This window comes from Chlamydotis macqueenii, chromosome 6, assembly GCF_036417535.1.
Source record: "Chlamydotis macqueenii isolate bChlMac1 chromosome 6, bChlMac1.mat, whole genome shotgun sequence".
NCBI classification, from domain to species: domain Eukaryota; kingdom Metazoa; phylum Chordata; class Aves; order Otidiformes; family Otididae; genus Chlamydotis; species Chlamydotis macqueenii.
Window position 1 is genome coordinate 41,332,569 of NC_141561.1, and position 277,946 is coordinate 41,610,514.

At 54.6% G+C, this 277,946-nt stretch overlaps 8 protein-coding genes and 2 long non-coding RNA genes across 32 annotated transcripts in view; 3 read left to right on the forward strand and 7 right to left on the reverse strand.

Annotated features, from left to right (window-relative positions):
* Window positions 1-22,398: 22,398 nt before the first annotated feature.
* Window positions 22,399-47,819, reverse strand: COL6A1 (collagen type VI alpha 1 chain). Its single transcript, XM_086751392.1, has 35 exons — window positions 47,580-47,819; window positions 46,749-46,878; window positions 44,722-44,922; window positions 44,240-44,399; window positions 43,923-44,045; window positions 43,811-43,831; window positions 43,588-43,608; window positions 43,451-43,495; window positions 43,122-43,175; window positions 42,269-42,313; window positions 42,142-42,168; window positions 41,768-41,794; window positions 41,624-41,668; window positions 41,340-41,393; window positions 40,454-40,516; window positions 39,965-40,027; window positions 39,739-39,792; window positions 39,597-39,632; window positions 39,363-39,425; window positions 37,427-37,489; window positions 33,317-33,379; window positions 32,813-32,875; window positions 32,098-32,148; window positions 31,978-32,013; window positions 31,434-31,496; window positions 30,875-30,940; window positions 30,116-30,151; window positions 29,742-29,778; window positions 28,861-28,869; window positions 27,881-28,014; window positions 26,859-26,968; window positions 26,364-26,547; window positions 25,749-25,923; window positions 25,283-25,312; window positions 22,399-24,491 (listed from the first exon to the last, which is right to left on the reverse strand). Exons 1-35 carry the CDS (start codon window positions 47,701-47,703, stop codon window positions 23,881-23,883), a joined length of 3,087 nt encoding a protein of 1,028 aa, XP_086607518.1. The 5' UTR covers window positions 47,704-47,819; the 3' UTR covers window positions 22,399-23,880.
* Window positions 47,820-56,139: 8,320 nt separating this feature from the next.
* PCBP3 (poly(rC) binding protein 3) lies at window positions 56,140-116,972 on the reverse strand. Of its 19 annotated transcripts, none has more exons than XM_086750366.1 (17): window positions 116,905-116,972; window positions 111,248-111,339; window positions 104,007-104,088; window positions 102,763-102,868; window positions 84,946-85,017; window positions 84,614-84,637; window positions 83,649-83,681; window positions 82,818-82,934; window positions 82,270-82,401; window positions 81,817-81,945; window positions 79,133-79,276; window positions 76,136-76,177; window positions 72,290-72,368; window positions 71,475-71,534; window positions 68,561-68,613; window positions 65,507-65,676; window positions 56,140-56,541 (listed from the first exon to the last, which is right to left on the reverse strand). In XM_086750366.1, the coding sequence occupies exons 4-17, from the start codon at window positions 102,826-102,828 to the stop codon at window positions 56,496-56,498; spliced, it is 1,167 nt and encodes a 388-aa protein (XP_086606492.1). In that variant the 5' UTR covers window positions 102,829-102,868; window positions 104,007-104,088; window positions 111,248-111,339; window positions 116,905-116,972; the 3' UTR covers window positions 56,140-56,495. The 19 variants fall into 19 exon arrangements, with proteins under 19 accessions (XP_086606492.1, XP_086606493.1, XP_086606475.1 ...); XM_086750367.1 differs by lacking the exon at window positions 116,905-116,972 and adding an exon at window positions 114,943-115,015 and having other exon boundaries at window positions 72,290-72,365; window positions 79,202-79,276; XM_086750349.1 differs by lacking the exons at window positions 104,007-104,088; window positions 111,248-111,339; window positions 116,905-116,972 and having other exon boundaries at window positions 84,946-85,095; window positions 102,758-102,865.
* Window positions 116,907-122,553, forward strand: SLC19A1 (solute carrier family 19 member 1). Of its 2 annotated transcripts, none has more exons than XM_086750346.1 (6): window positions 116,907-117,034; window positions 119,414-119,723; window positions 120,407-121,154; window positions 121,358-121,550; window positions 121,634-121,775; window positions 121,874-122,553. In XM_086750346.1, the coding sequence occupies exons 2-6, from the start codon at window positions 119,499-119,501 to the stop codon at window positions 122,060-122,062; spliced, it is 1,497 nt and encodes a 498-aa protein (XP_086606472.1). In that variant the 5' UTR covers window positions 116,907-117,034; window positions 119,414-119,498; the 3' UTR covers window positions 122,063-122,553. The 2 variants fall into 2 exon arrangements, with proteins under 2 accessions (XP_086606472.1, XP_086606473.1); XM_086750347.1 differs by lacking the exon at window positions 116,907-117,034 and adding an exon at window positions 118,220-118,238.
* COL18A1 (collagen type XVIII alpha 1 chain) lies at window positions 122,344-161,949 on the reverse strand. 3 transcript variants are annotated; one of them, XM_086750344.1, is made up of 43 exons: window positions 161,894-161,949; window positions 161,675-161,742; window positions 135,212-135,756; window positions 132,721-132,804; window positions 132,578-132,637; window positions 132,255-132,393; window positions 132,026-132,129; window positions 131,910-131,936; window positions 131,643-131,813; window positions 131,530-131,556; window positions 131,372-131,434; window positions 131,193-131,279; window positions 130,988-131,041; window positions 130,765-130,914; window positions 130,553-130,615; window positions 130,394-130,438; window positions 129,308-129,448; window positions 129,148-129,219; window positions 129,006-129,032; window positions 128,826-128,870; window positions 128,618-128,680; window positions 128,190-128,225; window positions 128,029-128,118; window positions 127,829-127,858; window positions 127,692-127,718; window positions 127,461-127,523; window positions 127,231-127,305; window positions 127,101-127,136; window positions 126,932-126,985; window positions 126,639-126,713; window positions 126,360-126,431; window positions 126,113-126,155; window positions 125,921-125,983; window positions 125,788-125,831; window positions 125,558-125,680; window positions 125,328-125,472; window positions 125,178-125,251; window positions 124,965-125,093; window positions 124,736-124,771; window positions 124,361-124,633; window positions 124,070-124,267; window positions 123,765-123,880; window positions 122,344-123,671 (listed from the first exon to the last, which is right to left on the reverse strand). In XM_086750344.1, the coding sequence occupies exons 1-43, from the start codon at window positions 161,902-161,904 to the stop codon at window positions 123,458-123,460; spliced, it is 4,062 nt and encodes a 1,353-aa protein (XP_086606470.1). In that variant the 5' UTR covers window positions 161,905-161,949; the 3' UTR covers window positions 122,344-123,457. The 3 variants fall into 3 exon arrangements, with proteins under 3 accessions (XP_086606470.1, XP_086606469.1, XP_086606468.1); XM_086750343.1 differs by lacking the exons at window positions 161,675-161,742; window positions 161,894-161,949 and adding an exon at window positions 140,199-141,046; XM_086750342.1 differs by lacking the exons at window positions 161,675-161,742; window positions 161,894-161,949 and adding an exon at window positions 139,500-141,046.
* Window positions 161,950-177,803: 15,854 nt separating this feature from the next.
* On the reverse strand, window positions 177,804-187,023 carry LOC147600315 (maestro heat-like repeat-containing protein family member 7). Its single transcript, XM_086751218.1, has 12 exons — window positions 186,564-187,023; window positions 182,587-182,654; window positions 182,332-182,463; window positions 181,936-182,163; window positions 181,512-181,699; window positions 181,285-181,422; window positions 180,709-180,823; window positions 180,249-180,386; window positions 179,514-179,669; window positions 179,068-179,172; window positions 178,640-178,742; window positions 177,804-177,988 (listed from the first exon to the last, which is right to left on the reverse strand). Exons 1-12 carry the CDS (start codon window positions 187,021-187,023, stop codon window positions 177,804-177,806), a joined length of 2,016 nt encoding a protein of 671 aa, XP_086607344.1.
* Window positions 187,024-209,881: 22,858 nt separating this feature from the next.
* LOC104482162 (aryl hydrocarbon receptor-like) lies at window positions 209,882-232,074 on the reverse strand. Its single transcript, XM_086751219.1, is given in 16 exon segments — window positions 209,882-210,009; window positions 211,056-211,106; window positions 211,241-211,376; window positions 211,500-211,694; window positions 212,570-213,401; window positions 213,403-214,116; window positions 214,717-214,858; window positions 215,191-215,300; window positions 215,421-215,485; window positions 215,488-215,619; window positions 216,414-216,544; window positions 216,815-216,938; window positions 217,777-217,870; window positions 222,510-222,612; window positions 231,098-231,222; window positions 231,968-232,074. Coding segments are annotated over 16 exon segments (3,189 nt in total).
* A 527-nt stretch (window positions 232,075-232,601) lies between these two features.
* Window positions 232,602-255,574, reverse strand: LOC104483189 (uncharacterized). Its single transcript, XM_086751220.1, has 11 exons — window positions 255,549-255,574; window positions 254,831-255,018; window positions 246,319-246,437; window positions 241,408-241,497; window positions 238,401-238,515; window positions 237,788-237,930; window positions 237,478-237,668; window positions 236,973-237,082; window positions 236,695-236,836; window positions 234,504-236,298; window positions 232,602-232,683 (listed from the first exon to the last, which is right to left on the reverse strand). The coding sequence occupies exons 1-11, from the start codon at window positions 255,572-255,574 to the stop codon at window positions 232,651-232,653; spliced, it is 2,952 nt and encodes a 983-aa protein (XP_086607346.1). The 3' UTR covers window positions 232,602-232,650.
* Window positions 255,575-256,120: 546 nt separating this feature from the next.
* On the forward strand, window positions 256,121-257,096 carry LOC147600316 (uncharacterized). Of its 2 annotated transcripts, XR_015258881.1 has the most exons (4): window positions 256,121-256,211; window positions 256,307-256,376; window positions 256,486-256,710; window positions 256,941-257,096. It is a non-coding gene; the product is annotated as an uncharacterized LOC147600316 (long non-coding RNA). The 2 variants fall into 2 exon arrangements; XR_015258880.1 differs by lacking the exon at window positions 256,121-256,211 and having other exon boundaries at window positions 256,284-256,376.
* A 3,199-nt stretch (window positions 257,097-260,295) lies between these two features.
* On the reverse strand, window positions 260,296-262,348 carry LOC147600317 (uncharacterized). The gene is made up of 2 exons (XR_015258990.1): window positions 262,164-262,348; window positions 260,296-260,828 (listed from the first exon to the last, which is right to left on the reverse strand). It is a non-coding gene; the product is annotated as an uncharacterized LOC147600317 (long non-coding RNA).
* Window positions 262,349-263,922: 1,574 nt separating this feature from the next.
* NDUFA10 (NADH:ubiquinone oxidoreductase subunit A10) overlaps window positions 263,923-277,946 on the forward strand; it is a 42,811-nt gene continuing 28,787 nt past the window's right edge. The window contains exons 1-7 of the mRNA XM_086751417.1: window positions 263,923-264,068; window positions 265,042-265,210; window positions 265,809-266,024; window positions 266,827-266,913; window positions 270,499-270,620; window positions 273,974-274,053; window positions 277,913-277,946. The exon at window positions 277,913-277,946 is cut by the window's right edge and continues 21 nt beyond it. Of these exons, the coding sequence (XP_086607543.1) occupies window positions 263,988-264,068; window positions 265,042-265,210; window positions 265,809-266,024; window positions 266,827-266,913; window positions 270,499-270,620; window positions 273,974-274,053; window positions 277,913-277,946 (789 nt within the window). The 5' untranslated portion in view covers window positions 263,923-263,987. The remainder of the gene's footprint in view (window positions 264,069-265,041; window positions 265,211-265,808; window positions 266,025-266,826; window positions 266,914-270,498; window positions 270,621-273,973; window positions 274,054-277,912) is intronic.

Consider the following 277,946-nt stretch of genomic DNA (forward strand, 5'->3'; position numbering starts at 1 on the left):
ATAAACAATTCTATGATTCTGTGAAACACAGCAGAACTAGGAGACACGAACCCCATTAGGCTAATCCCTATTTTCCGAATTTCCAAAAATCAAAGAGGAGTCAGCAGCAGCGGAAAACCGTGCTGCGACCGCTGCCGTCCCTGCTCTCTGCCTTTGGCTGTAGCTGGTGAACCCAATCCCCTTGCTTCAGGGAGGAATTTGGTTCAACAGGTCCCCCCCAAGGGATTTTCTAAACCTCCGGCCCTGGCAGACGATCGCATGTGGCTTACACTACCCGCACCTGGAAAAAACTCTTGGAAAAACGCCTCAAAAGCTGAAAGCAACGGAAAAATCCCTATTCTCGTCTAGCAGGTAGCGTCTAAACACGACGTGCCCGAAACGAGCGGCTGGCTGGGGAGGCTGTGAGGAGCTGGGATTTTGGGGGGACTGGAGAAGCCCCGGCAAACAGCCGCACCGACGGCTGTACAGGGAGAGGAAAACTCTGCCTACCTGGAAAACGAGGTCATCAAAATTTCCTCCAGAAAAGCCTCCGAAAGGCTGGGAAAAAGCCTGTGCGCAGTCGCTGGTGTCAGGAGGGCTCCGGCATTCCCGGTGGAAGACTGGGAGATCGCGGACACCGGCTGTGGGGAGGAGCGGCTGGGGCGTCTCCAGCCCCGTCCCGCTCCCCGCTCCAGCCGGGAACTGCCCTCTGGATCCCGCCTTCCCTCAAAACCAGGCAGGGGCTGCTCTGTAGTAGCCGCAGACATCCACGGAGAGTCACTGTGGGTCTACCCACACCTCGGGACCGTCCCCTCCCACCGCTCCCCTCCCAGGGCAGATGCTGGGGCGAGGATGGCCGGTTTCGAGCTGAAGGCATTTTCCTCTCATTTTTCCATGATGAGAGGCCCCTTTTCGTGGTTGGCATTGCTGCGCCACATTTTTGTACCATCAAATAGTGTTCCTCTTTCTTCCCCCTCACCCCGTCCTCCTCCTCTTCCCATCCCAGTAACGTGTGTCCTGACTGGAACAAATAAGAACATTTCAAAAAAGAGCAACTTGCCTCTTAGCTTTGCAAATCTCCACGTCTTGCTCAGAGTCATCCAAGTCTGAGTATTGCCTCTTTCTACTGATTCACTTCTGGGTTTTGGGGTTTTAAATTTTTTTTTTTATTTTTATTTTTAGTTTTTAGTTCTGGTAAATAAAAATAGGGGCAAATGTCCCAACAAGGTATGGACAACAGCAATGACTTTCAGAAACACTGTGAGGGTGGTGAGGCACTTACAGAGGTTGCCCAGAGAGGTGGTGGATGCCCCATCCCTGGAAACGTTCCAGGCCAGGTTGGCCGGGGCTCTGAGCAACCTGATCTGGTTGGAGATGTCCCTGCTCCTGGCAGGGGGGTTGGACTGGATGGCCTGGAAAGGTCCCTTCCCACCCAAACCATCCTGTGATTCTATGAACTTGGCCTGTTATCTCCTCAGCTATGGCTTTCTGTTTCCAAATTTTTGTGTGCATGGACAGCATGAAGGGACCAGAATCAGGCCGCAGCTGCCAGACAAGGTAATTGCAATGGGGAAACCCAAGTTATTTCTTATTTTACTCTACTGACTCCCATGTAGTGAGAAAAGCAAATTACTTGTTTCACGAGATCTCAGAGTAAGCTGCTAACCCACTAGTCCTGATGTACAGGAAAATTTTTCTCAGCTTGTTTGTGAAAAATACTTGAACTACCAGGTGAAAATAAAAACCCGTTCTATGTAGCTGCTAGTGCTTAAAAAGGTACATTTCTGGAATACCTTCTTTGCCAGCATCTTCACCAGGTGTAGTCAAGCAGCACCTGTAGAACAACAGCCATAAGCTAGAATTTTACGTTACCCATTTCCCCGTTCATCCCAAAGCCCCACAGCAGAAACAGGACTTGCTCTGGAGCAAGGAAATGGCCACAAGTTGTACCAGAGGAGGTTTAGATTGGACGTGAGGAAAAACTTTTTCTCCCAAAGAGTGGTCAGGCACTGGAATGGCCTGCCCAGAGAGGTGGTGGAGTCGCCGTCCCTGGCAGTGTTCAAGAGGCGGCTTGATGAGGAGCTACAAGATATGGTTTAGTAGCTGTGGCAGCAATGGTAGTGGGAAGACGGTTGGACTAGATGATCTTATAGGTCCCATCCAACCATGTGATTCTATGATTCTATGATTCAAGGAAATAAGGATACCTGAGAAAGAAGAAATTCCTCAACAATTCCACACAAGAGTAAGGAAGGATTTTGTGGGGCCATCCCTTTCCAGGGGCATGCCTGCAGCTCCAAATGGAGTATTTGCTTTTCCTCTCAGACTTTTGAACCTTGTCTTTTGTCTCCAGTTTCTTGACCAAAGGGCCTACAGAGTTTTAACTTCCTGTGCGTGCTTCTTGAACTTTTTCTCACCAAACTGAAATCTTTTCCCACAGCTTGGCATGACATAATGCCTTGTCTCCATGAGGATTCTTGTATTCTTTTACAAAACAGCCTCCTGTTGCAACTGTCTGCTCGATAAAAAAGGCTAACTTGGTCTTTCTTACCTTACCTAGGCATCCATTGTCATGAAATTTGTAGGAATATTACCTTCACACCTCTATCACCGATGGCCACATCTGGTGAGTTCATTTCTTATGCTGAGGTGGTCTGACACACAGGCACACTGAAGTGGTAGTATGTCTTGTTTACATAGAAATTGGGACAAAATAATTTCAAATCAAGATGCTGTTTTTCTTTCCTATTTTTTGGACTTTCTTACAATCTTTTTTTTTTTTTTTTTATAACTGGTGACATTAAAGGCCCAAGCTAGTTCACTGTAGTTAAGTTTTTGTTCTTGCGAACGGGATGAGAACATAGGAAAATCTAGAGGAAAACAGACGCAGGTCAGGAAATTTTTGAGAGTGCGTAAAAATTTTATCTAGCATCTTCTTCCTTCTTTGTAAGAGGAATTAAGATGGGAAAAGACATTTCTTCCTGTGTGCAGTGATCCTCTTCTATGCATAGCGCTTGCTAGATATATAATGGAGGTCTGTCTAGGTGAGAAATCACTCCCTTTCACTCATGGAAGCCTCATCCACTGTCTCTGTCCTCTCTTTGGATCCTCTTCCTGATCCTCAAATCAATTGCCCTTTTTTTTTTTTTTTTCTCTCTGTCTCATTTCCGTGGAACTGCAAATCTCATGGAAAGATTTTTTTGCACGGACATGGATTAGTTGCTCATTCCCTACGTATCTGACTGGCACGCTATTATTGCTGCTGACGGAACACGCTATATACGGAACAGATATTTACTGTTCAATTACATTTAAAATGGAGAGAGTGGAAATGGAGGAAGAAACTGCTTGATTTTCTGCTCTCCTCTGTGACTCTGTATAGGATGTGAAGTAAGGGAGTCAGTCACAGGCACAGATGGCTACAATTTCATTTACATTCCCCTGCAGACTTCAAAGTGATTTATGGTATGTTTAGTTGCTTTGTAAACTGTGTAGCTGCTCTGTTGGTTTTTTTTTTTTTTTACATTTGAGTTGTAGCCCCCAATAGAACGCAATCTCCGAGTTTTAAATCACATACATACATCTGAAAGAGCTTTGTGGGACTGCTGTGGTTCTCTGGAAAAGAGCTACTGTCATTTCTTTGCGTCCGCCTGCAATTGCATCCACACTTCATGCAATTCTGAGATTATACAGTGGCCTCTGAAGGTCTTGTTTTCTAAATATGTGAAGTGAACCAAAACCAAGGCCAAGGTTGTTAAGTGCTTAGTGAAAACAATGAATGCTGATTTTCAAATATTTGTAAGTATGCGGTTGATAATCTCAGCATGTTCACTGACAACAAACGAAAGGATGGATTTTATGCCCTTTTGTAGGTGCCATTTTCTGAAATTCTTGCTTCCTAACTCAATTCATATGATGCATTTGTATTCCTCCCCCCGCAACAGGCAAACCCCTGCTCTTCTGAGGTTCAGGGTTGTAATTCTGCTGTTCTCCTTGCTGAATTCTCTCAGCATCTTATGTGCCACAGTCTTGTAGTCCCTGCAGACAAGGCTTCTCATTTTCAGCCAGTTCGTTTGAATTGTGGGTCCAAAAGAGCGTCTCCCCTGGTAGGTTCATTCAACCCCTCCATCACGATATTGCCTTCAAAACATTCCAGAAGCCTCTTGTGCTGGTCATACTCAGCCACGCTGCCCTCCCAGCAGATAGCAAGGTGGTTAAATCCACTCGTGAGTACCCAGGACTGTGGCTATGAGGATTCCTTCCAGTGCCTAAATCAAAATTCACCCATCTCCTCTTCTTCATCAGGTGGTCTCCAGCAAACCCTTGCTACAACATCACCTGTGCTGGCCCACCCTCTGATCCTAAGGCATCACTGGCAGGTCTTGCTCATACTCACTGGTGCCAGGAGAAGACTAGAATAAAGAAACAAAAGAAGAAAACCCATTTATTTTTCTAGATTAACCCAGGTCATGTACGTGAGCAACAGCCTCCACAGCATTTGACGTTCTTGAATTGTGTGAAGTTCCCCACAAAGGGGAATCTTTCTGAAGAAAAAAAAGAGAATGTTCATTCAAAACCATATTTTAGCAGCATTTCCTGGGATTTAGGACCTTAAAGCCAATTGCTCCAGGATGTTTAGAGAGTCATCATGAGCACACAAGTGCAATCTGAGGCTTTTCATAATTCTTCCTATTTTAATATTCTGGTGTTAACTTTTAAGTCCCCTACACTAATGCAGTTCTTATTTACTTAGCACCGCATTTTTATATACAGCATTTGCTGTTTGCTAACACACCAAGAAGTACTGTTTGGAGTGTCTAGAATTTTATTTTAAACAGCCACAAGGATCTCCCAACCTACAGCATTATTGAAGCCTTGCCAGGCGCAGGCCCGTATGTGTGACCTTGTGATTTTCTGACTAGAGCTCAAGATCCTTAGAAGATTACGATATCCCAGCAACTCTACGTTGTTTAGATACAGCAGTGGGAAAAGGAGTGGTTCCCCATCTTCCAGCTGGTCCCAGGCTACCCTACCATTTCTAGTAATTCTCCTGAAGCGTTCATTTAAACCTCACTGGTGTGGAGACCCTTGCTCCAAGTTTCATCGCCCTCTGCTCAAGATCTCCCTTCCCAAAACCAGTTTGAGTACGCTGGCTTAAAGAAACGGCAGGGATGCTCCTGGGCCAAGCTGCTATTGCTGCACGGTTTCTTTGGGTTATTCAAGTTTGTGCTTTTGAAATTAAGGCTGTACTTACGAACTTCTTATTAGTTTACCTTCAAGTGCTCAGTCCAAGCTTATCGTCTAGACTCAGCTTTTCTGCAGTGCCCTGATGGCTTACCACTTCTGGAGCTGCTCCCTCTCGACAGGGCGAAAGCCCAGGGCTGCCAGGTGAGCGTTTCCAAATCACTGGGTCTCCTCGCAGCCCAGCAGCAGGAAGAGCCAGCTCAGGTGCAATGCAGTGGGGGGAAGAGCCAGCTCAGGCATTTCGGCACCAGGGGAGGTGAGGGTGCCCGGGATTCTCCCAGATGCCAGGTAGCAACACAAAATCATATGAGAATCCAGCAAGCAAACAGTGGGTGGACAGAGAGCAGAGAGGGTGGGGAAAGGATGGACTGAAACCCTTTCTCCCAGAATACTTCCTCTTTTACCAGTTTCACAATCCTGGCTTTTTTGTGCAAGGAAGCTTTCATCTCTTGCAGCACATTTTTTTTTCCACACAGCTGGTCGAGACCGTTGAGTCCCAAAAGTTGTTGACTCGTTGGGTAGAGCCTTTGCATAGTGAAGCAATTGCATTCCAGCTCCCTGGCAAGGCAGGACCTCAGGGAGACGGCTGATGCCTCCGTGCTCCGTGCTGGATAATCCCGAGCTATCTTCGTGGACACAGCGAACGATTTTTAGATTTGTAGCCCAGGGTAGGGAAAGAGTTAAAACACACAGTTTGTGTCTTTGGGGCTTCGTGCTGAAATACAGTGAGACCAGATTGATCCAGCTGCATTTGTTTTATTTTCTTGTCACCAGAGAAACGAGAAGGAAAAATTTGCAGTTGTGTTTCCATGAAATGAAGAGAAAAAAACCCACATAGTTTATAGAGGAAACCTCATTCCCCTCCCTAGCCTTTTACCAGTGATGGTTCAAAAAATTTTTTTTAAAAGTGCATTTTTTAACTTAGTCACATCCCGCCCCACCCACGGTCCTTAACGCCATGTACAGACCTAAGAAAGTGATTTCAGTTTCCTTCTGCCGACAAGCTTCTATCTAAACATTTGCTTTTTTCACTGCTGGAGCCTGGAGGTATTGCCTCCCCTTGAAATGACTGCTCTGGCTAAGGTTACAAATAAAATATAGACTTTTTCTCTCAGATTTCAGCTAACTGTATGAATAATATTCCCTCAAGACGTACTCATTATAGTGAACCATAAATCTACTGGGGGAGACTTTTGCAATGACTAATGGGTATAAATAGAAAGGAAAGGAATTAATTAGTGCCTTATCCTGGGAAAAGAGGGGGCTGAAAGGGATCAGACAGGGAAAAAAAAGCGCCTTCCCTCTGCGTGTGGGGATGCAGCAGCGTGGGCCGCTGGGCTGGGAGGAGGCTGGCCCCGCTTCGAGTGACTTTCCTCAGGAGTTTGGTGGCCTGGCGAGGACACGTTAGGGCTCAGCAACTGAGCCCACGTATTTGAAATGCTAATCTTGCCTTTAATCCCAGTTTTGTCTCTCTGTAACTGAACTGTTCTGCTGCCCTCCGGTCTTTAACAAATGTTTCCAACATCAGCCCTTGTATGGAGCTGAGTGTTTGGGATAGATTATGTGTAATTCCCATTTCCACGGATCCGGTAAAAAGGAATTAGAAAGGAAATATGAAAGAAACCCTTGAAGATAATGAGAGGCTTTTTTACTGGCTTTAGGGACTTGTGATTCAGGTCCTAACTGAAAATCTGTGACTTCAAGGTTGCAACTTGTAATGAAAGACGCTCACCAAAAGAAAGCATTAAGTTTAGCTTCTTGAAAAGCCCTAATCCTGACAAACCCCCAGGAGGTGGCTGGCTCTGATAAATGAGCTCGACAGCCCTCCCTTGGGATGCTTAAGTGCAGGGGTGCAGTAGCCTCGCAGTCGAATATGAGCTCCAGTCAATACTGGGGGCAGCAGGTGAGGTCTGCCAGCACGGCACCGTGCCGGAGCACCGGTACCGGTAGCCTCAACGCTGCCTGGAAGAGGCTTGCCTTGCCTTTCGGGAGCACAAAAGCCGCTGAAAAGCTTAAGGCCTTTCTTTAAGACTCTCTCTAACTGCATGGTAAGCTTTTAATTTTTATCTCACAGAGGTTAAAGGAAATATAAATCTTTTCTCCCCAAACCACAGGATCTTTTGGATGCAGGCAGCAAGGGGGCCAACAAGGGTCTAGAAGATGATCTGATCAATGCTTGCATGAATCAATGGGTTGACGGGCAAAAGACACTGCACAGGTAAACGACAGCAGTGAGTAAGACCTAACAGTAGCATTTTCTGGAGTTTCTGCAGTGGTAAGGACCTGTATCTAGCTTGCATTGCCCCCCTTGGAAGATGAGTGCGGTCTTGGAGCAAGGGTTTCCATTGTGACCCCTTTCACCACCTCAATATGAGGCCAAATTTCTCACGAGTTACTAACAATAGTTTGCAAAATTGTCACACAAATTACAAAATAATTTACAAAGACAAAATTTTACAGCTAATTCAAGTCTTGCTAACAGTGTACGCTGCAGGCATACAGATGTGCCTCTGAGCTGGAGCAATAGAGACCTCCAAAATCTGCACCTACCTCAGCAACCAAGTCAGAAAAGCAAAAGCCCAGCATGCCTCAAACCCTCCTCGGACTGACTTTACGTGCTTTCCCCACCGGGGCAGAGGCTGCGGGGAGCCGCTCTGCTCTCCGGACATCCCTGTCCCGGGGAGCGTGGTGGGCAGCCACCCAACAGCTGTTCTTCGGGCGACAGAGCTTTTCCACCACTTGACAACTGCTGCTTTTCACGTATTTGATGTGAATCCAGGAAACCCTGCGCAACACCAGCCCGGCTCCCTGGGTCACGTAGAGCAGAGCATTGCTTGACTGCTTTTGGCACAACGCTTAACACCTCCCCTTCTCTTACGCACATGCTCAAATTTTTGCTCTAAAACAAAACGTTAGAGGCCCTTGTTTCATTCGTAGCTATAGACTGACACTCCAGAAATGTCTAATTCTGAAATGAAGTGTCCTCCTGGCCAAATACAACATTGCAATAAAATTTCCCTTTACCATCAAGTGAACTGCTACTGAAAAGGAAAATGGTATTTGCACCGAATGTCATAAAAATTCAAATGAGAGTTTTATGCATATAGGAAATGTAATATAATTAGACACATAATTTATTTTACTGGGTTTCAAAGGTCCTCTTACAAAGTAAGATAAAAAAAAAAACAAATCTCAAACCAAAAAATATGCTGCCATTATTAACTTGTATTCCTCTGAGACAAAACAAGCAGAGACTCTGTAGAGCAAGTTATCAATACAGAGATACAGAAGGAGAGAAATATTCCATCTGTCCTTGGATTCTTTTTTGATGGCACCTTAAATCAGCCCAAGAGATCAGGGTCACGTGGAAGTTCAAATATTTTTGCCAGGGATGCAGCATACCCTTTTACCAGTGTAACTGAATGTCTGTGCTCTTCACTTGAGCATTAATGTGAGCCCAACCTCCAACATCAAATGAAATCATTTTGAACATGTGCACACAATAAATAACATCCTATGTTTATATTACTTCTTAAGACTGCCAGTGGAACTTGAATACTTATCTCTGGTCCAAAGATGTTTGAGATTTTCCAGCTTCAGTGTGTGATAAACAAAACTAAGAGTGGGGAGGTGAAAGTGCAGGCTTGCACTCGCTGTCTTTTACATCCTGTTCTTCGCCCCCACTTCTGTTCCTCATCCATCCAGAGTCCAACAGCTCTACCTACAAAGATAAAAATATGGAGAGCAGAGAAATGAGCCAGACGTCATGCATTGTTTGTTTCTTTTCTAATTATGGTCTTGTGCACAGAAACCACGCATGGTTGACGTTACATCCCTGGGCACCTCTTTGCGCGGTGGCATAACTAGTATAACCGCATTAAAAACATGCCCTGCCATCCCTGCCACCTTGGTGCAAGTCCTGGCAAAGACGCAAAGTAAATTGTTCGTGCCCGTCCTACAATCACTGTAGCGACTGTGGCAGGCTCACCAGCCTGCTCCGGGGAGAAGCCTCAGGGTGTAACGGCTGGACTGTGTGCGAGAGCCGGCAAACCTGAGCATCCTTCCCAGCAGCCCACTCAGGCTTGCACACCTCGCTGCCTCGCGAAGGCAGAACTGACGTCCTGTCTGCTTAGCACATCTCTGTCAGGCGTGAAAAAACGAAAGATGAATCTGTGATCAAGATACAGTCTAGCATAGCCCACTCGGGGGGAGGCACAAGGACAAGCACAGTGAGAAAGGATGAAAGGTGCTAGAAAAGGGAAATGGGGAACGGGACTCGTCGGAGCCGCTGGAAACCCTGCGGGGAAATCAGCCTCCCACATCCCTTCTGGACAATCCTGATAATTGAAGGCTGTGGAAGCGCTTGATAGAAAACCACAGACCAGGGATGATTAAGTTCTCCAGGCCTCTCATCAGGAACACATGGATCCCATTGAGAGGCCGCAGCTTGGCCGGCGGTAAGCGGACATCTCCTTGGGGGAGGACAGGGGGGCTGGCAGCATCTGGCAGCAGGAGGCGGCAGGCAGCGGTTGGTTTTGGCAAAGCCTCTGTCATGTTTCATCTCTGCAAGCAAACAGCAAGCTTCGCTCCCGAAACCTTTGGGAAGAGGCAGGGGAGATGCCAGGTCGGCCTTGGCTCCTCTGCAGCCATGGTTGTGGATGCTGCAGCTGCCAGAGAAAACCCGTGCGGGCTCCCTGCGCGCGCCGGAGAGGACCTGAACCAGAAATGCCAGTACAGATTACAGCCTGGGTTTGCTAGCTCCGAGCTGCCGGCGTCCACAAGCAGCACCAGCCCCAGTTTCAGTAGCATTATGCTGACCTAAGAATCCTGCTTTTGGGAAAAACACATTTCCGGAACGGGGATCTGCTTTCACACAGCCCAAAGTCCACATTTCAGGGGAACATGTATTTAAGAGCTGTCGTTTGAATATACTCTCATTACAAAGTCTTTTAACACCGTCACAGTCTCAACGTGATCACACACGTCACAGTCGCAGCCGCATCCCAGCAGATCTGGTATCCCAGCACCACTGCAGCTGCTGCAGGAGCATCTCCCCATTTCCCTGTCTCAAGTGTTGGGGTCCCCCTCTGAGGGGGTCACTCCACCCTTACCATCTGCTCCTCCAGCAATTTGGGGGCAGCTTCAGCACTGGCTCCCAACTGGGAGCCCCCACTAGTGCCCCTCTTAGCAGCCCATTGCAATCAGGTGAAGAAAAGACTGGGTAGGACTTGAGCTCTTGAGAACAGGATAACACACATACATGCTGGACGGGTGGGCCCATGCAAACCTCATGAAGTTCAACCAGGCCAAGTGCAAGGTCCTGCACGTGGGTCAGGGCAATCCCAGGCACAAATCCAGGCTGGGCAGAGAGTGGATCGACAGCAGCCCTAAGGAGAAGGACTTGGGAGTGCTGGTGGACGAGAAGCTCAACATGAGCCAGCAATGCACCCTTGCAGCCCAGAAGGCCAACCGCATCCTGGGCTGCACCCCCAGCAGCGTGGGCAGCAGGGCGAGGGAGGGGATTCTGCCCCTCTACTCTGCTCTGGTGAGACCCCACCTGGAGTACTGTGTCCAGCTCTGGAGCCCCCAACATCAGAAGGACATGGACCAGTTGGAGAGGGTCCAGAGGAGGCCCCGCAGATGATCAGAGGGCTGGAGCAGCTCTGCTGTGAGGCCAGGCTGGGAGAGCTGGGGCTGTTCAGCCTGGAGAAGAGGAGGCTCCGGGGAGACCTGAGAGCGGCCTCCCAGTGCCTAAAGGGGGCTACAGGAAAGATGGGGAGAGACTCTTCAGTAGGGCCTGTTGTGACAGGATGAGGGGTCATGGTTTTAAAATAGAGGGAGGTAGATTTAGATTGGATATTAGGAAAAAAATTTTTACATTGAGGGTGGTGGAACACTGGCCCAGGTTGCCCAGAGAGGTGGTGGATGCCCCATCCCTGGAAACGTTCCAGGCCAGGTTGGCCGGGGCTCTGAGCAACCTGATCTGGTTGGAGATATCCCTGCTCCTTGCAGGGGGGTTGGGCTGGATGGGCTTTGAAGGTCCCTTCCAACCCTAACCATTCTGTGATTCTATGATCTGTGATACTCTCTGCATCCCGAGATGTGGGGTGATGGATGTCACATGACATTATGGTTTTAAATGACTCCTGTCTTCTTTTCTTGAAGCCTTGTCATAAAACAGGCCAGAAAGCCAAGGGCCGTAGACAGAAAGCAGACAGAATCAGCAGCACCAGGCAGTAACAACACATTTGTTCTTCCCATGGTAGCTCCCAGTTCGTAGGAGCTGAATGCTTTGATTGTAGAGGGATTGGCTCTGGCAAAGTTTGAGCTTTTTTGGCTGGAAAAATCGATGCTCTGTTTTCAAGAGTTTTCTCCAGAAGTCACATGTTTCTACAGAATACGCAGAACCTGGTCAAGTATTTGAAAGGAAACAATTCAGACACAGTGAGGTTATCCGAAACTTGATGAAGAGGCAGCTGCCAGAGCAGTGCTCCAGCCTTTGCATCCTTTCTGTCTTGCTGGGGGGCGGGAGAGGAGCCCCACTCCCCCTGCAGCCACCTCTGGCCGTTCAGCCCGGGTTTCACTGAGGCACGTGCTTAATTTCCACAAAAGCATGTGGAGCAGGAGCAAAAAGCAGGAAATTTTCAGTGCCTTGCTGAAATCTGGCCTTAAATGAAAGATCAGTTATTTTTCCCGTGCAGTGCCCTGGGTAAGGAATTTTTTTTTTTCCAATTGTTCTCAGCTTGCAGCTGCACGTTAGCCATACGAGCAGGAGACGGGGAACAGGCAAGGAAGACAAGGTGCGAGAGCAAGTCTGGGGTGCCACGTCCTAGTGCCATTCCCCGAGAGGCTCCAGCCACAGCCACCACAATAAATTCACAGCAGGCACATCCCTTTTCCAGGTCAGGTCACGATTCCACTTTATCTGCCCTAAAGCCCTTCATAAGCTGGGAATGCTTTTTTTTTTTTCCCATGGGCTTGCTGGACCGTAAACCTGCACATCTGTATTGCGTGGAGGGAACCTGGATCCCACATGCTGTGTCTCTGTAACCACATCCGCTCTTCCTGGAGGCCAGCAAGGAGAATTCGGGAGCTACGGCTTCTCTTCTCTGAACTGCAGCTTCCCAGCCTGTGGCACCAGCACAGCCTCAACGGTCCCCAGCGTCCCCTGCTCACGCGGCCGCCCCTTCTGTGGCAGGACCAGCCACAGCACCTGGCTGCTGGCGGGGACAACTGGGTCAAATGGCTGCAGCTTTCTCCTTCACAGCATATCTGAGCCCTGGGCAAGGAAAATATTGACAACCATGATGACGTCTGCCACCAGAGAGTCACAGCACCGGCTTCTGGGCAAAATGATCTGTAACGAATCCCTTGAGCATCCTGGGTGGTGTGCTCCTGTAAGAGACACTTGAAATGCAAGATATGAATACACACAGCTGGTTTCTCCCAGTGTGAACCTACGGGCCATCCCTTTTGGAGACTTGCCATCTATGTGGCGATTGGAGGCAAAGGGAAATAAAAATCCCAGCCATAAATGGAAACATTTGCAAGGAACGGGGTAAGACCGGCTGCCAAGTTACAGTTACTGTGGTATGACTAAGCAGCATCAGCACAAGATACTGTACTTTCTGCAAGCTGATGGTCTTTCACACAGACAAAAACCATGTAGCTCCCCCCCGCCACTCCCCCACCATCCCCAGAAACACAAAGATACTGGGAGCTGGCGAGCAACAGGGTGCCCCGCTCCTGAAGCCAGGCTTTGGGTGCTCCCAAATCCAGCAGGATTAGCTTGAAATAAGAAGTCAGGAACCAGTTCAGAGTTTATAAAACTTACCTCCCAACTTTCTGAGTCTCTTCTGAGCCAAGGTGATGCATGAAAGAGGGGAGAAGATCCCTCTTTAGTTTTCCTCCGCTTGAGCAGGGTCAGCTAGAGCAGGCTACCCAGGAGAGTGTCCAGTTGGGTTTTGAGTATCTCCACAGATGGAGACTACGCAACACCTCTGGGCAACTGGTTTCTGTGTCTGGCTGCCCTCACAGTAAAAAAAAAAAAAAAGTGTTTCCATGTGTTCAGGTGGAATTTCATGTGTTTCAGTTTGTGTCCATTACCTCTTGTCCTGTAACTAGGCACCACTTCTTCATTTCCTCCCCATCAGGTATTTATACACGTGGATAACATCCCCCAAGTCTGGACAGTCTCTCAGCCTCTCCCCGTATGAGAGACGCTCCAATCCTTTCCTCATCTTGATGGCCCTTCACTTCTCCAGTAAGTCCATCTTTCTCTTGTCCGGGGGAGCCCAGCACTGGACCCATCACTCCAGGTGTGGCCTCACCAGTGCTGAGCAGAGGGGAAGCATCACCTCCCTTGACCTGTGGACATCACTCCTCCAAACGTAGCCCAGGACACCTTTGGCCTTCTTGGCTGCAAGGGTGCATTGCTGGCTCATGTTTGATTACAGCACTCATCACATCATGTTGGGCAACTTTAAAGCCAGAACTGGTATCTGCTTCACGACATAGACTTAATTCTGGTAGAAATCATCCAGGTTGGGAAAGAAGATGAACAGTAATATTCAGATAGAAAAATTCTTTTCAATTCAGCAGTGAGTTCCTTACAACATTCTGTTAAAATCAATTGCTTACTAAATTTCCCCAAATGTATCTGTAAAAAATACCAAGTCTCTATTAATTGAAAGATTATTTAACATACCAGAGTACATTTCAAATGTTTTAATAGAATTAAAGGGACTTTGGGGACTGTTTTGATGCAAATTTCCTGGAAAAATTTGCAAAGTAATAAATCTGGTTTTGCTAATGCAACACATATGTTCTACCCACTGGCTAACGAGCAACCACTCATTTAAGTGCAATAAGAAAATAGTGTTTGTGGGTCAACTGAGTACTTCAGTTCCAATTTTGCAACTGTGCAGTGAACACATGCTTCTAATTTGGTTATCAAAATCAACGGAGTGTAAAAAAAACTGAAGACACAGTGGTCACAGCCTCGATTCAACGATCTGAGCTTATGAAGAATCGCACAAACTCACGTGATAACACTATACAAGAGCTGAAGGGTAGTGTCTGCTCTTAGGATCAAAAGTAGCCATGCACTTTGGAAACCATGACACCATGACACCCTTTATATCCAGCGGAAAGCAATGGGACTCGTATGGACCAGTTTGTCACCCTCTAACATATCTGGTAGGGTTAATTTTACTTTAGACGTGCTTATGTCTTGTCCCTGCTATGAGGAAGTCCTAAATTATTAGCTTAGACAAAGGGGTCTTCACTGAAGATATCTCAAGCTATAGGGCTCCCAAAAAGGCTTGAAAAGAAGGCATCTTGCTTGGCAGTGATGTACAGAACTCAGCCAGTATCGGTGTCTAGGTAGGGTGTTCCCATACTCCATGCAGAACAGAGAGAGAGCGTAAGTCAGAAGTGTGTCTGAACAGGAGCTTGACTTTTCTGCACTTCACTGCCTTTGCTGTGTGTCCCCTGTGCCCTCAGGACGGTTTTCACAGAATCTCTTGCACACAGGAATCAAGGGAGAGTGGTCCATTTCCCATCTCTCCTACAGTTTTGGTCTTGGGCAGACCCTTAATTTCTTTGTTTTGCAATGCTTCCCCAATAAAATACCTCACAAAATATTTTTCTAGCTCTTGTCTTTACCTAATAACCCACCAGACATCACAAGAAACAAATATACAAACATCTTTGTTAACCACCTTCTTTGAACTATCATCTGGCATTACCTGTAGACCAGACACAAAGTGATTAGAAACTGATCTTCTGATTTCAAAGTTGAAGTACTTGAATTGTGCAGTGCCTCCCTGACCCCATGCAGATATGACATAGAATCATAGAATCTTTAAGGTTGGAAGAGACCTCCAAGACCATTCAAGTCCAACCGTCAACCAACATGCCTATTAACCATGTCCTGGAGTGCCACGTCTACATGTTCTTTGAACATCTCAAGGGATGGTGACTCCAGAACGGAGTCTACCAGAACGCCCACACAGCAGCCTGTCCTCAACTGGATGACACATCTTCTGGGACGTGGCCATGCCTGTATTCTGCATAAAGAACGCCACGGTTGACTCACCATTCAGTCGTACAGCATCCACCAGCAGATAATTTCTTGGCTGTGTCTTGCCATGTACATGAGGGGCTTCCCAGGCCCTGTGTAAAACACGAAAAAATGTGAGCCCAAGGGATCCTGAATTTGCAGGAAATCCCAAATCCCCTTGTGACTATGAAGAGCAGAGCCCCTCAATTTGGGTTTGAAAGCACCAAATTCCCAGTGCCCACCCGCTTGCAAGACAGCCAGCTTGCTTAGCGAAGGGAACAGCGTGGGCTAAATGATGAGACAGCAGCTGAAACTGGAGACCGCAGGGACCCTGAGACTCTTGGCCAGATCACACAAGCTTGAAGCGCACACGGCCTCAGAGCAATATTGCCTCCTTCCCCCACAGCAAGCATGAGGTCTTCCAACACCCGGCAAAGGTTGTCCCATGGGACGGGACGCGTGAGACCCAGGGGTGTCGCAGCGGGAAGTTACGCGAGGTTAGTCTGCTCCTGCCTTGCTTTGCAAGGTAGGAAAGTACAATTTCAGCAGGACCCCACTGCGCCCTGGGGGGAGGCGTTCGGGTCACGTCCCAGGCTGCTGTTGGGACGGCTGGCTTTGAGTGCAGTAATCTGCCGCGTAGTCTCATTTCCCCCGCGTGCCAGACCCCTTTTGACACACTTTTCAAAGGAGCTGCGCTGCTCCAGATGGGACTCATCCAGCCGCCCTCAGCTGCCTCTCGTTAAGTACATGCCTGGCGCTCCCATGCTGGGCTCTCGGAGCCAGAAAAAACTGCAGTCTGCTGCTCGTGGCCCGGGATTTATCCGGGACAGGCTTGCCCTAGAAAAGCAACATGCTGGTTTTACAAGCTGCCTTTGAAATATCTCAAGTACTTCACGTCCCGTGGAAAATACCGTGTGTAACTGCGTTTTAGCTCTCACATTAACCAAGACACGGTTTTATATGCAGAGATAATTTTGCCGCCAGAATTTTGTCGCTGAATTTATGTCCCGTTTATGTAGAAATAAGCACGACTCAGACAAAGGAGCAAACACTTTGCAGCTCCTGAGGGTTTGGATTCTTTTAGGGCAAGAGAGGGATTTGCGGGGATTTCAGAAGCTATAGACAAGCACTCTGAGCTGATAGCCATGTGTATGAAGGTCTGAACTGCTTTCTAGAACTGAGCCAGGAAGGAAACACCAGCCAGGGTCGAACACCTTTTCTCCGTGCTTTTGGAGCAGTGAAAAACTCTGGGATCTAGGTGCTGACCTCGCATGCTTCTTGCTACCCTGTTTGCTTTCTCTTTAAGCCATGAAAAATGCTAGTTGAGGAACACGGGATTTCGTTGTTGGGGCAGAAGAATGTCATCAAAGAGCCATTACCCCCCATGCACAGGGCAAGGAGGGGTTAACAATGAAACTACCTACTTCTAGGGATTTTTCAGCCCGGCAGCCAACAGGGAGCATCCTGAGGGAAAGGATAAAAAGGAGCGGGAGCAGGGATGTTCCTGAGATCACGCTGAGAAAGGGTGGACTTGTCCAGCGAGGGGGCTTGAAAGACAAGCTTTGGAAAGGTGGGGGGCTTTGCCCTCCCACCAGAGATGCTGGATAAGGCCCAGGTAGGTAGCTGCCAACGCCTGTCCCAGCTGGTCTGTGAAACACGTGAGTCTGCTTTGGCATTTCATTTCACATCTCCCTGAGGGGTCAGAGTGCGAACTGGGGCGCTTAGGAAGGACAAGGCCTGGTAAGTACCTGAAGTTACTGTGAGGCTCTGGGGACTCTCACATGCTAATGTAAAGACTGTTGTAGATGCGTATATTTTGTTCCATTTCATGCAGAGTTTATCCTCTTTGCAGAGGCTTCTGGAGCTGTTGGCAGTGATGCTCCATGCCGTAGCAGCCTGCGGTCCATCCCCCATGGGACAGAGCCCCAGCACGAGACCCTCTCCCAACGTGGGGGAGAGGGAGCATTGGGAGACACGGGTCATCGCAAAGCTGAAACATCAGGCTGGCCATTTTGGAATGAAGTGATTCAGGAAGCACAAAGGCCCCTGATTTCTTTTCATCCTCATCTTCTGGGCTCCACCATCTCTGCGTGCTGCTGCAGTAGCCAGACTCGCCTGAACATCACAGTGCACATCTGTGGGATGTGAGTACCGCAAGGCCTGGCAGGCTGTCTCCTCCTCAATCCGATTCTGTGGAAGGATGCTATTTATTTCCTTTTGTTGAGCATCTCTTGGCCTTGTCTCTGTGATTGGGAGCTCTCCAAGGCCCATATTTTTCAGGATAGCTGGTCAGATTTAAAATTTCGGCTTCAAAAATTATTTACTGCTGGCTGGCATAGGCTTGTTGATGAAGATGGCTAACTCTGAGCATGTTCTACTGATCCACATGTAAACCAGAGGTTACCTTCCACAAAGGTTGTTTCAAAGCTACTTGTACACAGACCATTTGTGCCTTAATCCCTTTCCACTCTCCAGGACAATGGTGCAAACCAAATGTCTCCAGGTTCTCTTGCCAGAAGTCTAGTTTGGGTTATTAATTCACTCCACAGAGGCTCAGAAAGGTTTTGCACTGTCGCTAAAAAATCTTTATGGTGGGTTGAGGTCTCAAAATTAAATACTCGCTATGTGACTCACCCGTGGGCCAACTGGAAATGAAAGGTTGGTCATGCAAATTGTTTGATAAGAAAGGAAGACTACCTCAAACAGACTCAGGACCAAGGAGGAAGAGAACTCCCACTGTCATCAGACTCCTTACCCGTTTGGAGTTTTTCCAGATTGCTGCTGTGATGATCATGTCTGCTATGACAACCTTCTCCATAAATGCCATGGCCTATAGCAGACCACAGGCTTCTGGCACTGTGGATGAGAACCTGGTGTTCAGGTCATAACAGAAGAAAGAAAACAGAAATGAGAGACCTCACCTGATAAATGACTCTGTAAGGGAAGGAGCAACATGATCACGTTGTCCACAGTGGACACAACAAGAAGTAACAGGCTTAATGGCAGCAGGAGATATGTAGGCTGGACACTGGGATATGTTCTCCAGAAGAAGCACCAGCTGCATTACTTGTAAATAGCAGCAGTGATTTGCAGCAGAACAGGCAGATGTGGTAAAGCTCTGTGTTCAGAGCTCTGTAAGACTGAACACTCGTCTGACAGGGGAACAAATACGCAGCCTGTGGGGTAAAACATACCTTTAAGGTAGAAAATGGGCTTAATGACCTCTCCATGTCTTATTTCTTAGTGCTTCAGTGACTGAAGAACCCTAAGGTCGGTGAGGCAGCACCTTTTATTTGGCCAACAGATTGTGAAAAAAGTAAAGTTTTTTGACAGAGGCTTAAGTCTGTGGCTATACCAGGACTGCTACAGCGTACGCTTCGTGTGGTCAAATCAGATGACGTAAAAAGGTTTATTGCACGACTTTTCCCTACTAGAAAACTCATCTCATTTCAAGGAACAGTTTGTCTCCCAAGACCTTCGGACACACCCAGAACAAAGCGCCATAACCAAAAGTGAAGGAAAAAGAACAAAATGTTTTCTCCAGAAGCATGGTGTAAGGAGTAGGATGCGCATGCATTGCCTCTTGCTTCTGCTATTTCATTCTATTTTCCCTTTTAACATATTACCATCAAGAAAAGAGACCTCAGCTGGGTTTTAATTTGGTTCAGCGGCTTGGACGTTAAACTCTAACATTTTTCACGGGGATGACAAAGCTGAGAAGTGTTTCCTGCGGGTGCTGCAGCAGTGGTGGGTCCAGGGGTGCTGCTCTGCTGAGCGGGTGGGCAGGTGGAAGGGCTGCAGTGACGGTTCATGCGGATAAGTCATGCCATGCAGTCACAGTCCTCACTGGAAGGGCCATGCTGTTGTCCCAGGGTGCTCCTGTGAGCGCTTCTGTAGTTTCCATGTGTGACAAGGATGACCACGTGTAAAATAAACAAGAAAAACAAATAGATGGACATTGAACAGCACCCATTACTCTGTTCAGAAGTACATCACCAGTTACTACATAGGTGCCCATAATCTAAATGACGTAACTATTGATGAGAATTAGCAAAACATAAAATTGTCATATGCAAGCCTCCCAGAGCTGCATCATGCTTTGGTGATGCTCATCCATCCTACGCAACGTTATGGGACGCCATCAGCTTCTTAAATCCTTTACCTGGAGAAGTATGGTGATGATAGTGTGTGTTGGGGGGAATGGTCTTGAGTTCGCTCAGAATTACTTCCATGAGTCAACCTCTTATTTCTTAATGGGTTACAGTCTTTCCTCTGCTGTTTGCCCACAAGCTTACGTGCACCATGATTTTTTCTCCTTACACAATATTACTTCCTTTAAGGGGGAGAGACATGGATTCAACAAAATAATGCAAAGCTTAAACTAAAACATGTTTGGCAATAATAGAGTTAAAACAAACCCCAAGCCATGGGATAGCAAGAGGCATTTGAACACTCAATTATTTTGCTGTTACAGCTAGGAGAGGCTAGACAATGGACCTCTGCTCCTTGGGAAAATAGTAGGCACAGGAAAGGCTCTTAAATAATTTTGAAAACACAATTCCAAACCATCCTAGAGCAGCTTGAAGTTTAGTACTAGTGTTGTTAGTAGCGATTTGGCTGGGCTACAAGGCTGCAAGCTGGGGAAGAGCTGCCTTGACAGCCCTGTGGTCTCCAGCCGTCCCGTGCTGTCTGGGGCAGTGCCTCTGGGTGCAGAGGTAGCGTCCACAATTCTGCCGTGCCTTCCCGTCGGTGGTGGGAACAAGCACCGAGCAGGGTGCAGGGAAATGACCAGGACCTCAGGTACGCTACGTGGTGTCCGTGGAACGATGACCGGGACACTCAACCTGCTCCAGAGCTGCAGCCACAAAGCTGGGTAGGACCAAACAGATGAGCAGTGCCAACGGGTGGGTGCAGCTGAGGCTCCTGGGGCTTCCCAAGCGCAAGCAGTCTCGTGTTCTCATTTACAAGAGTTAACCAGGCAGGATATTTCTCACTTACCACTTTACCTCTCTTACATCACTTTTTGCTCTGCCCTTTAGGATTGCAGTCCCACAGCACCGTCCCAGCCTGTTGCGTTGTTGGTTTTTTTGCATTGCTTGTAGGATACCTGTGCTAGGAGTCTTGCCGCATTGCTGAAGTGGCCTCAGCGATCCCCTCCTTCCTCAGCCGTCACCTTCCCATGAAGGGCTGTGAATCAGTGTTGCCTCAAATGAGGATTGTTTAGTCAGAGGAAAACAGAGAAATGTGGCCCAAATTCTGTTGTTGTTACATAAACCCCCTCACTGAACATCTGGAGAACATCTGAAGTTTAACAAAGCAAGCCTGTAGGCAGAGGCATTTTTTACCTTCCCTGTAATGGAAGCATAAAAATCAAGACTGAAAAGAGGGGAGTAAATATAACCAGAAATGGAAGACAAAATGGGTCCAGCATATCAGGGCTGACTTTGGCCCAAGCACCCAACAAGGGCTTCCACGATCCTGTCTGGCCAGCGCAGAAGCATAGGAAGAGACAAGGCAACATGCCTAAACACAAGGCGTTGAAAAATCCCCGTCGGACTTTGTCTTCTGGGGAAGCCAGCTCTTCACCAGGCTCTGTGTTTCTTCTGGGCAAACTGGAATGTAAAAGGACTGTTTAGATTTTTTATCATGGGGAAAACTTACAAACGCTCCAGAACTGAGGCTTGGAAACCAATAGTTTTTGCTGGGTTTGGGGTTTTCTTCCCCTTTCAGGAAAGGGAAAAAGCAAGGGCATGTTTTGCGGGGGGGGGGGGGGGGGGTAGGGGGAAAGCACACTGAAGCAGGAAAAATCTCTTCTACTGCTGGCTTTTTTTAGCAGAAAGCCCAAAGTCAGAGAGTCCTGAAGTGTCTTTTGCAACCCCGCATTTGAGATGCCTTGGCTGGGGTGCGGGGGCAGGAGGTGTGTAGCCCATACCGTGTTCCCTCCCTCCATGGATGACTCATGCCGAGGGCTGCAGCGTGCCGTTAGGAACTATTTCTTGAGCTGTAACAACAGCCGCCTTTATGAGGGCAGACGTGAAGGCATTTTTCCCTAACTGTCCGTGGGGAGGAGAGCAGGACATCTGACACAAACTGCAGCCACCCGCAGAGCCTTCCCAGAGGTGCTCCTCAGACTTTCCGTCTGTGAGTAAGGTGTCCCCGGTGCTGCGGGACGGCCAGGGAGCCCCTACACCTCAACCGACATGCTTGGCTTGGGAGAGGGGATGACTAAGAGGAGGATGTGAGACACGGAGGAAGAAAGGCAGTGCCTTTCTGTTACAGAAACAGGACATGGATGTGGTCTACCCTCTGGGGAGCAAGTGAGTTTGCATGCATCCGCACTGAAAGGCTGTGACAAGTCCCTGGGATGTACAGGTATGGCCTGGGAGCTTTCCCAAAGACAGGCACCTTTTAGAGCTGTCTTAGGATGTGAAATGTTTGGGGAGCACTGAGCCTGGCAAAGCTGGGTGAGATGCTTGATACCTCCACCACTACCCCTGTCTGCACATCAGCATCCCTACGTGCCCAGGAAATGAGGTACTAAGGAGAGGTGCTGAACATAAGCAGAAAGCAAAAGCAACTTACCTCTTCACCAGATGATCACCATCCCTCTGCACCTGATCTTCTGGAAATAACAGTGCCTACCTGTGTAGGAGTTGGTTTGTTTTTTTTTTATAAACCAGAAGGCAAACAGAAGCTGCGTAAGCATTTCCCATCCTTTGAGAGCTCAATGCTCTTCTCATAAAATGTTTATACACTATCTAATAGATGAAGAGAATCCACAGTATTTCTCAAATCATTTGAATAACAGTCAAATTTGCAATTCTTACAGTTTTATGTGAAGAAGTTCTGCTGAAGTCCTCCCAGATCCCAGCAACGTCTATTTCTGCTGAGAGAGGTGGTGGATGCCCCATTCCAGGCCAGGTTGGACGGGGCTCTGAGCAACCTGATCTGGTTGGAGATGTCCCTGCTTCTTGCAGGGGGGTTCGACTGGGTGGCCTTGAAAGGTCCCTTCCAACACAAACCATCCTGTGATTCCATAATTCTATTTTACCAAGTGACTTTTTGAACATTTGGAGCCCTTGAAATTCAAGTCAGACAAACTTCCAACGAGATTGTGGAAAACAATTTATTTGACAAATTTCCAAAGTGGACAATTTTAGTAAAACACAGGCATAAAATAAAACTAACTTGTACAATGGGTTTTTGGATACAAAGTAAAGAGTTTGGGATGCCGATACCTGGCAATCACTGTTGCTTTCTCAGAAGCGCGTGAATTCATAGCGAGAGCACCAATGGAAGCACTGAAACTAAATCTCACCCAGCCAAACCACATCTTCAGTGTGGTCCTGGAAACAACTGTGTAAACACCAAGGGCCTGCATCACCCACGTAGTGATAGCACCTTTGTCAGTATATCTGTAGTGTTCGAGTCAAAGACCCTGGCAGACAATGGCAGCCTTTCCCTTGACTTTGCTGGGCTGTGGATGAGGCCCTAAATCAATTCAATATATAGTACAGTTAGTGGGTTTCCCTAGGGCCCAGGTGCCTAACTCCTAGGTGGTCCTATAGAAGCAGCACTCCTAGAGACCTCACTGGGAATTAGACAGCTTGGTGCTTTTGAAAAAAAAAAAACAAACAACAAAACAAACCCTAAAAAAAATCCCACTAACTGGGCTCAGAGAGATTTTCCAGAATGGAGCTTGGACCATAACACAAGTCATCAGGTTATTAATGAGGTTCCTGGTTTCACTGTAGGACCATGAGATTGGTTAGTGAAGGAGTGCAGGTACGTAGCTTCTTGTAGGGTTTCCCCCCCTCCCCAATGACTGCTGTCCATCTTTCATTTGGTCAGTGCCCAGCCCCCCTGCCCTGAATGGGAGTGCCAGTCCTGAGGGATGCTCCACCACCCACCTCCACCCCAGCCCTGGGAAGTCAGTGCTCCATCCCATGGCACGAGACCAGAGATGCTTCCACCCGGCTTGGGTAATGAAATCTTGCCCTCCTCCCCACCCTCAAGCATAAGAGATATGATCAAAACTTGACAGCCATGACAAAGATCCCCTCTCAAAGCTTGCTGAAGTGTTGAACGTTTCACTTGAAGCACAACATTGAGTTAGGACCGTTGTGAGCTGGACAAGTGCTCAGCTGATGTATGAAGGAAAGAAGCAAATGAACAAAAAAACCTGTATTTGAAAAGAGCATAGTCAGCCTTGTCAGACTAGGCTAGTCCTTAGTGGTACAAAACTCCTCATCCTGGTTCTTTCTTGGCAAGAACCCATGGAATGAGGTTGCTTCTGGTGTTCTAGCAGCTTATTGCTAGGGGTGCTTGTGTTTGCCTGCTGTGGGGCAGGAGAGGCAGTCATGGGCAGGGCGGGAGGTTTGAGGCTAAGAGCGCAGAGATGCAGATGGAGAAGCAGGGGGAGAAGGAAGGGGACTATGCACAGCCAGGCTGTGGCACTATGGCTATCTGCATGGACACAAATTCCTCAGGTTGGTCGAGAATACTGTTAATTTTTGTTTTGTTTTGTTTTGTTGGTTTTCATTTTTAGGCGAGACAGAAGCAGGCATGGCCTTGGCAGCAACCCGTCCAGATGCTCAGTCAACAGCTATCTTCCTGGAGACAGTTTGGTAGAAGACGCCACGCAGCAGAGAGGTATAGTCAGGCACACGGAAGAGGTGGCGCTCCCCGTAGACCACGTCGTAGTCTGCACTCTTCCCCGTGACCAGGACACGGATGTTGGGCTCATTGGCTTGGCTGCCCACTGCCAGCACATAGATCTCAATGCCAGCCTGCTGAGCTTCCTGCACAGCTCTCTCGATGGCCCTCGCGGTGATCCCTTGAGAGTTGCCATCAGAAAACACCAGCACCCTCTTCTTTGCTCCAGCACGGGATGACTGCTGGTACAGCCCTGTGACATATCGCAGGGCGGCGTTGACATCCGTGGCGTCGTTAATGAACTCCATGTTGTCGATGGCTTTGGCGATGACCGTGTAGTTGTACTGGAACTGAGCTTCCACCTTCTGCTGGTTCCTGCCACTGTACTGGACCACTGAGATGCGCACAGAGTCATCGGCAGGCTTGCTGGCCTCCAGGAACCGCTCTGCCAGCCGCTTCACGAACTTCTTGGTGGTCTCAAAGTTCTTGCTCCCCACACTGGTGGAGCTGTCCACCAGCAGCGTGATGTCCGCCAGCCCAGCGAAGTTGACTGCAAGGGGAAAGGCCCGTTACCTTGTGTTTCTCCTCCTGCCTCTTCCATCAAGAGCTGGTGAAGTCACCAGCTGTCTCACAGGCTTCCTGCCTTGTCAGACCTGGGAGATCCCCACTCCCTGGGTATTTGCTAGCTTGGCTTCCCGTACCCCAGTGCTGTCCTACACTTGCCCTTTTACCCTTTCATTCCTTCTTTTATTTGGTTTAGACAGGCTGCATTCCCAGGTACTTATCCGGCTTAGATAATCTAGTGACTCTTGTTGCTTAAACACAGCGTGTATTTTCCTTGACTTAAGCCGTCCTTGCGTGTCTGGGGAACCACGTCATTTCCCGAGGCTGTCTTGTGTCCGTGATGAGTCTGAGGATTGTATATGCTTCTGACTTGGAGGTGTACCCCACTGCACTCCTCCCTGTACTCACTTTTCAACTATCTTTCTTAAATATCCCTGTCACCGTGCTGACTTTTGCTCGTGCTCCCACCACCACGCAGCAATTTATCTCATTACCTGCCCCAGCTAAAGCCTGTGAGGGCTAAATCTAGCGCAACATCCTTTCTAGGTTTGAAGTGCCAGAAAAGCAACTGCCTAGGTTTTTTCCCCCAGGTGCTTTGGGCTGGTGTGTGTGTGAAACACCCTGCAAGTGTTTGATAATGTTTACTCTCTTCTCCAGCCCAGGAGCCTCCCTTTTGTGAGGGGTCTCCAAGCTACGCCTTCCCACAAACACGAACTCCCACTTCCCCCACCGCAGCACCCGCAACACCTTCATGCAGCTTGAGGAGTCAATACTCACTTGGGCAGGTGTAATCTGGACATTTCTTCTCTGTTAAGAAAATTAGAAAGAGTAACGTCACCGCCTCACCCAGGAAAAAAAGTCACTTCTCCTGTAGCAGGGCTTCCCACAGAGCCTTAGCAGGGACAAACGCTTACCTCGGTCACAGCCCCCTTGCGCAGGGCAGGGTGCTGTGCAAGGGCTATAAACGTGCACCAGAAAGCACAGGGGAGCACGCTTGAAAAATGCTGTGGACAGAGATGTCCTGCAGCAGGAGAGGACCCGGACCTGGCTGCAAAGTATTCTGTGACACGAGACATCCTTGTCCCTTGTTTAACCAAACCTCGAACGCCGTTCTCTTCCCTTGATGTCTGCTTAAGAGCATGACTGAGGGAAGGGAAGGGAGGGCAGCCTGCATCCCTCGCCCTGTGGCTGAGGCAACCCTCACTACCTTCCTTATTGCCTCCAGGCACAGCCTTTCACTCACCTTGGCAGACGTATGAGGTGATGTTCTGCAAGAAGGTGTCATCCAGGAGCTCGGCGTAATTGTCCCTTTGAATGGACAGTCCTGGCCTGGTCGGTCTGCTTAAACAAGCGATGTCATTCAGGTGATCTGGATTTGGAGGGTTCCGGAAAATGTCGCCTATCCCGAGGGAAACCACCTGCAGGGAAGTTAAGAGTCCACGGCTTGATGCATTCATAGAAGAGAATCACAGAAAGGTTTGGGTGGGAAGGGACCTTTCAAACCCACCCAGTCCAACCCCCCTGAACGGAGCAAGGACATCTCCAACCAGATCAGGTTGCTCAGAGCCCCAGCCAACCTGGCCTGGAACATTTCCAGGGATGGGGCATCACTGGGCAACCTGGGCCAGTGCTCCACCACTGTCAGTGTAAAAAAAAAATAAAAATCTAATCATCATCTAATGCATTCATAAACTTGAATGCCTTTCACTCTGTGAGGGTGCTTCTAGTGACACATGTCCCCCCTGCCCTAGCCTTGTGTGGCAAAGACGTGGAGAGCCCCAGGAAGCCTGCACTGCTCTGATGCATGGCTGCTGTGTGTCAGCTCCTTGCAGGCAGCGTGCTTCCCCTGTGCCCTTACCGGGGTGACATCGCACAGAGAGTTGAGGGGGGTAGGGTCCCGCAGCGTGTCAGAGCGCCCATCCGTGATGACGATGGCAACGCGCTTGTCAGAGGTGAATCTCCGCAGCAGGTTCTCCTTGGTGAATTGCAGGGCTTCTCCAGTGTAGGTGCCCCCAGCTATCCATTTCAGGTTCTTGACTGCCCTGCAAGCACAGACACCAGTAAGCCTGCAAGCCTGCCCCATGGATATTGAAGAAGGTCCTGGGAACACATATCTCACTGACACATTTGTGAGGCAGGACAACATCCCACCTGCACAGGGAGTTGAGTGGAAAACTGGAAAGCTCCTTGGCCTATGTGCCGCCTACAATGCCACAAACGGCTGCTTTCTACTAAAGGACATTTAGCATCCTTGCAGTTGCAGGAGCTGCTGGCCTGGAGATTGAGGATGGGAAGTGAGTAGGTGTCCCTGGGTTGAGTCTCTGCACGATGCACTGAGACCCTGCAGACTCACTGTTTGAGTGCTCCGATGTTGTCGATGTTGGCATCCCCCATGGCCACCAGCTCCTGCGTGTTGTCGTGGCTGTACTGCACAACGCCCACACGGGACTCCCCGGGTTCAAACTGTCGGAAAACACAGAAGCCAGTTAGGGCGAGACAGCTCATGGGGCCTGGAGAGCTCAGAAATCCTGCTGGTGGTTTGTACCGAACACCTTCACGACAACAGATCCTTTTCAAAACTTCTGCTTTTCTTCCAACACAGTGGTTTCGCTGCGCAGCTCTAGCCTTTCTGCTTTTTACCGGCTGTTTGCCGGCCAAAGAGACCTGCGCAAGCTCACACAAGCGTCCAAGGCAGGCCGCTGTGTCTTTACAGCCCGTCTGCTAGAGATGTGTCCGGTTGTACTTTAAGAAAAGGCTGGATCCCAAACATCCCTTCCAAATCACAGGGGTAAAGGAAATTTCCCACGCACGGTGGGTTACGAGGGAAGAGTTAGGAGAGCAAGCATTTGTGTTCCTCTTCAGACTGAAAGACCTATTACTGGGAGAATATTGTTGGTCTGGGATGCAAAGGTCCTTTTCAGTATTATGCTTAACTGGAACCCTAAATCCAGGCTCGAGGGCAGACGAGGGTGCCTGGGGGGCTGACCATCAGGGAGCGAGGGGAAGCTGCAACACACCTCATGTGATTTCTACTCCAGCCACCTGAAACTCATCAGGACGAGGATGAGACCAAGAGACTGATTGATCCAGGCAAATGCCTAATGAGCTGGGACACGGAAGAAGAGTTCCCAGCCACAGCAGGCAGAGTCCCTTTGCCCAGAAAGAGTGAAATGCCTATGTTTTGGGACAACAAACTGCTGTCTCATCTCTATCTCTTTATGAATCCAGGAGGAATCAAGACCCACCCCAGATACACGCTTGAACCTAAGCCTTGTAGAGGCTCTTTGGAGCTGAGGTATCTCCCGATTTTTCTGCTTGCAGTGAAAAATAAGTGAGTGCACACAAGCATATCCCAGCACTCGGTGGAAATCTCACCTTCACACGCTCGTCCTTGCTCAGGCGGTCAATGACTTTGATGATGAAGTCCTTGGCAATCTGGAAGTTCTGCAGGCCGATGCTCTCCGAGCTGTCCAACACGAAGAGGAGGTCGACGGGACCACAGGTGCACTCTGCAGCAAGGCACAGGAGCAGAGGGGCTTGTGTTTTCTATCTAAGCAGCTCGCTCAGAGCGGCACGCTTTGCAGGGAGGTGTACTCAAGCAAGCAGCTGTTAGTCCTGACTGGGCGCCTGTACCCCATCTGCCCGCAAGCACGGTAAAGTGGCAAAATACCTGCATAGGAGACTTTAGAGTCAGCTTACTAAGTTTTCCATTTGCATTTTGCTCAGCATCCCTTATAAGACACACAGCACTTCCAAGCTGTGAGTATCCTTAAAACACCCCGTAATTATTCCAAAACCCATTTCCTCATAAGCCTTCTCACTTCTTCCATTCACCCGGCCCAGGAGGACAGAGGTGACCCTGGTGGGCTGGAGGAGGTTGACTCAGCTTGCTCCCCGCTTTCTCATGACTGAAAGGACATCATGTGCCCTTGGCTCTTCCTTCAAGCTTTTGGACTGCAAACCCAACCCATCGGGAGGAAAAAAAAAAAAAAACCAGCACATTTCTCTGCAGACTAGCACAGGATTTGGAAGGAGAGGGACAGAGCTGGATCCACAGCTCTGACACCACTTTCAACTGCAAAAAGGGTGGAGAAACTCTGCCTGCAGTTTCCTGGCACTGGGCACCTCGACAGCAGTTTTCCAGTTGTAGGACCCAGCTGCAGCAGCCGCCGAATCTGCACAGCACCCTCGGGGAGAGCTCACTGACGTCCCCTGCCTCATGCATCCTCGGTCCTCCCTCCCGGGTTCTCACCACATCCCCATAGCAGAAGGCAAGGAGCAGGAAAAGGCAGGGGTGCGAGCAAGGAGAAGGGCTCGTAAATGTTTGCAGAGCAACTTTGCCAAGTAACACTCACCGCAGCAAGCTAGAGGAGAAGGGAGAGAAAGAGAGAACGTTAAAACGCTGGACATGAGGGTTTTTCCTACACTAATGCAGACCCAAAGACAAATGGTCTGGACAATTCAAGCTCGTAGAGGTTTCCCTCCAGATCTCTTTCCCGTTTCAGATCATGATGCCCCGACCTGGAGCACCGCATGCAGCACAGCTCTGTTTCTGCGCATGCGGATGCATTCTTATTTAAATAAAAAATAAAAGTTGATCTTGGAGGGATTAAGTAAATCGCCAGAATATGGAGCTCAAACTCAGTTCCCCAAGTACCCCGTGTCCTTCCAGTGCTTTGTTACTGGCTGTGGGCCAGAAACCCTTTGCAGCACGTGCGTACTGCCTCTCCCCGTGGCGGGACACCCCAGAACAGACCTCCCTTTCCCAAGAGGGAAAATGAAGCCCTGCTATTTAAGAAAAAAAAAAAAAAAAACGAAACCAAAACATCATGAAACAGTCCATGCAAAGGTTTTGTGCAGCTTGGCTTGTAATTTCCCAGAAGGGTAACTGCGTACGCGCAGAGCTGCGGACACAGCGAACCGGTCTGCAGCCTGCACAAGCAAAACACAGTTACACCACCTACTCTAGAGATCGAGCTGGGAGTCCCTGTGTTGAGAGAAGGCACAGCAACGCACCAGAGCTTTACCCTTTTTCGATTGCTGTCCCAGCTACAGGGAGGACCTCCCGCCCCTCTCCCAGCTCGTTGGCTTAATTGCGACTCACAGAAGGGGAGCGATGCCCATGGCATCCCTCTGCGTGCTGCTCCCCACCTCACCAGGGGCCAGAGAAAAAGCAGCTACCTCCAGCTCAGCGAGGAGCCGAGCAGGGCTGGAGGGGTGGCACAGGGATACTCACAGCACATCTTCATGATGATGTCCAAGATTTCACATTCCTGAAAACAGAGGTGGAGAAACCTTTGAATAACGGCGAAGGCAGCTGCCTGGCCCCTAGGTGCTGCCCACCACCCTGCTGCTGCTTTGTGTCCTCCAAGCAGGTCCTGAGCTGGAAGGTGTGAATGAGGCACGCTGCAGAGGGAACTGGCTGGTGAAGGACTGGCTTGAAGGAAATCTGGCCAGTGAGACTCGCTGGGACAATAGCGGGGGGCAGCCACCGCCCAGCCCGGCAGCACAAGGCTCCCCTAGCAGCAGCCCCCTCCCAGGAGCCGTCATGCTGGGTAGGGGAAGCACAGATCAAGCAAACAAGTGGCCCCCTGATCCTGTCCCACTCACATCTGGTCCTGGAGGTCCCACAGGTCCTGGTGGTCCCTGTCAAACAGAAGCATTAAGAGAGCTGTTAAAAGACCAGCCAGTCCCACCTGCAGCAAGATCTGGATAGCTTGCTAAGTAATGATGTATCTGGAAACATCTGTTGGCTACCCAGCTGCTGGCCCCTGTGCAAGCTTTGAGCAGGCTCGCACGATGCCCTGGGGCTGCACGGGGGCGGAGGGAAGGAGACCCACTTCCACGCGTGCCCATGCCCACCAAGGTGGGAAAGCGAGCTCTTGCTGTAGGCAGCGAGCACACGCACCATGCATGACACGGCTTGGCATTGCCTCCACAGCACCCAGGGGACGGGTGGATGGAAGCATGGATGGATGGATGGATGGATGCCGTTTGCTTGGGAGACGTCCCTCCTGTAGCCTCCAGGCCAACATGAGGCCATGCAAACTGGTGGCGACTCAACACAAACTGAAACTCTTTCAGGTTCAGGATGGCCACTCCAAAGCGCTCACCCTTACAGAACCTGGTCACACGAGAATGCTTCACTCACGAAAAAACACAAGTGCTTGTATTTGCTGCCCTGATTTGAGATGAACGTTATTTCAGAGACCTGTGCACCAAGCTGCAGCAGCAGGTTTTCGAACTCCCTTGCTCCTGCCGTGAGCGGGGCCAAGCACAGCAAGTCTGGGGCGAGCCCTGCTGTTGGGAGGTCTGTCAGCCCAGCACGCTACGCTCGTAGGTGCAAACCCTGCCAGAGTCCTCACTTACCGGGCGGCCTTCGGGTCCTCTGTGGCCCTTTGCTCCTTTGATGCCCCTGGGGCCAGGAGTTGGGTTCTGGAATGAAAACAAAACCATAATCCACAAATCTGTGTGTGTGAGAGTGGTGCGCAACAGCTTCTCTTTCCAGATGTCTGCTGAGCCCTGCTTAAGCACAAGAATGTTTTCGGAGATTGCTGTACCAAATCAAATTATTTAGGACTTGGGAGGGTGGGGATGGACACTGGGAAAACCTCCCGCTGCAGGACAGCAGTACAGTATGGGTGCAAACATTGGTGCTACCCAGAAGCACCCAAAACCTTGCAGAGATGGTATCCACCCCAACCTAACAGATCCGGAGGTTTGCCAGCCGTAAGCTGCAGGACACCAAGTGAACATCTGGAGAGAGCTCCCCTTGCCATCAGACGCTGCTCGGTGGCAAAGGGCACTTGTCCACTCACCGAGTCCGATGGGCTCTGACCCACAGGCAAGGTCGTGTTAGAGACCCAGCCCAAAGCTCCTGCACTGTGTCGACAGAGAAAGGTGACTCAGCTTTATACAGACTACTCACATCGTTGCCGGGGTCTCCAGCTTCTCCTTCATCACCTTTAGGACCAAGATAGCCTTTTGTTCCCTGAAAAATAGCACAGAAGACACCGCTGCATGGACAACCGTAGTTAGCGCAGCGAGGCTGGTGCTGGCATGTGGTGACCTTGGGAGGGCTGTGGGGAGAAGAGCAGCGTGTAGGCTCCCAGGCGCCTAATTACAGCGCTACTGAGGGAGAGAGCTTCTTAGGTGGCTTTCACTGTCACAGCACTGTCCACCTTCCCCCTGGGTCGCACTCCCAACTCCAGACTCCGACTGCGGGCCTGCATCGGAGAGCACTCAGCCCAGAGCGCCGTCCTTGGGTGTTACTCTACCTGCGCACCTAGGCGGGACGCTGCCAGCAGAAGCATCCCACTGCAGGGAGGGGTGGACAAAAGGGAAAAGGGGCTTCGGAGGAGCAGGCTGCTTGAGGGAGCCCATTTCACCATGCGGCAGATGGAGAGGCTCCAGGAGCCAAACCACCAGCCAGGGCGATTTCGGTTGGGTGTCAGGGAAAGCAGCGCACTTACGTTAATGCCAGGGTCACCTCTGTCGCCTGGCTGCCCCTGGGGACAAAGGAAAGGAAGCATGTTAGGTCAGACAAGCAGAAATAACGGTCTTACAGTTTCAAAGCAGCACAAAAAACTTACCGGGGCGCCCGTGAATCCAATCGTGCTGTTCCCCGGAGGGCCGTCCTCCCCCTGGAACGGAAAGGAGACATATGTGACGTAATGAAAGACAGACCTTAGATAGCACGGCAGCAAGATCCTGCCCTCCTTAGGCAGCTGGTGTCCGTGGAAAAATGTGCAAAAAATACGTGACTGGTGGGTTGGACGCTGGTGCAGGCAAGTGAAAAGGACATCTTAGAATCACAGGATGGTTTGGCTTGGAAGGGACCTTCAAAGCCCATCCAGTCCAACCCCCCTGCAAGGAGCAGGGACATCTCCAACCAGATCAGGTTGCTCAGAGCCCCGGCCAACCTGGCCTGGAATGTTTCCAGGGATGGGGCATCCACCACCTCTCTGCGCAACCTGGGCCAGTGTTCTACCACTCATTTGTGCGTGACCTGCACAGCCCCTGAGAGTGACACTGTGCCTCTCAGAGTCTGGGGATATGGCCACGGGCTGGGAACACACTGGAAAGCATCAGGTCGCCTTTGTTGGAAAGTACGTCCCAAAATACGGCTCTGAGCCTGCAGATGGATGTATATTTGAAAGCAGGCTGCTTGCAAATTTTCCCTGCATATCTCAGCTGTCTATGAGTGCAATTTCTTTTCTCCCTGACCTGGACTATGCTGTGCGGAACCAGCCTGCTCTACGTCCTTCTCACATTGCATGCAAATACCCCCAGACAAATACCACTCACTCTTTCTCCCATCAGGCCAGGGTCTCCGGGTAGCCCAGGTGCTCCAGGCAATCCCTTTGGGCCCTGAAAAGAGCAGAAGAAGTGGTCAAGCATTGCGCGCTGTCCTTCTTGCTGGGAAGATGATGCCTTCTGAGGCAACCGGCTACCATCACGGGAGGTCTTTTGCTTATACAAGAGCAATGCAAAGCCCACAGCCGGGCTTGGGGTTCAGCTTGTTCCCTGCCCTGGGTATCGGATCTGCTGGCAGATCCAGGTGGCTGCCCTCAGAAAGCAGCCACCCCAGCTTCTGTGACAGGAAGCCACGTGGCTTGCGGTGTGGCTATACTCTCCCCAACCGTGACCTCAGGGACCCATGAAAAATGCCTCCATGTGTCTGCCAGGAAGCTGCCACCTGAGTTTGTGCCTACAGTGGGCTTCCAAGATCTGTGGGATTTTTGGGCAGCGTGTCCTGGTCTTCCCTTAACTCCCTCCCCACAGAAGATGCGGTGATGAAGCAGCACTGACCTCATTGCCACGGGGACCGTCATCTCCCCTGTAGCCCTTGGGTCCCGGGGGTCCAGCCTCGCCCTAGGAAAACACAAAGAGCTCTCAGAACAGGGATGTTTCTCTCAGTGCTGCTCCTGTCCTGAAGAGCTGGTCCCTTCATTTCGTGACACAGTGGGTGGGAGCAGCCGCCTCATGCCTTGCACTCACGTCGTGAATCACCTCCACCAGCCTCATAAGGAAGATTTATTGACAGAGGCTAATGCAGGCGGGGAGATGCTTCAGGAGATGTGCCTGGCTCCCCCTGTGCCCGCTGCAGGTCCCCACGCTTTCTTACGCCCTGCTTTCTCTGCAAAGCCCCGTTGGAGGCAGCTGTGGCTGGATCCCTGCCGAACGCGAGCCAAAACAAGCTTTCCAGGCCAAGGCGTGACACTGAAGGCGTGGGTTGAACACTGTCTGCTTTCCGTGGCAGCCGGTCTGTGGGAGGGAGCAGAGCCTCCAAGGCCCTGGAAGTCATCCCCCTCGTCCACACCTTGGTCTGGTGACAGAGGACCTGGTGGGGATGAGGACCAAGGAGGCAGGGATGATGCTTTCTAGCAGCTGGGTTGCACAGCGGCATCTCATCAGCTGTGACAGAGGTGCCTCCAGAGCAGAGAAGGATCCTTGGCGGAGCACATCACCCTGAAGGTGACACATATGTCTCCCCACAGCGTCCCTCCCCACACCTTGGGGCTTGGATGCATCTGGGTGGCAACCGGTCTGGCAGAGACCCTTCCATGGCTCCGGGGAGTTTCTGTTCTCAGGAAGTTGCAGAGCCCTGGCAGCGTGTGCTGGAATGGACCAGAGCTGTCACTCTGCCACATCCCATCTGGGCAGCGGCCGCTTGGTCCCTTGGCTGTAGGGCTGGCCAGAGACAGCCAAAGACAAGAGAGGAGGTGGAAGGAGGTTTTTTTTTTGTCTGAGAGCTCCAATAGATGTCCAAAGGAGCCCCTCCACCCTCTTCTTGGTGCCAACAGGCCTTTGCAGGGTTTACTTGCCAGAAGATTGGTAATGATGGTGGGTAACGATTGGGTAATGATGCTCTTGCCCGCAGCTCCAAACGCTCAAACAAGGCAGCCGGGTGCGCAACGAGTCCCCAGGCAACGGAGACGACAGAGGTGGGCAGAGGGAAGGCAGAGAGCAAGCTATGGTGGGAGAGAGTGATGGCTCGGCGATAGGCCCCTCCGTGGGCATGCCTGCTCAAGACTCCCGACCTCTGAAACGTTTCCTGCAGCAAGCTACACGACTGCAGTCTCCTGGCAGGGGGAAGGCAGCACTCGCTCAATGGCACCTGGGCTTCAGCATCGCAGCGGCATGCGTCCAAGGGCTTCCTCCATATTTTCATCAGCAGCACCTCTGAGCTTTTTGGGAGCTCAGCCTAGCCCAGCTTTGCAACCGCTCTCCCGCCACCTGAAAGCTGCAGAAGCGGAAATCCCCTCCAGCTGTCCTCTCTGCTCCTCTTCGCACGACAGCGGCTGGGAGAAGCCGGTGCCAAACGTCCACACTCGCCGCTCGCACCCTTCTCCCAGGGGAAGGTGCACATGCGGGTGCAGAGGACTTCAAATTACACAGTGCGATGCAGAACACTGAACTGCTCGAAGGCGTGTGACCCTATTTCTGCACAAAAGCCCAGAAGAGAGAAAGCTGGGAAGGAGGGACAGGAACTCGTGATCATTCACGTCAGCCAAAGCTGGATCCGTGGCTCCCTTGGCTCGTGCCGGCCGGACACGACCTCACTGTAGCACACAGCGCAAATCTCTCGCAGCCCTGGAGGGGTTTGTGAAAATGCAGGATTTTGGGTCAGAAAATCTTTAGCAGCTCCCTGACCATTACCTTTCCGGGTGCAACAAGAACTGCAGGAGGGTTGAGTACCATGGCCAGGAAGACAGAGGAACCACCAAACCTGCCCAGGAGGATCAGGGAAAGAGCGTGCTGACCTTTAGCGTCTCTCGTACAGGGGATGAAAGGGAGTCACAGGTTAGCGGGAGCCCTTTCCCCTCGCCAAGAAAAATACGCTCCAAGAGCCAGAGCTTGCAGATAACACGGCTTGAAAAACACTTGTGTTTGCCAAAGTCCTTCTCTTGCCCAAGCCCAATTACACATTTATTTTTAATTTGGCCAAGGAAAAGCATTCTTCCTCAGCTTATGGAAAAAAAACGTCCTCGGTTTGCAACTGCTTTTGAAATCTTCCTGGAGCAGTGGAGATGTTGGGACAGCCTTTGCTCTGGGGAGGCACTGGAGCTGCTGCTGTAAGGGTTCCCTCTCTGACAGGGGTTTGACTCAAGTTGATCGCTCCCCCGATGGGAAGATTGGTGTCCCACAGCTCCGAGACAGCAGAGAGACCTTCCTTCCTTCCTTCCTTCCTTCCTTCCTTCTGTCCTTCCTTCTCCTCCTCCTCAGCAGTGAAGGCTGGCGGGAGCCAGGATCTTTCCCAGCCCGGAGCAGTGGAGATGTTGGGACAGCCTTTGCTCTGGGGAGGCACTGGAGCTGCTGCTGTAAGGGTTCCCTCTCTGACAGGGGTTTGACTCAAGTTGATCGCTCCCCCGATGGGAAGATTGGTGTCCCACAGCTCCGAGACAGCAGAGAGACCTTCCTTCCTTCCTTCCTTCCTTCCTTCCTTCTGTCCTTCCTTCTCCTCCTCCTCAGCAGTGAAGGCTGGCGGGAGCCAGGATCTTTCCCAGCCCGGCTCCCCACAACGCTTGCACAGCTTCTGCTCCCAGGCTTGCTTCAAATCTCCATCTTAACTCTGTCTTCTTCTGCAGAGTCCTTCTCCTGCCTGGAACATGGAATGAGCCTCTACCACACGGAGAGCAGCTCTGGTCCTTCCTCCTTCGCTGGTGTCAGCCTGCAGCTCTGGTCCGTTACACACACACACCCAAAGAGCTGCCTTCTTACCAGGACTACCTCCCGAAACACCACCATGGCACTGCCCAATGAGCTGCATGCTGCCAGACACTCTTTGTTTGCAGCAGGAGCTCAGCTTAGCTATGGATAGCAGGATCTGGACAATCCTTCTGCGTGGATTTGGTGCCCTTCACTAGCTTGAGACAGGCTTGAGGGAAGCCCACCTCCAGGCAAGCGCAACCCTGGCACACGCGTGTCCTCTCCCCAGACTGTGGCATGGTGCAGGTCTGCCGTGGGGGTCACCCATGTGTGACATATGCGATACATGTGATAACATGAACCCAATAGTGGTCCCTTCATGGCTGTCCTGCACTCCAGATCACCTTCAGGGCACTTCAACACTTGGTTGACTATGAAGGAGTTCAAAAGCTGCCTTATTTTTGCACGCATGCTTCACCCTTTGGGGAAGTCCGGCTCCACCAGTGTGAGGTCATTTATCTCAATACTTCCCTGTATCTTGGGCTCTGCCAAAACTCTGATGGTATGGGCAAGAGGGGAGTTGTCCCACAGAGCTCTGTCCAAGGGTGATGTCAAAGCATGCTTGCCCAGGTGGAAAGACCCTGTTGGCCACTGCAATCAGTGCAGGATTAACCCAGCAACACCTCCAGACCCAGAGGCATCGACCGGGAGCTTGGTACGCCTTTGGGAAGAAGGAGCTTTTAATTGTGCAGAGGACAGAAGCCTTCCTCAGGCCGGAGGTCGCCAGCTCCAGCAGGAAGGCCAGACCTTGCAGTGAGTAGACGTGACCAACGGTGGCTTTGGAATAGACTGCAGATGCCAAGGGTGTCAGGGACACTGCTGGGGCCCCGTCGGGCTATCCTTGCTGACACAAGATGCCTCACTGACAGCAGCGTCTGGCCCCAGGTCTGAACATTTTGTGCGTTGCTGCAGCTTGCACTTGCTGGTTTCCAAATCTGTCAGATGTGTTGACATCTGTTTCCATGGGATTAGGAAATGATGTGGAGGTTGCTCTATCCCCAGCCCAGCAGCCAAGTCTCCATTTTTTTAGCCCTGTTCATATTCTGCGTTCTTCTGGAAATCCCTGCCCCCAGGCTTTGCTGCCTGGTCTGGAAGATGCTGAGAACTTGCCCCGAGATGCAGTGGCATCAGTTAAGCCCCCAGACTCAGTTCCCCTTCCTGCCCCAGCCACTTCCACCTGGGACCCAGAAGGTTAATCCAAGCTCTTACCTGATCGCCAGGTGGTCCGAGGGGTCCTTCCCGCCCTTGGTCACCAGGTGGTCCAGGCTCTCCCTGAAAACACAGGCAGAGGGCATGAGACACTCAAAGAAGGGCAGGCGTAGGGTGCAAAGGGCCCTGCATGCAGTGGGGAGCAGGGATGCAGCACTGATAGTACATGCTGGAAAGAAATGCAGTCATCCAAACAGAGGGGCTTCCGAGGCAGATCCAGGAGATGGGTAGGAAACTGTTAGAGATGTGGGGAGAGAAAGACGGGCGAGCATGGCCACCTTGAAGCCAAGATGATAGCCCTGAGAGGAAGCCCTTCTGAAGGATGGCAGTGTTGGCTCCTGGGTGACATGTTTCAGCCCGTTTTGTGCCAGAAAAGCAAATGCCTGGAGAGATCCATCTTGTAAGACTTCTGCAGATACACAGACCTGGCCCTGGCCCCCAAACCCTGTAGTGGCTCCTCCTGGCCACTCTCTGCAACCATGGCTGCTTTTCTAGAGCAGCTCCTGCCCTGGACCATCTTCTTGGGGAGGAGCTGCCGTCCCCGAGCATGGGCAGAGGCTCCAGGCTAGCAGCCTCCTTCCTCCACTCGCTCTTCCTCCAGCCTGCTGTCCCTGCGGAGCTAAGGAGATTTCCAAGGGAATGAGCCAGCAGATGGGGAGGGACATCCTCACCTCCCACTGCCGATGCTCTCCCCTCTCCTTTGCTAACACTCAGCAACACTTTGAGCCTGTTTGCAGAGAACTGACAGCCCAGGAAAGCAGCCCCCAGCCTGCCGGGAAGGGAGGTGTTCGGAAACTGCCTGTGACAGTCACACCTGACTTAAAACTTTGAGGAACGCAGTTGAAAGCTTGGCGACCTAAAGCTGTTGTTTGCAAGCTCAAAGCTTCCAGATGCCTGAAGCCAAACAGTAAATACAAAACACAACTTCCAGAGGGCCCCGAGCGCCAGTGGAGATGTTTCTGGCGAGGTTACACAGCCTTGTGCTTGGACTAAAACTTGGAAGGAAGCAGCCCATCGTCTGCTGAACAACTTAACTCCAGGACACTGGCGTGCCTTCATCTCCCGCGCACATCTGCCCCGCACACACGCTGCCTGAGGAGTAAACAGGAAAGGGGAGGCCGCCAGCAGCCCCCTGCCCGAGCTGCACCCTCCCCATGGCGGACCTCTGCCCCCCGCTCTGAGCTGTCGGTGGGTGCTGGCTGTCCTTGCAGCAGGGGTAGGGTGAGAGCAGTGTGGTGACAGCCACCCAGCAGTGCCGGGACACGGCTGGTCACCCGCCGAGATGCTGCTGCTGGACACCCTGGCTCCTGCCACCCCCATCCTGCACAGCAGCATCCCTCGTCCCTCCCCGGCATGCGTGGCACCTCTGCCTCTTGCCACATGTTTGTCCTGGCCTGCCGAGGGCTCCTGGCTGTCCCTCTCACGCTCACGCTCACGCTCAGTGACTCAGCCCTGGCAGGCAGGAAAAATACTTTCCTAGTGACTCCCACCCGAAAGGGGAGGGAAGGATGTTCCCCCTCCCATCCACACCCACACACGTTGCTCTGCTGCTGATAGCGCCTGCGCCCTCCTTCCCAAACTACTGGAGCCCTGTGCAGCCCCTCAACATCCCAGGGAGGACACCTTGCCTCTTTGCTCTCCATCAACTGTTTTTGCAGCCGTGAGGCAGGGGCTGAGCGCTCCCCGCCTGCTCTCGACTTGCTGGGCACGCTCTCCTCTGGGTTTCGGCTGTTCAGTGATTAGCTGCCAGAGCAAAGGGACGATTGCTGCGGAACAACGGTAAGTCCCCCCTGGGCTGGCAGGCGAAGGCACTGAGCTTGCCTGCTGGGCCACAGGCCGGTGGAGTTAACTACCAGCCACCTATTTCTAGTCCCCGGCTGCCGAGCCTGCCCTGTTTGGAAGCAGATCCTGAAAGCTGCCCCGTGGATGCAGTTACCGGATCTCCTCTTGGCCCACGGTCACCCGGCGAGCCCACGGGGCCTCTTTCTCCATTGCTGCCCTGCAAGGAGATGGTGGGAACACAAAATCAGGACCTGCTCGCAGCAGCAGCGAAGTCTTCCCTCATTGCCCACCTCTGAGTCTGCTCACCCCCAGCCCTCCTCCTCCCCAGGGTACCAGCCCCTGCCCATGCCCTGCTGGAGCGGTGTCCGGCAGCGATGCCCACACTTACCCGCTCTCCAGGAGGACCATCTTCACCAGGAGCACCCTGTGGAGAAATAACATGGGTGGTCAGGCAGTGGGGATGGCTGGCAAGTGGGCACAGGGGCCATCGTGGGCGCAGGGGGCATCGTGGGCAGGGGCAGAGGACTCACCTCATCGCCCGTCTCTCCTGCCGGTCCAGGCTCGCCCTGGTTTCCACGCGTGCCCTGCATAAGCAAGCCACAGGGGTGCAAACAAGACGAGTCAGCAGGTTTCAGAGCAAAGACCTGCACACTTGCAGAGCCTTGGGCAAGCTCTGCTTCGAAGCCAAGGCTGGAGCAGGGGACCTCTCCCTCTCACAGAGGGCAGAGGATGCTCATGCACGGGCGCTTCACCCACCTTCTCTCCAGGGCTGCCGGGAATCCCCTGCCGACCAGGTTTTCCATCGTCCCCAGGCTCCCCCTTCACAAGGACACAAGGCTCTGTCAAGACTGCATCCAGCACCCAGCAGTGGATTTTGGCTCCCATGGTGCAGACACCGCTGGAAGCCCCGCCGCACTCCAAGCCCCCTTCTGGGCTACTGTCCCTCTCCAAGTACCTTCCCGTCCCCAGCGTATCCCCCCACCACTCCATCTGCCACCCTTTCCCAGCAGATCCCCAACATCTCAGGGGTGCTTGTGCCAGGCTTGTGGGCACCCACTAACCTTGGGCACACTGGGAGTCACACTGGCCAGATCTTACTGTGAGTCACGGGCAGCGTCCTCCAGCACGGGCTTGCCCCCAAGCAGTGCAAGAAGGCCAGTAAAGAGTCAATCGCCACCTCTTCCTCTTGCAGGTGAGGGGTCTCAGCACCCCTCCACCCGCATAGGGCTGGGCAGAGTGGCTCACCTTTCCTCCCTTGGGTCCGTAAGCACCGGGATCACCCTTCGGTCCGGGCGGGCCTTGAGCTCCCTGTTGAAAACAAAGGTAATGTCACTGAAAACCAAGCCCGCATCACTCTCTGTGGGAAAATGGGCATGGACCAAGCGTCCTGGCAGCCTGGCCTACAGCTCCTCCGCGGGACGGACAGGAGGGACCCAGGGATGGCACGGTACTCTTAGACAGTGGAACTGCGCAAGCAACGCTGAGGCCACGTTGCTGAAACACTGCAAAACCGAGCGTGCTTCTGCAGTTCAGAGAACAGCAGAAAGGGCGGTTGTTGGGCTGGTGTGGCTGGACCGCAGTGACAGCAGCGCCACTGTGGACATGCTGTCCTGAGAGCATGGCAATCAGCAGCCAGAATCAAAAGAATGCAACTGAAGAGTAATGCTGCTCAAAGACCTCCAAGATGTCCAAAATTTTCTGGGGGGCTGGGCACAGCAGGCTGAAACTGGTTGATCCTGAGTTTGCCTATCTGGCTCTGAGCTCTTCTTTGCTGAACAGCCTCCAGCCAAATGCTCCCCCAGCAAGTTGTTGTGGTTTTTACCCCAGCCAGCAATCAAGTACCACGCAGCTGCTCGCTCACCTCTAGCCAAAACTATGACACTCATGGATTCCCTGGCAGCCCCATGTTCAGGGGGACATCTTCCAGGCAAGGACAAGGCAGGCTGCCCTGGGGACATCCCTGAGGGCACATGCCCGGGATGAGCACTGCATGTCTAGAGGTGTATTTCCAAACGTGACCACCCTCTCCCACAGCTCCTCTTCTTGGGAGGCTCCCTGTTTCCACGTGCTATCATGGCAGACTGGCTGCCCTGATTCATTCACATGCAAGGAGCATCCACAGGGTACGCACGTCAAATCCGGGTGAACCTTTGCAACCGGGTAACCCAGGATATCCAGCTTCACCCTGTGAGATGGACAAAGAAGGAGTCTCTGTGAGCGACACCCATCATTCCAGCACCCTGAAAGGGACATCCCAGCCCTGTCCCCAGCTGTGGTGGGTGGACAGCCCTGCAGGGAGGGAGTCTCACTGCCCCATGTGGGACACTGGCTTCGTTCCAGGACCCCACAATGGTTTCGGAGGAGAAAAAACCAGGGTCCTCGGGCTAAGCAAAGTGCCCTGTAGAGGATGTTTACCTTCATGCCGTCAATGCCATCGATTCCACGCCTGCCCTTCTCGCCCTGAAACAGAGAATAGGGACAATGAAGGAGTGATTTGCAGACTCTTCTCTCCCCAGGCATCAACCAAAAAGAATAAATGGTGCAAAAGCAGAGGCTGACCTTGGCTCCTTTGGCTCCTCTAGACCCCTGTAAAGGGAAGGAGAGAGATATTAGGCCCCCGTGCAGAGCAGATCCATAGCTGCATCACACTGCAGTCCCCACACCAGCTCCGTCCAAGGGTGCAGGCCTTCACCATGCCCCTTCACACCACCAGCCTCTCTTGTTCTGCCCAGCTGTACCCACTGCACGGTGCTTGCCTGGTGCCCAAGGCTGTGTTAGCTGCAAGCTGGCTGATCCCATTGGATCCCCTCTCCTGGCATGGGCAGTGCCGGCAAGAGGGACGGATGCATGGGCACGTACCAGACCCCAACACTGTGTAGCCCAGGCTGCCCAGGAACCCAGGCATCTCCCCCGAACACCCTTGCCGTCCTCACCTTTTCTCCTCGACTTCCTTTGTCTCCCTAGAGATAAAAGGAGGAAAATGGGAGAATGAAAACACTTGCAGCACAAAGCCTGAGGCTCATCTAGGAACCATGCCCATGACCCCGCAGCCCCACGTACCTTCATTCCTTGGTAGCCAACAGGTCCCATGTCCCCTGGCCTGCCCTGGAGAACAGAAACGTGGTGTTACGGAGGCAGATACTGGCACCACCATCACCATGGGGCAGGTTCCCCCAGGCTGTCAGTGTGGAGCGTGGGTCCCAGCCGCCGTACCCTCCCATGGGAGGCTCTCCGCTAACCACGCTCCTCCTCTGCCTAGTCTGGGAGCATGGGATTATTGTAGGGGGCAGAGGGAACCTGCTTCCACCATCTACGGCCCTTCCTAGGGTGAGGGAAACTGGGCACCTGGGGACACATCATCTGGGATAAAAGGGAAGGGCAGAAAACCCTCGGGAAGGAAAAAATTGTGTGTGTGTGGTTTCTAATTCGAATGCACAAGCTGAGTAACTGCACTCACGTGTGTGGAAGGAATGCACCTCACAAAAATAAGTGTACCTAGTAAAAAAAGGGAGGAGGAGGGAAATAGTTTCCTCATGCTATTAGCTTATTTTTTAGCAAAAGTTTCCCTGTAACACTGCTGTGCTTGTCATGTCAGAGAACGCGGGAGGGAGCCCGGAGTCCACCCCTGGGCTGGCATACATGAGTCAGAGACGTGTCCTCCAGGAGGAGCAGCTATTTTGGGTGAGGAACAAGGAAGCCTTGTAGCAACAGAGGAGGGGGCCACCCTACTGCCCGCCAAAAGCCTCTGCTTGGCAGGGTGGAGGGGTGCAGCTGGCCATGAACTCACTGACCACCCCATGGAAACATGGTGATGCAAGGGCCAGGACTGTGAGGATGTGCCCAAGAGGTCTGGCCAGAAGCAGCCCAAAAGATAGCCCCCGAGTAGAGTCACCAGGACCGGTCCTTTACTTACGGGGTCTCCAGCATCTCCTTTCTGGCCAGGAAGACCTGGCTTGCCCCTTTCTCCCTGCAATACAGGACAAAAATAAAGTTAACTCATCATCCCCAGGAACAGAACGACAACCTGTTGAAAGGAGAGCACGGAGAAAGGCAGCAGCAACGTTCCATCAATGTGGGGAGCAGAGGATGCTAGCCACATGTGAGCATGCACTGGGTCCTCATCCACCCCTTCATCTGGCAGTGGTGGGGTGCTGAGACCTGTGCACCACCGATCTTTGACCACTCCCAGTGAGCCTGTCCCACCAGCCTGGTCCCGAAGTACGGCCAGGGCCGGTCCCTCACCTCATTGCCTGGGTCGCCGGGAGGTCCAGGGGGCCCTCGGGGAGGCTGCAGGAAAGAGGTACGGGTTAGAGCAGCTACCGAGGCACAGCGTGGGGATGTAAGGGAAGGGGGCAGGGGGTCTCAAAAGCCTGACTCACCTGGCACTCGAAGGAGCAGCACTGCCCAGAGAGAAGGAAAAAACAGCGTTAGAGGCAGTGGGCAGCACCAGGGCCAGGCTGTGCCCTGCCCGGGGGAGAGCTCCCCAGGCTGGCGGGGGCCAGGCAGGACTGTGCCACCGAGCCTCCGCTTGGCTGCAGGCGACCTGCAGGGGACAGGCTCAGGCACAGGGCCGGGGGGAGCGAGGCTCCGGGGGACACTCACCGATTGCTCCGTGTTGTCTTTCTGCAAGACAAGAAAGCAAAGAGAAGGGGTTTGAGAGGGACGAGTGAGCCCGGGCAGGGGGAGAGCTGGGGAGGGGGCAGATGGCGCTCACAATCATCTCGATGATGGTGTTGATGGTTTCCTCCACGTCGAGCTCCCGGGTTGGCTTCAGGCTGGTGGCGGTGAAGTTGCGGCGGTAGGCATGGTCCGTGGCAATGATGTTGAGTCGCTGGTCCTAGGGTTGCGGGGGGCAGAGTGAGATCTGCTGGCACCCATGCAGGACCTGTCCCCAGAGACCACCCTGGGGACCCACATCCTCTCTCCACAGAGGGGCTCTGAGTGCCCCTCAGAGCCTCCTTCACTGTGCTGGGGGTTCTGCAGTCCCACTCAGGATCCCTATGGGGAACATCCCTGCCATGTGGTCCATACCAGGTGGTTGGGGGAGATGGCGACGGAGAACACTTTGATCCCCAAGTGTTTGGCTTCATTGGCAGCATCATCCAGGCCTCCGCAGGGCTCCTTGTACCCTTCCAGGGGGTGTCCATCGGTCACCACAATCAGGTATTTATTCTCCTTGTGATGGGAACCACTACAAGGGTTTAAACGCAGGGTTTAACGTAGCAAGGGTTTCATGGATTTGGTTGGAGAGGGGCAGCTTGGGCACCTTTGGACACTCACCCCAGGCAGTGCCCCAGTCCACGGTCAGGGCATGCCTCATCCCAGCAAAGCGGGACCACTAGCAACCAGCCACCCCTATGCCTGTTTCGTGTCTAGGTGACCTCCTCTCCCACCCTGGAGATAGCTCCGCACGATGCACAGAAAGGTCCTAACACAGAAGCTCCCAACCTCCATCCACAACAGTGACACTGCTAGCATCACCCACTCTGCCCACCCCGGCCCTGCTGCCTCACCTGATGAGCAGCTCCTCGATGCCCCGCTTTATGGCGCAGTCGGTGTAGGTGCCCTTGCCGATGTAGTTTACGGCCGAGACGCGGTTCTTCAGCTCGTTCTGGCCGCTGGGCATCGAGGTGAGGCTCTTGATGAGTACGACCTCATCGCTGTAGTGCAGTGCCCCAGCGTTCCACACCAGGTTGCGGTCGCAGCGGTAGTATCTGCGTGGACACACCAGGACATGTGCTTTCAGCACCTTCGTCCGTGCCCTGCCACCGCCTCTGCTTGACTTGTGCCAATCCGCCATGCGGAAAGCAAATCCTCTGCCAAACGTCGAGGGGCTTTGCTAGGGCTCCCTGCTCTTCTGCAAGGCTGGGACGTGCTTCACGTGCAAAGTCCAGCCGTGGGAGCAGGGCAGTTGGGCTAGCAGGTGGAAGGGCACAGAGGTGTGGCTGGCGGGTATCCGCAAGGGTCAGACAGTTTGGCAGAGAGGCTTCCCAAAGCGGTACCAGCTGCAGAGGCTGAGGCTGAGCGGGGATGCTGAGCCAGACAGCCAGGTGCGTGCGTGCAGACTGAAACACCCCTGCGATGGGTTTTCCATTGCAGGGCGTGTTAAAATCACAGAGGGATGCCTTCCTCTGAAGGACGCTCTGACTCGGACAGGGATGAGTGTGTGTTGAAGCCCTGTCCTGTGTGCTGACACAGCCTGTGCTCGTGACTCCCTGGGACAGAGGCATTGCCATTCCTTGTGCTTTGGCCTAGAGTCACACCCAGTGCCCCAAAAAGGGTCTTTTCGGGGTGATGAGGCCAGTCCCAAAGGGATATGGTTGCACATCTCCCTCGGTTCTCCAAGCTCATCTTCTCTTTGCCCATCAGGACCTTTCCCGGAGCCACCTGAGCACTGCCTACTGCTCTCCACTCCAGCCCACTGCTGCTGGCTGCCGCCCCGCCATCCGTGCCCACCACGCCACACGTGCTGTGGATGCCTGGCAGCACAGTGTGCACGGTGGTGGCTTGCAGGGAGAGGTCTCCAGAGTAGGTCAAGAGGAGTAGGATGGCCACAGGGGTGTTTGGGATGGGCTCAGGAGGTCCATCCATCCATCTGCACACAGCAGGGGCTTAGTCAGGCAAGAGTCATGCTGCATTGATGGGAGCCTGGCAGGTTGCTCCCAAGCACAAGGCTCCTGGTCACTTGATGCCTTGTGAGGTCTATCTCATGCCTGGGCAGTGGGCAAGTGAACTCATGCAGCACTAGGACATTCCCACAGTGCCCCTCTGGGCACCAGCACATATCTCCCACTGCCCCAAGGGGGTCACCAGGACCCCCGTGCTTCCAGGACTCATGATGCTCCTGTGGATCCCTGGATCTCCTGCTAGCAGGCCAAGCTGTGATTTCTGCTGGCGACTCTTCCCAGCATCCCCCCGCTCCAGCACCTGGGAGATTTGGTGCCCCTGGGTGCCCTGACCCTGGGAAAGCCTAGGTCAGACCTGGTTTGGTGGTTCAAGGGTGGGTGAGGAGGAGGTGGAGTAAGGGCTGGGCAGTGGGATGGATAAGGGGCAACCAAAGCTGGGTTCGATGCTGCAAGGTGTCCAAGGGATGCCAGTTGCAAGGGGGAGTTTTGCTCTGTGGGATGCCCACGAGTGCTGGGTTTAACATCAGAGGTGCCCTGCTGCCACCCAAGCACCCGGGCTGTCCTGGGCCAGAGCAGCCGGTGGCATGGAGACCAGCTTTGCTTTGGCTCTACAGAATAACCACTTGGCCAGCCGAAGGCAGCGGGGCTGGGCCACCGTGTCTGCCGCTCCAGAAGGCTTTTGCTTTCCCGAGGGCGGGTGCAGGCAGCCCTGCTGAAGGCACACTGCCGGCCTCGGCACAGACGGAGCAGAAACGGGGCGGCTGCGGACCGGGAGAGGGAGGAGACGCTCCCACCCCGCTCCCTGCCATCCCCTCCTCTCCCTTAGCGGGCCGTTGCGCAGGGCAGTCTCAGCATCCCACCCGGCACCAGGACCCGTCCCCAAAGCAGCCCAGACAAAAACCCGGGAGATGTACCTGTTTGTCAATTTATCAATGAACCGGTTGGTGAAATCTTTCACTTGGGCAACCAGGTCCCCAAAGGGCTTCACCCTCAGGGCGACGCTCTCTGAGGTGTCCAGGACGAAGAACAGATCCACGGGGCAGTCTGGGAAGAAGCGGAGGGGCAGGAGTCGGCAGGCAGCCCCGCTGCATCGCCTCCCAAGCCCCAGGCACCCCATGCCGTGTGCCTGCAGCCCGGCTCCCCTCCTAGCACGGTCCCAGGACCTGCGCTGAGGGGATCGCTGTCACGTCCTAACCCCACGTATTCAGAAAATATCAGTTTGTGGCATTTAACAGCTTCCTATACATTTTATTCCATTTACATTAAAAGACTATCTTTGCAAGACCAATACTAGTTTTTATATAAAATAATGTGCAGCAATCACTTAAAAAATAAAACCAAGACATGGTAGCAAATAACACAATGAAAAACGACTTTCTAACACACTCTGGCACAAATATCACTGCAGAGAAGAGCGAAGGCACCTTAACAGCCAGTGTCAAAACCAAGATCTTTCAGAAAGCTAAACTGGTATCAGCTGTTAAACCCCATAACTGCGTCCCAGTGCTACTGGCAGCACCTGGCAAGTCAGAGCCAAGGAGAAAGAGCCCAAAAAAAACATTAAAAGAGGGTACGTCTTGCAGATCCTCTATAATCCTACATCGTTCTCCTCCGCAAACACAAACCTTCCCCCAGACGTCCCGACAAAGCCGCGGCCGTGCGCGTCCGCCCAGGAGGGAAACATCAGCCAGGCTTCTCTGCTGACACCGGGGAGGAAAAACACCCCGGGAGCAGCCCGGGCTTACCTTCTGCGTTTGCGACCCGGGTGGTGATTTCTGGGCGCTGAGCGCAGGAGAAGCTGCCCAGGAGGGCAACTGGGAGCAGCAAAGGGAGTAGAAAGTCTTGCAGCTTCATTTTTCTTGGTTTCATATTACCATTGAGATGGATTGAAGGAAAAAAAAGCAGAGAAGGAGAACCCAGCAGCCGAGAGAGGCCGTGGTCCAGAGACAGGAGTCGTTGAAGATATTTTTTTACCACTTTAGCCTTGGTTTCCGTGGGAGGAAGAGCAGGGGGGAGGGTAAGGGTGAGGAGGAGACTTCTCCAGCCCGAGGACGGAGGGAGGGATCAGGGGCTGTCAGCTGTGAGTCAGAAACGAATGCGGCGTTTCTCCTTACCCTTCTTCTGGATGTCGCTGGACCTGCGACGACACCCGGGCCACTGGCTCCTGGGATCTCCACGAGCCTCACGCAGGAAGCCCTGGAGCAGTCGGTGCCCAGCACCAGCATCCCCCTTGGGGGTCAGCCTGCTCTGGGGGGTAGGGGGGCTTGGGCCGTCTGCCGGACTGCTCCCTCCTGGCTCTTGGGCCGGGGAAGCTGGGGTTGGGGGTGCACAGGCATCCCCATCGCATCCTTGCCTGCATGAGAGCTGGCCTGAGATGCCCTGCTACCCAGGGGAGGCCTCACCACAGGGCAGAGCTGGAGCTGTCCCATGGCCACCCAGGGACGGGGGCACCATGGAGGCACCACATTTTTGGAGAAGCACTTTCCTCCTTGTCTTTCAGGGAATTCTACTCAGCCTCATCAGGAACCTGAGGGGCAAGCTGAGAAAAACCCCGCAGGGACCCCCACAGACTGGGAATGACCCTCCTGGGCCATGTTCAGGGAGTGGGGATGGGGCCAAAGCTGTCAAGCCTGGGAGGTAGAAGCAGGAGGCCAAGCCCTTCGGGATACCTGGACATGAGCATCTTCCCATCATGTACGATGGCAGGAGAGCCTGAGAACTTGCAGCAGTGGGGAGCTGGGCCCCCAGAGCAAGGTCCCCCCACAAGGACTTGGAGATCAGCCCTGGAGATGATGGAGTTCCTTGCTGCTGAACTCAGATCCGGAAGGGGGTAGTGCCAAACCCCTCTTCATGGTGGGAGCATTAATCAATGTCAGGAAGAGAGGTAAAATGCCTGGGGGCTGATCCTGCTACAGCTGCAGCTGTAACCTGCTCCCAAAAGTACAGGAGGGGACCAAAAGCTTTCATTAAATAGCAAATTGATGGGTTGTCCAGGCCAAGGAGGTACCTTGCCTTTGAAAGCTGAAACAAAACCCAGAGAAAGGGGCTCGATTGGGGCCAGGCAGAGCATCCTGTGGAAGCACACAGGGCCAGGACGGCTCCAAAGGGCAAGGAGACCCCAGCACAGATTCGGACAGCGCGAATGGTTTGCACAGAAGTTGGTGGAGAGAAGGCAGCAGGAGACCTGCCGCACTGCTTCGTGGGGCTACGCGGGGCTGGCTGCCGCCTCCATCACCCTGCCCTGCACGCACAGCTACTCTGACAGCACCTTTGTGTGAAGGATTCAGGAAAAAAAACATCGTAGGCTTGGCTGTAGGAAGTTGTTTCAAATAATAAATCTTTGGATAAACAATGTCCAAAGTCACTGGAAAAAAAAAATACAGACTGTGCTGAACTGAAACCTCGTAAACCCATCAGCACTATAGGCCCTGTTCTTCAGGCCACCACAAATGTAGGTGCATCTGTGGAAGCTGATGTTAGAACAAAGGAAAGAGGAGAAACTGGTGATCCTGGGGAGGGGCAGGAGTGCTGCCGAGCACCCCTGCACTCTGTCTCCGCAGCTCCTCCAGGCCTTCCGAGAGCCTCTCGGTGCCATGTGCTTTGGCTGAGGGGCTGCCTCCGTGCCTGGGCAGTGTCAGGGGGCGACACCAAAATGTGAGAAAAAACTGTGTGTGTGTGTGTGTGCTGAGGGATAGAGAGAGACAGCCCAGCCCCTAAAGAGCCAGGTTTCTGTTGTGCTGAAGAAAGCACTTTTTTTTTCCCCCCAGCTAAAAGCTTTAGTAGCAGCGTGAACCTGGCTGGTGTAACCGGCCACCCAGGCACGGGGGTGGGTGAGCTTCGCAGAGCTGTGCTGGGGGCACCAGGAGATGAGGAGATTGAAAGGCAAATTTTCAAGGCGTCTCAAACCTACTGAAGATGCTCTCCCAGAAAGCAAGTGTGTCCAGGGACAAATCCTGCTGCCTGACTGCTCACGGGGCGGGGGGGGGGGGGTCTGACCTGATTTGGCCTCTCCCGCATGTCTCCTCAGGGCTCCCACGAGGGAGCTCCCCTGGAATTTTGAAAACCCCTCCCAGGAAAGAGGGATGCTGGAAGGGACCTGTCCTCATGCATCAGCTCAGCAGAGGCATCCTGTGCACACCAGAGGTATTTCCCCCTTGCTTTTTCTCTTCCTCTCTCCCCTCCCAGGGCAGCTCGGAAGAGCTGAAGGGAAAATCGCAGCCATCTCAGGAACAGCCCAGCCGCTCCGCAGAGCCTTGCAAGCCGGAGGCCAGTCGGCCGCGCCAGCAAAGACTTAATGATGACGGTGTGGCTTGTGCAAGGCACCCGCTGACCGTACATGGTTCTGCGCAGCTGCAGCCTGTACGGACCCCTGGCAAGCCCCACGAACCCTGGCAAGGGAAGCCATCAAGACAGGGTTCCCTGCACCCCACTGGAGACCCCGCTCCCTTGCCCAAGCGCCCGGCTGCCAGCCCCAGGATGGGGGGCTGCCTCTGCTATCCGACTGGACCACGGGCTTGGATCCGCACCCGGCTTCAAAAGCATTTTAAAGCATTGCCTTTTCCAGGTCCACAGTGCTAAACCAGGGCCAGCAGCGTCCCCGAGGCATTGAACAGTAATTTCCTTGGAAAAGTGTGGGTCAGTTTTGCAGAAATCTGGCTGAAAGCTGGGCAGCAGTTTGCAGGCTGACCTTAGGTGTGTTACAATCATTGGGCCTAACAGCATGCTGTCACGTCCCAAAATCTAAGGACACATGCCTGTGAAGGACGTCCCCTTTCCTTTCTTCTTCAGACGAGGCCAGGGAGGCTGAGCGCCATCAGTCTGCCGCACCAGGTCCCCGAGGAGCTGAAGCCCCCCTCCATCTACCTGTGTGGAGCTGGCATCCCTCCGGAGTGCCATGGAGATGGGCAAGGCAAGCCCCTCCACGGTGCCTGCATGCCCTGGGCGACAGGTGCCCCCTGCCCCCCAATTCCCAGCCCACAGCACACAATAAACTTTTAGTTCAATTCCAGGCCAAACCGGGGTGCAGGGAAAAAAAAAAATTGCACTTGGGTGAGGATTTTTGCTTTTTCTCCCCCCAGAGACTGAGAAAAGGATGAGTTTGTTCCATTTCTCTGCTATTAACCCCTTTGTGCAGCCTTTCCTTTAATCAAATCCACTTAGAAATGGAAAATACTCCTTCCATAGGAAATGAGCTGAAATGAATTCCCCTGGGAAAAGTCAGGATTGAACCCGCCAGGACACTCCTCACCAAAGGGTGCTTTGGAAAGCAGGGAAGGACCGAGTGCCAGGTTTCCAGCCCCATCTTCTGCAGCTGCAGCTACTTTATCCTCTTGCAGGGTCCCAGGAGATGCCACAATTAACAAGCACTGAGATTTCCCTGGTTGCCACCACGTGAAGCACACCAGCATCCTGCCAGCTGGTTGCAACACCTTCCCCCACGTCCTGGGATGCGAGTGCCCAAGGCTTGCTAAGCGTTTGGGACGGTGAAGATATTTGCTAGGAGAAGTTTCCATACCCTTTAGTTACCGTGGGCTGCGTCTCCCCAGGCTGGCTGTAGTACCTCAGTCCCACCAAGATGCACGACCCGGCTCGCCCCTGGCTCAGCTGCATCCCCGCTGTCCGCCCCATCTCCAGGCTCAGTCCCTCGCCATGGGACCAGCCGTGCCGACCACAAACCCCACTGGAAGAAGCGCGGCTTGTGGCATTTCTGCACATGATAATTTAGCTTCCCACAGCAGATCTCCGGAGGAGGCAGAAAAAACCCCTCCGAGCACGAAAACGTCACCTCCCCCAGCGCAGCAGCAGCTGCTCTTCCAGTACAGGCGAGCGGTGCCTCGCAAGCGTCCTGCTGCGGGCACAGAGTGCACTCAGCAGCACCGGAGGAGGGTCTCGCATTTCCCCCACCCCACCTGCTAAAAGGCCCAGCGGGGGAGCCAACCCCTGCCGCGCTGCGTGTCCCCCGAGATCCCTGCACTAAGCCTTTGCTTTGCCTAGCGCTCGCATCCACCCTGCAAGAGGCAGGGCAGCCAGGACGTGGCGCTTCTCCGCCGCTCGAATCGCTGGCTCGTTTGACCCGGTGCGAACTTCCCAGCCGTGCCGTTTGCCAGCCGGGCTTTGCTCCTACCAGATAGGTTCAAGTCAGCCCAGGGACCCTTCCCTCCCTCCCAGCACCATTTGGGGACACGCTCTTCCCTTCCCCATCAAAGCCTTCCCAAGCTGGCCCACGGGGCCACCGCCAGACCAAGGAGGGATTTCCATCCAGCCACCTCACCGGTCCCTCACCGGAGTTCCCCCCGCACCCCGCTCTGCAGACCCCTTGCATGCCGGCACGGCCAGGACGCGGCACGGCTCCACCGGCAAAGCCACCTCCCCGCGCCCAGGCTGGTGTGGGGTGGGTTAATATTTTCCCTGTTACCTCACGCTGGCCTCTGGGTGTATGGAAAAAACAAACCATCTGGTAATAATATTTCTCTAATAGCTGTCTGGGTCTGTGGGAAAACTTGGCTCGGCTTCTTAGGAAAGACAAGCGGGTTGAGCAAGAGGGGAGGTTGCAGATGTAGCGTGGGAGCTGAAGGAGAGGAGATAATGCTTTCGGGCTCCTTTTTCCAGCTCCCTAGAGCTCGCGGGGATCCTCTCCTTGCCGTGGTGCCAGTGGGATGCCGGGACGTCATGGCTTCAGGATACAGGGAAGAGCCTCTCCATCCTCTCCCGGGGACGAGAGTCCCACAATGGAAGCCTGAAGGCGAACAAAGCAAAACTCACTATCAGGGCTTTTTTTTTTCCATTTCTCCAGGGAAAACGTCCACTTTTCACTCAGCAAATGGGAACAGCCCAAAGCGTAGGCTTTTGGGGGTTGGGAGCATCTTGGTTTGGGGATGAAACTGGCCCAAACCAGAAAAATTGGCCACACCTGCAGTATTGTCTGGTTCTTGGAGAAAACAAAACCCGGGGAGTGGGTGCCTCGTTTTCCAACAAAGCTAGAGAAGAAATGATGGGAGGTGTCAGTGCTCAACATCCGTTGCTTGCTAGCTCCTGGTAAGCAACCGTGCTGGCCCCGGCCAGCCCAGGTGGCGTCAGCGGCACCTCGGGCCATGCCAGCCCCAGCCCCGGGGACACCACTGCCGGGACAGGGGACAGAGCACCCGCCCTTTTCCACACAGCCTCTCATGGAGCATGTTCAGCAGGACGAAAACCAGGTGGAGCAGCTGGGCCGAGAACATTTTCCAATTCTTGGCAATAAAACGCCTCGCTTGGGTGAATCACGGGTACATGCTCGCCGGGCTGGGCACGTCCTCCTGGAGAGGAGGCACCGGGCACTCGAGGAACAGCCAAGCAGCTGCCAGACACAGTCCTGGCTCCAGCCGGGGGGACTGGGAACGCTGGCTCCCACCCGACGGGTGGCACAGGGCTCCCCTGCCCCACGGCTTGCGGAAGGCAGGCCAGCCTGTGTCACCAAACTGCAGAGAGACGAGCTCTCTGGCTAGGAAAAGCTGCCTAAGGAAAACCCCCTGCCACGGTTTACAGGGCCACTTCTAAGCCCCCGCTCTGCATCCCTGCGGATGCCTGGCATCTCGGTGCTGGCACCATTCCATGCTCTTCCAGGGGGACGATCCACCCCAACCCAGGAGCTTGCACATGTCTGGCAAACTCCCCGAGGTCCCTGTTAGCCCCTTCCCACACTGTTTCTTGCTCTCATTTTTTTTTCAGCACACACTGCTTGTACTCGTTGTTTTTATTGCTCCGGCAGCCATCACAGCTTCTGGGGCCTTCAAGAGCAGTCCTAGGATGCAGCAAGGCTTGTGGCCGAGCTCTCTTTAGACCAGAGCCAGATCCAGCCTGCAGCCTTTTCCTAGAAGTGTAAAACAAGCCAGCTACTCTTCCTGGCAAGGATGCCTTCCCAGCCACTCCGAGCAGTGCCAAGCATCCTCCTCGGCTCTTTCGCAGACAATGAAGAGCCAACGTAAGCCATCCGCCCATTCTGCTGTCCTCAAGCCTGTTTCCCCTGCTCCGCGCTTAGCCACGGCTGAGACAGCAGCGACGACAAACATCTGGAGGAGGAGCAGGGAGGAACAGCTGTCCCTCAGGGACCCCACGGAGGAGCATCACTCTTTGACTGGGGTCCTGTGGACGGGTACCCCACCACGGAGGGCTCCAGCACAACCCCTCCTGCAAAAGATAAAGATAAGAATTCACTGCCTTTTTTTTTTTTTTTTTTTTAATGAGGAACAGCCAGAGGTAAAGAGGTAAACAGGCAGTTTCACATCTCCACACACTCACTCTCTCTGGAGGGAGCCACTGAGCGCAGCAGCCAGCTGTCCCGCAACAGAGGGATGGAGGCAACGGGAAGGGATGGAGGCAACAGGGAGGGCTGGAGGCAATCCCATTGCACGGTCTGGGTTGGAAGGGACATCCAAAGGTCACCTGGTCCAACCCCCAATTTGCATCCTTTAATGCCTTCACAGGGGCACAGATGCCTTGCATTTCAGCTGGTACCTCCTGCCGAGGAAAAGCCCGTGCAGGCCGATGAAAGACGTGGGCGGTTAACATCCCTCCAGCCTGGACAGGTGAGGGGTGTTAGGCTGAGCCCCAGGTGTCTCAGGGCTCCAGCTGCCCCACTGGCTTCTACCCCAGGCTGTCTCGTATCTCCCAGCGCTGCATAAGGGCGCACGGCCGCGCGAGGTGCTCGTGGATGGCCCGTGGCTTGCGGGGAGGGGGGAATGGAGCCCTGAGCCAGGCTGGCCCCTGTTTTCCCGAAGCATCTGTCTCATTTGGTGACACCCTGCTTTGAGGTCTCCATGGTGCCACTGCTCCGAGGAATGGGACAGGAGTGGGGACAGGGTTGTTTTTTTCTCTAAACCAAAGCATATAACCACCTGCTGGGGCAGGAGAAACCTAGAAAACCTGTTTTTTAGTGAAAAGTGGGTGCCTGGCCTGGAGTTGCACGTTGTGCCTTGCCTAAGCCAGGCACTGAGCCAGGCTGGCTGCTGGCACCCCGGGCACTGACACACCATGGGAGCCAGCGTGGGTAGCAGCGTCTTCAATCCCCGGTGAGTGTTGCCTTTACTGTGCCACCTCGTCCAAAATAAAGAGATTTGTGAAGGAGAGCAGGAGCGAAACGATTTCTTCGTAAGCAGATTCCCATTGCAGGCAAGATAACAGTGTGCTTTTAGGGATGGCGCTGAAGAAGCTCCCTGGCTTTCTGCAAGCCAACAAGGGTGGCTTTTCCTCCCAGGGATGCTCGGGAGCAGAGGTGCTGCCAGGGGGGCCACAATGCTGACTGAGACCTCCCCACATGGTGCCACGGACTGACGCCTACGTACAGGGCCAGCGCAGCAGCACCGCTTGCCGGGGCAAAGGGGAGCGGGATTGATGTGCGCTGTGGAAAACACAGGTCCAAATGGAGAAGAAGGTCGAAATCGGCGTTTCTGCCTTTGTTTCCTCGCTGGGCAAAGGTCCGGGCAGGCAGCGCTAGTTTCTCCTGGCTGCTTGGCTGTGTGTCAGCCCAGGGCTGGACCGGCTGGGGATGCGAAGCCCCCGCTGATTCGGGGTGCCTGCCAGAGTTGGGGGGCTGAGCCGGCAGCTCCAATTCTGATCATCACGGGGTGATACCCTCTGCTCAGGACCGCATTTACCCAAGGGTGTGGGCATGGAGGGGCACTGCCGGGGCTGGACATGTGGTAGGGAGGGCAGCGCTCCGGCATCGCTTCTCAAGTGAGAAATGAAGCATCCTGGAGAAAAACTCATGCCCCGATGTGGCCCAAAATAGCACTGGGTCTGCTCCAAGGTCCGGGGCTGGCGCGTGGCAGCCCAGGGTGGGGGGCCAGCTTAAGAGCTGCCATTGTGTGGGGCTGGATGGGCAGCCCGTATCCGTGGGCTGCTCCCATGCGGGGGCCTGGCAGTGACTCACACTTTGCTATAAACACGGCTCCCGACGGATAATGAATCCCGGCTGTCACTGCTGGCTTTGGGGAAAGCTCTGGATTTTCTTCACAGCTCTCCCCCCCCATCCCATTCCTCCTCCCCTTCTGGCAGCCCCGCTCCCAAGAGAGATCGTTTCCTGACGCTGAGCGGAGCGGGGCCCTTTTTCCAACCAGTGGTGGTTTGCTTCGAAGCCTTCGTGGGCTGAGTTTCCCCATTAACCCTTCTGGGGAGACAGAGGCTTTTGGGTCACCCCACAGCATCCCACCGCCCTCCCTGTGGATGCCTCACTGCCCGAGCCACGGCTGTGCTGGCCGAGCAGTGCGTGCGCGGGCTGGGGACCCCCCTTTTTGCTCTCACCTCTTCCCCCTAACCACGGAGGGCACCTCAAGCGAGAAAAGCTTTATTGCATTTACACAAATAAGCCACGAGATACATTGCACAGCAACCGGGGAGCGAGGGGTGGCAGAGAAGCGCAGAGAGGGGCAGTGGGGAAACGCTGGCTTGCAGGAGCGGGGCAAGCTGCTGTCCTCCTGCGAGCCGCTGCTCGAGCCCCCCAGTCCCGCTGCTGCCCCGTACGGCAGCCGAGGGAGCAGGGTCTGCACAGCCACGGGCAGGGGGCTTTGGGCAGCCGGCCCGAAGGGTGCCACGGAGGAGAGGGAGAAGCTCACGGGAAGCCGGCAGCGTCTTCGAGGCGGGCTCAGGCGTCGGGCGCTGGCACCACTTCCACTGCGGCGCTCGGGTCAGGCGGTGAACGTGTTCCTCCCGTGGGGGTCAGGGTCTGGAGAGCTGGGGGGGTCAATGAAGGGAGATGGTCAAGGCTCAGCCGAGGCTCTGTGCCTTGGGCTCTGTGGAAACGTGGCACTGCACAACGCCCCGAGCAGCTCTGCAGCACGATGCTGAAATCGCCTGCACCCCGAAGGCCAGGCCTGGCTGAGCCATGCCCAGGCTGAGCTCTGCTACACCAGCACAAGCCTCCCTTTGCCGGGGGAGCTCGCACCCGAACGCATCCCACACGACTTGTTGTGCTTGGCGTCATTCTAAGGGAAAAAAAAAGCACACCCTGCCCGTGCTCTGACCAGCAAGGAGCCGTGGTCATGCACACGCAGGCTGCCCCAGCACAGAGGGGACGAGCATCATGGGCCCAGTTTTGTATCCCAGGTGCATGAGCACATGCACATGAGTAAATACTTTTTCCAGCCCAAAGCCCCCGCCCCAGGCATTGCTGCGTTTCGAGACGCACTGCACCATGCTGCATATCTTGAAATCGTTGCCTTTCGATCTGGCATGTTTGGAGGGGAAGTCTACTTGAGGCAAGAAAAGAAATATTAGTATGCGACTGAACAACTGTTTAAGCACAGAGGTGGTGGTTTCTCTGGGGCGTCAGGTTTGCATCTTTAACTGGCTTTTTACAGGCAGTAGGAAGCGGCACACCGTTACTCTGCAGCGCTCCCACAAGAGATTTGGGAGCATGGCCGTGTGCTGAGTAGCACACAGCAACGTCTGTCGGGAAAACCACGTCCCCTGGGAAAACCACGACACCGGCTGCAGCAGTAGCCTCAGGTTACATCATTGTGATGTCTGCGTGAGAGCTCTTCCCTGAAGGACCTCACCAAAAAAAAAACCCCAAACCCCACACCACTGAATGAGAGCTTTTGGGTGAGCACATCACGAATCTGTCTGTCTCTCCTTTGCACTGGGAAATCCCGTTAGATTTCCGTTGTGGCTTGACCCCACGCCATGCACGCAACCCTCAATTCAGCAGTAATGCTGCTCCATCCTTCCAGCCCCTTCTCCCCAAGCTCTTCGTACCCCGCCACTCTGCCAGCTGGCTGGTGGCCCGCCACCACTGCCCCGCCGTGCCCACGCTTCCCCCGAGCATCCTGTGCCCTGGAGTCTCATCTAAAGCATCAAAACCCAAAGCACCGAGTGGTGCTCATCCCATTTTTGGTCTAGATGCAAATGCTCTTTAAGACACAGGCTTTCCTCCAGGAATAAATAATGCCGCTGAGACGCTGCCCATGGGGAGCAAGGGAGTGCTTCAAACACTCGAGTCCTCATGCACATCCTGGCTTTCCCTTTTGGGATCAAAACAGTTCTTTCTAGAAACAGCACGGGTGTTTTAAATCAGCAACAGGCCGCGGTTCAGCACGGGGCTCAGCAATGAAGCCTCCTCCTGCTGCTCCATTTTTATTTCGCTCATCTCCTATCTGGTTTTGTTCCCCGAGTGCGGAGCCAGCCTGAGCATCATTTCTGAGAAGAGACATCCCTGTGGTTAAACGGCCTAAACACACATGTGGGAGTCCAGAGCCAGTCTGCTTTCGCACTTGTTTAGATTGAGTCTGTGGATGCTTTCTGAGCGATCTGGAGTCTTTCGTTCCTCTTTGCAGGACAACTGTGCTGAGGCAGAGCGGGGTGGGGGGGTTGCACATCTGGAGCCGAAGGAGTTGCACATCTGTTACATTCAGTACTTCCTAAAAGTTGACCTGTCACCCTTTGGATGGAGGCCTGGGGCTAAAGGCATAGTACAGTGGATTAAGATCTGCAGCTGCTTTTTTTTTTTTTTGTTTTTTGAAGGGAAAGCAAAAATAACCCTCTCAGCAGAACCCCAGCTCCCCGTGATATCCAACAAGGGAGCAGGGGAATTGCACCGAGCCCATGACCTTTCTGCAAGTCATTCCGCCCTGAGCTCTGTGCTTGGCCGGCTGCAGCCGCTCCGGTCGCCGGCCGAGGCGCGGTGCTCCCGGCCAGCGCACGCCAGGCTCCCCGGGGGACAGCGAGGGCTGGAGACCCTCGGGACCTCACTGGCAAAACTTCTCCTTCTCTTGTGAAATACTGGGCCAATGAGACCAAATGGGCTGGGGCCACCGCAAGGTCCGGGTTTGTGCCACCAACCTTGTTTTTTTAGCGCAACCCATGGCCAAGGGAGCCACTAGCCAGCCTGGTCATGCATGCTTGCCCAGATGGACTAGGGTGTCTCCACGAAGGTCCCAGCACTGACGAGATGCTTCCCACAGTGGGACACAATGCCAACCGCCCATGTCACCGACGGTCACCAGTCTCCCCACACAAAAATACCCACTCCCTTCTCCAGTCCAGCAACGTGGCACAGCTTCTGAGAGCAGAGGCTGGGAGCACCCCACATCCCAACCCTGCTCACATTCCAGTGCTGCAAAAAGCTGGTCAAGGGGGACATCTAGTGACCAGCCTTTGGGGGGGTGGGCTCAGGGCCAAGGAGCAGGGGTACCTCCTCGGGGCTGGGGGATGTAGCTGAGCAGGGTTGGAAGAGGTGGGCTGCTGAGCTCTCCATCTTCTGCAAACGGCGTGAGAAAGGTGTCAGGAAGGGTTTCGCTGAGCCCGCGCCATCCTTCTGCCCCTGTGGCCAAGGAGAAAATGAGATTCATCTCTCCCACAGCACCGAGCGATCCCCCAGAAACCCCACCTCCGCCAGAGCTGGAGGGGAGAAATTACCCTTGCTAATGAACCATGAGCTTGAAATTAGCATAATTAAAAGTGACTAGCACGGATACATAAAAAACCCTAAATTACACCTAAAAGAGAGTATTAAAGAGTCTCCCTGGTGAAAGTCACTTTCCCTTAGGGGAAACAATCTATTTTTTTCAACCCCATTATGTACTAGATTTGCAAAACAGCCTAGGAAAAAAAAATGCACATAACAGTACTCCGAACAGTTAATTTTGGGAGCATGACCTGGGAAGGATATCGGGGGAGTGGAGACCTTCAACTGAGACCCAAGGGGCCGAGCACGGTCCTCAGCCGCCCCCTCTCTGATGGAGAGCCACCGCTCTCGGAGCAAGGGAAGGCGTCAGATCAATACTTTCCTGCCTAAGCAACAATTTCCCACAAAAATAGCATGCTCCCAAAGAGTTTGACCGAGTGATACTGAGTCGGTTACTTCCAGAAATGCTGAATGATTCAATCTGGATGAAATGCTTTGACAGAGAAAAGCAATGCGCTAAAGCCCTTCTGCCAATTAACTGCGCCATTCACCTTGTATTGAATATTCACTCCAACCTTAGGGATGTGCATGTATTTTTCCCAGTGGTATGACCATGGTGGAGCATTTTAAGTTCATATAAAACGTAAAACCAAGTAAAAGCAGAACACCAAGGCTCCTTCCAAAGAAAACAGCAGATCTCCTTTTGAGTCGTACCAAAGAAATCAAAGCTGAGTTTGACGCATTCCTTGTGATTTTGTTGTTATTGTTGTTGTCATCAACAAGTTCCCAGGAGATGCTTGAATGGTTTAAACACCTCTTCCCCCAGGCCTCACTCAAGCCCAGATGATGATGGATAAGCTGCTAGGTTCCTACATAACACTGGAGCTTTTTTTGTTCTTCTTTTTTTCCTTTGCAAAATAACCTGTCCCCAAAGTGAAGTCACAAAGTCAAAGGCTCCGGTAATGTCAGAGGAGGGATGCCTCGGCCATGCCAGTGCAACCGCATCCTTCACTGTGCCCTCTCCTGCAAGATTCCACCCAGTGCTCTCCACAGGCTCCCTTCTCTCCAGCCCTACGGCAAAGGGCTCAGCTCCTTCGCCGCTCCTTCTAAAACCTAAATGCATGGCGGAGTGAGCAGCAGGCCGGGCTGTATCCCTCCCGCTTGCCAGGTGAGGTTTCCCAAGTGATGGAGAGGTGAAGAAGCATTTGCTTTGCAGAGGCTTATCATGGATTTATCATTTTCTGTGTGTCCATTTTGAGAAACCCCTGGCTTTGTTTGCAGGAGAGCTGGCATTTCCCAGTTAGTGTTGCTCAAGTGCTAAAGTATTGCTTTTTTTTTTCTGTTATAAATGTTCTCCAGATGGCTAAAACAAAAAAAAAGCATCCTGTATCATAGCAAGAAGCATAACAGTGACCAGTTTGGTACATTGGGGGTCCTCTGCTGCTCACGTCCCTTGGCAACACCTCAAGATTTAACGCTCGCACAAGCGGCCACTGTTCCGACAAAGCGAGTTGAAATGCTGAGACTCTCCCACTGCTCCAAGCAGAAGCCGACGCTGCGAGGACGTGGCCCTCCTGCAGCAAAGCTTCGCTGGGTGACGGAGACAGCGCGGCGGGCTGGGATGGGGACGGTACCCGGAGGGGGATGCTCTCTGCGGGTTCACCAGCACGGGGATGGTTGGATGGCTACAGTCTGCTCCTCCTCTCCAGTATCCCCTGAGCTCAGTTGCATCCGGCAGATGCAGTCTGGTATTTGCTATTTCGGGCAGCGCCATCTCCACGGAGGTGGGGGATAGCACGGGGAGCACAGCATGCGCACAGAGCAAAGAAATTCAGGGAAGCCATGATTCACAGAAACCTCAGGTCCCTGTGCAATTAGTGTGCCATGAAGGTCCTATGTACTCCTCAGGGCACAAGCGCCCAACAGATGTAGGAACCCCACAAATGCATTGGCGTGGGATGGATTTCCCAGTCTCGGATGGCACAACGCGGCTGATGATGTCTGACTGTGTGCCAGAGCTTTGGACTGCTCCCGCGTGCCGAGACAGCAGCGTGAGAAGCAGCAGGCTGCTCCTCTCGTGCACCGTTACCTACGGTATCTGCTCATCCTCCAGCTTGCCCTACGCCCCGTGGGAGAGCCAAGCCATGGCAGGACGGGCTGGCTCCCTCCACACACCACCCGCCTCTGAGGAGGGCATCACCCCAGGACGCTGGCTGCCACCGCTTTCTTGGAGTGGGCGGCAGGGGGATGCGGAGCTCTTGCTGGCCAACACGCGTCCCGGCTCACCGCCCAGGCTGCTGTGGTGGCTCCAGCAACGCTGACGGGTGGTTATTTTCACGCTGGGTCTCACACACAGATACTTTGTTCTTTCAACAGGACAGCAGAGCAGAAGGTTGGGAATGGAGAGCAAAGCACCTTATGAAGGAGCTGGAAGCACCTCGAAACGCAGAGACTTGAAACGCTCCAGAGCGCTGAGCACGCACGGGTTTTATGACAGCAGTAGGAGTGAATTGTTAATGCTCAGCAGCAGGGGCTGGCAGCTGTCTCCACCTTTGTGGTCTTTGCCAACGGTGGGCTCCTGGGCTGGGGGAATGGACCTCTGAGGAGAGGCGGCGATGCTGCCTGGTACACGCAGGGAGCAGGAATGTGCTGCCTTGCTCGGGCAAACTCACTCCGTTCGCCCTCTGTGAGCCACACCAGCATCCCTGCCAGCCGCCGAGCAGCTGCACCAGCCCCCATGCTGGGGCTGCAGCCCATATCCCGCCTGCCCATCCCTGGCTCCGCTGACAGGGTGGCATCACCCGGGGTCCTCACCGCAGCCCCGTGTCAGTGCCAAGGGGTCAGCACTTGCGGCAGGAGGAGAAGTCCAGCATCCCGGCCGGAGAAGGGAGGGGAGCTGCCAGCCGTGCCTGCCAGCACTATGGGAGGAGGAGAGGGAAAGGTCATGAAGTCTTCGGGCTCACCTGGAAAAAGAATATATTTCCCATGTGGTACAGTGCAAAACTGTATTTTGTGGCTGCTTTAGCTGCGTGGGGACATTGTGGATCACGATCCCCTCATTTGCAATATGGGAAAAAACAACTACTATACATTTTGTATGGAAAATATATTTGTTTCCCCACTTGAGAGTTAGGAGAGGGAAGGCTGGAAGCAGAAGGCAGGGCTGGGTCCAGAGGGTCCTGGGGAAGGGTGTGGGGCACAGACATGGCAGATCTGTCCAGACAAGGGGGCAGGGAGAGGTGTTTGTTGTAAATTCATCTTAGGGAAAGCCAAAGCATTGTGCAAGCCAAACACCCTCCCCTTCAAAAAAAAGATAGCCTAGAATAACTCAGGAAGTGCATCGCTCAGGGGACCGTCTCTAAATAAAATAAAATATTATTATAGTTGTGGTTATAATAATAATACCAATAATAAATAATAATGATGAGGAAGGTTTTGCAGACAACCTCCACCTTCCCTCCAAACAGCTAAAAAGGTGCAGAAAGATGCAGAGGGAAGGATGGGGCTGGAGATGGTGGGGCAACCCAGGAGAAGAACAGTCGGAGCCTATCGGTAGCAGAGCTGCACAGACATTTATTGAACACAAACGACGACAAACACAGCCGGCTCACAGAGCTTCCTGAGCTATTGTCCAAAGGTTTTGCTTGTGGGGATTGTCAAAAGAGTGCCGTCAAAGGCCCCTGGGGGTGTGAATCCTGTATAGCTAAACTCTTCCCACTTCCAGTTGCTCATTAATTAAAAAAGAGGACAATTTGTGTGTGTGATTCCCTTCATTTAGTATGAAAGATGGCTTGTCTGGACCCTGCCATGTTGCAAAGACAGCAGTCTGCTGGTGAACCCATGCGTGCGCATCGGCTTGGCTCCTGCGCATTCTGCTTCCCAAATAACAGGGGGTGAAAACTATGCCTTACCCTGAGAGCAGGGATGCGAGGTCTCAAAGGTGAGCCAGGGCAAGCAAAGTGAACGAAGAGGGAGCATCAAAGGGAGGAGGGTGAGAAAAGTAAGTACTCTGAATCACGCACAGCTCTGGGTGGCGTCACATATCCATAGGCTACAGCAAAGACCACCAACGTCAACTCAAATATGTAAGGAGCTACGCTACACTAGAGACCCCAGCATCTTCTGAAGCCTCGCCAGCGGAGAAAAAACAACCCCCCGCCCCTCAAAAAGCAGATGAAGTAGTAACACCGTACGCCGAAAACAAGGACCATAACCAAAGAGTTCGGGAGCAGCCTCAGGAGCACAGTAAGGAGCTGGCAAAGAAACGTTCCAGCGTGTGCATATGTGTGTGTATTTATATATATATATATATATTCGTTAGTAAAGAAAAGAGTATCTGTGGAGGCAAAGGGAAGACGGTAAATGTACAGGCAGTACAGGCTGGGTGGAGTGCCGGTGGCTGGAGAGGGTCGGGTGGTGCGGAGTGGAGGATGGTGGGTGGAAATTAGAGTGCGCCCATTCCAGTGACCTCAGACGTCAGCCTAGAATAGACAGGGGCAGAGAGAGGGGTAGGGGGAAGACAAAAACAAGCGCTTAATATCTGGAGCAGAAAAGAAAATGAAGACCCTGTGGGGAAGCGCTCCTCCTCTCGCCTACGTCCCGCTCAGCCAAGGGGCAGAGCATCCCTGAGTGGCTTGAAGGGGTCTGGGGGTCCCCGGGAAGGGCCCAGGGGGCTGAAGCATAGAGTCTGCCCAGCGGCTGGCTGCCCTCCTCTCTCATGGCTGCTGGAAGCTAATGCCCAGCCCTGGCACTGCACCGTGGCAGAGGTGCCACCCATCAGGGGTGCCGGCAGGAGCCGTCCCCGCACGTGGCTTCACTTCTGCCAACATCCTCCCCGCCGAGGACAGGCAGCCGTCCCGTCTGCCTCAGCACCAGCCCCCGCAAGCTCCTCCGACTTCTTCATTTTGCTCTGGTTGTCAAAACTCTGGGAGAGGCTGAGCTGTGCCCCATCCTGCTTTCCACCAGGTCACCTCTGCCTCTGCCACGGCACAGGCTGCAGCTCAGCCAGCCCTTCCTTCCCAGTAATGAAGAGCTAATCGTTTTTTTTCTTTTCTTTCTCTCTCTTGTCTCAAGGGATGGTGTGGCGGGATTTGCAAGGAGCTGCGGGGAAAGCCGCTTGGCCATGCCCACGGGTGTGGGGCCGGCCCCGTCTCTCTCCTGAGTGCCCGGAGAGGTGCCGTGGGTGTGGGCAGCGGGGCAGGAGGGCAGGATGGGATGGTGGAGGTCTGTTGCAGGTTGGGGCTGAGGGGGGGGGTGGGTGCAAGGACGAGAAAGCACGTACAGACCTCAGCGGCGCTCCCAGCCCACACCCCAACGAACAATGGAGTCGCCGTCAACAGCCCCCTGTCCTCGGGACCCAGCCGGCAGCCTCCAGCAACCGCACGCATCCTGGGCTGGCAGCGAGCTGGCGCAGCATCAACTCTGCCCGCGGTGGAGGGCACGGACACGCAGACGGCCTCAGTTTGCACGGCTGTACAAGGTCGGTGCAAAGGCAGCAAAAGGACCCATCTCCCCTCAGGCTCCCCATCCATGAGTCTGTGCGCGCAGGTAAATTGTGCGAGATTCCCCAAACACGGCTCACCACCGGCACGGAGCTGGTCCCCAACCCCTCTCCAGCTACGCCTCCCCTGTACGCACCCCTCACAGTCCCTTGCCAGACCCTGTCCCCCACAACATAGGCAGCATCGCCCCCCATCCGGAGGTGGCGTTGGGAACCTTTGGCCCCTGCAAAGTCCTGCTGCATCAAGCTTTTAAGTATGAAAAGGAAGCAATCAGGCCATTGCCATGTCTTGCGTTTATTGGACTGAATATTTTCATTGCATGGATGAAAGCCTTTGGGAGGCCTGGAAGCACACGGAAGAGGCTCTGGGGCGGCAGTAAGTGATGCTAGGATCCCAGCAAGCAGGTCCCAAGTGATGCCTCCCTACCACTGGCTCAGCTCCGTCCCCATCCCCTGCCTTGTCCGCAGGGAAAGACGGCAGCGATTTTGCCCACCCACAAGCAAAATCCTCGAGCGAGGATGGCGGGTGAGCAGGCGAGCGGCGCAACCCGCGGCTGCTCTGCTGGCAGCGAAGCGGCTCCCAGTCCCCAGCCAAAGCACCAGCGGTGGGGAGAGGTCCTGCTGGTGATGTCTGGTCCCCGCTCAGAGGTCTCGGCAAGCCACCATCCATCCCAGCTGGCCTCAGGAAGCCCCTCCTGGCCCGCAGCGCCGGGAGCAAGTGATGCTCCCACCAGGCCAGCAGGACAGGTTTGGCTGCGGTGGGACGCGGCGGAGGTTGGTGAGGGGGGTCTCACCTGGCGTTGATGAGGTACTGCGCGAGGCTGATGTTTGCAGGGGTTCCTGTGATGGTAATTTGGCGCTCTGATGACCCTTCTGTGGCGTTGGCAATTTTGATCTGTGCTCCCGACATCTGCCGAATTTCATTGATTTTGGTCCCTTGGCGTCCAATTATGCAGCCTATTAGCTAGAAAAAAAGCACAGAGGGAACGTCTGAGAAGCGGCAGCTCTGGCAGTCACCGGTGGGATGCGAGCACAACCGCAAGGCGCCAGCCAGAAGCCTGCCTCCCTCTGCCCTGGAGCGCGAGTGACGTCAATGCTCATGAAAACAGGAGAGGGACAGCTCAGGGGTGAATCCCACCTGCACGCACATGGTCCTCCCATGACAGGTCCAGTAGCCTGCCCTGCTCTGCTCCTCGGGGGGGAAATTTCAATTATTTGCACACAATGTCTGGCATCTCAGAGGGCTTCAGGAAGGGTGAGGCATTATACCAGGCTAATTTCAGTAATGATAATTTTCATGGTCTAATAATTGGTCCACATTTTGCAAGGGTCTAAGGATGGGAATAAGTCCTCTTTCGGACTGTGTGCTGCACGTATCCTCTTGCCAATCACAGTGAGCACAATGAAGATCATTATACAGGACACATTACTAGAAGAAAAGAAGCCTGCCACCTTTCTTGAGGACAGTCCAACCCCAAGTGCCCCTTCATCAGCTGGTGGAGCCACACATCATTGATAGCTTCACATTGGTCGCCTCACCCACCTGCTGGGACACCCTCGCCGGAACCACTGCCCGCTGCCTCTGTTACCCTCTTCAGCTCTTTTGGTAAGGTGAGAGGGCTCACAGGAGAGCACCCCATGGTTGTGGTGCCAGCAGAAGAGGAGAATTCTACTTAAAAACAGGTCTTTAATCCTCTTTTGAAAAAATTAGACCCAGCTGGAGGCTTGAATTTCCTCAGTGGTCCTGAATGTCTTGAATTGCCTCAGTGGTCTTCATCTTTGCTCTTGCTCATTTGTGCATCAAACTGTGGTTCCCTCAAGCATTTCCACAAGTTGGCAATGCATATCAAGATGTCCAGCTTTTCCCACACAGGCATGAAATGTTTCTGCGTGAGTTGCTTGGCCATCAGTTCCCTCCGAGGTTGCACTTGGGAATTTTGCACATGGGACATTCATCTTGGCAGCTGCTGGACTTCTGTTGCTGTCCGTAGAAACAGAGACAACTCTTCCTCCAAATGTTCACTGGTCCTGTTTTCAGACCATGGGGCTACCTTAGTGTCCCATACGGACCTGAACATGTGCCCCACTGCAGTGCTGGAAGGGTGTCAACTCTCTTGGGGCCTGTAGTGTGGTGTTCAGCCCAACAGCCACTCATTCTGGTCTTCACAGCACAGAAATAACTCAGAGATGCTTCAGCAAATGAAAATCCCTTACAGCTGGGAACCTGCTGGGGAGACCCGAGGAGCCAAACCTATTTTGGAGAGATGTCCATCAGCGTTCACATTTCTCCTGACAGAGGAGCAACAAGATGGATTTCTCGCTCGGGTTTCCTTGAACTCTCCTTTCTCTGCAGCACAAGCACAAACTGATCTACACCGCTAAAAGATGCTTGCAGACCCTTTGCTTTAAGAAACACAAACCTGTCCTCTGCTTCCCAGGAAGGTGGCAGTGAGTGTTTAAGAGCCTTCAAAACAACAGCAGTCAGAGCTAAGGAGGCATTTTTCAGCAGGCAGAATGGTGCAGGTGATGACACTGAACACTGCGCAGGTCTGATGAGAGCTGGGCTTTTAGCGAGCGAAGGCTCCGAGCACTCCTGGGTCCTGCGGGAGGTCTCCTGGCATCCTTTCCTCCCATGAGGGCAAGGGGTGACTTGATATTCCTGAAGATGCCTTCATTGCTGTGAAGGCCATGGTCACCCACGCTCGACAGATGGGGCTGTTGCAACCTCAGGAGTGCTTGCAGAGCTCCCCGCAGCCTCCCGGAGAGGGATCCTCATCGGATGGACAGAAGCAGACCCGACATCAGTCCTGCCACCATCTCCCACAGGCTCCTCCACAGAGCCCTCCCGCAGCAGTTGGCCAGCACAGGTGAAGCATCTCCGAGGATTTCAGCCCGCAGATGCTCAGAAGCCATTTCGCTTACATGTCTCTCGGGTGGAAGGAGGCCTGGACATACATCGCGGAGGTGCCCGGCAGCCGCAGCCAGGCCCACCACCCTTCCCTTGCCCTGCCGTGTGCCAGTGAACAGCAGGGAGAGGTGGCAACAGCTGCCAGACACGATTGAGAAACTCCTGTTGAGGATGGTGTGAAAGTGCTTGTACAGAGAGGGAGACAGGGACTGGAAGTCACGCCCCAGCTTGTCCTGATCCTGATTTGAGCACAGGCTTGTTATCAACTCATGGAAACCAGTGGGCCAGTCCAGAAGCAAGCGAGACCCTTGGATCCAGGTGCTGGCCGTGTTTGGTTCTGCATCCCGCCTCCTCCCACCTGAGCATCCCCAAGCACCCTTCTCACACCGCTCGGTGCCCAGCGTGACTCCAGCCTCCTCCCAGTGAACATCCCAGTCCAACATCCACTTCACCAAAATGCCTCCATCTATAAGACCCAAAAGCTGACTGCCAAGATGAGACGTGCTGTCCTTCAAAAGCTTGTGCGACACTTTGTGGCATCAGAAACACTATTTACTTACCTCCTCTCCAACCCCCCAGTAACTACGCTTGAGCCGAAACATCACCTCCATGCTAGATTAAGCAATTACGGTTTAACCGGGGGGAAGCTCAGGAGCTCTCTCCCCTTCCCAGTGCTGTCAACTGGGCATGTTTCATGAGCGCTGAGTTCACTTGGAAAGGGAAAAGGAGCATTAAGAAGGATTGTACCTAGGAAAGCTACCAAGGGGGTAAAGTCCAACAGGTGGTTTATGCTGCAGGCTGACCTGAATGGGTGAAACTGGTGAAGGGGCATCTCTAAATATATTTAACAAAGTTTTATATATATATATATATATGTACACACACATATATATACGTGTATACACACACACATGCTGAGGAAGCACTCGGATTTACTTACATCATTGGGAATGGTGAGTTCATGAGTACTGGCCGGGGGACTGGCATCCAAACCTGGGCGTACACAAGGGAAAACGGTTACAGCTTGCAGAGACAGCGTGGCGGAGCTCCGCTGCTCTCCCGCAACAGTCAACACTGCAAAGGCTGCGTCCTGCTCCAGGGCCGGGAGGGGAAGGGGATCACACACTCTGGTACAAAGAGGAGGAAGACGGTTGCTACCTGACTCTGCTGGAGCTGGGTGCCACCTTCCCCTGCATCCCTCAAGCTTGGCCTCGCCGGCGCTGCCCCATCAGCGCCTCGCTCCCCACCCTCCATCCTCCCTCTGGGAATGGCTTCAGAGGAGGATGCAAGGTCACAGCATCGCCGGAGAGAGCTGGGAAAAGTACCTTCTCAGGTACTGCCCAGGTACTGCCCCTCCACGCAGCGGCAGATGGCCTGCTGGCTGGGAAACCCAACCCGACAGGCAGAGAGCCTGCGGTGGGAGGGCCGTCCACGTGCCCTCCAGCCCTCCCTGGACACGGCAGCACAGAGCCGCTTGGTTACCACAGCAGCTCGGTGCCCCAAAACCGCTTTCCCCGGTGGATCCGGCGGCGCTAGCACCAGGCAGCCTGCAAAGTGCTTTGCAAGTTAAATCCCCAAAGACTCGCACAATGAATTTTAGCTAGATTTCCATGCACGCTTGCTGGACCCGGGACCCGTGGTCCCTCTTACTTCCAAGGGAATGCACAGCAAGCAGTACGGAGATTTAGAGTCTGCTTCCCTACAAAATTACATGGCAAGGAGTGAAGTCAGGATGTCCCATGTCAACTCTGCAAGAGAGAAGCTGTCTGGTGGCTAACAAGAATTTGCAGTAACCACAAAAAAAAAAAAACAACACGTTTATCTATACTATACGAACTACCAAGGAAGGTTTTTAAGTGCAAGAGTCCAAGACACTTGTGCAGAGGAAGGGGGTGCAGAAAAAAAGAAGCACAAAGAGACTGGAAATGCTGGGCTGCTACAGCACAAGGCGGCAGCAGCACCGAATCCCTTGTCGCCCAATCCAGCACGGTTTTCTTAGGCTGCACGGCAATATCCTGCTGCCTTAACCACGCCGAGCAGCTCCTGGAGAAATGTCCACATTTTTTCTGACCTGCATTCCCATCGAGGCCCCCTGCGCTGCCGAAGAGGAGCTCCTATCCAGTTTTGCCGAAAACAGCCGCGTGGGTTTTTTAAACCCAGCAGGTATGAACTGATGCCTGCCTGGGTACCGGCACTCGCAAAGCAAGGCTTCTGAAATACCAAAATTAAGCCTTACGTTGCAATCCCATTTGACCAGCGTGCCTAGAAAGGAGAACGCTGGGTATCTTCAATGTGCTCGTGCGTGACTCCTGTGCTTTCCCAAATGCAGCTTCCCAGCGGCATCCCCCTCACAGAGACGCAACGCCTGGGGATGTCAGGCAGGCACCCACTTGCGGGAGGTCTCTTTAGCAGATTTTTCACTTGGGAGCACACAGAGGAGGGGAAACGCAGGGGACGGGGATGCAAATCCTCCACTCGGCTGCCCTACGCCCTTCTCCCTCCTTGCCAAGTGTACTAATGCCAAAGCCTGCACAAAACAGCTCCTGTCCAGCTTTTACACAGCGAGCAATGCTTAACGCTGACTTCACAGCATATTGCACGGCAAGAGACACTTCACTAGCCCTGGACTGTCTCTCATGAGGAGCCTTCTCGGCAAGACGGACTGCACCTAACGCAGAGACATGTCGCCCAGTGGGTGCCCCCGACTCTCAGTCACGCGTTACAAGGCTCAGCTCGATAGCAGCGTGGATATGGCAGAAAACACCTTCTGAAGGGAGCACAGCACTAGAGGTGGGCTCGGAGCAGTGCTGAGGCACCCGGGGGTCTCTGGGAATGCAGGCCAGGCTCCACAGACTCATATATAGGGCCTCCTGCCCCACACTCAGATGCCACGGGAGCTGCTGAAAGCCTCTGGGGCATGCAATGCCATGGCACTGCATCACCCCCTGCATCACGAGGGTCATCGAGGTATCGCCATGTCCTTCTCCATTACCTGGAGACTGCTTATTGTAGCATACCAGACCCTCCCTCTCTGACACGCACGTGTAGTCCCCATGGTTGTAACAGGGGTGAGGGGAGCTGGGCAAGGATTATTGCCTTGGGCAAAGCAGAAAACAAGGCTGCGCAGGTTGGGATAATGAAATCTATTTTTGCTGTAGTCTTGTGGGGTCTATTTACTTGGGCTACATTTGCTTTCATAGTTAGGTGATGTCCCCAGACTCTCTCGAGGCACGCATGCAATGTACCCCGCCAGCCGCAGAGCACGCGCGTGCCCAGGGGAGGTCTGGCTCCCATCACCTGAGAGCCGCCAGATCTCGGGATAACTCCTCTAAGCAATGGGAGGCTATAGAAGGTAAGCACGTTCGGCACGTGTAGATGAATGTGCAAGACATTTGTCATCAAAATTCCTCCAAGATTACAGCTGCGCTTAGCTTCCTCAGGGTCCTGTCCCACTAAAAATGCAGCTCACCCTAAATGGATCAGAGATGGCTAAAATTGCATGTTATTTCTGTTCCCACTGGCATTTTTCTACTGTTTCTGAGCTAAGTTTATGCAAAATTAAATGAAAGAATAAGGGCGATGACTCTGATGTCTTTCCGCTAGACGGATGGATGGCAGTTATACACAAACACCAAAAAGCTAGGCAATAAACTCCAGGCCCTTTTCTTCTGGCATGCTGCACAAAGGAGAACGGCGGGCACGGTGCTGCCCAGTCTCTCCCTGCCCACCAAGAAAACCTGCCGCCTTCTCCAGAAATACCACCACTTATCTAGGAGCACAACAATGGCACAGTCCTAGTTAAGAAATAAATTTCAACAGAAGCCTGCTCATTTCCCTGTAGCTTTGTGTTTTACCTGATGATTGGCCCATCAGATTTTGAGCTTCTTCGGAGGAATGTAAGGGCAGCTTTTCTCCTGAAGAGCAAAGAAGAAACAGGTTTAATGCTTTTGCCTTCGAGGAGATAAGCAATGTCACTTCATCTAGGAAGCTCAAAATATGATGAACATACTGTCAGAAAAAGCATTTCCAACTGGCACTTTGACCACCGAGTAAACAAAGGTACTTTAGGTATCTCCATCCCCTGCACCCTATCTGCTTCCCAGGTCACCATGACATGTGCTAACTGCCACGCCAGCCTTGGGGACAAGGCTGCTGAGCCACGCCGGAGCTGGCCATCCTCCTGGCAACGCAGCTCTTTCCCATCGCTCTCCCCGGTGTGAGGGTGCCGTCCTGCCCAGCTCAGCACCACTCCCCACGGAAGCCACGGCAGCATCCCCGGCCAGCACCAAGCCGTTCCCCCCAGGAAAGCAGGGATGTCCCACCGGGGTCTGGATCAGCGCACAACGGGGGATGCTACCTCCTCCGGATGGGGAGGGGTGGGACTGGCACTCATGGCTTCTGCTGGGAAAGCCAGCGAAGCTGGGAACGAGGTAAGCGTGGCTTCACAGGAGCAGTCCAGGCGTGCAGAGTTAACAGCTGAGAGCTCGCCTGCGAGGGCCGTAACCCCCAAACATCCGTCCTGTCTCCCTGTTAACCTTTCCCCGTGGACATTGCATCTTCAGTTTTACTTGCCCTGCTCGTTTCCATTAAACAGCACGAGTTTAGAAAGAGAGAGAAACTCTACAGGTAAGAAGAGAAGGATATCTAGAAAGGGTGTGTGGGTACGTACCAGGGAAAGCGGGGGTGGTCTGTCCAAGGGGAGTAAAGGGGGTTTGCTGCATAGCCAACTGGTGGAGCTTGGTCAACTGCTGAGGGGTAGGAGGGACATTAGAGCTAAGAAGGTTATTGTCATAGAGTACAAGTCACATCGAGAATCAAGAACAAAATTATAACGGGAAAAAAAAAGAAAAGAAAACAAACAACCAAAAAAAACCCAAAAAAAAAACCAGGAAGCCATGGTAAGGCATGGCAAAAACATTAGCAGAAGGACTTGGCCTGGGTAAAATGCAATAAAGCCCAAATCTTTTGCAGAAGTGCTTGGTCAGGGTCTGAAGTACAATACCAGCAGGAAGCCCATTCTTAGTTTCCACCCCTCGTCAAACAGCTCAGCTCGTTTGCTGCGAGCGGGCGGCTACCTCGGCACAGGGCCAGCTGCTGCAGCGGCGGCGGGGCTGCTGCCTACGGCGCTTCCAGCCTCTGCCTTCCCCTCCCGGGCTTTACAATCTGTGACCAGAGGCTGCTGCTCCCTTCAGGGGAGCTTTTGAGCAGAGGAGCCATCTCGAAGTCACTGCCAGGCTGGTGGGCATCACATGCCGGCAGCGAGAAGACCCTTTTTGTGCTGCTGGAGCTGCGTTGTGAGCGCTTGTCCCCGCAGCAAACCCTCCCATGCCGTGCCTCCGACGGGAAACGCCTCTGGGAGATGGGCAAACTGCAGCTCTTAACGTTCAGCTCCCTGTGAGCGCAAGCCCCTTGGCAGGATGTGGAAATACGGGCTTCGGCCATGACCAGTAGGTATTTCAGATCCTTGTATCCCTTGTTGTGCGGGGTAGGTTTTCCAGCCCCGTCAGGAAGCGGTTGCATAGACAGGAGTTTTTCTAGAATACATTTTGTGCTCTGATTCACTGCTCCAAATTAAAAAAAAATAAAAACAATAAAGCAAAAGAAAACAAAAGAAACTGGGTTGAAGTCTAACAGTGAACAGCAGGGAGGGTCTTTATCACCTCCTGCTCAGTGATTTCAGAGGTGCTCAGAGGGTTGCCAGGATCGCACCACCCCCCAGACGCAAACCGCTCACTGCACCCGTCCCCTCTCCAGCGAGGGAGAGGCAGGAGTTACAATTTCCACGTTTTTTGGGGGGAACAATACTCAAACACCTCATTGCTCCTGCAGCATGGCTGGGGAGGGAGCGCGGGGAGGTCTGGCCAGCAGCGGTGAGAGGAAAGCGCTAGAGAGAGCGGACCCAAGGGGAGAGACTGGAGGGAGGGAGCGGGGAGGGGAAGCAGCGGTAAGTCCCCAGAGAGGTATCCCAGAGAGCCCTGCCTGGCAAAGCCACGACTTCCAACCTCTGCCAGCTCCGGGGAGAGGTCTTGCCACCCCACGAGAAGAGGCAGTTCCACATCTCTTCCTGTGCAGCATGGAAAATAAGCCAAAGACGCGCTACAGCGGGTTCCTGCTGATAGAACTGGGCACGCCATCACTCCTGCGGGTACCGGGGATGTCAGCATCCGCCGCTTTTTGATTTAAGAACTCTTCTGGTTTTGGCCAAATTAAACCCAGGTGCACCCTGTTTGCAGAGCTCCTCGTTACAACCGGTCCCACCAGCAAGGCTCCAGATGAAGCTCCTGCGTCTTTGCCGGCACTGCGGAGGACCGCCGGGGAGGCAGAGCCCCTCGGGCTCCAATCGCTTTGCCTGATGGGGCAGAAGCACCAAAACCCTTTTTCATACTGATCTAGCATATTTTCAAGATACAGATTGGACAGTAGTATTTAGCAAAGACCCATGATACCTGCAATAGAAAAGCCTACAAGAGGAGAGGATGGTTATGCCTAGGCATTAAAGTGAAAGCTGCTGTGTGAACGCTTGCGGTGCACAAATCACATTCCTCTCCCATTTCCTGGCAAAAGCTGAAAGCAAAAACCTGACAGCATTTCTTCAAGCATTGTTTTGCCCTGCAGACCAGAGGGGACTTCCTCTGCCAGCACTGCTGGGAGGGACAGGACAGGACAGGACAGGAGCACTGGGACCAACAGAAGCTATGCTGAGCATCACTAGGCATCCACAGCAATGCACGCTCACATCTCTTCAGCTGCTAGCCTGGTGCGTGCCCAGGAGCAACGTCCTGGTGTTGGAGTTCCCTCTGCTCAACTTTTGTTTCACTCTGAAACGCCCCTGCCTCCCGGCTGCCACTGCCATCCTTTCATCTCCCACCGCAAATTTCGTGAAGGTAGGTAGCTACACCTCGCATCCCAAACGGCTTATGAGTACCCAGGCAATGTCGAAGACCTTTGTGAACCAAAACTCCTGCTGACCTGGGGTGGTCTGGCTTCCTGGGTGGGTTTTTCCCAGGGGAGAAAAATCAAGGCAGGACTTCACAACTTAGCTTTTGCATTTGAAATTCCACCCGCTCCACATCTGCCGGTCTGCAAAAGGCATCCAATAAACACAGACACCTGCGAGAGCAAGGGAAATGCCCTGAAATCACATTCAGGACTGGATTCTGCACTGAGCAGTGTTTAAAATGACCGATCCTTGTGGGAGTAAGGAGAGTAAGGATGGAGTGTGTGGCCCCCATACGAACAACTTTTTCCGGGTCTCAGCAAATCCGCTGGGAGAAGGGCAGAGTGCAGCCAGTAAATGTATTAAATGTATTTTACTCCTGTCAAGCAGAGGAATAGAATAACAAGGAAAACACTAAGCTGTTGCCACCGCTTGCAAAGGAAAACTGGGAGAAAGAATATATTAACCTACGCTCACTAGACATGCAAGTTTATTTATATTTTGCTTAGGGAGCAAAAGTGAAGCGCACACAATTATGACTCTTTCTGAGCAACCATCACAACAGGCTATTCAAAGTACACGCACGCTGGCGTCACATGGAAAGCCAAAGCCTGGCCTCCACTAAATTGGGTGAAATCACTGCTCCTAAAACAAAAATCCAGCCCACAGCTCCTAACCGTTCCCACTGGGAGCGGTACTGAACAGCCTCGCCCGGTTCTCAGTCACGCAAAAAAGTAATCCCGCGATTTAATACCCAACGCACCCATCGGAAAGAGGAACACCGAGCCACGTAAAACTCCTCCCACGTGTGGGATGGCTGGAGAAGGCTTTCCACCCCGACCACACCGCTTACAACCAAGCTGCATCCCCAGAGCGGTGCTTCGTGCTCGGCCCCCACCGCAGACCCCGAACTCGCAGGCGTGCCAGCAAGAAGGGGCCTCTGCAACGGGACCTGCCAGGTGTTTTGCCCCTACCGAAACATTGAGAAAATCCCCTTTTTTTTTTTTTCCAAGAGCTCCCCAGCGTGTGTCGGCCCTGACGACCCCAGAAGCCGAGCTGCTGTCTGGTGCTGGCAAGGAGCTGCTGGCATTGCAGTGCTTCACTGCTGCTTTTAATAGAGAAATCCTTTAAACCAGACTCTTTTTCTGTTTCTGCTGGTACTTTCACCAAGCTCTGGCTTCTTCCCACCCCACCAAGGCACTCAGCACCTAAATAAGCCCTTGGCTTACCAGTATTTTAAGGATAAGGGGGTAAACAGAGGGTAAAGTCTTTTTTCTTTCCCTGCCTTTGTGTGTTTTGATCATTTTGAGGCACAAAATGCATAGAGTACCGTTTGTCTCAGAACAAAGGGATAGCACTGAACAATGCAAACAATTTAGCATCAGGCCAAGTCCTCAGAATTAATAAAGTTTAGTGCTAACAGGTTCAAAGGCTATTCAAGGTATTACAGAGATGACACACGGCCAGTTACTTTGAAAATATGCTATTAATATTATTGTGTAATATTAATATTATGTGACTTAAATGTAGCATGCAGGTGACATAAAAGGGTATAAGAAAAATTAGTGTAAAACTCACATCCGGGTGTGGAATAGCATATTGTCCCTGAATTGTATAGGCCTGCAAGAGAAAAAAAAAAAAACAACTTGTTATTAGGCCTGGCAGGCCGCGGCAGCAAAGCCCCGTGTCCCCACAGGGACTGCCGTCCCCGGGCTTTCCTCCTTTCTGCCTGCTGTGGGGGAAATGCTGTGAAAGCAGGGGCCAAAGAGCAGCTCAGCCCCCACCCTGCCCTGCCCAGGACCTCCAAATTGTGGGAGCTGGAGCTGATTGCGGCACGACTCTCCCCTCGCCCTCTGCTCCGGGCTGGGGGAAGAGCATTAAATTTGCTGGGGCAGCGAGCCATCAGCCCGGAGCACGCTGAGCTACCTAACTTGAAGGGCTTGGGCTCAGTTTGGTTTTTCCAAAAGAAAGGAAACAGCTCTTTAAAAAGGTGCCAGAATTGCACGGGGCAGGAAGATAAAGATGTGATTGGGCTTCGCTGTACAAAAGATACGAGTCAAATCAGAGTTATCTGTGTAGCGGACGCACGGTGACACCACCGCTGCCCTTCGCACCTAAACGTGAGCCTAGGAAGCAAGCCAGCGCAGTGACTCTCGCCTTGTTTTCAAGTGCACAACTCTCAACGCGCTTTACACCTGCCCGGCGTACTCCGGTGCTCTGCTGGGAGGAAAGGCGCTGCCGGGCGGGAATGCAGCCGGCCAGCGCGGGGCCGATGTCTCCCCGAGCGCGGCGGGGGCTCGGGGACGGGCTGCCTGCGCTGCAGTGCCTTTCACTGGCTGTAAGCGACAAACCCATGCAGATGCCTGCTAGGCAAATTGGTTTGGAGTTTTCCCCTTCGTTCGTAGCAATCCCTTCTCTTTTGTAAATAACCTCAAAATAGATACTGCTGAGGGTAAAAAGCCAGACACTAGAGAGCCAAATATTTCAGACTTAACCAGCTAGCAAAACGTAACACACTGACTGACACATTATTCAGATTATTCTGAACGAAATGGCAAAAGAGATGGATAACACTGTGAAAAGGGAGAGTAAAGATAGTAAAGAAAAAAGAAAACACACCACCTCTGAACCTCCTGCAAATTTGCTGCATTGTTGGCAAACAGTTTAGCATGTAGGGTGAGGAAATCTCCCGAAACCCTGGATGAAGGAGGCAAAGCCCCGTGCACAGAAACAGCAGTGCCAGTGCCTGCCGGCATCCCGGCGCAACGAGGACCTGTGTGCCTGCGGGGACGCGGCAGAGGCTGCTCCAAAAAGTTCAGTCTTTCCTGGCGCTTTAATTTTTTATTAGAAAAATTGATTAGAAAAAGGCCAACTAAGGGCAGGAAGGTGTCTTGGACAGATGCAAGCCAACTCTGTCACTGCCGGACCCCCAGCTTTCTGCAGAGGCTGACATCGCACACGGACAAGGAGCCTGATCCGTTTGGCTGGTGCCATTGACCACCACGTCCCTCAGTCTGGGGGGCTCCTGCAGGTTCAACCCACCCCCAGCTCCTCGCAGCACCACCGACTGCCACCCGCCGTCTTCTGCCCACCCCTCGGGCAGAGCTGAGGGGCTTGCCAGCTCCCTCGGGGGCCGCGGGGAAGAGCTCTCCTTTCAGAGACGGTCGCTTCTTCCCGGGAGGTCACTTCTGTGCAAGACACCAACCTTTCGCTGGCAAGAGGAACGCTACCTTCACCTTACTCTCCCTTTTGAGAAGATAAATTCACCAGGCAGCTGGACTCAAAGCTCTTTTCCAGGATGGCTGCTCAGACCAAACAGCGCGCTCCTCCCGCTGCTGGCAATGACTGAGAGATGCTAATTCCCCATGCTGCCCGAAATAGCCTGTGCTTCGGGCTTTGCTCCCGGCCCTTCTGGTACTTATTATGGCTGGGAAGAAACGAAATAACGCTGCTCTGGATGGCATCAGCTGTAGCTTCCCAGCCCTGGCTCTACCCAGCTGCTGGAGCTCCTGGGAAAGCATCTCTCCTGCTCGGAACCAGCGCAGCTTGGCATGGTGGCATCTACAGGCAGGTCCTCACCCAGCCAGTTAGGTGAGTGGATAAAGTGGAAGAAAGCAAGCGTTCAGGTCCCCTCTTTACAAGCATCCACCTGCCTAACTGCACTTGCAGCGCAAACCACGTGCTGCCGGAGCCGATTTTTGTTTGCACAACAACCGCTGGCTCCCCACGGCACGCAAGTGCAACGGTTATCCCAGAAAGAAAAAAAAAAAAAAAAAAAATCTGCTGCCACTTCCCAAGGGTCACCAGAAACGCCACATCATGACCGCTCACCGCGCACTGTCGCAAGGGCAGCGCAAGGCCGCTGCTCCTCCAGGCACAGCGGAGGCCCAGCTTTGCAGCAGAGGTTATGGCACTTCTGGGGGAAGGCAGCACCCCAAACCACCCGAGCAGCGGTGATGGGGACATGACCCTTTCACGGGGGCTGCCCTGACCAGAGGCTCCACACAGTCAGGAGTGGCTGGGACAAGTCCTTCCCATCTCAGATCAATTATTGTGAAGTCGTTTTTAACTGGGCCAGGGATGCCAAAAAATGCACACCTGCAGCCACTGTGAGAGCATGGTCGTGGCCTCTTGTTCAACGAGGCTTTTGTCATTTTCTCCTTCACACAGGTAACTGCTGGCAGATACTGAACTTGGGTATAATAAAACAAACTCGAGCTGGATTTGGAGCCAGGAGCAATTTAGAAGCAGGACTCGTCAAGGCACGAGTACCTGGAAAATCCCTGTTTTGAGCACGTGAACCCATCTGACACAGAGCAGCTTTCCCCAGGCCACACGAACACCTCCGTGCTCTCTCCAGCCTTTTCTCTGAGCGCCCGGCAGAGCAAACGCCTTGTTCCCCCGAGCCTGGGCCTTCCCTTCTCCTCCAGCAGCCGTCGCAGGAGCTAAGCTAACCCTCCCGGGCTCCTAAACTGCCAGCGGTTCCACCAAGAGCTTTCAGTCCACCTGCCTTGGTGCGCGACGGATGGGATGACACCATGCAAGTCAGAAGGCAAGAAACCTGAGTGCACTAACGGGCAGCGGCTGGTGCTGCAGTAAAAGGCTGAGGTTGGCAGTGGAGGCTGCAAGCGGGTCGGCTCTTACCTGACCACCTGCAAAAATGACAGGGGTGGAGGCGGGCTTTGGGCGGTAGGGAATGGTGGCACCTTTTGGTGGGGACTAGGAAAAGGGACAAGGAGAGGGAGAGAGAACATTAGAACAGCTTTCCTGAAACGGCGGCAAAAAGAGCGTTAGAAAGCACCCGACGGAGCACGGCCCCCGGGGCCGCCGCCAGCAACACCCGCACCAGGCAAACCACGTTTCTGGACAGGAGGACACAGGGGAAATCGGTGTTTAATGGACAACAAGGACAGCCTGGGGTGCAGGAGATCTCCTGTCACTAATCTGCTTTCCGGACCCTAAATTGCTTTCCAGACCTCTGCTGCCTGCCTCACCTTCATTCTGCTCTCTGCAAACTGTGTCTCCTGGTCTAGAGTTGAGTCTGAAGGTAGAACCCAGCATGCTCCTCAAAACACCTCAAGGAGACCCTCAAGGTGCAGGAAGATGGGGAGGTACACCCACGGACTGGGCTCTTCATGCCTGGATGCCATGAGCCTCCTCTGTGCAGTGACTTTCTTTGCCACCTGAGAGCTCTTGCACATCGATAGCCCGCCGTGGAGCCGTACCAGCCCCACCATGGCATGGTATCACGAGCGCAGGTGTTAGAAGGAGCGAGCAGCCCATCCCAGCAAATCCATGTGATGCTCAAACTCTTCGACCCCTCTCATCTTCCTCACTGCCGGAACAGGGTCACCTTTAGGACTTGCTTGGTCTATCACCATCCAAGTTGGCCATCAAGACCTCCCATGCCCTGGGTGGACAAGCAGCAGGAATCGCTTTGGCCTGGGTGCTGGAGCAGCTGGAAGCTGGAGTAGCCGGAAGCTCAAAATCCCCCTCAGATGGCAACGCCAGTATTTCCAGAGAGCTTATCCTAGAGCTGCATGGTGGTAGCGGTCCATGTGAGCTCCTAGCCCTCCTCCTGTGGCAGCGTGACCAGGGGCAGCCCCATTCCAGCTGGCCAGGACATCTCGCTCCTCGCTGCTGTGGCCTGACCAGTCCTTGGGTGGGTCCGAGTAGAAGCTGTAGTGATGCACATCAAGCTCAAGCGATGCATTCCTCTGCACGATGCATGGGACCTTCTCATCCAAGTTATCTCTGTTGGTTTTCTCCTGAACATAACTAACAGGCCATAGAAGAGATTTTGGAGGCTTCTAGGGATCAGGAGAGATTTCAGATAAAAGCCTCCTTGTTCTACCCAAAGTGAAATGACCCAGTTACTGCTATGTAAGGACAGGCAATATAAATTACGCTATCTCATGGAAAATTCTTCATTTTTTTTTTCTGTCTGTTCTTCTAGATGTCCAGTTGCAGCCAAGTGCAATATCCAAATCTTCCTGCTAAGCCCAGATCTGCAGGAAAGCTGTATGATCAAAGGACAGCCTCTATAATCACAGACCTGCTTTTTTCTTTTATTGCATTACAGATCCTGGAGGGGATGAATGAGGACTTCTGTGGTAAGATAATTTAAGACAGAAAGGTTATAAGGAGCATCTCTGTGAACTGTTAAAGTCAGGGGGCTTCCCAGATCTAAAACTGTAAGAAAATTCATGGCCTTTAATCTTTCTTATTTCTAAGCCATATAGAGGAGCAGCAACCCTTGCTCTGGTCGGCGAGAACAGCAGCCACTGAAGACTTCATAACACTCCTGCAAGCACCACCTCAGGCACATCTCTGCTGCAGTCCAGAGCATAATCTGGAGTCACGGCGAGGCTAAAACCACACTCCTGGGCAGCAGTGTGCACCCACCTGAGCATCACTACCAGCAGCGGGGGGCAATATGGCTGGTGGCAAATCTTCCTTAGCTGTGCTGCTGCCAAACTGAAGTTGCTTACGTTTGGTCACCTCTGGCCACCTCCTGGGAGGCACCACCAGGAGCAGAGGGTGTCACCATCCCACGTCCCAAGGTGTTTCCTCCTGGAGCTTCTCCTCTCGAAAGTGGCACGCAGGTGGAGTCATCCCTGGCAAAAAGCTGTTGGTGCAGCAGTATCTTTCCACATCTCTTCAGCATTTCTCCCAGAAAAAGCCCTCTGTGGACACATATCCATGCACTCTACAGGCCCTGCTCTCCCTCAGCCTTCCTCCCTACTTTTCCCACTGTGCCTCGCTGGAGCCTGGCTTTGCACTCCCAGCCCCAGCTCCCCCAGCACAGGAGGTGCACCGGCCTCCTCCTCCCAGCCGTGGTCCTCACAGGGCACCGAAACCCCATGCAGAGGAGGCAAGGCACTTGGTGGAGTGGCTGTAGCTCCCATCCCCTTCCCACAGCACCCTTGGCACTGCTGGGACACCAGGCTACGGCTGTGCCAGCCCACCTGGCCTCCTCCAGCACCGCTCTCTCCCAAAACAACCCTGTGCTGCGACACAAACCATCTCCTTCAGGGCACCTGACCAGGCAGGTTTCCTGTGTGGGACTCCAGAAACAACATACGAAGATGGTGGGGAAAACACACTGGGTGAGTTTCGAATGGAGGTACCAGGAAATGAGTGGTCTGACAACGCGTGGCGAACGGTACGACAGACACGCTCCACAGCTCCCAGTGCTGTTGTGGTGCCAGTTAGCTTTTTTTTCCTATGTACTTTACCCCCTTTGTCACAGACTGTACCTCCAGCATCACCACACAGATCTGTTTGACACACTGGATAATTGCGTCGGGTGTCCCCGAGATTGTCACCGCCCGCTCCGTGGAGTTGGGCAGCATGTCCCCCGCCACTTGAACCTGAGCACCTGTTGACTGGAGACAGAAAGAGAGAGGAGGAGAAATCCCACAGCTGAATGCCTTTCCTTGCAGCGAGCTCCAGCTCTGACACCACGCGCCTCCCGAGAGCTGCAACCGCCCTGCACGAGCTCAGACGTGGCGCCCTGCCTGCATCCGCAGAAGCCTGCTGGCAAGGACCCACGGGATGCTGCTCCTACGTCAGCAGGACCATCCTGGGAAGCAACGTGATGCGTGACGCTTGCAGCATAAGGTTCCCCCTCTCCGAGGCAGCTCCCTCGGTCGCGGATCAGCTCCAAGGAGCTGCGAGTACGTGCACTAACAAGACCAGGCCTGCCTTACCTCCCTGATTTCCTTGATCTTGGAGCCTCCTTTGCCGATCAGCGAGCCGCACTGACTAGCCGGCACGACCAGTCTCAGCGTCACCGGAGGTTTGCTGGTAGCAGTGCTGTTGCTCATTGAGTTGGTTATGTCCTTGGGAAGGAAGAGCGCAACGCATCAGCCCTTGGCAGCCAATCGGACGCCTGCCATCCAGGCCAACCTGAATGCCCTGGGCCAGAGAAGAGGGGTCATGTCCCCTAGACCCCAGCTGGTCCGCAGCTGCACCACTGCACATCTCTGCAGTTAATTAGCTGCAAGACCTCCGGGATACTTCACTGAAGCTCAGTTCTTGCCTAGTTAGAGATGTCTGGAAGGTTTTGTGCTGAGGTCATGTACCAGCTAAGCAAGTCCAACCAGGCATATGTGGATTGGAGGCACCTAGGCCCATTTGCACCACTGGCCCCAGCAGTGGGCACGTCAGAGCTCTGCTTGGCCAGTGGGTCACCCAAGGGTCTGGATGCAGACCCTTCTACTCTGCCCTCCTGGAGCAAAGGGCTCACGCTGCTCACCTCCTCAAACTTGTAGGCGATCATGGCGAAAGCCTTGAAGATGGCATCGGTGGGACCAGTGATGGTCACAATTCGCTCGGGGCAGTTCCCCTCCGAGATGTTGATCCTTGCCCCACTCTGGAAAGAGAAGGGAAGCCCCGGAATAATCACAGCCAAGCAACCAGGGGGGATGAGCCAGAGGTGCAGCCCTTCCACCAGGCTGGATCCTGTCCCGGCCTGGGAAGGTTCAGCACCACACAGCAGAAGCTTAGAGAGCTCCAGGAGACCAGCAAGTACATTACTCACTCGGTCCCTGGTCATCACCTTTGCCAACCCCACAACATCCCATCTAACATTAAAAACTCCCATCCCTTCCTCTCCAAGTGCTTCCAGCACTGTCTTACCCCAACCTTCAGAAAGGGTTTCCAAGCATCCACTTTGGGTCTTTCACTGCAATGCAAACCCACACGATCAAGGCAAGACCAGCTCATGGTCTTGTAAAAAGAAGAGTGTTCCTTACTGATCTGGTACCTCCTTGGTAGCTACGCGCACAAAGACCTTGGCCAAACTCAAGCATCTTACAAGTGACTTAATTTCACTGTTTCATTCTTCCCTCTGGAAAATTCCAATTAAATATGATAGAAGTTTGAGTACGGAGTGAGGAAACAAGACCAAAGACCTCTGGGCACAGCCAGCTTGCGTGTCCTGACCCTGGGAGTTACTGCATGTATTGCCCAGGGCAATGTGCATCTCTGGGCGCTGCGCTGCACGCTGTTGGGCAGGAGAGCCCAACAGCCCTTCTGATCCTCTCCCCTCCTCTTACAAATCGTTTTAAAGAGCAGGGTTGCTCACCTCCTCACGCATCTTCTTCACAGTCTCTCCTTTCTGAAAACAGAATCAGAAACACAGGCTATTGTAAAAAAATCAAGTACAATGATCCAACATCTTTATATCCAGATACAAAGCAGGTACAACTGTGAATCAGGGCTGGACAGGCTGATGGAAAAATAAGGTGCAAGCATATAGGAGAAGGTGTTTGTGCTTCAAGTCTTCTCCACCACAAACCTGCCTTTTAAAAACACCAAAAAACCAATCCTGTATAGCCAGGATGTTCCAAACCACCAATGGCAAGCACCAGTGAGCAGAGCACCTTCAAAGCTTTTTTGCACAGGCTAAATGGCATCCTGTGGCCTCAGAGGAAAGTGCCGCAGAATTTAAAAGGGGTTTACATGACTCTTCAGGAGGACCTGTTGTGACAGGATGAGGGGTAACGGTTTTAAAATAGAGGGAGGTAGATGCAGGTTGGCCACAGGGAAGAAATTTTTTACGCTGAGGGTGGTGGAACACTGGCCCAGGTTGCCCAGAGAGGTGGTGGATGCCCCATCCCTGGAAACGTTCAAGGCCAGGTTGGATGGGGCTCTGAGCAACCTGATCTGGTTGGAGATGTCCCTGCTCCGTGCAGGGGTTTGAACTGGGTGGCCTTGAAAGGTCCCTTCCAACCCAAACCAGTCTGTGATTCTTAATCTCTCTAAAGGAATCTATTAACCTGTCAGGGCAACATGACCTTAAACACCTATTCACAACCGCAGTGAAGCAGCTGGAAATGGCACTAGGTAAGTTTGGTGGTTGGTTTTGGTTTTTTAGGGCAACAGTCTTTGATGCCTTTGTGGGCCTCCCATCATTTCTGTCTCACAAACCCAGCGACGTGCTCATGCACACTGAACATTTAAGGGGTGTGACACGGAAGAGGTGACTGACCGCAGGCAGCAAATGGTGCGGGCAATAGCATTAAATACACATTTAAAAGATGTTGTTACCTTTCCAATGATGCTTCCGACTTCCTACAAAAAAAAAAAAAAAGCCAAACACAAAGAAAAAGACATTAGAAGACATGAAGACAATCCAGCCTAACTCCATAATGGAGCAAAGACCTGGTGCACCCAACTCCCAACAGAAGGACAGGGTGGAGGGCAGGCATGAGCGGGGCCAGGAGTATGGTGCCACCATGCCACCCATCAGCAGGAGGACATCTGCTCTCGGCAGCCCAGGGCTGGGAAGGCGGTGCGTGGCACTGGTTAGACCTGGGCACAGCCGGAGCAGAGGCAGGGGAGGGAGCTGCGAGGAAACCCCCTGGCCGGGAGCCTCTTACCTTGCCGTGCATCAGCAGCCGGATGGTGAGTGTGACGTTCAGGCCACCTTCGGAGACCTTCGACTCCATTTCCTACCAGGGGACGAGAGACGTGTGTCAGCTGGGAGGGCAGCCCCGGCGCAGAAGGAGACAGCACCACGGCCGTATCACCTGGGGACAGAGAGGAGGAAGGGGTTTTCTCTCAAAACAGGCAGGTTCCTCAATGTGGGATGGACCCTGCAGAGCAGCAGGGCATGGCAAAGCCACAGCTAGAGGAGCTGCAGGGCCAGGCCACACCTACACGAGCCAAAAAGCAGCTGTACCCAGCTGAGCAAGTGGATGCAGGAGCAGGGAGTCTGTGGAGCCACCTGGCTGAACTGGGACTTCAAGAGTCCCAGGGCACCTACCTAACAAAGCAAAAATTCACCATTTCAAGTGTCAACACAACACTCGGAAAATCAGAAGCCAGTTTTTCAGTACCCAAGAAATACCTATCTGACCCCAGGAGCACAGAGTGGGAAGATAGAGCTGGGTGTCCCAATTACTACACTTCTCTGTTTTCCCCCAGACCTGTGAGCATCCTAGCTGGGCACTGTGCCTCAGGACCACGCCGTTTCCAGCCATTCACACTATGCAGGTATCTAACCAAACCTCTGCGAGTGCTCCCAGTGCTCTCCTCTTCCTTTTCCTTCCCGTTTTCTCTCTTTCCTCCTCTGCCCTCTAGAGGGAAAAACGCCACCGATGTTTTGAAGGCAGGGGAAAAAATAAAGAATAATAAAAAAAAAATCACAGAATGGCAACAAATCCTTCCTTTTCTTTCCTGATGCCTCCTTAGTAGCATCTCTGCAAAGTGTCCCTGCAGCCTACCGCATGTGGAGACCAGTCCTGTCTCAGAGGGAGGTGCCAGAACCTTTCCACGTACAATGCCAAGAGATTTGCAGCAACTCCCCTCCATATTATTTAATCCCTCCGTATATATCAGACAGGAGATTTTTCATCCTGGTCATGAGCATCTGGCATTCTCCTTTGCTCAGGCACGGACTTACGTGACCAGAAAATGGGAGGTAAACCAGTTCTCAACTATGTTAACATCAACAGGCAGTTGGGATGAATAAACAGGCAGCAATGTAAAAATCACACGTGGGAGATGGGTTTGATGTAAAACCTCCTCTTCCAATAGGTTCTTATGAAACCCAAAATGGATAAAATCTCTGTGGTTAGCAGGGAGACGGTGTTCCAACAGGAAAGGAGACGGGCTTAATGGGAATGAGGTTGCTTCTAACCTACTTGGAAGCGCTGATCTCGAGGCTGCTGGATGTTACAAACAGAAAAAAAAAAAAGAAAATCCTCACAAGAAGGGTAAGAAATGAAATGTGTTTTGAAGATGTCAAGCCAAAAGGCACTGTTAAGAGTGGGGAGGAAGAGAATATTTCAGAGGAAGAAGGTGACGATGTTGGGGACCAGCGTAAGGGAAACAAGCTGACACACGATAGCACAATGTGCAAGATCAGGAACTTTCAACACCAAGGCCACTGCAGGCAAACAATAAAGAAAAATAAATAACTGGTTGTGTTGGCTAATCCCACGCTGATTTCTGTGCATGGGAAGCAATGCTGAAAAGAATGAACGTGCTGATTTGTGGAGGTCAGCGTTGCCGGTGCTCCTGATGTGCCAGGAGATAAAGTGCCTGCATGGAAGAGGTGCCCCCATCGCACAGGGCCACAGCCATCCCCAGGGGTGTCCTGTCCCAGGACCATGTCCTGGTCCTGTCCCTGCTCCCCAGGAGCAACCTAGCCCTGCTGCAGGGAAAGAAACAAAGCTGCGACCCGTGAGGCTGGTGCACGCTCCCCTTCCCGGCTGACGAGCATCCTCCGAGAGCAGAGCCAGAGGAAGGTAGAGGCCGTTCACAGCTGATGGTCAAGGCACATCCTCCCTCACCCTGCACCACTCACAGGAGGAACCCTGCATCGGGCCGTTATGTAAATGTTTCCAATTGATTGAAAAAGTGGGTCATGTGTTAGCCAAATGCTCCTGGCTTTAAGATTTATCAGCATTATTAAATTAAACACGCTTCATGCTCCAGTGAGCGGGAAAGCTACATTGGCCTTTTCTTAATCATACTAGTGAAAGGTAAGTCTTTTATAGGGGGGTTCATAATCTCAATGGAAATGATGGGAACAATAGAGCCAAGGCATTTACCTTGGGCCCGTGCCTCCCCCCACAGCCCTTATTCTTCATGGACAAAGGGCTGGGAAAAATTATCCTCCAAACGCCATTTTGAGCATTTCGGAGCATTCCCTGCCTGGAGAGACATCCGTCTCTGACCCTTCCTCTTCACCATCGTATTCTGCCTAGTCCACAGCGGCTTTGAAATGGCTTCTTTGTCCATCTACTTGAAAGCCTTGAGGACACCATTATGTCCAGTACAATGGATAGAGTAGATCCAGAGCCCAACTCCAACCCAGCGCAAAGCAGGTGCAGCCCCGCAGAGGCTGAGGATGCAGCACTAGGAAACAGAAGTGTCAAATTTGGCCCCGAAATGGAAGCTGCACAGTAAGCCAAGCGAGGCTCTGCTGAGCATCACGTCTGGGCAACTGCAGGAGGAGGACCAGAGCAGCATCCTCCCGTGTTCGGCCATCACGGGGAGCAGCCAAATGTCTTTGCACCGCAGCGAGGGGAGCTCTGCAGGGTGGGGAGTGCAGTGCCCACCGCTGATCTGTCCTAGAAAAGTTGGGGAATATCTTTCCAAAGGATGATCTTGTAGAATAAATAGGCCTTTTAAATGCAGGTGCCTTTTGGGAGAATGCTCAGAGGATACATTATCAGTACGCAGAGCAATCTGCTTCTTCCTTCTCCCTTGGTTTTAGATTAAATATATTAAATTCCAGGAAATTTCCTTAATCTATCAGGAATCCCTTATGTCTGAAAAAGCAGCTTAGGCACCAGTGACCAAGGAGAACAAGGACAAGAGAAAGAAAAATGGGAACCCACAGCAGCAGGTTCCTCTTCCCTACACGCATGCACACTCCCATTTTTCTTTTCCAGTTTTTTAGAGGTTGGAGCGATTGCGTAAGCTGGCGCTTCTGTGTTCATGCTTGCCGATACCTCAGAAATACTGACACTCTCCTAAAATTCAAGCAAAACCTTCTAATTAGGGAAATTCTGAACACCGTGTATTAAATTAAATTAATACCATGCTCATGTCCCAGATGAGAGATGGCATGTGAAGCAGAATAGGGGGAGGGAGGCTGAGCTCTGGGCTGGACTTTTTTTTCCAGCCTGGTTTCCAAATGGGAGATGGAAATGCAGCTGCTGGGATTACTGCAGCCCACTCTGGACAGGGGATAGCAGGGGGCTCAGCTGAGCTTGGACAGAGCCGATGTCCCTGCAGGGACTGGGAGACATCCTTGGCTCCGTGCTTGCCAATGCCAGCCCTCCTCCTCCTCCTCCTCCTTCTCCTATGCATCCACTTGGTCTCCCCTGGCACGTTAGCCACGCGCAAGCGAGTCCTGCGGCACAGCTCCAGCAAACTCTGCCTACGCCTCCTCTGCAAATGCCCAGCGGAGATCCAAGGCATCTGCTGCCGGTACTGGGGGCAGCTCCCCTGAGACACTCCTGCCGCCCCGGGCCAGCAGCAGCACGCGTTTTGGAGAAGGTGGTTAAGGCTCTCAGAAACAAGCCCCATCACAAAACTGTTCTTCTTGTCTTGGCGCTAGCATTGCTACTGGCTGCAGACCCCAACTCCAAAGGGAGGGTCTCTCCCATCTGCACTAAAGTCATCCTAGTGCCTCTGGGACAGACGGTCCTGCCAGAAGACAGACATACAAGGTAGAGTTTCTTTGGCAGATCTCATAACGGAAAATTCCCATCAACATTACAGAGATCAAATTTCATTGCTTTATCTAGGCATTTGTTTTGGTGGACAGCAATGTTTTGTTCAAGCTATCCAAAAAGAAACAGAGAGGACAACTCAGTGCAAAAATGTCCCACAGGCATAACCACCACTCTCCCCCCAAAGTTTTAGATGGAAAGTTCACAGGCACTGCCAAGCAAACTCAAAAGAAAGCCTCCATCTCCTCCCTTGTCCATCACACGGCCTTCCAAAAAAAAAAAAAATCACACTTTCTTGACAGGTTTGGTCAGTGCAGCCTGATAAACTCCAACACCTTGCAGCCCCGTTGACCAAGAACCTTTGTCAGCCCGTGCAGGTAAAGCGCAGGGTGGCTGAGGCACCGGTCTGTACAGGGATGCTGCCCAGAAGACCACCCCTGAGACTCTACCCTGAAGCATCCGAGCCATTGCTCAACGGCAATGCCACCCTGAAAAACATCCAACGTGCTTCCTGGGCCCTTCGGTATTTCAGGAGCCCCACCAGCAGTAAGCCAGATGATGACCACAAAGTTTCAGTGTCCTTCAGCCCACCGTGGTACGCTAATCTGGCACTGCCCAGATTTCTAATGTGGCTGGCAGCCTTTCATTTGAGGACTAACATCTTCGCCAGAAAGTACATCACTCAAGACAATATTTTCCATGGCAAGGGAAGAAATGTTTAAACACCTCTGACTGCTCAATAGCCACTTCACAAAACTCAGGCCAGCATTTTCTGACCCTTGGAAACGGAAAGATGTGCCACTGCAGAGAAAAGCAGGGGAAGTCAGTAAAGAAGCTGCTTTTCTGACATTTTATGCTTTCTAGCTTGCTTTCCCAAGGAGCACGGCCTGCCCATCTGCGTAAGCAGGAGCTTTCTCCCCACTCATCTCCCGACGGCTTGATCCTGCCATTAAGATCTAATCCAGTGATTTTCAGCATTGCGTTTTAGCGGCTGGGAAGCACCACAGTGCAGCCAGCTCAGGATTATGACGACAACACAGTCTGGCCAGGTCAGGATGGGGGTGGAAGGAGGAAAAATACTATGGTAGAAAACCAAAGTCAAGCATTCCCTTAAACTGAGGCTCCAAATGGAAAAGTATCAGCCACCAGCAGGATTCGGGTGTCAGAAGATGAAGCTGTGAGACGACAGTAGCATCATCTACATGCCATTTTGCAATAAAGCTGCATTTCCAGCTACTGCCATTTTCCTGCCCTTCATCTTTCCAAGCATCACAGGAGACATACCTTCCTGCTCTTGCCCTCATAGCAGACACCTCCGGAGGCTTCACTCTCAGGCACCTGCTCCCATTTCCCTGCTCTCCTCTGGGTGAGATATCTCCACGCATGGCCCAGGATGTCACTTGTTGGCCCCTAACGAGCAGTTGTAACCCGCCTTCCCCTCCTTGCTTATTTGCACCATGTGGCTCTCCCAGTCTTGCTCAGCACTACGCCAGTTACCCCAACTACTATTGCAGGGATGCAAATGCGCCTTCCTGTGGACCCTCTGCTCCCTGCCTTCCCTGCTCTGCTCTGCTGGCTCCTCTGCCCACAAATTCAGTGCCAGGGCCATCAGAGCAACCACTTCTGCTACCTTGTTTGTTGCCTCTGTGCCTCGGGTGGTCTTCTAACTCGTACTTCTCCCACCAGCTCCTTTGTTGGCTGCAGCTCTCGGGAGCTCTTCTCTTTCCTAAACAATCATTTCCTACCGCACTTCACATCAGCACAGCTTTCTCCCCCCTGATCCTTCGCCCTCTAGAGAGCAGGGTTGTTTTTTCACACTGGGTGGTTCTTCAGGGAAAGGCATTGGCTCTAGACACTGGTATTAGGTAGAGTTCAGGAGCAACCAGTACGACGGCCCATAGCTCTGGCCCTGTCAAACCGCCGCGGGCGGTGTGTTAGTCTCCACCGTCTCCAAGGCAAGCCTGGTCCGAGGAGAGCGACTGGTTTTGTCACAACGGCTGGGCCGTTATCGCGACCTTTTGCGTGAAGGCTAGCAAACGAAGCTGTGGCTTCTCCCTGCTGATCTCCTCAGGATGAAGGTGTTGAACACAATGAGGAGAGAACAGGATTCCATCCCGTGCAACAGGACAGCAGGATGACAGCACTTGCCTCTTGTCCCAGTACATCCTCATAAGACACAAAACTCAGAGGCTTGTGTTAATTGCCAGGTTTAGGGGAAATTTAGGTAGCTGTACCTGAGATACATATCCAGAGAGATCTATAGGATGCAGAACTTCCATTCATTCACACAAGCTGCTGCTGTGTTGCAAGCAGAGGCTGGACCCACAACAGTGAGGAAAATTCAGTGCGGTGGCATCAGGCTATTGAATGTCCTTGTGCAACCTAGAAAACTCTGTCTGAGCTGGTTTCAGGGCTCACTGATTGGGGGATCCTGAGCAAAATCAGTAAGTTGGACCTTAAACCACCGTCTCGACAAGCTGAGATAGCACTGTGTGCAACAATAATGGGTCTTCACTGAATTTATTTAATTTTGTAGTGAAGCTGCTTTTGGAAGGCTAGGGTGAGCGGGCGGGGGGGAACACTGTACTTTAATTCAGCCACTTCCAATTCACCCTGTTAGTTACTGGTAGAATAATTTGCCAATAAAAACAGTACTTGCAGTGAATATCAAACTGCTTAGGTACATCAGAGCTCTCGACCCACGAAGTGATAAAAGCTTTGCTCTACTCAGTTGGGTCTATTATGGCTCAGTGACCAAAAGCATCCTCAGATGTCTGCGAGCCTTCAGCAAGTGCCGGGTGAACTCCAGGCCCTGTGCACTAAGAAAATAACATTTTCTGGGACAAGGAAGGTCACTCTGTCTCCTCGATCACAGCTTTTTGCTCTGCCAGCAGATTAAAGAACAGAAAAAAAACACTTCATTACATTTTTCCTGAAATACTGGCTGTCCCTCCATGGCCAATGCAGATTTTTGGAGAGGCTGGGAGCGAGGACCCCAGAGCAGCTGCTGATGGATCAGCAGGGACCAAGCATTGGCTCGGTCTCCGCTCAGCGCAGGTGCCCTGGTCACCTCGGGAAGGCCGAGCCGGCAGCACCACACGGCATCCCCAGCCTCGAGCCTGCCGCGGGGCTCAGCACTGCAGAGCGGGGCAGGTTCTGCTGCAGTAACCAAGAGACAGAAAAAAAATCCCCGAGCTTTCACGAAATTAGCTGAAGCAGCACTGCCTTGTACTGCGGAGACCGGGAAGATGACAACTTCAGCGCCCGGCTCCACGTCTGCGCCCCGGAACGTGCGGTGAGACACGGAGGAATACCACAAGCAGTGCCACAGAGGGCGGCTGGAGCGAGCCGCTGGAGAACAGAGAAACTCGTGTGACGTGAAGGGAGCTGGGGCAGCTCATCCAGCGTTTCTGAGAGCACTGGCAATAAACACCCCCTGAGATGAGCCCCTGCAGAGGGGGGAAATACCCCAACTGGTAGGACAGGGGTGGCAGTAACAAGGCTGTTCATACTGACCTATGTGGCGTTGTCCCAAAAGAGCCGGGGAAGCCTGGGGCAGATGAAACCATTTGAAGATGGCTGGGAAATGCTCTATCACCCCCCCCCAAATATTTATCAGTGGCACTCCTGTTAAGCTGCCAGGTGAAAACCCAGACCGGGGAAGCCAATACACCAGAGAGCAGAGCAAGAAGCCAAAGCGAGCTTGGCAAAGGGGAGAAAATAAGACGCGGTTCAGGAAGGCAAAGCACCGAGCTTGGCTGTGTGCAATCCCGTGCAGGGAAACAGAGGAAGCCCTGTCCTCCTGGAAAAGGCCGGGAGCAACAACTCCACTGGCAAGCTCAGGATCTGCAGAAGGAAACCAAGGATGACGAGGTGGGTCTTCACGGGAGATCCAACCAGCAGAGAGCAACCGCAGATCCCTGGGACCAGCAAACACAGCCCATGGGGAAGAGCTGGAGGAACCAAGGCTCTGTGGGACTGGGGGTGGGGGGAGACAGGGCAACAGTCTTGGGTGAGGGGCTTAAACTGCAGTAAAGAAGATCCAGGCCAGGCGCTAGAAAAGAGCTTCCCTGCAGCCATGTGCTGTCGGTGACAATGTCATTCTGCCACTCGTTGTTGTTTAAATCTTACGAATATTTGCATGTTTGCAAATAAAGCTCATCTCTGTTGGACAACTGCACTTTATAACCTTGACACTGAGCTATGCCCAGGGTCAGTCATGCTTCGGGGATGCACTCGATTTAGCTTTTCTTTCCCCTAGCCAGAGGCTAAGGAACAGAAGCCAGGAGACGCCACCTCACACTGGGAGATGCCTCAACAGATGCCCCAGGGATGCTCTGCCGGGGCCGGGCATCAGCTCCGAATGATTCCTGTCTTGCCCAAAGGATGCCAACGCAGCCAGCATTGGAAATGCACTCTTCCGGAGGTCAAGGGGTGAGACAAGCAGAACGCACTCCCTTATGTGCCAGTTTTCATACACTGTTTTTCAGGGGAAGGCCAAAGGACACCCAAAAAAGGATGCTCATGGACGCTGGTCCATGCCAGCTGCTCATAATGGAGGAGAGACCACGGGGAGCTGTGTGGACCTCAGAGGACAAGCGCTTTGTCCTCCAGCAGCCTGGAAACAAGAGGGCACAGCTCTGCAAAGAGCTCCAAGCACAGTCCTGGCATCCTTTTAACAGAGAGGAGAGCATCTCCGGGGCCTGATGAAAGCAGAAAGCAACGGGCACGTTTATCCCACTGCGGTGCCAGAGCTTGCACAGCCTTAACCATCACCTCGAGGGGTAACCCAGTCCTTGCCTAAAAGGGTGGAATAGACTTAATCAGCACAAGACTTTTGCCCGTCCTGTTTCTAGGCCACTGCTACACAGATGATGCATGCGTGACTGAAAAACCTGCAGAGCAGGCACCAAACCCCACCACCACCACTTTTTTTTTTTTATTCAGCCACGACGGACGTGGCCTCCTGTCCCCTTATCCCTCTCTCCACCTTGGCCTATCATGCTGGGCCCTTTCAGGCCTCCTGGAAAGCTGGGGCCAGGGGACATCCGCTTCCAGTGCACCCTCCAAAACAAATGAGGATGCGTCTCCCCGCGGCTTGGAGCAGTGCCATCCTGCGCCCCCCCCCCCGCCATCCACGACCTGCCTCATTCTCCTCCACCAGAGCCTGCCGGCTGCCCTGGCTTTAATCCCTCAGGCAGCATCATCCCAATGATTTCCCCTCCCTTTTCAATCTGCTGATCTGGGGGCAGCCCACAAATCCCTTCATCCCAAGAGCAAAGCAATCTACTGCCTCATCTCATCCTGCTTCCATTTCTCTCCCTCTAATCCCTGGAAACAGGGAGGAGGCTGGCGGTGCAGGGGCTGCCCTGAAGGGGTCTGTCCAGATGCCGGTGGCCAGACAGACGGACAGATTAACCCAGAGCACACAGGGACAAACGGGAGGTGCCAAGAGGGATAAGGAGCATGTTACTTCGACCATACTCAGTCTCTACAACTGATTTATCTGATGATTTATTTTTCTTTAAAGGAGACAGTAGCCCAACGCCAGGCTGTGGAGGATGAAAGGTGGGGAGTTTTGGGCTGCTGTCGCGAGTGCCACCAAATTTCTTAAAGCAGCTGGGGTGAGTCCTAGCTTCTCCTTGTCCCTGATGGGGCAACAGGGACATAAGGGACAGACTGGGTACAGCATCATTCTGCCAGTCCCCTCCACACTTGGGAAAACACATGGGGATCAAGCGAGACCAACGGGGGAGCCACGACCAGCCTGGCCTCATAAATCCCAGCTCCTTCAGGCTTTGGGCTGGATCCAGTCCTCTGCTTGTGTCATTTCTCCACAAGCCTAAATCTGTGACTTTCACCCCAGCCAGAGATACTTCAGCACCTGGGCTGGGAGCAGGGACCCAGGAGATGCTCTTTGGAAACGGGAGGCTGATGGGATACAGGGGGAAGGAGACACTTGGGGTGTCTCCCTGTCCTGGAGAATCAACCCAGCATTGCTCACTCAGGACCAACTGGGTCGGTTGGGATGCAGCACCAACCCCATCGTTCCTTTTTCTAGCATCCATTTGCACAGGGCTGGAGAAGACGAGGGGTGAGTCCGTGCTTGGTGGCCACCACAAGGCCATGTCCTGCCTGACGCTGCCCCCCAGCCGAATGCAGCGGGGCAGGAGGTGCAGGTGTGGCGTGTGACAAACCCAGCCGGCAGCCGTGCCAGCGGTGGGGTCGGGCTGCACGGCCCCCGTCCCATGCTCGGCCGTGGAGGCTCTCCCCGGGTTTGGCTGGCGAGGAGGAGGACGGAAAGCCCTCGGCAGCTGGAGGTGGATCGCTGCCGTGCCGCACGCAGGCCCTGACAGCAGGCTCCAAAACTGTCACTCCCAATCTGTTTTCACTTCAGCTAAACCTCAGCCCCAATTAAAATCAAGGAGAGCTGCACTCTCCTCTCTCCTTCTCCCTGTGGTAGGTCCTCTGTAACCTCAGGTCTAAACACTGAGCAAAACGCACCGGCGAGGGAATCGGTGAATTTGCTCAGCTGGGAATCAGGGCTTCTGGAGAAGGCGCCGCAACCACCTCTGTCCCCAAATCTGGCCCCGCCTGCGAGGGCCTGGCTGCTGCAGTGGCCCCATCCTCATGGGGCTGTGAGTTGCTGCCGAAATCCAGGGCGGGATGCGCCACCCACACCCCAGGCTGCCTCTGCTGCGGGCGGGTGGTACCCCGGCAGCTCCAGCAGCGGACGGTGCATCCGTGGGGTGGAGCAGGTCTGGTGTCAGCAGGGAGCCCTGCATTGGCACCCACTGCCCGCTACTAGCTCATTTAGCAAAGCCTGACTAAAATAATAAATTAAATCAGATACACGTGTGTGCGCAGTCACAGGACCAGGACGGATACATTCAGAGAGAAGTTGGAAAAAAGCTTGCTACAGTGATGGGGACAGCCCTCACCCATCGGCGAAGCATTTAAATTCACTTTCCATTTCAGCCAGCCAAAAAGCAGCTGCAGAGGCCTGGCAAACTCAAACCATAAAGGCTGCCACCCACCTTCGTGCTGCAGGATCGGGGACTCCATGCCAGAGGTGCCACCCCGTGCAGCACATCCCAGGGCTGGAAAAGCATCCTCTCCTTCGCCAAAAGCAGACAGATCACTTCGCTACTGACCGGAGCTGAGGCTGCAAGCACTCCGCTGCCGGCGGGATCAAGCTCATCCCCGCGTGCTGGGCATCAGCCCTCCTGCTGCGGGAGCCATGCGGGCCAGCACCGTGCCGCCGGCAAGGTGCCCCCTGCCCTTGCCATACAGCAAACGCCTGCTTCCCAAGCGGATGAGGAGAAAAAAAAAAAAATCATTGCCTTAGAAAAGCGGCCCTCGGACCACCAAACCATGGCGGGCAAAAGCATTGATGGTGGTCACCCAGAAAAGCATCCCGAAAGGCGGCAACCCTCTCCCCGAGCAGGCGCCCGGGACCCCTCCGCTTCCACCTCAAATCGGTTCTGGCCATGGTGAAGACGGTTTGCTCGGTCCGCTCCGCACAACCCACGCCACCGATTCTGACAGGGGTTGTATTTTCTGATCCTACGCACTAAAATCCCACTTCCCTAATACATTCTGAAGGCAGAATTTGCACCTATTGCAATATGAACGTTGAAATAATCTTGAAACCGCTTAAAGAGTGTTTTTTCCCTTGGTTTTGAATGCTAGCGGCTTTTTCCCTCCCCAAAATGAGCCATTTTCTTTCAGAAAGAAGTGTCCTCTGAATTCAGCGATATTTAAAAAATATTTTTTACAGTTCTTTCTCAAGAAAGAATTTCAATCTTGCTTTTGTATCTGAGAATACTCGAAATGTTTACATAAATTAATCCATAAAAGAGGCAAAAAGTCTGAGACAAAGAGCTTCAGAAATGTCACGGAATTATTTTGGAATTCTATATTAAAAGCAAAACCCCAGATACTAGGAAGAACTGCCATTTTTCAGGGTTAGGTTTCTGTATCAAAATGCAGGCTAGCATCTGTTTTTGCATCTGTCAAAACAAAGGTCCATCATTTTATGGAAACTTAAACACAATGCCCTTGATCCCCTGTTTCTGCTTTATTTTTAAGCCAGACGTGACTTCCGACTAATAAAATAAGATTTTCTAATATGGTTCACATTAAAATTACACTATCCCAGAAAACTCAGATTACAAGAAAAATACGTCCGAGAACATTTTCTATTTGTAATAAGGAGACAATATTTTGGGATTGACCTCAACAGCATTTAAGTCCTCCATAACCTTTGCAACGAACATTTCACTTTTCTACTTGTAAAGCAATGGTGTAACCAAAGAAAACGCAATGGAAACACGGCAGTATCAGAAATAATTTAGCCACCCTGAGTAAAATGGTTATCTGAAGACAAACGGATAAGAAAAACAAAGCAAGCCTCATAATAAAAGGTATTCCTCTCTCCAAATCAAATTTCCCTGGCGCAAGGAAAAATAAATTAACGGGAACAGAGCCAAAAGGTAAAAATTAAATCAAACAAGGTTGGGCATTTTATTACGTTGCCAGACCAAGACGTGATTAACATCTACGTTATTTTAATATCAATTTCTTTAAGGCAATTCGATTTGTGCTATTCCCACCCTGAGCGCATACATAACAACACTGTCCAAAGCCTGCTCTGGAAATCACGCAATTAGGCATGGCTGAATATTCTGGTTAACGCGGAGATGGACGTTCCCCTACCCAGGGATACGATCTCCAGCATTAGGCACAAGACATGGGTAAAATTTAATTTTAGCAAAAGGAAGCACACACTATAACAGAGAACGACAATTTTGCAAAACAAATTTACAAAAATATTTGGCAAAAGAATTTTGCACAAATATTTTTGCAAATATTTTATAGGAGAGACTTGATGAGCCGCCGTTACACACACCTATTTCTCCCATAATCCCACCTCTCTCCAACACAGACTTAAATTTCCTCTACAAGAGATTCGCTTAATTCAGCTCTTAAGCATCCAAAGCTCTTTTAACCCATATTGGAGCCCCAGACCCAACTCATTTCATGATTCTTCCCTGATTTTTATCCATAGGAAAAGTTGCACGCGGCAGGTGGCCTTCCACCAACACAATCTTTCAAATCTTCTTACCTTCTCCAAAGAGCCGCTTTAGTGCTGATTTGGTGTGAGGGGGGTCCAGACAGATGGCCAGCCTTTTCACGTTTGGAAAGGACGAAAAATGCTACGGGGGAGAAAAAATCCCAGTGATTTTTTTTCGCCGTAGAGCGCAGAGGGCTCTGAACCTCATTGGCCCTGGGAGGGCCACCACGTGGCATGGGATGAAGAGCACGTGACCTATTTTCTCCCAAATCCCTCCGTTTGCTGGAAAAGGGGATGCACCCACCGCCGATGTTCTTGTCATTTCAATGGGCTTTGATTTTTTTTTTTTTTTTCAATTTTTTTAAAGGCCACTGAGCAATTCGGGTTGCCTCAAGGCAATGAGGGCGAACCAGCCAACGCTTCCAACACGAAGGAGAAAGGAGCTCGGGTACGAGACAAGCACCGGAGCGCTGCCTGTGTGCAAGGGGAAATTTGGAGATGCTTTACCAGGGTACCCACAGAGCAGTGCCTGCCCACCCGCTCTGAGGACGGAGCTTCTGGAAGGGAGAGGAGGGCGTACAGCAATGCACCCTTGGCTGGTGGTGATGGGCTGTGCTAAACCCTCCACCTCAGAGGCAGCAGCAGCAGAGGGAAGGACCAGGCTGAAGCCCTGGCTGCAGACCCCAGACCCCAGCTGGCTCCCTGAGCTTCAGAGGAAGGAGATGTGTTACAACTGCTCCATCACAAAAAAAAAAAAAAAAAAAAAAATTATCTCATGCCCCCGCATTGCTCCTGACCCCTCACAGGTTGATCCCGTCCTCCGCTGCCCTCCCGGCTAACACATGGTGGTTGCACCAACTGCTTCAAGAGATGACAGGTCTCCTGCTTTGGAGGCAGAGGGGCTGCTGAAACAGTTTTAAGGACCAAGTGCAGTGGAGGGACCCCTGCACGCTCCGGGTGGGCATCGCCTGCTCCCACCACTACACGGCCAGGACAAGCTCAAAGGGCATTTCAACATTCCCCCAACAGACACTAGTCAAACCTAAAACCCAGCACGATCCTGGGACGCAGCATGTTCTGCCCCAGAGGAGTCCCCAAGGCCCCGTGCAGCAAGGCAAAACAAGCCACAGCTCCCAGTGCCTGACTCTGACTGATGCTGGGGGTCCCTCCTTGCCCCAGCTCTATATTTCCTAGGGGACAGCAGCTCTGAGCCACCACATCCCAGCCACCACGGTCCACAAGCCAAGCAACATCTGGCCTGCCCTTGGTAACCACAGGTACCAGCCCACCAGTGTCAGGACACTCATTTTGGGGAGGAGAAAAGGAATTTTTGGAACCTAAGACATCATCTTGTTTTTCCCTTCAAAGCTCAAGCCCATAGGTCACACTAGTCAGAAGCTGCATTTTTTTTGGCAACCTGAGTCTTCAGCTGGCAAATCCCTTGGCTGTGCCATCTTGTCGTGCCAAAAATACGCCTGTTCATCACCCCTGCCAATGGAAAGCCCCATCTATCTCTGGCATCCGCCCTTGAATTTCAGTGATGTTATTTCTGCAGAGCAGCTGTCCCCAGTCATCCCATCATCCAAGGGTTCAAGCCCTTCTTATCGAAGGGTAACACCTAAGGCTCCTCGAGGAACCAGCTGACGTTGGCTTTGGTGAGAAGGTACAGCTCCGGGCACCTCCATGCCTTCTTGGCATCACCAGCACATCCCGACCCAGCGCTCAGCCTGGCTGCTGGTCCTCTGTCGTGGCTGTTCCCCGCACACGGCTCTGCACGGGGATGGGAGGCATCAGCAGCACAGTCCCTATTTCCAGGTCCTTCCCAAGGCCGGACTGTCTCACCACATCGTTATTAAAGATGGAAGTACAGTCACAAACCACCCCAAACAGCGTAGAGAAGTGCAGGCTTTCACCTGAAATCCCCTCTGGCTTGGAGGGTCACACTTCTCCAGCCACCAGCCAGAGGATGGGGCATTTTATTTGAACAAATACAAGCCGAGGGAGAAACTCGCCATACCCAAATGCAAACTACGGACACAGGCAAAAGCACTCAGCTTGCTGCTTTCCCTTCCCGTGTTTTGCGATGGCCAATGTGCAAAGGGAGAGAAGAAACCCCCCCCCCGCCAACCCCACCTTCCAGCCCCGCAGCTTCCTGTTCACAGCCCCTTCATCCTTCTCTAGCGATGCCTGGCTAAATCTGGCTCCTGAGTAATCTTCTGAATAATTATATAATAGAGAGGCAGGCGGAGAAATAATTTCAGGCCACTCTGTCGATAGAAAGCAAGCTGGATTAAAAGATCAGAACAAGCAATACTTAGATTAAAATGGTCTGTTATTTTCAGCTGTGGAAAATCTGTGGCTAAAGCACGGAAGATGCTGAGGGAAGGTGCACCACCATTTTTTCCCCAAAAAAGAGCTTTCTACTTATTAGCCAAGATTTACAACCTATTTTGTTTCCCAGTGGGTCAAAGAAATAGAATTTGTCGGTTCGCATGGCAATTTATCTAAAGACCTAAGAGCAGCGCGGGGATGCTTCAAGTTACATTTTGCCCTGCCAGTCGAGTTTGAATTAAACGCCATCAACGCATCGCTGCTGCTTAAGATGTCAGACCCCTTGAGTCAGGAGAATCGGCGTGCGGCTTGGCAGACAACTTCATTACCTACGAGAAACGTGCCTCCTGGCACACAGCATGGGTTTTATCGCTCCCAACGCCTTTGCCTTCAGTACGTGCCTCCCCGCACCCCCGAGCTGATGGCAGGCAGAGGCGGCCACGGCCAAGAGCAGCCCATCAGACAGGAGGACAGTGCTCTGTAGGCGCCCATATGCCGTCCTCCTGGCCCCCAGCAAGGTCAGCGGCACTCGTGGCATAGGCCCCGCTCTGACTGATCTCTTTGGAAAGGCGTGAAGGGGAGACAGGAAAAAAAAAGGGTGAGAAAGGGACCCGAAGCTGGGAGCCGAGCTCTCCGCAGGGCACGGCGCTCATCAGTCGCATCCCAGATCAATCCTGTTAGCTTTGCTCGTTCACCTTCAAGTTCAGATCAAGCAGAAGGGTCAAATTGGGAAATCATTTGCCATTGGCAGGCGTGTCCTCCTCACCACTCTGCAGCCTCGTGTTGTCCCGCAGCCAGCTTTTCCCCTTGCCAGCATGGACACTTCCCACCAGAGCACCTTGCTCACCCCACAGCATCTCCAGCCCCCGGCATCAGCAGTGACCACTCGTCACATTGCCTGGATGTAAGATGAAGCAGCAGTAGTTTCCCAGTGCAAAGTGGCCTCCAGAAACTGAGTCCTCTTCCAGGCGTCCCTCGCACTTTCTCTAAAAGTCACGGTACTACAAGCACAAGATCAGCTCTGAATTCAAAGGATGAAATCCCATGGGGCAAGAGGTTCAAGACACGGCCTTGATGAGGGCTTAGCATTTAAATGAAAACCACACCTTGCTTTGCGTTTTGAGCCAGAAGCTGCTGGCTTGCACAGAGCTGGGCACCAGGCTCCTCTCCTGCCTGCGGACGTGGGAGAAGGACTGGGACGTTGGGCAGGGAGTGTGGGAAAGCAGAAAAATGAGGTCGGAGACCTTCCTGGAGGGAGCTGTGAGATGTTGCAATGTTCATCGAAATCGTGCTTTAATGACCTCTTATTGCAGAAAAGTGCCTACACTAAAGCCAGAGAATAAAATGCACTTGCTGGACAGATTTGGGTTATGAGTGCTTGTGGGAGAACAGTTCGGGGCCTTGTTCCCAGGCTGGACACTCAGCCCCCCAGCAAGGACATGTCCCGGTTTTCCTGAGGTTGGTGATGGGGAGGCCTTCCCAAGACCTGCCGTGCTCAGGGGGAAGCCAGCAAACGGGGAAGAGGCAGAGCCCTCCTGGGATGCACTCCCAAGTGCATCCTTCCTTCAGCTCATGGCCTCCAAGCTATCAGCAGGAAAGCCAAAGCTGCCCTCCACCCCCCCCAAAAAACCCTCGACAGAGGAATGTGTTTATAAGAGGCTGCCCATAGCACACAGGAGCCGCAGACAGCGACAGCAGAGACCTCAGATGACGCATGCTCAAGGCCAGGCACAACCGGGACTCACTATGTCAGCAGTGACCATGGACAAGCCTCCTCACAGGTTTTTGGGCAAGTTCTACCCTTGCTGGGTCACCCACAGCTCCTCCAAGAAACCCTCCTCCCCTTATCCAAAAGGCACCATCTTCTCGCAGGTATAGGGTGTTGCTCTGGCCAGTCTCTCCCAGGGTTTTACATGCAGAAAACAGGGATTAGCCACACTTTAAAAGGAAAATGAGAGAGGAGAGATGGCTTTGTCCGTCACTACAACATTTCTGGTTTACGGAGCTGTCTTCTCAGTCAGAGACACGTGTCCTTTTCGCTAATGGAAAATGTTGCCCCGCCATCCATTTGCGATAGTCAATGCCTGGGACAACGCGATGGCCTCAGGCCAAAGCAGATCTATTTTGGTAACAAAAGCAGAGTGGCCGATGAAAATGACCCCATCTATGCACTTCCCAGCTTAGCTCTTTAGCTGGTTTTAATGGACCCCTGTGACCAAGGCGGCGGAAAGTGAGTGGCCAAGTGCAACGAGGGCAGAAGCGGCGGGACAGGAGACCTGCACGGATGCAGGACTGTGCAGGCCGCTTCGCAGAAAGAGCCCCCGGCAGCAAAACATACCTCTCACAGCAGTCCAGTTAGCAGGATTGCACCCTGCAGGGACCAAAACCCCCTTCCCTTCACCCACTTTCCCTTTTTCGCTCACGCTGCAGCATTGCCCCTCACACGGAGCCGGGTCCCTGCAGCGCAGCAGCACCTCTCTATGCAGAGCCCAACCACATCCTCCCTGCAGGCGTTTTATAGCCTGAGGGAGACTGTGGTGCAGCTGCAAAGACCCCCCCCCCCCAGGATTTGGAAAGGGACTGAGCTCACCTTACCTTACCCAACAGGCCAGCCTTGAGCTCCAGAGCGATTCCTCGGAGGGTCCGGATGCACCAGAAAAGGGCATGCTGAGCGCAGGGCGGAAAGCAGCAGTCCGCGGCACGAGCCTGCAGATCAGGACACGGCAGGGGTTAGGCACAGCGCGGAGGAATTACGCCCGACGGCTGCTTACCGTCCACGAAAAGTGAATTTCAGAGAGAAATTTGGGTTTGGGTTGGGTTGGGGGGGGACACAAAATGATTGGGAGCGTTGCCTCCAGGTGATGGTGCAGGCAGCACCTGCCTATATTTTTTCTCTGTGTTCAGAGCAGGTTTGGGCATGTCCTGCTCCAGCACCCATCGAGCAAGGGAAGCCATCCAAAGAGCTGGGCTGTGGGAGAGGGCTCCCTGGGGACACCACCCCAGCAAGACCCCCCCGGTGACCACAGCCCAGCGGTCCGGCTGCGGGAACTGCCCCCACGGGGGGAACGCGAGCCAGAGGTCTGCTTCATCCAGAAATCAAACCGCCACAGAAATAATCCAGCACGTTTGGGTGACATGGGCGCCGGGTTATTTTTATTGCTTTATTTTTGCTGCTGCTCCCAGTAAGTTAACTGGGGCATGCATTACCCGTCAATAAAATCAATCGAGCAGCCTGAGCCGTTAATAAGCTGAGTGCCAGAGGGCAGAAAAAGCTCTCCGTTGCCCAAAATATTGTTCCAGCAGGAGAGTGGGTGAGCTGCAGGCCCCACTTATTGCTAGGACCCGGCGTTGCTCTTGACGTGCCGGGGCAGCTCGTGTGTAACATAGGGGAGACCTTCCTCTTCCCGGGGACTCAGCAGCCACCGCGCTCATCCCCAGCGACCTGGCACGAGGGGCTGACGCCGCTGTGTGTGAAGGAGCCCGTCAGTGGGAGGAGAGCCCACGGGACCCCCGAGGTCAGTCTTCGGTCCCGCCTGCTGCTCACAGTAGCGTCAGCACTAACATCAGACCAGGTTGCCCAGGGCTTTATCCCTTCAGGGCTTGAAAACCTTCAAGGATGGAGACTGTGCAGCCCCGCTCAGCAACCAACTGCCCTCAGAATGAATGTTTTTTCCCCACAATATTTTATATGTCTCTCTGAATGGTAGCCGTGTTCTCCAAGGCAGAGTGACTGTAGCGACTGTATCCCCAGCTGGTGTCACCTGCAAGCAGGACAGGTCCCAGACAAACTGCCAAAAAAAAAAAAAAAAATTGGAAAAGAGGGAAAACCCAAACTGTGACTCACCGTTGGAGGAGCAGCAGCAGCAGGTCAGGGAGGCTGTGGAGCAGAGGGCTGGGGGTCAGCAGCAGAGGTGGCAAGGGAGGACCTGGAAGAAAGCACCGCATCTCAGCACTCTTGGGCCCCCAGCCAGCCCCTCCACCCAGGAACCAAGAGCATCCTCCCAGCACCACCACCACAGCTGAGGGCAACGCAGGAGACAGGGAAGCACACGGGTAAAATAGCCCAAGCAGACGAATCCTTGGTAATTTTTTAATGCTGATCAGCACACACTTCTGGTCCTGATTCCAGTATTGACAGAAAGAAGGAAAATCCCCGACCACAGCACCAGCTTCATCAAAGTACATGTGAACAAGGCGGCTCAGACAGGGATTCAGTATCCTGGAGGGACCAGGGCTTGCAAGGAAACTCCCATCCTTTCTGCCCCGCACCGGAGCATTTGCACACCCCTCCACCCCAGCCCCATGGGTACATCCTGCCTCCCCACCGCCCAGACAGGCACAGAGCAGTGACCCACAGCAACGCAGCCCGTGAATTCATGAGGAAAGAAACTTCCATTTGTCTTCCACGTCACAGGCATTCAAGAAATACATCATTAAAGAATTTGTCAGCAGTTTTCTTAATCAAATACTGGTCCGTCTCCCAGCAGCTCTGCTTCTGCCCTTACACTAATGTGCCGCACGGTGAGTTCCCAACCACAACCCCGTGCGCCATCTGCACACTCATCCGCAGAAACTCCTGCTTCTGGCACAGTTCTTTCCTCTAGATGCAGATAGAATTGCAAGCCGGTCTCAAAGCACGCTATTGTCTCTGTCTTGCAGCCCCCTGAGATGCACAGGAGCCAGCCAGCCAAACCACACACGCTTGTCCAGCCGTCTAAGTCGCGATTGCTGTGATTACGGTGGGGGTCACATTCCGGTACGGACGCGCCTGTGCTTCCCAAAGGACTGGGGCAACCTCAATTCCAGCACGGGTACGAGTGCGCCTCAAATCATCCAAAAGCTGCCTCCAAGCAGAAACCCCAGCACTGCAAAGCACCTTTTGACCACCGCTGCTTTAAGCATCCCCCGACATCTCCTGTGGGGCTGTTTCCAGAAGACCTCTTCCGGGTGCAGCCGTCCAGAGGCACCACTGTGGCTGAAGAGGCACTGGCTGTGGCAGCTGCCCGTATCCCCACACCACACAACAGGGGTATCTCACCCACCAGCGACCAATGCAAGGCAGTCAGTTGTTGTCTTAAAAGGCAGCAAGCCTTTTGGCAAGCAACCTTTTGGTCTGCTGCTAGACTATCATCCTCATCCTCATCTCCCAAATCCTCTCTCCCCCACGGCTAAAGCCCCTGCACCTTGTGTGTGCTCTGGCAGCACAGGCAGAGGAGTAAATTTTTTTTTTCCTGGTTGTTTCTCTCCAGTGAAACACACACTGGTGCTGTGAGAAAGACACAAGCAAGCTTGTCATCCCAAAAGCTTTCTATCTCCTGACCCGTGGCAGTGGAGGGCATGGCTCCATCCCTGCACGGCCAGCTCACCTCCTAGCTCTCAAGGACAAGGTCCCATTAGCAACTTTGGTCAGCAGTGTTCATGAGGGGTCACCTGGGATGCTGAGGGAGTCAGCTATGAACAGCAGAAGAGCAGAGTTGTCCAGTTCCCAGCAAAATCACACCTACTGCTCCCAGACAAAAGCACTCGAGGATGCAATTAATTCCAACCCACTGATGTGGCGAGACCCCTAAAACCTTTGTAGACCATGACATTTCAACACCCTTAACCCATCCTAGAGAGGCACCAAGCACCCTGAGCAGCATGGACCCCATGCAAGGAGTGCGCTGGGGGGCTCGGCCACCTCGTTCCAAGGGGCTCAAAATTTCGTAGCGTTTAGTCTTGAGTGGGTAAGGAGGAATCATGGAGATGTGGCGAAACATTCTCTGAAGATAGTTTGACCACAGGGCATCACTAGGATGCAAAGGTGAACGAACTGAACACGGCTCTGCGCTCTTGCCCAGCCTCGGTGGTGTGTGAATGGGTACTTCCACGCATGAACTGGTCCTGTGCCCGGTCCCGCGAGGCTGTGACAACTCCCCTGCTCTCAGTTTGGTGGAGCAAACTGGTGAGGACTGCTCCTGAGGACATCTGAGGGCATCCGAAGTGGCACCTGGGCACGGGGGCCGCCCCTGGCACTGCCTTGGTGGGTGTCCAGAGCACCCCAGCACACACACTGCCCTGCTGCACAGCCCGAACCAGCAGATCATGCTGGGAATCATTTTTAAGGGCCTCTCAAAGCAAAGCTTGCACAGGCAAAACCAGATTTCCAGCAGCCTGCTCCAACACCCAGCCTGCCTCTCCTGCAAGCTCAGCCAACCAAGCTGGACTTCAGCTTCTCCTCATCTGCGAGAACTTGGCCCTGTGTCTGGGGCCATGGGGCACCTGTGTGAGGTCTGAGGTCTGCAGAGAGCACAGAGAGCTTTCAGATGTCCTCCCCCAGGGAAAACTCAAGCTCCTTGGGAGAACACGCCATGCGGCTGGGGAGGGACGCACCAGACGGGATGGGATGGGATGGGAGTGTTCTCCCGCCGTATCACCAAATCCCTGAGCTATACTACACCTTATAGTGTGTAGTATAAGGTGTAGTATAGTGTGAACCTCAGCAAGACTGCTCTGTCTGCCTTGTCCCCACAGGCTGCTCGCCCTCTTTGTGTCAGGGGGCACCCCGCTTCCACGCGGATGGGGGTGCAGCAGCCCCTGCGCCGCTGGGATCCACCACGTTCTGCTGCTTGGGGTTTTCAGTGCCGCCGCTCATCACGCAGGGGAGAGAACGATCCTCCCCTGACCTGTGTTCCCATCACCCGCCTTACTGGGTGTTTTACGCAGACAGAGGCAATGATTTTAATGTCCCAGTGAACAAGCTGTCGGGATGCATCAGCCTCAAAAGGCCGGCTTCAGTGACGGCTTCTCCTCCCAGGCGCTGCCTGGGCAAGGAAAACTGATTCCAGCTCCGCGCACACGCGCGCGCACGCCACGCGTGTGGCCACCGGTGCCCATTATTTTCCAGCCTTTTAACAAAGCATCCTTCCAAACCCAGCTCCGCGAGAGGGGAGATGGTGAAGCCCAAGGCGGAGGCACCGCTGCTGGGATGGCACGGCCGCCGGGCAGGCAGCGCGGGCGCCCCCGCGGGCAGGAGCCGGCGTGATGTGATGGGAGCTGAGTGCTCTGAAGCCATCAAGAGTCTCGGCAAAGATGAGCTGAGAAAAGCCATGAGCAGAGCTGACATCTGCCCCCTGGGCAGGTACCTAATGAGCAGAGACATTGTCCATTTGGGGAGACGAGGTAAAGTTAAAAGATTTCCGAGCTGACACCTGGCAGCCTCCATCGGTATTCCTGGTGAAACGGGGAACGAAGACGGGGGACCGAAATGAGTCTCCCCCTGGGCTCTGCAGCAGTGGGATGGGGACGACGCTGAGCATCTCAGCATCTCATCTCCGCTGCCCAGAGGTCCCCTCTTTGCAATTTCCTGCCACGTTAGAAGATAAACCGGTGCTTCCTAAGAGTTGCCCCACCGGGACCATCCCTGGGGGGGTCTGGCAGGGTCCCACATGGTCCCATGCCTGCCAAAAAGGCAGCAGGGGCAGGGGCATAGCACGTTCCTGGGTCCAGCAGCAGGCCAGACCCGCTCTTGGCTGAGATCTGGGCGTGGGCAAAGGCTCCCGTGTCCCATGGTTCCCCCAGCCTGGGAGCAGGATGGCACTCAGCTAAGCCTCAGCCCCCGGCATCACCCAGCAGCCCCCCCGCCGCTTCCACAAACCTAGTTCAGTCAGTCCCTATAAATCCAGCCTCCGCAAGTCCACTTGTCATCGGCTCTTCCCTAACTTACCTCCAGCCTCTTTGCTACCCATCACCTTCAAACGGCGCCTGGTGACGAGACGGGAGCGATGGAGCAGGCGAGGGGGGAGCCCCTTATCACCTCCTGGTTTTCCCCTCTGGAAAGTTTGGCTCTGAAAGCACTCGTAAGCCAGAAAACCTCCTCCCATTTATCCCCAAAGCCACAGCTGGCACATCGTGGGTCCACCTGGGAAAGCCCACACCGAGATGCTTTCCTCCCCACCTGCCTTGCTTTCCCAAAGGCTTAGTGGGGTTGAGGGCAATCGTCTCCTTGGGACCATCCCAGGTGGAAGTAGAGGTCCTTGAGCATCCTCAAAGCTTTCTACCAGCCAACAACAGCTTAAAAAAACTTGCCACTGCTCGGCACAGTTTTCATCAGCTCCATCGACAAGCACCCTCGGGTCTAAACCACATGGCAAGTGGGATTCCCACCCACGTAGCTCCCAGGGTTTTTTGCTCCTTTCTGACAGACGTAGCCAGAAATGCCCGACCCGGGGTGCAAATTCAAAGGTGGCTTTGCTCTGGATGCCCAGGAGCAGGGACAGCAGCTGGGCTCCAGTCTCTCTTCCCCAGCACCCCCTGACCTGCTGGGCTCGAGCAGATGGAACAGCCGCAAATCCCCCTATAAGCCAGGGAAGGGGACTAATCTCCTAGAGGACAAATTGGTTGGTGAGGCGGGGAAGCTCGGTATTTCACCTTTTCCTCCCTCTTCCAGCAAATGCCAGCAGCATCTGACATGCCCAGAGGGAACCCAGCATTCCTGAGGGTGGAGGAGGCAGCGCCAGGGGCTTGGGTACCCGGTCGAGACCTGGTTTTGGGAGAAGGAGACCATTTCACCTAGGACACAGCAAGCTAAGCTGTAAGTGCTCTACCCAGGGAGTAGACACAGCTGGTGTCTCCTTGGGGAAAACCACGTCTGGTGAGTTTTTTAAACTTCCGGAGCGTTCCCCAGCCACAAAGGGCTGAGGGTCCACTGCACCAAGTCCTTGGTGGGCTTAGGGAGCCTTAGGAGCAGCCACCAGCGTGCGATGGACCATCCACATTAGAATCTCTGATCCTTCCTTGCCTTTGAGGAAGGACGAGGATTAGGTCCATTGGACCAGGCTAGTTTGGGTGCTGAGGATGGGATTTGGAGAGCCAAACTTGCTCTTTCCAAAATCCACACACCACTAAAAGGATTAGGAGTGAGGTAGCTAGCTGATGTCAAAGCAGCCGAGCCAGAGCCAAGGCCCAGCAGAAGCCCTGGGACATCACCCACAGCCAAGCCCACCCCGTGCCTTTCGGAGGGGTGTTTCTGCCCAAAGGACCCCAGAGCGGAGGTCAGCCCAAGATGACTCCAGGGTCTGCGCAGCCCGGTGCTGCCTCCAGGGCTGTTCGCAAGCAGCCAACCCTTCCTCCAATTCATTTTCCTTCTGCTCCAGAGGCAACCAAGCGCAAGGAGGTCAGCAAATTTGGTGCCATCCTCCATTCTTACAGGGTTTGGTTTTTTTCCTTCCATCCATTGCCCCTCTTCCTTTGCTTAAGGGCTGGCAAAACTACCCCTGTGTAGTTTTGGGAGAAACGATTTGCCAGATATTGTCAGCTCTACCCACAAAACCCTGGGGTGTTTTCTAGCTGTGGCAGGGAGAGCTGTGGTGGACAGGCACATTAGCTCTCACAAATGCTTGAGAGGAGGAGGCTGCAACCTAGGGCAAGGACAGAGCTTAGACTGTACAGGCTGGGACACGTGGCGTGTGGGCATGGTTTGCACCCCGGTCCTCTGACGGAGAAGCCCGGTGAAGCCCTGGCCAAGGCGTGACACGCACCAGCAGGGCACGGCATCGCTTCTGCCGCTCGCCCGGGGAGCCAGACCTCCAGTGCAGAGCCCACACACAAGGAAATGTCTCAGGAGAGAGAGGGCGAGCTATCAGTCCCTTCCCGGGGACCATGGCCACCCAAGCTGTGCAGTGAAAACAGGCAACTTCAGGTCCCTCACTCGTCCATCCCCTGCCAAGCGCTGGTGTCCAAAATCCCCCAGAGGGGTAACACATTTTCCAAGTGGGGAAACTGAGGCACGGAGGTGTCCAGACCAGTGAGGTGCCTGAAGAGGTCCCATCAGGTGGATTTTTCAGCAGACACTGAAACCTCTCCCAGAAAAAAAAAAAAAAAGAAAAAAAAAACAAAAACCAACAAACTAGCCCTAAGGAGAGGTGAGGGGCTCACCAATCACATCTGTCACCAATCACGTCTTCAGCAGTGGGGTCTGCTCGCCCGTGGGGCAGGAACCCCCAATGTGAACTCGCCCTCCTAGATATTGAGGGGGAAAGGTTTGGTTTTTTTTTTTCCCCAGGAATTAAAAAGCTCATTTCAACCCAGCTGCGTGCAGCAGGGAGAGCAGTCGGGAGGGACCAGGACAACCCATCTTGACGTGGCCTTCTCGACAACAAACATTTCTTCGGAGGCAGCCAGGACCTGCAGGGCTGTTCCTTTCCACCTCACCATGCACCCATCATCTTCCCCATCACTGCCCCGGGGCGTCCTGCAAGACCCCTCGCCCTGCACAAGCTCAGTGAGCCAACCTTGCGCGTCCCCGAGGCATCCTCCTCCCCTGACCCAAAGCATCGGACACAGCCAGTTCGGGAGGGTCTCCCCCAGAACTACAAGATGTCAGAAACGTACGGATTTTGCAGGCTGGCTTTGGTCTTTGCAGCTTCCCAAGTTTCTTGAGGTGCATTTTGTGGAGTGGCCACGGGCAACCACAGTGGAGAGGGTCGCCTGCCCCGCAGAGCCACGCCGTCACAGGGAAGGGCTTCGTTTCACAAACAGCCTGGGGTTGTCCTCTCTACACCTCCCCAAAATGCTGCCTTCACGTTACCAGTCAAAGAAAAGCCTTTAAATAGTGAATTGTTTCCATATTTGAAGGAAGGCCAGAGACACAGAGCGATCCAGGCTGTGAGCATCTCTGGAGGTCCACCTCCTGCCCCAAGCGGGGTCCGGAGTTGGATTCAGCTGTTTGGCGTGAAATAATTTCACCCTGAAACCTCCAAACTTTTTTTCCTGAGCCCTCTGTTTTTTGCCTGCACACTGGGAGCAGCTCCTAAAACACATGAAAGGGAGGAAAGATTCACTTCAGGCACTGGAAATCCGGACACCGTCACCCACTGCCATCACCAAAAGTCATCATTTTTATAATTTCAGGAGTATAACAGAGACCTCATCACAGCTCACCCAGCTTCCTAACATCACCTGGTAAGAGGGGATGGAGCAGCCACACGCCACGGCTCAGCAGCCACCAGCCAGCATGACCTGTGCTGAGGAGGGACACGGCACCATCCCACCACGAGTCCCCTGGGCAGCCCTGGACCTGCCGAGGGGCTGTTCCTGCCTCCTTACCCCCGGGGCCAGACCCCTGTGCAGTGCGACCCGGAGGCACATCTGGCGGCGTGGGGAAGGTGACGGCACAGCTGGCCGGGGCAGCTCTTGCCCTGCGGACAAAAGAGAGGAGAGTCAAGCATCCTCCAGACAACGCGCCCTGGAGCAAAGCAAGGCGCTCGGCTGCCCAGCGGCAAACCTCCCACCCCCCCAACAAAATCCTGGCAAGGATGATGAAGTAAAGATGTCGCAGCTGGAGATGTTCATCCACGACACGGGAGGACTTGCTGGGGCAGAGCCCACGTCATGGGGTGTTTGCACAGGTTTCAGAGTTTCAAGGTTTCAGGGCAGAGACCCCCTAGGAGGACCCTCGGCCCCACACCGGCTGTGGTTTGGTGTTTCCATGAGTCCTGCGTTCAGGCAACGCTGACTAAGTTGGGAGGAGCAGCGCTGGTCGCTCACCCCGCTCCCACCACAGCAGGTCCCCATCCCGGGACAGGGGCTTCAGCATCACCCACCACCCACGCTGGAGATGCTTCCGCCCCAATTCCCTAAGGACAAGCCAGTTCTAGCTGTGCTGGGAAGCAGGTAAACCCCGAGCCAGCAGGCTGGGGCCCCTCCAGGGCACTTGGATTTTCAGGAAACCATCACCTTGGGTTGGGAAAGTCTGGAGAAGAGGGCTTATTCCTTGGTGTCAGGGATGCGTGAGTCATCCTCCAGCAGCTGTCCTTGAAACCCAGCCAAGAAAGCTTTTACCCAAAGCAGCCAGCAATAGGATACCAGATCTGGAGCTCCAGGATTAACCCCTTCCTGGGAGAGGCCATCTGGTTGTCCTCGCATGTCGACCCTCTTTCTCCTCCTCTGGTCGATGCCAGGTTTCCCCACCGTGTGCACCCACCAGGCTGGTGGACATGATGCCAACGCTCCCCTGGCAAGGCCAAGGTGGGGGCGAGGGTGAAGCACATGCTGTGAGACCCCTGTGATGGGCTGCTGCCGGACCAAAGCGGGTTGGAAACGTGCAGCACCCCCACGCCGGGGAATGGCATTTCTCTTCTGCATCTCTCACCGCAGCGCCTGCCCAGCAAACAGGCCAGGGTTTGGGTGGAAATGTGGACTCACTGCCACCTCCAGCCTGACGTTCAGCAAAGTGAAGAAAGAATTGAAAAAAATAAGGTGGAAAACTCAAAGCGCTTCGTTTTGTCATTTTGGGAGGAAAGTGTGTGATTTTTGCGCTCCTGAGTGTTTGCTTCATTTAGGGAGCCACCAACCATCTGTAGCTCCTGTAAAGGGCTCCCGGCTGATTTGTGTGCTGAGTCTCGATGGGCTTTCCCAAAAACGGGGGGAGCTGCCTGCTGAAAAATCCCATACTCCCTCCTGGATAGAAACAGAGGAGGGACCTGCTGTGTTAAAGAGTTTTTCCTCTTTCTGGTTTCCCCGCAGGCAGAGGTGCCAGCACCCAGCTTACCTGCCAACCCGACACAAACGATTTCTGCATCGCCGCACCAGGACGAGGCGGGAAGATGAAGGACGCCCCCGGCCCTGCCCCAGGACTGGGAATGAAGGGTCCACCCTGGAGCCCTGAATGCTGTCCCCCAGCCTGGTATGCATCTCCGGCCTCCCCGCGGGGAAGGACAGCCAGCGAGCACCACGCGGGATGCCAGCCGGGTCTTAGCGCCATTAATTCACCTCCTTAATTAGTAGGGCGAAGACGTAGAGCTTCTGGCAGAGCGCCAAGGACGAGAGGAAAAGCTGGATGCTGCCGTTGGCGCTGCCGGCAGCCAGGTGAACCCTTCCCACGAGGACGGAGCTTTGCGGCAACCGGGGGGCCCTGGGGACATTTGTTCCCCCTCCCCAGGCTCTGCTCCGTGGGAGGGACACGGTTCGTGGGACCATTGCAAAGAGAAGGGAAACGAGCCAGGGGTTGTATTTGTACCCACGAACCCGGGCTGGAGCTGCCGGCCGCAGGCCCACAGGCCCAGGGCTCAGGCAGCACCGGGGCCAAGCATCGCTCGACCCACCCCAGCGGTGACCGGCAGCGGTTTCGGCACCTGCGCGGGACTGCCCTGAACTTCACGGCAGAGATACACCTCCTCGGCCATCATTTAAAGCAAGCTCAGGGGTTTCCCTCTCACGTCCTCCCACAGGCCGCTACGGAAACGCTCAGTGAAAGCACGGATGAGGTCACAGAGATTTTTTTGGGGGTGTCTTCTTCACCTCCCATGGGGCCCTCCATCCATCTCCAGGCTGCTCGCTTACAGCCGGCACCAGTCTGCACAAGGCGCTGCTATCCACCCCCTCCACCCTCAGGGACCTCCCAGCCCCCCCAAGACCCCAGCACACAGCAGTTTCCAGTGCGTCTCCCACCAAGACCACCCGGTCCCTTCCTACCATGTCCCTCGGCATGCGCAGACACGTTCTCCCCTCACAAGGATGGAGAGCGTGCACCATCCACGGCTGCAGGCCGGGAAAACCTGGGACGTCCGCACCCCGCCGTCCAGCTTCACCCCCCACCGCGGGAGCCCCTGGGGAGTCAGGACCCTCGAGCTGCCCCATCTGCCCCACGCTCACCGTGCTGCGAGCTGATAGAGGACGCCCTGCGGCACCAGGCTCTGCACCATTCCCGGGGGGCCATGCAGCATCTGCACCAAGGTGGGGACGCTCTGCAGCACGGTGGCCGTGGGAGGATGCCGCACAGGGCTGGGATGCTGCAGCGGGGGTGGCATGGACCCTCCCCACCCCGCACCCCAGGACAGGTCAGGAAGACCCCACCCAGACCCCAGGGGGATAAATGCTGCCCGTTGCCCCGGGTGCAATACCCAAATACATCTACTCCCCTCCTCCAAGCTCCATATGATGCAGGGGTGATGGCTCTGGTGAGGAGGGGGCAGCCGCCACAGCACAGGGCGCTCTGCTCTCCCTTGATGAACCAGCCCGATTTTGGAGGAAGGACAGAAAGGTCCCGTCTGGGGAAATGGGCTCCCACGAGATGTTTTCCCCAACTGCGGTGGAAGCTTGGAGATGCATGCTCCAGAAATGAGGCCTGGGCCCCCCTTCTTCCCCACAGTGCTGCCGCTGGGGCTGCATCTGCCCCAGCTGGGTGCACCGGTGAGCTGCTCGGCAGGCGCTTGGTGACCAGCGCATCCAGAGCCGGCTCTCAGAAACGACCACCCGACCGACAGCAGCCGGACCCCCAACTGGATGCTCGGCACCTCAAAGCCAGCACCCAAAAGCCGTCACCCAAGAGCCACCACCCAAAAGCCAGCAGGCAGGGCTCGCCTATATGCAGCATCCCTGCCATCACCTGTCCCCACGCACACTTCTCCCTGCAGCGGTGAGCAGGGGACTTGTTAGGACCCCCCCACACACCCCTGGGTGACGGCGACAGGGCTTTGGGGTTCGTTTCGGCAGAGGCCAGCCCCTTGCCAAGGCAAGCAGCATCCCGGGCTGGGAGTCAGGGACGGAAAACTCTGGCAGAGGCAGCCGGGGAGGTGGCAGGGAGGGCGGGGTGTGGGGGGAGCCCCTCGGGATAGGGATACGGGGGACCCACCCTGTTTTTTGGGGGGTGCTGCCAATCCCGTGGCGATGCCGCACCGGGAGCCACCTCCTCGTCCCGGTGGCTGCGTGCGTGTCCCCCCCGCCACCCGCGTCCCCACGTGGGGGACCCACGCATCCCCCCCCCCCAAGAAAACAACGCCCCACGGAAAGCAACCCCCTACCTGCCCCCGGACGGACGAATGGAGCGACCGGCTGCGCGGATCGGGGAGAGGAGGGGAGGGGAAGGGAGGGGAGGGGTCGGCCTGGGGCAGGCAGGGCTGGGCAGGAGCAGAGGGGCGGTGGGGATCGCTCCGGGGGAGGTGCTCGGCCCCCCCCGGCTCTGCCCGCCCCCCAGCGTGGCCCCAGTCCCCGCTGTTGCCCCTGCCCCAGCCCTTGCCCCTGCCCCAAACCCTAACTTTACCCTTCCTACCCCAGCCCCATCCCTGCCCCAGCTCAAGCCCCTGCCCGTGTCCCAGACCTCGCTCAAACCCCTGCCCCTTCCCTAGCACCAGCCCCTGCCCCAGCTCCTGCCCTTGCCCCCCCGCCCCCGCTCCTGTTCCTGCCCCCAAACCTGCTCTGTCCCAGCCCCAGCCCGAGCCCCAGCAGCTGGGCACTGGGGGCACGCCAGCCCTCGGGCCTGGGGGTAGGGGGGTTGCCTCCCCATGAGCTGTGCCCCCTCTGCACAAATGCAGATCCTTGCAGCCTGACCCTTGCACCCCTGGGTGCTGTCCTAGGCTGGGGGGAGTCCGGCCAGAGTGGTAGCGGCGGCACAACTTTGCCAAGGGACGCACATCGGACTGAGTGGGTGGGGGTCCCAGGTGACACTGCACAGGGTCATTAAGGCCCCACCAGTGTCCCCAGGGTGCCGGCATTGCCCAGGCGCACGGCGTCACCCCAGACCCACACCCTGGGGTGCTCCTGTCCCTCCCGCCAAGGGATCTGGCTCCTTCTGCGGTACCAAAACCGTCCTGGTGTCCTGGTTTCCTCCCCAGGGAGGAAACGGCTTTGGGGGGCAAACGTGCCATCACTTAAGAAAGGATTTGGGATGTCCCCCACCTCACTTTCACCCCCTGGCTCTGTTTGGCTGAAAAGAGGAGGAGCAAAACCCCAGTGAAATAAATGCTGGTCCAGCCTCCACCGTCATCATTCAGCGGTGAGCATCTTCACCCAGGTGTTGAGGGGCTCGACGGGACAGCGGGCCCTTGGGTGAGAAGACGCCCCCCAGACTGGGGTGCAACTGCCTGGTGCCAAACCTGGGCAAGGGGGTTGTGACGGATCCCCCGAACACGTGGGATCCCACTGCTGCGCTTCCAGGCAGGAACGTATAAATATTTCAGCAGAGAAGCCGAGCCCTGTCAGGTTGCATTTGCTTCTGGCAGGGTAAGTGCTGGCAGCAGCGGAGGGAGAAAAGGGCGGGCCGGAGGAGGGGAGGGGGAGGTTGGGGGGGGGAAGATGCTCTCAGAAGATGTGTTGTCTCCCAGGAGATGGGGCCACCGAGAGCCCGATCCTGGAGGGTCTCCACCTCTGCTTATGGTTTCTCCGGGACCGGTGCCGGGCCCTGGTTGGGTCCCCGTTGTCCTCCCCCAGTAAGCACATCCCGTGGGGTTGGGGGTTGCTGCTGGGGGAAGAGGGGTCCGCTAATTCTGCTCTGAGCCCAAGCTCATCCAGGACCCCCTGGGACACGGCACAGCCCAGACTCTAACCAACCCAGCTTGTAAAAAATGGGGGGGGGGGCAGAAATAAATCCAAGCAGCTCTGGGCGGGGGGGGGGGGGCGGTGTTAAGTCACTGTTGGGGGGAAGGCTGAGGGCACTCTGCCCCCGGGGATGCTGCCGAGAGGCCACGGTAGATGGGGGGGGAGTGGAAGAGGAACCGGAGGAGGGGCCCGTGTCCTCACCCCCTCCCACTCCACAAACCGGTGGGGGGGGGGTGGGCGGGGGCAGCGTGAGCACGCTCCTCCTCCTCGTCCTCGTCCTCCCCCTCTTCCTCCTCCTCCTCGTCCTTCCCCTCTTCCTCCTCCTCCTTTTCCTCTTCCGCTTTCTCCTCCTCTTCCTCCTCCCTGCACTGTGGGGTTTGTAGTCCCCTCGCCGCCCTGCACGTGGCCCAAGCCCCCCCCGCCCCCCTTCCTCCTCTTGATTCTCTTACTTTTCTTCCTCTTCTTACTTCTTCTCCTGGCTTTGCTGCGCATCTGGCTCCGGCAGCTGCGGGGAGCCCCAGGACCGCCCCCCCCCGCCCTCCCGCCGCCGCCCTCATGCCCGCTGCGCCCCCACTCCAGGTACGGCCCGGGCTGTGGGGGTGCTGGGGGAGCGGGGATTTGGGGTGTCCCCGGGGTGCTGGGGTGCCTGGGATGTGGGTGGCCTCCCAGGATGCTGGGGATGTGGAGGTGCCCTCAGGGTGCCCAGTCTCTGAGCTGGTGCCCCCCACCCCCAACACCACATGCGCCCCAAACTACCCCCCAGCACCTTGAAGGAGCCACCCACCCCTTGGGTGCTGGGCGGGCGGGGGGGGGGGACGACGACAAATTTGTGCCTGCACGATGGACGAGGATGTATTTTGGGGGGCTTCCCAGCCCCCCCCAGGGACTCAGGCACCCCCATCCCCTGTCCCCTCGGTGTCTCCCGACAAAATGCATTGTGCTTGGGCCGTGTCACCGCCGTGCCACCGATGTAGGGATGTGGGGAGAGGATCCCCCCTGCACTGTTCCCCCCCCCCAAGTCTGTCCCTCTGTCCCCTCCGGACCGCGGTGGCCGTGGCTCCCCAGGGGAGCTGCACCTGGGCTTGGCTGCCCGCGTTCCCGGGTTGAAACAGTGCAGCGTGACAGCTGTCCCCTGTCAAGGTCACCGCAATAACCCAGCGACAACTGGGGTCACTCGCTGCTAACAGCCCGCGCTCTGCTCCCGCTCCTCTGCCCGGCTCTGGGGACGACGGCACCGATCTGCAGGCGTCTGTTGGGACTCGCTCACCTTGAGCAGCGGCAGCTCCACGGATGGTCTGGAGAAGTGGAGCTGGGCTTGGTCAGATGGATTTGGGGCTGGGGTTCCTGCATCCATGGGGGAACATGTGGCAGGAGTTGGGAGCTGGTGCTCCCCGGGACGGTGGCAGCAGGGCAGCTGCACGGCGTCCCTTGGGCCAGGGATGAGCATGTGTGTCCATCCTGGATGGAGGCAAAAGGAAATGGGGAACATCTGCTTCCGAAATGGATTTGGAGCAGCCCGTCAGGATCCTGGGCAGAGAGCGGCCGCTGGAGGTGTGACGATCACTGACATCCGCAGCCCGGCTCAGGGACAAGCGGACAATGGGGCATGGTCCGGGCAGTCGCAGGTGGCAGTGGCCCCGAACAGGCATGGCACGGCATGGTGCTGGGGCCGGTGTTTGGGGGGTTTAGCCCCCACTCCTTGTTCTTCGTGACGCGGCGGGGGTTTGCAGTGCTGCACCCAGCACCCACGCTGGTGCCGGCTCTGGGCGATAGCTGTCCGGTGGTAAGCGAGCACCGAATCCCTGCCCCGCTCCCCAGGGACCTGTTTAAGAATCAGGGGCTGTTTGCCCAGCCCTGAGCTCCGGGACACGGGCATTTGGTGATGCTCAGTGCTGAAATCCAATGGGAGTGCTGCTGGAGCGGTGAGTCCTCACTGGGGCAAATGGGCACCCTGCTTCCCGCTGCCGCTTTTGGTTCCGATCACGAGCAGCTTTCCCCTGTGACCAGCATCACCAGTTCATGTCCCCGTTAGCTGCGTGCGTTATCCAGGGGAGGGTCTTGCAAGGTGAACCCCCCCAATCTCGCCACGCGGGGTGGCAGCGGGGGGGCACCAACTGGGACCATGGACTTATTTTTCATGACAGTGATTAGTCATTCTGCAATGAGCAGGGTGATCGGGTTTCTAGACCTTGCTCCTGCGGCACAGATTGGCACACGTGGATTTTTATGGCTCGAAAAGCCCCGGCAGTGAATTGGTGTGGGAGCGCTGGGAGGACGCTCGGACCAGGCCTTCTCCCTTCCCTGCCTGCATCCTGTGACCGCTAATCGGGCTTTCCCAGCGCTGCCAGCTTTCCTGAGGTCAAACCTCAGGATCTGAGCATTTAATCCCCCTCTCAACCGTGAACCTCGTGGCATTTTGCATTCTTCACGGGCCGGGCAACGCCGCCTAAGCATCGCGTCGCACTGGGGCGGGGAGCCAAGGGGCAATCGCTTGCCTTTGGCTCAGCTAAAGTCTTGCCAGCCGCCCAGCTAATGTATAACATGGCCGGCGCAGCACCCAGCGTGCACATTAACTCGCTTTCACAACCGGCGCGGTCACCCCGGCTGCTGCCGTCTCCCTCGGGAGCGCCCGGTCCGCGGTGGAGCAACTCGGCTCAGAGGGAAGTGTCGTTTCAGGGAGGGGGGGTAAAATCCCCTTAGAAGTCTTAAAAGGGAGAACAAGGAGGCGCTGGGAGCCGAGGATGCTCTGCTGCAGAGCCGGGCACTCTGTGCGTCCAGGCCCTTTTATAGGGGATTTACAAGTGCCGCCCAAAATGGGCCCTCCCCGCTTGTGCACAGCGAGACGTGCGGCTGCTTTTCTTCTTGCAAGAACGTTTCCTGGGGAGAAGGTGGTGGGGTTTATTTGCCTTGCGATTATGGAGGAATTTGAGCCTGTGCCAAACGCTGCTTTCTCCCCAGAAACTGCAGCGCAGCAGCTTTCGATGCGACGGAGAGCGCCTGCTGCCAGAGAGGGGCTGCCTGGCCCAGCGAAGCCTGTCTAGCTATGGTCCCCGGGAGAACGCCACCGTCTCGCTGCAGAGCTGGCAGAGCCATGCCCGGGAAGGATGACGACGCCAAAAAGCCAACATCGGAGACGGCGCCGGACCAGAGCTGGAAACTACAGGTCTTCTACCTCTGCTTCTATGGCTTCATGACACAGATCCGGCCCGGGGAGAGCTTCATCACCCCCTATCTCCTGGGGTCCGACAAGAACTTCACACAGGCAGAGGTGAGCTGCAGGTCCCCCTTGTCCCCCTCGCTACCCTGGGGCTGGCCAGAGCATCCTCCCGCAGCCCTGGGGCGCAGGCGTGCCGCATCCCCAGCGAGGCGGCACGCGGTGATGTTTGGCGGGGGGGAGAAGGTGGTGTGGGTCCATCTGGCAGCATTGTCCCTGTCCCCTAAGTCCCAGGCTCAACTTGCCCCTGGCAGAAGACCTCGTGCCCAGGTTGGCCATCGATTTTGAGGGGGTGATGCCTGACCCCTGCCCACCTGGGCAGCCAGTGTGCCAGGCTGGGAGAAGCCCTGTCCCATCCCTTCAGGGAGACCCTCCTGTGCAGTGCAGACCCTCCTCCCTGCAGTGCACAACGAGGGGCACGGGGCTGGGCACCGCTGGGCTGCTGGCAGCGATGGGGTTAGACGAGGACGGGCTGCATGTTGCTGTCCCCTGACCAAGGGCCGCTGGCCCCAGTCCCAGCCGGCTGCTGTGTCCGTGGGAACGCCACGTTCCCGGCACGGGAAGAGGCTGGGGCTCAGCCAAACCCCCAGCCGAGCACACTGTGAGCCACATTCCTCCCTCAGGAGGTGCTGCCATGGGGGTCAGGGGCTGGTACCCACCCAAACCACACTCCTCTGGGCCAGATGCATCCCCTGGGGATGTGTCCCATGCTCAGCCCCTCCTTGCACGCGTGGCAGGTGACCAACATGATCACACCGGTGATGACCTACTCCTACATGGCCGTGCTGGTGCCCATCTTCCTGCTGACGGACTACCTGCGCTACAAGCCGGTGCTGGTGCTGCAGAGCCTGAGCTACATCTCCATCTGGCTGCTGCTGGTTCTCGGCACCTCCGTCCTGGCCATGCAGATGATGGAGTTCTTCTACGGCATCACCATGGCCGCCCGCATTGCCTACTCTTCCTACGTCTTCTCCCTTGTCGCCCCATCCCGCTACCAACGTATGGCCAGCTACTCCCGCTCCGCCGTCCTCCTGGGTGTCTTCACCAGCTCGGTGCTGGGCCAGCTCTGTGTCACCTTGGGCAACGTCTCCTTCCTCACCCTCAACTACGTCTCATTGGGCTTCGTCAGCTTCGGCCTCGTCCTCGCCCTCTTCCTCGAGCGGCCCCGGCGCAGCCTCTTCTTCAACCGGCTTGAGGGGACTGGTGACAGGGCTGCACCCACTGAGCTGGACAAGATGGCCGGGGGGGACAGCGGTCGGCAGACACGGGACTGGCAGGACGCGGTGCTGTGCCGTATGCTGCGGGAGGTGGCGATGCTGGCCAAGCAACCCCAGCTCCGACTCTGGTCCTTGTGGTGGGTCTTCAACTCCGCTGGTTACTACCTGATGCTTTACTACGTGCACATCCTCTGGAATGAGATCTACCCTGCCACGGACAACCAGCGGGTGTACAACGGAGGGGTGGACGCTGCCTCCACACTGCTGGGTACGCTCGCCTGGGCTGGGGACGTCAGGGGTGCGGGGAGGACTGCTCGTCCTGCTGCATCCCTTGGGAATGGCGGTCCTTATGATGTTTCTGGGGATGCAGTGGTGGTGAGATGAGCATCACTAGATGAGATGAGCATCACTAGGCTGGGGGATCTGAGGTGGTCCTGGGAGGTGTTCATGGCATCCTTCTCCCTTCCCCAGGGGCCGGAGCCTCCTTCGTTGCCGGCTACGTGAAGATCCGCTGGACGCTGTGGTCGGAGCTGGTGATCGGAGTGGTGACGGCTTTCCAGGCGGGGCTGCTCCTCCTCATGAACACCACCAGCAACATCTGGCTGTGCTACACTGCCTATGTCCTCTTCCGCGGCTCTTACCAGTTCCTGGTGCCCATCGCCATGTGTGTGGTGACCCTGGGGACCTGCTCCCACTCTGGCAGCTGGGCTGGCATCGCAGGCTCACTGGTCCCCTCTTCTGTCCTAGTTTCCAGATTGCTACCTCCCTCTCCAAAGAACTCTGCGCCCTGGTCTTCGGGGTCAACACCTTCTTCGCCACCATGCTGAAGACCATCATCACCATCATCGTGGCCGACAAGAGGGGCTTGGGCTTGTCTGTGCATCCCCAGGTAGGAATGGGGGGCCCCTAGGATGGAGGTGGTCCCCTAATGGTGTGGGACAAAGGTGAGGGGCTCTAAGTATCACTCTCTCCCTGCCTCTCTTGCAGTTTTACGTGTATTTCGGGTACTTCACGCTGCTGGCAGTCACCTACCTGCTGGCGGCTGTCGGCGTGGGCATCCGGCACAGCTGCAGCAAGCAGCCGGCGGAGCTGGCCCAGGCCAAGGAGCCGTGCCAGCTCCCTGCCGAGGTGCCGGCACAGGAGAAGAGCCTGGAAGCGGGCGCCGTGCGAGCCTGAGCACCGGCGCTGCCACCGCGTCTCGGCTCCGTAAGGAAGCGTCACCATTGCAGTGTACTTCGTCTCCCGTCCTCAGTGCCGGCCCGTTGAGGATGTACCCCTTGGGACCTGTTTTCTGCTCCATGAGGGGCAGGGCTGTGCCCTCCGCCCCGGCCACAAACACAACCCGAGCAGGGCCACGGGATGCCCGCGGCCGCCAGCACCAGGTACCACACAGGAATACGGACGGGGTCCGGGGCGTCTCCCAGCCGCCAGCTCACCGAAGTGGCGCGGAGCCAGGCTACAAGAGGATAACGTTTCTTTATTCAGTGCCTTTAGAAAATGATTTATAGGACACAACGAACAAAAAAAAAAATAATAAAGATCCACAGGCTTTAAATTGCATTAGTTACACAAAATACAGTAGACTGTAAGAAATAGAGACCATGTGACTTGCACAGCTTTTGTGGTAATAATTTCCATACAATAATAAAAAGCTAGTTACAGATTTATCTTTCTTTTTTTTTCCTTTTTTTTTTTTTTTAGCACCTTGGATTTGCCCACACCAATTCAAACCAGCTTTGCTGCGTCTCGGCCCTTAGCGTGCAGCAAAGGCGGCACAGGGATGGCGACAGGGGTGATGGCGGTGCCTGCGCTCGGTACCACGCGCGCTTAACACACGCGTGCATGTAAACACACGCCAAGGGCACGCCTGGCCCGCACGCTGGGGCCACCCCATTGCTCCGGTGCCCGTGCTGGTCTGGCTGCTGCTGGTGGGGGGCACGGCAAGGGGTCCGGAGGGTGCGCAGAGGGGATAGGGACCGCCCCCCTCCAGGGTGTGGGAGCTACTGGTCAGGAGGTGGAGGTGAGGATAATGATGAGGGTCTGGGTGGGATGGTTCTTACCTGGGAGGACGGAGACCCCTGGCACCGCCACGGGACAGTCCTTTGGGTGGGATGCTGAGGTTTTGGGTGGAGAAGACCCCGTGGGCCCAGCAATGGGGATTTGGATCCGGCCCCGAGCTCCAGGTGAGGACGGCGCGGGGCTGATGGAGGGTCAGAGAAATCCCCACAGGAGTTCCGGGAGGGCCCAGCCACCCCGAAAAGAGCATCCGAGCGGGAGATGGACGCAAACTGAAGTGGTTAGATATTAGGGGTTAGAAGAGAAGGGGAGCAAGAGCGGGGGAGGAGGAAGGCAGCCAGCCCACGGCTGCCCTGCCCCGGGTGGGACGTGAGCCCCTGCCGACCCAGGGCAGGCGTGACGGCGATACTCTTTGGCTTCAGGTCTGCGGAAGAAGAAAACCCCGTGGGGGCGAGGGCCGGAGATGGAGGGGGCTGAGGACCGCTGGGGTGCAGGCTGGCCCGCCCCTCCCTGGGGAGATGTGGGGTACCCAGGGGTGTGGGGCAGTGGGGGGTGTCACTTTTTGGCAGCGGTCATGAAGCTGTTCTCGATGCAGAGGACGACAAAGGCGTGCTGGCAGCTGCTGGCTGCCTGCTCCAGCAGTTTGCCAGAGCCCAGTGAGGAAGACTGCCCAGTGGCGGCGCGCTCCTCCGTCCGCCACGCCTCACAGTAGCTCTCGGGCAAGCGCCGGCCCTTGGCATCCGAGCCGTGCCAGACGCTCTTCTGCGGCCTGGAAAGGAGAAAGGTGGAGGAGGGGGAGGGCTGCCACACCCTGGTCCACACCCCATCTCCCTTCTCTCCCCATCACTCATCCCACACTCACCATCCTGCATCCCGCAGGACATCTCGGCCGTCGAAGGAGAGGATGCGGCCACCGGCTCGCAGCGGGGCCCCGCTGCCCGTGAAAAGGGCTTCCCAGTTACTGAAGAGGACTTCATCCTGGTGTGGAGGTGGAAAAAGGAGGAGGATGGGGGGTGGTCAACCCTGCCTGCGCACCGAGAGCATCACAGGAGCTCCAAGGGACGCTCGGCGGTCACTGCCGTGGCAGACGGCTGGGAGCGTTGGGATGCTCCGCGCACCTCGGGGCTCGCAGGGCGGTGTCGGAAAGGGGAGGGGGGACGCGCGTACCCGGAGGTTGACGATGGGCACGGCGGCACGGTCGGCCCTGCGCACAATGCTGTAGAGGTCCTGCAGGCGGGAGGAGAGGAAGGCACGGAAGGTGCCGGCCAGCCCGACCTGTCGGGCTTGCTGGAAGCACTGGAAATCGGCACCCCGGATGCCGCGCATGCCGCCGCTCAGCGGGGCGTTCAGGGCCACCAGGTGAAGCTGCCGAAAGAAGGGGACAAGAGGGCATGAGGGGCGCCACTTTGGCCACCACCGTGACCAGCCACCTCCCCTCGGCCGGCACACGGCACTCACGGCAGGCTGGAAGTCCTGGTGCACGTGGGCGGCCACGGGGGCCGGATCCGGCCGGCGCTGGGTGTAGTAGCTGTTGAGGAGCTCGTGCTGGTGGTGGAGCAGGGGCTGCTCGGGCAAGCGGTGCTGGTTAGCCACCACCTCGTCCCCGCGCCAGGGTTGGGCTGTGGGCAGGGGGCCGTGGTTGCGGAGGGGGTGCAGGGGTCCGTGGGGCTGGAGGGGGGGTTGAGGGCCGGCGTAGTGGACGCTGGGGGGCTTGTCGTACACCTCGTTGTCCTGGGGGGAGAGGGAGAGACAGGCTGAGGGTTGGTGCTGCTCCGGGTGGGGACGAGGACGAGGATGGATGGATGGGGATGGGGACAGGGACAAGTGACTCACCAGAGCCGGGCCGGGGCTCAGGGGGTGCTCCTCCAACTGCAAAGACACAGCACACATCAGATCCCAGCTCCCCCCCTCTCCTCTTCCTCGCACAAGGCTGGGAGGACCCACCCCAGCATCGCCAAAAGGCACCACCGAGACCCCAGGGTTATGTCCCCCCCTGCACCACACCCCAGGCAGCGCCACCCCAGATGGGGGTGCCCTCCTGCTCACCCCTCCCACCACTCACCAGCACCCGGCGGAAGCCCCCGTGCACGCGGAGGTAGAGCTCTTGCCGGTCCGTCAGGAAGACGAAGCCGCCCTCGGGCAGATCGCGCGCCGCGCTCAGCATCGCCTGGTAGGTCGGCAGGGCACGCAGCTGCGGGCACAGCGTAGCGAGCGGCTCAGGCCTCAGCCAGCCAGCCCGCGGGCAACCCCCGCAATACGCAGAGCCCCAGCTCACCCCTAAGGATGTCCCGCTGGTGCCTGGTGGTCCGGGGGGTCCAGGTGGTCCGGGGGGGCCAGGGATGCTGATAGCTGGGAGGAAGCTGGGTGAGATGGAGAAGGGCATAGCACAGGGCACGGGGAGGGATGCAGGGGCACAGGTACTCACCTTGTCTGTGGGGGCCCGGGAAGGAGGGTGGACCAGGGGGCCCAGGAGGGCCGGGGGGACCCTGTCGCCCCTCGTATCCCATACCAGGTGGGCCCTGAGGTCCAGGAGGCCCGGGTGGCCCAACGATACTGTCCCCCTTGGGACCCTAGGGAGTGCGAGAGAGCATCCCTGGAGCACAGCACCCAGGCATGCCACTCCCCTCCTCACCTCCCACGCCGTGGGGTACTCACCGGCAGCCCGGGGTAGCCCTGGGGCCCCGGAGGCCCTGGCAGCCCGGAGATGCTGGGACCGTAGAGCGGGGTGCTGCCCGGCTCGCCCTTCTCCCCCTTGGGACCTGCCTCCCCCTTGTCACCCTGTGGGACGGCATGGTTTTAGGGAGAGCAGCCAGGGTGCCCATCAGCGCCCCAAATCATGCTGGGTGCTGGCCCCGCGAGCCACCGCCAGCGGACAAAGGGCTTACCCGCAGGTTGGCACCGAAGTGACTTGGGTCGTAGGGGAAGTGGCCTGCAGAGAGGGACAGGAGGGGAGAGGAGGGCCAGGGTGGGCAAAAGCCACCCTCTGCCTGGCCCTGCCTGAAGGAATGGGTCACCCACCTGGGGGTCCCGGGGCTCCGACATCACCTTTCTCTCCCTTTTGTCCTGGAAACTGGTAGAAACCTGCAGGGAGCAGCGGGGCAATGCCAGCTCAGTGCGGCGGCATCCCAGCCCCAGTTCTAACGGAGGGGGTCCCCTTCACCCCCCCCCACCGGGGGTCCCAAGAGGGCTAGGAAAGGGACACCCCCTTACCGGGGAAGGCTGGCAGCACGGGATGGCTGGAGTCTCTGAAGGCCTGTAGGGATGCAAAAGAAGCAGCTGCAGAGACAGTGGCATCCTCGGGGACCACCCCCACCCAGATGTGATGCTGCCAACAGCCCCACACGCCAGCCCTGGCCGGGATGGCACCGGAGCATCCCCTCCAGCCAAGCAGGAGGCACTGGGGGTCACCAGTTCTTCACCCCCACACCCCGTCGAGGTGACCACGGTGTTAACTCACATCGTTGTTGTCATAGGCAATGCTGCCAGGTGGCCCAGGGGGGCCAGGGGGGCCCGGGGGTCCTGGGGGACCCTGTGGGGAGAGAGAAGATATGTCAGGCTCCTGTAAGGTCCCCACATGGTGGAGGTGGGACCCCAGGGCCGTGCCCTGCCCCATAGGGGCAGCCAGTCCCTGACAGAGGGAGGCTTGCACCATTTGCCAAAGGGGTTCGGGGCCCCCTGGTGTAAGGTCCCCCCTTCCGCCCGGTCAGCGGCCCTGAGGGCTTGCAGCAGCACTCACTCGCAAGCCCAGCGCACCGCTGATGTCCGCAGGGTCACCCTTCTCGCCCTTCAGCCCGTTCATGCCGGGACGTCCCTGTGGAGGAGCAGCGCAAGTGAGCCTCGTCCCCGTCCTCCCGCCAGCTCTGGGGTGACACCCCGGTGTCACCTCCAGTGGCCTGGTATCACCTCCAACACCCCGGGGACACGATGGGGTTTGGGGTTCGGTGGGTGCGAGACGTGCACACAGGGTGGGGGGAACGCAGCGGAGGAGGCAACGGCTGAGGGGACAAACAAACCAGGAGCAGGTCTTACGGGTCTGCCTGGAAAGCCGATCTCTCCCTTCATCCCTGCTCGTCCCTGGGGACCCTGGAGGGGAGAGAAGATGAGGATGGAGGGTGCTCAGAGTGGGGCCACTCCCTGTCTCCCTCTGCCCTGGATCAGCTTCCCGTGGGATACAAGGAGGATGGTGACGGTGACTTACCGAGGGTCCCATCGGTCCCCGCAGCCCTGGCTCGCCCTGCGGAGAGCGGAGAGGGAAAGGGCATCACCACGGGGATCACTCGGCACCCATCGCACGGTGATGTGCCCCCCTGTTTCTGCGGCGCACCCACCTTTTCTCCTTTCACTTTTGCAGTGACCACGGTCCCGTCGGGGCTGATGATGACACCGGGCTCCCCCTTCTCGCCCTGCAAGAGAGGAGGAGGAGGCACGAGGGGAGATGGAAGCACCAGGCTCCCTCCCACGGCGGGGCTGGCATCGCCGCCAGGACCCGGTGGCCAGACAGGGTGGGGGACCAGAAGCGTGACCACCCCACAGGGCGGAGGTGGCCCAGAGCAGTTACCTTCAACCCTGGGGGGCCTTGCGGACCAGATGAGCCCCGGTCTCCTTTCGGTCCCGCCGGGCCCTTCAGGGAGGACCACAGAGCCTGTGTTAGCCCCTACCCACCGAAGGCAGACCCCAACCCACCCCATCACCACCATCCCGCCACCGCTGCAGCAAAGCACGGCAGGACTGGCAACCAGAGGTTTCACCGGGGCCACCCCTGCGGTCCCCAGCCCCGCCATCGACTCACCGGGAAGCCAGCGTGACCCGGTCTGCCCTGCAGAGAGAAGCAGAGATGCTTGCAAGAGCAAACCCCCTCTTTCCAAGAAACTGGGTGCCCTCCTGGCACTGCCGAAGGGTAGGCACAGGGGACAGGGCGGCACCTACCTCCGGACCGGGCAAAGACACCAAAGATTTCTGGAAAAAGAGACAAAATGGGGTTTTTGCCCTGATCTTTGCTCTGAAGAGGTCAGAGCTCCTGGAGAGGTCTCCCTCGGTCCCCCTGCACGGTGCGGGGGGGGGCAGGCCCCTTCTCCCCCCAATTTTAGCTACCCCCAGCTGCGGTGAAGCCAGGACCCATCACTTACATCTTCACTCGAGACAGTGATGACCTGTCCAGGGGGACCAGGTGGACCAGGGGGGCCAGGCAGCCCTACGCCATCTTGGCCTTGCTCACCCTGGAAGACAGAAGCCATCAGCCCCAGGGACACCGCTGGTGGGTCCCCAGCCCCAGCCCGGCGGCACCTACCTTCTCTCCGGGACTGCCTCTGTCACCTTTGGGTCCCTGGAAGAAGGAGTAGGCGGGGGTGAGCGTCCCGCTTGGTGGCACACGTGGCCGGACCCTGCCTCACAAGTGGAGACCCCCAGCTGCCCGCGAGGTCGAGGCAGCGAGCCAGGATGGGACGCTTTTGTGCGGAAGTGATGGTGAGCAGGGCGACAAGCTGATGGGGACAGGGTCCCAAGCAGTGTGGGCACCCCTGGCAGGTGGTGAGCCCAGTGCCAGAGCAGGAGAACAGCCGAAGGCACCAGTGGAGGTCGATTTTGGCTGCTAGGGGCTGATTTGGTTGCTGGGGATGAATTTTGGCTGCTGGGGATGGAGCTGCTGCAAGTGGCCCTTCAGCGCGCAAAGGTGCCCTGCCTGGAGCTTCTGGAAAGCGGGGAGGCTGATGCTCCTACCTGTGGTCCGGGGAAGCCCTCCAGGCCAGGGCGGCCGTCCACGCCGGGCACGCCAGCATCTCCCTGCAACAAGGCGTGGACAAGGACGAGATGCAGTACAGAGCATCCTCCCAGCAGCCCCAGGCTGGGGAGCGCAGGGCTCCTGCCTCGTGCCCTGCAAAGCCCAGCTGCTTGCACGCGGCCCATCCCAATCCCACGTCTCTCCTACCTTCAGTCCCGGCAAACCGGGCTGCCCGGGGCTGCCGACCTCCCCCTGCAAGGAAAAGGGTGTCAGACCAGGAGCAACCCCGCCCCATGGGCTGCCCGTGGGGCATCCCGCAAGGAGGGAGCCAGGCTCCTGTGGCCGGCTTCAGGGAAGGGCGAGGGAGGTGTTTGAAGGGCTCCTCACCTTCACCCCTGGCAGTCCCGGCACCCCCTGCAAGCAACAAGAAGGGAGCTATGAGCGTGGGGTGATAGCGGGGGACATGACAGCAGGGGATACCCTGGAGAGCCCGGGATGGAGGAGAGGGAAAGGGTGGGAGCGGAGCTACCTGTGGTCCTTCGGGTCCGGGTGCTCCAGGGGAGCCGGCAGCGGACGGCAGCCCTGAGCCCTCCATGTCGCCCTAGGCAGGGGGAAAAAGGACTGAGCCACACCTGCCCCCTGCTCTAGCTCAGCCCATCCCCTCCGCCATCACAGGGGCCATCACTTACAAATCCAGCCTCGTAGCCTGGCCCCGGTGGTCCCGGGGGACCAGGGGGCCCTGGCTGCCCGCGGGGTCCGATGGGCCCAGGGAGGCCAGCTAACCCCATTTCTCCTGGAGCTCCTGCGGGTCCCGGTTCTCCCTTGCTGCCCTGCAAAAGGGATGAGGAAAAAAAAAAAAAAAAGGGGGACAGATGAGTCAAGATGACAATGGTCCCTGCAAGCGGGAGGCAGTGCATCCCCAAATCGCTCCTCGGGATGGGGTATGGATGCTTTTCTGTCTCCGGGGCAGAGAGGCTTTGAGGGAAAGGGCATCGCCCAGCTCTGGTGTCCCTCGTCCCAGTTGTCCTTGCACGGCCTCGGCTCCCCGTGCAATGCGCGGGGTGGCCACCAGAGGCTCGTCTAAAATCATAAACGCAATTTTTATTGCACTCTTCACCAGCTCCGAGTGGGATGCGCGACGGCAGCCTTGCACTTGGCTCTGGGTCTCCGAGCGGTAGGATCCGTCCTTGCGCCCATTGCCACCCCATCTGCCTTCTCCATGCCAGTGGCACCTTCATTAAGAAATTTTAATTCACGAGGCTCTTGTCCCAGCTCGGGCTGCGGTCCGGACGCACCATCCCAATGGGCATCTTGGCCCCACGGGACAGGAGGAGGAGGGTGACCGCACGCATCCCAGCGAGCCTTTGCCGTGGGGATGCAGGGCGGAAAGAAGCTCAAGCAGGCAGGAGAGCGATGTGCAGAAGATGGGGTGTTTTCCACTGGGGTGCGGGCACCCAAAACCACTCCCCTCCCCGCAAGTAAACCTTCTTCTGCACCTTGAAACACCCTGTTTGGCTCGCCTGCCCACTTCTCGAGGTGGCAGTGCCTGGAGCAAAGCCAAGCGAGGGTGGTGGGAGCCTGGGGAGCATCCTGGGGGTGGTCGGTGACCCCACGCACCCTTGAACCACCACACTGCTCTGCTCCGGGAGGAACTCAAATAGCAGCATCCCCCTCCCACTCCAGCACAAGGTGCCCCCCCCTCAAGCAGCATCCCTGCCTCCAGTCTGCATTGCAAGTGGAATCCCTCCCCAAGAAACCTGCCTCAGGCACGGTACCTTAGGTCCTGGTGCGCCAGGGAGGCCGAGGTCACCCACGTCACCCTGGGGAGGAAGAGGAAGGAGAAGAGTGTGAAGAAGCTGCCTTGCTCCGGGAGCAGGTCAATGCTCTCCAGCTGTGATGTGCTCCCAGGGAACACAGGACAAGGGGACACTCACTCGCTCTCCTTTGGGCCCTGGCTGCCCAGCTGCCCCGTCTCTTCCAGGAGGACCCTGAGGACCCTGCAAGATGCCCGGGAGCTGACATCAGCGTGGGGAAACCTCATGGTGCTGGTGGGCACAGAGCCCCCCACTGCTGTGTGGGACAGTTATGGCTCCACCGCTATGGGAAGGCCCTGGGATGGGTCCCCTCGGCCACCCCACACACCTACCGCTGGCCCCGGGGGCCCGGGGTTCCCATCTCTGCCTGGCAGCCCTGGCAGTCCTGGCAGGTCAGTGCGGTTCATCCCAAACCGTCCCGGCTCTCCTGGCAAACCAGGCACGCCAGGTGGCCCCGGGGGACCGGGCGGCCCTTGCGGACCCTAGAAGAGGAGAGGATGACAGCTGAGCATGTCCCCCCTGGCTCCCCGCTGGCACGAGGGGACCCGCACTCACCCGCAGGCTCTCCAGGTCACCGCCAAAGCCAGAGCCCTCCATGTCGATGAAGGTCTGGGGAAGAAGCACGAGGGCGACATCAGGCACCGACAGCTCAGGGTGCTCGGTGACACGGGGATGCTGCCCAGGGGCTGGCAGCAGCATCCTGCTCCTCTGCGCCCCCGTTCCCCCCACCTCGAAATCCCTGTGTCCCAGGGGCACCCACCAGTTTGTCAGGCTTGGATGAGGGTCCTGGTGGTCCCGGGGGACCGGGTGGTCCAGGGGGTCCCCTCGGCCCCATGCCTGGCTCACCCTGTCACAGAGGAGAGAGTGCGGTTTGAGAGTGCAGCCCAGTCGCCAACGAGAGGAATGGGGGGCAGTGGCGTGTGTCATCCCCCCACTCACCTTCTCCCCCTTCTGACCAGGCTCCCCCGGCGTCCCCGGAAACCCCTGGGGCCCCATATCACCCTGCAAAGGGGAGGGGGTGAGGGGTCAGCAGGCGGCCAGGCAAGGGGATGGCAGGCACTCATCACCCCATCACCCCCTGCCCCCACTCCACTTACGGGTTTGCCATCCTCGCCGGGATCGCCCTAGGGATGGCAGAGAGGGAAGAGGTCAGTGTGCAGGCAGGGGTGTGGGGAGAGGAGACACCCAGGGGGCGGGGGGCTCGACTCACAGGCTCGCCATCCCTGCCAGGGGCTCCGTCCTTCCCCGGCGGCCCTGGGGGACCAGTGACCTGCTCCACCGCCGAGCCGTCGGTGTGCCGCGAGAGAGTTCCGGGCGGGCCGGGGTCACCTGGCTCCCCTTTCTGGCCCTTGGAGCCAGGGTAGCCAAATCCAGCGCTGCCCTGGGGAGGGAAGGGAAACGGGGATGGGCGGCATGTCCCCAGGGGTGGCAGCCCAGGCAGGCATGACTTTGCCTCAGCTCCCCCAGCAATGCTCACCTTAAGGCCCAGTTCTCCCTTCTCCCCCTGCGGGACAGAAAGGAAAAGGAAGCAGTGTCAAACGCGGACACATTGCTGGTGTCCTCCAGCCCCTGGAATGTCCCCTCTCAACCCACCTTCTCGCCTTTGACACTGCCCGTCCCCTCGATGCCACCGGTCCCCGAGTCCCCTTTCAGGCCACGGTCGCCCTTTTCCCCCTTTTTGCCTTTGGGGCCAGTACCTGCGGGAAGGGAAAAGGGACTCGGTCGTGCCTGGGGACAGCCACCCCACCACGTCCCCGCTGACGTGCCCCGGTGCTGGCCAGCACAGCAGGGAAGGGGAAAGGGGGAAAGCTGCCAGCACTACCTCCTGCAGACACCTGCAGCATCTCCTCCACTCTGGTCCTCTCAGCTTGCTGTGGGGAGCCCCCGCCGCTCCTCGGCCTGCCACCCGCTGCCAGCGGGGGAGAGGTGACGGGGGCAGCATCCACCAGCCCCGGGACACCCTGTGCCAACAACAAGGGGACACCGCAGCACCGTTCACCTGCCAGTGCCCTCCCAAAAGGGACAGGCACCAAAACCTGATCAGGTATCCCGAGACCTTGATCACGGAGGGCACTCAACTCAGCCCGCCTCGTCCTGAAAATCTTGGGGTCCCACCGTTAAGCAAAACGCCTAGCACCAACTCACCTCGACTTTCCCTGAGGGTCGGTGTCCGCCGTCCGCCCCGCTGCCAAAATCACCGGAGACCTGTGTTTGTCCAGGGAGAAGTGGTGAGGGGTCAGCCGGGAGCGCAAGGCGACAGCCCCCCAAACCGGGCTGCCAGCGCCCACCTCCTCAGCGTCGTCCTCCTCTTCCTCACACTGGCGCTCGGCCGCCCGCGGGTCCCCTCGCAGCTTCAAATCGGCAATCACCCCCTGGAAGGAAACCACGCCAAGTGGTGCCACGGACGGGCACGCACCATGGACGGACAAGAGCCACAAGCCACCCCACGGTGTGACGTGACCTCCCAAGCCAGCCAGCCACCATGCCCCTGAGTACCCTGCATACATCAGGCTCTTTTGCCGGGCATGGAGAGCACTCTCCATCCATGTCCCGGCACACTGGGGTTTCAACCTTGCAGCCTTGGCTCAGCGAGCCGTGGCGAAAAGCCCTGTGCCAGCTCCGGCACCAGGCAGGCTGAGCGGAGGTGACAGCCAGGGTCTGGCCAAGTAGACAGCAGTGCTTTGGCCATTCTCCTCAATCCCCTTCTCCGGAGGGGTCCCCAGCCACAGGTGGCTTCTCTTCCCCAAGCAAGGGCTGACGTCTGGTCCCAGTCCACCGCGGCCTTGGTTTTGTATTTCTAAGGCTAATCCACACTTCCTTACCATTTATTTGGGTTTTGCAAGCACTGCGTGCATCCAAGCCCCTTGTTTATACAAGAAACCTCCACAAATTCCTTCCTAAGGATGCTGCCTCCAGACAAAGCCCTGTAGCCTGGGAGGGCGGTATCCCTGTCTTGGCTGAGGAACCAGCCTTAAACACGTGGCTCCCACTTTGAGTGGGGTCACCCAGCACATCTCAGAGCCCAGCCCAGCCCCTCGCTGCTGGGACGAGACACTGGGATGCTGCCCAGCCCTCTGATCCCGGCGGAGACGTGCCAGGGACCACGCTGGAAAGCGAGCTTGGAGAGGGCAGATACCTCCCACTCGGTGTCTCTTCTCTGAGTGAGACACTTAAAATAATATTTGGGCTCGCTTGAAAGCACAGCACACCGTGTTCGGGAAAGAGCCGCGCTCAGGAAACACGATGGGTTTAAGAAAACAAGAGTCGGGGGCAGCTGCAGTTCAGCCAGGCTAGCTGCGATATTATTATATGACTATACTATAAACATATTATATATAGATACAGAATAAACATATTCTCTTGTATTTTAATATATGGGCTTCTGCGTTACCTGAAGGCTTCACCCCTCCAAGTTTCATCCCATTGCCACTAAGGCAGCTCGGGAAGAAGCACAGATCCTGGATGAGACCCCTCCAGCTGCAGATGAACAGCCCATCTCACCACTTGACCGAGGGCCAAGTTTTAATCAGCTCGATGCCCCATTAGCTCCAGATAACGCGAGTCGGGGATGGTCAGCGATGGAAATAACCACGAGGCAGTCAGATGCCAAGGAGATGTCCAAGCCTGTGCTACCCACTCCCATCTCAGCCTGCTGAGGCAGTCAGCCTCCATTCCTTGATGGCCAGCTATTCCCTGCGGGAAAACTGGGGGCGGGCGGTGAAAGCGGGTGTTTGGCAAGCTTGGGAACATCACCTGCTAGAGTGGCAGGACTGCTTCATTCTGCTCCGGGCTGTTGCTTTGCCTTCCAGCTGGTGCCAAACCCTCTCCAGCTGGGGAGAGGATTTCCTCCACGGCCACGATCTGGCCCTCCCAGCAGGTTCAAGAGCAAAAAAAAAATTGCTCTTCAAGAGTAAAAAGTTGCTATTGAGACCTCAAGGCATCAACACGAATCTCAGTGCAAATCGGTCCCCAGCCCATCAATCATTAATACCTTCCCAGGGGAGCCTTCCCTGCCCGAAGCCATTTAACCGGGACTGCGGCAGTGTTGCTTATTAGTCAAGACGACGTTTAAGTTCAGAAATGTGTTTTGCAAAGCTCCCCGGGAAAAGCATCGTTCCACTCAGCAGAGCCTCTGTTGCTGGGCAAACCGCGCTCAACCCAGGAGAAACCTGGCAGTGCAGTCGTTGAACTTTCCTCAACCACTGCGGGGGATTTCCATGTCAGCTGGGCATTTTCCCCACACTTCCCATAAACTTTATCTAGAACGTAAGTCCTGCTCAAACCACAGGCTGAGTTATCACCTTGTCTCCTTGCTCTCGAACATCTTCCTGCAGATACCACCCAATGTCAGCCAACAAAGATATGCTCCAGCCCAAACATTTTTTCCAGTTGAGAGAGACATTTTACTGACAAAACCAGCTCCTCCACCAAAAAGGCTGGGTATTTTTAGCAAAGGGGAGACTCAAAGAGGCTCCGTGTGTTTGTTGGAAAAGGTATGGACAACAGCAGCTGCTGTAGTGAAACCCCACCTTCTCCTGCCAGCCCACCTTGAGACCTTTGCCTTGGCGACACTCAAGACAATAAAGTTGGTGGCATCTCAAGCCACCTTTCCCCCCCATTTCAAGCATCTCCTTCCCCAGCGACATACATAGGGCATGGCCACTGCTTCGTCTTCTGGGCAAAGAGTTTGGCTCAACAGACACAGGTTGGTGTCATGTTCCCCCAAGCTCACCGAGGCTTCTCCTTGGAGACGCTCCTTGGAGTGACCCAAGGCCTTACCTGGAATTTATCTGGGTCGGCCCCTCCAGCCTGAGCAACAAAGAGCCCAGAGCCATCTTCCAGCTCCATCTCATCCGGGGAGCGCTCAAAGTGGACCCGCTCGTGCTCCTCACAGTCCAAGTAGAGGATGACTTCATCGTCCTCCACGCTGATGGCAAAGCGTGTCCACTGGTTGAGCAAGGTGGGCACAGTGAAGGTGGCCGCAGCATACGAGCTCGGTGAGCCTGGCTCTGTGTAGTAGAAGATGATCTGCTGCTTGCCTGCCCGCAGCTCTGAGAGCTTGACGCCCACATAGATGAAGCTCTGAGAGGAGTCCGTGACAGCAAAGAGCACGCCGGCTCGGGGGGTGGTGGCCTGGATGTGGAATAGTAGAGAAAAGTCCCGGTAGAAAGGGCTCGGCAGGTGGTACCGGGCCACCTGGCCCGTGTTGGCATTGGGGCCAAAGACATAGCCAGGGTTGTTGTCGGGGCCATAAATTTTGACGATCTCCTCCGGCGGGGGGTCTCCGATCAGCTCCAGGAGGCTGACCTCAGCGCTCAGGTTCTCTGCAAGAGGAAGGGAAAGGCGAGGGTCACAACCAGCCTGTTGAGGATGGCCACCCTCAGCAAGGCACTGTGGAGGAATGCCTCTGGTCATGCCTCCCCCAGATGCCGCTCCTTGATGGCTGCCACCGCTCACCCTCCCCAGGGCCCAAGATTTTCCTTTGGGCTGTGGGTTGGCCGAGGCTGCAACACTCCTTAAGCTGCTCCCACTGCACTGTTTGGATGTGACTCCCAAGACGCCCCACGGAATGGGAACAGAACATCCCTGAGACGGGATAAAACCAAAGGAATCTTGCCCACGGTAGCAACATGCCCACGCAGGCAGTGGAGGATCCTGCCGGAGCACCGGGATGCTGAACAACCACAGAGCCGTGAGGACGTGTGTTGCATCCGTACCCGCTCCGGGGTCATGGTGACCCCCCACTTCATCCTGGGACAAGTCCATGGGGTCATCCCAGCCAGGAATAAATCAGAGCCATCCGCTTGCAACACTCTGAGAACAGGACTCAAGCCAGGTGCCCCATCAGCTTCCCACATGATCTCAGTTTGAAGCTTGCCTCCTTTCCCAACTCCTTTTTCTCAAGGCATTTGGTGAAGTTCTGCTCAGAACGGTCTCTCCTACCCGACGCAGCTGAACATCTGGCCGGAGCGAGCCGGCCCCTCTGTACACCAGCTCCCGTTGTTTTGGCAGCAGGCACATCCTCATCGCCCACACACCGGGCGCTGGATTCCTCCTCTCCTATGTCTAACGCTGGGGCGGGTGCCAACTCGATGGGGAGAGAGCATGCTGGGTGCTTTTTAACTCCACGTTTCCCGGGAACGAGAAAACCCAACCACGTCGGCTCCGAAACAGCCGAGGGCTCCGCACCGGGAATGGATGCTCAGTGTCAATTCCAGACGCATCCCAAGTCAGGAGTAGGAGCTGAGAGAATTCAATATCCTCAACTCCATCCTTGGCATTTCACGTAAGCAACGGCAGGCTACCAGAGGTGTGCTGAGCCCGGGAGAACCAGCCAGGAACCTCCACCCTGCTCTGGAGGCAGGCTATGTCCTCCAGAGCTCTTAAAAAAAAATAAAAATAAAAAAAAAAAAAGAAAGAAGAAGAAATCAGCCCAACCTTGCCCAGCCTGGAAGGAAAACACATCTCTTGAGATGGTAGGAGGAGATGGAAATCTGGGTGCCTCTTCCAAAGCCTGGGGGTGCCTGTGCACATGGAGCATCCCCAGCTTCCCCCCCGCGCCGAGCCGTGACACCAGTGGCAGTCCCGTGTCAGGGACCCAGGCAGCAGGGATGTTAGAAATGCCACCAATTAGAGGTGGGGGCAAGTTTTGTCTCTGCCAGACCCCAGACCTACTGATCCTCTCTTGAGCCTGCTGCTCTAAAACTACTCAGTGCCCACCATGTTCCCCCAAAATCCCAGTCCCTCCCAAGCTTTACACCCCAAAACTGAGCCAGGAGGAAAACTCCCCCTGGGTTTCATGCCTGTCCCGACCCCCTCATGCACCCTACACTGGGACGGGGCTATCCCGTGGGGCACCCCCAGCCCGTTCAGAGGGGCAGGGCTCAGCCCCTCTGCCTCGCCAGCTGCAGGAACCTCTGGATCCTGAACCCCACCACCCTTCTGAGCTCAGCATCCTTTCGACTCCAGCATCCTTTCACACCCAGACGTGCGCAGCCCTGCACCAAAAGTGATGGGGCGTATGAGCAGGGCTCCGCGGGACCCGCTGCAAGCCCCAGCCTGGCGCTCACCCTTGAGACACCCCCCGTGTTCAGGCACCCCACAAGCTTGCTCCCACTGCCACGCCATCCCCTGCGGTGCCAGCCCCCCTGCAGCTGCGGCCAAGTTGACCGCAGAGGCCAGGATGCAGGGATGGAGCTTATCTCGGGCTGGAGGAAGGCAAATCCATGGCAGCTTTAAGGGAAGAGGAAAGCAGAGCTTCCTCCCGGGGATCCGCACGGGTGTAAGAGCCGGCACTGCAGTTTCTGCAGCTGGACAAGGCATTCTCTGCCCCCGGGACTCGGAATGACAGGACAGGCTGAAAGAGGCTTTTGTTAGCAATGTGATTTTCAACCACGCTCCCTTCGGCTCTGAGATCTCCCCTCCTCTCCAGACGTGCCACTCACCCCCGAGCCGGGGGTGGGAGCTGGGTGCCAGTGCTTCCCTAAGGAAATAGGGACGCATCTTTCCCCTGCGCAACGCACAAAGCAGGCGGATGCCAGGGCTGTGAGATTGAGTGGGGCCTGGGGAGGTTAAGGGGACACCCCTCCAAACGGCTGCTCCCCTGCAAAAGCCAAGTGCCCCTTCTCAACCCCAAACCTTTCAGGTCATGCCTGCTTTTTGCAAAGGGCACCCAGAGCCAAAATATCACACTCCCCCCGCCCCGCTCCTCCCTGTGGCAAACGAGCAGCACCCGCTGCAGAGCGTGGAGAGCCAGAGCCAGCTGATGCTGCAGCTGTTTCGGGATGGGTGCTGGCACAGGATGACTGTGGGGATGCCTTTGGCTGCAGCAACCCAGCCTTTCGCTCCTGTTGCCATTGGAAAGGTCCCAGGGATGCTCCAAGCCACCTTTCCGCTCTGCCATGACCTTCCTGGCTGGCCCGAGCCGGGGCTGCCGGCATGGCCCCATGCATCCCATCCCAGCTGGGGTGCAGGGGAACACCCCCCCCCAGCATGCAGGAGCACAGCGAGTCGCTCCATGGGTGGCCTCACCCATCCCTGGTGGGACATTGCCCAGCCAGGAGCATGTGCCTCTCCCACAGCATCCCCACAACGCCCTCGCACCCGCCCTGGGGCTGGTGGGCGAACAGAGACGCTTTAACGCCGAGGGGATCATGTGTGCAACCCTTGTCCTCTGGCCCCCAATTAAACAGCCCCTCTGACGGCAGCAGGCGTCGCGCCGCTTGTCGGCAGCCCCAGGCCATCACCCCAGGGCACGGGGAGGGGGGCGGTGCTGGAACACAGCCTCATTCAAAGGGGTCAGCGTGGGGGAGTGGCTAGCGCCCGCTCCCGCTTTCATGCCATCCTGCTCTTACACCCCGTCACGCACTTCTCCAGGCCCCAGCGCCTCCCGCTGCCTTCCGTTCCCCCCAGCAGAGATGCACCTCTCAGTCCCCGGCTGATTTACACAAGAGTCACAACCTTCTATAATGACAAAGCTGGAGGCAAAGCAACCTCCCCCGCCCGCCAAGCAGGGGGGATCAAACATTAGCCGTTGGGTAAATCGTTAACCCAAGGTAAAGGGCCGCTCTGGGAGAGGGGAGTGTGTGGGCATGGCCACGGGTCACCTTGAAGCCTCCTCACCGCCACGGTCCCAGACGCTGCTGTGGTTGGGTGGGAGCAGCGTTCTGGTCCTTCCCACACCCTGTCCCCGCGGGGAGTTGCCAGCTCTGTGAGCATCATGCTCCCGGGAGGAACACCTCAAAGCCCTTTGCTGCATGCTGTGGCGCCTGCAAACCAGCTCTGAACGCCGCCACGACGTGCTCGGGAAACATCTCTTGTCCTGGCCACCAGGACACTGTCTTTTGACCTGGCCGCCACGTTTCACCGGGGGTGAAACAGCCCAAGGAGGGGATGGTGATGCTCACCCTCGTGGAGGAAGCCAAAACCCACCAGTGGTCCCTGTGAGAAAACACCAAGGATGGATGGAAAGCGATTTTTGGCTCGGCAGCATCCCTGAGAACACGGCAGAAGTGCCTAAAAACCTGGGGGGGAGGGTCTGGGGAGGCAAGACACACAGACACATTACCTGCAGAAGCATTAATAAAGACACAAGAATACCCTTCATCCTCCTCGGGGAGAGCGTCGCAAGGCAGAGGCAGGTGCCCGCCGGCCAAGTGTATCCAACACTGGTCTCTGACAGCCTCGCAGAAGCCCTGGCAGGGCAGAGGGGTTATGGGGACTGAGGCACTACACCCAGGGAGCAGGAGCAAGCAGAGAAACCACTCCACATAGCGATGGCACCGCGATGCAAGCAGCCCCTCCCATTCATGCAAAGCCGCCCGAATTTCCGCCTCACTGCCGTGCCGGAGGTAATTCGGCAATCTGAAATGGTCGGTGCCCAGCACGCTGCAGAAGGGCAGGCGGGTTGGGACGGGCAGGCAACGGCCAGCCGGTGGCATCAGTCTGGGTAAGAAGGATACGAGCCCCATGCCGCTACTACCGTAGAGTCGTGCAGCAGCGGTTAGTAAATCAAACTCGAGAGGACTGGAGTTATTGCCAAGAGGAGAATCCACACTGTTAGCCACCCTCCTGTTAGGCAAAGGAGGGCTCCGGCTCCTGTTCACACCGGCCAGCACCAGCCGCTGGCGGCCAGTGCCGTGCCACAGGTTTGGTGGTGGGGGCGATGCTCCATCATGGTGTCGGGGCAGTTGTGCCATGGGGTCCCAGGGCTGCACTGCCGGCTCACGGGTACCGTCACCTGGTGAGAAAGGGAAAGGGGCACTACCTGGCCGGGGACCCGCCGGTCTCTGCAAGGACACCCCTGTCCCCGTCACTGCAGGGGTCCCCTTCCCCAGGAGCTGCAGGTCCTCAGTGGTCCCCGTCTCCAGGAGATGTGGGTTCTTGGTGGTCTCTGGCTTCAGGAGCTGCAGGTCCTCAGTGGTCCCCATCCCCAGGAGATGTGGGTTCTTGGTGGTGTCTGGTTTCAGGAGCTGCAGGTCCTCGGTGGTCCCCATCCCCAGGAGATGTAGGTCCTTGGTGGTCTCTGGTTTCAGGAGCTGCGGGTCCTCAGCGCTCCCCATCCCCAGGAGCTGTGGGTCCTCAATGGAGCTGCTGGTCACACCCTGGCCAGGGGCAGGTGACGTGCTGCGGGGAGGAGCAATGCTTGGCAGCGGCTGTACCATGCTTTCCGCCAGCCCTGTGGCATCCCTGTCCCACTGCTCGGTGTTTTCGGCCATGGTCTCCTTGCCCATGGGTGCTGCTCTGCTGGGATCCTGCTTCCAGTGCTGCGGGGTGGCAATGTCCCCCACCGTCTGGCCGCCCCACGTTCCCAGGGACACGCTGGGGGTGGGAGCTGAAGAAGTGAGCGGCTCCGGTGCCACAGTTCCCTCATCGGGTGCTGCTGGGCTTCCTGTGATCTTCGTGTTGTCCCAAATCCAGTCCAAGAGCTGTGTGTCGGAGGAGGAGAAGCAGCAAGCCAGGAGGAGCAGAAACCCCAAGTGAGGTGGGGCTGGGGCCATTAGGAAGGGAAAACGAGCCCAGTTGCTTCGGAGAGTGAAAGGGAGAGGTCAGAAGAAGGAAAGGAAGGAAAAGGCAGGAGTTTTGCCCCGGCCAGACGCCTGGAATGCTCACATTGCTCTCTCCTCCCTGGCTCCAGCGCAAGACCCTTCAAACCAGAGCAGAGCGGGAGGAGTGGCTGCGCCGCTGGCCCTGCCAAACCCTCCTCTCCCAAGCGCCAGCCTCCATCGCAGCCGGCACGGCCCCCCTGGGGACCCCGCCACCCGGCTGGGGACCCACCTGAGCCCCCCAAAACCTCTGGGAGTCCAGCCAGCCCTCCGACGCACCCTGTTCCTTGTCCCAGCTGCTGCTGCCAGCTTTTTAACTCCTTCCTCAGCGGCTCCAGTTAAATTACCGGCATCAAGAGCCGTATGCGGTGGTGGGGGGTGGGCATTACAAGGTCACCACAGATGCTCAGCTTCAGTGGGACATGTGCGTCCCCCCCTCCATGTCTCAAGGAAAGGTTATAACCTCAGAGCAAAACTGAACGAGGAGGGGAAAAAAAAAAAACCCAGAACACATTTCCAAGATTTCCACTGGCCAGAAATACAAGTCGTCCCAAAAGCCAAGTGCTTTTAAGCCACTTTCCCGGCTCAGATACAGGGCCGGAACCCCCCAGGTGCCGACGTAAGGCGGTGAGGGGAGCACCGCAAATATCACGCCCAGCGATTCTCCAAGTCAGGAGGTCTGAGCAATCGCAGCCTCGTGCACTCGGGTTTTCCTGAAGCCTGGGATGAAAATCCCCCCACCCGCGGCAGCGCTAGCACTCTCCCGTGCCCCCAGAAATTCAGTTGCTCTTCACCCCAGTGTAAAAAAAAAAAAAAAAAAAATCCCCTAAAATCCACTTATCTATCTGGCCCGTTTCCCCACCTCAACGCTGCCTTGCACTGGAGATGATGGCCCCCATTCCTAGGGACCACTGAGGCCCCAGTCCCCTGTGGGGATGGAGCACACCCGTGGACTGCAGTGCCATGCCGCGTTTGCCATGCCACTCAGCAAGTCACCTGTGTGGCTTAAAACAATGTCCCCAAGAGTGGAGATTGCCAGGGAGGGGACAACTTCACCTCCCTGCAGCCAGGATGCTGCGTGGCTGGGATAGCCACGGTCTGCAGTGCCGCGGTTCCACAACACGGAGCGGGAAGGGATGTGACTCTCCTATTGCTCCCATTTAAAAATACTCAGGGAAAGCGCTGAAATGAACTCTCAAATGTCTGTTTAGCTTTATGCAGCATTTCCCACTCCCACGCTACTTTTCAAGCAATATGGGTGAGTTTTCCCCTTAAAACAGCAGCTGGCAGGGGAAGGATGCTGTTGCTAATAGGCTTGCCCCACGACTGATGCTGTTAGGGGCATGTGTTGTGGAACAGCCCACGACTAATCAAACGCGGGAAGCATTTTTGGCTGCATGTCAGAATTCCTGTACGGCCTCCCCTTGAAGCTCATGTGCTCCCATTAACCCAAGGAAAGGAGTCAGCCTGCCAACCCGCCCGCCCCAGCGTGTTCGGACGGGACCTCGCTATGCCCAGCTCCGCTCCCCTGGGGCGAGGGTGAGGCATCCCGGCAGTGCAAGGGGACCCCTCCCACAGCATCCTCCACACCTCCCAGAGGGATGCGGGTGACTGCCGCTCCTCTCCCATCCGTGAGGAGGACAGACCTAACAGCCCCCACAGCCTCTCCCTCAAATTTGGGGGAGATAAGTGGGGTGGGCACCAGCTCACAGCGGGGATGCCATCCAAGCCCCCCAGAGCCATGCAGCATCCCCAGAGCCAGGGGAGAGCATCACGAGCCCCGATGAGTCGCCTTGTCTCAAATCAGGAGGATTTCTGCAGAGGCACCATGCTGGGGTGCCCCAAGCGCATGCAGACACGATGCCCAGTCAGGAAAAAAAAAAAACCAAAATCCCATTTCTCTGTTTTCTTCTAGGGTTAGACAGCTCATGATAGCGGAGCAGAGCAAAGCAGGAATCCTACGGGACCTCCTGGCACAAGGGCCCGCTGTCGCCTGCCCTCGTTAAGTCGATGATCTTCGTTTCACTGCACAACCTCGGTGCTGGCGGCTCCTATAGGAGGAGTCAGGGCTGGGGTGTCCCAGAATGAGGGACCTGGGATTTCCAAAATAAGCACTCGGAGGGTGGCCTGGTGGCACGGGCAACACCAGAGCATCTCAACCCAGAGCGCCCAGCTCCACCACTGACCAAGCGGCAAGGCAGGCATGGGGTACGTACCAGTCCATGACACATTTTGGAGAAGTATTTCCCCAAAGAGAAGCCACGGCCTCCAGCTTGCCGGAAACCCATTCTTTTAGCCTCCTCCAGGCTAAAGGCTCCCAAAAAATGTACTTTGCATGCTCCAGGGGATGCTGTTGGAAGCTCATTGTGACCTCATGCTTCTTTAACAGCAAAACTGGCCCTTTGATCCGGTCCCAATTCCCTCCTGACCAGGCTGGCTGTGTGCTCCCAGCGCTGCCCAGCATCTGCCGGTGCAACACAGTCCCCCTGGAAACAGGGGGTGGGGACACCCCGCTCTCTGCAGGGTTGGTCCTGTCCCAGAAAAAAAAAGGGGAAAATAGGAAAAAAAAAAAAAAAAGAAAAAATAACGCAGGGGAAGGAAAAAAAAAGGGGGGGAAATGGGAAAAAAAAAGGGGGGGAGGGAAAAAAAGAGGGAGAAAAAGGGGGGGAGAAAAAAGGGGGGAGAAAGTGGGGGAACAAAAAGTGGCGGGGGGAAGAGGGGGAGAAAAAGTGGGAGGAGAAAAAGCGGGGGGAGTGGGGGGAAGGGAGGAGAAAGGGGAGGAGGAAAAGGAGGGAGAAGAGAAGGACGGGAAAAAGGGGGGGAAGGAGGGGGGAAGGGAGGGAGAGGGTGGGAAAGGGCGGGAAGGGGGAAAGGGGAGGAAGGGGGAAGGAAAGAGGGGAGGAAAGAGGGGGGAACCGGGGGGCAGGGGAGGAGGAAAGCGGGGGGAGGAACGCCGCTTCCCGTTGCTCACTGCGGGGTTTCCGCGGGCCCGGCTCAGGCCCCGCTCAGGCCCGGCTCAGGCCCGGCTCAGGCCCAGCCCAGCAAATCCCCGCTGCAAGGGGGGGGCGGGGGGGGGCGGCCAGGGGGAAGCACCCGCAGGAGACCCCATCGGGGGGGACCACCCCACCCTGGTCACAGCGGGACCCCGCCTCCCCCGGCCACGAGCCCGGAGGTCGCCCAGGTCCAGGCAGGGACCGGCAGCCGTTTTTGCAGGGCTCAGTCGGACAAATTCGACCCTCGCCGGGATATTTTTATCCCTTTTCTGTTTGCTCTGAGCTCCCCCAACCCGCAGGCGGGAGGGCTGCACATCGCCTCTCGCTTTTTCGCTGCCGCTTAAAATGTCCCCAGTCCCTTCCGAATCAGTGGCACCGACCCCCACTCGGCGTGGCGCTGGGGGACACACTGTGAAAGGGTCCCCTGGGACCAGTGGGAAGGCTGTCTAGGGTCAACCCCAGAACGCAAACGCACCGCAGCCCCGCCACCTTTCCAGAGCCCACCAGCACGTCGGCAGTTGGCCGAAAGCTCACCGGCTTACCGCCAGCGGTAACAACATCGCCGCAGGATGCTCAAGAAAGCATCCGCCTCCCAACGGCACAAAACCACGGCAGAGAAAGAGCTTGGGACCACCACATCTCCCCTTCCACAAACGCTGCTGGGGAAGGAAGGAAAACTTGATGCAGGCACAGCCGAAACGCTGGAGGCAGGAGCCCTCACATGCTGAGTAGAAAAATTCAGTGACTGTCAGTGGCAGATGGTACCTATAAATCTCATCGATATTTGAGTTTTTAATCCTTTCTTCATCTGAAAGCCCAAATAACAGTTAAAAGGCCCTCATCGAGACGCATGCCAAGGACATTGCCACATCCCAAGCTGCTGACCTCCCACGGGGAGAAAGCCCCCAGGGACAGATGGTAGGACCCAGACCACCGACGAGTGTGTGACTGGAAGGCAGGGGCTGGGCATGAGGTGCGACAGCACCCATCACGGCCCCAAACGCCATGCAGGTGCTGGTTTGCTGGGACTTGCCTCCAGGCCAGCGTTTCCCCGCTGCCTCCGGCTGCGCAACGCTGCCAAGCCCCCCGAGGACCGTAGCGTTCTTAAACGTTTACTCATGGAGAGCCAGAAACATCCTCCCTGCAAATTCCTCGATAAGATAAACTGTGAAAATGTCACGACTGCCTGGGAAAGCTATCAAATAACCCCAAGGGGAAGAAGGGCAGCCATCCTCAGACCCCCACTGTTATCTGCATCCTCCTCCCACTCCCAAACTGAGTGGAGATGGAGGCACCCAATGCTCCAGTGCATCCATCCTACTTATAGAAGGAGTGTTTTTACTGTGTCAGTCCTCATGGAAAACTATGCGGGCAACGGCAGCAGGCAGGGCGAGCAAAGTACAAAGCAAACAGCCTTCCTTCCAAGTGTGGCTAAAAATACCCACGGAGGTCGAGCCCCCAGGGAACGGCGTGCCAAGGGGCAGGTCTCACCAAAGGCATCTTGAGTTTGCCTCGTAACTCGTTACCCTCTGGCGAAGACCGGGAGAAGGGACAGCCACGAGATGCTGGTGTCCACCTTTTCCCCATCTGCATGGGCAGGAGGACAAGGCAGCAGGGATAAGGAATTTGAGCTGGGGTGATTTTGGCCACCCCGCAATGTGCCCTGGCCATCCCAGGGAACAGATGGTGGAGAGGGAGTGTCTACCTCCCGGCACAGCCAAACCTAAGGGAGGTCTTGGGAGGTCTTTAAAAGTGCAAGGTGAGCTCGATGTGACTTGTAGCCCCCAGCCCCACCACCAGTTCCCCCCCCGGCTCTGCCTCCACAGCGACCACCAGCTCTGCTTCCCATCACTTGCCTCCCTCCAGGACCGACTGACAGCCCGGAGATAAGGCGAGGGGAGGCGAGGGAAGGAATGCGACCCCCTTGCTCACCCTCCACCGTGTTAATAAATCAGCTTGCAGACTAATTGCTCCTTGGAGGGGGAAGACTTACCCCCACCAAGGACCTGTCTCAGCCTGGGAGCCACGCTCCTGGGAAGCCCCGAATTTCAATCGCATTCCTGCCATTCCTACCGCTGCATGCAGCCAAGGGGGCTCTGGCAGCGCCTGCGACCACTGTCCATGTGCATCCCTATTCCCATGCACCTATTTGCCGAGAAATGGCTTTAAACTGGCAGAGGGTAGGTTTAGATTAGACGTAAGGAAGAAAGTTTTTACGCTGAGGGTGGTGGAGCACTGTCCCAGGTTGCCCAGAGAGGCGGTGGTGCCCCATCCCTGGAAACGTTCCAGGCCAGGTTGGCCGGGGCTCTGAGCAACCTGATCTGGTTGGGGATGTCCCTGCTCCGTGCAGGGGGGTTGGACTGGATGGTCTTTAAGGTCCTTTCCAACCCAAACCAGTCTATGATTCTATGAAATACAGGGAGGCCAACACACCCGGCATCCTGGCTCACAGATGGATGCTGTGCTGTGGGACAAGGGGAGCTCAGGGCTGGGATGGAGGGTTTACAAGCTGACTCAGTGCCAATGCAACCTGCTTGTTTGCACAAAGTGAAGCGGAGAAGAGGAGGACAACAAGCTACCCAGGCAGGTTACATGTCCCCAGAGCTGAAATGAAGCCTTCCAGCATCATGCAGCAGAGAAGCCCAAAAATGTCAGGACATGACTCCCACGAGTGTATTCCCAGTCATGGAGAGGGCTGGGCACCAAGAGGGGCAGGGAAAGGGTCCGTGGGACACCCTGCCCACTCCTTGACCATGCTTGTGCACTGTGCTGTGCCAGGAAATTAAGCCGCCAATATCGAGGAGGGCTGCTGGAGGGCAACCCCACACCAGCTTTGAAAGCTGCATCACAAAAGCTGGGAGTTGCCCATTCCCAGCTGTTTTTCAGGACTTCAGCACAGAAGAAAATACCAGCACAGCTGAAAAAAAACCAAACCAAACCAAACCAAACAATTCACCAGACAAAATACAGAAGAGCTACCAAATGAAGTAGTACCTGAAGCTACAACGCAGCAGTACAGCGTCCATCCCCGCAGCACAGCACCCCGCCTGCATCCGCTGCGAGCCAGGGATGTCGGGTGCTAGCTTGTCCGTGCCACTGCAAGAGCCAACTGCCACAGCTTGCGGATGCCTCTCCACAGCTTTACGGAGAGGGAAACCCACCCGGCAGCGTATTAACCTCATCCTCAGCGCAGCTTGCAGCAAACAAAATCTAAGCTCGCCGGGTTGCTGCCAGGCCAAGTGGCAAGAAACACTGTTTCGCTAGGGAATGGAAAAGAAAAGAGGGATCCGGGAGGAGTTTTGTTTTTGGACTTCGGCTGCGATCTCCCGCTCATCCAACCAGTCTCGATCTTGTCAGTGCTGCCTCCCTGCAGCGCAGGGGGCTTTGTTTAACTTGGAGCCTCAGGAAGCCCCCAGCTGTGCTCGTAATGAAACTCCTTGTCTGCTCCGGGGTCCTTCCACCTCTCTGCACTCCTCAGACAATAGTTTGCCTGTGCTGCTGACTTTGGCGTTGTTTTCCTGCTCTTTTCCAAGTTTCCTCTGCAGCAGGCAGCTGAGCTTGGCCACCCTGCTTTGGCATCCCATCCCATCACACCCCAGGGTTGTCTGCTGGGCACCATGCTGCATGCCAGACCTCACCATGGCTTTTGGTCCCCCAAGGCAGGGGGGATAAAAGGGAGTGAGATGCCCAGCAGACTCTTTAGGGGTGGATCCTGGGGTCAAAGCTATTTAATGCCTTTGTCAGCAGCCTGGATGAGGGACCACTTAAACAGGGAAAGCGTCCTCTGGTCCTTGAACCTACCCGACTGCACATCAACGCAAAAGAAAGAAACAAATCTATTGAATGCCTTGAAACTAAGTTGAGCGATGACAACTTGATGTCAGCCAAGGCTGAAGTCCCCCGCTCTCTACCAGGACAACAGTCTGTGTCTTCACCGGCACAGCAAATATTTAAGCAGTATAATTTAGCTCTTTTGAGAAAGTCCAAGCACCACCGGAGATGGACGTTAAAGGACATTAAAGGTCAGTGTTGTGGGTGGCTACTTTGCTGCTCCATGCAAGTGGACAGAAGGTAATTTCGTTTCCTTCAGCACTGGGGAAAGCCAAGAGGACCTGGATGAGACTAGAAAATACATCATCCCTTTCCAACCAACAACCAAACATGCTGGGTGAGAGACCTACTAGTTTTCAGCACAAGCAGAAGACAGGGCAACCAAAAGTCATCAGTCAACCAATTATTCTATTTTTAAAAAAATAATTTGGTTTTAAAGGTAAAATACCAGCTCAATAAATATCTATAATACACTGGAGTTGACCACTTACACTGTGACAGATGTCAAGAACAAGGATGGGTATAAATTGAGTTCCTGCTTGCAGCGGATGGGGATTCAGGAGCAGGTTTGGCCCCTCCCGAGCACGGGGACAATGCCATGGCCAGGCACTGTCCCTGGCATTGGCATCCTAAAGCAAAGCCAGCCAAGCCCACGGGCCCGCTGCCACAGACCAAGGATGGCCACGTGGCACAGCGCCGTGGAGATGGGTTTTCCGGGACCATAAGGGTTAAAAAAAAACCAAAACCAAACCCTAAAGCGCACACACACACACACACAAAAAAAACCAGCAGGCATGCCTGAAGAGGAGGATTAGAGAGAATAGGGCCATTTCTCAGCAAAGACTATGGCAACGTAAATAGAAAAGTAACATTACGCTCAAGACTGGGGGCCCTTTTGCTTTGCTCCTGCCCTACAATGCCACTATTGTTTTGCTGACAACTGGTAATTATCCCAAGCTGCACACACTGGTATTCCCACCCTTTAACCGGGAGGGATTTTGCCGCAGCCGACCCTCTGACACCAGCAAAAATTCACATACCACAGGGTTCAAAGGAGGGGCGGGCTGGAAAGGCTGGCTGAGCCTCACTGGGTACGTCATTTGGGGACCTCCTCTTAGTTATCCCTAAAAAGACAAAGCTATTTGGGAAAGACAAAGCTATTTGAGATGGTTTTGGTCCTGACGGCCACGCTTGGGGTTCAAGGTACCCCAAGTAGCAGGGGGTCTGTTCCCCCACCCCGAGCGAGCAGCACCCGCCACCATCCTGGATGAAAAAACATTCACCTCTCAAATATCCCAAGTCTGCATGCCACGTCCTTTATCAGTCTGGTAGCAAAGAGAAAACTGGAAAAAAAAAATAAAAAAAAAAAAAAAGAAGAAGAATCCCACGGAGGCACAGTTTTCCTTCCCTCCTGAAAAACTCAGTTATCCCTGGGGATCCTGGACCCCTGAAGGCAGTGGCTGCTCTGCTGGCTGCTGCGCCGCCGGGCTGTAAGGGATCTGTGATGGGGCTGAGCTGAAGTCATCACTTCTCATTTTTGGGATGGGAAAGTCGCAGCCGGGCTGTAAGGGATCTGTGATGGGGCTGAGCTGAACTCAACACTTCTCATTTTTGGGATGGGAAAGTCGCAGTCCCAATCTCCCCAGCCCACCAGGAGTCCAGTCCGGTGCCGGCACCAGCTCAGACAAGGTGGTTAAAAAAACACTGGAAACAGCGTCAAGATGGACTGAAACACCACTCTCATGGTCAAAGTGTGGAGATTTTTTTTTTTTTTTGCTTTTGCAGGCTGATGCACGAGGCAGAGAGACCAGGAAAAGTTCCCCCTCAAAAAAAAAAAAAGGATTTTTAAATTTTTTTTTCAGCCCTGGGCTGCAGGCAGCGCAGCCAAGGACAAGAGCAAGGCAAGGGACACACACAGCTGTCGAAGGACCCGGCTTCAAGCATCACAACCAGCTGCTCTGGGATTTTTTTTTTTTCTTCTGCATTTTAATTACACGATTGCAGAAGTTTCTTCCTAACAGGAAAGCAGGAAACCAGTTTTTCCTGCAGCCAGGCCAATTCCACAAATGCTAGCAGTGACCTGTGAAGATTAAAAAAAGGCCCCATAAATCAGCAGAGCAACATCTTTCCTTCCTTGCAGCGTCACTGGCCTGTTTCGCTGGGGTGGGTTTCTATTTGTTGTTGTTTTAAGCACCCAAGAGAAAAGAAACCGCTCCTAAAACCCCACTTAACCCATCCCAGCTGCAGGAGAAGGAAAAAAAAGAAAAAAAAAAAAAAAAAGAAAAACCCCACGTAGGCAGAAGGAGCTATGCTATGGGACTTCGGGCAAGCTTCAGCTTGTCCCCGCAACGCCCGGCCGGGCTTTGTGGGGAACGAACCCACTGTCTCCCAACCCTGGAGCCCCGCCAGCCCCTTGCCTAATAAAAGCTTGTGGCCACTTGCGGGGTGGAAAGCTGGCAGCCAGAGCACAGAGGCCCCAGCAGCTCCGGGGGTGAAGCCCCGTCGCTGCGCCAGCACCCCGCTTTTAAGCATGCTGAAACCCGGAGGAGCTCCCAGGGTTGTGTTGGTTCCTGGCCCACCCGGGCTCCCCTCCATCGTTTGCTTGGCCAGAGCAGTGACACAGCCACAGGATGTGTTGGGCAAAGATTAAACCCAGATTTTGCTCTTTTAAACCGATTTTGGCCAGAGCATGTTGTCTCTCACCTCCTTTTTGGGGGACAATGGAGTGCAACAGGATGGGAGAAATAGCAAGGAAGGGATGAAGGCTTGCACGGCTCATGGAGGAAATGCTCGCTGGCTCCTCTGTGAGGAAAGGAAGGCAGGAGAAAGCCTGGAAGGGGCCACAGGGAAGGCAGAGGAAGGGCTTAAAAGATTAAAATGGGACAATGTTATCAGCAGGCAGTTGCCCTGCACCGTGTGCGAGGGGCTCCGACTGCCAGCTCTGGCTGCGTGGCGCCCACCAACACTCTGTTCGCACAGCTGGAGCGCTGAGGATGTACTGGGACAGCTGAGCGTTGGGATGCAGGGGATGTGAGGAGACAAGAGTCAGATTTACAGCAGCACGGGCTACCCCGCTGCAGTGGCAGCAGAATTGGTGGGACCAGGCAGGCTGTACCCGCTTGCAGAGCATGCCATCCCAGTATGGTCCCCAAACCAGGCGCAGTGTCAGTGGGAGGTTGTAGAGATGCTTCACCACCAACCCACCCATCCCTGGACGGACGGTGGCTAGCCAAAACATCCCTAAGCCTGTTTTACCACCCATCTCCCAAATTTCCCCACCGCTAGACCGATGCCAACTACCAGGAGCTGCCGGCAGAGCCTGGGGCAGGTGCAGGGAGCAGGGCCGGGGCTGCCCTCTCCCCCCTGCCCGGCCGTGGGGAGCAGCACACGTCCGGACCACCATCCCGGGATGGAGCGGGACCCAGCCAACGTCCGCCTGACACCGGCGCATTAATCCTGTTGCTAGGACACCGGGGGGTGAAGAAATACAACACTTGACGGATTAGCGTCTAGACTGGCTGACCTTTCCCTCTGCTTGCGAGGTGGAACCAGCGAAAAAATTGGGCGCCGTTGGCTAAAAGGAGGGGGTTTTGTAGGTGTGGGGCTTTTTTTTTTTTTTTTTTTTTTTGTGGTTAGGAGCCAGGGACAGAGGGACATCGCTGTCGCTTGAAAGAGCCGTTTCACTACCTGCCGCCGGAGAGGGATGTGCAGGAGACGGACCCGGGTCTTGCAATCTGCTGCCAAGCCCGGGCTTTGCCCAGCAACCCAGCCAACAAAAGAGCCTTTCATGAGAGGGGACATGTCAACTCCACAATTAGCAGGGGAAAAGAAAAAAGAGCCGAAAGAAGATTATTACCTCCAGCAGTTGCCTCTGGGGGCCCCTCTCAAATGGTTTCATTAACTCTTTCGGCTGAGCCCAAGGAGAAGGTGGGGAAGGAGCCACCAATGTCAGCAGCAGCCGGTGGCCGGCTGGACCCAGGATGGCATCCAAGCCTCGCAGGATGCCACCAGGAGACCAGGCACTGAACCTCTTCCACCTCCCGCCTTGCTAAGGAACACAACGGAGAGCCCAGCCCAGCCCACCGGGTACCACGTGTGAGGGGGGACGCCAGGACTCCCCCATATCCTCTACCTTCATGGCCTGACATCTCCAGCTCCCCACCAAAAAGATGCAATAGCTTGTTAAAATTTAAAAACCACACGTTTTTATGAGATGGTGCCCTGGTCACCCAGTGGGAAGAGGTTAGAAACTTCCCTCCAGGCATCTTTTCTCTTCCCAATGCCAAAACCTACAACCCACAGTTTTCCCTTTTGCCACCCACCCTGAGGAAATCACGGATGGGTCACTCAGCAAGGAGTGGCTCACCCTGGCAGTGTTGCTGTCCCCTACCCCAGGGGCATTGCCTGATGCAAGTTGTCCCTGCAAAAAGCCATCCGGAGAGCAAATCCCCAACCTGGCCGCCAGCCCTCTGGGGGCCTTGGCAGGCAAGATGCCAGCCCAAGTGCGGTCACAGGACGGGGACGCGTGGGGACAGCTCACCCGTCTGCGAGGAGTGGCCCTGTGACCGCCGCTTTCCAGGCTCACTGTGGGGTTGAGGAGCCAGCCCAGGCTTCCCTGCGTGCCAGGCTGATGCACTGGCCTTGTCCCCACACTGAGATCTAACAACAAACCCCAGGGACAGAGGTCCCCGAAGCAGTTGCAGAAATAACAACAGGTTAATCGAGTCCTACGTTAAAAGTGAAAACACACCCACGTGCTGCTGCCACACAACTTTCCCCATCTACAATGCCAGAAGCTGGGACCTTCTCCCAGCCCCCGATGTTCAAGGGGACTTAGCACCAGCTGAAATCATGGCAGATCTCTTCCACATCACCTCACATACACCAGCGCCTCCTCTGAGCTCCGGCTCTCAGTAAGATGGGGCTATATCTTCTCAGAGGGCAGCAGCACTGATGCCCCATGCACGTTGTACCCAGGGAACGGGGTACAGGAAGGCTGATGAGAGCACCCCATGGATGGCAGAGAGCAGAAGGAGCAATGGGGCGAGGTGGAGCTCAGCACTGGTCCCCCATCCATCGCAGAAGACGCTGCCTCCAGGCTGTGCACGCAGCTAGAGAGATATGCAGGATGCTCTCGGAAACGGCTCATCTCTCGCAAGGGTGCAGGGAGCCGAACCATCAGGTCCGTGCCTGCACCAGATCAGGCCTCTCCAGCAGGCTTGCTGGTGCTGGCACCTCCCGAGAGAGTGATGCCGCGCTGTGCGCTTCACACTGGGGAATCCGGGGAGGGAAATCCCACTCATGACGCAGCAGGTGGTAATCTCCTTGCAAAACAAGGGGCCTCCTCGCTCCGAGAGCGCCCGTTCCCTCCCCAGGGTGAATGACCTGGCGCTCAATAGCGGAGCACGAATTCATCTCATGAGTGTGGCAAGTGGTTGTTAATCAGGAGCACACACTAACAAATGCTCAGTTGGAGGCTCTTGATCCCAGCACGTGGGAGAGTAGCCACTACAAGGCTTTCTCCTGTTTCAGGACCCAGCTCCGGAGGTGCTGGCATCAGCAGAAGGGTAACACAAGGTGTCTGGGGCTCCATGTCACCCAGGGGTCCTGGGTCTTGACAAGCCTCCTGCATCAAGGGAGGGACAACAGCTACAGGTACCCCATACCTGGGGATGATGGAGAGAGCAGGTAGGTGTCCTGGGGGGGCACCTCAGGAGGGAGCAGGGAGATGACGCCATGCTAGGGTTTGGTGAGGCACCTCAGGAGTGACTGCCATCCCCTGGACCAGGCTGGCTATGCGAGCACTCACCACTGAGGCCGAGTCCAGGGTCTCCATCTGCACTCGGCCTCATGCCGAGGTTTCCCCAAGGTGAGGGTCCCGGCCCCTCTGGAGAGCATTTCAGGGCCAGAGGGGAAGGATCGAGCCAAGAGATGCCTTTCCACCTTGGGGAGCTGGTTTAGAGCAAGACAAGATGTCGTTTCACCTTCACCGTAACACACTGGTGGGTTCCTTGCTACCCTGGTGTGCATGCATCACCCATGCAAACTGGACCGTAGGTGCTTAGGAAAGAAGTCCACATCACCTCTTCCCTGGGGACCCTGCTAATTCTGCTGCTGGCAGGCACAGCAGAACATGCAATGCCCCAGCACCACCCATCTCACATGAGGCGTGGGTCCCACATCGGCACCGGGGGGATCCCCTGGCTTTCAGCAACCCCTTGGCTTCCCTGACCTCGCATCACTGTCCATTTAATAAATTACAGCCTACTGTAAACCAGAACAAACCAAACCAGCAAAATCAGGTGCCCCTGATACGGCACCACCAGCTGCTGTGGTGGCCTGGCACCTGCTGGCAGGAGCACTGGCCGAAGCCTCGTGCACCCATCAAACATGGACCTTCTTGACCTGCCTCCCCGGGAGGCGCACCCCGGCATGGTGCTGCCTCCGTTGGGAACACCATCGGGCTGGAGGGAAAGCTGATGGGATCTGGGCCACCACCCATGGCACAGGTGCAGCCAGCGAGCACAGCAGGCTTATCTGGGATTATCAAAAAGGTGCCAAAAGTCAACAATCCCTGACTCAATTAGATTACAGACTAACGAAGAGAGTGGAAAAAACCCCCCAATTTGTTTGACTACAGCGTTTACAGTAGGGAAGGCAGGTGGGTTACTTATGAATTATAAAATCAGAGATAGCTTTGAGGGCTGATTTATGCCAGCGGCGATGGTGAGAAGAGCATGGGGACAGCGATACTGGAGTGATGAGCTGCAGATTCCAGGTGCCCTGGCTGCTATTCCCACCCCAGGCTGTTCGAACAGGGAATAGCCGGGGTCAGAGGAACAGCCAGATCTTCCAGTCCCTCAGGAGGAGGAAACCAGAATATCAAGCTTGGGAATAAAAGAACAATACAATAAAATCCACTAATGACAAATTTCCAACTTAGAAAAGGGCTGGGAGGCAATGCCAAAAAAAGCAATAAAAATTCCACAAAAGCAACCTTTTCAGCTGAAAACCAACAGACACTGGATGTTCCGGACCAGATGTTGCGTGCTGAGAAAGCCCCCGGCGCCAGGCATGCTCCTGCCAAACGATGCTGCCGGTCAGAGCCGGGAGCACAGCGAGCCTCCGGAGCCTTGTTCCCAGAGCAGACCCATCCCACAGCCCTGGGTGGGGTGGGTTCCTGCTGGGAGGCAAAAGCCACCTCATCTTTGGCTTGTGGGAACCTTCCCTTTACCCCCTAAGGGTTTATTAACGGCACTCATGCCTCAAGGCTGTTGAGGTTTTTTTGGTCTGCTCTCGCACACGTTGGCAGGGAAGGAAATTGGGTAGAGAAACAGAGAACGTATCAATGCGCTCAATTATGTGGGCAGAGCTGGCAAACGCACCCGGCACCTCCGAGGCAACCAACCAGCTGTGCCACCAAGCTGCCACCCACTCCACAGGCAACCCTGCTCCCGCTGAGCGGGAGGGATGCGGGACATCAGGCTGCAACATCGCAACAAGATACTCAGTGGCTTTCTCTTTAAAGAAGGCTTCTTGCTCATCAACAGTGGAGTCAAGCTTTCCAAGCACAGGAGATGGCCTCACAAGTGTCTGAGAAACCCTGTATTAACCCAAATCTGGACAAACGGCACCCAGAGTGTATCAGCCATGAGTTTCCCAGGTTCTGCTGGTTCCTCCCAGTCGTGTTCTTCCCTCTTTGCTCTTTGCTCACTCCCGCCCAACATGACCTATTTTTGCCCTCGAGCCCTCTGCAGCTTTCCCCACGCCTGCAGCCTCCGCTCTCACGTTTCCCCCAGTGGCTCCAAATCCACATTAAGGCAATGCCGGAAGCCACCGTTAGCTGTACAAATGTCCAAACCATTTTCTAATTCCGTTCAGTTCCTTGCTTCAATTATATCTTTGGCAACAAGCTCTCTAGGCTAATCAAGTCCCACAGTAAAGCCAAAACGCACACACATCCTGCTACCACATACATTCCTGGATCCCCAAAGTCAGGGAATTTCTCCCACTCCACGAATTTCAAGGGGATTTAGTACCAGCCAACACCGCTGCAAGTTTCTTCTCCACCACCTCCCACACATCAGTGTCTCCTCTGAGCACCAGCTCTCAGTAGGACAGGGCACATCTGCCCGCAGGGCAGCAGCATTGCTGGTCCAGGCACGTTGGTACCCAAGGGATAAGGAACCTGGCTGGAGGACAGGAGAGCCGGTGAAACCACCCCACAGAGAGCAGAGAAGAGATGGGATGAGGAGCAGCCCAGAGCCGGTCCCCTCATCCGTCACAGAAGATGCTGCCTCCAGGCTGCATGCTCAGCCGGAGAGATGCGCAGGATGCTCTTGGAAAGGATTCATCTCCAGTGCTTGCTCAAATGTCATCAGATACGCTAGGAGATTGTTAAAATGCTTTATTAATCCCATACCTCTGGGCTGCTGATATACATCCGATACTTAATCCCAGATGTCTCCTTCAGCACTTTGAACTCTCTACTGAAATGCCAGAATTAATTCTTTTCTTTGTAAACTGTCAGAGTTTGGAAGAGACACAGCACGCTCGCTGGGATTGTTATTTTAGTGCTTAGACCATCCTTCCTAACAGTCACTGCAGACCAGACCGGTGCAAGTCTCTCTTGCTGGCTCGTGGTGGCACCACGCACGTTGGACAACAGCAGAAGCAGCAAGTTGTAGGCAAGCTCTCGCTGCCAAAGCTGCACAGCAGCCCCTGCTAGTCCCATGTGAGCAGCTCGCACAGCTCCATCCCTCCTCCGTCTCCTCCAGCTCCCTCTCTCTACGCATCCTTATCCAGCACCAAGCTCAGAGCATCTCTTGAGGCAGGGAAGCATTGGCTGGAATAACATGGGAAGGTTCCCTGTGGATGGAGGATCTTCTCCATGTGCTCTCTGGTCATGGGGCAAGCATCCCTCCTTAAACCCTGGTACATCTCTCCCAGTTGAACTGGGCTCCACGTGGACCTTGCTGAACTGGACCCTACTTGGGCCCTGCTGCACTGGTTACTGTGGATCTCTGCCCATCATGGCCATGGGAGACCAAGGGAGCCCCCAGACAGTGGAAGAGAGCCTAGGCAAGAAACATGAGGACTCCAGCATGGGGAAAATGCACACCTTCGAGCCACACACAAGCAACAGATCACAGGGCTTCCTGCATGGCTGAGCAATGGGAACCCCTAATCTGCATCCTCTAGGCAGTGCTCAGAGGGAAGAGAGTATTTCCACCATGGGGTAACCTAAACCAAGGCCGCAAACCAGAGCGGGAGCAGGTAGAAAGCATGGCCAGTTCTGAGACCCCACCTGCAGCGCTGCATCCAGTTCTGGAGCCCCCAACATCAGAAGTACGTGGACCTGTTGGAGCGAGTTCAGAGGAGGCCACAGAAATGATCAGAGGGCTGGAGCAGCTCTGCTGTGAGGCCAGGCTGAGAGAGCTGGGGCTGTTCAGCCTGGAGAAGAGGAGGCTCCGGGGAGACCTGAGAGCGGCTCCCAGTGCCTAAAGGGGGCTGCAGGAAAGATGGGGAGAGGCTGTTCAGCAGGGCCTGGTGTGACAGGACAAGGGGTAACGGTTTTAAATTAGAGTGAGGTAGATTCAGATTGGATATCAGGAAACAATTTTTTACGCTGAGGGTGGTGGGACACTGGCCCAGGTTGCCCAGAGAAGTGGTGGATGCCCCATCCCTGGAAACATTCCAGGCCAGGTTGGGGCTTGAATGACCCTTGCTCCTTGCAGGGGTGTTGGACTGGGTGATCTTCAAAGGTCCCTTCCAACCCAAACCATTCCGTGATTCTATGATAAAGCCGGAGTGTGTAAATTAATAAGACTGCAGACATATGAGCTGCCTTGGGCTTGCGTAGAAGAGCGCATCATTCCACAGACCTAGGAGCGTTCTCCCACAGTTGATGCAACAAGCCCCAGACGTGCCAGAGAACACACCAGCAAGCCAGTGCAGCATCCCACGGAACAAGGAGGGTGAGAACAGCCCCCCCTCACCATCCCCAGTGACTGAGGATGAGGACAGACCTCAGCTCCACCAGACCTCCACCCAGGAGGCTGGGCTGTGTCACCTGCACCTGGGTCCTCCAGACTCTCTGCAGGCTCTGCACTCACAGGCGGATGCAGCTTCGAATCAGTCCTCGCCCTCCGTGCTCACTCCATGCTCCACATCCCCTGCCTTCTTAAAAAGAAGCAGTGACATCCCCCTACTAGAGAAAAGTCTCTTTCCCAGCACCACAGTTATCTACTTGGGGGGTTTTTTTAAGTCTTGTGATGACACTTGAACTGGGATTGCAAAATGTGTTCCTCTCTCTTCTCCAAGCGCTCAAGGTTTGTTATCTAACAGCACCCAAATTGTGTTGACATAAAGACTGTAAGAAGAGGTTATTCCAGCTGCAGGCCAAAATAAGTAAGAAGCAGTGCCACAAAGAGGCTGCTACGGAAAGCAGAAACCCCACTTCTCCAGGATCTGGTGGGGTGCGTTGCAGGATCTTCCAGTGGCCACAGAGAAAAGCTGCTTGGCTCTCCGTCCTCCCACAGGACACACGCTGGCGGGGAGCTCCCAGGCACCCACGGCCGCGCAGGGCCAGGAGAGACGCAGGCTGAGCACCCTTTTCCCGCACAGAAACCCGGAACTGAGTCGGAGCTCCGGATGCTGCAGATGGACCGAGTCCAGATACGGAGCTGCAATAACCACCGAGAAAATTAGAAGCAGGGCTTGAAAAGGTCGCTTGCATCAAGGGAAGCAAAGAAAACTCCGGGCTGGGAGTGCAGCCGCTCCACAGGACTACTCGGTCTCTTTCTACATGGAGTTTCCAGCCCCAAAGTGCCATCCGAGCAGGACCGCTTCATCTCCGCTGCCTCCTCCCCAGGATGGGCAGAAGGGACAGGATGTAGCTGCCAGGGGATGGACTGGGGACCCCCAGGAGCATCCAGAGGCACTGCGGGGAGACGTCCACAAGCTTGGCTCCTTCCAGCTGCCGGCAGCCCAGGGCGGCTCTCCCTCCCCACCAGCTCCCACGGCAGAGTGGCGGCCTAGATAAGGTTTTGCAAACAGAAGTCCCGCCGGCTGATAAGGACATGAAGAACCCGCGGAGCCTCCCAAGCACAGCATCCTCCCCAGTGGCTCCAGCCCAAGCGATGCTGCGGGAGCTGAGAGGTGCCAGCTCTCCCTAAGCCAAATCTGTGCCCGCAGGTGCTGCCGGTGGCCGGTCCCCATAGCCTTTCACCTAAGCGTTAGGAGAAATTCTTAAAACAATGCTTGCGAAAGCTCCGATCCACCTGTCGAAAATCCCCAGGTGCCAACGCCAAAGCAGTTATGTCACAGGCTGTAAATCGCTGTGCACGGCACCTGTTTCGCCTTTGAAGGCACGTGCTGGCAAAGAATCCCAGCCATTGAGACCAACGAGCCATCCACCATGGAAATAAAATCAAGCAGGAGCCTCTACGCTGACAGCAAGCAGCTCCAGCGCCTGCTCTATCCAGGTGCTGCCTGCATCCTTGTCGCCACCAGCCAAGACCTTGATGTACCAGCCCATCCCAGCCCCAAACTGATGCAGAGAAATTCAGTGCAAGAGAAGGTGAATGAAGTCAGGCTGTCTCACGTAGCCATCCCCACCACCAGATAGGGATGACCCTGGCCAGTTTTGTAAATCCTTAGTGGTGGGGATCCCCCATCTCTGGGGCCTTCTCTCAGGGTTGTCCCTCCTCCTTGGAACGGGGATTTCCCCAGTGTCTGACACAGCCTGGGCTGTTGCCCTGTGCACGGGGAACGCCTGCAGCCCTAAAGCATGCCCCAGTTCCCCAACGGTCTCAGGCCTGGTCCCACAGCAGCATCCCCGCAGCATCCTCATACGTGCACTTGCTGAGGAATCCCAGAGATCAGGCGATAAGAGGCAAGACCAGCTCTGGGCAGCTAAGCCCCCAAATTTGCAAGGCAGGCAGATAAACAGAAAGGTTATCTCCATGCCAGGACGGCCTTCAGAGCAAACATTCCTCAGGAGCCATCACAAAGGCGGGCTGGCAGAACAGGCCCTGCAGTCCTTGGACATTGAACCAAGGGAAAGAAAAAAAAAAAAAAGAAAGAAAGAAAGAAAGGAAAAAAAAGCCACACCAACCCTCTTGCAAATTCTTTTAAAACCCGATTCGCAGTCTGCCTTTGGGAGACGGCCAAGTCAGCTGGGTGAAACGGGCACCTCCCTGCCAGCGGTGACCGGCGCCAGTCGTGCTCCCCCAACGTTTGATCCCTACGTGACATCTCCTTGGGGTCCCCCAGCATGGTTCCTCAAAGGCGGGGGATGCAGCTTCAGCTCAGCAAAGGGTCCCAGCCAGCCCCACGTGCCCAACGCCACACCGGGAGCTGGGACGCCAGCGGAGAGGGGGTGGAAAGGGCACGAATAGCTCTGAGTAACCTCTGTTAAACCAGCTCCCGCCCCTCCGGCTCAGCTTGGCCGCGCTGGACGGTCTCCAGGGACTGAAAATAGTTGAATCGGGATTTCACATGGGAATGATGTTCCCATCTCTGGAGACTTCCAAGGGGAGCTTTGTTGCTGGGGTCCCTGGGGAGGCACCCACGCCATGGAAAGTGGTGTCATAAACCCAACCCGGGGCACTTTGAGAGCTACTCCAAGTGTTCCCAGACACGCTCTGGGAGCGCTGGGCATCTCCGCTGCCCAGGCCTCTCTCCTCCCCTCCATGATGTGACCCAGCCTCCACGCAGCCGTGCCCGAGCTGTTCCTAGATGACACGAAGCCTTGCTCCAGTAAATAATCCTCCCATTTTACGGCCCAGCGCCTATCCAACTTCCAGCTCACCTGTACCTGGGACAGTCACCACGTCTCACCCAGCCTGCAACGACAGAGTCGGAGCACGAGCCATGGCTGGACACGTGCTGGCATGCTGACAACGCCTCAGCGCAAGCAGAAGACAACTAGAACATCACCCCGGAGGAAAAGCCACCCTTGCCCGGTTTCAGATCACCACTTGCGGCTCAGCCGCTGTTGCAAACGGGGTTCCTGGGTCGCAAGCAGGGTGAGGAGGCTCCCTGCGTCAGTCACGGCACTCCCTCACGCTGGGCACGCATCCAGAGACCGGCTGCAAGGGGAGGAAGGCTTTCAACCGGCTGGCAGCCGGGAGGAAGCTTCCCCAGTGGGGAGGTAAAGTTCACCAGGCAAATAGGCAGTGGGAGAACCGGCTCGCGTGGGGAAAGAGGGACTGACAAACTGCATCAGCGATGAATTCTCCTCTCCCAGGGCACGAGCAGCTTTGAGAGGGAGAGGGCCGGGTTGTTTCGCCAAACCCTGAAGGCAGGGGAAAGCCGGTGAGCAGTGTGGGAGGTGTTGCAGCTCCTGGGCACACACACGCTCGAGGCTTCCTACCGCTCGCCACGCTTCTGAGGACATGCAGTCCCAGGGAGGATTTCATCAGGTGCGTCAGAAACCGCTCGCACGTGGAGCACGGCCACTTTTGGGGGAAGGCCGCCCCGTCCATCCCGCAACCAGAAGGGACCAGACAAACCACTCTCAGCCCAGTAAAGCATCTGAGCGCACTGCAGCCTGGCACCTCTCTCGAGGCACAGGGCTTCCCCAGCATCCTTCCCCGCCACCCCGTTGACAAGACGGGGCGCACAGGACCCCAACCTCAGCGGCCAGCTGCCGAAGGGATGCAGGAGGGGAAACTCCCCCCAACACCCTTTCTCTTTGGGGACCACGGACAGGGCGCAGGATTTGGCTGCTGGGGAGCGGGGGCTGCGTTGGCAGTGCATCCCAGGGGAGAGGGGAGGGGGTTCGGGACGGGGATGGGGGCGGGGGGCGGTACAGGACCCTCACAGCAGGGAACATCCCCCCATCCTCCCCAGCATCCCGCGTACGTTACCCGGCTCCTGGGAAGCGGCAGGGAGCAGCAGGACAAAGAGCCCGAGCAGCAGCGGTCGCGGGGGGCACCTGCGGGAAGGGGAGAGCAAGGGGGTTACCCACCCACCCGTGGGCTCTGGTCTCCCCACGGCACCGGTGTCCCCCCTCACTCCTCTGGTTGCTTCGGGGGAGCCCCAGCCCCAACCCTGGGGTCTCCGCGCTACGGGTGCCCCCCGCTCACCCTGGGCTCATGGTGCCCGCTCGGTACCGGCTACGCGGCTCGGCGCGGCGCGGCTCGGCACGGCCGGGGGGCGGGGAGGGGAGGGGAAGGGCGGGGCGGGGCGGCCCGGGCTGGCGGAGAGGCCGGGGCTCAGCCTGCCCCCAGCTCCCCCCCGACCCAGTCCCGCGGTTTGCACCGCCGCTGGGCTCCTGCAGCCGGGAGGGGGTCGGGGACATCCCCTCCCCCCCCCCACGTCCTCCCCGCCGCCCGTCCCAGGGCTCTGCGCCAGCCCCAGCGCAACTGGTGGGCGGGGGACACGGCGCGGGTCCCCCAGCAGCATCCTCTCCTCGGGGAGCATTCCCACCCCACGGAGTATCTCCACCCCACGGAGTATCCCCTCCCCGGGGAGCATCCCCACTCCAGGGAGCATCCCCACCCCACGGGACATCCGCATCCCGCGGAGCATCCCCACCCCACAGGGCATCCCCACCGCAGGGAACATCCCCACCCCACGGGGCATCCGCATCCCACGGAGCATCCCCACTCCTAGCAGCATCCCCACCCATGGAGTATCCCCACCCCACGGAGTATCCCCACCCGCGGCAGCGTCCCCTCCCAAAGGGCACCGGCAGCCGGGACCTGCCCCGGCATTTCCTGCTCCGCCAAGCCCCTGGGTTTTGGCTCGCAGACCAAGCCTGGTCTTGAAGGAGAGAGTGAATCAGCCAGCTGAGCTCATTCCCTCTCCTATCCCCTAGCCAAGCCCCGGGGGCACCAGGCAGGGAAGGGTGCTCCTGTCCGAGCACCCCGCGTCCTCCTCTCCTGGCCTTTCCCTACCCCAGCGGCCCCTCGCTCCTCCCCAAGGCATGTGGGGGGCTTGGGAACCCCATGGGCTTCCCTTATCGCTGAGGCTGTTCATGCGATGAACCTGGCCCAGGACTCGGGGGGCGGGGGCACCCTGAGCACCCTCCTGGGACAGCCCTTTCCAGGGGGCTCTGGTGTCAGAGCCCGGGTAGCAGCGCACCTTATCTCACCTTTCCCATGTGGGGAAAGGAGTTAAAGTTGGCTCTGCCACCCACTTCCATCTCCTCCCCTCACCCCAGCTTTCATCTCCCTCCAGCCCCGTGGAGGGAGGGATAATCCCCAACGAAACCTGCCACACCTTGCTTTGTCTCCCGCAGCATTTTAGTGCCCCGCGGCAGCAAGCTTCTGAAATCCAAGCCCTGGAAACTTCCAAGGGATCTTAGCAGTGATTCACTGATGGCAGAGGCGGTGTTTAGTCTAAGCCAGGGTTTGCATCTAGCAGAATAAACCACCACATCCAGCTGTTCGGCTCCGTGCTCGCAGAGGTGCACACTGTCACCATTCATCTTTTAGCTATAAATCTTTTCACTGCGCCTTGCACCAATGGAGCCAAAGGCAGGCAGCCCCTCTGCACGACCCCGGTCTGAGGGCAATGAACAGACACCGAAGCTGCCTTTTGTTTGGGTGCAGAATGATTTCACGTGCTCGGGACTGTTAAATTTACACTTTCCTGCATGGATGCTGAGTGATTTACCACTCCTTTCTTCTCCCACAGTTGGATTCCTTTCCTCCAGGTAGACGCTGTTGTGCATCTCCCGAGTACCTGAGCTGCACAAAAGGCAACACGTGACAGCTGGGAGCCGCAGGGCTGCCATTTCGCGCAGGGTTTTTGAAGGGGTGGATGGGCTGCAGGAGGAGTTGCAACGGCATGGGGCCTGGAGAGTGTGGAGCGAGTGGGAGGAGAGTCTGGAGGTGCTTGGAAAAATCTCCTTGAAAACAGAAAATCATCCTCCCCAGTAGCGGCGGTCTCTTCAAAGCAAGCTGGGAGCAGGTGGGTAAATGCTCCTGCGGAGTGGGAGAGGCTGTGGGCAGATCTGGAGCGGCTGCTCCGGGCACGGCTCTAGCTCAGCAGGGAAACGCAGCGCTGGCCCTTCCTGTCATTGTCAGCACCACGCGGGCCAGGAGGTGCAAACCCAGTCAGAGCTACCCTGACCACCTGCCTGGCCCTTCCCACGCAGCGACCTGGCCCCTGCTTCTCCCAGAGCAGCGATGTTATCGCTGGGCACTGCCTGGCCTGGCCATGCTCCTGCAGCTCCTGCTGCACTTGTTCTCTGGGGAGAGGCACAGGGGCCGGTTCAAGCGCATCACCTTTTGCCCACCCTCCTGCCTTCCCTGTGCCAGGCAGCGGGTGTCTGCCCCAGCGCCAGCCCAACCACCAGCCCCATCGCCGTGGGGCCTCTTTCCCCTCGGCAGACCTCCGTGCAAAAGCGCCTGACTGACACCAGGGCAGTTTCCCATCGTAAAATTTCCTCCCGCTGTGCTTTAAAGTTTGAGAGCCGCGAAGGACAGATAATGAAGCTCATCTTTTCCCAAGCAAACAAACACTGCCTGCCGCAGGGGAGGGGGGACACATGCTGCCAGGGAGGCAGCTCTTTCAAAAGCTGACCAAATAGAAACCAGTGGCGCTCTGATGGTGGCTCGGCCGCTCGCAGCCGCAATTTCCCAAACCCCAGCCAAAAAGGCCCTCCTGTCCCACAACCTTCAAGCTCCAGCAAAGCTTTGAAATTTTTCGTCTCTGCACAAAATCTCCAGAGTCGCCCTGTCCCCCCCACCCCTGTGCCCGGTTCCCACTCACTCCCTTCCCGCTGTATCCCACAGCTGGTGGCCCCGTGCTGCTGGGTGGCTGTGGGCAGGGGCACCCCGGTGTGAGGACAGAGGGGCTGCCCCAGCTCCCAGCACACAGTTCCTGCCAGCGGCTGGCACAGTGCACCAGCCAAAAAAATGTCACCCTGGCAACACTGCGGGACGACTGGCCTGTTTTTCTCCCGCTTTGGGCAGACGGGAGGGGTTGGAAATGCTGGCCGCCGTGGCCCAGGCGCGTCCCTGGCAGTGACTCTGGGGCTGGCACTCATGGCCTGCATCCACATCCCCTTCCTGAAGCGACTCTGGCGTGGTGGCTGCCCCTGTGCTGTGAAAGGGCAGCGTGTCCCCAGGCTGCCAGGAGGCCCAAGGAGCTGTGACCCATGTGCCGTGAGAGCGACAGGGGTGCCAGCAGACACTGTGAACCGTCCCCGCGGCCGCAAAACAGTTCCTTGTGCACGGTTGCTTTGAGACGCTCCTGTGACTTGCAGCTGGGATGCAGGCAGGGGGCTTAGTCCTGCTGCCACCGTGCTTTTCCACGGCTGCGGGGGGCTTAGTGAGGAGGCTGGGGAGCAGCGGCAGCCATATGACTGGGGCCAAGGGGGCAATAAGGGATAAGAAGGCAAAAGAAAATATTTGGAAGGATCCATGCAGAAAAAACAAGGGTCCAGCAAGTGGAGGGAGCAGAAAACCACTGACAGGCAGGGCTGTCCCATCTGCACCCATCCCCAAGTGGTGGCTGTGGCCAGTCCTGTCACTCTGATGTGCCGTTTGTCTGTGTTAAAGCCGCTTTCTCCTGGCTGCAGCCCCTGGGTGTGAGCACTTAGGACCACTGGCACCAGCCAGTTTTCCATCTCTCTGCCCTATCCGTTGTTCTGGCTCAGAAGCCCGTGTCCGCTGATGGCCCCAACCCACCCAGACAGGAGGAGGAGCTGGTCCAGGAGGAGTGTGCCGCAAAGGGCAGCACCATGCCCTCCCTTCAGCTGGCACCTTCATCGAGGATCCGGCAAAGGATGACACGACAGCATCTTGGTCTGAGAAAGGCATTTCCCCCGCTTTCTGGAGGTGAAGCACGCAGAGTTGCAAAGGTGGGCGTTTGGGAAGGACCCAAGGAGCTTAGGCAGGGAGTGGGAATAATTGGAAATCCAGATATTCCCCCAAAAAGGAAAGCTGGAAAGCACAAGAGCTTGGCTGAACGGGGAGCACGTTACCCGCCCATGTAGGTGGGGGATAAGCTAAGCCAGGTTGGGGTGCTGGGAGGCTGTAAGCGCAGCATCACCATGCCTGGCCCCAGCAGCCAGATCTGGTGGACACATTAGCGAGGGGCTGCAGAGGGTGGAAGGAGTCTTTATGGGGGTGGCTGGAGGCCTGGCCAGCAGCAGAAACGCTCCAGGATCTGGAGCCCACCCGCATCCCTCCCACGGATGCAAGGAGGACAGGACAACGCAGATTGCTGTGGCTCAGCAGGGAGGTGAGCCAGGGCCAGAGGACCATCACCTCCTGCCTCAGCATGGACAGGACAGACTCATGTCTGCAGCACCCCCCACATCGTGTGGCACAGACCCCCCCCCTGCTGCTGCCGCAGAGACCCACGCATAGCGCTGGATGGACAGTGGACCCCAGCCCTGACCACGTCCCAGAGCTGCTGCCACATGCTGTAGAGAGCTCTCGCCTGGCGGAGTCGCGACGTGATGGAGGTGGCCTGGCCCTTTCCCAAGCTGGATATGGGCAATAAAAGAGCTGAGCGATGCATGAAAGAGAAGGGTAAGCAAGAGCATTTGTTTCAGAGCCAGCAGATACACAGAGGCACAGCTGAGAGCTCACCCCGCTGCGCGCAGTAACCTCTTCCCCGGGGAAGGAGAAGGGGGACCAGAGCAGGGATCCCTTCCTATCTCAGGGCTGCTCAGTGCAGCCGTGGCAGGGAGAGAGCCAGCCTCAGACCCCCCCAGACCACTGTGCATCCCTCCTGCTCCCTGGCCGCACCCCTGGGCAGCGCCCACTTCCTCCCATGCAGCCTCCCTGCTGAACACAGGCACCTGGGGTGTCCTGGCAGCCCCTGCTCCCTCCCAAGTTCTCCGTGACTCATCCACTCCGGGGGAAAATCAATACTTCAGCACACATCAGATGAAGGACTGAGAGAGGCATTTCATGGGAAAGAGAATGAGACGGATGCTTCTCGCATGCCTCATTCCAGTGTCTCGCCTTTGGGTCTCTGCCTCTTGGCTGGCTGTGGGAAATGGCACTTGTTTCCCTTCCCGCTGCACAGTCATGCTTATACACCGCCGGCGGAAGATAAGAAGCGTAGAGCTTTGCAGCTGTGTGAAACCTTGGGGTATCCACACCCCAGGTAGGAGGTGCAGGTTTGGTCCCTCATAGCTTCAGAGGGACTCAGTGGAGCTGGGGTGATGAGCATCTGCAACGATGGAGGGGATGGAGCAGCTGCCTGAGGGATGAGACCAGCCAGCGAGGGCTCTGGGAGGAGAGGAGTGGGTGGCAGGAGAGGATGATGGAGGCTACAGGCTGACAGAGTTGGTGGGCAAGGTGGGTGCAAAGCTGTTACTCACCTTAGCCTGTGGTACCAGCACCGGGGCCACTTGCTGAGGCTCAGCGAGGAGAGGCTGAGAGCAGATCCCAGCAGGCATTTCTGCTCCCAGCCACAGCACTTGCTGTCAGGGGAGGATGGGGAGGTGAACAGGACAGGCTAGAAAGGGAGGAGAGAAATTCATGGTCATGAACAGGTCCTAAAGACCCTAGACAGGCACGTCCCCGCCAATATCCCTGGTTCAATGACTACAAACACTACGAGAGGATGAGGGGACCAGACTACGGGGAGTGGCGAGGCTCACAGCATCCCCCAGCAGCATCCCTTGTCGCTGGAGACGTGTGCCAGCCTGTGCCCCCATCACCCACCCAGGGGAGGACGCTAGGTCTCCCCCTCTGCCCCTTCCCACTGCACAGCCTGCCCTAAGCCCCCGTCCCTCTTAACATGAGAAGAAGAGCATGTTCCTCCTCCTTCCTGCATTGACAGACAGGTGCTTGCTCAAGGGAGAGCCTTGGAATCAGGTCAGGCAAAACAAGGTCTCCAGGAGAGAGCCGGGTATGGGACGGGGACAGGGCGGAGCGCAGGCTGCCATTTGGAGGAGAGCCCTGTAAGCAGCACCGTGGGCTTGCCAGGCACAATGCTGACGGGCTGTGAGTCATGGCTGTCTCTGGCTCAGGCGCGGGGAGCAGGATGCAGCGGGGAGGACGCGGGTCGCAGCGCAGGACGGTGGCTAGAGGAGGGACCAGCACCTGGAGATGTGTGGTGGTGAGCAAACAGCCCCAGAACTGGAGGTCCTGGTATGTGGCAGTGCTGCTTCCTTGGGGAGTCTCCCAGCAGCACTGAGGTTGTCACCTCCTCTCTCCCAGACTGCACTCAGCATCTGCCCTGGAGAGGAACGGTCAACTTTGTCTCAGCTGGGAAAAAAAAAAAAAAAAAAAAAAAAAAAAAGAGAAATCAAAGTCAAAGTCCTTTGCTCCAGCAAGCCTCAAAATATGAACTGTTTCTTCCCTGGGAAGAGGAAATTCACATCTCCTCACAGAGGATCTCATGCTGGCTGGCTCTGCAGCACTGGACTGCCCCAAGCTGATTAGCGGCCCCGAGGTTCTGCCTCGGTTCCCTGTGCCAGGATGCACCGAGCTGCCAGGCTTCCGGCAGCCTGGGAGGCGGGTCTGGCCCCTGGGAAGAATTGCTCCTGTGAGGATCCCCACGATTCAGGATACTCGTACCCACCTTGCGTAGGTTAGTGCTCAGACCTGGCCACACTCCTACTGACTGTCAGTGTGCTCCATCCCTTTCCGGACCAGCTGGCGCTGGCGACCTCTGAGCTGTCCGGGACTGACAGACATTTAGCTTGCTTCTCCAGGTTAACCCCGCCAGGATTTCTATTGCCATTTATGAGCCCTTCCCACCTGTCTGGGGAAAAAAAAAAACATAAGCTGGGATTGGTGGGAGTGGGAATGCCCCCAGGGCAGAGACCTGCCGACTGTGGCCATCCCATCCCTGTGCACCCTGCTCACCTCCCAGTCCCAGCAGTAAATTTGCTGAGCTGTTGACCACCGCTCTGAGCACACTTGGCAGGACAGTCCTGAAGCCTACTCCTAGCCCTCTTGCTTCCCCATTTGTATCCGACGTGCTGTGTTTTTTTCAACTTTCCTTTTCTTTTGGCAGACCTGCTCTTCAGAATCAACGTGTTTGCTGTGCTCCCCATCCTTTCCCATCAGCGGTGCAGCGGTGTTATGGGATTGCCCTATTTGCTCCCTGCTCCGTGTTTTACTGAGGCTCTTAATACGGCTTTTTTTTTTTTCTGCAGCCTCCAGGCAGCTTGGAGGCCTCTAACTTTCTGGACCACACTGCTGAGAGGTTTGAGATTGGCCTGTTTTTTTTTTCTTTTTTTTTTTTTTTTGACACATTTCCTCATCTTTACACGACCTCTTGTCTTGAAATCAAAGAACCATGTGCCAGATTTATTCAGCCTTCTCTTCCTTAACATAAAATTAAAACCATGCAGCTGGCCTTAGACCCTCCCGAGCTAAGCCCCACGTGCTGTACCAGAGCAGATGCAATAAAGCATCATCTTTTGGTGGTTCCCAGACTGCTTCTGATGGCACCGTGTACCATATTCAAAGGTTTCATCCTCATGTCTTGTCCCCTGACACTTTGATCCAGTCCACAAGTGGGTAGCTGAAGTGTCCCCTTATTACAGCCTCCTCTAAAATCCCTAAGTTTCTGGCTTTAGGTGTCTGGCGTTGGTGCAGGAGCACTTGTAGATTGGCCCTTGCTCTGTTGCCCAGACATGTGCTGGCTGCTCTACGGGCACTACAGGGGATCTGCTTTACCTTCTCTATTTATTGCAGTTATGCTGATTATTTTCCTGCTGGCATTTTCGGTAGCTGCGTTCTCCACGTCAATCCCATAAGGCCAGACCACATTGTCTCCCCCAGCCGCCTGCTCATGGTTTAAATATCCTCTGGCACTGTGGTTAACAGAGCCAGCAGTCTGCTTCTGTTACAGTGAAGGAACAGCACCTCTGTCCTGTGCAGGTCCCTTGCATCCCAAGAGGTGTCCCCAAGTCCTACCATAGCTGAACGCTCCCTTTCTGACCCACCATCTCATCCTCACCTGGAGACTCCAGCTCTCCATATGTTTCCTGGGTCTCACCCCTGGGACTGGCAGGGTTTCAGAGAGGACCGCAGACTGGTCCTGGGCACCAGTGTCTGGCCAAGAGACCTGGACATCGCTGCCAGCTCACTCTCCAATACTCACCTACCACATGGTGTGGCACCATCAGCTTCTCAGCTGCAGTCGGAGCATCTCCCCGGCAGTGTGTGGAGGCAGCGAACATCAGGGCGTCCTGATGGGCTTGCTTACAGCATACAAAGTAACTGCTACCAGGCGCCATTTTTCCCAAAACAACCTGACCTGCTGCCTAACCCCAGCAATGAGAAAAAAGGCCATTTTCTCCCAGCACTTGCCGAGCTGCCTTTGGCTCTTCACTTGCTCATCAAACGGCCCCGAACAGGTCAGCACTTTCTTCACAGCAAAGCTATGTGAGGAATTTCTCCCAAGGCAGCTGGACCCTTTCCAAAGAGGGCGAGCTGCCAAATTCCCACTCGTGGCCTCCAACCCATCCCCACCTACCACCCCTGCCCCGGAGAAACAAGGTGCAAACTTGGGCCCTGAAGGCTTACTCCACGTTTCCACTTCTGCCCTTCTGTCCACCGGAGCTGAGGAAGAAGGGGCCCTCGCTGCTCACCTCCCATGGGTTGACTGCCCCAGGGAAAGGGCTGGTCCTGCCCCCATCTCTCCTAGAGAGAACTTCAAGCATCACAGCTCTTCCCAGGGGCCGCAGCCAGAAGACACAGATGTGGGTTTGCAGTTCTTCGTGCTCCCCTCTCTGCTCTCAAGCGGTGCCTGACACTGCTGGCCAGTGGGGAGTGGGCAAGAGGAGAAGAGGAGGCTCCTGACGCGCAGACTGCACGGGGCTGGGAGATCCTTGGGCTCTTGCTGGTATTGTTGCCTCCCATGGGGTTTTTTTTTGTTTCTTGTTTTTTTTTTTTTTTTTTTTAATCTCCAAGCTCCAGCTGTTGGGTTGACGTGCTCAGGCAAGACACCAGACTTTCCCGTAAAATCCCATCCCCAGGCCTCCCAGCATGGAGAGACACTTGCAGATGTGTCCCAACAGGCATACTTTCCATCTGCCCCGCCTCAGTGGGACCTGCAGAGTTTTTGCTGGAAGGGTACAGAACTCTGTGCAGCATGGTGACTGCCCTGTCCCCACGGAGGACAGACACACTTGGCAAGCTGGAGAAGAATCACGGTCTCCAGACATGGATGCCAAACCATCCCCTGTGTGTCTGCTGTGAAGGCAGAAGAGCATCTCCAGAGGATGCAACCCCTCTGTGCATTCTCTAGGAGAGTGCCCTTGAAAGCCAAGCACCTAGAAGAGCAAATGAGCAAGTCAGCCTTGGCCACCCAATGGTGTTTTCCAAAGTTTGGTGACCCAGATGCACCTGGGATTTCACGGACACAAAGAAACGAAGTGTTGGAGCTACTCTGGGCTCTGCTGGAGCATCTCTACAAACATGGCACACGGTCCTTCCTCCTTCCCTGAACAGGTGGATCACTCCCAGGAAACATCCACAAACTCCACTTTTGGAAGAGAGGTGCAGGGAAACTGATCATGAGTACTCCTCCACAATTATGTGTGGGGATGGGTACCATCACCATGCAACTCCCCTCAACTCCCGTCTTCAGGAAAAGTCCCAACCAGAGGTGAACACCTAAGGCACTGGTTCGCTCCTTGATGACCCTGAACAGCCTTGCTTAGGACCCACATCCACAGATCCTCCAGCCATGGGCCCTGTGCTCACTTCAGCTCAGCCCTGAACACCTAGTTCTGGCCTGAGCTCTCTGAGGGCATGTTTATCGATGCCTCAGTCTCCAGATGGACCTTGGACCTGTGTAACAGGTAGCTTATTGAAGGTGCTGTGTCCTATGTGGACCTCATACTTGTGTGTAGGCAGCTTGTGTCCAGCCCAGTCACTGGATGGCCCTTGGACAGATATTGCTGGTCTTTGTGTCTGGCCCTAGGGAATCATAGAATCATAGAATAGTTTGGGTGGGAAGGGACCTTTAAAGCCCATCCAGTCCAACCCCCCTGCAAGGAGCAGGGACATCCCCAACCAGATCAGGTTGCTCAGAGCCCTGTCCAATCTGGCCTTGAATGTTTCCAGGGATGGGGCAGCCACCACCTCTCTGGGCAACCTGGGCCAATGTTGTACCACCCTCAGTGTAAAAAAAAAAATTTCCTAATGTCTAATCCGAATCTACCTCCCTCTATTTTACTCTCGTCCTATCGCAACAGGCCCTGCTGAACAGTCTCTCCCCATCTTTCCTGCAGCCCCCTTTAGGCACTGGGAGGCCGCTCTCAGGTCTCCCCAGAGCCTCCTCTTCTCCAGGCTGAACAGCCCCAGCTCTCTCAGCCTGGCCTCACAGCAGAGGAGCTCCAGCCCTCTCATCATCTCTGTGGCCTCCTCTGAACTCGCTCCAACAGGTCCATGACCTGAAGGCTCCAGAGTTGGACGCAGTACTGCAGGTGGGGTCTCACCAGAGCGGAGCAGAGGGGCAGAATCCCCTCCCTCGACCTGCTGGCCACGCTGCTGGGGATGCAGCCCAGGATGCGGTTGGCTTTCTGGGCTGCAAGGGCATATTGCCTGCTCATGTTGAGCTTCTCGTCCACCATCACTCCCAAGTCCTTCTCCTCAGGGCTGCTCTCAATCCATTCCCTGCCCAGCCTGGATTTGTGCCTGGGATTGCCATGACCCAGGTGCAGGACCTTGCACTTGGCCTGGTTGAACTTCATGAGGTTGGCACGGGCCCTCCTCTCCAGCCTGTCAAGGTCCCTCTGGATGGCATCCCTCCCCTCCAGCATGTCGATGGCACCACACAGCTCGGTGTCCTTGGTGAACCTGGTGAGCGTGCACTCTATCCCACTGTCCATGCCGCCGATAAAGATGTTGAACAGGGCCGGGCCCAATACTGACTCCTGAGGAACACCACTCATTACCGGTCTCCACCATTGAGCCACTCTCTGAGTGTGGCCATCCAACCAATTCCTTATCTACTGAGTGGTCCGTCCATCAAATCCATGACTCTCCAGTTTAGAGAGAAAGATGTCATGTGGGACAGTGTCTAATGCCTTGCACAAATCCAGGTAGATTATGTCCATTGTTTGTCCCTTGTCCACCGGTGCTGTAACCCCATCATCGAAGGCCACCAAATTGGTCAGGCACGATCTGCCCTTAGTGAAGCCATGTTGGCTGTCACCAACCACCTCCTTGCTCTCTGTATGCCTTAGCATGCTTTCCAGGAGAATCTGCTCCATGACCTTGCCAGGGACAGAGGTGAGGCTGACCAGCCTGTAGTTGTCTGGGTCTTCCTTGTTCCCCTTTTTAAAAATGAGTGTTATGATGTTACCCCTTTTCCAGTCATTTGGGACCTCACCAGACCACCACCACTTCTCAAATACAATGGCCAGCAGCTTGGCAACTTCATCTGCCAGTTCCCTCAGGACCCGCAGATGGATCTCATCAGGTGCCATGGACTTGTCCACCTTCAGGTTCCTTAGATGTTCCCAGACATGCTCTTCTGCTACAGTGGGCAGTTCTTCATCCTTGCAGTCCCTGCTTTTGCCTTCCACAACTTGAGTGACGCGACAAGAGCCCTTATCGGTGAAAACTGAGGCATAAAAGTCATTAAGCACCTCAGTCTTCTCCATGTCCTTTCCTTTTGGAGAGAACCTACATTCTCCCTGGACTCCCTTTTATCCCAACGTACCTATAGAAGCTTTTCTTGTTGCCCTTGACGTCTCTGGTGAGATTCAATTGTGTCAGGGCTTTAGCCTGCCTTACCTGATCCCTGGCTGCTCGGACATCCTTTCTGTAATCCTCCCAAGCTACCTGTCCTTGCTGCCACCCTTTGTAGGCTTCCTTCTTGATTTTCAGTTGGTCTAGGAGCTCCTTGTTCATCCACACAAGGCCTCCTGGCATTTTTGCCCGACATGCTCTTCACTGGGATGCATCGCTCTTGAGCTTGGAGGAGGTGCTCCTTGAATATCAACCAACTTTCCTAAGCCCCTCTTATCTTCAGGGCTGTATCCCATGGCACTTTACCCATCAGATCCCTGAAGAGACCAAAGTCTGATCTCCTGAAGTCCAGGGAAGAGACCTTGCTGTGCACCCTCCTCACTACACCATATCATGGTGGGTCACAAAGGGCCATCTGACACAGTGCAATGTCCCAGTGCCCTGGGCATCCAGCTGCCCTGTCCCCTCAGGGCCTCTCACCATCTCATCCCCTCAGGGCCTCCCAGCAGCCCAGTTTTCAGGGCTACCCATCTGCAGCACCTTCTCACAGGGCCATCGAGCCTTGGGCAAGAAGGACCTCCGAGTCCGCCTCACAGCACAAACCCTTTTTGCGCTCACTACAAAATCGTTATTCTCACGGTAGCAATAATGTTTCCCTGTGTATTGTAAATAACATTGCTCCAGTGAGGGCACCGCGTTTGAATGGGCTTCGTTCGTGTTGCTTTTGAACGTCTTGGATTAATGCTCTGGGACACAGCAACGCGCAGTCAGGTTCTGGGTGCGCTGTCCTTGGGCCCTTGGTTCAACGGCCGCCGTCACTGGCAAAGAGTCCTCCCGCAGACACGAAGCTCCACGTGCGAGAGGGGCGTAGCTGGCCGTGCTCGCTGCATCCTCGCGTTCCGCCTGCGTCCCTCGGCCCCACCTTCTCAGTTCTGCCGAGGGTTTTGCTGAAAGTCGGCCAGGAAATGTTCCCTGTCCCAGCTCTGGCTCAGTTGTTCTTGCTAACAGACCAGGAGGTGTTTCTCAGTCCTTGGTCTTTCTCAGTCCTTGGTCACACGTCACCTTCACCTGGAAGGGACAGATTAAGGGGTTTTTTTTGTGTGAAAATAAACAAGAGTCGCCGAGGCAACAGCTTCAGTGCCGGCACCATCCGCAGTGGCACCAACCAGCACAGAGCACAGGGGGGTTTCCTGAAGCGAGGAACCTCAGGTGACAGGGAAGGCAGAGGCAGGCCTTTCTCAGAGGTGCACAGCAAAAGCACAGGAAGCTGCAGGCACAACCTGCACAAGGGAGATTCTGCTTGGTGTCGTAGTTCAGCCCCACGCGGGACCGAGCTACGCAGCCTCTCACTCAGTCTCCCCACCCTCCGAGGGAATGGGGGAGAGGAAATAGAACAAAAAAGCTCGAGGTTTCAGATAAGGATGGGGAGAGATCCTTCAAGTTACCGTTACGGGCAAAGCAGACGCAACTTGGGGAAAACTATTTCAATTTATTCATTACAAAACCAAAGCAGGAGAATAAGAGAGAAAAAAACCAGATTCCCTCACCCCTCCCCTCTTCCTGATGAAGAAGAGATTTAGAAGAATAAAGGACTAACCGGAATAACAAAATTATTAAATAACAAAACAAGTAGCTTTATAATAGAGCAGTAATTTCTACATAGCCTAGCAGGAACCCTGCACAACAATTTAATTCTCATGTGAAAATATAAACCACTAACCTTGCGAGAAAGAACAGCAGAGTGACAAATTTAACATAACAAGATACTTTCAGAATGCCCCAGCAGGTGCTGAGATGAGTCAGATGGGAACATCCTGAGGGAATACAGACACAGGAGCTGAACCCAAGAGAAGGGGGCTTCAGGAGTTTAGAAGCAGAGCAATGAGCTAAGACAAGACTGATAGGATGGAGTAACCAAGGACAGTAGGAACCAACAAAGACAAGTCAACGAGAAACCGTCTTGGCAGCAAGAAGAAAGTAAAATAAAAGTCTGAGTTCACGCAGAGGACACAGTGATGAAGAGGAGGAACGACCACCGATGAAGTAAAGGACCACCAGAGGGACTGCGACTCCTGAGAGCAGACACGAGATGTCAGCAAAGCCCAGGGAATAACCTATCTCATGTGGGCGGAAACTTAGGATAATGATTTCTCGAAAATGTAATGAGTATGTAACCAAGTCCTCGGGAATTCTATAAATATACATGACTATGATGCATAAATATCGTTCGTTTTGCTTAACACGTTGCACACATTTGGAGGAGCGATCCCCTGTGTGCCCAGCGCTGTAATAAAGAATGCCTGCTTAATAGATACCTGGATTATTAAGTTTCTTTTATAATACATTTCTTGGCTTCACCGGTCTTAAGATCATTCCAAATTAGCTCAACCCCCCCCTCAAGCAGCACAGGGGGAATAGGACATGGGGGCTATGCTCAGTTCATCACACGCTGGTTTCCGCCACTCCTCGCTCCTTGGGGGAAGAACTCCTCACATTCCTCCTGTGTCCCAGCCTGGGGTCCTCCCCGGGCTGCAGGGGGATCTCTGCTCCTCCGTGGGCTCCCCGGGCTGCAGGGGGATCTCTGCTCCTCCGTGGGCTCCCCGGGCTGCAGGGGGATCTCTGCTCCTCCGTGGGCTCCCCGGGCTGCAGGGGGATCTCTGCTCCTCCGTGGGCTCCCCGGGCTGCAGGGGGATCTCTGCTCCTCCGTGGGCTCCCCAGGCTGCGGGGGGATCTCTGCTCCTCTATGGGCTCCCCGGGCTGTGGGGGGATCTCTGCTCCTCCGTGGGCTCCCCAGGCTGTGGGGGGATCTCTGCTCCTCCGTGGGCTCCCCGGGCTGCGGGGGGATCTCTGCTCCTCCGTGGGCTCCCCAGGCTGCGGGGGGATCTCTGCTCCTCTATGGGCTCCCCGGGCTGCAGGGGCTCAGCCGGCCTCACCATGGGCTGCACCACGGGCTGCAGGGGAATCCTGGCCAGGAGCTGCATTGCTGCTCCCCCTCCTTCTGCACTGCCCTTGGCGCCTGCAGCCCTTCCTCTCACCAGAAATCCTTCACAATCGGCTCAGGCAGACGCCTCTCAGCTTCTCTTCACATCTCCTCTCTTCACTTCTCCTGGCCGGGCCGGGCCAAGTCGGGCCCAGGCGGCCGCCGGCAGAAGGCCAGAGGGTGAGGCCTGCCAGGCCCACCAGCCTCGCGCCTCCCCCTCTGCCCCCGCTTCTGCTTCTTCACTTTCTTTTTTTATTTTCCCCTTGTTAACTACGTTATCACTGAGGCGTTAGCACTGTCGCCAATTGCCTCGGCCTTGCCCAGCGGCAGGTCCACCCTAGACCCGGCTGGGCCCACCGCACAAAGGGGAAACTTCCAGCAGCTCCTCGCAGCAGCTGCCGCTGTAGCCCCCCCGCTACACAAAGCCAGCACACTTGGGCATAAGGTAAAGCCTCTCGCCCCCAGAAGCTGTGCAGCTTTGGGACAGGGCCCAGAGAGGAGCGGCGCGTCTTTCGGCTGAAAGAGCCAAAGGCAGGAGAGGACAAGCTCCCATGCAAGCAGACTGTAGAGAAATGCCATCCATCTTTCTGGCTCAACCAGAAGACGAGGATTCGAGTGACAAGAGCAGGGTTACAGCTGCCATGGTGAAGGGTTTCCAGCAACATCCCCTCCCCTTCAACCCATGGCATCACGATAAAAAGCTGGGAAGGTGACAGCAGTGGATGAAAGGGTGGGATTTCCCTCTTGTCTGTTAAGTCCATCTCCAGTCTGTCTTGAGACACGACTCCCTCTGTGCAGCGACAACGCGTGTATTTACAAACAGAGGTATGTATGCAAATACATACACAAGGATGCGTCTGTACAGATCTCAGCGCCTTACATCCAGCAATCTGCACCAAACCATCTAAGGCCCTGTAATTCGCTATTTGCTTCTTTTCTGGCACTGCCTGCTGCCTGCAGCAGCCTCGCAGCTTCAAGACAGGCAGCTCCAGTGCCTGTGCGCCAGGGACAGAAATGGCCTGGTGCTGTGGGCTGTACCCCATCCACTCCTTGCCACGGGAGCCGTGAGCGCTGCAGAGCGCGTGCCCGGGAGGCAAAAGCTTTTCCTCTCCTTTCCTCTTGCTCTCACAGGCCGGCGGAGCTGCTCGTGCCTGCAGCCAGGCCACGGGCTGTGGGTATGTCCGGTGCTGCCGCCAGCTGCGGGACAGCGGGCATGACTGGTCACTCTCTCCTGAGTATCCCAGTATCTTCAGGGCAGGGCTTTTCCACTCCTTTATTTCCACAACGTAAAGACATGGAGAAGGCAGCTCCTTCTCCACAATCCCGCTCTCAGAGGCCATCCCCCTCCAGGCTCAGGTGGTCCAGCACAGGGAGCTCCTGGGATCAGCTCCACACGCAGCTGCAGCCGCACAGGCAGCCAGCGCCCCAGAAAGAAGGCCGCCTCCTCCACAGCCTGTGCAGCAGCCCAAATCTGGAGGCAGACCTCTCTGCAGCCCGCAGCACCAGCAGCGTTTGAGCTGCCAGGTTGGAGACTGAGAGGCTGGGGTCACTTGTCATGCCTTCAAGGGCTGGAACAGAGAGGAACAGAGGCCAGGTCAGAGCCTGCATCCGCGGGGACCCCAAGAAGCCCTCCTGCCAGGGCCAGCCCACCGCTCTTCCCATGGCCAGGAGGGAGCAGGGGCCAACGGGATCGGCCAGAAGGTGCTGGCCACAAATACCCCACGTGTCCCTGACATCTCTGCTCTGCCAACGCCGCCCCTCGTCTGTGCAGGGAGCAGAGCCCTCCTGATCGGGGCAGGGATTGCAGCCCCCTGCCCAGGTTCTTTCCTCCCCCCGACAGTCCCCGCTGACACCCCGCTGCGCTCACTCACCCTGGTACATGATCTGGAGCTTTACCTGCTCCTTACCACTCCTGTACTGCGTGCCGTGACCTAGGAACACACAGCCCATGAGCAGTCCCGCCAGCCCCAGCAGCACAGCTTCCCCACATCAGCCCAGCTACACGCTTTCCTCCCCTCGGCGGGGCTGAGCCCGGGGCCGTCCCCGAGCGTGACGGCCAAGGGCAGGGGTGGGAGAGGGCGGCAGGGAGCCCCACGGCTGCCCCGGCCCCGCGTGGGGCACCTGGGGCTCCACAGCCCATTCCTGCTGCCGCTGCAGCAGCCGGGGCTGGGGCCAAGCTGCAGTGGGGCAGGGAGGGACCCCGGGGAGTTGTGGCTCACCAATGAACCTGATGGCCGCCTCTCGCATGGACTCCTGCGGGCTCTGCAGGTACTGCAGCACCTGCAGCAGGTACTCGTCTGCCCTGCTGCCATACTCTGCCAGCTGGAGAGAGCGCAAGGGAAAGGAGGGAAAGGTTGGCACAGGATGTCCCCCTTGGCCAGGCGGCCCCTGCACGCAGGACCGGCCTCCCCTGCCGGGACACCCACGGGAAAGCCCAGCCAGCAGCCGGCTGGTGCCGGGCTTGGGGAGGAAGAGGAGCCTGGAGAAGAGCCCGCGGGGCCGCACGCCTGAGGAAGGCAGCGTGCGTGGGGTGCAGGCTGGCAGCAGTGGGCAGGGGCACAGCTGCCAGCACCACACGCTGGGCAGTGGGGACAGCGGGCTTGTCCAGCCTGGCGCTGGGGCTCTGGGGCTCTGGGGCCATTCTTACCAGGCACTGGCCAGCCTCCCATGATGTCTGCTGCCTTTTCAGCAGCTTCCTGAGCTTCCTCTTCTTCAGGAGCTTCGTAGCTCGAAGCAGGATTACCTGAGAGGCCTGCAGAGCAGCAGAGACTGGGAGATGGCACCGCTGCCCAGGGCACAGGACCTGCCTCCCCTGCACCTGGCCAAGGCTCAGGGCCTCTCCTGGCCACTGCTGGGAAGATGCAGCAGCTGACAAAGGTGTCTGCCGGCGCGTTCGGTGTCCGGGCCCAGGAGTGGGACAACCCCCAACCCGGGCACCTGGTGCTGCCGGGGCAGCGGGACAGAGCTCCCCCAGAGCTGCTGCTCTGGAGCCAGGGCCAGGAGGAGGCTGGAGCGCTGCAGCCCGCGAGGCACCGGGACAGGAGGCAGCCGAGCCACCTCCCGCGGGGACCCCAGCAGGTCAGAAATCCTCACCTCTGCCACGCTCTGGTTCTCGTCATGCAAGTGGCAGAGCAGCGGGATCAGGCTCTGCTGCACCTCCGCCTTCAGTGGTTTTCTTCCCTGTTTCTCTACAAACTCCATCACATTTCCAAAGACTTTGATGGACAGCAGTCGCACGTACGAGGATTCCTAGGGGAAAGGAAGAGGGCAAGACTTGAGCAGCAGCTGCTCCTGGCCCACCACACGGCAAGGGTCTGAAAAGCCACAGGCCACAAAGTTTCTGGGCAGCAGCCAGCGCACGTGGTGGGGGGCACAAAGCCTTACGTTGTCGAAGAGTGGCCGGAGCCGCTCAGCCAGTGGCAGAGCGATGCTGCTGGGAATTGGCATGTCCATGAACATAAGCACGTCGCTGAGTACAAACAGGGCCTTCTCAACCACCTCGGCATCTGCATCCTGCAGCAGGTCTACCAGCACTGGCAGTAGACACTGCATTTTTCGGACCTGTGTGGAACACAGTGCTGTGTTTGAAGCCCAAAAAGGCTGCACGGACAAAACCACTGCAGCAGTTTGAGCCCACGCTGCTGCCTCGGGACCCAGGTGCAAAGGCCTGCCCCGAAGGACTCGGGCAGGTGAACAGGGAGGCAGGAGCGTTGGGAGCAGCTACCACAGCTCCCAAGGCCCAGCCAAGCCCAAGCGACTCTGCTACCCAGCACCCCGTGCCCAGCCCCACGTCGCCAGCACAGCTTCAGCCAGCTGCCCCCTGCTCACCGTCACGGGGGTCTTGCAGAGCACGACGAGGCCTCTGAGCACCAGGCGACGCATCGCTGGGCACTCGCTGTGCAGGAATCTTGGGGTGAGCTGCAGGATGTCGTAATTCCATCTGCTTGTGTTAGGGCAGGGCAGGAGCTAAAACACACGGAGCAGTGAGAGGGGTGCCTGGCCGGCACCCAGCACCGCGCAGGGCTGGGTCCAGCCAGGAGCAGAGGGCACGGGCACCGTCCCAGGCAGCCCAGCCCAAAGGCAGCAGCGGCTGCAGAGCCCCTGGGGCACACGGCGCAGGTCGCTCGCCCACTCCGCTGTGCCTCCCAGCCCTCGGCAGCCTCTGATCGCTCGCCAGAGCTCCCCCTCTGCCCCAGCTCCATCGGCTGGGCTGCCCCGCAGCTGCTGCTGCCACAGGGCAGCGTGGTGGGAGGCAGCTCAGCGAGGCAGCGCTCCCCATCTGGCTCACCTCCACAAGGAATGTCATGGCGGGCATCTCCCAGCGTGGCTCCTTCCGGCTGAGCAGCTGCATGAGGTAGTTTGCTGTCCAGCAACAGAAGTAACTCGAGGCGCCGAGTATCTCTCTGGCAAGGGGATGAAGAAGGCACGGTTGGCCCTGAGCACGGCGTGCAAACCTCTCCCGGGACTGACTGTCCCCCTTCATCCAGCTGTTACCCCACAGGCTGGGCCGGGCAGGCCAAGGCCCCCGTGGCGCTCTGCTCCAGCCGCCGGCAGCGTTTGCTCCCGGAGGCCTGGGCTTTCCCCACCACCCCTCGCCAACCCCAACAGCAGCAGGCTCCTTCTGGGGAAAGAACGGGGAAAACCCCCTTCCTGCCCCAAAGTCTTCCCTTCCGAGGAGACCTCTGGCGCTCTGGGAGGTGGCTGCTCCTGTGCCCCCACCTCTCCCAGGCTTTTCCAGTCTGCTGGGCCATCCCTCGCTGACAAGTCCCTCTCACCCACGACCAAGGGGATTGTGTGGGGCGCCCCGTCTGCAGGGCAGAAATGGAGGGGGCAGGGGCAGGATTGGGAAGAAGGGGGCTCTCACCTGGCCAGCAGACCCACTGCGCAGTGCTGGGTCTCAGCGTTGAGGAGCGTGTCCCAGCCATGCTTCCGTGCGACTTCCAACACCTCGTTCTCATAGCCAACGCGGCAGAGCAGCGCTTTGACAGTCAGCACTGCAAACCTGCGTGCACAGCAAAGGCCAGGTCACACCGGGAGCCCTGGCCGCAGCTCCAGGGCCGTGGGGGGAACAGGAGGACTGGGGTGGGGCACCTTTTAGGGTGTGTGGGAAGGCCATCTTCCTCCCGGCATTCCCTCCAGAAGGTTTCAACCTCCTCTGGCATCTGCTCTGTGATGAAGAAAATTTGGAAGAGCAGAACCAGGAAGAGGTGGGGGAAATGCGTTGTCAATCCCCTTTGGCACCTGGGCAGTTGGAGGATCTCCCGCAGCGCCCTGGTTGCCTGCAGAAAACAAAGCACCCAGAGAGAGCACTCAGTGCCGAAATATCCCTGTGGCGGGGCCCCAGCGTGGGAGGGGGAGGCTCGGGCGCTGGCCTGGGCCGTGGGAGACGCAGGGGGAGCATGTGGCCTCGTGCCCCCTCAGCCTGCCCCTAAGCCAGGTTTCCGGCCCACGCTGTGACAGAGCGATGCAGGGGAGCGTGGAGAGCCGCCCGGAGAGGCACAGTCCAGAAACTCACGGCCAGGGCAAAGACACCCGTGCTGTCCCCGTCGGAGGTGGACGTGCTGTGCATTGGCCAGTCCTCCAGCACGCAGAGCAGCTCCAGCAGCACCTTCTCCGCAGTCCTGCCCGAGGAGACCATCGCCCTCCACATGGTCGCAGCAGCTCTGCAGGCCCAGAGCTCTGTGTTAGCGGGGTCTCGGCCACAGCGCCCTGGCCTGGGCAACCACCGGCTGCCAGCCTGCCCCTGCGGGCACGAAGGCGGCCGAGCACCGGTGCCTTGAGGGGCAGGGAGGATGTGCTTCCCTTCCTGCCGCACTGTGCCAGCCTAAAAGGCTGTTGGGTGCCCAGGGGACCCGGCGTCAGGGGGCACACAAGCCCTGGGGAGCTCGAGCCCCGGCCAAAGGCCACTTACATGCTCCAAACAGGAGGTGTCACTTTCCAGAGGCACGGCCGCACAAGCCTCTGCATTGCAGGACTCAGAGTCTGCCCTGCCCTTGACGGCCGTGAGAGTGGTGCCTTCCTGCTCAGTGAGGCTGAGGGATTCCTAAAACATTTGCAGGAGAAGGAAGGGCGGGGAAGGGAGGGATGTCACCCCAAGTGCCCTGACGGCAGTGCTTGGCTGAGCAGCCAGAGCAGCCCCAGCCCAGGCGGGGATGGCTGTGGGTACCGCTGCTGTCCAGTAGAAGAGGGTACGGGTGTCCTCCTGCTCCTCCTCCTCTTCCGACAAGTCCCAGCCTGGATGTGGCAAAGACAGAGCACAGGCAGAGCTGAGGGGCTGCGGGAGAGGCTGGAGAACAGAGGCGAGCCCCGCGCTGCCCAGGCAGGGCCAGTCCCGGGGCAGGGGCTGGTGGGGACGCTGACCCCCGTCTCTCTGCCCACGTGTTGGGGCTGGGGGTGCCCAGTGGATGGAGCATGGCCGGAGCCAGCTGTGGGGAACAGCCCCATACCCTCTTCCCGTGGGAATGGCCACGGGGGATGGGATGGGGCCAAGGCGGCAGCAGCCACGAGCCCTGTGTCCCAGCTCAGACACTCACCTGCGTGCAGCGACTGGACCTCCTCCACCTCATCAGGCTGCCGTGCTGGGGCAGCCCCAGCACCTTCCTCCTCCTCCTCCTTCCCAAGCCAGGCCAGCCTGGGCTCGCTGGGCGGTCTCTCCGCCATCCCGCTGAGGCCTGGCCGCGAGGGATCCTGTCCCAGGGACGAGAGACGCCTCGGAAAAGCACCACGGACGTGGGTCGGCAGGGAACAAGGTGGCTGCACAGGAGCTCCTTGCACCCCAATTCTGTCCCGTCCTGTCCCGTCGCGCCCTCCGGGCACTGTGGGGTGCTCCCTCTGACGCCAACAGCTGTATCGCCAAGGGCCCTGTGACACACTGCCACGTGCCATCCAATCGGCAGCGCGCATATCACGGCGGGTCACAAAGGGCCCTGTGACACACTGCAGCGTGCCCCGCCCTGGGGACCCCCGAGTCCGCCTCGCAGCACAAACCCTTTTTTGCGCTCACTACAAAATCGGTATTCTCACGGTAGCAATGATGTTTCCCTACGTATTGTAAATAACATTGCTCCAGTGAGGGCACCGCGTTTGAATGGGCTTCGTTCGTGTTGCTTTTGAACGTCTTGGATTAATGCTCTGGGACACAGCAACGCGCAGTCAGGTTCTGGGTGCGCTGTCCTTGGGCCCTTGGTTCAACGGCCGCCGTCACTGGCAAAGAGTCCTCCCGCAGACACGAAGCTCCACGTGCGAGAGGGGCGTAGCTGGCCGTGCTCGCTGCATCCTCGCGTTCCGCCTGCGTCCCTCGGCCCCACCTTCTCAGTTCTGCCGAGGGTTTTGCTGAAAGTCGGCCAGGAAATGTTCCCTGTCCCAGCTCTAGCTCAGTTGTTCTTGCTAACAGACCAGGAGGTGTTTCTCAGTCCTTGGTCTTTCTCAGTCCTTGGTCACACGTCACCTTCACCTGGAAGGGACAGATTAAGGGGGTTTTTTTGTGTGAAAATAAACAAGAGTCGCCGAGGCAACAGCTTCAGTGCCGGCACCATCCGCAGTGGCACCAACCAGCACAGAGCACAGGGGGGTTTCCTGAAGCGAGGAACCTCAGGTGACAGGGAAGGCAGAGGCAGGCCTTTCTCAGAGGTGCACAGCAAAAGCACAGGAAGCTGCAGGCACAACCTGCACAAGGGAGATTCTGCTTGGTGTCGTAGTTCAGCCCCACGCGGGACCGAGCTACGCAGCCTCTCACTCAGTCTCCCCACCCTCCGAGGGAATGGGGGAGAGGAAATAGAACAAAAAAGCTCGAGGTTTCAGATAAGGATGGGGAGAGATCCTTCAAGTTACCGTTACGGGCAAAGCAGACGCAACTTGGGGAAAACTATTTCAATTTATTCATTACAAAACCAAAGCAGGAGAATAAGAGAGAAAAAAAACAGATTCCCTCACCCCTCCCCTCTTCCTGATGAAGAAGAGATTTAGAAGAATAAAGGGCTAACCGGAATAACAAAATTATTAAATAACAAAACAAGTAGCTTTATAATAGAGCAGTAATTTCTGTATAGCCTAGCAGGAACCCTGCTCATGTGAAAATATAAACCACTAACCTTGCGAGAAAGAACAGCAGAGTGACAAATTTAACATAACGAGATACTTTCAGAATGCCCCAGCAGGTGCTGAGATGAGTCAGATGGGAACATCCTGAGGGAATACAGACACAGGAGCTGAACCCAAGAGAAGGGGGCTTCAGGAGTTTAGAAGCAGAGCAATGAGCTAAGACAAGACTGATAGGATGGAGTAACCAAGGACAGTAGGAACCAACAAAGACAAGTCAACGAGAAGCCGCCTTGGCAGCAAGAAGAAAGTAAAATAAAAGTCTGAGTTCACGCAGAGGACACAGTGATGAAGAGGAGGATGAAGTAAAGGACCACCAGAGGGACTGCGACTCCTGAGAGCAGACACGAGATGTCAGCAAAGCCCAGGGAATAACCTGTCTCATGTGGGCGGAAACTTAGGATAATGATTTCTCGAAAAACTAATGAGTATGTAACCAAGTCCTCGGGAATTCTATAAATATATATGACTATGATGCATAAATATCGTTCGTTTTGCTTAACACGTTGCACACATTTGGAGGAGCGATCCCCTGTGTGCCCAGTGCTGTAATAAAGAATGCCTGCTTAATGGATACCTGGATTATTAAGTTTCTTTTATAATAGATTTCTTGGCTTCACCGGTCTTAAGATCATTCCAAATTAGCTCAACCCCGCCCCAAGCAGCACAGGGGGAATAGGACATGGGGGCTATGCTCAGTTCATCACACGCTGGTTTCCGCCACTCCTCGCTCCTCGGGGGAAGAACTCCTCACATTCCTCCTGTGTCCCAGCCTGGGGTCCTCCCCGGGCTGCGGGGGGATCTCTGCCCCTCCGTGGGCTCCCCGGGCTGCGGGGGGATCTCTGCTCCTCCGTGGGCTCCCCGGGCTGCAGGGGGATCTCTGCTCCTCCGTGGGCTCCCTGGGCTGCAGGGGGATCTCTGCTCCTCCGTGGGCTCCCCAGGATGCGGGGGGATCTCTGCTCCTCCGTGGGCTCCCCAGGCTGCGGGGGGATCTCTGCTCCTCCGTGGGCTCCCCGGGCTGCGGGGGGATCTCTGCTCCTCCGTGGGCTCCCCAGGATGCGGGGGGATCTCTGCTCCTCCGTGGGCTCCCCGGGCTGCAGGGGCACAGCCGGCCTCACCATGGGCTGCACCACGGGCTGCAGGTGAATCCTGGCCAGGAGCTGCATTGCTGCTCCCCCTCCTTCTGCACTGCCCTTGGCGACTGCAGCCCTTCCTCTCACAAGAAATCCTTCACAATCGGCTCAGGCAGACGCCTCTCAGCTTCTCTTCACATCTCCTCTCTTCACTTCTCCTGGCCGGGCCGGGCCAAGTCGGGCCCAGGCGGCCGCCGGCAGGAGGCCAGAGGGTGAGGCCTGCCAGGCCCACCAGCCTCGCGCCTCCCCCTCTGCCCCCGCTTCTGCTTCTTCACTTTCTTTTTTTATTTTCCCCTTGTTAAATACGTTATCACAGAGGCGTTAGCACTGTCGCCAATTGCCTCGGCCTTGCCCAGCGGCAGGTCCACCCTAGACCCGGCCGGGTCCACCGCACAAAGGGGAAACTTCCAGCAGCTCCTCGCAGCAGCTGCCGCTGTAGCCCCCCCGCTACACAAAGCCAGCACACTTGGGCATAAGGTAAAGCCTCTCGCCCCCAGAAGCTGTGCAGCTTTGGGACAGGGCCCAGAGAGGAGCGGCGCGTCTTTCGGCTGAAAGAGCCAAAGGCAGGAGAGGACAAGCTCCCATGCAAGCAGACTGTAGAGAAATGCCATCCATCTTTCTGGCTCAACCAGAAGACGAGGATTCGAGTGACAAGAGCAGGGTTACAGCTGCCATGGTGAAGGGTTTCCAGCAACATCCCCTCTCCCTTCAACCCATGGCATCACGATAAAAAGCTGGAAAGGTGACAGCAGTGGATGAAAGGGTGGGATTTCCCTCTTGTCTGTTAAGTCCATCTCCAGTCTGTCTTGAGACACGACTCCCTCTGTGCAGCGACAACGCGTGTATTTACAAACAGAGGAATGTATGCAAATACATACACAAGGATGCGTCTGTACAGACCTCAGCGCCTTACATCCAGCAATCTGCAGCAAACCATCTAAAGCCCTGTAATTCGCTATTTGCTTCTTTTCTGGCACTGCCTGCTGCCTGCAGCAGCCTCGCAGCTTCAAGACAGGCAGCTCCAGTGCCTGTGCGCCAGGGACAGAAATGGCCTGGTGCTGTGGGCTGTACCCCATCCACTCCTTGCCACGGGAGCCGTGAGCGCTGCAGAGCACGTGCCCGGGAGGCAAAAGCTTTTCCTCTCCTTTCCTCTTGCTCTCGCAGGCCGGCGGAGCTGCTCGTGCCTGCAGCCAGGCCACGGGCTGTGGGTATGTCCGGTGCTGCCGCCAGCTGCGGGACAGCGGGCACGACTGGTCACTCTCTCCTGAGGCTCCCGGTTCCTTCAGGGCCTGGCTTTTCCACTCCTTTATTTCCACAACGTAAAGACATGGAGAAGGCAGCTCCTTCTCCACAATCCCACGCTCAGAGGCCATCCCCCTCCAGGCTCAGGTGGTCCAGCACAGGGAGCTCCTGGGATCAGCTCCGCATGCAGCTGCAGCAGCACAGGCAGCCAGCGCCCCGGAAAGAAGGCCGCCTCCCCCACAGCCTGTGCAGCAGCCCAAATCTGGAGGCAGACCTTCTCTCTGCAGCCCGCAGCACCAGCAGCGTTTGAGCTGCCAGGTTGGAGACCGAGGGGCTGGGGTCACTTGTCATGCCTTCAAGGGCTGGAACAGAGAGGAACAGAGGCCAGGTCAGAGCCTGCATCCGCGGGGACCCCAGGAAGCCCTCCTGCCAGGGCCAGCCCACTGCTCTTCCCATGGCCAGGAGGGAGCAGGGGCCAACGGGATCGGCCAGAAGGTGCTGGCCACAAATACGCCACGTGTCCCTGAAATCTCTGCTCTGCCCACGCTGCCCCTCGTCTGCGCAGGGAGCAGAGCCCTCCCGATCGGGGCAGGGATTGCAGCCCCCTGCCCCGGTTCTTTCCTCCCCCCGACAGTCCCCGCTGACACCCCACTGCGCTCACTCACCCTGGCACAGGATCCGGAGGTTTTCCTCCCGCTGAGCCCTCAGGCACCGCCCAGCACGACCTAGGAACACACAGCCCATGAGCAGTCCTGCCAGCCCCAGCAGCACAGCTTCCCCACATCAGCCCAGCTACACGCTTTCCTCCCCTCGGCGGGGCTGAGCCCGGGGCCGTCCCCGAGCGTGACGGCCAAGGGCAGGGGTGGGAGAGGGCGGCAGGGAGCCCCACGGCTGCCCCGGCCCCGCGTGGGGCACCTGGGGCTCCACAGCCCATTCCTGCTGCCGCTGCAGCAGCCGGGGCTGGGGCCAAGCTGCAGTGGGGCAGGGAGGGACCCCGGGGAGTTGTGGCTCACCAATGAACCTGATGGCCGCCGCTTGCATGGACTCCTGCGGGCTCTGCAGGTACTGCAGCACCTGCACCAGGTACTCGTCTGCCCTGCTGCCGTACTCTGCCAGCTGGAGAGAGCGCAAGGGAAAGGAGGGAAAGGTTGGCACAGGATGTCCCACTTGGCCAGGCGGCCCCTGCACGCAGGACCGGCCTCCCCTGCCGGGACACCCACGGCAAAGCCCAGCCAGCAGCCGGCTGGTGCCGGGCTTGGGGAGGAAGAGGAGCCTGGAGAAGAGCCCGCGGGGCCGCACGCCTGAGGAAGGCAGCGTGCGTGGGGTGCAGGCTGGCAGCAGTGGGCAGGGGCACAGCTGCCAGCACCACACGCTGGGCAGTGCAGACAGGGGGCTTGTCCAGCCTGGCGCTGGGGCTCTGGGGCTCTGGGGCCATTCTTACCAGGCATTGGCCAGCCTCCCATGATGTCTGCTGCCTTTTCAGCAGCTTCCTGAGCTTCCTCTTCTTCAGGAGCTTCGTAGCTCGAAGCAGGATTACCTGAGAGGCCTGCAGAGCAGCAGAGACTGGGAGATGGCACCGCTGCCCAGGGCACAGGACCTGCGTCCCCTGCACCTGGCCAAGGCTCAGGGCCTCTCCTGGCCGCTGCTGGGAAGATGCAGCAGCTGACAAAGGTGTCTGCCGGCGCGTTCGGTGCCCGGGCCCAGGAGTGGGACAACCCCCAACCCGGGCACCTGGTGCTGCCGGAGCAGCGGGACAGAGCTCCCCCAGAGCTGCTGCTCTGGAGCCAGGGCCAGGAGGAGGCTGGAGCGCTGCAGCCCGCGAGGCACCGGGACAGGAGGCAGCCGAGCCACCTCCCGCGGGGACCCCAGCAGGTCAGAAATCCTCACCTCTGCCACGCTCTGGTTCTCGTCATGCAAGTGGCAGAGCAGCGGGATCAGGCTCTGCTGCACCTCCGCCTTCAGTGGTTTTCTTCCCTGTTTCTCTACAAACTCCATCACATCTCCAAAGACTTTGATGGACAGCAGTCGCATGTACGAGGATTCCTAGGGGAAAGGAAGAGGGCAAGACTTGAGCAGCAGCTGCTCCTGGCCCACCACACAGCAAGGGTCTGAAAAGCCACAGGCCACAAAGTTTCTGGGCAGCAGCCAGCGCACGTGGTGGGGGGCACAAAGCCTTACGTTGTCGAAGAGTGGCCGGAGCCGCTCAGCCAGTGGCAGAGCGATGCTGCTGGGAATTGGCACGTCCATGAACATAAGCACGTCGCTGAGTACAAACAGGGCCTTCTCAACCACCTCGGCATCTGCATCCTGCAGCAGGTCTACCAGCACTGGCAGTAGACACTGCATTTTTCGGACCTGTGTGGAACACAGCGCTGTGTTGTGAAGCGCAAAAAGGCTGCACGGACAAAACCACTGCAGCAGTTTGAGCCCACGCTGCTGCCTCGGGACCCAGGTGCAAAGGCCTGCCCCGAAGGACTTGGGCAGGTGAACGGGGAGGCAGGAGCGTTGGGAGCAGCTACCACAGCTCCCAAGGCCCAGCCAAGTCCAAGCGACTCTGCTACCCAGCACCCCGTGCCCAGCCCCACGTCGCCAGCACAGCTTCAGCCAGCTGCCCCCTGCTCACCATCACGGGGGTCTTGCAGAGCACGACGAGGCCTCTGAGCACCAGGCGACGCATCGCTGGGCACTCGCTGTGCAGGAATCTTGGGGCGAGCTGCAGGATGTCGTAATTCCATCTGCTTGTGTTAGGGCAGGGCAGGAGCTAAAACACACGGAGCAGTGAGAGGGGTGCCTGGCCGGCACCCAGCACCGCGCAGGGCTGGGTCCAGCCAGGAGCAGAGGGCACGGGCGCCGTCCCAGGCAGCCCAGCCCAAAGGCAGCAGCGGCTGCAGAGCCCCTGGGGCACATGGCGCAGGTCGCTCGCCCACTGCGCTGTGCCTCCCAGCCCTCGGCAGCCTCTGATCGCTCGCCAGAGCTCCCCCTCTGCCCCAGCTCCATCGGCTGGGCTGCCCCGCAGCTGCTGCTGCCACAGGGCAGCGTGGTGGGAGGCAGCTCAGCGAGGCAGCGCTCCCCATCTGGCTCACCTCCACAAGGAATGTCATGGCGGTTATCTGCCAGCGTGGCTCCTTCCGGCTGAGCAGCTGCATGAGGTAGTTTGCTGTCCAGCAACAGAAGTAACTCGAGGCGCCGAGTATCTCTCTGGCAAGGGGATGATGAAGGCACGGTTGGCCCTGAGCACGGCGTGCAAACCTCTCCCGGGACTGACTGTCCCCCCTCATCCAGCTGTTACCCCACAGGCTGGGCCGGGCAGGCCAAGGCCCCCGTGGCGCTCTGCTCCAGCCGCCGGCAGCGTTTGCTCCCGGAGGCCTGGGCTTTCCCCACCACCCCTCGCCAACCCCAACAGCAGCAGGCTCCTTCTGGGGAAAGAACGGGGAAAACCCCCTTCCTGCCCCAAAGTCTTCCCTTCTGAGGAGACCTCTGGCGCTCTGGGAGGTGGCTGCTCCTGTGCCCCCACCTCTCCCAGGCTTTTCCAGTCTGCTGGGCCATCCCTCGCTGACAAGTCCCTCTCACCCACGACCAAGGGGATTGTGTGGGGCGCCCCGTCTGCAGGGCAGAAACGGGCGGGAGGGTGGGGAGAAGGGGGCTCTCACCTGGCCAGCAGACCTACTGCGCAGTGCTGGGTCTCAGTGTTGAGGAGCGTGACCCAGACATGCTTCTGGTCGAGTTCGAACACCACGTTCTCATAGCCAACGCGGCAGAGCAGCGCTTTGACAGTCAGCACTGCAAACCTGTGTGCACAGCAAAGGCCAGGTCACACCGGGAGCCCTGGCCCCAGCTCCAGGGCCGTGGGGGGAACAGGAGGACTGGGGTGGGGCACCTTTTAGGGTGTGTGGGAAGGCCATCTTCCTCCCGGCATTCCCTCCAGAAGGTTTCAACCTCCTCTGGCATCTGCTCTGTGATGAAGAAAATTTGGAAGAGCAGAACCAGGAAGAGGTGGGGGAAATGTGTCGTCAATCCCCTTTGGCACCTGGGCAGTTGGAGGATCTCCCGCAGCGCCCTGGTTGCCTGCAGAAAACAAAGCACCCAGAGAGAGCACTCAGTGCCGAAATATCCCTGTGGCGGAGCCCCAGCGTGGGAGGGGGAGGCTCGGGCGCTGGCCTGGGCCGTGGGAGACGCAGGGGGAGCATGTGGCCTCGTGCCCCCTCAGCCTGCCCCTAAGCCAGGTTTCCGGCCCACGCTGAGACAGAGCGATGCAGGGGAGCGTGGAGAGCCGCCCGGAGAGGCACAGTCCAGAAACTCACGGCCAGGGCAAAGACACCCGTGCTGTCCCCATCGGAGGTGGACGTGCTGTGCATTGGCCAGTCCTCCAGCACACAGAGCAGCTCCAGCAGCACCTTCTCCGCAGTCCTGCCCGAGGAGACCATCGCCCTCCACATGGTCGCAGCAGCTCTGCAGGCCCAGAGCTCTGTGTTAGCGGGGTCTCGGCCACAGCGCCCTGGCCTGGGCAACCACCGGCTGCCAGCCTACCCTGCGGGCAGGAAGGCGGCCGAGCACCGGTGCCTTGAGGGGCAGGGAGGCAGCGTGGCAGAGGGCTGTGGGCTGGGATGTCAGGGCTGGGAAACGGAGGGTTGGCAGTGCCCCGAAAATCTCTGCCTGTCTGGCAGCCCCCGTGGGACAGGCTCGACAGAGGCTGGTGAGCCCTGAGCCCTCAAGGCAGGTGTGCCCGTACCTGTTACACGATGGGGCACAGCGCAAGAGGGTCACCACCACATCCCGGGGGTGCGCGTGGGTCAGCTCCTGAAGGGTGTTGTCCCACTGGTCCTCGGCAGACACATCCGTGCTGGACGTGAGCCGCCGGTAGATGCGCCTCACAGTCCCGGGCACCTGGAGGAGACACGGCTGAGAGATAGAGTGCTGCCAGAGCCAGCCATTTCCCCAGCTGCCCCCGGGATGTGCTTCCCTTCCCGCCGCACTGTGCCGGCCTAAAAGGCTGTTGGGTACCCAGGGGACCCGGCGTCAGGGGGCACACAAGCCCTGGGGAGCTCGAGCCCCGGCCAAAGGCCACTTATGCTCCAAGCAGGAGGTGTCACTTTCCAGAGGCACATCCAGCACGGCCGCACAAGCCTCTGCATTGCAGGACTCAGAGTCTGCCCTGCCCTTGACGGCCGTGACAGTGGTGCCTTCCTGCTCAGTGAGGCTGAGGGATTCCTAAAACATTTGCAGGAGAAGGAAGGGCGGGGAAGAGAGGGATGTCACCCCAAGTGCCCTGACGGCAGTGCTTGGCTGAGCAGCCAGAGCAGCCCCAGCCCAGGCGGGGATGGCTGTGGGTACCTGTGCTGTCCAGTAGGAGAGGGTACGGGTGTCCTCCTGCTCCTCCTCCTCTTCTGACAAGTCCCAGCCTGGATGTGGCAAAGACAGAGCACAGGCAGAGCTGAGGGGCTGCGGGAGAGGCTGGAGAACAGAGGCGAGCCCCGCGCTGCCCGGGCAGGGCCAGTCCCGGGGCAGGGGCTGGTGGGGACGCTGACCCCCGTCTCTCTGCCCACGTGTTGGGGCTGGGGGTGCCCAGTGGATGGAGCATGGCCGGAGCCAGCCGTGGGGAACAGCCCCATACCCTCTTCCCGTGGGAATGGCCACGGGGGATGGGATGGGGCCAAGGTGGCAGCAGCCACGAGCCCTGTGTCCCAGCTCAGCCACTCACCTGCGTGCAGCGACTGGACCTCCTCCATCTCATCAGGCTGCCGTGCTGGGGCAGCCCCAGCACCTTCCTCCTCCTCTTCCTCCTCCAGAATCCAGGCCAGCCTGGGCACGCTGGGCGGTCTCTCCGCCATCCCGCTGAGGCCTGGCCGCGAGGGATCCTGTCCCAGGGACGAGAGACGCCTCGGAAAAGCACCACGGACGTGGGTCGGCAGGGAACAAGGTGGCTGCACAGGAGCTTCTTGCACCCCAATTCCGTCCCGTCCTGTCCCGCTGCGCCCTCCGGGCACTGTGGGGTGCTCCCTCTGACGCCAACAGCTGTATCGCCAAGGGCCCTGTGACACACTGCCACGTGCCATCCAATCGGCAGCGCCCATATCACGGCGGGTCACAAAGGGCCCTGTGACGCACTGCAGCGTGCCCCGCCCTGGGGACCCCCGAGTCCACCTCGCAGCACAAACCCTTTTTTTGCGCTCACTACAAAATTGTTATTCTCACGGTAGCAATGATGTTTCCCTACGTATTGTAAATAACATTGCTCCAGTGAGGGCACCGCGTTTGAATGGGCTTCGTTCGTGTCACTTTTGAACGTCTTGGATTAATGCTCTGGGACACAGCAACGCGCAGTCAGGTTCTGGGTGCGCTGTCCTTGGGCCCTTGGTTCAACGGCCGCCGTCACTGGCAAAGAGTCCTCCCGCAGACACGAAGCTCCACGTGCGAGAGGGGCGTAGCTGGCCGTGCTCGCTGCATCCTCGCGTTCCGCCTGCGTCCCTCGGCCCCACCTTCTCAGTTCTGCCGAGGGTTTTGCTGTAGTCAACCCTGTGACTGTCACATTGAAGGGACAGACTAAGGGCATTTATTTTTTGGAAAATATCTGTGGGGTAATTGCGCTGGCTTTGTGTAGCGGGGGGGCTACAGCGGCAGCTGCTGCGAGGAGCTGCTGGAAGTTTCCCCTTTGTGCGGTGGACCCGGCCGGGTCTAGGGTGGAACCGCCGCTGAGCGAGGCCGAGCCAATTGGCGACAGTGCTAACGCCTCTGTGATAACGTATTTAACAAGGGGAAAACAAAAAAAGAAAGTGAAGAAGCAGAAGCGGGGGCAGAGGGGGAGGCGCGAGCCTGGTGGGCCTGGCAGGCCTCACCCTCTGGCCTCCTGCCGGCGGCCGCCTGGGCCCAACTCGGCCAGGAGAAGTGAAGAGAGGAGATGTGAAGAGAAGCTGAGAGGCGTCTGCCTGAGCCGATTGTGAAGGATTTCTGGTGAGAGGAAGGGCTGCAGGCGCCAAGAGCAGTGAACAAGGAGGAGGAAGAGAAAAGTGGCTGTGGGCCGGGATTCCCCTGCAGCCCGTGGTGCAGCCCATGGTGAGGCCGGCTGTGCCCCTGCAGCCCGGGGAGCCCACGGAGGAGCAGAGATCCCCCTGCAGCCCGGGGAGCCCACGGAGGAGCAGAGATCCCCCTGCAGCCCGGGGAGCCCACGGAGGAGCAGAGATCCCCCCGCAGCCCGGGGAGCCCACGGAGGAGCAGAGATCCCCCTGCAGCCCAGGGAGCCCACGGAGGAGCAGAGATCCCCCCGCAGCCCAGGGAGCCCACGGAGGAGCAGAGATCCCCCTGCAGCCCGGGGAGGACCCCATGCTGGGGAAGGGAAGGAGTGTGAAAAGTTTTTTCCCCGAGGAGTAAGGAGCGGTGGAAAGCAGTGTCTGATAAACTGACCATAACCCCCATTCCCTATTCCTCTCCTATGCTACTCAGGGGAGCGAAGACTGTAGAGATAATTGAACATAAAGTTAAGCCTAGGAAGAGGGAGGGGTGGAACAAAGTTGTCTTGTCCTCTTTCTCATTGTCCTTCTTAAGTTTTCTTAATAATAAACAAATAGTTTTCCCCAAGTGGAGTCTGTTTTGCCCATAACTGTAATTTTAAGGATCTCTCCCTGTCCTTATCTCAAACCTTGAACCTTTTTGTTGTATTATCTCTCTGTATTCCCTTGGAGGGTGGGGGGAGTGAGAGAGGGACTGTGTAGCTTGGTCCCGAGCAGGGGCTAAACTTTGGCAGCTTTTTTAAGCTGACTTCAAGGAATCACCATAATCTGATCTTAAGTCTCAGATAACATTTGTGTGTGTGTTTGTGTATGTGTGCTTGTGCTTATGCACAACTAAATCTATAAAGCATTGACAGGGAAGGATTATTACACTCTCTGCTGGAATATTGTGCTTCTATATCACGGATATATGTTTCCCAGAAATCATATTTTGTGCTCAAGTCATCATTTATGTTCCTGACTGATGCTTGCAAAAGAGCAGTTTTAAACTCGTGTACTTACTGTAATTTGGTTGCATTTTGGTTTTGGTGGGTTTTTTTTTTTTTTTGCTTCATTTAATTAAGACTTTTGATGATGGCAGAATTAATGGTCCTGAAACCATGTGTGAGAGTGCCTGAAAAGACTGCATGAAATGCCTGTTGTGAGGTACTGCTAACCAAGCCTCTAAGCAAAGCACTATTATTGTACAATTCATGACAATAATTTTTGTTTCTGTAGTTACATCAGGTTCTAAATCTGATCCAGGACATATTCAAATCTATCAAGCAGAAGAAGATTTAAAGAATGCTTAGTGGAAAAATGCAAGGAAGTTGCCACAATATTTCACTATATTTTTACTTACAGGTGCACCCTAAGTTACCATCTTTCACATCTCTGATGGGCTGTTTACAGCAACGATTTAACATTGAAAAACAGCAAACAACCACACTGTAGTCTGTTACAGTTATCCTTGCTAATTAGAACTGCATGAGACAAACACATGCATTTTGGGGCTACTTCCTGTCTTCAGAAATATTTTTGCCAGGACTTCAAGTTTAGTTTAACAGACAAGACTTCATGTCAGACTCTTCCAGCTGAGCCTGTTGTACATCTGCAGCCACACTAGTGAAGGGTTGATAAAGATTTTCTGCCACTTCCACTCAGGAAGAAGGAGAGGAACTGTCGCACTTGGTCATTGTAGGAGGCCTGCAGCTCCCACAGCAGAGTCATCTATTTAAGCAGCAAGAAACAGAATTACGGGTACCCCTGCCAGATGATCTGTCCCAGGAGTTAGAAACAGGCAAAGCAATTCAATTGCCTGCAGAAAATATAGGAATGTAGAAATACCTAGGAAGTTTACATGGGATCAGGAGAAGATCCTTAGCACAAAATATGGTATAATGGAAAACAGGAGTTAAATAACATTCTGTTGCCACGTGAGGTTTTTTTTTTCAGTTAGACTGTGGAAGTTAACTGAGATAGGATAACTTAGGCTTTTCTTGTCTGTGAAGTGTTAATTTATTGAAAGATGTTTTCCCCACTATTCTGCAGTGGTGTACAGAGAAACATTATGCTCTTCTTTTCTTTTTGAGCATGGCCAGCTTCTTGTTTTGAATAAAGAGAAATATTTTCAGGTATTAAGAAACTGATGACACGCATGCGGAAATTCTGTTGTGTAAAGCCGGTGTTTAGAGACAAAGTACTCCAGACATATGACACACAAAAAGTAGGGGAAAGCTGAAGTTATATGACCCTTTATGGGTCAGGAATGTAGCTTAGTTTCCTTGACCATTTAATATAAGACGTAGTTGTTTGGGAAAGGAAGATACTTTGCTTCTACATCAGTCTCTGAGCAAATTATCGTTAGAGAGAGGAGAGTCCTTCCAGCCTGGGGGACCGCACAACTGTTCATCTCACAGTTAGCTACCTGGGCTCTCAGGCTGAGAAATGGGTTTGTAAAAGGAGGTAGTTGCTTTTGGGAAAATGATTCTTACCAGTGTTTCAGCCTGAGCTCTTTTAATATCTCTTCTCGTATAGAAGGATGATTTTGTGTCTGGTTTTTTGACTAGCTCGTGTTGCCTATTTAAAACAAAAAGGAATTGATTCTGTTACACTGTATTCTATTATGGAGGAAAGATTAGCAACATAACAGCTGAACTTAGGGGCAAACAACGTAACAGTGAATTATGACCTAGAATTGCGTTATGATTTTTTGTTAAAGTTGATGAATACCAAAACATCTAGTTTATCTGAAACAAAGTATGTGCCAACGTACCAGAACGTTCATGAGAGCGTCTGTAACAGCATCTCTCTGCTTGGTATATTTTCCTTGATGACTGGCAAATGAAGATCAAGAAGAGCTGAGATCAAAGAGAAAAGGTACTTTTATGATATAACACCTCCCTTCATTAAACCCTTCCAGATGTAATGCTTCTAATTATATTTGCGTGTTGTGACTACAGAGCAAGGTTCATAAATGCCGTAAGCCAGGGAAAGTTCCTGAAGTGAAGTTCTTTTGATTTACACCAGCGAAAGCTGGACCAGAGGTGCAGTCTGCAGAACTAATTGATTACTTTCATCTCAGCCTCTTAACTATTGCACATTTTATTGTTCTAACGCTTCTTATAGTAACTACAGAATTAAATCAGAGTTTTAACATTATGATCCATACATAGCACGAAATCTTGCGTCTATAAATCGGGAAACTAAACGGAGAGTTTAACAGGAAGGCTTATATACTCACATACTAAATCAGGACTCTAAAGGTTAGGATTTTAAAATAGTTTTATACGCAGCATACAAACATCAGAGCCATATACCTGATTCTGAAAGTTAAGGTGCATAAATCAAAATTCTGACAGCAGATATTAATGAATCGTGGAAAATAGATTATACTTAGAAAGTGTTTTTTAATGTGGCAATTTTGAGTTTTATTGCACAGCTAATGCTAACTTTTGAGAGGCTTGCTTTAAGCAGTTCTTTCTCTTTCACATTTTTAGTATAACAAAAATATCTACGGTGGTCATCATTCAATCAAAGAAAATAAGAGTAAAAAAAATAAAGCACCAGACATGGGTCAGAAGTTTAATACACCGAGATTTTCCACTGACGTAAACTCATGGATGTACACCAACTGAAGATCAAGAACCTAGGAGATTAATACAGCTGAAACTGTGTCTAGTCGCTTTTGCTATTTTTTCCTTTTAGCTAGGTAATTTTAAAGCCTTAGAGATGTCCCGTCAGAAAATGCGTTGACTGAGGCTCAGTCAGTGGTCCGTGCTGTGCTTAGTGCTATCGTCACTCGTGCCACTCACAAGCCTTTCCCACAGAATGAGTCAGGGAGTAAAATGACGATCATTTCTCCGTCCACTGAGAATTTACTTCGGTGCAATCTTTTTTGGTGGAATAATGACCTGCACCTAAGTTAGAAGACAGTTTAATATTTATTTCAGAGTTAGCATCCCTTAGGACAACATATTGTTCCTTCTGTCACAGATTTATACCAACACACCAGACAGAACAGAGCCCAGTAACGATCAGCTCTGCAGCCGTGTCACTGGGGTAAGCTGCTGCTTCATCGTCCACTCCAAGGACACTTCCCTTCCACGCGTGGTCCTAACATCTTTACTCTGGCCTTCATACATGATCCTTCAACTCTTTCTCCGTGTCCCCATCTCAATCCAGTCAGAACTCTCACATTACATAACTCTACAGTCCCTCTGCTTCCTTCTATCTTTTTAAAAAATTGTTATTCACACTTATTTGTCGCATACCATTTTTAAACCCAGTTTGGGCTCGAAACAGGAATTCAATGAGCTTGTGTGGGAAAGATCCTGCTTATTGCCGTTTTTTGTAGGTTATTGTCCTCACCCATGATGTAGTGAGCTTCACAAAAAGGTTTTGCATTCACTATATCCTGTGAGCGTGAGGTTATAGAAAGTGCAACAAAGCTTGTTGTCAAGAAAATTCAGTGCCTGTGAGAACTTTGTTCACATTAACCGTATTCAAAACAAACCTGAGCTTGTTTTTGAAAAACGTGAGTTTATTTCCGAACTAATTATCCTCCACGCCCGTCAACACGTTTTAGTTCTCATGAGCGTCCCTTCTTGCCAGATAAGTTCTTTCTCCCTTTCTGCATCTCTTGCTCTGTATGTTCTTCTTGAACGTGAAGCAGTTAAAATCCTGCAATATTTACACAGCAATTTCCGTAGAAATCTAAATAGTGATCAAGTATAAACTGAAGAGGCTGCGGACAGTTATTTGTAACCCCCAAAATCGTTGATGACGGTGTGATCTAGACACCTGCATAGTTTTGAAAATCCAGTCCTTGGTCCACAGTGGAAAGCAGATGACACGTTGTACTTTTTACAGCTGGATGATACAAACTGCGCGTCCATGAAGAAGTGTCGTAGAGGTATTTCAGCTTTCTTTTGCCAGCTGACAAATAGAAATAATGCACAGGTGTTTCAGGAGGAAGAGGGAGAGAGAGAGCGAGAGAAGTCACTCCTCAAGGAATATACGGAGCCAGTCTGAGCCTCTGGAGCATGGATCAGAAAGGCGGGCATATGCGTAACTGGGGATTTTTCCCAGACTCGTTTAAAAAGACACGATGAGCTCAATACTGGCTGCAGGAAGCGGAACCCTTCTGTGTATAACATTGGATCTTGCAGCGTGAGCGGTGAATTCACAGAGCACGGGGAATATGAACAGCTTACACAAGAGATTTGGATCAAACGCAATTTCACATTTTCCCTAAACCTTCACGATAGGAGTGTATTGCTAAAGAGCAGGGAAAGACTGCAGCACCACATGACTTGTTTTCATTTCTGTTATTCTTCTGTCTTTGCACTACATGAAATCAAATTGGAAAACAAAAGAAAACTAGTAAAGAGAAAGTTAAATTAATTTTTAGAAAACAATTCACCTGTGTTCACTACTAGAGACAAACAAGTAGTGTACGTCTAGATATTCTCATATATATAAGATCCAGAGAAAAACAGTAAAATACATTAAATAAATATGTTCAACATTGACAATCAGGAATTTTGGTGTCTTTTTAAAGAAGAAACAGTGGAAGATGTCTTTATATTTTTTGCCTCCTGGAAGACAAATAGAAAGCACTTACTAAGTCATCTAGTCCTTCATCTTACATGCAGGGAATCATTCTTTTAAAATTACTCTTTCATATTCAGTGCGGCACTACAACTCCTTTTGAGAGTGAGCACAAAGGACATGGGAGACAGGGAGAGAGGCCATCCTTTCTCCACAGGGATCACGTGAGACTGCTAAACTAGCTGACATTTCCTAGGACACCGTGAGTGCTTCCCTACGACACAGAAAATATTTCTCCCTTGCTAAGGGGAAAAGTAGAACACGCTCATGAAGGCGTGGGTGAAAATGTTAAATCCATATTCATTATTTTTCATGGTATCTGCAGCAGTTTTTCCAAAGGGAATGCCAAAGTCAGGCACTTCTAGCACTTCTGCCAGGAGATAATCCCAAAGGCGAGGGGATCTCTGGTTTCATAAACAAAACCTCTGCCGGTCGTTTCAAGTCTCATTGCTAGAAATGACAAGCCGTGCTCAGTGCCATCCTTTGGGCTAATTCCAGGCGACCGCTTTCGCCTGCAGCCAGACCACAGAGCTCAGGGGTGACGCCGGCAGCGTTTCCCCCGTCACAGCCGGCCGCAGAAATACACTCGGCCAGCGGGCTCCGCGCCTGGCACGACCTGTCGCCTGGAGACTCATGATCTCCATAGCTCTGTTTAATACAAGACGTTTTTGTCTGCTCCGAAGATATCCATTTTTGCTGATGGGGAATAATATTAAGCGAAGCGAGGGTAAACTGATTTCACACAGAAACTCCTGTTTGGGTTAGGGTTAGTGAACATTAGTGTTAAGGTTAGTTTGGTGTTAGGATTTATGGTTAGGCTTAGGATTAGGGTTAGGGTTAGGTTTAGCAGTTAGGATTAGATTTAGGATTTATGAATAGGATTAAGTTTAGAGTTACAGCTAGGTAACCACCTACAGTTAGGGTATAAACATAGCATTAGGGTTAGGGTTAGGGTTAGGCTTTAGGGGTAGTGTTAGTGTTAGGGTAAGGGTTAGGGTGAGTTTTAGCGACCATTAGGGTTAGGGTTTATGGTTATGTTTAAGATTTAAAATTTGGGTTAGAGGTAGGGTTAAGTTTTGATTTTTGTATTTGATTTATGCTCATGTTTTATGCATAGGTCATCAGAAAAAAAAAGTCCTAAAAACAGTGAATGTCAAACCATTGCTCTCACTCGAAAGGTGCCAGCAGCAAAAGCTCTTGCTCATCCTCATTGTCACTTGCCAGCGCATCTACAGCCCCACAAACACTGGGGGTCCGCCCTTAGGTTTAGCGTTAGGTTTAGGATTAGATTTAGATATAGGGTATAGTTTTAGGGTTAATTTTAATGTTAGTGTTAGGGTTAAAGTTAGGCTTAGGTTTAGGGTTTGGGTTAGTTTTAGGGTTAGTGAGCATTAGAATTAGGGTTAGAGTTAGGGGGCAGGATTAGATTAAGATACAGGGTAGAGTTCTAGGGTTAATTTTAATGTTAGGATTAGGAGTGGGGGTTGATATTAGTGTTAGCGTTAGTGTTAGGTTTAGGGTTAGATTTCGTGTTAGAGTTAGATGACATTAGGATTAAAGTTATGGTTAGGGGTTAGGGTTAGGGTTAGGCTCAGTGAGCATTAGGGTTAGGGTTACTATTTATGCTTAGACTTATTATTAGAGTTAGATTTGGGTGTTAGGGTTTAGTGTTAGATTTAATTGTTAAGGTTAGGGTTAATGTTATAGCTAGGATTAGTGTTAGGATTTAAATTTAGGGCTAGGGTTAGTGTTAAGGTTAGTGTCAGTTTTAGTGTAAGGGTTAGGGTTAGTTTTAGTGAAAATTAGGGTTCGGGTTAGGGGGTTAAGATTTCGGTTTGTGTGAGGGTTAAGTTTAGGTTTTTATATTTGGTTTAGGGTCATGGTTAATGTATAGGCGATCAGAAAAAAAGGCCTCAAAACAGTGAGTGTCAGACCATTGCTCCCACTTGAAAATTGCCAGCAGGGAAACGTCTTCCTCATCCTCATCATCACTTGCCAGCGCATCTACAGGCCCACAAACACTGCTGCTTCCTTAGATTTAGGGTTAGTGGCAGGATTAGAATTAGATTTATATATAGGGTATAGTTTCAGGGTTAATTTTAATGTTAGGGGTAGGGTTAGGGGTTAGAGTTAGGATTAGGTTAGGGTTAGGGTTAGCGAACATTAGCGTTAGGGTTAGGGTTAGGGTTAGGGTTAGGGTTAGAACCATCCGTTCTCCGTTTTCAGGGAAGGATCCGAGCTGCTACAGTAATAGCATAGCTGCTCTCAAGGAAGATGGAGTGCAACGGCTGTGTCAGAACTTTGCTCAGGATAAGGAGCTCAGAGAAAGGTGGAGATCCCCAAAGCAAAGGAGGAGCAAGGTTTGTTACTTAGCATAAAAGGTCAACCCCTAACCACAAGACCTCCAAGACAGAATTATCCCCACCCAAGGATCGACATCGATTGTGAAGACGGGTGGGACACTGCCTGGGTCTGGGACCATAGGGATGCCTTGGACCTGTGGTAGTAGCTATAATCCTCTTTCCTATCTTTCTTATCTTTCCTCTCCCTTCCCTTTTACCAATCTCATGCTGCTTTACGGGCAAAATAATAAAGTTTGTACTCTTTTGTTGAAGCTTACCCCTTTGGTGTGTTCCCCTTAATTTTGCAGTAAAAGAACCATCACAAGTCCTGAGTGGACCATTACAGAGGGTCACCACCACATCCAGGGGGTGCGCGTGGGTCAGCTCCTGAAGGGTGTTGTCCCACTGCTCCTCGGCAGACACATCCGTGCTGGACGTGAGCCGCCGGTAGATGCGCCTCACAGTCCCGGGCACCTGGAGGAGACACGGCTGAGAGATGGAGTGCTGCCAGAGCCAGCCATTTCCCCAGCTGCCCCCGGGATGTGCTTCCCTTCCCGCCGCACTGTGCCGGCCTAAAAGGCTGTTGGGTGCCCAGGGGACCCGGCGTCAGGGGGCACACAAGCCCTGGGGAGCTCGAGCCCCGGCCAAAGGCCACTTACATGCTCCAAACAGGAGGTGTCACTTTCCAGAGGCACATCCAGCACGGCCGCACAAGCCTCTGCATTGCAGGACTCAGAGTCTGCCCTGCCCTCGACGGCCGTGACAGTGGTGCCTTCCTGCTCAGTGAGGCTGAGGGATTCCTAAAACATTTGCAGGAGAAGGAAGGGTGGGGAAGAGAGGCTAGGACACAGGAGCTTACCAGGAGATGCAGATGTAAATACTTGGAATGCCCCAAGTGAGCTGCTACCACCTGGTGAGGGGGTTCTGGACAAGAGCAGCTGACCCACAGCACAGCAACTGCCAAAACACACTGAGAAGTGTCCCCTTATCCCAATGATCAGGAGAACGAGGAGGAAGAACAGAGCCAAGGGGATGCCCCAGTGCCCCTGGAAGAGTTGCTTGGTGGCCTCACAGTGCAATGGTGAGCCCCTACCTGAGGGCAGGCAAGTCTCCACATGCATGCAGGGATGCCACAAGCCACAGACGCTCGGGATCCTGAAGTCCAGCTCCTCAACCCCATCTCAGTGGGGAGCAGAAGGACACCCTGGAATCCAGACAGAATGTAGCCACCTCCTCCGTGTTTTGCCCTTTCATAAATTGACTTGCTCTGTGCCCTCTGCTGTGCTTAATTGATCCACTGCTATCTCCAGCAAACAAATTGTTCTCCTGTCTCATTCATAATACGCTTCAAATAAAGTCTCCTTCTGCCTGAGTGAACGCCCTTCAGGGGTACTTTAAATTGTCACAGTGTATAAGGCTTTCCTTGAAATCTGCATTTTTTACAGGCCTTGGTCTCCACAATGGCCCCTGGAGCCACACTTAATGTATTTCAAGGGATGTAAGAGCCTTAAACAACTTGGCTTGGAAGGCAAAGCTTGCTTTAAAACAAGTTCTTTCCATCCTCCCTTTTCTCCCCCCAAAACCAGCTGAGTTTTGCTTTTTCATCCTGAAAACAAAGAAGACAACGGGTATCATCTACCTGGCCTTGTGCGAGGCATTTGACACTGTCCCGCACGACATCCTTCTCTCTAAACTGGAGAGACATGGGTTTGATGGACGGACCACTCGGTGGATAAGGAGTTGGCTGGATGGCCGCACTCAGAGAGTGGTGGTCAACGGCTCCATGTCCAAGTGGAGACTGGTAACTCAGAGACCACCTCAGAAGAGCCCAGCCCAACGTGTCTATTATGTTCCACAAATTAGCTCAAACAACTCTACCCACCAACACCACAGGAAGGCAACAAGATCTGAGCAAAAGAAAGGACCTTCCAAAGACACTGTGCACTGTGCTGGCGTCACCAGCAGCAGGGATGACAGGTTCAGCGTCACTTCTGTCCCTAGGGCTGATGGAGAGCTCAACCCATCTCCGAGTTCCTCAACTTTGTGTGCAGATGTTGCATTGCTTGTTTGCTAGATCCTTGACCCTTGGGTTCTGTGTTCTTTAGTTCCCACTGTTGATTTTGCAGAGGCCAATGTGCAAATAGATTTTCTCCTCCCTCAAGAGCTGCAGTTCCCCTTCCCTTGTGTGGCCAGGCCTTTGTCAGCTTGGCCTGGGATTTTTTTACCTTAATGCTCATTCACGCTCAGGCCAAAGGTTTTCTCTGACATGAAACATCCTGTGAAAAGGCAGCAAGCACAGAGATTAAAACTGTTCTTGGACAAGCTTGCAAGAGCCACTCCCTCACTCAGAGACCCAAGACCATTAGAGATGGCTTGATCTATGCCAGAAAAAGATGGATGCTCCTTCTTGGCCTCCCCAGCCTACTAGTGCTGCGCTGGCGCCCAGCAAGACCAGCGTAGGAGAGGCTGACCTCGTCCCCCTGCCATCTTTGGCTAGAGAGATGTCAGCATCTCTGGTCCTTGCCCGTCTCAGACACACTGCCGCTCGTCCCCAGGCACCTGTGGTGACTCCCATGTGGGTGTTCCACCTGCCCACCTAAAATTAAAGTATCCTCAAATTTTGCAGAAGGTAAAAAATATAAAGTGAACGCTAACATGCTCTGAGTTGAAAAGAAATATTTCACTGGAGGTTAAACAGAGTGATGAGTTTTGACTCTAGCTTTCTAAAACCCATCAAGCAAGCTGAAGTAAGCTTCGGCGTGAAATAATTAAACAGGGGAGGTGAAAACCTTTCCTTTAGAACGGTTTCAGGTTAGATTCAGGATTTATTTCTGTGGCACACACATTTATCAAACAATGTGAAAAAGTTTCAGCCCATCCAAATCCAATTATTCTAGGTTCAGAAAATAATAACAATGATGATAATCATAATAGATGCAATAACAACAACAACATACTTTATTCAAAAGTATGCTCTAGCCACTAGCTGGTCATTCCTTCCAGGATGATGGCTGAAGTGCTCCATCATTCTCCATCTCACCAGCCATGTTTCCAAAGTCTTTGGACCTATCGAAAGGATATGCAAATATATTTCTTCAGGCAGATGACTGATATCTGAAGCCCGTCATACGTGAAAATCATGGGCACAGAAAGTTGTGTACACGGCTGGCCGCTCAACTCGGTATTGGGTACAAAGCATTGCACATTCCAGATGTTCTGAAGTGCCTACGTATTAGAAGAGACTTTATACGTCATTTAAGTTGTTTTTTTAAATTATTTAAACCAAAGTGAAAGGTGTCTCAGCTGTTCCCCAGGAACACACCAGTTAACTTTACACTCAAGTTCTCAGGTGTCCCACGTCAGGATGCAGCACCAGTCCACAGCTCTCCCCTTGCCTGCCACAGGAGCTCAGCATGGCTCTGGCACCGAGTCGCAGCCGGTGAAGAGGACATGGGCCAGACGTGAACGAACGCCGCCTCCTCACATCCTCCTTCAGCTCTGTTTGCTGCGTGCACCGTCAGAAAGCGTTCTGCTCGGCTGCCCACAGCTCCAGCCCCCATGTATAATGGATGGCGCACTTAGGTGGTGTGGGCAAACACCAGGCTGAGCTTTTATAGAAATATTTACCTCGCACTCTGCTGCCTGGGGGCCCTGGGAGACATCTGCTCCCGGCCTCTGTGATGCTGTCTGGGGACCGGCGCTTTCAGCCTCCTGGATGCAGGCAGCATCAGGCGTTACCTCTCTCCCAGCTGGCTTGAGCCGGAGCCTCCTTTTGCTGCAGGCTGCGACTCACAGGCCCCTGCCCTGGCTGACATTTGCTGGAGCTTGGAAAACACTGGGCATGAGAGCAAAGGAGAAAGATGCAGAGGAAGAAAAAGAAATTTAAACAAAATCCCCTTTGCTCTCCTCCTCCCCCGCGTGCGTGCCGTTAAAAGTGCTAAATCTGCTCCCTCTCCAGTTATAACCCAGCAGGGCATGAACAAGAGCCCCAAGGCTCTCGCCGTCGCTCCCAGGTCAGCTGCGTGAGGGAACACCAGGAGCTGTTCTGTGAGAGGGCGTGGGGCTCACCCAGGCTCAGCCCCTCCTTGCCGCCGACCTCCATCTCCCCATGTGAGGAGGCTGCATCTCATCAGTGCTGGTGAGGCGCCCAACTGGACCACAACTGGACTTTAAAAAGTCTTTGATTGAGCTGTCCAAATATTAACTTGACTAACAATAGGTTTTCTTGGGTCCACAAAAAAGTCATGTATTTTTGGCCACCCATAACCACACGGTAGAGTTGACGGCAGCCCCGGGGCACAGAGGCAGAGTGGATGGAGGGTGCAGGACTACGAGGGTGCAGGCAGCACACAGTGCCCGGTGTAGGACTTCCACCTCCCCAGTGCAGCTGGAGCAAGGCCACCCAAACACATCTTACCTTGCTGCGAGGAGGCTCAAGCCAGGAGGCACCACAGCTCTTCCTGCCCTTCCCCGGAGGGAGCCGAGCGCACAGCTACACCAGCATCCCCAAATCTCTCCATACTCTTTTTCTCACACCTTCCTTGGGCTCACCCAGCTCTTCAGAGGTGAATGCATCCTGCAAGACAGCGCTTACCCCAGGCCGGCAAACAAGAGGGCAACAGCCCCACTGGCTATCATATTTGAGAAGTCGTGGTGGTCTGGTGAGGTCCCTGATGACTGGAAGAGAGGGAACATAACCCCAGTTTTTAAAAAGGGGAAAAAGGAAGACCGGTCAGCCTCACCTCTGTGCCTGGTAAGGCCATGGAGCAGATTCTCCTGGAAATTATACTAAGGCACATGGAGAGCAAGGAGGTGGTTGGTGACAGCCAACATGGCTTCACCAAGGGCAGATCGTGCCTGACCAATTTGGTGGCCTTCTATGACGGGGTTACGGCATCGGTGGACAAGGGACGAGCAACAGACATCATCTACCTGGACTTGTGCAAAGCTTTTCACACTGTCCCACACGACATCCTTCTCTCTAAACTAGAGAGACATGGGTTTGATGGACGGACCACTCGGTGGATAAGGAGTTGGCTGGATGGCCGCACTCAGAGAGTGGTGGTCAACGGCTCAATGTCCATGTGGAGACCGGTCACGAGTGGCATCCCTCAGGGGTCCGTGTTGGGCCCGGCCCTGTTCAACACCTTTGTCGGCGACATGGACAGTGGGATAGAGCACACCCTCAGCAAGTTCGCCAACGACACCGAGCTGTGTGGTGCCGTCAACACGCTGGAAGGGAGGGATGCCATCCAGAGGGACCTTGACAGGCTGGAGAGGTGGGCCCGTGCCAACCTCATGAAGTTCAACCAGGCCAAGTGCAAGGTCCTGCCTGGGTCCTGGCAATCCCAGGCACAAATCCAGGCTGGGCGGAGAATGGATTGAGAGCAGCCCTGAGGAGAAGGACTTGGGAGTGCTGGTGGATGAGAAGCTCAACATGAGCAGGCAATGTGCACTTGCAGCCCAGAAGGCCAACCACATCCTGGGCTGCATCAAGAGGAGCGTGGCCAGCAGGTCGAGGGAGGGGATTCTGCCCCTCTACTCTGCTCTGGTGAGACCCCACCTGCAGCACTGCATCCAGCTCTGTAGCCCCCAGGATAAGAAGGACATGAACCAGTTGGAGAAGGTCCAGAGGAGGCCACGCAGATGATAAAAGCACTGGAGCACCTCTCTTATGAGGACAGGCTGAGAGAGTTGGGGCTGTTCAGCCTGGAGAAGAGAAGGCTCCGAGGAGACCTGAGAGCGGTCTTCCAGTACCTCAAGGGGGCCTACACGAAAGATGGGGAGAGACTCTTCAGTAGGGCCTGTTGCAATAGGACAAGGAGTAATGGTTTTAAAATAGTGGGGAGTAGATTTAGATTGGAAATTAGGAAAAAAATTTTTACAATTCGAGTTATAGAACACTGTCCCAGGTTGCCCAGAGAGGTGGTGGATGCCCCATCCTTGGAAACGTTCAAGGCCAGGCTGGATGAGGCTCTGAGCAACCTGACCTAGTCAGGGATGTCCCTGCTCCTTGCAGGGGGGTTGGACTAGATGACCTTTGAAGGTCCCTTCCAACCCTGACCATTCTATGATTCTATGATTCTATGATCTGCCTGACACCCCTCTTCTACCGCCGCCACTTAGGGCAGTCTGTGGATGCTGGGACGGGGAGTGGTGGCTTCCCCTTTGCTGCAGCTCATGTGGGAGGTTTTGCTCCAGCCGTGTTCCCCGGGGCTGGCCCAGTGCTTTGCAAGTCATTGCCATAAGGCCCAGGGGAGGACAAGCAGCAGCTGGTGTGACGATGGGCATGAATTATGGATGTGCTGGCCTCCTTGGAGAGCAGAGGGCACCTGCCTCGGGGCACCTCCCACTGCAGAGATTATGGGTTTTGCTCCACAGACCTCACAGAAAAACAGCACTGGACAAACTGACGTGGTGGAAGAGGAGAAACCAGTTGGGGTTATTTGGCCATGGAATGACTGCCTGCACATCCAGGGCCTGGCTCAAGGAGAAAGCTTGCTAGCGGTTAGGTTGGGATTCAACAATCGGAAGTCGGTGACCTGAAGCCGCAAGGATGCTCTGGCGCCTGTGCTGCAGTGCTGAGAGTGGCTGTCCCTCCATCCCCATCAGTGTGCGAAGTGCTGCCCACAGCCAACTCCTTGGGAAGAAAAACGGAGAAAAAGCAAAGCAGGGCACAGGAATCATAAAAGATTTAACTCTCCCAGCATGTCTCCATCAAACTTGAGAAACGTGACAATACTGCCTTATTTTGTTATGGAAAAGCAGGTGCCAGGTAGGGGTGGGAATGTTGTAAAATTTAATATTCAGAAAAACAAGCCTGTCTTTTTTCTAATTTCCAGCTGGAAGAAACACCACAGGGGAAAAGTATCAGCTAGTTTGTCTTGAAAGAGACTTTATATTATGTAGACATTTTATAAATATATACATTTTGGATGTCAACATATCTCTATATAGCTATATATTTTTACGTATACAAGGCTGCACAACTGATCTCATAGAAAACTTTGCACTTTTACCCCAAACTTGAGCAAAGCTCATATTTCAAACTCCTGTATGAAAGAGAACTGGCCCAGAGGGAGCTTCTGCTTCTGCATATTGCAGATACCTTCCTACATGAGGTCATGCAGGATGAGCAAAAAGCTCTCACTGAAGTCTGTTGAGACTTCTCCATCACCCTTCTCTGTCAAGTTTCTCAGTTCATTTCAAACTTGTTTCTGATGTCTTTTTTTTTTTAATGGTAAAAAAACACCCACCCAAATTTTGCATAAAGACCACATTGAATAATAAGAGCAATCTTTTCAATTTAGAGCAATGAAGTGCCCTTCTGGGGAATTTGCTCTGGTCCATATAAACCCACCTGACTTGTTGGTCTCTAGTTATCCCACTGGATTCTTTCTAAACATTGGCAGAATACTTGCTTTTCCCCCATTTCTTTAAAATCTGACACTCAGATCACCAGAGCAGAGAATCAGCTGATTCTTTTAATCTCCTGGGTACTAGCTGTCCAAACCAACTGCGATTTAAATATTCAGTATATCAACCAATTTCAACCTCCTGGCTTGCTTCCTTTTAGAGACCGGGGTTCACCATCCCACCCTGTCACCTTTCTCCATGTTCCTTTTGACTCCCAAAGGACAAAACAAGCATATGAAGTCTGCTTCCTCTAGAGAGAAGTCACAACCAACCTCCAGGCTGTCCCCCTCTGAAATGCTGCATCCCTGGGGTGTATAAATCCATAACTCACCTTGAAGACCACGTGGCATCACCCGCTGGAGCTGGCTGAAGATGCTCCTGCGATAAAGGGATGATGCTCACGAACCAGACAGGCAGCAGCTGCGTTCACCGCATAGCCCAGCCCTGCCCGGCTCACCGACCTCTCCAACATTTTGGAAAGCGCCCTCCGGGTACTTGCGGTGCTGCAGGCATGTCCGCAGCAGGAGCAGGAACACGAGGTGGTGCGCACCCAGCACCCCAAAGGCTGCGAGCGTTGCTGGGGTGGGGTGGCTGCCTGCCATCCCAACGTTGGCTTCACCTTCAGCTCTTCCAGGCTACACCTCCTGCACGTGGCAGTCCCCTGCATCAGATGGGACAACAGCACTGGACCAAGAGCAATTGTACTCAGAGGAAATTTTCTTCTCCAGGGGCTGAGCATCGCCCAGTCGCAGCTCTGATCTTCCTGAGCAGAGGGTTTATTACAGGCAGGGCAAGCAGGAGCCAGAGCCTCGTGGCCAAGCCAGACTGCACCCCAAACTCACATGGAAGCTCAACTGCTTCCTTCTCCAGCCCTGTAAACCTCAGCTGTTCACGAAGGCAGTGGACAAGGGCTGGGCTCTCTCCACCGCATGCCCTGCGGAACAGGGAAAAGCAGGTACAAGCTGAGAAAGCTCCTTCCTAGCTTTTGAGGGCTCTGCCTTACTCTGGTGAGGGAAACCCACAGGAAAAGGTCCTTTCACCACCTGGGCTGCAAAGCTTGTAACTGTTCCCGTCACGCAGGGGTGAGCCCTGCCTGCCTGCCTTGCAGGCGGCCGCTGTCCTGGGTGGCCAGCAGCAAGATCTGGGCTCCAAGGCTGCAAGCCAGCCAAACCCTGACACGCTTGAGCCGGGGAAGAGACACACAACCAGCAAGGGAGATGGCAGGGGCTGAGGTCCGAAACCATTTATTGACATGAAAAGGATGGAAAGTTCACAGGAAACCAAAGCTGGACATGCAAGAGGAGGGATGATGCTTTGTCAGGTTCCTTAAAGGGTTGCTGTATTTCTGATCTTTGATCTTTTGAGCAGCCTTTTTGTCCCATCCCACTTTGGGAAAATAAGAGGGTTTTTTTTTTCCTCCACTGGAGCGGCATAAAAATAAATCTGTCAATTCATATTATATACATACATATGGGTTGTATTTATTTTCTGTGGGAAAATATCACTCTATCAGTACTTAAAATCAAGTATAATTTAAATTATTTTCTTTTTCTTACTGGAAGCTTTGTTATTGTACAGTAAATCTGAAATCATCTCCGTAGGTTAGGCAGCTCCAGTACTTATCTGCAATCTTTTTAGGCACAGACGCAAGGTATGGCTTACATGCCAGCCTGCTCCTGCTGTTTGAGAATGATACTTAATGATACTTAATTAATACTTAATACCGGTTCAGGTACTTCAGACCCCATCACCCAGGAGAAAAACTGCTTATTAGCCAAGGTGGGCACGTCACATACAGCACAGCGGAACCCAGGGTGTTCGCTACAGGAGCTCTAATCTGGATGCCGATAAAGGGAACACCTGGGACACAGGGAAACACAAAAACACAAGTCAGGGTTCACTTTCTTTATAAAACAGGCAATATCTGTACAATGTGACCACAGCTGCAGGTGCTTGGCTCAGATGGCAGGAAATTTAATACTAGAGGTCCAAACCTTTCCTGTCTTTTTTTTTTTCTTGGACATGTGAGTCTTCCATCTGTGTTGGATCACGCATGTAATTGCAAAGTTTGTTGAAGCTGGAGGACATTAGCCATCGGAAACCATGGAAGCAGCCTGGGTTTCCAAAAGCCTGGCAAAAAAAGCATCCAAAAAACGCACTCAGTTAACGGCAGAACGGCAAAGACTGGTGCGATGGAGAGCTTGCTCCCTGGCTTTGGGGCAAAGCATGGGATTTGCCACGCAAACATCACACCTTCAGGTCAGTTGGGTAGGATGAGAGACGGCAAAGCGACAAACGCACTCGGATATCCTCCAGCGGACTGAGAGCCACGCAGCTCTTGGACACCATGAGATAAAGACCCTCATCGCAGCCCAGCACGCTCCTGTGCCCTGGGGAAAACCTGCCCTCCAGCCTTGCTGCTGCTACTGCTCTTCCCAGGTGAGGGATCTACCGGATCAGCACACGGAGCCTCGGCAGGGGCAGGATGGTGGGAAACTTGTTAAAAAAAAAAAAAAAAAAAGCAAGAAAACCCAGCCTGGTTTAGCTGGCACTAATTTTCACCTGCTGACCTGCTCGTTGACCTTCGCAGAGCCTGACCAGGCATCACAGCCCTGCAGCTCACTCATGAAACATATCTGTAAGTCATCTGAAGCAAGCACCTGGGTCTTGCACCCTCCTGGCAAGCCAAAGCCACACCAGCCACATGAAGTGGCCACCAAGCTCTAGAGATGCGTCGGGGCTGTTCTTCACTGGTCCTACAAACTTCCAAACTCCCAGGCAGGGCCAGAGTCAAGCTCTTCAGCAGAGCTAGAAGATGCCTGGAGTATCGAGTTGGAGAAGGTGGAGAATGGGAGGACTTCGAGGTGCAGGGTATGGCCTTCAGGAAGAAGCAGAAGATGCTTTGACAGCATCTGATGGCTCCAGAGAGATCTCTGTGAGACAGCAGAGCACCCTTCCAGCAGCAGCAGATGTCTGGCAGCAAGGAACAAGCTGCCTTGGGGACAGTGATCAGCAGGGCAGGGCTGGGGAACTATGACTACAGAGATGGGCTTCTCCAGGACCTAGACCAGCCCTCCACGTTACCAGCCCCAGCCCAGAGAGTTGATGGTCCTTCTAAAGCCACCTTCTAAAGGGAAGAAACCACACTCTGCTTTTTTGCTCTTCAACTCTTGGTGCCCCTCAAGTCTAGGTGGCCATGCACCACCTAGAGCAAGATGATTCCTATCTACTGATCAGGCAGCGCATGCCTCCCTGCGCTGAGATCCCCAGGAAATTCCAGCACAGAAAAAAAAATAAGCATGAGAGCGGAGAGAAGCCCTTACCCTGTGCCTGTTCTCCTGGCTCAGTGCAGAGGTGTACATCTCATAGGAGTTCACGGGAGTCTCCAACGGGCTGCTGATGCTCCTGAAGCGCTCTGCAGACGAGCTCGGAAACGGGTGCTGAGGCACGGAGGGAACAGGGTTCGGCTGCTTTTCGGGAAGAAGTTGGTATGAGGAGGAGGGGAAAAACCTGGGGAATAGAGCCGCATCTTTCTGGGACCCCCGGCTGCATAATCAGTACTGCCGGCACACCAGGCCCTGTACCCAAGAGCCCTGGCGCTGGGAGATCAAGTCTTGGCTGATGTCATAAAAACCAGGCTGAGCTGGGGACCCCAGGAGCGGGGAAACGTAGTCCTGCCACAGGCTGGGGAGGAGGTGCACAGCAAAGTCAGGGATGTGGCCACATAATCCGTTCATCCGCTGGCGGCGGTGTTTCATCTGGCTGGGTGGTCCCTCGCGGCCCTGGCACTGGCTGGGCAGGGAGAAGGATGGGCGAGCATCCTCTTGGGTGGGATGCATGGCCGGGAAGTCGCCCTCCAGCTGCCGAGCCCTGGGTGGCTCCTGTGGGCAGGGGGCTCCTGAGGGTGAGCCAGGCGCCTTGTCCCATGGGGTGCCCTGTGCCGGCTGGAGGAAGCAGAGCAGATCCTCCTCCCCAGCTGGCTTCCACTGTGAGCCATCAGCTGGCTCCTCCTCCTCCTCCTCAGCTGGCTCCAGCAGCAATGGGGGCCGCTGCCCTGGCATGGTATGGAGGGGCCGTTCCCACAGCGGAGCAGTGGCCTGGCCCAGGACAATGCTGGGCTGTACCATGTGCTGGGATAGGTACTGCGAGTCCTCGCCCTCCACGTGGGCTCAGGGACGTGACTGGCAGAGGACAGATCTGTTGTCCTCCCTCGTGCTTGTTCACCAGAGTGGAGTGGATGTAGGAGAGAATCTCATTGCTGGTGAGGCAGTTGTTTAGGGAGGGAGTGCGGTCAGGGTCCATATTGACCATCACCGTTTTCTCACCCAGCAGCAGGAGCTCCAGGTGTTCAGCATTCAGCCCCAGGCCCTCCAGTGCACTTAACAGCTCATTGCTGGAGCAGCTCTCATTGCTCTTAATGAAGAGCAAGTCTAGGGTGGCCAGCAGAGGGTTCTCCTGCTGCAAATCCACCAGCTCCTCTTTGAGGCTGTCCCCTCTTGAAGAACCTGGAGCAGCGCCCATACTCCAGGCATCTCCTCCTGCATCCAGCAAGGACACATCCTCCAGGTGTTTGTTGAAGCTGCTGCTGAAGGAGTGGTTCGGTGCAGGAGCTGGATGGGAGACGTACAAGACCTTATCCTGCCGCATCACAGCACCCAGTGGAGAACTGGGGTCAACGCCATCCTTCTGGGAGCACCTTCCATGGCTGCAGAAGGTCTTCTTGGACTCGCTGGTTTTGCCTTTGCTCTGGAAAGGGGCAGGGAAGCCCAGGAGAGGGTAAGCACTTTGGAATAAGAGTGCCTCTTCTGAGGCAAAGGTAAAGGGCAGATGCATGGACCGATTGTGAAGGTGCTCTCCTCCTCCTTCATCTCTGCAGGGCAGGAAGAGGAGTCTGGGGTGTGTATATGCACAAACACATGCCACAAAATGCTTCTGCAATGGATAACTGTGGTTCCTGCAAGCCATTTCATGCATGTACTGAGCAGAACCACACACATAAGCATTTACGTACAAATAAACACACACACGTTTTTATAAATGTACACACACACAAAAACACACATCTGCAGCACAACCAAGAGGATACTTAAAATGCAGAGGATAACAGAGCTCTGCCAAGAGGAAGTCACGCCTTTGCCTTGTTCATCTATGCTGCAACCACCCCTTGGGACAGTGATATTGGGCTGCTGCTATACAGCTGTTCCTGCACCCGCCTGTTCCTACAGCACCAGTCTCCCCAGGCTAAGTCTGGACCGGTGCCCAGGACACCAGAGATACAGGGTGGCCTTGCAGAGGGGGATGCGGCTGAAGAGCATCAAAGCACAGCATCCTATGGCTGCTCCTTCACAAGGCACAAGAAACAATGGTGAAATCAAACATCTTGCCCTGCTCAGGGTGTCTCAGAGCCAACACCGATGGGAAAAGCCCACCTGTCCCCATCTCAGCCTGGACTGACCCAGATGGCGCTTACACGAGGGGTCTCTGCGTGACGATGATGTACTCAGGCTTGCCATTCTTGTAGACGAGCCGCGCATTCACCTGCACCCACTTCCAGTGATTCTCCTTTGTCAGCAGGCGGAAGACCGTTAGGCCGCTCTCACCCATCTTCATCACTGCCAGGAGGAAGGACGCATGCCAAGGGCTGTCAGCACATCACCGGAGGCAGGGCTGCCTCCAGCGACACTGCTGTTTCAAGCCGGGAGAAGCAGGCGGGGTCATGGCAGCAGCATGGCTGGCACAGGCTGAGGACACCATCCCAGTTAAATACCCTTCGCTACGCACCACCCCAAGCTCCCTGCAGTGAAGAGAGCATCACAGCAAGGCGCAGAGCAAAGCATCCTAAGGGGAAAGAGCTGCCAGGCTTGACACAGAAGCCAATGGAGCTGCCTATAGCCACTCACCAGCCTCAGAGATGGGCACAAGGGACCAGGGAAGGGACTCTTACTCCTGATGTGGTTCTCGGCGCAGTACAGCACGTCAGCAGCATGGACAAACTGGTAGCCGGTGCCGCACGTGCGCAGCTCTGCCTCGGTGTAGCTCAAAACAATCTTCTCCCTGCGGGAAACAGAGGATGCCCCCAGCTCAGAGGCAGAGCTGGAGTGGGATGTCACCCAGGCAGGGTGTGGAATGGCACACTGGAAGCCTGCAGCCCTTCGAATCAGCTTCGCTGCTTACTTGGCATCACACGCTACAGGGGTGAAGTCCAGCTTGTGCTTCGTCCTGAAGATCATGTTCTTGGTTCAGATCTGACCTGCAGGGGATGCAAGGGGGTGGAGATAGCGAAGAGAGCAAGTTGAGGTGGTGGTGCAGACCCATCTTCAGCCTTTGTGTTCTGCCCATGAAGGAATTTCAGCCTGCCTTGAAGGTTTAAAGCCTGGGAAGAGAAGAAAAGTTCAGTGTCACACAGAAAACTGGGTGGAGAGAAGCGAGGGAGGAAGGCTGCACAGAAAGCGAGCCATCGTGCTGCAGAGCTGATGCAAATAATCCCTTGTGACTTGTCCCTTGCGGCTCCTGTGCTCCCCATTGAAATAAGACAGAGGATCAAAGTGACGCTATGCTGAGCTCCCCGCAGCAGCAGCCCATTGCTTTCTACCCCTGCGGCCGCTCACTGCCAGCCCAGGGCTCAGCTGCAGGATGCAGCACATGCTGCAGTTGCATCAAGGCATTGCACAATGCATCTCTACGTTTTAACTGAGCTGTTGCTCAGTTAGCGTTGCTTCTAAATAATGGACAACCAAGACTTTCTCCTCACATTGAGTTTCCAGGCTGAAGCAGGATGAGAGTGGGAAACAGCATCACTACACCTGTGGTTCTGAAGGTAAGAACCCCACTAACTTACAGCAGAGAGGAGCAGGGATGAACACCACTTAAGACATGCCTTTAACACAAAAACCCGGCAAAACGCGTGGAGGAAAAGCACTTTTGTTCAAGGTTCAGCGTCTCTGAGAGGAGAGGAACAAAACCCACATGGAGAGGTTGTAGGAACAGACCAAACCTATGAAAACCAGCAGAAATATCTCCTTGTTGAGAGAGGCAGGTGCTACACACGGCAGAAAGGAGCGCCGGGTCTTTCAAGGCCAACTTTTATGCTCCAGTAGTGGCATGGACCCCTCGGGGTAAGCCTGCATCCCTCCTGCTGCGGAGGTCGTAGCATGTGTCTGTACTCACCAGGAAGCCAGAGGAATTATCCAGGAGGCAGCGAAAGCAGCACACGAAGCTCATTTCCAGAAAGGAGGAGTTCTCTGTGGGCAGCTGATCCAGTTTGTAGGTGACAACAGAAGAGCTGAGACGCTTCTCCCCTGTAGGAGAAAGGGACCGGGAAAGGAGCAAGCAAGGATGCCCAGCAAGGGTTGGAGGTCCCAATAAAGGGCTGAAGGTCCCCAGCATTGGAGACCGCAGCAGCTTGCAGAGCACAGCAGCAGAAACTCGGGGAAAGCCACAATGTTTGGATGAAGCCACAAGGATGCGAGCCCCACGTGAGCGATGGCAGGAAGCTGGGCTCCCCGGCGTGCGTGGGGAGCTATACACCTCATGCCAATCAGGACGCCTGATTCCCAGCCTGCGTTTACCTTCTGGAGAAGACTTACCCTCAGGAACGTGGGGTGGGTTGAGGGCCCAGTGGAGGTTGTGTCTGAATTCCTGCTGGTCCTTCGTGTGGATTGGCTCAAAGATGCTCTGGTGCATGACATCTGTCTAGAGGAAAAAAAGCAACATGTGAACTCTGCAGCCTGTCCCGAGGCACCAGTTCTCACGTCCCACCTGGAAACAGCCTGTCACAGCACCAGTTGGCCGTATCTCGCCCAATTTCCCTGGTGCTCAACTAGGTCCCTGGCTGAATGAGGTCTGATACTTTCCACCAGAGCTGATGCTGGTGGGAACAGACAGCAGATCTGGCTCTAAGGACCCCTTGCCCCTGCTGGGCCAGACCTCCCTCCACATTCTAGGGTTGCTCGCATCAGCAGTACAGCTCCTCTCTGACAAGCTTGTCCCCGTAACACGGTGTCCTTCAAAATCTTATTGCTGATTTACAGCATGAGATGAAAACATGAGTTTGGAAACAGAACAGCAGCAAAGCCACCCCAGCCCCACACTGTTAGCGCGAGAACAAGGCACCTGCTCTGGGGCTCGCTCGCCCTGCCCAGGTGGATAGTCCTCATCTACCCCAGATGCCGCGGAAAGCCAGCTGTGTGGGAGCAACACCAAACCACAGTAACTGGAGGACTGTAGGGCAGGGAACCTCAAACATCTCACCATGGCACTACACAACGGGACCATGAACCTCATAGCCTGTCAACGTGGCTAGTGGAAAGCATCTGTGGGCTAGCAAAGTTGCTTTGACACCTCCCCACAACCACATCTGGTAACACGGGGTCCAAATTCAAAAGACCAAGGAAAAGCCCTACACAGCTCCCCGAGACCCTGTGATCACTGCAGAACTTCCTTCCTGCAGGGAACCTGGGGCTATTCCCCACCACCAAGGAAAAATCCACTCCGCAAAGCCACCACAGCGAGTCAGAGGTGTCCCACCAACCTGATGAAATCCCAGATAATCCTGAATTGTATGCGAGGAGTGAAATATCAATCCTTCTGACGTCACCACCAGCATGAAGCCGTCGAGCGCCTGGGGGAGAGAGGAGATCAGCAGGTACGTGCCGTGCTCACATCACCCTTTTCTAACAGTGAGCTAGATGGAATGGTGAGTTCCATTCTGCTTGGACACTCGTCACCCAAGCCCCAGCTGGAGGAGACAAAGCGTGGGAAACCCCGGAGGGAAAGGAAGCCCTTCTCAACGGCATCTTGCTGATGTAACGCTGGGTACTGGCTCTCACCAAATCCACCAGTGCACTGGTCAAGCAGCTTCTTGGTTTTGTACCCTTCCTGCAGAAGGGGAACAGCACCAGAGACCTCCATCCTTGTAACTGCCTCTAGGCACGCACCCTGCCGCGGTGCCAGAGCTATGACACAGGTTTTCTCAGACCTGATGAATCTGCTGTACCTAGCAGAGGTCAAGGCCTACAGCTCATTCTCAGATTTTCCTCTCCTCCGCCTCGCTTGGGTAAACTCCACCAACCGAAGGCTGGCCAGAGAAAAATGGGGATCACCTTGGGATCACCTATGGTGGTACCTTCTGCTGGGTTTCTCTGAGGTCATGTAACTCTTCCGTACAGCTGCCCAAGCGTATCCTAATCCAAACTGATGGAAAAACTTTGCTTCCATCCCAGGAGTGGTCACTTAGACTCAGATTTGGACATTTATACTCATCCTATGCGAAGAGCAAATAAAAATCTCAGAACGGCTTGCAGAATGAAACCGGACACCATCAGGAACCGGACCATTCTTGTATTCTGTTGGAAACAAGCCTTTCTGACAACCCTGAATCAAAACAGCGTTTCATGTCAGCTGCATTTAATGTTGACCCGCGTCCACCTGGGTGGCTTCACTCATGTAGTTCCCATCTTTCCCACAGCCCGGGAGGGTCCTGGCAGCCAGATGTGACCTAGGACAGCATGGTGCTGGAAATGCTGGGGGATGTTCAGTGGAGAGCAAACCCACTGCAAATCTGCTTGCGGCAAGCGTTGGCTGGGGATTCCCTGCTGCTGCTTGGCCCACAAGGATGGGGATACTCCTGCAGGTTCAGCAACTCTTGGGAGAGACCTGCCCAGCTCCTGGCCTCATTCATATCCCTCCTGTCCTCCCCAGGTGCCAGAGAAGAGACCTGGAGAAGGACTGTGGTGTGCCCGTGAGGGCTACCCATGGGCAAAGAACAAGGGACCAGCCTAGAGGTGTTGCCTCCATTGCCTGCTCCCTCCTCCCACCATAGAATCACAGAATCATTAAGCTTGGAAGAGACTTCCAAGATCATCAAGCCCAACTATCAACCCAGCACCACCATGCCTACTAAACCATGTCCTGCCGTGCCACGTCTACACGTTCTTTGAACACGTCCAGGGGTGGTGACTCCACCACTGCCCTGGGCAGCCAGTTCCAGTGCCTGGCCACTCTTTCAGCAAAGAAGTGCTTCCTAATACCCAACCTAAACCTCCCCTGCTGCAACTTGAGGCCATTTCCTCTTGTCCTGTCATAAGTTACTTGGGAGAAGAGATCAACACCTGCCTTTCAGGCAGCTGTGGAGAGCGATGAGGTCTCCCCTCAGCCTCCTCTTCTCCAGACTGAACAACCCCGGTTCCCTCAGCTGCTCCTCATAAGACTGGTGCTCCAGACTCTTCACTTGCCCCGAGGTCGAGGTGGCCAGCCCAACGCTGCAACAGGCCTTAACCAGTGCAAACAGAGAAGGTGAAAGCTAAAGCCTAAGAGTTTGGCTTTTGAAATCATAGCAAAAAAAAAAATCTGATTTCTGAAACGCCACTTTCTTCTAGAACAGGAGGGAGGACAAACCATCAATCTGAAGTTTCCGATGCATTTTTAATGCTACACAGCTTACACATTTTACAGTTCACTGGCCCTCCCATCCTCTCCTCAAGCTCCAGGATTGTGAAGTCAACGTCCAAGGGAGCGCTGCATTCCCAGGCAGGAATGGGCTGAGCTGATCAGTGCCTCCATCTTCCTCAAGAGGGGCTCACTCCTACCAGCTTAACAAATTTAGGCGGTGATATGGGTCAGCAGCCTCAGAGCCAGCAGGACAGGACGCAGCAGAAGGGACCAGGGTGCTGGCTGACAGTGTCCTTTGCACCTGGAGATCCGTGAAGATTACAAGGTGCAGAGGAGCTTCCCTACCAGCTTGGGAGAGCAGCTGATGTCCCAGGAGCCCTGGCTTTTCATCCCTGCTCCCTGGCACCAGGCAGGAGCTGACAGGCACAAAAGCATCGCTAACACAGGCACTGGCAGGACCCAGGGGAGCACCCCTAAGCGCTGCAGGCATCGCACCAGCCTTCGCCCATCACGGTGGTGCAGAGCGCGGTGCTTTGCAGACCACATCACCACTTTGCCAGGGCTGGGAGCAGGCCCACAGGAGCTTTCGCCTGACCCTGAGTGGCAGACATTGCTGTGTGACTCGGTTTCCCCAGCTCTGAAATGATCCCTATAGGCTTCCAGTAAACTCCTTCAAGCCTATGGTGCTGCCTAAGGGCAAAGGCCATGGAAACCCAAGAAAATCACTGGTTCAGCTCTCCAGAAGCTGAACAGCTTTCACAGCTGTGACAGTACCATCCGGCCACCCCTCTCGGAGGGCAACAGGTCCCTGAAGGGACACTCCGGCCAGCTGGAAGCAGGAGCCCTCTGGAAGGCAGAGGTGCTCCCGTAGCGTGGACCCCAGAAGCCCCACAGCCATCCAGAGCCAAAACTGTCCTGTACCACTAACCTGGCTGCAGGCAGGGAAGCCGCAGTAGCTGGCTCTGGCCCGCTTCCCCCGCTTCGTAATGTATAGACGTCAGGATTAATTAGGGTCTAGCGCCTAGTCTCAGCCAAGTCCAGCTATTGTGGCTGCCAACTCCTGTTTCATTGTCCAGGTTTCTTCCCCTTCTCCTTCCCTTTATTCAGGGCATAAACACTCTCTATTTACTGGGGTTGACCTCAGTGTGTGGGTTAATTAGTGCTGCCAAACGCACTTTAATCCTTTGAGGAGCTTTGAAGGCATCAAAGGAGCTTTGAAGGCATCGTTTTGCCACAGTAGCGCTCTGTCCTTCCCTAACTGCACTGACCAGGACGCATACCTGCATCGCTGTGCACCTCGGCAGGGCTGGTTCACCCTCTTCTCGGCCTCGCTAAGGCCTTGGGCCCTTTAGAGGGATTTTCCTGCTTAACCTCAGTTTAAGGTACCTCTCCTCTGCCGAGACCGCTGCTGGAGGGAGTCTTGATGGAAAAGGACAGGCCAAAAAAGTAAGGCTGGAAAATGAGAGGAGGGGAAGGGACGAATCAGGGTGGACCAAGAGATAAGATAAAGGAAGTCTGGACATTGAAGATGACAGACCAAGTGGAAGTAGGTTTTTTTAAACACGTAGGAGCATTTTCTTGTGGCACAGAGGCAGGTTCTGAGCCCCTGCTGTGTCCAGCATCACACAAAAAGGCCCCTGGAAGAGCTAAACACAGAGCTTTTAACACCCAGCTTGGTACCTCTACAAGGATGGCATCTTGTTGATGAGCAGGACATCAACCCCCATCAAGCCCAGCTGAGCACAACTTTGTTACATCCACAGCAGAAAACTCTCAGTATTTTGGTCATTAACCATCTTGGATTTAGCATTTCTCTCACTAGACACCAAGATCCCATCTCCTCAGCTCTCTCAAGCAGGACAATAATTATACTCACTGCTAAGAGGTGAGTGAGCGTTTGGAAAGGGGCTGGGGCTGGTCAGCACACTCGCCCTGCTCTGGATGACAGCCAGGCAGGGGACAGCGCTGCAGCAAGCGCTCAGGTGCCGGGGAGGAAAGGAAGGGGAGACCCGCATCCTCACGAGACCTCGCGCTGCTGGACCCTGACCTCTCCCTGTTCACTGCGTGCGGTTTGGAGACAGGGGGTCATCTCCCAGCGTCTCTGAATAAACCATGGAAGCAGCAGACTCAGCCCAGCCATGCTGCAGCATCACCAGCATTGCCTCCAACATCATCAACAGAGCCAACTATACGCCTCTTGCAGAGCTCCCAGGATATGTCCACATACCCCGTGTATACGGGCTGAGCATATGGCCCATCAGCACCTATCCACGTACTCAGTGTCATCCATCGCTACCTCAAACCTAGGGAAGACTTCCACGACATTTTCTTCCCTGTTTTCACCAGTGTTTGGACAACACAGAATCATAGAATCTTAAGGATCTTAAGAGATCTCGGAGATCATCAAGTCCAACTGACATACCCAAGTCGGGACCCATGTGCCCATGTTGAAGACCACACTCAAAACATCTTGCTTTGCTTGGCTTCCATGTCATACCTACGGCCCATTTACACGAGGACAGAGAAGCTTTTCTAAGCTGAATCTCCATTGTCAGAAGTTTAGCAGTGCTTCCATCGAGACGGAGGGGATTCCGACACCCAAGTGATTTACAGGTAGCAACCTTCTCCAGGAAGGATGGGAAAAGGAGAGGAGAAGCAACACAGTTTCTGCTCCAGGGACCTGAAGAGGTCTTAAAGCTCTGCTCAGTCAGAAGCACTATGAGCTACACCACCTGAAACCACTGCTTCACCAAAACATCCTGCAATCGATAACAGAATAGCCTGCTCCTTGGGTAAAATTCAAAGGGGCTGGAAATGGGACAAGAGGAAAATCCCTCAAAGGTGTCTGCCAAGGAGAGGTGGCCGGCGAGGAGCAGGAGCAGCTCACCCTCCGGTATGGCCGCTGAGCCCAGAGCTGGTCCGTTGCTGCAGTCTCCATCCCTCTCCGCTTCTTTGACGCCGTGATTCTTTAGAGCAACTGCACAAAGCCAAGGAAAGGGACTTCAGTGCCGCAGGAACGAAGGCAGGTCACCACCACGAACGCCCAAATTGTGTACCTGGCTGCGGAGCTGCGCGGCGCACTGCCAGGGGAAGCTGTGATGTACTGCCAGCCCGGTGCTTCAACCCTCAAGAGAGTTGATTTTAACAAGATCATTTTCACCCCCTCTCAACTTTATTTTTTTTTTCTTTCCTCCCAGACCTTTAATAACCAACATCTTCAACTTCCTTTCCCCCTCACCCCTAGATCTTTGACAACCTACAAGTAAAGAGCAGTGAAAGCCAAGGATCAGACAGGCAGCAGCAGAAAAACTACGAGGTCCTGCGTTTATCAGCAATCACCTGCTACCAGCAGCGCAAAAGGACATGTTTAGTGAGCTCACTGGCTGGAGGTCTCTCTTCTCATTCAGCAGCAGCAACCATGGAGGACACACTGCTCCTTGCAAAGAGCAAGGGCCAGCCAACGATGTTTCATGACAGCTCAGCAACACAGCGGGTTTAGTCAACCAAATTAAGGCAAGCCACAGCCCGCAGGGGGAGAAGAACAGCATGGGAACCACACGCACGGATACAAACGGAGACACCCGTGCTCACAGGCACCCTAAGAGTGACTGCTGCACAATAAATACGGGTGAGGAAATCCGCCACTCAGCCTAACTAAAAGATGCGCCTGTAAATTTTGTACTGTGCTCCCCAGCAAATCCTGGGGACATTTTAGGGTGGATAATACTTAACGAGTGAGATGACAACGAGCTTGCGCATGGCAGGTCAGTCCGGCAGACAGCAGTGAATGCAGCAAAGTTGGGAAGCTTCTCGCAAGCGCCATGAGGACAGAAGGCGGCACCTGGCCACTGATGAACCCGCTGCGCCCACCCACACTGGGGAAGAAAGGCGTCAGGCACCAACAGCATCTACCACCGCAGCTTGCCCTTGCTCCTGCTCAGAGAGCGCAAAAGCTCTTTGGAATTTCCTTTTCCTGACTCCTGTGCTACACGTGCCGAGGAGCTGCCAGGCTCAAGCACCACGGGAGCATCAAGTGGACCCTGGAAGTAATTTAACATCCCGTAAAGCTGTCAGCAGGAGCAAAGCCACCAGCTGAGACAGAGCAGCAGGTCAGAAGGCACCAGCCACCAGCACGAAAACAAAACCAGGCTCTGCAACACTCGGCTTGCCTTCTGCTTTGCCCAAGGCAGCACTGAAACTCAGCTCCTACATCTGTATGGAGCAGATCCTGAGGGATCTCAGCACCTGCGTGCAGAAGCTCATGGGCAAGCAACTTCCCAGCTCCAGCCACATCTCTGAGCCTTCTAGGACCACCAGGTCCGAAGTCGAGCCCAGCAGCATCCATGTCTGCAGGGCAGCCACGAGTGGAGAGGTTGGGTCAGTCTCCAAAGTGGAGTCCGCCCATCTGTCAGCTTCTCTCTGCTGGGACAGGCGGCAAAAAGCAAACGCACGTCGTCCACTGCAGAGCTGCTCCCTCCCACTGCCAGGGCTCACCTTGCACCCCAGAGCCCTCCACATCCCCCGGGGCTGTCTGCCAAGCACCGGCTCGCAGGCGGGTGGGAGCAACAAAGGATGCCACGCTCACCGCACCTCCACCAGACACAGGATTGACTCTGCTCCATAACCAAACGCAAAACAGCTCCTGGTTCTAATATTGCTTTTAATAAAAACAAAAAACAAACTGATATGGCACCAAAACCCCTGCTTCTGGGCGGTCTGAGACATTCCCCTCAGGCTCAGCCCACACAGATTATTTCAGGAGCTATGTGAACATCGAGGGGCCAACAGCACAGGATTAAGTTTACAGCACACGCTTGTACAACTGGGGACCGGTCCCCAGCACGCTGGGGCAGACATGCGTGCGCGTGCTGCCTCCCAACCGCTCTCCCCCCGCCAAACACCGTCCAGCTGCGAGTGCCGCTGCCTGGGGACCACTCAGGGTCCCCTGCCTGAGTCGCAGCCCAACCAGCAAAGTCCCGGACATGGGCAGAGCAGCGTACAAGCACGGCGGTCACATCACCCAGGCAGGGTCCCGTGGTGCGGATGGATCAGGTTTCTGGCAGCGCTCCTCCAGCAACTGGCTTTTCTGATTCCTGGGAGCAAAACATAGGAGTTATGAATTGTTAAAAATCTTCAGCCCTCCTCTGCTGGGTCCCAGACTGCTGCGCTGGAGATGCAAGATAAAAATAAACCTGGGTGATAGAAGAGCAGTTAAAGGGTGCTGCCCTCTACTTAGAGGTCTGGTTTAATGGTTTGATATTTCCCCACTAAAGGAAAACTCGATCACCACCACCACCTAGAAGCAGACCTTGCTATCAGCATCTGGGCCACTCCTAAGCTGTGGAGCCAGAAGGAACACAAGTTAAAAATCGGAGGACGGCCCACTGTCCTCCATGCAGATGCCTGCCACCAAACGCAGCTGGCTCCTGCAAAAGGGCCGAGGCGCTGCTCTCGTATAAAGCAAAATCCCTGTGGGTGTTTCCCCGTGACCTTCACCAAACAGTGCATTTTGCCACCCAAGCCACCTAAGGAACCCCAAAAATGACCTGCTCTCGGCTGCACACATCTCGGGCTGGCCTCCCACCCGGTGTCCCCTGGCTTTGTCTCTCTGTAAATGGCCCTGCGCAGCCCCTCGGGTCAGTGATTCAGCAGAACTGTCGCAGCGCATCAGCCTGACGGAGCGGAGATGAGTGGAGACCAGCCGGAGAGCCACGGCGGCATCCTCCTTTCCCGCAGGAAAGGGCAAGGCAGGAACAGGGCAAGCTCAGCACCCGGGGGGAAAAGGTGGCCTTCCCAACACAGCACTTGCCTTCACATTGGCCAGGGAGACAAGGTGCAGGGAGAGGAAAAAAATTTAATTTAAAAAAACCACACAAAACCGAACAAAAAACCAAGAAGAGACAAGTATCTTTTCCTACTTCTTTTCCCAGTTCCCTCACTCCGGCCACGAGCATCACCTTTGCTGTTGGCAACTGTGGAAGGAGGAAGGTGAGGAGAGAGAAGATGGTTACTTGAAAGCAGCAAGGCTTGCACGTTTCTTCTGCTGTTTCTTTTTTCTCCCAGACCTTTAACAAGCAATATCTTCAACTTCCTTTCCCTCTACCCCTAAATCTTTAACAACCTACAAACAAAGAGCAGATAAAGCCAAGGATCAGACAGGCATTAGTGAAAAAACTACAAGGTCCAGGACCTGCAGGCTATTTTGCCACAAAAAGCCTTTTAGTGGAGAGGAAGAAAATCTCTCCATGCCTGACCCCGTCCCCAAGCACTGAGCTTGCTGCCTGCATCTGCGTCCCCACAGGAGGAGGATGCTCTCCGCCCCATGGCGGTCCTCACCCACAGGTGCCCACCTTGCTCACCGGGTCCCTGCTGCCCGGCCCATCACCATCACTCCCCAGGAAGCTGGAGGGGGAACCGATTGGGTGGGATTCCTCCCTCCTTCTCCCAGATGGCACTCCCCTGGACGGCCAGCCTGGGAAGCCGTTTCACTTGATGCTGAAAGGGCCACCTCGCTGACTACCAGGTTTGCTGGTGAACTCCTGAACCTGAGAAATCTCTGCCCCAACAAGCGGGAATTAACATTTTTGAGAGGATATCTCCCAGCCCCTTTCCCTCCACACAGAAAAACCCTCGCAGGGGGAGCAGGGTTTCGCCTTGGCTGCTGGCTGCGGAGGAGGAAAACGAGACAACTCGGTCTCAAACCCACCCCAGGAGTTGGTGTGGGAGAAACGGCACAAGGAAACCCAACTACTTCATGGCTCTTCAGGGGTTGTGTCTCCCCACCAGCGCTGCTGTCATTAAAAGGAGGCAAGAAAAACAATCAGCAGACCCAGCTGCGAGCCATGGCAGGGACCTTGGTTGATTTATTTATTAATGAAATTCCCTTCTGTCCACCTGTCTCTTTGTGTCATTCATGTCAATTCCCTGTGTTCTGGTTTTGTTTGGTGGGGGAGGGCCTAAGGTGGCAGCTTCTGTAGGAAACTGCTGGAAGTCGCTCCCCTTTGTTCAGTGGACTCAGCCAGGCCTAGGGCGGACCCGCTGCTGGCCAAGGCCGAGCCAATTGGTAGCAGAATGTCCCGTTGATAACGCCTCTGTGATAACATATTTCAGAAGGGGAAAACAGAAAAAAAAAAAAAATAAACAGAGAGAGAAGATGTGAAGCAGCTGAGCAGGGGCAGAGAGGGGGAGGCGCGAGCCTTGTGGGCCTGGCAGGCCTTACCCTCTGGCCTCCTGCCGGGCAGCGACTGGGCCCAACTCGGCCCGGCCTGACTGCGAGAAGTGGAGAGGAGATGAGATGTGAATGAGATGTGAAGAGACCCTGAGAGGCATCTGTCAGTCTGTTGTGAGGAACGGCTGCAGATGCCAAGGTCAGTGAAGAAAGAGGGGGGGCGGTTATGCGGCTCCTGGCCAAGATTCCCCTGCAGCCTTTGGTGCAGCCCACGGAGGAGCAGAGATCCCCCCGCAGCCCGGGGAGCCCACGGAGGAGCAGAGATCCCCCTGCAGCCCGGGGAGCCCACGGAGGAGCAGAGATCCCCCCGCATCCTGGGGAGCCCACGGAGGAGCAGAGATCCCCCCGCAGCCCAGGGAGCCCACGGAGGAGCAGAGATCCCCCTGCAGCCCAGGGAGCCCACGGAGGAGCAGAGATCCCCCCGCAGCCCAGGGAGCCCACGGAGGAGCAGAGATCCCCCTGCAGCTCGGGGAGCCCACGGAGGAGCAGAGATCCCCCTGCAGCCCGGGGAGCCCACGGAGGAGCAGAGATCCCCCTGCAGCCCGGGGAGCCCACGGAGGAGCAGAGATCCCCCCGCAGCCCGGGGAGCCCACGGAGGAGCAGAGATCCCCCCACAGCCCGGGGAGCCCACGGAGGAGCAGAGATCCCCCTGCAGCCCGGGGAGCCCACGGAGGAGCAGAGATCCCCCCACAGCCCGGGGAGCCCACGGAGGAGCAGAGATCCCCCTGCAGCCCGGGGAGCCCACGGAGGAGCAGAGATCCCCCTGCAGCCCGGGGAGCCCACGGAGGAGCAGAGATCCCCCCGCAGCCCGGGGAGCCCACGGAGGAGCAGAGATCCCCCTGCAGCCCGGGGAGCCCACGGAGGAGCAGAGATCCCCCCGCAGCCCGGGGAGCCCACGGAGGGGCAGAGATCCCCCTGCAGCCCGGGGAGGACCCCACGCCGGGGCAGGCGGGTGCCTGAAGGAGGCTGTGGCCCGTGGAGGCCCCGCTGGGGCAGCCGTTCTGGAGGGGCTGCACCCCGTGGAAGAGATGACCCACGCCGGAGCAGTTCCACGAAGGACTGTGGCCCGTGGGACGGACCCCACAACGGAGCAGGGGAGGAATGTGAGGAGTTCTTCCCCCAACAACAAAGCAGCAGCGTAAAACAACACGTGATGAACTGACCGCAACCCCCATTCCCTCTCCCCTCTGTGCCGCCTGGGGGGGTAAGGTGGTAGAGATAATGTTAAGCCCTGGAAGAGGTAGGGGGAGGTTATCTCATTCTCTGTCTCATTATCCTGCTTTGGTTTAGCAATAAATGAATAGTTTTCCCCAAGTCAAGTCTGTTTTGCCCGTGACGGTAACTTTAAGGATCTCTCCCTGTCCTTATCTGAAACCTCGAGCCTTTTCCTTATATCATCTCCCCCTGTTCCCTCGGAGGGTGCGGGGAGTGAGAGAGAGACTGTGTAGTCTGGTCCCAGTTCGGGGCTGAGCTACGACACCCTGCAAAGCAGGTCTCCCACTTGTGCAACACTAGAAACCATACTGTGAGATATCTCCAGATCTTCCTTTCCCACCCACACCTCCAGTTCCAAGATGCTCATGGGCACAGCTTGCTGCTGCTTGGTATGCACACCCTCACATTAAATAGCTCCTCAAAATTGTTTTCCTGCACTTTATTGCAAAGAAGAAACAAAATAATGGAAATTTAGAAAAAAAAATCATTGGGTTTTTCAAAAAACTGAGGTTGTTTAATTTTTAATCTAAAAGAGTCATTTAAACATCTTCCCTCGGTCAGAAAGATATTTTCTTTATAAAATAAATAAATAAAGGGGTTCTCCCACAATTTAAAAAAAAAAAAAAGTTTTGCTGATGAGCTCACACAGGTCCCAGGCAGGAGGCAGGTGACACCTGCCACAACCCACTGGCAGCAAGGATGCAGGTGAGTTCCTTTCCCTACCGCAACAGCTTCGGGTCGCCCGTACCAGACATCACGTGTTGCCCTCCTCCCTCGCCCTGGCAGGGTCTCCCCCACTGCTAAAAAGGACTTGTGTTGCCCAGTGGCATCTGCGCCAAATCTGACTGGTGCTCTGTCATTTAATCCACATGTTTTACAGCAACCTTAAACGTTTCCAACTATTTTGAGAAGCACAGAACGGGAACACGTGCTCAGTAAAGCATATCCTACTGTGGGATATTTTTTTTCCCTTGTGGAGTGTGAACTGAGCTCTTTCTAGCCAATGCAAAACTATTCCACTTCCACATACAAGGAAGACTTTGTGAACGTAGCCAGCAGCTCCTCTGATACAGAGTGATACAGGCACACGGAGAGCCAGGAGATGGTTGGTGACAGCCAACATGGCTTCACCAAGGGCAGATCGTGCCTGACCAATTTGGTGGCCTTCTATGACAGGGCAACAGCATCGGTGGACAAGGGACGAGCAACAGACATCATCTACCTGGACTTGTGCAAAGCTTTTGACACTGTCCCGCACGACATCCTTCTCTCTAAACTAGAGAGACATGGGTTTGATGGACGGGCCACTCAGTGGATAAGGAGTTGACTGGATGGCCGCACTCAGAGAGTGGTGGTCAACGGCTCAATGTGCATGTGGAGACCAGTCACGAGTGGCGTCCCTCAGGGGTCCGTGTTGGCCCCAGCCCTGTTCAACATCTTTGTCGGCGACACGGACAGTGGGATAGAGTGCACCCTCAGCAAGTTCGCCGACAACACCAAGCTGTGTGGTGCCGTCAACACGCTGGAAGGGGAGGGATGCCACCCAGAGGGACCTTGACAGGCTGGAGAGGTGGGCCCGTGCCAACCTCATGAAATTCAACCAGGCCAAGTGCAAGGTCCTGCCTGGGTCCTGGCAATCCCAGGCACAAATCCAGGCTGGGTGGAGAATGCATCAAGACCAGCCCTGAGGAGAAGGACTTGGGAGTGCTGGTGGACGAGAAGCTCAACGTGAGCCATCAATGTGCCCTTGCAGCGCAGAAGGCCAACCGCATCCTGGGCTGCACCCCCAGCAGCGTGGGCAGCAGGGCGAGGGAGGGGATTCTGCCCCTCTGCTCCGCCCTGGTGAGACCCCACCTGCAGCACTGCATCCAGCTCTGGAGCCCCCAACATCAGAAGGATGTGGGTCAGTTGGAGAGGGTCCAGAGGAGGCCACGCAGATGCTGAGAGGGCTGGAGCAGCTCTGCTGTGAGGCCAGGCTGGGAGAGCTGGGGCTGTTCAGCCTGGAGAAGAGGAGGCTCCGGGGAGACCTGAGAGCGGCCTCCCAGTGCCCAAAGGGGGCTGCAGGAAAGGTGGGGAGAGGCTGTTCAGTAAGGCCTGGTGTGACAGGACGAGGGGTAATGGTTTTAAAATAGAGGGAGGTAGATTTAGATTGGATATTAGGAAAAAATTTTTTACAGTGCGAGTTGTAGAGCACTGTCCCAGGTTGCCCAGAGAGGCAGTGGATGCCCCATCCCTGGAAATATTCAAGGCCAGGTTGGCCGGGGCTCTGAGCAACCTGATCCGGTTGGAGATGTCCCTGCTCCTGGCAGGGGGGTTGGACTGGATGGGCTTGAAAGGGCCCTTCCCACCCAAACATCCCGGGATTCGATGAAAAACGCTCCTGTTAATTACAACTGCAGCCATACGAGACTCGCCTTAACACGGCCTGTTTTAAAAGGTTCCCAAATAAACCGGTACTGCACCACAGGTAACTATTAGTCACTGCCAGCATGCTAAGTACTTCACTAGTCTATTATAACTGGTAAAAAAAAAAAAGAAAAAAAAAAGAAAGGGGGGGGGGAAAGGAGGGAGGGGAAAGGAAAAAAGGAGCGGGGGGGAAAGGAAAAAAAGAGGGGGGGGAAGGGGGGAAGGAAAAAAGGGGGGGAAGGAAAAAAGGGGGGAAGAAAAAAGGGGGGAAGGAAAAAAGGGGGAGGAGAAAAAAAGGAGGGGGGAGAAAAAAGGAGGGGGGAGAAAAAAAAATGAAAAAAGGAGGAAAAAGGAAAAAATGGAAAAGAAAAAAAAATAGTTGTTTGCACCGGGAAACTTCCCAGCTGCTGAGGAAGACCTGTCACAACCTCAGGCCAGGGTCAGCCAGACCCCCCCCCGCCTAAACTCCCCTTTGCTACCCCAGCGCACCCCGCACCCCCACCCCGCTGCCCCGGCGCCATCCCCGCTGAGCCCCAGCGGCGCGGGAGCCCCCGAGGCGGCGGAGGGAGGGGGCCGGGGGGGCAGGGGGACACCCGGGGCGCTGCCCCCTTACCGCTCAAGAAGCTCTTGGCGCGGAGGACCGACAGCTCGTCCAGCCCGGCCGCCACCTCCCCGGGGACGGGCAGGAGCCCCGCCAGCCGCTCCCGGTGCCTTTTGGAGGGGTCGGAGGAGCCGCCGCTGCGCCGAGACGGGGAGGGGGCGGCCCTGCCCCCCGCCCGGGGGAGGGGGGGGGGGGGGCGGAGGGGTGGGAGGGGATTTGCGGGGCGAAGGGGGTTGGAGCTGGGTGAGGGTGATGGGGGTAAGGGGGCTGAAGGGGGTTTGGGAGGTGGGGGGGTGATGCGAGTAGGGGGGCTGAAAGGGGTTTGGGAGGGGAGGGGGGGTGATGGCTGAGGGGTTAAAGGGGATTGGGAGGTGGGGGGATGGGGGGTGATGAGTGAGGAGGTAAGGGGGGCTGAAAGGGGAATTGGGGGTGTGGGGGTGATGAGTGAGGGGGGTGGAGGGTTGAAGGGGGATTGGGGGTGTGGGGGTGATGGATGAGGGGGGTAAGGGGGGGCTGAAGGGGGATTGCGAGGTGTGGGGGTGATGGATGAGGGGGGTAAGGGGGCTGAAGGGGGATTGGGAGGTGGGGGGATGAGGGGTTAAGAGGGGATATGGGGGCAATGATGAGTGGATGGGGGTGAGGAGGATGGGGGGATGATGGGTGTGTGGGAGGAAGCAGGGGGCTGAAGGGAGATTGGGAGGTGAGGGGGGGATGTGGGGGTGATGACTGGTGGATGGGGATGAGGGGGGATGTAGGGGGCTGAAGGGGGATTGGGAGTTAAAGGAGGATGGGGGGGTGATGGGAGGTGAGGGGGAGTGGGGCCGTGTGGGGAAGAAATAGGGCAGCGACTCCCAGCACCGCAGGGGTGAGGGCTGGGAGCACCCGTGTCGCTGCAGGCAGGGTGGCGTGTTGGGGTGCGCGGGGGTGCGCGTCCGTGCGCCGGCAGGCACCGACACCCAGGAAGCCGTGTGTGTGGATGTCAGCCCCATCACTGCACAGGGCGGGCAGGGGGTGTGATGGGGGGCACTGTCACACCCCTGCTGCTGCGCACACCCGCAGTGGTTGGGAACAGCGTGAATGAGTGTGTCACGCACCTGCCCCGGGCTGGGCACCCTCACCCAGAGGCAGCCACGGTCCCCCCAGCTCTCTCCTTCCAAAACGCTCAAGTCACCCGCAGCAACAGGGCTCGGCCGCGGGCAAGGTCAGGGTGCAAACGCGCAGGGCAGCAACCTGGGTTTTCATTGACCCCAAACTCAGAGGGTGTCCACAGGCCTGCCTTCCCCCCGAAACTGCCCTCAACAGGGCAAAGCACAGCCCTGCCCTGTGTGCAATCCTTGCCCCGTCTCTCCCTGGGGTGCAGGAGGAGGGGGTGAGCCAGGACCGTCCTCCTCCTTTGGCCAAAGCCCAGAGAAACCAGGCTCAGGGCTAAGCTGAAAGGAGGCTTTTTCAAATCCTTGCTCAGTCAAGAGGGAAATTGAGAGAGGCTGTTTCAGGTCAAAACAAACCACCACCACCATACAAAGCAAATTGCCTTTTAATCCGTAAGCAAACACCGGGGGCGAGTTTCAGGACATCTTTTTCTCCTCGGCACCGTCCGCCTGCCGACAGCAATACAAAGAAACCGCAAAGTGTAAAATGAGACACCACCACAGAAAACAGACATTGTAAGCACAAGCACAACACATACAAAGAGCTAAGACACAAGCAGCAGAGCACCAGGGCTCCGTCTTGGCCCCAACTGGCAGAGCCTGGCAGGGTGCCCCCTCTCCAAAGGGCACCTCTTGCAAGACAGGGAGCCCTCGGGACCCTTTTCGGGTCCGTTGCTGTTTAAAGCTCCGTTAACGTGGCCAGTCAGCTCCTCGGTGCTCCTTCCAGGCCACTGCGGAGGGGTGCGGTGCGTTCCAGCATTGCTCCGCTCCTGGCCTCCAGCCGAGAGCTGGACCCTTCCCGAGCCCCATCCTGCCCTGCGAGCAGCGCCGGGAGCCCTGGCACAGCGAGGAAAAAGAGGGCATGAAGGCAGAGACCCAGGGAGACGAGGCCACCCCACACCAGGCTTGCTGCTGGGTTAGCTCTGCGCTAATTACCTGAGTTTACTCATTAGCAAACTACATGCCTAATGCTGGTGTGAGGGGCAGACGTGATGCTCAGAGTGACGGGTGCAAGGCGGGGGGAAGATGTGGAGGTCCCCAACCTCTGGCCAACCTGGCTTGCCATTTCTAGTCTTGAACCAAACCCACCCCCGCCCCCCCCCATCATTGCTTTTTCTGTGGGTTTTTTCCTGATGGAGCTGGGAGGATTTGCCCCGTGGTGGGAAAAAGAAAATAATTCACATCTTAGGTTAAGAAATAAAAAAGAAAGAATTCAACAAAGTGGTTGTGCTGGTCTGCAGGACAACAGTTCGAAGGGCACAGCATTGGTCCGAAGTGGAGAGGCAGACAGCAGTCACTGAATTTCTTTCTCACTGTTTTAAAAAACCACACATCCTGAGAGACCGCAGGAAGAAAACCCATCGTTCCTCCAATCTGACGGCACTGCTGAGAAGAGGAGGGCAAGGACAAGCCAGGGACAAACCCAAGAGGAGCTTGGCTGGACCTTCCCCACCGTGCTGCCCAGAAGGGTCACAACAGCCTGGTACCCACTTCCCCAAAAACTCCCCAGGAAGGCTGTGGAGGAGCCCAAAACCCTGAGCTGCCTCTGCTCTCACCAGCTCCACCTCCCACATAGACCTTTCAGATACTGCTGAGCTTCTCAAAGTGCTTGGTAACATCCCCTTTCCTCGGGGAGTGGGGTCACCTGGGGCTGAGGAGGAGGAGAGGGGATGAAGAGCAAGGAGCAGAGGGGCTCAGGCAGGCTAAGACGATGCAGGGGACTGAACAGCAATGTGACAAAGGCAGTCTGCACACACAGCTGGTGAGGAGGCCACGCTCTCCATTGCTGGAGAAACAGCAATTCAGTGCTGGCGGTGCCTGTAAGGCCAGCGGGTACGTCTGCAAGAAGCTGTCAGGAGCACGCGAGCAAGCAAGGCGGGTGTCCTTCCTTGGAGCCCAAGAGGCTGGCAAACCTCCCCGCTGGCATGGCTGCATCTCCCTGAAAGATTTCTCATAGAAAAAAAAAAAAAAAAACCAAACAAAACAAAACACTTCATTCTACACTGCCTGAAAGATCTTCTAGGGCACCTTGTTTCAGGCATTGGAAGACAAAATCCTGAGCGACCAGGAAGCATGGGGCACCACTCGCAGGCGTCCAGGGCCAGAAGAGCTCATACTTGCCGGCAGCTTTTCAAAACGTGGCTCCTAGTTCACAGCGAGGCTTTGAAACAGGCTGCCCACCACTGCTGCATCCCCCTCCAACACCACCCCTCGCTCCATCCCTCCGAGCTGGTGCACCCCCCTCAGGTCCTGCAGCCCTCGCACCTCACCTCGAGCTGGACCTCGCAGGCACAGAGCGGCTGCCCGCCCGTGAAGGATGCTGACCGGAAGCCAGGGCCCCGCTCGTAGGAGGGAGGCACTCCTGCATCCGCCTTCGCGGGGAGAGCTGCTGAGCACCTCAAAACGGAGTCCAGTGAGGAACGTGGTGCTGCAGGGTGGCTCTCGCTGGGGCAAGGCAAAGCACCCAGATGCTGGGGAAGGGATATTTCAGAGGCACTCCCGAGAAAGTTGCTCTCATGTCTGAAAAGGCTGTTTCCATACTGGCACTCAGGCAGCACGATGTGGTCCATCCGGTGGGTGCTGGGACCCATGCTGGACCCAAGCAAGAGTCCACTGGGTGGCACCAGACCTGCTCCACCGCGTCTCCGAGGAGCTGCCCCAGCCTGCAGGAGCCACGGCTGGTGCTGCGTGAACCACCTGTCCTGCTCTCCTTCCCAGGAAAAGCTGGGCTCTGGAGGAAGTATTGGGGTCTGTTCGGGGAAGCCACCACCCCCTGGCAGCCAGGTGACTCCTAAGGGTGCTGATGCTCGTGCAGGGACAGCAGCCTCCTCATCGTGAAGGTCTCCAGCCCCAGAGAACAAGGGCTCACTCAAGCCCTGGGCAGGGCGAGGAGCAGGTTGGGAGGGCAGCAACCACAGCCCAGCCCCTGAGGGGCTCTCGGGGCTGCCAGCCAGGAGAGTTTGTGACTCCAGATGTGTTCCTGCTGCTTCCAGCTGTTTGGGAGCTGAGGCCATCCAAGCCTCTAATGGGCAACCTCCAGGAGAAGTGCACTGATCCAAAGCATTGTGCCACTGAGTCACCAGTTCCTTCGAGTGCAACAGAGGTGGGCAGCTTGAGCCCACAAGCTCGCACTCGGGCTGGCTCTGATCATCAGAAGCAGTGTTACCTACAGAGGCAGAGGTGGTAACTTCTGCTTGAAGCACTTGTCCTGGGTTTGCCAGCCGAAGTGCTGCAGAAGGATTGCTGCTACAGCCCGGGACGTCCACACCGGTCCTCCCTGACAGCCCGCCTGGGTTAAACAGGACGTCCGCAGAGCTGACCTCGGAGGTAGTGGAGACCAGAGAGACCACAGCATCTTGGCCTTGCGCACCAGGTGCCTGGGGCTGCGGTGGGGCTTGAAACGCTGAGTTAATCGCCCAGCAGTGCTGGAAATGAGCCGCAGCACTGTTCTCCTGCCTGCAGGGTGATGTGCTGCAGTGTGGGAAGTCCATGCTCTTCTCAGCATCCTCCCTGAGGAGCATCTGCTCCACGCAAGGGGTTGCCTCACTGCCTAGCCTCTTGCCATCCTCCTGAGATGGCAGCTGCTCCTCTGCAACCAAGCTGAGCAGAGCCTCCTCCCACCGCTGCAGCTCCGCATTGTCCACACTGAGGCTCTGGAGGGTCTGGCAGATGTTTCCACCCACCTCATCCTTCTCAAAGAGAGTTTCGATAACAACCAGGAGGGAGTTGCTGTCCTCCTTGGCATCACTGACTTCCTCACCCTGGCTCGGTCCATCAGGCTCAGTGATGAGATCTGGCAAAGAGAACTGAGGCACGTTATCAGCGTTATCAGCGTGGGAGATGTATACGGACGCATCCTGCTTCATCACGGCCCCAGGAAGAGAGTTGGAATCTACCGAGCACTGCGTCGTGCAGGAGTCTGCCTGTGTCTGCGACTCCTGCTTAGCCTGGAAGGAGTTCAGGAACTTGGGAAGGTTGCTCCCGTATAGGACCGCTTCCCCTGTGACAAAGCTAAAAGGCAGCTGCAGGTTTCTCTTCCGCAGGTGTTCCTCTCCTTCTTCGTTCCTTCAGGGTGGAGGGAAAAAGAGACGGCAACAGCATGAGGATCTCCTCTGGGCCAGGCAAAACCACCCTCCCAACAGCAAGATGGGAACTCACAGCCCTGCCTTGGCTTGTCTAAAGAAAAGGGTGGACAGGGCTGGCTATGTTGCTGCCGGTGGAGGACTGGGGCTCTGGGGAGCCCGTGGGGAGGTCTGCACAGCTCAGGGAAGGGCTGCGTGCCCAGGGCTCACCCCAGACAGGAGGGGTGAGCTGCTGGCCACTGCTACAGGAGGACACAGGCTGGCAACACGACCCAGCCACTCTTTCCTCCACCCTCATTGCCTCCACATGCCCTGAGCAGCCCCACGGCCACCCACGCCAAAAGCAGGTGAAGGCAGCTGGAGACCTGGCAATACTCACGACAGGGCTCGCTGCCGGGCAATGATGCAGTCGGGTTTGCCGCCTTTGTACACCAGCCGAGCGTTGGCCTGCACCCACACCCAGCCGCCCTTCTTGGTCAGCAGCCGGAAAACCGTCAGCCCGCTCTCCCCCGTCTTCATCACTGGGGCAGGGAGAGAAGAGAGGTGGCACAGACATGGTTACTCCACGGGTACCGGCATGGCCAGAGCTGCACTGGTGCTGGGGAGCCGTAAGGATCCCTGCAAACACACCTGCCCCGATGGCCCCCAAGCACTCACTTCTCACGTGGTTCTCCGCGCAGTGCATCATGTCGGCCAAGTGCACAAACTGGTACCCAGACCCCCTCCTGCACAGCTCCGTTTCTGTGTAACCCAGGACAACCTTCCCCCTGGAAACAGTGCAGAAACTCGATGACACCAGGGATGGATCCCCCAGCTGGACCCCACCAGCCAGACGCAATCCCCTGCCCAGAACCCAGGCAGCTAGCCAGTGCCTCCCATTTTGGGTGGTGCAACTCTCCATCATGGGCTGAGCTGCATCCCCTTTTCCACAAAACCCCATGCTGGGTTTGCTGGGATAAAACACGGATGTCAAGAAGTGCTAGCACCCAGTTAATCTGCTTCCCATGTTACTGGGGGGCTACAGAAATGCTTGGCAGCAGATGGACAAAAGCATCAGACAAGTTACCGCAGGAGTTGGGTCAGAAGTGCCCTGCTCCCACAATCTCTGTTTTTCTAACCAGCACCATGGATTTTTCCACGAGGAAGGTGCAAGATGCCTTACCGGGAATCACAGGCCATGGGAGTGAAGTCCAACTTGTGCTTTGTCTGAAAGATCAGCGTCTTGGTCCGAAGCTCCAGGATGGAGAGCGGCTGGAGGGGAGTTGCGATGGCGAAGAGAGCAAGCAGAGACCTGTCCGATGCCCTCTTCTGCTGCCCAGGAAGGAATTTCAAGCGCCCACAGAAATTCAAGGCCTTAGAGAGGATCAGAAAATACAGGAGTGAAGGAAACAGGATGATGGGAACTGGAACACGAGTGGCCCCTGGGGAACATGCTGTAGGCAGAGGGGTGTGCTGGTGCAGGGCTGCCTTACCAGAAATCCCGAGGAGTTATCCAGCAAGCAGCGGAAGCGGCAGGTGAAGCTCCTTTCCACAAAGGAGGGCTTCTCGGGGAGGAAGTGCTGGGGGCTGGACATGGTGCTGTGTTCAGCCAGCAGCGCCTGGTCAGCACGAAGGGCTGGGAAACCAAAGGGAAAACAAAGTTTTCCAAACTGCACACATTGAACTCATGGCCTTGCAGACCTTCTCCTGGTGGACACCACTGCTGAAGTGAACCCATGATCTTCACAAGATGGGGAAAGACCTTGCCGTGAGAAATTACCAGTTCACAACAGTTTCTGGTTCCCACAAGCTCAGCTTGCCTCCCAGACAGGAGCAAGACAGCAAGCCACCCCCACTGAAACAGAAAAGCAAAAAGGCTCGGGACAGCGCAGTGAAAGACAGCATGTCATTGCTGTTGGCTGCTTTTGGTTACAGGTGGCCCTGCAAACCCCGGGAATGGTCACGAGTCCCAGGGATGCTCCTCAGCAGAGGGCTGTGCTTGATGGCTATAAATGCCAGCAGGAGGGTTTTCCAGCACTGAGTGGCCACGTAGAGGTGGCTGGCTGGTCCCCGGGGATCACTATTAGGGACTATGCCGGCACTCACCATCAGCAGCGTGCTGGGTGCTGCCGGACGCTGGAGCTCCATGCAGCTGGTGGTGGAAGGCGGCTCTGTCATCCGCATGGATCAGCTCATACACACTCTGGTAAATGAGATCTGACTGGAAGGACACAAGGGGAGAAAAGCGTTGCCTCCTGCCCAGCCTAGTACCCTCCGTTGGTACCACAAGTGCAGTGACTGAGTGTAAAGAAACAGGAAAACGCAACCAGCTTTGCATGCAGCATGGAGGGCAAGGACCAGGTCTGCTTTTAGGGAGGGTGGCTCACAAAGGAGGAAAAGGGAGCCGAAAGCAGGTCTGGCTGGGGAAATCATGAGAACGGCTCTGAGGTTTCTAGAAGCAACAGCAATGGCCACATCCAAGTAACTCCGGCTGCTCAGGACTGTCAACATCCATTTCCCCAGAGTCCACTGGCCATAGCTAAGCAGAGCTTCCACCCCATTCCCCACAGGGGCAAGGCTGAGGTTTCTCCTTGTGTCACCCAGCCCTTCCACAGATGTTTCACGCTGGCTCTGGCATCTCACCCTTAAACACAATTTATGGGAAATGCTGAAACTCCAGAACTCTCCCCTGCCACGGGAGCTCCTGCTCTTTGGGAAGCTTTTCTCCCTGTCGTAGTTCAGCCCTGATCAGGACCAGACTACGCAGTCTCTCTCCCGCTCCCCCCACCCTCCGAGAGAACAGGGGGAGATGATATAAGAAAAAACGGCTCAAGGTTTGAGATAAGGACGGGGAGAAATCCTTAAAGTTACCGTCACGGGCAAAACAGACTCGACTTGGGGAAAACTATTCATTTATTTTCTAAAATTAGCAGGAGAATGAGACAGGGAACAAGATAACCTCCCCCCACCCCTCCCTCTTCCCAGGCTTAACATTATCTCTACTACCTTCCCCTCCCGAGCGGCACGGGGGGGGGAAAGGGAATGGGGGTCGCGGTCAGTTCATCACGTGTTGTTTTACGCCGCTGTATCATCGTCAGGGGAAGAACTCCTCGCATTCCTCCTCTGCTCCAGCGTGGGGTCCCTCCCACGGGCCACAGTCCTCCGTGAAACTGCTCTGGCGTGGGTCATCTCTTCCACAGGGTGCAGTCCCTCTAGAACAGCTGCCCCAGCGGGCCCTCCATGGGCCACAGCCTCCTTCAGGCCTCCACCTGCTCTGGCGTGGGGTCTTCCACGAGCTGCAGGTGGATCTCTGCCCCTCCGTGGACCTCCATGGGCTGCAGGGGGACAACCCGCTCCACCATGGTCTTCACCACGAGTTGCAGAGGAATCTTGGCCAGGAGCCATATTACTCCTCCCCCTCCTTCTGAACTGACCTTGGCGTCTGCAGCCGTTCCTCACAACAGGCTGGCAGACGCCTCTCAGGATCCTTTTTACATCTTATTCACTTCTCATCTCCTCTCCACTTCTTGCAGCCGGGCCGGGCCGAGTTGGGCCCAGTCGGCTGCCCGGCGGGAGGCCAGAGGGTGAGGCCTGCAAGGCCCATGAGGCTCGCGCCTCCCCCTCTCTGCCCCCCGCTCAGCTGCTTCACATCTTCTCCTCTCTTTTTCCTGTTTTCCCCTACTTAAATACGTTATCGCAGAGGCGTTATCACGGGACATTTTGCTACCAATTGGCTCGGCCTTGGCCAGCAGCGGGTCCGCCCTAGGCCCGGCCGAGTCCACTGAACAAAGGGGAGCGACTTCTAGCAGTTTCCTACAGAAGATACCACCTTAGGCCCCCCCTCACTAACAAAACCAGAACACTCCCCATCTGTGGGGTGAACACTCCAGCAGCAGCATTTGCCTGGCATCTTAACTTCTAGTATCTAGGGCTTGGAACTGGATAATCTTTAAGGTCCCTTCCAACTCAAACCATTCTATCATTCTATGACCTTCTCAGCACCAAATTCAGACAAAGTGCCTGAAAGGCTCTGGGTTGTCAGAGGAAAATTTGTTCGTGGGGCACAAATTGCCAGCCTGCAACAGCAGGCAAGATCTCTCTTGCGTTGTCATCCCTAGCCCTCTGCAAACTTTTTTTTTTTTTTTAAGACTTATGCAGGGGGGGTTTGCTATTTTAATAAAAGGTTTCTGTAGGTTTTCTTTACTCCAAACCCATGAGAATCCGTATCCCAGTGTGCCACCAGAAAAGACACGGATGCTGATGCTGGGCTGTGTTGGCCACACAGCAGAAACGCCAGCAGGCCCTCACACCACCTGCCTCCCATCACAGCCCCCATCTTCTAGGACCACATCTAGGACCAGCCTTTCCCATCCTGCTCCTGCATGCTGTGGTGGTCAGCATGACCCTGCCCAAGCCCTTGGGCAGCTCAGGCCACTGCCATGTCCCTGCCCTCAGAAGCACACCAGAGCTCCTGCTCAACCAGACATACAAGGTACTTTGAGAAGACCGCTCCCTGCCTCTGACAGGATTTTTACTTGGGGTATCAGCCCATGTGGGTCCTTCTGCAGTGAGCTGGGAAAGGGCACCAAGAGAGGACAAAGAAAAAAAACACATCAGTCTCTTGCGGGTGCACCAGGGTCTCATGCAGCAAAATGGGTTTGGCAGCCTCATGGCCCTCCTGTTGACTCAGTCCTTTGGCCGAAGGAGCTGGATGTCAGGGGAATTGGACGTAATGGGCAGGATGTGGGGAGAGATCTGCTTTTCCTTGGCATGCCGTGTAACACACGGTACTTCAGGGCACCGACACTGCTCGCCAGCAAGATACCCTCAGCCCGTGCCCAGCAGTGTGATGCAAGAAAAATCTCACACTCTCCTTACACACAAAGAGAAGAGGAAACAGAGTCTGCCATTGCTCAGGTTGCATCTGTTCCTACTAAAGTCACAAGCATGTTTCTTAGCTTCCTCAGCCCCCAAAGAACATGACTCATTTGAAAATGTACATAAAAAATGATCCAAGGGAGCTGGGAGGGGAGAAGAACAGAAAGCCCTGGCACGGCTATCAGCGCCTCCTTCCTGGACCTGGGCGTGAAGCCAGGAAAAAAGTGGTACCCACCTGATGGAAGCCCAGGTAGTCCTGCACAGTAGGGGAGACATAGAAGATGTAGCCATCTCCAGTCACGGCGATGACAAATCCATTGAATGCCTGAAAGAATAAGTTGAGCCCAGAGTTACTCTCCCTAGCTTCAATCCAGCTGCTTGAAAGACAAACTTCTCCAGGTGTTTCTTGAGCATTCAAGGATGAGAAGGGACCTTCTTTGTCAGAAAGAAGCCACCTCATGACCACATGAGGCTTTTAACCCTGGTTAGTTGGGGAGGGGTTCATAGAATTATAGAATGGTTAGGGTTGGAAGAGACCTTCAAAGCCCATCCAGTCCAACCCCCCTGCAAGGAGCAGGGACATCTCCAACCACATCAGGTTGCTCAGAGCCCCGGCCAACCTGGCCTGGAATGTTTCCAGGGATGGGGCATCCACCACCTCTCTGGGCAACCTGGGACAGTGTTCTACAACTCGCATTGTAAACAATTTTTTCCTAATATCTCATCTAAATCTACCTCCTTCTATTTTGAAACCATCACCCCTCGTCCTATCACACCAGGCCCTGCTGAACAGCCTCTCCCCACCTTTCCTGCAGCCCCCTTTAGGCACTGGGAGGCCGCTCTCAGGTCTCCCCGGAGCCTCCTCTTCTCCAGGCTGAACAGCCCCAGCTCTCTCAGCCTGGCCTCATAAGAGAGGTGCTCCAGCCCTTTTATCATCTTTGTGACCTCCTCTGGACCCTCTCCAACTGGTTCATGTCCTTCTTATGCTGGGGGCTCCAGAACTGGACACAGTACTCCAGGTGGGGTCTCACCAGAGCAGAGTAGAGGGCAAGAATCCCCTCCCTCGACGCTGCTGGGGATGCAGCCCAGGATGCCGTTGGCTTTCTGTGCTGTAAGGGCGCACTGCTGGCTTACGTTGAGCTTCTCATCCACCATCACTCCCAAGTCCTTCTCCTCAGGGCTGGTCTTGATCCATTCTCTACCCAGTCTGGATTTGTGCCTGGGATTGCCATGACCCAGGTGCAGGACCTTGCAATGATCAAAGGTGGACTGACAATTTTTTCTACACCTGTTGATAAAGTCCTCTCACCACAGGCCATCTCCTGCATCAGGAGGGACCAGCAAAGAGGAGGATTCTGGAGCACCTGGAGTTAGTTAGCTCCTCTCCAGCTGTATCAGCTGAGTACAGCTATGCTCTTCTGGGGCTCTTCTGCTGGCAGACCCAATTTCCTCTAACAAACCTGCCCACAACTTCAATAACAAGCAGCAGCAGGTAGTGTTGAGGGAATAAATACTTTGAGCCGTGCAGAAGACTGGTGACTCCAGGAGGAGCCTAGCTTCAGTTCAGGCACAATGAAGCCTTCAGAGATGGTAACCGAACTGCAGTCAGTCAGTGACCTGACATTTTTATCCACTCTTTCATTTTAAGGATGACCTCCAAAGACAGTTTGGGCCCTGCTCTTCATCCTGAGTTTTACAGTTAGGGGGTTATACAGGCTTATTTCTGCATTTCTGTATGTGTCCTCCCCAGAACTTCTCCAATCACGCCCCAAAACCTGCCTTTTAATCCTTAGCACCTGAGGACTACAGGGACATCGCTGTCCCTTGGACTGCTGCTCTCAGCTCCAAAGGTGCATGAACAATCTATCACAAAGTACAGGATATAAGACCAAATTCAGCCACTGCTATCATTCACAGATGGTAATGCAGGTAAAACCAACACCACCTTGAAAGCAAAAGAGGTGGGAAAATCTAGAAACTCAGATCCCGATTTGTGAAGCCCCCAACATCGCATCTGTGACGCTTGATGTGGCACCCTCTGGTCCTTATAAGCGTGCAGACTGATGACACATCTCCAAGGAGGTGACAGCATCCTGTTCTCATCCATCTCCCATTACACAGGACCACAACCTCTTCTCATCTGAATCTGTTCTTGTTCCTGACAAACACCTCAAGAGGCCCCATTGCTCTTGAGACGTTTGTCAGGAACAAACCCCATTGCTCCTCAAGTACATCTTGGCATTGAACTGCCACCATGAGACAACATATTCGGAAAATTACTCTCCTCTTGCTGATGTTCTAGATGACAGAAGATAAGGCTTTAAACACAAAACCCCCAAATCTCTATTAAAAACATCTTTCTGCTCATACTACCTGCCAACTTCACTTCTCGCCTTACACTGCAATTACACACGCACGGGCTGCAGCTAAATCCATACCCAAACTGGTAGCTCCTTGCTTGAAAAAGACCAATCCCATGCCAAATTAGAGAAACTACACAAAAAATATGGGAGGTCATGGCTAGGGTGGAGGGAGGGGAGCTCATGCATCAAGTGAATACCAAGAAAAGAGGCAACACGAAGACCCAGGAAAGTACTGCACTAGATAGTAATTCCTGCCCCCTCTTCTGGTCTGTAATGGATTTAATTTATTAGTGAATAAAAGGAGATAAATTAGGAAAAGAAAACCCTAAGCGGAAGTCTGCGTCTAAGCAAGATGCGGGCAGAAGTCTCAGCAGGTCTCATAAGCATTAGGCCACAAACATGGACTCTGCCCTTGCTGCCCAGCTAGGCCATGCCGAGCTGGAGGGACCACAGGGACGTGCTGGTTGCTGGAGACCAGGCTGGAAAGGAGGGTCTGGCCGCCCACGCTGCTACTTCAGCTCCATTCATCTTCCTCCTCCACGCAAAAAGGAGGCAGGAGGCAGGCTGCCACGGCTCACGCGTTTGTCCATTTTACAGTGATGCTCAGGCTCGCCTGGGATGGCTTTTTTCAGCCATTTGGATTCTTTGAGAGGCTGCTGGATTGAGCATGTTGCTGGATTCCACAGAGATCCAGCCGCAGCCCCTCAAGGGACCCCGAGCCAAAGTTTTCTGCAAATTATAGTATCTAATTAAAATGCTCTTTGAGGGGTAAAAATCAGGCAGCTCAGCTGGAGGATTTCTGTCACATTAACACCTCGTAAGCTCTCCAGATGCCTTCAATCACCCAAAGCCACCAATGCTTTGGTGGCTCAACAAAATGCCTTCGTGTGACCCATCTCAAATCCCCAGAGAGTGCTTGGGAGCAGCTCCATCATGGGACTGGGGCAACCATGGTCTCCCTCCTGGCTATTGTCTTATTCCAGCTGTTCCCCCATGACTGTCACACTTACAGACAGCTGAGATTGGTCCTGGGAGTGAAGCCCATGTGGTCCAAGCTTTGTTGCCAGAAGTCAGGCTGGGCTCCCAGGAGTCACCACCTCAACAAAATCTCCTGTGGGGCTGTGCTCACACCCTCCTGCCTGTCTGTAATGGTGGGCATTCCTGCAAGGCCATGCAAGAGCCGGGATGAAGGCACCAAAGTCAGACTTTAAGGAGAGCCAAGCATCCACCTGCTTTTGTTTGGAGAGGTGGAAGCAGGGAGAAGAGGACTTGAGGCCCAGAAAGCAGAGACACATACGACATCAGGAACACAGCCACGTAAAAAGCTAAGGCCTTGCGCAGACTTGCCCTGCAGCACGTTTTAAGTTGAGATGCCCAAATGTTTATCCAGCGACCTTTCTGTGTGACCTTTCTATCCCATTTCCTTTGGCTTACATTTATAATGGCAGGCCAAGCAAAGAGCATCTTGGCCAGCTGACTCACCAGCCCCTTGTTCTCTGAAATCCATAGAACCATAGAATGGTTTGGGTTGGAAGAGACCTTTGAAGATCACCCAGTCCAACCCCACTGCAAGGAGCAGGGACATCTCCAACCACATCAGGTTGCTCAGAGCCCCGGCCAACCTGGCCTGGAACGTTTCCAGGGATGGGGCATCCACCACCTCTCTGGGCAACCTGCGACAGTGTTCTACAACTCGCATTGTAAAAAATTTTTTCCTAATATCCAATCTAAATCTCCCTCCCTCTATTTTAAAACCATTACTCCTTGTCCTGTCACACCAGGCCCTGCTGAACAGCCTCTCCCCATCTTTCCTGCAGCCCCCTTTAGGCACTGGGAGGCCGCTCTCAGGTCTCCCTGGAGCCTCCTCTTCTCCAGGCTGAACAGCCCCAGCTCTCTCACCCTGGCCTCACAAGAGAGCTGCTCCAGCTCTCTGGAAAGCTATTCAGTGAGAGCTATCTCATGAGACACACACTGGCCTTTCTACAAAGCAAAGCTCCCGCCACCCACTGATTCTGTCCACCTCTGTCTCCCAAATCCATCTTCCCTTATTTTTCCCCTCTCAACCTTCCAGGTGAACCCGGGCTGCTTCCAACCCAGGCAGGCTGTGAACTCATGCTAGGAAGCTTGTGGAATGCCCCAGGTAGGATAAACAGTTCCTGGCAGATGTTTTATCCTGCAGCTATTGCCATTCTCCTCTTCACCTTTACTAGAACACAAGGAACCCGTTACCTCAGCGACTGTAACCAGGGATCGTTCCCTACGCTGCTGCAGGATACCCCTGCACCCTCCTGGTCAGGATGGATGAGGTTTCACATGGTGGGTCCATGAACTGCAGTGGGTGCCAAGGAAAAATGCCAGGTTTGGGCTCAGTGACAGCTAACACCTGCAAGCTACAGGCGCAGACATCACCTGGTGCCTTTGCAAGAAGGACACAAGCCACCACCCCGCGCCCTGCTCTGTTCACAGACACAGCTGATGGTACAGCCCATACAGAGCTGCTGCAGCGTAACCAAAGCAGCAGCAAACTGCAGCGCAGGGCAGGAGGGAATGGTAGGGATGGGGACCTGTCCCAGCCAGGCAGTGTCACTGGTCCCAAGGTGCTTAGTGCCTGCAGAAATCACAGGGAAGAGGCTCCGGGCCAGGCAGGGTTTCCTTTTGCTTCACAGATGGGACCCCATGCCCCACAGCTGCTGTACTGTTCAGCAGACGGGGACCAGTCGTTGTGCCCGGTGGACCGCGGGAGTCAAGGTATGACTGTGAGCGACTGAGCTACCGCACGATACCTGGAGCAGCAGTTCCCCCTCAGGAAACAGCTCCTTGTCAACCTGCAGGTCTGTCTGTCCATTCCCTCCTGGGGCTCTGGGCTGATCCAGCACGCAGTCGCCAACATCTGTAGCTGCAGCTGCGAGTGAGAGGGCAAGAAATCAGCACAGAAGGGGCAAGCCAGGAGCTTCTCCCTCCTCCTCCCCATCCCGGTGCCACTCATGCACAGCTGCAACCACGCTACCCGATGCACATCGACCCAGCTCAGAGGAAGATGAGAATAGCGGGAGCTGGAGCAGAGACCCTTCACAGAGCTATCCCTAACTTGGCCAACGCTTCCTCCAAGAGACGATAGCCCCTGCTTGGTCTCGTTTCTGGGAAACCTTGTTTCTGCCAAGGTTTGAGGCAAAGACACAAAGGATAGAGGGGAGGTGAGCATTTTTGGGCTGCCCAGGCTAGGAAACGCCACCCAACACAGCGATAAGTCTTCAGGTTAGAGTCTGGTAGAGCTGAAGTTGCTTCAGTGCCACAATGTCTGTTTTCCTGCCCTTCAGGGCTGACGAAAGACAGGGGCAAACTTTCCCAAACCATGTGAAGAGCCATCAAAGTACCCCTATTTTTTCTCCTTGCCGCCTTTGGTGGCCATGGTGCTCCCGGTGAGACACCTGAGCAGCTCACTGCCGTGATCTCCCTGGGCTGATTCATGTGCTGCCCCACACTTCCTCACTAGATGCCTTCAAGGCAACGCCCATGGGTGCAGCCGATGTGAAACCTCCTGCCCTGGTTGCAGGACCTTGAGCATGACGGGACACAGAAAACTGGTTGTTCAGGGAATCTGAAGAAGGATGGCAGCTCCCTGGGACGTCCCCAGTGTGGTACTTCATCTGCTGGGGAATTATCCTGGAAAAAACGCAGTCCAAACTCAGCTTCCAACCAAAGGAAAATTCTCAAGGCAAGTTTTTTGCCAACTGAACCAAAAACCTGCAGGAAAATCTCAAAGCAGCCCCGTGTAGGAACCGCCCCAGCTCTGCCACTGCCATGAGCTCCTGCAGCATCGCGAGGTCAGGCAGGGCTCGGATGCTCTGTGCACAGCCACGTCCCAGCAGAGCACCACTGCCTGCCCTGTCTGAGCCCTGCATTCTGCTGGCACTGCATGACCTCGGCCGGATCCAAGGGGAAAAGGTCTTGGTAAATTTGAGGGAGCGGTAGGAAACAAGGAAAAAAACCCAAACCATCCCAATTCTGACTACATATTCAATTTTCCTCATGGTGGAAGCTCTCACCTCATCATTGAAAGGTTTTAAAGGTTTATTGGTTTTTTTTTTTCCCAGTAGCACTGAGTTCAGAGCCAAAATAATTCCAAACCTAAAAAAAGTTTCATCTGAAACCGCTGATAGGAGACATTTTGTTTTTCGTCAGACCGTCAATATGCAAAAGCATTTTCCCTGACAGATCAACATTTCTGTATCAAAATTTCCATGACACATTCACATTTTTGTATTAAAAAAAAAAAAGTTGGGAGTCAAAACACCCCTCAACTCTATTTACATGTGGAGCCCGAGTAACAACAAGCACCCACCCATGCAGGCTTTCAGCAGCAACCAGCTCACCCGTGGGTCAGTTTAGCCCACGCCACAAATCCGCGTTGCCCCCTGCATTTCCGTTTCGGCAGGGGACGACCCTCTGCGTAGACATTTCCCAAACTGGCAGGAGGTGGATGAGCTGGGCCACGGGACGCGAGAACTCTGGGAAATGTTGGGAAAGACAAGGTTCAGCGCCAGGAAAGCAGTCACTGTGCTCAGTTTGCTCAGCAGTCGAGGAAAGGCATGTCCCCAGGAGTTTCAAAAGGCAAGTTTGAGGCAAGCAAAAAGCCTCCTTGCACAATTGCCAAGTGATCCCCAAGGAAAAACAGCCAAAGCCCATTTGGACCACGGGTATGGCTTCAATTTGCACATGATGGAGCGGAATAGCTTCAAAATGAAACATTGGTTCTTTTTTAATATTTGAATACTTTTGAAGGGTTGGCTCCTCTCTAAAGCACTGAAATGAGGCAATCTGGCAGGGAAATTAAAAAAGAAACCAAGTTCTTCCAAAACAAAGCTCCAAAAGGGCAGAGAGGGTTTTGAGAGGATGCAAGGCCCGAGAGCACATGGTCTTCAGCTCCTTCCCAGTGTCCACCAGCAGCATCTCCAGAGAGAGCTGCAATGAGCTGGAGACCGCTGCTCTGGGCTTACAGAACCCAACACAAAACACCTATTTGCTCATTTTGTGGTTTCGTGGTATAGAGCAGCTGGTGTTCACACCCAGCCCAGTCCTCCCCATCCATGGTCAGAGGCCAAGGAGATCCTGGGGCCAGTGCACGAGGCAAAATACATGGCTCCCTCCCACCAAATAATCCAGCAATGTGTGACAGGAGCTCCCCTTACTTTCATCATCACTTCCACATCTGTAGCCTGGTCTTGTTCTTGCAGAGGGCTTCTCTGCTTCAAGAGACAGCCACCCTGCTGGGGACGGCCAGCCGCGGAGGGAGCATCCAGCAGACAGGCAGGGCTGAGGCTGCTCTCAGAGGCCACAGCCATTCCTCACTAGATGATCTGGAGACCTCCTGTACCCCTTTTCAGGTGGTGACCCTCTTCACATCCAAACAGTCTCAACTGAGCCGCCTCCTCAACCAACAAGTTGGAAGTGAAGCATCCCTGTGGCTCTCCCCCTCCAGTCAGGTCTCTGAACTCATCCTTGCTCAAATTGCCAGGAACTGCAGGGGTTGAGAGCGAAAAAAATAAGAAGTCCTTTTAAACAAAGTGCAGAAAAAAACCCCACCCCATCTGCAATACAAGTAACCTCACGGGAGGGAGAGATCACTCCTGACACATCCCCCATCTGCTTGAGACAAGTTGTTAGTCTCTGGGGGATTTCACCAGCACATAAATCCATGCTCATCAGAAACAACTTGCAGGGTGATCACCTCACGCCAGGCAACGCTGGCTTTGTCACCTGATGACATGGGGTGGTGGCTTGGAGCCTCCTTCCCCTCCTGCCGGCTCCCCGATGAATCCGGATGAAGGTGATGCAGGGAGCATCTCCAGGACGCGCTGTGACGGCAGAGCCTGTGGCAAGGTCAGGCTGGAGCCAGCACAACCAGGAGCAGGAGGGATCGACAGCCAGGGCCAGAGCAGGCTACGCGATGGGGAGATGCCACCCCTCAGCATCCCACCAAAAGCCTCAGGTCCCTCAGCCTGACGAAGCCACAGCTCCAAGGGGCTGCTGGCTAAGACGCACTGGAAATAACCAATGTCAGGAAGAAGAGGAGATCCCTGTCTGCTTCAAGGGAGGAAAAAGCAGGTGCCAAGCCGTATTAAAAGCTGGTTAATTCACCCGCTGTTTAAGACACTCATTGTGATGGACCTTCACATGCTGAGACTCACTTCCACAAGAAGCAGCTGAGACCACAAAGGTAACTGGGTTAAAAGGAACAGGTCCAACATGTATACAAGCTATAATGTGCCCAAAGGAAAATAAACACCTATGGGTACAAGGACAATGCACATTTGCTGTTTGTGCCCAGCTTTTTCAGTCTCCTGTTGTGTATCTTTGAGAATTAACAGATATTTAATGCAAGATTTAAAAGACCACGACGAAAGTGATCTACAGTGACTAGACAAATCCTAGACATTTTCTGAAGCAATTTGGTGATCATTTATATTTCTGAAGTGCTGGGACAGAGGCTATCAGTGTGCAACGTCTAAGAGGAGGGCAGGGAAACCCAGCTCTGTCCTGAACCCATACACCAGTCAGAGCACTGGAGGAGGCTTCCTGCTGCTGGTGTGATCCCCAAAGACTGGAAGGCTTTCGTTCAAAAGGAAGCCAGGGGAGATGTCAGCCAGGATCAGTAACATTTTCAGCGCTAATGAATCAGGAGGTGTCTTGTACATCCCTCAAGAGCATCCCTTTGGGTTGGCTTTCTTGCCTCTGCAAGGAGGTTTCTAAACCCTGCAACACGGAGGAAAGACCTTAAGCATAAGAAAGAAAGAAAAAGGAGCGAAGCAATCTAATCTCTTCACTTCTTGCTCATCCCATTCCAAGGCACAGCAGGACAACCATGGAGGCTAACACATCACTTGCCTGTGGCATAGTTTTGTCACTGAAAAAAAATTATTGGTAAAAAATCCTGGAGCCAGTTCTGCTCTTATGGGCTGAGTTACACTGGTGGAAGACTACAGACTTCACCCATGGCAAATATTTCTCTTTCAACAGACTCCAGAGATGCCTGGCATCAAGAAACGAGGAACTCCCAGCTCCTCCAGCAACACCAAGCCATGCACAACCGTTTTCCTCTTGGACCCGATCCCAAACCCCATCAAACTAGCACCAACCTTTGCCTCAGCTGTTTAACAAAGGCATCGTGCCAGGTAGAGCAGGCTCATGCCATTCAAGTAAAACAAGCAAACCCACAGATTATAAACCTACTAGGAAAAGTCACCCAGTATTTTTCCGAGGAGCATGGAAACGCCCAGGGGAGCGCTGGCAGCCCTGAAGCCCACGTCAGCCTCTCCAACCTACTGCTGCTGCAAACACTCTGGCATGATCCTGCGGGATCTTCTCCAGGGAGGGATTTAAGCTTGACTCCTTTCACCACAGCAGTTAACTTCAGGTCTAGATCCCTGCAGCTGTGGCCCACGGTAACAGCAAAGGACAAAAAAAAAAAAAAAAAAAGAAATCTAATTTAATACTAACTGCAGTGAGTTTACCTGGTGAAACCTGCTGCCAGCTGCTCCAGGATTACGCAGCAGCTCCGACCGCGGGCTGCAGTCAGACAAGCTCAGCCTACACGCAAACCTGGCATAGCCAAAGCAAGCTTCTGGACACCAGCACAAAGCCTGACCAGCTCAAACGTCAGGGAAGGTTCCTTAATAACTCATGCAGGTGTTGCATGCTCTTCAGGACAGTGTAGTCCTCTCTGTATGGAGAGGGAGGTTTATGGATCCTTCCACCAACCCCAAGAAGAAACCAAAGACCTGTCACCTTACAGGGTCTACCTGAGATAGTTTCCAAACCAGCAAAAGCCATACTGGGGAAATACCGAACGACACAGACATGTCAGGGAGGACCAGAGGACTGTTCATAATCACCTTCCTTCTCATCTCTTACTGATCTCTCCCCAGACATTTGGAATTAAAATTTTTAAAAAGCCAAGAAACCCACCACCAGCAACAAAAAGCCAAACCCACTTTGGGCTCTACTCCCAGAAGCACCAGCACGCATCAGGCTGTACAGGAGACTTCAAGCAGGGAGGGAGAGCTAGCAGAAGGCCACCAAATGGTGGGCAGCAGCGAATTGCTCCTGCCTTTCACAGCTGGTCTATCTCCTGCCCCAAAGACTTGAATACCTGCTCGAAAGACACGAAGCCAAGAGGAGGCAGATCCTCGGATGGGCTTTTTGGCACACGCTGCATTTCTTGCAAGAACCATCTCTAGCGGGACATAGAATTTTTACTTTTAACCTGTGATACAGCCCGGGCAGGCGGATGTCCAGAGTCACTCGCCAGCACCCGCCTCCCTGCCAGACTGGTTATAAACACGTACTTCGGCTCCACGTAGACTCTATTAACCCTTTGCCCAGAAGAAAGGGCAAGTGCCCAGACTTGATAGAAATGCTTGAAAAGAGGAACTCTTTGTCAATTTGTCACGAATTAAAGCGGCCTGGAGACAAGGCAATGGGCTCGGGCTACTGATGGAGAGAGGTCGAGGCAGCGGAGGACAGGGATGCTCGCCAAGTGATGCCCTGCTCTCCTGCTGCAGGAAAGGAGTTGCTGCGAAGCGGAAAGCAGACAACAGCAAAACAGAACCAAAAAAGCACGGCACAAGGGCTTTTGTCGTCTCCCCCAAAACGCCTGAGGCGATATACCACAAGTGGGCTGCTGTGACTTGCAGATGACACAGGTCGTCACCCGGCAGGGCTCGAACTGAGGTCGACCTTGATGAATCAGTGGGGTGATCTGAAGTCAAACAAGATGAACTCCAGGGCAGACACGGGCAAAGTGAGGAGGGCGGATGGAAATCAAAGGTGCAGTGGCCAAATGGGAGTAATTGGCCTGGCAGAACGGGTCTCCGAGACGGGGACAAGGCTGCCACTGAACATGAATCCATGCAATGATGATTGTTTTTCTGAAGCGGCTGTCTCACCCTGGGAAGCGCATGGCGAGCACATCCAGCGGGAACCGCTCCTGCTCGGAGGCAGGGGTCCCAGCTGGAGAGCTTGGCAGAGGGGTCCCCTCCTGGGGACCGGCTTCCCTGACTGGAGAGAACCCCAGGACAGACCCCAAGGGACATGTTACAAACCTAGCATGGATCAAAAGCTAAGGGAGCCAAGTTTATTCAGTCTGGAGGGGAGATGACATGATAAGGAGCTTTTAAATATAGAGAGATGCTGGCGGCTTCCTGCCCTCCCAATGATCTGCCTTCAGCAGGGTCTGTCACCTGTCCCTGTGAGCTCCAGGCACTGGAGATGTGCGTGCGTCCCTGTCCGTGCGTCCTGACCCCGCTCCGTGCACACACACCAGCCCATGCCTCCCCCCGCCGCAGGAGCCACCCCAGCCCTCAAGCACTGCTCCATAGTGTTTAAGCAACTACTTTTTGGAAATGTGTCCTGCTGGCAGGCAGGGGAGGGTGGTGACTCAGGAGTGTGGTGAATAACCCCCCAGCCACCCTCTGCACCCCTATTTTCCCTCTCAGCTGGTGCATCAGCCCAGACACGCACTGGGTGCTGCAGAGTCCAGCTCTATCACTAAGGAGGGTTGATTGCTGCCTTCCCTTGAACGTCAGCGGAGGAATTCAAGTCAGCGCAGTCTTGGGCGGAAGGAGCTGACACATCCCCAAAACATGACATCTTGCCATAACAGCATTAGGCTGCCTTCCTTCCCAGCTACCCACCACCTCCAGGGCAAGGACAAGGGTCCACCACACTCACAGCCAGGCTGGGTGGTCTGCCACCCACCCTCAAGTGGTTTTGCAGAGGTAACATGCTGCTGTGATGCTCCAACACTGCCCCAGGAATGGGATTTGGAGGGGCAGGACGGAGCTGCTCTGGTTCCCACCGGAGAAACCAGCTCCGCAGGAGAGTTCCCACCACCACAGCCCCATGTGTGAGCTACAGCTTCAGGAGCAGGAGCTGAACCGTTTGCAGCTCCTGGGAGCTGGGAGAGGCTCCTCATCAGGGTATGGCATGAGCACATCTGCACAAAACTTCCCTGGGCTATGGCTGGCGCGAGAGGGCGGACAGCAGGTCTGTGCACAAGGGGTAGCCCGGCTGGCCTCCCCTTTGCAGTATTTTTCTTGCTTGCAAAGGCAGCACCACATCAAGTGATGTGTAGCGTGTACACTCCCTGCTCCTCAAACCCAAGGTCTGCAGAACAACCCTGGAGCACCCCAGCACAAGTATTTTCACCAGCAGTAAGTATCTCAGATACATTGACGACTGCTAAAAGGGCGATGGCAGCTGCGACCTGTGAGGAGCAGGAAGGGAGCTACACACACATCGAGGCAGAAACACACCAAAAAGCCCCCAGTCCCAAGAGAAGAAGCAAAAAAAAAAAAAAAAAGCAGCAATGTCACAATGTCACAAGAGCCACAATCACTCCCCCACTGTGGTTGCTGTATGAGACCCTGTATCAGGGTCTCCGCAGCAGCAGCACTGCAAAGAGGCAAACGTGAGATCGGTTTTCCGGGCGCATCAGCTCAACCCTCCAGCCTGCAAAAACGAACTGGGGTCTCTGGATATGAGGCATCACTCTCAATCTCATAGAAATGCTCATTAGGGAAGTATAACAGACCCACCACAGCTGAGCCCAGTGGGGCCAGAGTGGCTAGCGCAGCACTAAACCACTGACGTATGAAACCTCCCCACGGAAGAAAGCGGAGAAAAATGAGTGAACGAGATGCCAAACTGAGCAAGGACCTTAAGAGCAGCCTTGCCTACCCTGCCATCCTCAATGGAGCAGCCCTGTGCAACACCTACTTACCCTGCCTGCCCAGGAGCACACAGCAGCCTGGGGATTTTTCGTTTAATTTAATTACAAAACGCAGTTCCAGTTAGATGAGGGGAACATGGCTGTTCAGCAAGACTCACACTGCTTTACCTATTGCTCCTTGACCACGAGCTGGCGAGAGCAGGACACAGGACGAAGGGGGTTCCTTCCAGAGGATAAAATCTGTGTCATGGCAGCAAAAAGCCTGAGGGGTAAATGACCCTTAGGTATAGCACCTCTTAGCAACCATTGCCAACTCCTCCACGTTTCTGGAGACGTGGCTCTTTCCTCCTTGGTTTTCCAGGGTACTTTCAGGCCAGTACCTCAGCTAAAGATCCAACACTGATGCATTAACAAACTGATCGTCTGATACCACAGCTCACCATCGCCCTGCCTTCAGGAGACACAACTCTGCATCCCAAGGCAAATATGGCTTGGGGTGGGATGCGAGCCGCGCAGCGGGGATTGACGCCAGGAGCTTTTTCACCCCTTGCAGCACCGACACTCACCCATCAAGTAGCTCTTCACCTTCAGGTATCCAACCGCCAGCCGCAGAATGGAGAGTTTATCAAGCCTGGTGCGCACATCTTCGGGGAAGGGCAGCAAGCCAGTCAGCTTGTTCAGCTCCTGGTTGAGTCGGTCCCTATGCCGCTTGGAGGGGTTGGACTTCACCCCCTCAGGGGGTGGTGGTTTGGGGCTGGAAGAGGCAAAGGAGAGCTTAATCAAAGCTCAATCTAAGCACAGACAGAAAATTGTAGCATTTCTCCGGGAAAGCTCAATCATGCTGTTTTGTAACATAAGCATCAGCAGGGATATATCCTGCTTCTCAGAGAGGCTGGGTACAACTCATCACCAAACTTGTCTGTACAAGCTAGGCAAAACACACTGGCACCAGTGCTTTTATGTACTCTGTTAGCCAGTGGCTTAAATACTTTTGAAATCACAGTCACTCATCAGGAAGGAAAAAATGAAATTGTTTTCCTTTGACTCTGTCTCTGATTTTAAAAAAAGGAGACAGCTGAAGAAAATTATTCTGAGTTTCCTCAGATATCCTTTAAAGAAAAGTCCTCTCCCCACTCGCTCTCCAAATCTAGCCCACAAACAGCCAGGAAGAAGAGAAAATGTGACTAGAGTTGAGCAAGGAGTGCTGCTCTGTAAGGGAGTGAGTAAAATGCATAGTGTAACAGCTTCAGAAAGAAACCACCAGCCCCCATCACACGCGTTTACCAAGGGAAAGGCATTGGCTTGAGCATAACCACGTTATTAGCCACCAGAGAATCTGCACAGGTGAGCACAGCAGGAAATGACATTTCCCTTGCTCACTGAAACAGTGAAGCATGGTCTGGATGTTTAAAAGCTGTTTAAATTGCCCTGCCTTTAGGACTGTCTCTATTCACGCTGCAGGGCAAAGCTCTGGGTCTCTGCCGGCCCCAGGCACCACGCAAGGTGCTGCTACCCGAGTGCAACCCTGGAGCTCGATGAAGCAGCTCAACACCTACACCAAAAAAAAAAAAGAAAAAAAAAAAAAAAGGCATTTTAAAGAGGTCTGAGCCCCCATTCCTACTTGCAGGAGCCATACGGCACAGCCGTATGAAACAGGCACAGTGCAAAGCCCAGCACGGCCGTGACAGAGTTCACGGCAAAGCTGCTGAGAAAAGCGGCTGAGCTCGGTGTCGATGGGCCGGAGCAGAGCCGCAGCGAAAGCTCTACTGCCAGCCGGGCAAAGGCTGTGCCACTGCTGCACTGTTGTTTTTCCCCAGCTGCCCTTTGAACGGGGAACCCAGCAGGAAGTTCACCACTTTTTGCAAGCGGGCAAGTACCGAGGGATATTTAACTGTTAACACCAGCTGAGGTTGCCTGAGCCGACCTATCGTCTCCTGATTTTTATTAGTAAGTAAAAAGCCCTGAGCAAACTGCAGAGGGAGGACTCCCTAAGCCCACATCCCACTGCCCCCAGCCCTGCTCTGCCTGGCCTCTCCCAGCAGGACCCCGCTGCGAGATCCACCCGGTCACAGAAGAAAAGAATCCCTTGTGATTCCTGAGGCTGGCCCTGCGGTAAGAGGGATGGAGGTCCCCTCCGCTCCACAGAGACACCTTCTCCCACACCCTGACCCACACAAATCCAGCCCAAACCCTCAGTCTGGTCGCGCTAGCTCCACCACAGGGCTGGAAATATCGCTTCATGGCACACAGGACAGAGTTTTGAGGCAGAGCGACCACCCTTTGCGTTTCCACGCTTTTTAAAGACTCCCTAATAACAACCCAAGAGAGGCTCTGGCTCACCTTCTCACCCAACTTTTATAACGTTGATGCTCCCTCCTTCATCCCAGGCTCGAGCTCAGCTTAACATCTCTCATTTACAACACTGATATTCCCTCCTCCGTGCCAGGTTTGGGCTCAAGCTTATCTCCCGGCCTCGACCCGTTCCCAGAAATGTGTACACACCTGTAATTCCTGGTAACCTGAGGTCCACAGGCTCATGGGATTTTGGAGTGGGGATGGAGGCATGGGGGTCCCAAAGCTGGGAAACTCCAGCAACACATTGCGGGGGGACATATTTTTGGTAAGAACAGGGCTCTTTTGGTAAATAGTAATTGCCATAACGTTTGATTTCGGCAGGCAGGGAAACGTAAGCCAGCCCGCGGCTCAAACCAGAGCACAACCGAGCATCTCCGACTCCCCAACAAGCTTCCTCACGGGAACGCTGGGGAAGCAGGACGATAACCGTTGGGATTTTTATTTTTCCTCCAGCCTGCCAGAGCCCACAAAGCTCCAATTAACCCTAATTAAAACAGAGTAGCCCAAGCATGCTGTCTCCCTACCTCTTTTGCTTCTCGCCCCCGCCTCACCCCAGTTGCACCCACCTCTTCGGCACCGGCTTCTTCCTCTTCCTCCCGGCGTACATCCCGCCCGCAGCCCCCGGTACCGGTGGCACCAGCAGCGCCGAGCGCCGGGGGAGCGGGCGGGCGGCCACGCCCGGGGGCGGGGTTTCAGGAGATGGCGGCGGTCCGGCTCCCGCCCCGCCCCCCCCCCCCCCCCCGGGACCTCGGACCGGTTCACCGGGGATGCAGCAGCCGAGGGAGAGGGTGGGCAGAGACCACCGTGCTCAGAGGGTCACCATCTCCAGGGAGTCACCAAATCCTCGGAAACACCGTGCCCACGGGCCACTGTACCCCAGGAGCCACCAAACACTGTCACCAAGGGGCCAGCGTCCCCATGGGGCCACCAAATCCTGGGAACTGCTGGGGCCATGGGTGACCGGCACCAAGGGGCCACCAAATCCTGGGAAACACCAGGCCCATGGGCCACCATCCCCAAAGAAACATCAAATCCTGGTAAATACCGTGCTGATGAGCTACCATCCCCCAGGAGCCACCAAATCCTGAGAAACACTGTGCCTGCGGGCCACTGTCTCCAGAGAGCTGCCGTGCACTGGGGACACCTGCCACTGTGGGCAGGGACCACCCTGCCCAGGGGGTTACCATCCCCAAGGGCCACCAAATCCTGGGAAACACCGTACCCACTCATGGGCTACCATCTCCAGGAAGCTACTAAATCCAGGGAAACACTGTGCCCACAGGCCACCCTGCCCAGGGAGCTACTGTGCCCATAGGCCACCATCCCCAGCAGGTCACCGTGCTTGGGGAGCCACTGTACCCCAAAAGTCACCAAGCTTACAGCTCGCTGTTCCTATGGGCCACTGTGCCCATTAGCCACCATGTGCAGAAGGCCACCACATCCTGGGAGCCACCATGCCTACGGGCCACCTCTTTTTCCTGCAAAAGATGACCACTGCAGAGCAGTTTCCGTGCTCCTCTCCTGCTGCAATGTCTGCAGGACAACGCTCACCCGCAGGCTCACGTTGCTGCTCTCCAGGCATCGTGCTTGGTGGCTGCATTGTCCCTCCTGCGACATACTTGCCAGCCCCAGCCCCATCTGGAGCAGCCAGCCCGGTGTAGCTGGGATATGTAGTCCTGTCCGTCACCCACAGCTAGAGAGACAACGCGGAACTGGAGGCACCTGAATTACTGCTCTGTTTCAACATCGAGATGTTTTGTCATGCAGCCACCAGTGGAAAATAAAAAACTGAGTAGAAAGATACAATGAAATTTAATACTTCCCCTGAGGACTCTCCTAGCCTCCAACCACTTCCAGCCCAGGAGGTTTCCTCAGCCAGACATGGTTCCTACCCAGTGACGCTCTTCCAGGCTCCCCTCGAATCCCCGTAAACATTTAGCACCGTGTTGCACAGACCAACCATCTCTGCACAAAGCCCCACCTCTTCTGGTCCAGTTTTAAAGCCTGGCTTCCATCACTCAGGTGATCACTTGGATCTCTAGTTGTCCTTGTTTGCCCTTCTCTGAGCCTTTTCCTGTTCCACCGCTTCCTTTCTGAGACAAGACGGACAATAAAAGAGGTTCATACCGGTGCCAAATGACGTCCTTTGTTTTCTTCTCTCCACCTTTTCTCAGCACTTTCCTTTTTTGATCCTTGCTGAGTTGAAATTTTTCAGGGACAAGATGCCACTCCTTGAGCGGCAAGGCTCAGCTCAGAGCCCCGCATGTTATGTGTACACGTGGGAGTGTGTATTCCCACCCGCACCACTTTCACAGTTTCCTCTGCTGAACAAGACCTCCTATTTTACTCCTCCATCCCATAAGACCCCTTTGACCTCCACTCTAGGACGAGTAACCATCACCAAACGCAGCCTCCTCACCACTCACACCCCATGTAGGACGTCAGTGTCAAACAGCAGTTTCCAGCACCGATCGGCAGAACTTGACCTCCTGGCGCTGTGGATGCAGAAGAGCATGGAGTGATGGTCCTCGAGAGTCAGCCCATCTCCTGCCCTGGTCACCCTTTCAGCATCCTGACAGCCCTACAGCCTCCGCTACTGAATTTTTCCTACCCTCTCCCGGGAGAGACTTGCAGACAGAGCTGTTAAGGACGGAAAGCCAGACCCAGACACATCGTATGTGGTTTTCTTTTTTTAAGCCAGGGATAAATTCTTGAAATGAAACGTGATCGGTTCTTGCCAAGGGGCAAAGCAGAAACAGCTAATGGTATCAAAAATGTCCCAGGTCAGCAGAGTTGATGTCAGTTTGATGGGAAGTGGGTTAATATGTTTGTTTATGACCTTTCTAGATGATACATTGAGACTCAGTAATTGAGCCATGCTTTTCAAGAAGGCAGGCAAAAATCCAGCTCAGCCCTGGAAACTGTGCTCTGGTATCTCCATCAAGCAGAGAAGGGACGCTGCGCTGAAGCCCATGATCCTACAGGTGAACGTCACCGGGGTTGTCCCTACTCGTTTCTGTGGGCTCACCTGCAGGCAGGGAAGCTCTGAGGACTCAAAGCAGGACACAGTGGGAACCTGGACAATTGACTGTAGAAATATTGAAAGAGATGGCAGCCCAGGTGGAAGAAAATAATCTCCCTGCTGCAAAACTGGCCCACTTGGACAAGTCAGTCCATCTGGAGATCCATCCTGCTCTGCAGCCACATTGCTGTGGACATCTCTGCGTCCAGATTTCACCAACTCAGCTGTGCAGCTTTATCAAAGCAAAAGGCAGAAATGGGTGTCTGCGGGTGCATACCAGTTTGCCTGTACGCGTTTCTCCTGCGAACACGAGGCTGGGAATAAGCAATACGTGAAGGGAGTTGTGCTCTGTTGAAACAGGGAATTAACTGTCTGCTAAATATCGCTTGATTTGGGAGACCAACTGTCTGCTAGACAATGCCTAACAATCCTGTTTGCCTTGAGACTCACTTAAGCTTATCAGGGACTGGTATTTGTCAAGGACTAACATGTCAAGCAAAGGACGTGATAACAGGAGCTGCAATGTTGGTCTGAAGTCATTAAGAAACTGCTGAAATCACCAAGTGAAAGGAGAGCAGGGGTGAATGACTAAAGCTCATCTAGAGGAAGATCAGACCCCTGGAGAAGTGAACACCACCAGAGACAGATCTGAAATGCTTACACAAGTGTTTTATTAATAACCCCGCCTCACTTATGCATATCTATGTCTGCATTGTGCAATCCTATGAATATCTATATCTGCACCTGATAAATTTTGGGTAAAATGTGCTGTCAGTGTGTGTGCTTTTGGAGAAGCAATCCCCCACGCACCCGGTGCCGAATAAACATGCCTGCTTTATAACTCTCTGAGTTGTAGAGTTTGATCCACGCGTCACTGTAAGGAAAAGTGCCTAAACCTAATCAGGGTGGCGTAGGGGCAAACCTTCACCCAGCAAAAACTGGTGCAGTTGCCGTGTCTTTGATGACGTTCATCATCTCCAGCATAAGGACTACTCGCAGCCCCTTGTGTGATAACTAGGGGGGTCAAAGGCTGTTACTGGCTTCCAGCAGGGTGCTGACTTTTGGCCATCCAGTGTCAGAGTATCCCTAGAGGTAGGTCTCACTCTGATGGCCTGAGTTCAAGGACAGCAAGAGATGGCAGGAAGGGAACCCTCTTGTCCAGTTCAGAAGCCATGGAGATGCCTGAGCTGAAAAGGAAAAAAATAACTCATCTCTAGTATCGAAAGAGGTCCCGTGCGTCACCGAGCGCTTGCTGTGCTCAGGACTCAGTGCTCAGCAGAGCAACGGCATCCCCTTCCATCCCAGCTCCCTGCTAAAGAGCAACGAGAGCTGGGGGCAGGATGCGCCATGGGTGCCATCCCTAAAGGACCACCCAAGGGAGGAGGCGGTGGCAGCACCAGCAGCCTCTGGTGACAGCCCTGGGCAAGACGAGCTAAGGAGTACGGTTCAGCCTAGGGGAGCCCAGGAGCAGCGGGAGATGCAGGCTAAACAAGAGACAAGGCTGCAGCATAGGTCCAAGGTCTGTCTGGGAGACAGGACTGGGGATAAGGCTACCTGACGCACAGAAAGGAGCTGGTCCAAGGTCCACCTATGTGCAGGGAGGTTAGAGATGGACAGAGATAGACATGGGCAAAGGTACAGCCTAAGACGCAGCCTAAGCGCTCGGGGCTGAGCTTAAATGTAGCCCATAGAGCCATGAGCAGAAGGTGAGATTGGCTGGGGCCACTAAGACCGGCTGGTGCTGGCAGAGCCCTGGCAGATGGTCCACTCACACCCCTCATGGGATGATCCCTTCTCACTCTGGTGTCTCCTTGGTCCTTTTCTTCTCCCCATTTGTTTCAACGAGGCACTTCCAAGACCTCAAAGCTCAGTCAAGAGCTGAGCGTTAGAAAACCAGACTGTCTGGTTCATTCAGAGGTTTCTCTGCAGTTTTCCGCTCCTTGACAAACACAGGAGGTCAGGCTGGCCAGGCAGATGGATCTTTCCTGACACAAGGCAAATTTGCTTTTAATGCTTCCCAAAGGAGAGCGGTTTCTCCAGGCTTCCTGTTGGCAAACAGGGAGCACAAAACCAAAAAAGTAGGGGAAGCAAAATCACCCACACGGTTTCCAGCAACCATGCATTGCAGCGGTATAGAGACAGGAGCAGCTTCTACAGAGAAGATGCTTTGAATGGGATGCCCTCTGATGTTAGCAGTGTCAGCAGCCTTTCCCAGCCTCCAGTGAGCACTGGGTGAGATGGGGACCTGTTGACACTCATAAAATGTATCGGGAGACAAGCCATGGTGGCGGGCAGGGAGAAAGCAGCTTTCCTTCAGCATTACCCAGCCCCATCTTGTGGCAGGACCAGCAAAAACTCCAAGAGCAGCAGTGAGGTTCGCCACTGCCTTGTCTGCTCATTGAATGGGCATCAGGATGGTTTCCCAGACATGTCTTCTCCTACCCTATGTCTGGTTAAGGCATCCCCTTTCCGCCAGCATCCCCCATCCCAGCCACAGGTAGGAATGGTAGGGCTGGTCCTACCTCTTGCGCTTCTGGAGGCCATCAAGATAGCTCACCCCCTTCCCTGCTGAAGGAGGCCCAGGGAGCTCTGCCACAAGCAGAGAACAACGGTGGGAAGCACCGGGCAGCTGTCCTTCTCTCTGCAGAGAGCAATGGGGGTCCTCTCTCCACGGTGGCCAAGCTAGGAGCAGCTGGTGGCATCCCGAGGAGTGAAAAATGCAGATGGGGCTTGGTGGATCTTCACCATCCTCTTCTTTGAGACCAGTGACAATCTAAAAGAGGCTAGAAATATATAAGACAGAAGGGGGAATTTTTTTACACTGAGGGTGGTGAAGCACTGGAACAGGTTGCCCAGAGAGGCGGTGGAAGCCCCATTCCTGGAAACGTTCAAGGCCAGACTGGATGGGGCTCTGAGCAACCTGATCTGGTTGGAGTTGTCCCTGCTTCTTGCAGGGGGGTTGGACTGGATGGGCTTTAAAGGTCCCTTCCAACCCAAACCATCCTGTGGTTCTACGAATCCAGACAGGAATGGAATTACTCAGAGGTGTCAGTATGGAAGGTGCCATGCTACAGCTAGAAAACACAACCCAAATCAAAGGCCCAAAGCATATGGCAGGAAGTGTTGTAGGTGGGGAACTGGAAGACGTCCCAGATCATGGGCTCCCATACAGCTGCAGATGGAGGTAGATCTTGATTTCCACCTCTTTGCCTTTGCACATCTGGAATTGTGTGGATAGCCAGACACCAGGGCCTCCGTTGGAAGAGCTGGGTACCCACCAGTCTGGAAGGGGGAGTGGTGGCCTTACAGAGGCAGGGGGAGCACAGGGGCTGCCTCCTGCACATCAGATTACATGGAAAGTGACAGGATGGACACAACATGGCTGGTGTCTGGTCGCATCCTATCACGGCAACAGAACCAGGAATAAGCAGTTAGCCTACAGTGAGATGCGGCTTGCTTCCCCAAAGCTCAAGTCCTGGACATCCCACTACTCCTGATCCACAGACCCAGTGGGCAGGGGGAGCGCGAGGGGCTTTGGCACGAGACCTCCTGTCCATTTCAGTGGAGGGGTCGAGGCCTGAGGACCCACCAGGGACACTGGAGCAGTGGTGTCGTTGTCTCGCCATTGGTTCTCCTCCCAGCACCTTGGGACTTGCCAAGGGAACAACACTTACCAAGGAAGTGACTTGCTGGGTGCGAGGAAGCCAGGGAGAAGCCAGCATTTCCTTACCCCTGGCGCTGCCGGCACCGGGACTCCCCCGGGCAAACTCAGTGCCAGAGAAAGAGCCAGGCTCCCTCTCTCGCCCCTGGAGCTCCCACCCCACAGTGTGCTTGTCTGCGAGGCAACGTGCTCCCCTCTGCCTGCCTGCCCCCCTCTGCCTGCCTGCTCCCCTCTGCCTGCCTGCTCCCTCTCTGCTTCTCTGCCTGCCTGCCCCTTTTCGGCCTGCTCCCTCTCTGCTTCCCTGCTCCCTCCCTCCATCCCTCTTTGCCTCCCTTTCTGCCAGCTCCCTTCCTTCCTCTCTGCTCCCTCCTTCCCTGCCTCTTTCCCCGCCTGTTCCTTCCATCTCTGCCTCCCTCCTCCTCTGCTCCTTCTTTGCCTTCTTCCCTCCCTTCTCCCCTCTGTCTGTCGGTCGGTCTGTCTCCCTGCTCCTTCTCTGCCTCTCTGCTTGCTCCCTCCCTCCCCTCCGCCTCGCTCCCTCCTCCTTCCCCGCCCGCCCGCTTCTCTCCTTCCCCGCCGCGGCCGCAGCCGCCCCCACGCTCTCCCGGCCCTCCGCCGTGACGCCATCCCCCCGCGCCTCGCCTTCTTCCGTCGCGCCAGGGCCGGCCGCGTCTTCCCGGGACCCGCCATGTCCTTGTGGTTGGGCAGGCTCGGCCCGGCCGCCGCCTCCGCCGCTCGGGGCCGCCTGGGCAGCGCCGCGGGGCCGGCGGTGAGCGGGGAAAGGCGACGGGGCGGTGGATGCTCACCTTGGGGTACCCGGGCCTCTCCGGCCTCCTCGCGGGGGCGGCTCCGGTGCTCGGGGTGGGGCCGCGTCCCCGGGGAGCGTTGGGATGGAGCTCGGGGAGGGGGGGGGGGGGGTGCCAGGCCGGACTGCTCCTTTAGGAGGGGACCTTCCCAAGAGGGAAGTGCTCCGAAGGGGGCTTCGGAGAGGAGGCGAGATTTTAGGTAGAGGCACAAGGAAAATACCTGAGGCCGGAGCGCGATGACCGGGTGACCTTCAGCTTGGGAATGCGGTCTTTGGTGGTGCAGGCAGAAGAGTTTTGAATAAAAATTAAAGCGCTTGCGTAAGCGAGGTCGCTATATTGTTCAAAATAAGGGTTATTCAGTTTTCACCCGGGCCTCTGAGCAGCTTTGCTGAGAAGGGCTGGGTAAGGTATCGCCTCCAGCTTTCCAGGCCAGGTGAATGTTTCTCTTCACCGTCGAGGCCAGGAACTGTGCAGAAATGGAGCTTTAACTCCCGTGAGAGACTGGCAGGGGATTTAATATTAATCTCTACCCAATAACAAACAAAAACGGAAGCAAAACCCTCCGCTAGCATCTCCCTTGGGAGTGCAGGGCACATCGTGTGTCCATGGCCTTCAGGAAGTCTGGGAAGTTTAAGTCATCGAGTGGATTCAGAGCAGTGCAGTCCTGATTCAAGCTTTAAAAACACTAAAAGCTATTTCATGGTTTCCAGCTTCTCAGTCTTTTATTTCATAAACAGCTTCTCAGCCTAAACACGGCTTCAGTTGCTGAGCTGAAATGGTGGTAATAACGGTACTGTATGAACATTCCTTGTGTGAGATGTATGAGTGTGTATCCTCCTGCGTGGGCAAAAGGTCTGAAAATGCTGCACTTTGAGCATGCCTCGTTCAGCTGAGAAAACAAAAATATGCTAATTTCATCATTGTGTTCTCTTTCAGGCAAGAATTCATGTCAGCTCTAAGCAGAATTTGCAGTATGGCTTGCTGGCATATATATTGGGAGACAGAGCTACAAAAAAGTTCACTGAATACAGCAAAGTCTTCACTGTGGATGGGAATTTATCTTCTGGAAAGGGCAAGCTTGCACAACAAATAGCAGAAAAATTAGGTACATCTTATTTACCTATTTCTCTAGCAGTTAGTAGAATTTAACAGTGTAATTGTAATTTTTGTGTAAAGAAAGTTAGTTCGCCAAACCAGCAATTCTTGACCGGCAAATTATTAGTTGGGTAATGCCACAGTTAATGTGGAGAGCTTATAGATAAGGGGAGAATAAAATGTTGAGGAGGTCTGAGATGAGGACGGGACGCTTGTCAGATCTGTGGGATACTTGTGTAGGGATGATGTGTTGTGAGTGAAATTTCGGTTTTGAGGAAGTCGGTTTGCTCCCTGAGGTCCTAACTCTGGTGAAGTCACTGAGTGCTTCTGAGAGGCAGGATCTTCTGCATGGATGTATGCAGGGAATGTATGTGAGTAGAGGACTGGTGGCAAAAAGCTGATGCTTAGAACAGTAGCTCAGCTCTCACCAGGGAGGTGAAGGGTAGCAGTACTTCAAATGAAGGTTTGTCTGCCATCTGTGATGTGATTGTGATTTTGTTTAAATCAGAGCTATACATTTAAATTAGAGCTGAATAGGTGTTTACTGTAAACAAAAGAAACTTGCTATTTTGATGGGTGTTCTGTTGTGGCTTTCTTTTTTTTGTCAGGAATGAAATATTTCCCAGAAGCAGACATCCATTACCTAGACAGAATCACGGGAGACGGAACGTTGCTGGATGAGAAATTCAATGGTTTCTGTAACCTAGAGAGGTTTTACAACGATCCGAAATGCCCCGATGGACACTCTTATCGGCTGCAAGCGTGGCTGTTTGGTAACCGTGTTTTACAGTATGCTGATGCCTTGGAGCATCTGCTGACCACAGGTTAGATTTCGCAGTAAATCAGTTTCATTTCTGAATTAAGTTATGAGTGTGTGTTGTGAGTAAGCTGTCTGGAGTGCTTTGCTAGTATCTGCATTTTTGAGTGAAAGGCTGTTACCTTGTTAAGCTTTTTATATTTTCCCCACTTAGTGATTCCAGGTTGACAGTCCATTTAGAAAAATACCTTGCTTATTTTGTGTTAGAACAGTGTCTCGTATCATTTCTAGCAAAGGAATTATGTACCATTTACCAATTTCATTAGTTCTAATTTGGCAATCCCTGATGATTATTAAAAAAAAAGAAAAAGGTTTAAACATACAGCAGTGAGTTGTACAGCCTTTTTACGACTCTCCCTAGACTTAGTTCCTGACGGTATCTCTTGTTCAGTCTTTTTGGTTTCATTAAATACTGTTTGGTGGTGGTATCGTTATAATTGAGCATCTTCTGGCGAGAAGAGATTGCCTGCACCAACGTTTACCTGTTGCTTGTGCTTTAGTAAGTGTTTTCTCAAAAAGATGCAAAGGTGTGAATGTCAGAAAGTCTCAGATACTAAAGGTACTCCTTAAATCTAGTAGTACTTAGCTCCTGTAGTGGGAGGCGCAGTAGGAGAACACAGGAGTGAGACAAGCGTGTTCAGCATACATACCCTGTATGTTTGTGTGAGCCAAAAACTTGCTCTTTTATTTAAAATTTCTAGGAAAGTGATCAGAATATTGACCATAAGAACAGTACTGTCTTTAATTTTAAATGTTGCTGCCAGCGGTCTCTTTGAGCCTTCCTGACTGGAACCTGCCTTCGCTTGCAGGACAAGGCGTGGTGATGGAGCGCTCTCCCTACAGCGACTTTGTGTTTCTGGATGCAATGTTTAAACAAGGCTACATCCACAAACGATGTAAGTTACTTGCACGTGAAAGGAAGTTATTTTGCTGTAACCTCAGCCAGAAGTGCGGTAGTTTAGTTTTTAAAAAAGAAACAAAAAAAGCCTGCTTGGAAGATGGACTCCTTTACATTTCCAGAGTTGTTCATAAGGTGCTTAGCGCCTTGCTGTTCCCTGTGTGTCAAGGACCAACCTCAAGCCGTGAGACTTCCTGTTTTGATTCAAGGCTTTGGTTCTGCTTCTATGTTAAAGAACATGTATTCCGTGTATTGCTTGCTTGTGTCCTGTCAGCCAGAGACTCCTGGAGTTCCCTGGAAATGTGAGCAGGCATGCTGATGAAGACTAGAGGTCCTTCAGGCAGACTGTGATCTTGCAGCATTAGGTGGGAGGTAGATAATGGGTCAGCAGGGTTTGTCCTGCATGCCTTAAATGACCGACTCCCTTTTGAGTCTCAAAGAACACAAATGTTGCTTTTGTCTTTGAGAAGGGCAAGGAGGACAATGCAGGGAGCTACAGGCCAATCTGCCTCAACTTGATCTGCAGAAAGGTGATGGAGCAAATCCTCCTGGAAGCCGTTTCCAAATGTATGGAGGATGTGAAGGTGATGGAGTGTAGTCATAGTTTTCTGAAAAGGAAGTTGCGCTTAAACAATTGATAGTCAGCTCCTCATAGAAGGCTAGCTCAGTGGATGAGTGGAGAGCAGCAGATATTATCTGAACTTAAGCAAATCTTTCAGTGCTGTCTCTCATAACCTCCTCATTGACAAACTGATGGATTAGATGTGCAGGTAGTAGATTGAAAAGTGGCTGAACTACTGGGCTCAGAGGGTTGTGCAAAGTCCAGCTGGAGGCCAGTAACTAGTGGTGTATCTCAGGGGAGGATACTGAGGCTGAAGGAGGTTTAAACTGGGTTTTAACACAGTTTTAAACTGACAGGCCAGAGCGCAACCTCAGCAGGTTTACGGGTAATGCAAAATTGGGAAGGTAGTGGTTGACACATCATGTGGTTTTGGTGCTGTGGAGAAATAGTTGGATGGTAAACTCATGAAGTTCAGCAAAAGGGGATGCAGAGTCCTGCAGCTAGGCAGGAATAGCTGCAGGCACTGGTGTATGCTGGAAGCCAGCTGACTAGAAAGTAGTTTTGCAGAGGAGGACCTAGGAATCCTGGTGGACACCAAGTTGATTTTTTTGTTTGTTTGTTTTGAATTTGCCGGCAGTGCTTTGAATTTTTGAATTTGCCAGCAACGTGTCCCTTGTGGCAAAGGATGCCACCAGCATCCCGGGTGCTGCATGAAGAAGAGTGTTGTCAGCACGTCAAGGGAGGTGATCACCGAATCTAGAGTAGATTGGTGACTCCAGTTCTGGGCTAGGAGTTGACAAAAGGTAGGAACTTACTGGAGCGAGTCTAGCAAAGGGCCACAGAGGTCACTAAGAAACTAGAACATCCAGTGTATGAGGAGAGGCTGAGAGAGGTGGGACTTTTTTTGTGGCCTGGAGAAGAGAAGGCTCAGGGGGATGTGTGTAAATACATGATGGTGTTTATGCAAATAAATAATTGATGGGGAGAATTATTGGATGGAACCAGTCTTTTCTCAGTGGGTCTCAGTGAGAGGATGAAAGCCAAAGGTCACAAATTGAAATGCGAGAAGTTCCATTTATAAGAGAACATTTTCTGTTGTGCAGGTAGTCAAACCCTGGAGCAGGTTGCTTGGAGATCCTGTGGGATCTCTGTCCTGGAGACCCTCAGAACCCTGTGGGACACTGTTCTGAGCCGCCTGCTGTATTTGACCCCATTCTGAGCCGAGTGGTTGAACCAGCTGGTCTGTAGATGTTCCTTCCACCCTCAGTGATTCTGTGGTTCAGGGTGACGGGTGCTGAGCTCCTGAGCGGTGCAGTGTTACTGTGCGGACGCCTTATGGGCAAGCTTATAGAGTCTCCATCCCTTGGCTAGGAATGGAGCGGTTATGTGACATGTGTAGGAGACCAGTCACAGCCAAAACATGCAAACTTACAGCTGCACAAAAGTTTGGAATTCTGGAGAAAGTAGCTGTAAATCCCAGTCATCAGCTGACCCTTAAATAATTCAGCCTTAAAGGCTGAAATTTTTGTTTCTGCCTGTTCTTAGCAAGTGTGGCATTTTGTCTGCTCTTGAGGTGAAGGTAGTTGTTTCCCTGACTGCCTCGTGTTTCTGTTGTCTTATTTGATTTGGCTTCGATTTAGGAGGGGTGTAGTTGTTTTTTAACACCTGCGGTAAGTTGCAGCTTCTTGCTGAATGAGTTTGAAAGCTGGTTGTAATGAACTGTGTCTTACTGCTCTGCATTGGAGAGGCAAACAAAGCCCAGCAAGTCGCGATCTGTAGTTCATATGAAATTCTGACAGCAAGTAATGGATTGTTCTGAAATCCTTAAACAGCAAACCTCTTGGTTAGAGGTACTGCTGACTGCTGCTTACTCTGGTGCCAAGCACAGCGGGCTTTAAATTTTTCAGAAACCGGTGGGATTTGAAAGCCTGGCACTTGCTAAGCTGATGAGCCTTACTGAGGAAAGCTTGCCCTTGAGCTAGGCTTAACAGGAGCCTGTGCTATTCATGCTACTTAAATTTGAACAGATGCTTTCCCTGAACCTGCATGGCTTGCTAATCACCACATATTACCCCAAAAATGCTTTAGGTTGTTGATGTGGTACAAGAACTCAGTTGCACAAAAGTGAAAAACTCCTCTCAGATCAATTTTTTTTTTTTGTATGGGAAGGTCCTGTCCTCCAAAACAGAGTCTGGCTGTCGCATTTTTGGAGAGAAGATCAGCTGTTGCTCACATAGCGCACAGAGCTATTGAGTAACAGCAGTGCAGAGTATGCCTCCAGTATAGGTGAAAAGGGACACTGTTGGGTTGGTGACCTCTTAAAATATTATCTTTACCTCAGTGTGATTTTGTGTATGCAACAGAGGACGAGGCAAATGCCTGCCTGATCCTTGGGTTTCCTCCCATGGTGGAAAATAGAGTACTTCTTGCAAAGTCTTCCTGAAGCATGATTTTTTTTTTTTTTTCCATTACCATCTTTGCCACGCTATCATCTTTGTGGTAGGATGGGGCTATTTATTTTGTGTATGAGGTTGTGGCAGAAGGCAGTGTTGCAGTCTCTCCCTGGTGTTTTGAGAGGCTATCTCTAAACGATGGAGGAAAAAAAAAATCTAGGCTTCTATAAACTTAAGTCAGAAATTAATTCCCTCTTTGATATAACTGATGTTAGATCATTTATGTCTCAGTGCACGTAGCTTCTTAGTTTAATTGTGTTTTACTTTCTCTTTCTGGAAGATGGCTTATCCTAAAAACTTCCTGAATCCTATTTGAGAAAAAGCCTACCCTAAACTTGCTGTATCAGGCAAGAAAAACAGATTATAAATACAAAGGTGAGGGATGTGATATATTTACAGGTAGAATGAGTTTAGCAAAAGCAGGAAAAAAACACTCGGGTGCTTGCAGACTAATTACCTGATAGGTTATAATTTTAACGTTGTTCCTCTTGTCCTCATTTGGAACACGTGATGTGTTCAGCTGGGCTGCCTTTAGCTCTCTGGTGTGTCTGCTTTTGTTTTTATGCAGGTCTCGATCACTACAAGGAGATCAAAGAGATCAGCATTTCTGAATTCCTGCCACCTCACTTGGCCATTTATGTCGATGTACCTGTCCCAGAGGTGCAAAAGAGGATTCAAGAGAATGGCGAGGTAGTTTTGTCTCTTGCCTCCCTTCCTGCCTGTTAATGTCTGTTGTGATTGTGGCCTTATGTGTGAGTGCCACAGGGTTTGCTGCAGAATTCTGCTTCTGAAAAGCTTCCCATCCTCTTAGGTGCACGAACTGTGTGTTGGTGGTGACTGTGTGGGTATTCTGGTATGCTTGCTCTAAAAAAAAGCAAAAATCTGCTGTTTTGACTGCATCAACCTGCTGTTATTTCTATAATGACAAGCTCTGTAAAAATCTTCTGCCCTTCAAAACCAGCCTTTGTAGCTGCTATATCAGGAGTCGTGTCCAGGTATCATGCTTTTTGCTGCATGCTCTAAGATTGTCTGTGCTTCCTGAGTGCCAGAAGCCCCAGCTGGCTGTCCCCTTCTCCAGCTTCTCCAGTTGACTGCTCTTCCACACCTGTGTTGACGTTAGCGCGTGGGTCAGTTAACCTTCTGAAATTAATAAAAAAAAAAAAAAAAAAAAAAAGGCTACTTGCTGCTTTGATGTTAAGGTAATGAAATCTCAAGTTTTAAACTGAAAATTGATTTTGTATAGGTCTTCTATGACGTACAAAACCCAGGGAGCTTTCTGGCTAATCTGGTATAAAGTTGATGAGAAATAAAGTTGCAGTGTGACTTCAGTCTAGCCTGAGGTCTTGCGACTTTTACCTATTGTTGGTCTTTGACAGCTGTGGGACATTCTTGCTTTTGCTTTGAGTGTGGCATAATTTCTCTCTTCAAGATGTCTTTTTTAAGTCATGGTGTTGGATGGAGACTACTGTTAAAAAGTAAAGAAAATTAACTTCTGTTTCATATGTCTTAAAATTACCCCTCTCGTTATATTGGATTACTGGCTTGTTGAAATAGTCTTGGATCAGAAAAGCTGTAGGATACTTTTGTGTAATGACTAGTCTAAATAAGGTTTTTTGGGTTGGGGTTTTCTCTTCCCCACCCCGTGGTACTTGGAGATGTGGTTGTAACTGCTCTCAGTTGTGTTACGGGGATTAAATGATGTTTGCCTTGCACCTTGGGAAATTGTAGTCGAATGAAGTGTTTCACCGTGGAAAGCCTGATACATTAAAAGAAAGCTTTGATTTACTAGAAGAAATTCTCAAGTCTCTTAAACGCTTAAATGCTTCTCTCAAAGCATGCGTGCCTAAGCTAGTGTGTTAGGGTGAGCTAGTAGCGTTTCGTTTTGCCGTTTTCTGCTCATTAGAGAGAGAGGCTGATGACTGTCGAAGGGAAGTGACTTCGGAGCTCTAAATGGAAGGCTGCCCTTGGTGCTTTGTGATCTGCGCGGCCTGAATTGCTTAGTTGAGTGACTCTCCCCTTCTGCCTTCCAGCAGTTTAGGCCATGACTGACTACACCTCTGCACTTTCAAGAAAAAGATATTTTTGTATAGGAAAATGAAGACTTTTTGTTTTACCAACTTCAGTGACAGACTTAGAAGCTTCTTAGTGTACCATGGGAATATGTGAATTCTTTGCCCTTGTGAGCATAAAGGTCGGCGTCATTTTTGAGACCTTCTGGCAGAAATTGCTGGTGTAACTTGTAACTTCTTTGGGGCAGTGGCACTCTGCTGAACGCCAGTGCTTGTTTGGGACTGGTATTTTTGGGAATTCTGCCTTCTTGGTGGACGGAGGGTTTCACTGGTATTTGGCGCACTGTTGTTGCGGGGCACTGGAAAAAGAAGACATCTCCGGTGGGCCCAACTAGCAGAGGCATAGATCCTTCCAAAGTAACGGGCATCTTGCATGAACATTTCAAGCAGAAAGTGTAATTTAATTTTAGGTTTCAACTGAAGAAGCATACAGTAGATTAGAGAAATTCCTGGCATTTTGCAGATGTAATGTTAAAGTACACTGTGTGGCAGATGCAGCTGGTGGTGAGCTGGTGGGCAGCAGGTACAATAGCCGTGAAATCTCAAAAGGAAGATTTTTGGAGTGGGTGGTTGATAATGCACTTGTCTGAAATGGGAGAAATGGGTGCACACTGGCCTTGTTGTTGAAAAGTCAGACCTAGACAATCTTCTATTCTATTGTTCTCCTTTTTTTCTGGATGATTTGTATATAACCTGGAAATGCAGGTAGCTAAGATTAATTACTGCTAGGAAAGATAAACTTTTTGAGACTGTTGATGTGTGGTACTTTTAGTTTGTGTGAGCTCAGGGAAAGCGAGGCAATTGCTGTGACAAACTGAGATAAATTGCAAGAAGGTTTGTTTTGCTTTTGCATTCTTCTGTTGAACCTGCCTTTCCCTTTCTTTTTAGATTCACTAGCGTATCAGAAGAATCTTACTCATATGGCTAATTTTAAAACAATGGACAAGTGGTAAAGCAGCAATTAATGCAAACTGACTTGTTCCTTGGGATATTCTAGATATTTAGTGCCACCTAAGAAATCATAGAATCACAGGATGGTTTGGGTTGGAAGGGACCTTCGAAGGCCATCCAGTCCAACCCCCCTGCCAGGAGCAGGGACATCTCCAACCGGATCAGGTTGCCCAGAGCCCTGGCCAACCTGGCCTGGAACGTTTCCAGGGATGGGGCATCCACCACCTCTCTGGGCAACCTGGGACAGTGTTCTACAACTCGCATTGTAAAAATTTTTTTCCTAATATCCAATCTAAATCTCCCTCCCTCTATTTTAAAATCATTACCCCTTGTCCTGTCACACCAGGCCCTGCTGAAGAGTCTCTCCCCACCTTTCCTGCAGCCCCCTTTAGGCACTGGGAGGCCGCTCTAAGGTCTCCCTGGAGCCTCCTCTTCTCCAGGCTGAACAGCCCCAGCTCTCTCAGCCTGGCCTCACAGCAGAGCTGCTCCAGCCCTCTCATCATCTGTGTGGCCTCCTCTGGACCCTCTCCAACAGCTCCACATCCTTTTGTTGTTGGGGGCTCCAGAACTGGACACAGTACTCCAGGTGGGGTCTCACCAGGGCGGAGCAGAGGGGCAAACTCACCTCCCTCGCCCTACTGCCCACGCTGCTGGGGATGCAGCCCAGGATGCGGTTGGCTTTCTGTGCTGCAAGGGCGCATTGCCAGCTCTCGTTGAGCTTCTCGTCCACCATCACTCCTGAGTCCCTCTCCTCAGGGCTGCTCTCAATCCATTCTCCACCCAGCCTGGATTTGTGCCTGGGATTGCCACGAGCCATGTCATGGCAATCCTAAACATTCCAAATGTCTTAAAATTCTTAAAATTTGCATTAATGTGTATGTGGTTCACTAGACAGTTGGCTGCTAATACAAGAGTGAGCTCTTGGCAGCTGGTGTAAGAGTGCCTTCTGCTTAGACTGGGATCGACGCTGGTGGGAAAAGAGAGAAAACTCACTTGACAATATTGTTTTCTGTTTGTTTTTAGGCATATGAGAAAAAGGTGTCTCCTCTATATCTCCAGAGTATTGAGGATGCTTACAAGAAAACCTTCTTACCAGAGATCAGGTTAGCAAACCAAGCTGTTTTGTCTGAGTGTTTGAGTAAAAATATGTGCAAATCCTAATATCTCTGCCAATTTCAGCAAATAAAACCACGTCAGGTAAGAAATCCTCTTTATGCTATGTGGAACAATGTTTTATCCTAATGAATGGGGTACTGCATCCATGACATAACTGTGTATACTTGTGCGTAGTAACCTCTGGCATCTGAGAAGCCCGATGCCGGTGTTAGAATATTGGAAGACTGAAAATGAAGTCTTTTTAGGTGTGAGCTTTATAAAGCAGTATTTTTTGATTCTTAACAGATTCAGAGTGGGGAAGTGTTGTACAATAGTAAATTCATTAAATTTCATTAATTGACCTACCTAATATGTTGTAAAGCTAATGAGCCCAGATCTGCAGTATGTTGGTGGTTTGTGGATTCTTGTTTTTTTGTTTTTGTTTTTTTTTAACCCTGCTGTCTTGGGGCATAGCAACTTCTCTGTCATGGAGTCAGATACAGAGAAGCATAAACTTGGTCATAGTTAAAAAAAGCACTTCAGGAGCAAAGTGAGGAATCTGGTCTGTGTTTGCTCTGCAAAAACAAGTTCCGTCTCACTCCTTTGACAGTGCTCTGTGTAGCTGTCTGCACCTTCACTGCTCTTTCTGTTTCCTTGCAACAGTGGTTGGAGGGCTTCCTTAAAGTGATGTCAGGAATGCCATAGCGATAGTAGTGTGTTTGTGTTTGTATGACCTGAGGAGTGTCATGCAATATAAGCTTTTCTCAGACCTTTTTGGAAACTTTGGGATTTTTCTGTCCTAAAAGCACATTTCTGTTGTCAGAGCTTTGGCTAGCTGTCCTGATAGTGATGCAGAGTGAGAGGAGAAAGTTTTCAGGTAAGGGTTTGTGATTCACTCTTCTACTTCTGTTTCTCTCCACCTCACGAGGCATACACCTGACAGCCTTCCATGTTTGAAGAGGATTTGATGGACTTGTTGGTGCTGTAATTAAAGACTGCACTGCTGCCTGCTCTGAGAGACTAAAAGTGCTCTTCTCTGGTCTGCCCTGGCTTTTTCTAGCTGGGAAGCGAGAATGTGTGCACTGTAAACTTGAGGAGACTGTTGTGAGAATTGGCACAGCTGGCAAGCTGCAAAAGAGCTCTATAAAAAAATCAAATTGTCTTAAAAATCTAAAGGAATGTGAACGTAAGCAATCTTGGTGCCTGATAAACAAACAGCTTTCTGGAAGGGAATCATGGAACAGTTTGGGTGGGAAAGAACCTTTAACGGCCACCCAGTCCAACCCCCCTGTAAAGAGCAGGGACATCTCCAGCTGGATCAGGTTGCTCAGAGCCCCGTCCAACTCTTATTAAAGGTCACAAAGCCAGGCCTACTTTACATCAAAATCACCTCTAATGGTGCAGGGTTCAGTGTGTGCATGAAGCTTACTACTGAGTTACATTTAAGTCAAATGCTTGTTTCCCCTTGCTTTCTTGCTCCAGCTCTCAGGGTAAATCAGTGTAACTGAGCTGTCAGCAATTGAACTGAGTAACTTCATCTTGAGCTTGTCATTCATACAGGGCAGAAGTTGTCTGTGCGGTGTACGGTCAGCTGCTTCCCAGTGCTTCCCCCACGGGTTAGCGGCCAGGACGCGGCTGTCGGAAGGAAACGGAGACTCAGGATGGACAGGGAGGGTGGGAAGCCTTGGGACTGTCATCCCCCTGAGGGCAGAACTGTTTTGAATTTACTGGTGAAGAGAAAAATGCTGCTTGTTCTTTGGATCGAATCGAGCCCCAGAAATACACTGTGGTGTGTAGTGAGGCTAAATCCTAGACTGGCTGGTCCTGCTGTGATTTCAACTCTTTCCCCTTTGTCTGTACATGGTCAGTACACTTGATAAGCAAACACCCTCCGGTTGGCATCCTCGTCAGCGGATGGGCTTACAATAGCTTGTCAGATCAATCTTTGTGCTCGGATCTGAAGAAGGACATCTCTGTCCCCTTGATATGGGGGAGCTGTGAATGTGTGAAACCAGCTTTCTGCATCTCTAGTCCTCACTGATGGCCTGTACATTGGATAAATATACGGTAGCTTCAGCTGTCTTTAACTGTTTGCTGGCTTGCAGAGGGATGCAGGGAGCTATATCCATGCCTAGCTGTTAGTCTCTGGGCAGACTAAGAGGTTTTTTATTCCCTGATTCTTGAGGATGACCAAAATCTGGTTCAAACAGGCTAAAAAGGGTTATTACATAATGTTGAGCAAACTGCTGCACGCTTTTCATGTTCAAGCTTATGTTAGTTTGTTCTCTTGCTTATCTTGAAATGCAGCAGGAAGAGAGTCTGGTTTGTTGCTTAGCGAAATTCCTGTTATCTTGTTCCATTTAATTGGAGCAACTTGATGCTGCTTAAAGTGGTGTGTTTTATAGTGAGTATTTAGCCATCTTAAAATTGGTGCTCCCTTTCTAGTCTGACATGTTTATGAATGTTTTTTTCATGTTTCTTTTGATAGCGATTTTTGAGTCCAGTGCTGTGGCAGGTACTACCTTGTGATTTTGAACAGACAGCTTTTGTGTTTCGTTTGATTTTTTTTTTTTTTTTTTTTTTTCCTGGACCAAGGCCTAAGCCTGCTTATGTTCTCTTTCTTATTCAATGCTGCTTCCACTGAGCAGCTGTCTTCTTTTAAGGAAAGCCCTAATAATCTGCAGAGTATAGAGTGATTTGATTTCAATTGTTAATGCAGTTGCCAGTGTAAGACTCTGGTGACATCTGGCCTCTCACCTGGATCACCAACAGTTGATACCGAAGATGTGAGTATGGGTGCTGCACTGTCACAGCAGCTCCCTTTGGAAGGAGGCCAGTTTTCTTGACTGAAGACTCGTGGGAGGCTTTATACTTTGTTCGCAAGTTGAGAAGCCACTCTTTAGGTCGTACCTCTACTGGGAGCACCGGTTGAATGGCTGACTGTAAGAGCTTGGACCTTTTTACCAGAGCTGTTTTGAATGACCGGTGTTAATACAGACCAAGAACTAGTTTGGACTGCTGCAGTTAGGACTTGTTTTGATAAAGTGACTTCTTAGAGCGACATCATTTAGATTGCCAGCCTTAATTCTGATTAAACTTGAAAGTGGTTGTGCTAAGCCAGAAGTCTGCAAATGCTTCTCCATGCTCGTCAGCTTTGCTGTGTGGTGTTTGATGTACCGTCCACATTGAGCATCCTTTTTATTTTCTCTTTAAAAGAAAGGTCTTCCGGGGCAGCTGTGCATATGTAGTAGCGAAACACGTTCGTATACGACCTGCTGTCATGGCCCTCTCTGCAGGTGACTTTCATATGAAGGCCGCTATATGAATAAGAAAACAGTCTTGTAACCAAGAAGCTACTACCTGTTTTAAATGTTTACCTACTTACAGATCCTGCTGCCTACGTTGTGTTGGTTCAGTTAGCTAAGTCTTAGTAAATGACAATGGATAAATATATTCTTCTCTTAAAAATTACCCACAGGTATTAAGAAAGGTCTGCTGAAGTTTTGGGTTAGACTGGTTGAAAATTTCACTTGGCTTCAAATAGATTGGGCAGTTGTAATTGGTGCAAGCATCTGCGTTTAGTGAAATGGAAACAAATCCATAGGTGGGATTTTTTCAGGTTTTTTTTTTTTTTTAAACTAAAGGTATGCAGATACCGCAAGCCCTTTAAAACAATTTTGTACCAAGAAAGAAACAACTTACAGGTCTGATAAGACTTCTGTTGCCAGATCTCCCTCAGTGTTCTAAAAATTTGTAATGGTTCTGTGTTTGCGCCTGTGAACTTAATTTCTGTTTCACTTTGGAGCCAGGGAGAGAGAATGGATAGAACAGTTGTATCAGGGGAATTCAACTTTTTTCTCTTTGCAGTGAGACCAGTGAAGTTCTGCAGTACACAGCAACT

What these genes read in the sequence shown, in the direction of transcription:
- COL6A1 (XM_086751392.1), bottom strand. Translation starts at nt 47,703, where the DNA reads ATGAAACCAAGAAAAATGAAGCTGCAAGACTTTCTACTCCCTTTGCTG. An exon ending in GCTGCTCCTTCGAGTGCCAG is followed by an intron (nt 43,496 to 43,587) that starts GTGAGTCAGGCT and finishes TCTTTCCTGCAG; the next exon opens with CCTCCCCGAGGGCCCCCTGG. An exon ending in AAGGTTCACCCGGATTTGAC is followed by an intron (nt 40,517 to 41,339) that starts GTGCGTACCCTG and finishes TGTTTTCAACAG; the next exon opens with GGAGCTCAAGGCCCGCCCGG.
- PCBP3 (XM_086750366.1), bottom strand. Translation starts at nt 102,828, where the DNA reads ATGCCCTTTTCTGGTGCATCCGGACCCTCCGAGGAATCGCTCTGGAGC. An exon ending in TGAAGAAGATGCGTGAGGAG is followed by an intron (nt 82,935 to 83,648) that starts GTGAGCAACCCT and finishes TTCTCTTTCCAG; the next exon opens with AGTGGGGCAAGGATCAACAT. An exon ending in CAGTACCTCATCAACGCCAG is followed by an intron (nt 56,542 to 65,506) that starts GTGAGACCCCCC and finishes TGACCCCCCCAG; the next exon opens with CTCTCCAGACCCTGACCCCC.
- SLC19A1 (XM_086750346.1), top strand. Translation starts at nt 119,499, where the DNA reads ATGGTCCCCGGGAGAACGCCACCGTCTCGCTGCAGAGCTGGCAGAGCC. An exon ending in AGAACTTCACACAGGCAGAG is followed by an intron (nt 119,724 to 120,406) that starts GTGAGCTGCAGG and finishes CACGCGTGGCAG; the next exon opens with GTGACCAACATGATCACACC. An exon ending in GCTTGTCTGTGCATCCCCAG is followed by an intron (nt 121,776 to 121,873) that starts GTAGGAATGGGG and finishes CCTCTCTTGCAG; the next exon opens with TTTTACGTGTATTTCGGGTA.
- COL18A1 (XM_086750342.1), bottom strand. Translation starts at nt 140,931, where the DNA reads ATGGCCCCAGCCCCACCTCACTTGGGGTTTCTGCTCCTCCTGGCTTGC. An exon ending in AGGGCTTCCCCGGACCACAG is followed by an intron (nt 128,226 to 128,617) that starts GTAGGAGCATCA and finishes TCCTTCTTCCAG; the next exon opens with GGACCCAAAGGTGACAGAGG. An exon ending in CGGAGCCCCGGGACCCCCAG is followed by an intron (nt 125,832 to 125,920) that starts GTGGGTGACCCA and finishes CCCTCTCTGCAG; the next exon opens with GCCACTTCCCCTACGACCCA.
- LOC147600315 (XM_086751218.1), bottom strand. Translation starts at nt 187,023, where the DNA reads ATGGCCTCTGAGCGTGGGATTGTGGAGAAGGAGCTGCCTTCTCCATGT. An exon ending in TCTTCTACTGGACAGCAGCG is followed by an intron (nt 182,464 to 182,586) that starts GTACCCACAGCC and finishes CAAATGTTTTAG; the next exon opens with GAATCCCTCAGCCTCACTGA. An exon ending in GCAGTGGGTCTGCTGGCCAG is followed by an intron (nt 180,824 to 181,284) that starts GTGAGAGCCCCC and finishes TCCCCTTGCCAG; the next exon opens with AGAGATACTCGGCGCCTCGA.
- LOC104483189 (XM_086751220.1), bottom strand. Translation starts at nt 255,574, where the DNA reads ATGCTCAAGCCAATGCCTTTCCCTTG. An exon ending in AAGCCAATGCCTTTCCCTTG is followed by an intron (nt 255,019 to 255,548) that starts GTAAACGCGTGT and finishes TGCCTCTTCCAG; the next exon opens with CCCCAAACCACCACCCCCTG. An exon ending in ACTACCTGGGCTTCCATCAG is followed by an intron (nt 238,516 to 241,407) that starts GTGGGTACCACT and finishes GTGTCCTTCCAG; the next exon opens with TCAGATCTCATTTACCAGAG.